The 288,358-nt window shown below is 37.6% G+C and overlaps 12 protein-coding genes, 4 long non-coding RNA genes and 6 other non-coding genes across 43 annotated transcripts; 14 read left to right on the top strand and 8 right to left on the bottom strand.

Annotated features, from left to right (window-relative positions):
- Positions 1 to 48,460: 48,460 nt before the first annotated feature.
- LOC149708760 (tryptase-like) lies at positions 48,461 to 50,007 on the bottom strand. The gene is made up of 6 exons (XM_089863860.1): positions 49,827 to 50,007; positions 49,585 to 49,752; positions 49,328 to 49,530; positions 49,067 to 49,244; positions 48,735 to 48,999; positions 48,461 to 48,668 (listed from the first exon to the last, which is right to left on the bottom strand). Exons 1-6 carry the CDS (start codon positions 50,005 to 50,007, stop codon positions 48,461 to 48,463), a joined length of 1,203 nt encoding a protein of 400 aa, XP_089719986.1.
- Positions 50,008 to 90,396: 40,389 nt separating this feature from the next.
- LOC149708759 (uncharacterized) lies at positions 90,397 to 93,337 on the top strand. The gene is made up of 2 exons (XM_089863859.1): positions 90,397 to 92,519; positions 92,592 to 93,337. Exon 2 carries the CDS (start codon positions 92,723 to 92,725, stop codon positions 93,335 to 93,337), a length of 615 nt encoding a protein of 204 aa, XP_089719985.1. The 5' UTR covers positions 90,397 to 92,519; positions 92,592 to 92,722.
- Positions 93,338 to 98,378: 5,041 nt separating this feature from the next.
- On the top strand, positions 98,379 to 103,491 carry LOC149708758 (uncharacterized). 10 transcript variants are annotated; one of them, XR_016381183.1, is made up of 7 exons: positions 98,379 to 98,801; positions 98,879 to 99,704; positions 99,784 to 99,932; positions 100,014 to 100,112; positions 100,219 to 102,630; positions 102,713 to 102,804; positions 102,871 to 103,491. It is a non-coding gene; the product is annotated as an uncharacterized LOC149708758 (long non-coding RNA). The 10 variants fall into 10 exon arrangements; XR_016381191.1 differs by having other exon boundaries at positions 98,379 to 99,242; positions 99,326 to 99,704; XR_016381184.1 differs by having other exon boundaries at positions 98,379 to 99,242; positions 99,302 to 99,704.
- Positions 103,492 to 103,554: 63 nt separating this feature from the next.
- On the bottom strand, positions 103,555 to 106,247 carry LOC149708757 (uncharacterized). Of its 3 annotated transcripts, XR_016381180.1 has the most exons (3): positions 104,766 to 106,247; positions 104,637 to 104,704; positions 103,555 to 104,066 (listed from the first exon to the last, which is right to left on the bottom strand). It is a non-coding gene; the product is annotated as an uncharacterized LOC149708757 (long non-coding RNA). The 3 variants fall into 3 exon arrangements; XR_016381181.1 differs by lacking the exon at positions 104,637 to 104,704; XR_016381179.1 differs by lacking the exon at positions 104,637 to 104,704 and having other exon boundaries at positions 105,979 to 106,247.
- Positions 106,248 to 112,504: 6,257 nt separating this feature from the next.
- Positions 112,505 to 115,240, top strand: LOC149708756 (uncharacterized). Its single transcript, XM_089864283.1, has 2 exons — positions 112,505 to 114,974; positions 115,075 to 115,240. The coding sequence occupies exons 1-2, from the start codon at positions 112,632 to 112,634 to the stop codon at positions 115,099 to 115,101; spliced, it is 2,370 nt and encodes a 789-aa protein (XP_089720409.1). The 5' UTR covers positions 112,505 to 112,631; the 3' UTR covers positions 115,102 to 115,240.
- Positions 115,241 to 140,528: 25,288 nt separating this feature from the next.
- LOC149708755 (uncharacterized) lies at positions 140,529 to 142,899 on the bottom strand. Its single transcript, XM_089863858.1, has 2 exons — positions 141,331 to 142,899; positions 140,529 to 141,170 (listed from the first exon to the last, which is right to left on the bottom strand). Exons 1-2 carry the CDS (start codon positions 142,897 to 142,899, stop codon positions 140,529 to 140,531), a joined length of 2,211 nt encoding a protein of 736 aa, XP_089719984.1.
- An 18,262-nt stretch (positions 142,900 to 161,161) lies between these two features.
- LOC149708753 (MFS-type transporter SLC18B1-like) lies at positions 161,162 to 183,835 on the top strand. Of its 9 annotated transcripts, none has more exons than XR_016381177.1 (17): positions 161,162 to 161,371; positions 163,103 to 163,244; positions 169,845 to 170,103; positions 170,232 to 170,327; positions 172,964 to 173,037; positions 173,105 to 173,255; positions 173,314 to 173,382; positions 173,453 to 173,540; positions 176,686 to 176,858; positions 176,995 to 177,093; positions 179,798 to 179,892; positions 181,926 to 182,021; positions 182,250 to 182,321; positions 182,395 to 182,488; positions 182,663 to 182,699; positions 183,151 to 183,269; positions 183,350 to 183,835. XR_016381177.1 is itself a non-coding variant. In XM_089864271.1 (16 exons), exons 3-16 carry the CDS (start codon positions 169,918 to 169,920, stop codon positions 183,153 to 183,155), a joined length of 1,335 nt encoding a protein of 444 aa, XP_089720397.1. In that variant the 5' UTR covers positions 161,162 to 161,371; positions 163,103 to 163,244; positions 169,845 to 169,917; the 3' UTR covers positions 183,156 to 183,835. The 9 variants fall into 9 exon arrangements, 5 of the variants coding, with proteins under 5 accessions (XP_089720397.1, XP_089720396.1, XP_089720395.1 ...); XR_016381176.1 differs by having other exon boundaries at positions 161,163 to 161,371; positions 182,663 to 182,758; XM_089864271.1 differs by having other exon boundaries at positions 183,151 to 183,835.
- LOC149708754 (uncharacterized) lies at positions 182,145 to 182,711 on the bottom strand. The gene is made up of 2 exons (XR_016381178.1): positions 182,639 to 182,711; positions 182,145 to 182,523 (listed from the first exon to the last, which is right to left on the bottom strand). It is a non-coding gene; the product is annotated as an uncharacterized LOC149708754 (long non-coding RNA).
- Positions 183,836 to 198,155: 14,320 nt separating the features above from the next.
- Positions 198,156 to 275,722, top strand: LOC149708740 (uncharacterized). Of its 2 annotated transcripts, XM_089864282.1 has the most exons (3): positions 198,156 to 198,307; positions 198,797 to 199,134; positions 200,335 to 200,371. In XM_089864282.1, exons 1-2 carry the CDS (start codon positions 198,266 to 198,268, stop codon positions 199,049 to 199,051), a joined length of 297 nt encoding a protein of 98 aa, XP_089720408.1. In that variant the 5' UTR covers positions 198,156 to 198,265; the 3' UTR covers positions 199,052 to 199,134; positions 200,335 to 200,371. The 2 variants fall into 2 exon arrangements, with proteins under 2 accessions (XP_089720408.1, XP_089720407.1); XM_089864281.1 differs by lacking the exons at positions 198,797 to 199,134; positions 200,335 to 200,371 and adding an exon at positions 275,303 to 275,722 and having other exon boundaries at positions 198,160 to 198,307.
- Positions 203,869 to 204,732, bottom strand: LOC149708752 (uncharacterized). The gene is made up of 2 exons (XM_089864268.1): positions 204,573 to 204,732; positions 203,869 to 204,274 (listed from the first exon to the last, which is right to left on the bottom strand). Exons 1-2 carry the CDS (start codon positions 204,612 to 204,614, stop codon positions 203,990 to 203,992), a joined length of 327 nt encoding a protein of 108 aa, XP_089720394.1. The 5' UTR covers positions 204,615 to 204,732; the 3' UTR covers positions 203,869 to 203,989.
- LOC149708751 (uncharacterized) lies at positions 209,622 to 211,137 on the top strand. Its single transcript, XM_089864267.1, has 2 exons — positions 209,622 to 209,840; positions 209,921 to 211,137. The coding sequence occupies exons 1-2, from the start codon at positions 209,734 to 209,736 to the stop codon at positions 210,597 to 210,599; spliced, it is 786 nt and encodes a 261-aa protein (XP_089720393.1). The 5' UTR covers positions 209,622 to 209,733; the 3' UTR covers positions 210,600 to 211,137.
- Positions 213,398 to 214,649, top strand: LOC149708750 (uncharacterized). The gene is made up of 2 exons (XM_089864266.1): positions 213,398 to 214,453; positions 214,545 to 214,649. The coding sequence occupies exon 1, from the start codon at positions 213,545 to 213,547 to the stop codon at positions 214,400 to 214,402; it is 858 nt and encodes a 285-aa protein (XP_089720392.1). The 5' UTR covers positions 213,398 to 213,544; the 3' UTR covers positions 214,403 to 214,453; positions 214,545 to 214,649.
- Positions 216,689 to 221,603, bottom strand: LOC149708749 (uncharacterized). The gene is made up of 12 exons (XM_089865001.1): positions 221,525 to 221,603; positions 221,362 to 221,478; positions 220,984 to 221,199; positions 220,407 to 220,823; positions 219,617 to 220,272; positions 219,412 to 219,553; positions 219,039 to 219,354; positions 218,558 to 218,967; positions 218,185 to 218,502; positions 217,612 to 218,124; positions 217,252 to 217,533; positions 216,689 to 217,171 (listed from the first exon to the last, which is right to left on the bottom strand). Exons 1-12 carry the CDS (start codon positions 221,601 to 221,603, stop codon positions 216,708 to 216,710), a joined length of 3,930 nt encoding a protein of 1,309 aa, XP_089721127.1. The 3' UTR covers positions 216,689 to 216,707.
- LOC149708748 (uncharacterized) lies at positions 222,207 to 223,529 on the bottom strand. The gene is made up of 2 exons (XM_089864279.1): positions 222,830 to 223,529; positions 222,207 to 222,750 (listed from the first exon to the last, which is right to left on the bottom strand). Exons 1-2 carry the CDS (start codon positions 222,934 to 222,936, stop codon positions 222,207 to 222,209), a joined length of 651 nt encoding a protein of 216 aa, XP_089720405.1. The 5' UTR covers positions 222,937 to 223,529.
- On the bottom strand, positions 224,384 to 246,144 carry LOC149708747 (uncharacterized). Of its 2 annotated transcripts, XM_089864277.1 has the most exons (8): positions 245,542 to 246,144; positions 245,316 to 245,450; positions 245,151 to 245,253; positions 243,699 to 243,863; positions 242,858 to 242,999; positions 242,553 to 242,785; positions 241,593 to 241,882; positions 232,861 to 233,389 (listed from the first exon to the last, which is right to left on the bottom strand). In XM_089864277.1, the coding sequence occupies exons 2-8, from the start codon at positions 245,441 to 245,443 to the stop codon at positions 233,170 to 233,172; spliced, it is 1,281 nt and encodes a 426-aa protein (XP_089720403.1). In that variant the 5' UTR covers positions 245,444 to 245,450; positions 245,542 to 246,144; the 3' UTR covers positions 232,861 to 233,169. The 2 variants fall into 2 exon arrangements, with proteins under 2 accessions (XP_089720404.1, XP_089720403.1); XM_089864278.1 differs by lacking the exon at positions 232,861 to 233,389 and adding an exon at positions 224,384 to 224,452 and having other exon boundaries at positions 245,316 to 246,144.
- Positions 271,492 to 271,564, top strand: TRNAA-AGC (transfer RNA alanine (anticodon AGC)). Its single transcript has one exon. It is a non-coding gene; the product is annotated as a tRNA-Ala (tRNA).
- Positions 271,757 to 271,829, top strand: TRNAA-AGC (transfer RNA alanine (anticodon AGC)). The gene has a single exon. It is a non-coding gene; the product is annotated as a tRNA-Ala (tRNA).
- TRNAA-AGC (transfer RNA alanine (anticodon AGC)) lies at positions 272,047 to 272,119 on the top strand. The gene has a single exon. It is a non-coding gene; the product is annotated as a tRNA-Ala (tRNA).
- On the top strand, positions 272,192 to 272,264 carry TRNAA-AGC (transfer RNA alanine (anticodon AGC)). Its single transcript has one exon. It is a non-coding gene; the product is annotated as a tRNA-Ala (tRNA).
- TRNAA-AGC (transfer RNA alanine (anticodon AGC)) lies at positions 272,337 to 272,409 on the top strand. The gene has a single exon. It is a non-coding gene; the product is annotated as a tRNA-Ala (tRNA).
- Positions 272,483 to 272,555, top strand: TRNAA-AGC (transfer RNA alanine (anticodon AGC)). The gene has a single exon. It is a non-coding gene; the product is annotated as a tRNA-Ala (tRNA).
- Positions 275,723 to 281,639: 5,917 nt separating the features above from the next.
- LOC149708739 (uncharacterized) lies at positions 281,640 to 282,738 on the top strand. Its single transcript, XR_016381173.1, has 2 exons — positions 281,640 to 281,802; positions 282,410 to 282,738. It is a non-coding gene; the product is annotated as an uncharacterized LOC149708739 (long non-coding RNA).
- Positions 282,739 to 288,358: the final 5,620 nt, after the last annotated feature.

Raw genomic sequence — 288,358 nt, 5'->3', positions numbered from 1 at the left:
ATCACAAAGTCTCAAATTGCATATGTCGTCTGCTTTATCGCTAGAGCACGGAAATTCCACTTGTTTGAAAATATATTACGTACGTACGGTTTTCAAGTACTTCTATATAACAACAAAAGAAAATGCAAAAAATGTTTATTCTGGGAGTATATGCAACATTAAAGCAGAGCTTAGTTAAAGTGTTACTAACCTTAGCTTCGAAACAAAGGCTTAACACGATCACAAGACAAACATAGCAGATGGGATTAATTAAATTTCTAAAAGTCTGAGCGGCTAAAAAATATAATATTTCTACTATAAAATCTTACCATGTCACAACCATTTTGACTAAATGCTAAATTACCGAATTTTAAAGAGTCAACATAGAAGATAATATTGAGTAGTTTAGCTGTTCAGAATTCAGTAATTCCGAAAAATTGTTATAAGGTTCAGACAGTCTCTAATCTATCGTATAAATTTTCAATATACGCGGTTCAGAACTCTGACATTCTTTTATAGTAAGAATATTTAAATTTATTTTCAGTTCAGATGTTCACGCGTCCTGTAGATTAGTTAATTCCAAAGAAGATAATAGTGTTGACGTCAAACCAACTTAAGTAGAAAATTATAAATTATAATGAAAACCTACTCTTTGTATGAAAAATACTTTGTGAAAAGAATTTTTTTTTAGGATTTTAAGAAATTCTCAAAATATTGAAAAAAAAAAAATTAGTAAACATATATGAAATCAAAATCGAAAGAATTCTTCAAAATTTTAATATTCTAGAAAAAATCACGCGAATCCGAATAATATATTAAATTTCAGGAAAATCTCTAAATCGGCTTTGATTTACCAAAATCGTACGAGAAATTATGGGGAATTTTAAAAATCAGTACATTTATTCGGACCCCTACGACTTCTAACACCATTTTTTACCTAGAACAACTCCCTTAAATCATAACACTGCACCCAATCCGAGAAAAGATTGAAATTCGATTTGACAGGGGTTAAACTTTAAGATGTACTTCCGGCGAGCTTAAAAGTGAAAAGTGTAAAGTATCACTTCCAATGCAAAATTTCTTTATTCAGTGGATTATGTCAGAATAAGTATTCTCTTTGAAAAATCTCTTTTTGTCATTTTTTTGCCAACGTTCTTGACCTACTTTATCGTAAAGGCATACGGGAAGTTACGGTGAGGATAAAAGGCAGCTGACTGGGAATATTAAACTGGTACCTTTTAAACAATTCTTTTTACTTCAACGAATGACTGTTTGCTATTTAAAAGCACTATAATTCATTGTAAATCGTTTATTTTGAAAGTGCCCATAGTCTACGTTAAACATAAAAAACTCAATTTGACATCTCAACAAGTTGAAAACTCATCATATCAGAAGTCCATTAAATTAGCCTAGGAAGTAACCAAAAGCGGGGTTTGGGACTCCCCTCTCTTGTGTAGCAATACTGAAGAAGGGCGACACCTTCGCCACCTCGCGGTAATATTTCTCAGATCTCCGGTTTAAGTGCGACTCGTACGCCAAAATTCGCCCTATCGAGAGAGAAAAAACTATTGACCGAAAACGCCCCCTTCCACTGTAAAACCGAGCTCTCTTTAGCATAGGAGAAGGGATGGGGGTGTGAATTTTGGAACAGTGAAGGTCATTCAGTTTTTTTATGACTCTTCATTAACCTATTGAAAAAAACTATTTAAAGGGAGGGTGAAGTAGAAATCAAGTGATTTTATCGATTCTTCTACTAATTACAAGACCAGTCTGCATAGCCAAACGTTCAGGAAATACTTCCGAATGATTTTAAAATTCAAATAAGGTTCAGATTTAATGGATAATTTTAAATAAGGACGTCCGACCAATCGCGTAACCCCCTGCCTTTTTATAATTAGTAGAAGAATCGATAAAAAAAACCACTTGATTTTCTACTTCACCCTCCCTTTAACAACCGTGGCCGTTCCTTTTTTTAATTTTTTATAAAGCAAACAATCTACCCTTTAAAGATCGAGCGTTCATGGGCTGAAGAAGTCACGCCCCGCTCACGTCAAGAAAGACTTCCTAGAGAGGAGCTCGAGATTTCTAACTGTGTTAGGAAAGGGGGAAAAATTTAACCCCCTATCCATGGAGCTAGAAGGAGTTTTTATCCCAGCAGAGACGTACGCTATACCAGCCATTGTAATTGTTCACTTCCTAGGCTAATTTAATGGACTTCTGATCATATATATTGAATAACGAATCATTTATCAAACGTGCTAGGGCTACCTGATAATGTTATAGAATATAGTGTATAGCAATTCTGTTCGTGAGCATAATTTATATGATTTTTTTTCTCATTTTTATACACGATTTAAATTAATTTTGAAATTCCGTGAGAGAGAAGATTTTAATTTAAAATTGAAGAAATCAAATTCGGTAGAACTAAAATCGTTAATTCTCCCTTCTTGCCAAGGTTTTAACTGCAACTATTGTGTAATGGACTTCAGTTAATGACGAAACATTTTAATCATATTATCGTTAAAGATACGTGGTCTTTAATCTTTGAAGCACGATATAGGTGATGGACCTAACAAATTTTTTTTTATTTGCTAATTAAATACGATTTGAGCAAGATTAAATGATATTGAGGGTGAATGTCGTATTTTAAATTTCAGCTTCATCTAAAGAGGGTAAATTTTCAGACGGAATGTAGCTAAAGCATGTGATGAGATCGAAGTCAAACTGTGAAGATTTATATATTCATGGACAATTTGTCAATTGAACGTCGTTTAAAAGTTTTTGAAAAATATTCAAATATTACAGACAGATCTGTACCTTTCCTGCAATAAATTCATATTGGCTAGTAAAAAATGTTTCACAGCTATAAACTCTCTGCTTGTCAAGTCTTTCAACTATACTTTCAAACCCGTGACAATCTTCAGACAATGTTATAACGTAGGCCCAGATAGCATTGATTTAAACTACGTTATATTAAATTAACTGCGATGAGTTTAACAGTTGAAACTTAGAGATTTAAATAACTGTAGAATATTTGTATTCCTGACTTAGTTTAGGCTGAAGAGTTCCGTTCTTGAAAGTAGATAAATAAACAACCCGTCCACTTCAATAGCAAGCAAAAAAGTGTCTTTTGTTGTAAACATCCAAAATACAATCCTTGGGGGAAGGGGGTGCCCGTTCGTGGAAAGGTACCACGAAGGGAAATTATAGAAAACAGGACCCCAATTCTTAGCAATGTGTCGATAGGTCCCCATCGATAGGTACTCATTTCGGTAATAAGGAGTACCTTTCAAAATGTAAAAGAATTATTCTGACCTTTGTTGGGGTTTAAATGATGCCCATTTCGGTATCCCAAAATACCTTGTAGTCTTCAAAAATACCCTCTTTAAGAGGTATTTTTGAGCACCTTTTCACAAAGGTATTTTGTAAGGTTCACGGGTAGTTGAGCGGTTTTCAAAAGAGCGTTTTGGAATAAAGCGGTTCCTAAAACAGCGGTTTGCAAAACCGCGTGGAAGCAAAACCGCGGTTGCTGTTTCCGCGTTTCTCAATACAGCGCTATTTCCCAAAACAGCGGTGGCTGTTTCCGCCCAAACTGTGATTGATAGGGAGGGAAATATCTATTATATTAAGTATATAGGACAAAGAACAATATTATGCAAAAAGGAGTAACGTTATATCGGATGTAAATATAAAATATATTTTTTTAGAAAAAGCATATTATTTTGGGAAGTTAATGAAGATAAACAACAATATTTTGGAAAGGCGTACTTTCGTACGCTCAAGATATAAACGCTGTAATCAAAATGCGCTAAAACGAGAAATGGCTATAATGGCAAACGCGTTTATGAAAAAGCCGTTTTGGACAATGCTGTTTTGATAACACGCCCAATCGATAACATACCTTTTGGGGTACTTTTTTCTGGGGATGCATAGAAAAATACCTTAAAAGGTTCTAGACAGTACGGTTTTTTAACAGTGTATATTTGGTGAAATCAATTAATTCTAGGCTTAATGTGGTATCTATTAAAGAGTTTATGAAATTTCAGTTTAAAGAAGTGTGTATAGCGTTCGTCAAAGGCGTTCTCTCAATTCACAAAACTTGAACGTGTAAACCTGATTTAAGGGAAAAAAATTAAGCGCCTGTAATTTTTGACGCTCCAAACACGAAATATCTTAAATGTTGTGCTATAGACGTTTCCTTACACGTTTTTGGTCAACTTCTTAATGATGATTCTTCGAACTCAAGCTTTCGTATATTTCAGTATTTTACTTTCATCTTTATCAAGTTCAAACGTCGTCCAAAACCTGAACAAATTTAACAGATGGGTATAGTCTCCTAACTCTTTATGGAATAGAAAGCGAGAAGATGATTAATTTCCTGGATAAACTTAATGCGTTAAATACCGGAATCCCAAAATTGAAGTGTCTACATGTAGATCGATTAAAATACGATGTGATCTACGAAGTACATCTCGGCGCGTCCTTTGAAAGAAAATAATACATCCAACGAGCTTTGCCTGGTTAAATTATAAGTGTATTAACCCCTTTTAAATTCATTGTACAGACTAGAACTGGGTGCTTAAAGTTTACCTTAATAGCGAGAATAAACAAGAGGCGGTCGCTTTTGGCATAGTGATGGATGGGCCGCAAAATGATGCAAGGTCCAATGGAAATATTTTCCCTCACACTTTGTTCTTGTATCCTGCCCTTGAAACAAGAGGCACTTTTTATAAAGTCAAAAGATAGCGACTCGTCTTTATAGAGGTTAGGGCCTAATGTTATTACAATTATGTACCGAGAAAGAAATTACTTCAAGAGGTCACTTTCATTGAACCCTCCCATACAGTCATATTCAAATTTATCCAAACATTGTGATCAGAATCTCAAACACTGGTTTTTCTATCGAATTGTTTATTTTAGAATTAAAGTTGGTCATAAAACTTATCGTCAAAAAAAGCACTTATTCATAGTTTCAACATCAATAATTCTAAATTATGCAAGTTCGTAATTCAAAGTTCAAGACCTATAGAATGTTATTGGGAAGTTTAATTCGTAGTTTGAAACTATTCATCTAAGCAACCATAAAATCATAAGATATGTTCCATTGGTTCATAAGATATGTTCCATAAGTTCATAAGATATGTTCCATAAGTTCGTAAGTTATGTTCCATTAGTTGATAAGTTATGTTCCATAAGTTGATAAGTTATGTTCCATAAGTTCATAAGATACGTTCCATAAGTTCAGTTCATAAGATATGTTCCATAAGTTCATTAGACATGCTCCATAAGTTTGTCACTGGTTACTGAGAGATTGTCATGAAGTTGCCTAAGTGAAACGTAATAGATTCTTGTAAAGCGACGCCTGGTGAGGCGCTGTCAAAGGCTTGGTACAGACTAAATAGAAAAACAGATTTCAAAATCGCGTGAAGTCAATTCTCGCGTAGTTCTTGAACTATCTCTCAGGAAGTAGGAGGTCTCTAGCACTAAGAAGTATAGGAAGTGTCATTTTTATGGAACGCATCATATAAAGTTGTAGAGCAACCAATCGGATTTATAATTTTGGAATACTGTCGGCTTTTCTAAACATGATTGAACGAAAGTAATTTTTTTTAGTTGTTTTCAGAATAAAATAAAAAAAAAATCTAAAAAAGACTGAAAAATGCTTTTGAAATTTGTTAGAGAAAGCTTAATTGATTTTTATTATATTTTTAATTTTTTGTTCATGTACTGGCGCGGTAATGGGCTGAAAGTAAGAACTGCGACGAACAGTATGGAAATTGTACGTTTGAAGTAGACATGCATAGTATTTGTTCAAAAAAATAGCATATTTTATTTTTTGACAACAAATATAATTTTATAGAAAATCAAAGCATTTCTGTAACTTCACTTTAACATTTATTTTTCTTCATTTTTAAGTTATATTTTCCATACCTTATTTCTATCAAATTGACACGAATTTTTCAATTGTAAGATATAACCATATAGTCATTCTTTATTTTTAACATGTAACACCAGCACTGTAATTTCAATTATTTTCTGAAGATTACAACATGAAAACTGTGTGGGTGGTGTATTTGGTATTCATCTTTTCAAAATATAATTTCAATTACTCAAGGTAATAATAATTTTGGAAAACATTTTTCCTGATATAAAAGGCCTCCTATAATAATATTTATTCAAGGACCGAGACTTGTCGATGAATTAAAAGATCTTCAGTGAGCGATTAAGTTCAAATTTATAATAAATTGATAATTTTCCGGTAGTCTGGAAAAATATTATCCTAAGAAAATCACGAACGTGTAAAAATATGCCAAGCTTCACCGTAAAAACTTCTGAAATCGTATTTACATTTAAGTTTCATACAGTTTTATAAAGTCTGATTATATAAGCATATCGTCATTAGGCTATCGCAGTACGTTTATATGTAATATTATTATTAATTAATTTTTGCTACGCAATAACCAAGTGATGATACGTTTTATAAAAACAAACTAGGGCTATACAAAACTGTAAAAAACTTACCTGAACATGTTATCTAGCAAGGTTTAGCAGTTCCAAAGATGGCAGCTGAACTGTCATACGCCTAGATTAAAAACCTATTTGTTGTAAAGATATTGTTTTAAATGTTAGAAAATTTGACAATGGTAACTTTTTCGGAGAAAAATACCGCCGACGGTAAATATCGGTATGATAGATGTAAATAAATTTAAAACTATAACAAAAAATTACTGATCCGATTTCACTTTTCTCGAGTTATTATTATTTATTTTCTTATTTGCTATTGACATATACAATGCGTACAGATATATTTTTACCTCTCCGAGTGACGTATGTCACGGAGAGGTTCTGTAACGATCGTATGTGTCGGTGTGTGTGTGTGTCTGTTGTTACACCCACGTGACCGCGTTCGCAGTTTCCAAATCGGAGGAAACGTGTTCGCCATTTCCGAATTGCTTTCACAGTCACGGAAATGGCTCCTCTACTTGAGTTCTCACACCACCATCTTCTGGTCTTTGTCCATCCCACACGGACACCAGTCTGTACTTACTGGCTTCTAATCACCACCACCTTTTTGTCTTCGTCCATCTCACATGGTCACCAGTCTGTATATACTGGCTTCTAATCACCACCATCTTCTGGTCTTCGTCCATTCCACTTGGACACCAGTCTGTACATACTGGCTTCTAATCACCACCATCTTCTGGTCTTCGTCCATTCCACTTGGACACCAGTCTATACATACTGGCTTCTAATCACCACCATCTTCTAGTCTTTGTCCATCCCACTTGGACACCAGTCTGTACATACTGGCTTCTAAACACCACCATCTACTGGTCTTCCGTCTATTCCACATAGACACCAATCTGTCTCATTGGCTTCGAACTCCATCGTCATCGTTTGGTTTAAGACATTCGCGGCTTTCAGCTAGGGTTAGGAGAAACGTCTAGCCTCCCTAGGGTGGGTTGTCCACCAAAGGTTATCGCAATTGCGAACCTTTGTTCTTGCTTTAATGTGTAGTTCGACACCTTTATATACTACCTATTTGAGTAAGGCGACGCAACGGGCGTATGCTTCATTTCAAACGCCAATATTAGTCAGGTCTCTCAAGAATGTTTAATTGTTCTTTATCAAAACGATGTAACGCTCAATAAGGCAAACAACTGACGAAGAAAATATTTAATATTAATTATATTTATTTTAATATTTAAGATAATCTTGTTTCTCAACTCAAAATTAATACGGAAAGAGTTAAAAAGCAGCTTATGTTTTTGTCTGTGTGTGTCCGTCCATTGTTACACTAGTGCGTCGCGTTAGCAGTTAGCCTTGTGTTGAAGTGTTAAGAAATCAGACAGAACCTTAATATTCCCTTTTTCCATAATATAAAGTGAATATGTGGAAGTATTTTTCGTAATTATGATGCATTTAGTACTTTTGTAGCTTTAAAGCTCTGTTTCATTTTGATATTCCAAAGATTTTTTTTAATATTGTTATTTGAAATGGCTGTTTATATATTGCTTAAGCTATACTACATCTGTATATAGAATAATCCCTGGTTTAGTGATTTCATGAAGAAAACTAAGACCTAGACTCCGGCGGGTATAACAGAGAGTAAATAATTGAGGCCTGAGGTGAAGTAAACTTTCGGCTTTGATTTTCGTCTCCGAAATGAAGAGACATCAACGGTTCAGAGTGAGCCGAAAGTTAAATACACTCTTAAATAATCAGGTTAAGATTTTATAATAGAAGAAAAGATGGTGGCAATTAAATTAGTAAAAGGGCTTGTGGTAAACGGGTAGTAGGTACAGACTTATTATTCCCTTTATGGTGCGCATTGACTATTAGTGTGTCTGGCTACAATTTAGCTTTGGTGTTATTTAACGTTAACATTCATGTTGGCAAACTAAGAATATTGTTGAGTCGAGACGAGACGATAGTGTTTACACTGCAAACCAGTTGTGAATGTAGCTATTAGAATATACGGTAAACAGCTGAAGCGTAGACTTCATTTCCTGTTCTTTTCCCCATTGACTGATTTCCATGTGTCCAAGATTTGGATGTAAAATGTCGTCTGCTTTACTGTACATTCACTATGTTTGGAATACTGCTTCAATATTTCGTAAATTTTTACTTCAAAAAAGTGAAATAATTCCATATCTAGGTAAATAAGTTTGTAGTAGTAGACCTCTTGACTCGGAGAGGTAATATTTTGGTTTTCCCAACTTGTATTATACAACAATTAAACACTGACTGCGTTTAACACGCTTTAGTGCCAACATTAATCAGTTTATGCTTCAAAATATTTAACAACAACAAAAACTTTTCTTGAAGAGTGCACAGCCTTCACCAAGACGGACTATAATATGATGTTTATACTAAAAAAAGGTTGGTTTATTTTCATAAGGTGTCACATAATAACTAAAAAATCAAGAGTGTTTCCTTGTGGTTTTGTTAACCTGTAAGTGTCTGAGCTGCACATTGTATCGTCGCATAACCAAATATATATTAATACCTATTAGTTAAATGAGAGAAATAATTATTATTACTAGCTTTAAACGCCTGTCATAGATCTGACATTTATCACACAGACTATTTTCTCGTCGTGTGAAATAAGTGCGATGTTAAATAGTCAAAAGGTTTAAAGTGAATCTCTTATTAGTCGACGGTGTGAATGACCGATTTGAAAATCTAAAATATTTTCTTAAATCCCACCTTGCCACATAAATACTTAAAGCACAATGAGAAAAATCATTAATATCCAATCCAATAGGAAAACGGTCATATGATTAATCGTGTTCAAGGCTCCTAATTCCTTTAAACCCGTGCCACTAATGTCTCGGCACGAGAAAGACTATTTATAATTTAAAGGTGAAGTTCTACCTAAACCTAAAATTTCTTCATTTAAATTGTGAGAAACATAAAATAATGAAAATATCCAATAGGACCCATTATAAAACTTAAGAATAATCAAGCAATTAAATTTTCTTACTGTACACTACGCGTTAGGCTTCTCTGCGAATGGATGCCAAACCGTGGACTATACATAATTAACGACTAGTACCACCTGACGGATTCATCCAATAGGGGTAGACTCCGGTCTGGGGTTCTCTTCGTATGAAACCCTTACGTGTAAATCCGAGGGGTTGGTCATTCCCTTACGCTATCCATGAAATCCAACTTAAGAAATCCGAAATCAAGGCTGATTTCGAAATCAAATAAAAAATCCGAAATCAACAAAGAAATCAAATAAAAAATCTGAAATCAACAACGAAATCAAATAAAAAACCTGAAATCAACAACGAAATCAAAAAACCAGTAAAGAAATCACAATATCAACAAAGAAACCACAAAATCAGAAACAAAACAAGTAAAGAAATCGCGAAATCCATTACAAAATTTCATAAATCCAAAATCAAAAGAAATCGCAAAATCCGACGAAATCACGGAAAAAACCTCAAAACCCAACAAAATCAAGATAAATATCCCAAAATCCGTCAAAATCACTGGAAAAAATCGAAAAATCCGACGAAATCAAGCAAATATCGCAAAATCCGTTGGATTTTATCAGATTTGGAAATCCGACGAAACACAAGGAAATCAAACGAAATTCGACGAAATCCGAAGAAATCAAATTGGATTTCGAAATCCCGTACACTTTTTCCAAAACGTTCCCCTCCCCTCGTGTAAATCCCAGAAAGAAGGCGTAATTTCTCCGATCTTCTGATGAATACATGGTTCCATTGGAAATAATAATTACTGGCATTTTTGTTACCCGCAGTTTTGCATTCGTATAATTTAGCTTTAATCTAAATTTTATAAGAAGCGGTTAGATTTTATAGTATTTAGTAGTATAAAATAGTTCCGTAAACAACATTTTCCGGTTATCTTCGCTTTAGGGAATAATTAAAAAAAAAAAAAGAAACTTCTGTCCTTCCCCACGGCAAAAGCTACTTCCATACCAAGTTTCATTAATGTCGGTTAAGCAGTGTAACCCTGAAAACATAACAGACAGACAGCGTTACATTCACATTAATGATTTTAGTATATGGATGTGCTCTTTCAAATAAAATGAAAATTTCCTAGGTTGTCGTTTTCCTTTAAAGTAGTTGGATATTTTATATCGATAAATGATCTGAAAATGGTCCGGAAAAACGGGTATGTTCTATTATGTATTGGGATAATGCAGAGGCAAGCCCCGTGGCCACATTGCTCACAACTTCTATTTTGCCTGGGAATTTTTTTAATTATTATTTTGTTGCTTTTACACAACGAGTATGGGAATAACATATTGGGAACAATAGCTGACATCGCCCATCCACGAAGGAAGAAGTCATCGTTCTTTTAGAATAATACGCACGCCTTGTCAAAATTCACGTAGATTGTCAATATTCGATTTCTAGTTTTGCTTCCGGATTTTAGGAAAGAAAAAATCATACTTGTTAACGTTTGCATTCTAATTCATAACCCGCGAGTTCATTTGCATTTTCGATTTTCTATTAGTGAAACATAAGTTTATAATATACGTTACATAAGTTTGTCACTGGTTTTTGAGAGCTTGTAATAGGTTGTCGTAAGGCGACTGACTGGTGAGGCGCTGTCAAAGTCTTAGTACACTCTAAATAGGAATATGGACTGCAAAACCTAATGTAGTCAATTCTCGCTCGTCGTTCTCGAACTAGTTTTTAGTTAGTCTCTAGCATTACGAAGCATAAGTAGTGTCATACTTATGGAATATAACTTATAAACTTATGATGAAACAAGTTAGGTAAAGGAAGATAATTTAAATCACTTATGGAGAAAGTAATCACTACTTGCGTTTAGCTTTGATCAAACTTAAGTGCGCAGAAGTTCATACTGTTTATGTTACTTTTTTCTTGAACAATATATCAAAAGCAAAAATCCCTCGTTTATATAAGACTTCCTAAGCTTCATGGCGTTGCCCGTTGATAAACTGGAATGAGTTTATGGACATTGAAAACTAAAGTCTTAGTGCTCAACCACTTTCAATTTCAATAAAACGATGCCTAATTAGGGCTTACGTAAAGCTAAAATGTTATGAGAACTAAACCAAACTAACTGCTCCTCTCTAAACCCTTCCCATGTTACTGATATCAAGCATGCAGTTTGCACAATGTCGGTAAAGAATTGCGAATTTGCATTAAGATCAGAAATTTAAGCAACATGATTTACCAACGGCAGAACCGACCAGTGGCCATTTATTGACAACCATTTGTAAAATCGAAACACGCTCTCCTTGTGAGCAAATCAGTTCAGTGTATATAAAATATGAAGCGCCATCTTGCGTTTTCAATGTTTAACCATCTTTAAAAATTACAAATCGTGTACGTAATTTTACAATGAACGCGCATCAACATGACGAAGTTTTTTTTTAGAAGAGATATATCATATTCTTGTCCTTCAAAGAGTCTTCTAAAATCCAAAAATATCCCCCCCCCCTCCAAAAACAAAACGAAAAACTACGGGTTAACTGAACTATAGAAGAGCGATCAGGAAAAAGAAAAGATTTTGATCTTACGTGTCAGAAAAGTTATGAAAAACAATTAGATAACTAGCATAATATAAATACAATTTTTTCTGCGATGTTTATATCCTAATCAATCTGCTTGTCATGTAATCCAGAAGACTTCTTTTAAATTTTAAATTAACTACCTTCAGAAGCTTAACTCCTTAAATAATGTCGAATAAAATCGAAACTCCTTAATTTGAAATTTTGTTGATGAGAGTACAAGGTCTATTTATTTTAGATTTCGAAATATCGAAAAAAAAAATAAACTTTGTGGGCTTCTTTTTCAAACTTGTAATTCCTCTTAAAAAATAAGAAAATACAAATTAAAAGCCAATATCCCATTAAATAGAAAGAATTATTCACACAGCACCAAGAGAAGGAGAAAATAAACATGGTTTCAAACACTGCTGTTATTCTAAAAGTTTTTCAATTATCTTGGAAACAGTTCTTCGTTTCACGCGTCCTGAAGCATTTCAATAAAAAGTTGTGTTGGTAATTTACTCTTAGTAAATTACGAGTTATTTACAAATTATCTCTCTCAATTACCGACTCAAAGCGTACCGTAATTTTACCACGGAATATTAACGGTAAATTAACAATCAATTATCGTTTATTATTTTAGTATTTAAGCCTTAACTTACCAACAAACCATAAATAATTTGTTATCAAAGTCTGAATCGGAAAGTTACTTAATAATATCGGTAACTTCACGCGACTAATATCGACATATCACAAAATCAACAGTAAAAAATAAATAAGGGGTTCGACTATAAAAATTCAGAAAAGTGGAAGGGCTAATTCGAGCTTGATATTATAGAAAGTACGCTATGGCATTGACAAAATGTTGGCCTCCGACCTTGAGCCTAAACAATCAGCTTAAGGTAAGAGAGGAGAGGAGGGCGTCTAAATCGAGGATCCATTTAAACGTCACTCAAAATGGCGCCAACTAACTTGGGTCAACGCTCAGCTAATGACGCCGAAAGTCTCGCTCATGATATAGAAGGTAACTTTCTCCCCTCCCCACAAATGGCCCCTCCATCTTTATGTTTACCTCGTTTTTTTTTCCACTCGCAACCATATCAGCCAGTTAGACTTAAAAAAAGTGAAATGCTTTTCCCAAATATTTATAAAGACATTATCATTTTCATATCCGTTGACTTTTTTCTCAATTGTAAATTACTTAAAAAATATACCTATGTAGTTTTTGGGCTATTGCACCGGTATTATGTAAAATCTAAGTACCAGTCGACCTTGAAAATTATAGGATCATACCGCGAATACATCGTCGTTTTTTTGTTACAACCGGATTTCCTATTAAATCCGCATTTCGTTTTAACCTTCAAGTGAAACTGAAGTTGCTTTCATATGGTCAATACGGAAATGAAGGAATGTTCAATAATAATTTGAATGCAAGGTACCTATCATTTTGTAGCATTCCTAAACAAAATCATCTTCGGGGTTTTAAAGATACATGCATTCTGATATTCAGTATGTCTTGTGTTTCACTTCAGCACATATGTGGAACGAATAATACGAATTGGTTTTGCAAAATACTGCGTAGGATAAAACGATTTGTCTAACCACATTTCAAATTGCTTTGATTTTATTCAGTCCCGTTAGAAATCTATTTTTATCAATTGTATTCCGCTGGTAACGAAACCCGGCACAACCAGTTGACCAATTGTCAACCTCACTGAAATATTTGAAGTATAATGTAACACTGAGTAGCCTTGGCTCTTCACACAATGAAAGGAATCGTTTAATGGACTATTATCATCCTCGTTAAGGTCATGAAATCGTTGGATTAACTTCATATCCACTGTTTGCCATGCTTCAGGGGTAACACTTGATAACTAGCATAGCTTTTTGAGCTAGTTTTAGGCAAAGACACGTGAAATGTGCAGCCCGAAATTAGCCATAGAAGTGTAACCGCTTGTCCTCCATGACCAGAAGCCTAACCTGCAGCGTAAGCTTAACAAACTTTGAGACACCCTGCAAAGGACTACTAAATCCTTAAGGCTTCAGTATGTATTTCAGCTTATCGCAGTATCTACTGGCCTTCGCCATAAATTTAGTGTTAAACGTATATTTCACCAGCCCATTGCTTCTGTAGCCTCTCTACTTTAACTTTAGTTACAGCATTTTGTTGAGAGACTGACCATATTATGGTGAAAGGACATGGAGATAATAATAATAGTAATATCAATTCGAATTCGGGAAATGCAAGCAAAACTTAATGCTGATTCTAACACTGCACTTTGAGCCTACGCCTTCGTAACTTCGTTTACCATATTGAACCATTTTGAAAAGGCGAAAATGTTTCTAAAAATAAAAATTGCGTTGAAAATGTAGCGTAAACGCGCCTTATATTAATTATATTATAGTTTCCTTAATTTTAGTTCTGTAATTTAATTTAAACTTTTGAGCTGTAAAGATTGTTTTTGCTTTCAGGACCAATTTTAAACACAATATCTCCAATATCTTTGGAATTTGTTCAAAATGGTAGTGCCCCAGAATTATTTTATTATTGTGTAGGCCTTTTCCGAAGAAGGCAATGACATAGCAAACTTTTTCTCCAATTTTTTTATGGAAAAAGTTTTTTCTTTTCCTATTGCTTATAATATTGATAATTCAGACTGGCTGCGGTTAGATTTTTTTTAAGATTATATATTCGAATTTTTTTTTTTTTTAACTTGACTCGACCGGCAGCCAGAAATAATTTTTCTCTTGAATTTAGCTAGAGGGTATGGCGGTCGAGAGGCCTGCGCGCAACCATCACGAAGGAATTTGGGATTCAGCCTTGCAAGGTCGTTCCAGCGAAAGTCGTTGTTTTTCCCCGTCTTTTATTTTGCTTCGTAACGTTTCCTCTCCCCCGTCTACGCACGAACTTTCCGGATAAATTATTATTTTCCCCTTTCAAAAACGTCATGCATCTTTAGGGGGACGTACCTAAAACTTTTAATCTGTTTTTACGAATATTAATCTCACGCCAAAATTGCTTAATAAATTCACGTGCAATTTACTATTTTTCGACAGATTTATGCAAAAATTTTAAGTTAAGCTTATTATAATAATTTTATAATAAAATATTACTATTGTTCTTTCGAATAGGTTCTTTGACTTTTCTTAAATGCAAAATATATATAAAAATATTTATTTACATTATTATAATAAAACACGCCCAGCTTAATCGATCTCTCTCTCTCTGTCTGTCTGTCGTCCAGTGACGCTCTAAAACCCTTTGTAGATCGTCACAAGCATAAGTGCAATATCTCTATAGTAAGGTATAAGAACAATTTTGATTTTAATGTGATTGAAGCTCATCACACCCGATTGAAATCAGGATAGCGTTGGAATTAAACTAATCGGTAGTGAAAGGTCAAATGACCAACCAAGTCATTACATGATAAGAATGACGAATCTTTGACTTTCTGTTAGTAACACTATGAACAAACTTGAGCATGAAAACCATGACACGAAACATTGGGAATAGTTTAAATTTTAAAAATTATACTATTTCTTATAATATAATATTGAACATGTGACGAATACAATTATTCCTTAAACTTTCCAAAAGAATAGAATCTTTGAAAATGTAAATTTTCAGTTCACGGCAAATTAAAAATTTCAAAAAGCATTTTTAAAATAGATCAATGCTGCGGATGATTCCAAAAATATTTCGATAATTAAAAAGAAAAAAATATACTTCATGCTTTGCAAACCTCTGAAGTTGTAATTTGAAACATCGTGAATTATTTACTATACTTTCACACACTCAACATTCAGTGCAACCCGCATTAAAATAAACCTTATCGGAATATCCCCCATACAAGTCGCTAAATTCAACATAGTTTTTATATAAAGTATTTTACCAGCGCTTCAGTATCTTTACCACTTTCTTTAAATCCAGACTATACGAAAATGTAAGCCCTTGGCAATTATTGGTTGGTTTGAACCGAACGTCATGAACAGTTTGGCAAGCAATGAACCTTATCGTGTTCTTAGAGAGCGTCTTATTTTAATAGACAGTCCCGCAACCCCTCTTTTACTGATGGCCTCAAAGTGCAGTAATGCATTGTTGCCAGGGGAACAGCATCCACCCTCGTAATATCAAGTTATGATCAAGAGCAGTTTGAAACTTTATTTTTGAAGTAAAAACCTTCATACTTGATTTTCAGGTTCTCATATTCATAAGGAAAACCGAATCATAATCATTTGAAATTTAAGTTAAAAATTTCAATTAATTTTTTTGAATTGATTGATCGATCAATTTGACCGTAAGTTGACTCAGTGAGACGATAAGTATCTTAATTACAATAAGTATGAAACCCATTGAAAAACTTTGAGGGAGGAGTGTCTCTGAGATAACAATATTATCGCAAACCTACTTGTAATATAAATTTTAGTATAGGTGATCGTCGGTGAATCAGAGCCCATAAGTGTAAACTTGCCCATCCTTTTAAGGGGAAAATATTTATAATAATACTAATAATTTATGTCTTTCAAATTGCATACCCCCCTTTATAACATGGAAATCTACTTTGCTTAATTGATTTAGCTTGCGTCATTCTTAAGGTAATGTATGGATAGTGGAGCTATTCTGTTCAAGAAATTTACAAATTGATAATACAGTTACGCAAATTACAATTTTTTAAACAAATTAACATTTAACGTAGCTGAAGTGCTGAGGCCAGAGGAATATTATATATGCGTCTTTTAAGCTAATGCCGTTAAAATTATAGTTATAAAAGATCCCTACTAAAATAAGCAGGGAGTATGGAGATAGGAATAGAAGCTTTAACCCGACATGATTTTTAAATATGGTGATATAGTTGAGGTTACGTTCCTAGGTTCGAATAATGAAATGGAAATATTAATTTCATTGCGAAATTATCAGTGGTCTCACACCTATCTCTTATACCCATTTTCGTGATTTTCTGGAAATTGGGGTGTATAAGGAGGACAATCTTTGGAGGCTGGACGTTTCTCGTTACAGAAGCGGATCGTTGCGTGTTTCTTAACCCTATAGAAACATAATCAATGCTTAAGATTGGTTACAATGTGGATTAGACACGGATTTAGAAGCCAATAATGATTCTTATTTATGTTAACAGACAAAGATAAAGAACATTTGTTGGTGGTGTTAGAAGCCAATAAGTACAGGTATAGGTACTTAGAAAAAGACGAAGAGAAGTGGATGATAAGTAGAGATTGTAGTCTATGTGTAATGAACGATCAACTAGGTAGATGGAGCTATAGTGACCAGTGAAACTGGGATTGGACTCAAGTGGAAGAGCTCACGTATGATTTTAGAAATTTCTCTGAACTTGGATAGTGGTCTAGAAATGGCGAACACCATTGCTCCGATTTTAAACTGCGAGCACGGTCCACTGGGGTGTAGCAACAGACAGACGCGTCGTAAACAGTGTCTCTCAGTGACTTACATCAACCGGATAGGAAAAATATTTTTGTACACAATTAAATCGATGGAACTATTACAGCTGATGTTCAAACTCGGTTATGGTACTTTCGTATAGAGAAAAGGCTGTAGCTTTTCAATACATAAAATCAAAAGTGGATGAGAGGGAAAGTATGATAATGGCCATAGAGCCTGTGTTAAAAAACGCGGACATCAAAGTTTCGCCAATAACTATTTAGTTTACTAGTGACTGATGGACTTGCAAATCTGCGACTGAAAGTAGTTCAGACATTTATGCTCCTTGGTTTAACCATAGCCCACTCGATCACGCGCATCACGACGCAAGCTGCTCGCGCTATAGCTAAATTACAGAGATAAGTTTTAAACGTATCTAGTTTTATGTGCTCTTCTATTGCTTCGATAACTTTACTTAAATCCATATTATACCTTCAAATACCTTTTAAAACATTACCAGCTACTCTGTTCCGACTACAAACACAAATCGAGGAAGTTCTAGCATACACAATAGCGGACGACGGTAACAGCGTAACCGCGAATTAACACAAGACCTATTTTAAGGGAGTGAACAGGCCCAGAATACCTACGCCAATAAAACGGTCAACTACGGCGAAACTCTGACGACTCGCGACTTTTGGCCATTTTCATACTTTTCCTCTCATCCACTTTTGATAAAATATATTTGTCTGAATTTTTAGTTCTGATATTAGGCAGTGTGAAAAGAATCCAACAATGGTGTTTTTTCGAAAGAAAAGTATTATTTCTTTCAGCTAGAAACTGATATACTAAACTGCAGATGTACCGATTATACTTAATTAAAACATTTTTGGATACAGAGAATGCAAATTTAACGACTATTAGAAAAGCTTAAGTTAGCTTCGTTAAATTATTGTCAATTTTATTATCTGTAATTACCCACTAATTAAACCAAAGCTTTTTTCTCCGTATCGAAATATCCAAACAAAACATCCAACGGAGAAATTGCTTACAATAAATTTCACTACTAGAAAAAGAAGTGAACTGAAACGCTCCAATTACAATTGACGAGGTCGATTTTTACCTACCCATCAATTTTGGCATCAACAATAACATTTTAAGCTATCAAGTTAATCTTTAGTATGGTGTATTTTAAGAATTGCTACACAATCGTAGCGTCGTAACAAAATTCCTGTGCCTTAAAGACATGAAAACCAGCTCGAAATAGGAAATATTTAGGTAATAACAGACAGCATTATGAAAACGATCATAAATGGTCAATATTTGATGTCGATTTCCCCCACAAATCCCAATTTGTCTCCAACATTGAACTTGAAATCTCAGTATTAAAGCCTCCCGGCTAACGTTACTTATGATTAGATATTACGTCGACTTTTGGAACCGTCATTGTCCCTCTAACACAATGATAACATCGCGTCCCAATAGCCGGTTCAATGAACCCCCAGTTCAATGAAAGGCCACTCCATACGTATTAGGTAACATAAAACTGTGATGGATATACGTAAGAGTAACCAACTCTAGGAGTATCACGGGGGTTCGCAATAAATAAAACAGAATTAAACATGTTAAATAGGGTGACACGCTTTTGACGAAGGTCTTTAGTCTGAAACTAATTTATTTATACTCTAAAGTGGTACTTTGTAAAACCTTTGGAACTTAACTACACTTGATGGATTTCAAAATGATACAAGAATCAGACTAATCGCATATCTAACCTAAGGAAGAGTTGTAATTTATTTTCCATACGGTGGTAAAATACACTGGGAAAATATTCTTAGAAGTAATGGAAAGTATTTTTTTTTTTTTTTGAGAATGAAACGGGCCTGTGCTTTGACCTCATGGGATTGTAATTCTTGGATTGACATATGTGCAATTCTCATAGTAGGCATTGGCATGCAACTCTAAATATTTAAAGTCTTAGGCGAAATAACTCTCTAAATCCCAAAAATAATTTATTTTCGTGCATTTTACAATTGTATTGACTATTTAAAGAGTCAATATTATCCTAAGGTTAGCAGAAGCATTAATTCAAGAAAAAACACTTCTGTTCGGTGTAAACCACGGTTAACAATTCAACAGCATTAATACCTACCAACATTGGTAGCAGAATTTTGCACAGTGACACATGCCTGGTTAATTCTTCCAATGATAAACAATGCATTTTAAAGTATCGGAAACTAGGCCTATACCCGCAAGCCTTCGAAAATATTACCTGGAAATTAAGGTCCGTTTTATTTCAGCCCTCTTAGAAATAGAAAACGGGGCTAGCCAAATAGAAAGTACCAATTTCAAAAATATGCGGAATAGAGTTTGAACTTTAGAAGGTTTCGGGAGACTTCTTTCTTTCTACGAAAATCTATCAAATAGCTGGCGTCACGGACGGCTATTTGATATTGAAACCCGCCTCAAGTATACGCAGTTTATCCAATTGAAAATAAGCGTATTTGGGGACTTTCTTCTCATGAACTTTCATCGTGACATTCGGCACGGAGTTTAAAAATTCATTTCTCTTGGTTCGAGATTGTTTTCAACAGTTCTTTGAAAACCTAGAAATAATTGAAATTCCATTTAAAAGATGTTTTTCTAAGGTTATATAATTGAGTTATCGAGTATATAGAAGACATTTAAACAGCAACGTGATATTTTTTCCTTCCTAATGACTAAATGGAGAACAGTCCGTAAACTAACTGTGGTGGGTGAATTATCTGTTTTCATAATATGCAAGCACACATCGCGTCTTCAAATAAATCATATGTATTTGAAATGAATTACGAATTACAAAGAAAATCATCCTTAGCCGGGGTCGAAGGCAGAGAGGGTATTGACGTTGTTACCCGAGTCAATTCTATCAGCTTTACACGCTGTAGGCAACAGTTTAAAATATATGAAGTTGCAAATATCAGAAATATCTTTTAACATAACGAAGTAACAATGCTGATAATTGAAAAGAAATGTATGTTGCTCGCATTTTTAGCCGTCTTTTTTGCATGTTTGCGTATTTTGGATTAACTAAAACTTTATTACCGGTATTTTTCGCAATTGGTATAATAAAGTAAAACAATTCTATTGCTATTTTGACCCATGGATACATAATAAAGTTATTATTATTCATGTTTGACCGTAATCCTCGGTTTGGAGTTATACATTAAATAGAATCCCAATAAATTTAATCTTGCTAGACAGATTTTTTATACATTGTTTTTCTAAGTTAAGCCCATTTGGCTGTTTCTGTTGAGAATTTGATTCAAGTAAATAGAGCAAAATAATTAATGTATACCCTACTTCAGTCGTGGCTTTGTGGAAGAACATCGGACTAGCAGTCGTGAGTCTCGGGATCGAATCCCCGCAAAGGAAAGAATGATTCGAGATTATTATATTCATGTTTTCTAATGTATTTCTAAACTCCAAAACAGATTAAAATTAAGTATTAGGATAGATGCAGTTTCAAACATTGAATTCCATATTCAATCTCTTTTATTAGGGATCCGCACAGTCACTGACTTTAATTCAAAATTCAGTATTGAAAATTGTGCACTCACATGGTCTGCAACGTTTACTTTTAGGCTTAAGCATGTATGTTTCTTAAAATGAAAAAAGGATTTTTAATTATGCCTTCAAAAAAATACATCCTTTAACAAAATGAAAAGCTTTAATGCCAATTTTATGAAAATGAGCCCTCTCACTTTGGCGGTAAGCATTCTAATGGGATTCAGCCCAATAGAACATTCGGTTCAATAGGATTTGTTCCGACGGTACGTACCGTCCAATGGGAGCATTGGTTTTTGTAGATGTTTGTTTTTTTACCACTAATTCATTTATTCATGGCCCATGTAAAAACAAGGGAAATTCTCTTTTCATAGCCTATGTAAAAACATGGGAAGATCTAATGAACGTTTTTAAACCATTGTGCATGTAAAATTTCCCAGCATTCTTTAAAGATAGGCCGCCGGTGGGCGGGGGGACACACTACATATGCACGGCTCGCAAAATAATCAACTACTTTGCTGATCCTTTTAAAAATAGAAAAAGTAAGTTTTTTCAAAGTGGGAAATTAAGCTACAGTCAGAATACAGTAAATAGACGGATGTGTGTTTGACTTATTGGGATGAAATGTTATCTATTTATGATAGTTCATATTATATTCTGTAACGTTTTCTCCGTTATGTAACTTGACGCATTACAATTTGTGTGATCATTAATACACCTGCGCAAAACCATCCCGTTGTCAAAATGTAAAACAGTAATTTCAGATCTTCCAGTTTAATATCGTTAAATTGATCACTCGTTTCGATTTTCGAATTAGTGACATTTTTCAAAAATACCCTTATGAGGTCATCGTACTGCCATTTCTGAATCAGTCCTGAACACATAAAAACATCCAGCCTGAAAAAAAAACATTAAATCATGGAAACTATTTAGGGATGGCAAAATTGGGCACTTGTCGATACCATAATCGCGTCATGTGCAAGTGGAGAATGTGATTATTACATGATAAAAATTTGTCTGTACCATTTGTTGATCTGATCTTTGCAAGCAAACGATTTATGAAATGCGATCGAATTTTGATCGACGAACAAAGTCTCACGAGCGAAGTGAAAGGCGTTTTGTGGCAATCCCATGTCAAAGATGGTTAATTCCAATTCAGATTTAGCATAAATATAAGCGAAATTTTCTCGTAAAACCCGTTCCAAGCCTTCAACGTGCGTTTTTGGTAATTCATAATTAGCTATTTTAGAGGAATTCGCTAATAATATCAAATAATCGATGTCAGATGTCTATAAAATCAAAAAATAAAGTCGGGATCGATAAAAAAATCGTCCTAATTTGTAGAATATGTTTTAATATACCATGATATCACGTTGTAACGCGCTTTCTGATCTGGAACTGACAACTAGACCATCTGATATTATTAACTGTTCCACTTGTTTGAAGGTGTCAATTGGTAAAGTAATTGGAGTTAAACTGGCAGCGGAAGTTAAATAACACCCGTAAAGTCCCTCTAACGTTCCAAAAAGTACTATCGTTGAAGCGAGAACGACCATACTCATCGTCGATTGAATATTGTCATTTTTAATACCTTTGGAACTCAAGACATTTTCATGGCGATTGTCAATGTAATGTTTATCTTTAAAGTCATTCTTACCTTGACGTAATACTATTTCTACCATATTCCAAAAGCAGTGTTTTTCCTTCCACGACAAAGTTACAAGTTTTACGATTAAAATGACTGCAACCATTAAACAGACGTTCAATATCCAGACCTTAACAGTGACGTAAATTCATCACAAACTTTGAACTTCGCTTATAAAATACAAATCACAAGTGGCCAGATTTCATTCGCGTTACTAAGACTATGGGGACATTCTAACGCTATCAAAATGTAATGAATACCCTCTGGAAAAGTTGGGTTATTTAAAAAATTCAGTATAAAAGAAGGTCAGTCAAGTACGGTTAATATATCACCAAATAGTCCAACTTGAGGGCACACTCGAAGTTCTTCAGGTTTTGATTTTAATCATACTTTCCCCTCGGATTTCGTCTTTTGTTAACCCACTCATTAACGAAGTGCATTTTATATGCTTGCGGATAAATTAGAGCACACCAAAGGATAAAGCATCAGAAGACCAAGGAGTACTATATCAGGCCCATACCACACTACATCCCCTAAGGAGACCTAACTTAGCCTTTGAAAGTGATTAGCTACTTTCCGAGACAATTGTTGTTGGTCTAAGCCAAACTTGGTCTCTGATTCGCCAAAAAAATCTGTCTGCTCTAAAGTTTTCTTTTGAGGCGCTGAATCCCTTTAAAAAATTAATATCCCGGTTCCCAACATTCTTCCTTGTGTTTTTCTATTTTAAAGGTACAAATTGTTAACATTTTTCTCGGAATTAAATTGTATTTCGTTCCTAATTAAATTTTACTTAATTTTATACAAATATTAGAGGTTAATATTAGAAGCCTTCACCGAGTTCTTTACTTAAGCCTTGGTAAGTGTATTTTTATTTATTGACGGCGACGCAATCGGTACAAGTGTTAAAATATCAAAAAAGGTATAATTTAGAGGACCGCAAAGGCTTTGGGAAAACTCCAACTCCATAGAAAGCCAAGGGACTCCCTCATTTTTGGTCGGAGTTGGAGTTGGGTAAAATAAATAATTTGGCTTTAGGTGGCTTTGGGAGTATTATCTCTGAAATCGGAAGGGAGTGGAAATATTTCGAAAACTTATACGGGAGTCGGTCGGGACTGGATTATTGTTGGATTCAGGTGGCTTTAGGGGATGGGGTGGGGTGTGGGTCCAATATAGTACTCCTTGATAAGACTACCCACAATCTTAGTAACACGAAAGAATTCATCGTGGTGTTTACTTGAATTTGAAAAGGGTCAATTAGAAACAAATAGTTGGTGACTCTAAGTAAAGTGGGCGCTCTGGTAACGAAAGTCACTTCATCCTGGTAATAAGGATATGAGAAATCTAGGAATGCTGCGCGGTTAGTATTTGGAGTTATGGTAGAGATACCCAAGTCTGCTTCCTAAAAAATTAACTCAAGTTAATCCCGGCTAATTTTGTTTTTATGCTATGTATACCTTTCGGGCGACCATACCAACAAGACCGCTGCAGTGGTTAGTACGCGTATTACACACTCCCCATAGCCCATCATGAGAAGTTACAACGTCAAAACTAAATAGCATTTAATTTGTATTCAGTGATCCTCGAACATTAAAATAAGTGTAAAGTTCAAATGAATAAAATAATAAATAAATGATACTTAAACTTAAGTATTTGAGACAGATATTCCACAATTTTGAAGTCCCTCCCTTGAAATTTAGAATTAACGTCATGTTTCGTTGGAAATTGGAAGGATATGTGCTATTTTCATCCATTATGTGATTTAAAACATAAGAAATATTTAAAATTAATACAAATATAACATAAATTTAAGGTACTTACGTCGATGGCGGCTACAGTAAAAGTCTGATTTTCACACATTTGCGCTTTATAAAATCACTCTCAATTGTAAACAGGTTTGCAAAATTTTTCTAATTCACAACTATAATGTGATATATTATTAGTTTAATTTCTTCTTAATTTGGGAAATGACACTGAGGTTGATGTGATGATTATGCGCGTTACACATTTTTCGAAAGGCAATCGCGGAAGTTAAAATTGAAAACTAAATATATGGGGTTTTATAAAATTCGTTGATAAGCAAGTAATTGAAACTCAGTATTTTCGATAGAATTTAGTACGATTTAACAATTGTTCCTTCAAAATCTGAAACAAATATGCTTGAAAATTGAAGTGTTTTAAAACAAATTGATGGGCTTACGTCAATAGCATACGATTAGAGCTCAGAAATATAGAATGAAACTGGGGAAAAGGGCCGGCATCTGTTTAAAAATACAATGTAATAACGAGTACAATAGGCTTTGTTGATTGCATGACATTTCTTATCAATCGATACATTTTCATTTCTCTAAATGTACACTTCATTATATAATGAATTCTGGGGGCGTATTTTAATATCTTACACGGTCATGTACATATATACAGTTTTAATAAAAACAAAATATTGGTTTTCTGATTTACCATAAACTCATTTTTGATATTACTGGCAGTTTTTCATTCTTTCATCACCCAAATCTTTAAAGTCAATTCACTATGTATGTGATTAATTAAATTTTTCCAGCACCTTCCTTGTTTTACGAACAAAAGCTTATTGTTTTTGTCGACATTAAAATTTCGGTGCTTTCAACCGCACGTGCCGAAAAGAGTGGTAAAATTAAATGTTCAGTTTTTACCCTGAAAACACTGTGAAAAACCTAAGGAACTTATTTCGCAAGGAAGCTTTTTAAAATTTCTGGGCGCGAATTTTTTAAAAAATTCCATGGTGAGTATACCTAAACCTACCACCATAAGTTTATAAGATATGTTCCATAAGTATGTCACTACCTATACTTCGTAATGCTAGTGGCTTAATGAGAGCTAGTTCAAGAACGACGTGAGAATTGACTACACTCGGTTTTGCAGTCCATCCTCCTATTTAGTCTATACTAAGCCTTTGACAGCGCCTCACCAGGCGTCGCTTTACGAGAATCTATGACATTTCGCCTACGTCACTTCATGACAAACTCTCATTAACCAGTGACACACTTATGGAACATATCTTATAAACTTATGCTACCACAAAACAAGTTTCAGTTTCTTTGGTAAGTCCTGGGATTAGGGCAGGGCGTTGACCATCAGACAGTCTGACACGATTTTTCCTTTGAAAGACAAATAAATAGTGCCCATCGAGAAGATACAATCAAGGAATTTTTTGGCATTTTCAAGTGTGTTTTTGTGGAATTTTTCTCGTTTGGGACACGACTACAGCTAGTTTAAGAAAATGCGAGAGTTCTTCGGTATTATCGTGAGGATAGAATTTTACCCCACGTTAAAATTTGGAGAACTAGTATGGCTACTGCGGAACCATATCCCACAATTAGCAAACCGCAAAGTACTAATTGGAGATCGTCCATTACGATGTAATTGCGTGAATCACTTCCTTTAATTTCCGTATAATTGCTATTTTTTGAAAGCATTCGAGCGTCGTCGGTTTTCCATTTCAAAATAAGCCCTGAGCAAGTTAAAACGTTCAACCTGAAAACGAGAATTAATATGTTTTCAACTGAAACAAGTTAGGCCTAGCTGAAAGGTAAATTCTACGCTGCATTCTTTCATTTGTATTCAAAAGGGGATACAAGATAATGAACATTTCACAAACTGCATTAGCTACTAGTAGCCAAGAGACCCAACGCGTAGGGACCAGCATAAAAGCTAATTTGCTGCTCTATCTTCTTTATTATTTAAAATGTATGCATCTAAACAATTTGAATTATATTCATCAGTTTATATTCTCTTTCAAATATAAAACAAAAATAAGCCTGGCATTTTCAATTAACTTTCAAACGTACCATTTGTTGACGTCATCTTTACAAGGAAACGTTTTACGAAATGCGACCGAATTATGATCAAGATGCAAATTCTCATTGGCGAAGTGAAACGCTTCAATTGGCCATCCCATGTGTAACAGTTTTGATTTCACAGCCGATTTGGTTTGAATATAAGCGTAATTTCCAAGTAGAACGAGATTCAAGGCTTGTTTTTGCGTTTTTGGTAAGTTAAACCCACTTTTATTCGACGACTTCGCGAATATTTTGAAATACTCGAAGTCAGAAGTCTAAAATATCCATGAGGTTAGTAAAGACGACTGAAGAAGTGATATCTAGTTTATTAGGGAGAAGTTGTAAGTTCGCCACATTTCCAGCTTTATCTTTAGTCCAAACGTAGGTCCGGAGTAAATCCCCGACTCTAAATTACAACCAGCATATCATTGGTTCTTGAAAACTCACGTCAGCGCGACGCGAATGACGAAAATTACGTATTTTCCGACTGAGGAGAGGCGAAATAGCCCGGCCTTCTTAGAGCGTGGCATTGTCAATCAATTATCCACTTTATTTTATCTTTATCCATACTTGAAAATTATCCACAGAACTTGCATGTTAAATCGTATTATAATCCACAAATTTGTTTATAAATAATCGGTTATCCACCAATTTGTGGACAATTGATCGAAAATGCCGAGCTCTAGGCCTGTTTTTACGTCCCCCTCTTGTATTTTAAAAGGGGAACTCGGGCTTGGCGCGCGACTACTAAGGCATCTTATACCTTCTCCCTAATAAACTAGATATCACTTCTTTCACGACTATAAAGTTAAATTCTATATCGTACCATAACAGCTTTTTGAAAAGAGTTTCCATCTAGCGAACTGATGACGTAACCTTGTGACTGAATTAACTGTCTCATTTGTTCAAATGTGTCAATTGGCAAAGTGACGGGAGCCAAACTAGTAGCCGAAGTCAAATAACATTCGTACAATTTTTCCACCGTGCCAAAAAGCAAAATGGCTATCGTGAAAACGACTACACTCGTGTATTTCCTTTGAATTTTTGTATATTCAATACCTGGGCATAATTTTAACAGCTTGGTAAGAATTATACGAGGGGTGCTCGGAAAAACTGGATTATCGTATCGCTTCGAATAATATTATTACTAAAATTGCAGTCCAAAAATTTAAGAAGCAAACGCCATCCTCACCTTGACGGAATGTTATTTTAACTATATTCCATAACATTTGATTTTCCATTAACGACCAAGATACAAGTTTCGCGACGAAAATAATTGTTGCCAAGAAGAATAAACTTAAAATCCAAGCCTGAAATGAAAATAAGCAAATAATCTCAGCATTTGGAATTAACCGGTTTCGTAGATATAGACTGCGTTCAGTAACGCTCAACGGAGCCTCCGTTGAATATGCATTCGCCACTGAACGAATTTCGGAACTTCCGGTTTGACGTCACGATTGTAAGCGAAGAGGCATCGAAGTCATCGGCTATTGATTGACTGAATTATGAAATTTTTCCGATTATATCTATGAAGCTTAAAAATTTATTGGCTTTTCAAGCTTAAGCATTGGCTAAGTTACTGGTCAGCGTTTTCTCTTATTTCGGTTAGCAGGCTCTCGCATATCCATTTCCATGAACTGTAAGCAGACGACGTGAGGCAAATTTTGCAAAAACCGTTCAGTAGCCTAATGACGTCACGTATATCAACGGTGCTCAACGCGTTTGATCTCCGTTGAGCGTTACTGAGCGCACTCCTAGTAATTTTACCTGAATTTGTAATGGTTCTGTCAGGAAAATATTCTTGTTTGCTTTGAAAACATGGGGAGCTCTGGTAACGAATGTCACTACGTCTTGACGGTACGGATATGAAAAGTCAGCGAATACTGCTCGATCCGCAGTTCGAGATAATGTCGAAATGGCCATATCCGCATTCTAAATTTAGGTTACAGAGGAAGTTACTAAATATAAAGTACCTCTTTCAACGTCATACTTGATGGGTTATCATTCCAACGAGTCCTGTGCAATGATTAGTGTGGACATTACACGTTCCCCAAAGACCATCTGGCGGAGTTACAATTTCAAAACTATAATTACGTACAATATAATCATTATTTAACAGTTCATAATTAAAATAGATGTGAAACAGTAATCTGCCGTTCGTAAGTTACCGGTAATATTGTAAAAAATAGCTCAAAACTATGTAACCCATGGTAATTTACCCAGTTTAATACAGTAGTAAATTACGAATCAATTTTTTCAATGACTTTCGTATCAAAACCTACACGTGAAACCTTAAATAACAATAACCATGACCCTATAATTATTGGACTACACCGGGGCAATGCGAAACAAAATCAATAAGACTGCTGCGTTGTCCAGCTTTCACAAAGGATACGTTTTCGAATCAATTGAACATCATACTTATGAGAGGTTTACATAACTTTTCCCAAAAATTTTAATCGGTAATTTACACGGTTTATTACATCTTACTTGAAAAACAGTCTTTTCGATAGAAATTCTAATATATTAAAGTCTCTCCCAGCATATTCAGTTATATGATTGTTTTTCCGAAACCTGAACGCGATGTGCTTTGGAAATAAAAGGTGATTAATTATTATAGTAAATTGAAACCACTGAAAGATCTTACGTCAATCGCTGCTACTGTTAAAGTCTGGTTTTCACTCATTTTCATTTAACCTAATTGTCCACCTTTAGAATTTTGTCCTCGATTTTGTAGGAACATTATTCTGAATAAAAACAACAGTAAGGGCCAACATCATTTACATTACAACTCGCTATAAGCATTCTAAGTGCACAGGGTTATTTTACTTACTACCACTTAAACCATACGAACATACTGTTTGGTTATTTAATAGTTATTGTTACGCTAGAAGTATTTTATTTCGCAATTTTCTGTTATTTTAACCAGTTTTGGGCTGGAGTAAATTGCCTTTTATAGGATAAAAATATCGGATCGACGTTAAAATAGGTTAAAGGGAGAATGAAATGATTAGCAAGTCGTTTTCCAACCGCTTTAGATTGATGAATAAACTGCAAAATGGGATGTTAAATTTGCATAATATTCTAACTTGGAAAGTTTTTAATGAATTGCACCAAAAGGTACTTAACCATCTGATATAACGTGTTTTTATTATCTAACTAATTTGGTTAGAGTTCCCTGTGACGTTTATTGGCCTATACAAATCAGCACCAGACTAATTAGCACGTCGAGTTTGATACAAAATGGTAAATTTTTGGATAAATATTTGTTAAAGATCTTTGTATTATTTTATAAACCTAAATCGATATAACAATGGTTTTTCGACCCTGTCATTCACACTTTATCTTCTCAAATACCGTGACTGCAGTGTAAATAGCAAGCACATTGGAAACATATTTAAGCTCTTTAGATTTTATCATTAAGTTCCGCTTTTTTCCAGCTTTCTTGACACGATATGTTTTCAGCCTTAAAGAATACAGCGAAAAATATCTATCGATTCAACTGTAATTTTCCTTAAACGGAGGACGAAAATGAAAATAAAAGTATTTTTTTATCAATTTTTGTAGTAATTATTAGAAATCTACATTGTGAAACATTCAGGAAATATCACGGAATGATTTTGAAATTCAAATTTGTTTGAGATTTCATGGATAATTTTAATACAGCACCTTCAACTAATAGCGTAACGTTCTGTCATTTTGTTAAAACAAATACCTTTATCTAGCGCCATGACTGTCACAAGGTGCACAAATTTTATTTGATCTCTACCTTAATTGAAGCATGCCACGAGAATTTTGTTAACAAAAAGGAAGGCGTTACGTTATAAGAAGTGCTAATTTCTAACTACCTTACGAATTCTCAAACTAATTTGAATTTTACAATCACTCGAAGGAATTTCCTGGATGTTTCACTATGGTCTTATAATTAGTAGAAAAATCGATAAAAATCACTTGATTTTTAATTTTCACCTTCCCTTTAATACCGATTGTTCCACGCGATAAAAATCTTGATCAGAATAAATTCATAATCATGATGCATGTTTTTAACGAATTCAGTTAGAAATTGAATGTCAACCTAGAACAAAATAGGAATGGTGGGACTTCGAAGTCCGAAATTACGAAAATATATAACATTTTAGACCAACTGGTGTAAAGTGCAATAAAAATGGGAAGCCTTCACATGAGCAGTTCCCTTATGAGCGGATTTCATAATAAAATAACCTTTCTCGAATTATAATATGCCTTTTCCAAAAAATTACTGTTTACAATTATCTACTTCCGAAATAAAATAACCTTTTTCGCATTTTAATATGCCCTTTCCAAATTATTGTAAACTGATAACAGCCTGAAGAATAGTACAATACTTAAATGTACTTTTAAAAAAAAATCATAAACACGATCCGTTAGTAGGTCACAATACTGATTAAATGATCACAGAAAAAGGAAGTTTTTGAAACCAACGAATACAACTGTATTGTTAAGAAATGCTCGAAACTCAAAACAAACACTGCTATTTCCCAAAACAGCAGCCGCTATTTCTAAAACAGCAGTTTTGAAAAACTCCGCTGATTTTTGGAATCGCGGTTGCTATTTCGAGAACTGCTCTAAAGGGAACTGCTCATATGAGGTACACCCATAAAAATAACAGAGAAAGTATGGAGAATGTTTAATGCTATAGTTTCAGTATAGTAAAGGGACTTGGCTGTGCTTTTTACCACGGTTTACAAATAATTTTGAATACCATTTGCTTTGAAAATCCCCAGGTTTTGTAGATAAGTTACTGAAGAGAAATAAATAAATGTTAACAACAGTTTCAGAGTTTCAGGAAAGACATTACTTTTCCCTGATCTATCCCGAAGTTTAATAACGAAACCGAACTCCCCGTTTTTCATGTTTGAATGAGCTCTTCTCTACCTTGAAGGGAACCATATGCTCATATTTGCCTTTGACGTACACGAAACGATCGATGTGTTTCGAAGCGAGACAAAGGTCCAAAGAACATTGTATCTCTCAACGTTGTTTTTATTTACTTTGTACTGTGTGAGGTATAACCAACCATTTCAACGGTAGAAAGGGGTAGGAAAACAATAAGGGAAAATATCACAAATGCTTTCCATCGAAAATAATTTTTCTAACATTTTGAAATTACATATATGATATATTACTCATTATATATCTATACAGTATATTGATGATGTATTACGAAACATGTCAACTAAATATCTACACGTGGAGTTGTAGAACTGGCTTTCCTTGTCAAATGAGTATTTTAGACTGTGAGGTAAGTTCGGTTGCAATTTTCCTTTAATTAATACGCCACAGTATATACAGAATTTTCATGCAATATTTTACCAAACTAGATTATATTTTTAACGATGTATCATGTATCCGCGTAATTACATATACAGCTGGATATTTTCTCTTGAAAGTTAAAAAGGATAATTTATACGCTTTGCATTTAATATTAAGTATGAATGCACCAACATGGCTACAGCCGATAATATCGGTCATTTGTGACAGAGAATATAGACTGATTAAATAGTATTATTTTCCGTGAAAATAGTTGGCAAGGGCTCAATAACCATTTAAATTGGAGTATTATTTACTTTATTGATCTCATTACATATCTTTCATTGCATGTAGTTTAAGTGACGATGATATCACGGAGAGGTATTACACTGAACGTGTCTGTCACCGCGTTCGCAGTTAGAAAATCAGAGCAAACGTATTCGCAATAAACGTTCGCAGAAAGCAATATTAACTTCTACTCCATTATCATCGTTAGGGTGAAGATGTACGCGGCGATCGGCTAGGGCTAAAAGAAACATCTAGCCTCCCAACAGGGCTTCTACAAAGGTTTAGGCAATTGCGGCTTTTCTTATCATTTACTATGAATCAATCGCCTTACATAGTCTAAATTCACAATAATTGTTGTAAAAGGTGTTCACAAAAAGAACACAAACGTTAACTATAGCCCTGTTTAAAATAATTTTAGGAATAACGTTTCTTAAAACGACTAAACTAGATTTAAGGTCAATTACTGACGATTAAAAAAATTAATCTCAATTGAATCTATTAAATTAAAAGCAGTTTATAAAGGAGAGACTGCACATTCAACTTCTTGTTTTGATCATAGCTTGTGAATGGGATGCTCAATACGGAATGCAAAATAATTTCATTATATGTTAAAAAAAATATAATTTTGTAAACATTTTTGGTGGAATTGTAATATATATTCATATGAAATGACACTCTTGCCGGAATAAGTAAAGAACGAGGCATTGAGAAAAGTCCTTCCACTGTTAGATTTCAAATACTAAATTTTTAATTATTATAGACAATATTTTCAAAAAAGTGGCAACTAATTAGTTAAAAACCATTCATTTTCAACAGAAACCCGCCATTGGACTCGCAAATTGAATATATTTTAGATAATTAATTTTTTTTCTCGGTGGAATTTTATTCTGTCCAATACCCTTGTGCTTGACACATCCTTTTTATTGTAATATCTCCCTTTCTCAAAAGTAAGGGTGTTTTTTGTATATATCGGCTTGTAATGAAGCTTTTATTGACTGATACAGATATCATCAGAAGTTCATAACTCTCATGATATTATAAAATAGTTCTATATATGGTTGCACACCTCAAATTAAGTTAAAAAGTTTCTGTCGATTACAAAGTTATCTCTTTTAACTACTAAACAATTGTTCTTCAGTATTATTTAAGCGAAGCGACTTTTTTATTCGCATCTGTGCATAACGTAAATTACATTTTTCTATTGAAATATTCAGTAAATGAATCTCATAGAATTTGTTTTCATTTCACAATGAATGGTAAAAACCAGCGGTCTCCAAACATTTAGCCTAGGGGCTACACTGGCTCCTCCACCGATTTCCATCATGCCAACATATTGGAGTTTTGATCTACGCAAAAATTTTCGTGGTCGGCTTGATCACAAATTAAATTTATGGGTTTTGATAGTATTGCCAGGAGCAGATGACAAAGGAGTCTCGGACGCTAGCTTCCACAATATAGAGGGCAATGGCACCCGCGTACGTCACAGCTGTAGCGGTATCGTTTGCCATAGACGCGCTATCAGACATTATAGCAGACGATGCTTTTGGTGGATTATATCTGGCACCAAAGTCTGCTGGGAATTTTTTTTTTGTAATAACGGACTAACGGACACGGTGGCGACTGAGGTTCGTCTTATCCGATCACGACATAAATATACACAATATATTTACTTTATTCAAACAGCTGTAACCGTTGGTATTAAGATAAAAGATAGGACTACATTTTGTGACTTTAAACCTACTAAATAGTAAATTAAGTCCAAACTAGCAGAGAAACCCAGGTAAGCCAAAGCTTAATTAACAATTTGTGCCCACTGGATTGATTGGGCTCGGCTTTTCAAATTATAAAAGCAAGGTTTTAAAAGATGCCGAAACACAATGTTATATATGTGTTTTAGGGCCAAAATATTCCGTATTTTTTTTATTAATTTACTGCTACGAAATCACTCTCCTACTTTTTGGGTTTTAAAAGATCGTGAGTGATTTCTTTTCCCAACCTCTTGTAGCTATCATTTAATTCAAGACGAAATTAAGAAAAAATTGGCATTGAAACAAATTTTAGTTTTTTAATAGTGTACAAACGTTACTCGCTGGGCTTTTCATTATCAATTTTAGTCTAAAACAAGACGGCCCAAGAGCTCGTAATAGTAGCCATATCGTACGAGTGAATAGCCCCTCTATACCCTACCCTAACGAGTGGATAACCCCTCTATACCTTACCCTAATGAGTGAGTAGCGCTATCTTTTTCAATGCTTAAATGATTTACCGTGCATAAAATCAGAGTGAATAGCCCCTCGATTCCCTACTCTAAACAGTGATTAAATTATAACCGTATAAATTTACTTATGCTGTAATTCTAATATTCCGGCGAATCGAAGAACAGATAGTTTTTAGTGATAATCCCCTCGATGAGTTTACAACATAGACTTATGCCCAGAAACTTTTGAAAGAGAAAGTTCAGTTATAGTGATTACGCATTTTAGTGATTATCCCCTCGAATTACCTTTAGCAATGCTAAAATGATCAGACGCATAACGCCCATTTAACACTATGTTAGCTCTATCTAAACCCACATTTGAATTAACCGCCAAAACGTTCCAGTCAAACATAACATTGATGACAATAGCTACCGAACGAGAACGAAACACATAAGGAGCGAGGTAGGAAACGGGGAAGATCGTTATCTATTTAATTAGCACATACATAAAAAAAAAATATAAAAACCCCAAACATACAAATTCATAAGTATCCGACCCCACAGATAAAAATTCAAAAGTTTCCGACCCCACAGATTAAGAGGTACCCCACCCCACATCACATTTTAGAGATAAGAATAAATATTAGAAAACTCGAGGTTTCTATCAAGTCTCTATGGTTGAGTGGGTAGAATGTTTGTCTACTAAACCAGCGGTCCGGGTTCGAATCCCGGGTCTAACCTGAAAAAATTTTAATTAAAATTAAATCTCTAACCGAGCCCAGTAACCCCTATGGGTGGGTTGTGGTAATATAAAGTTCCTTTTAAGCTAAAATCTGACGATAACGAAGCGACAACCCCGGCCACTACTACTACTACTACTACTACTACTACTACTACTACTACGACGGCTCGGGTCAAACTAAGAGCCTATCGTATACTACGATATGGCTAAAAAAGATCCGGTGGTAATTTTTCAACTGATTCAAAAGTGAGCCAAGAGAAAACAAGACGGCCCAAGGGCTCGTAATAGTAGCCACATCGTACGAGTGAATAGCCCCTCTATACCCTACCCTAATGAGTGGATAACCCCTCTATAACTTACCCTAATGAGTGAATAGCGCTATCTTTTACAATGCTTAAATGATTTACCGTGCATAAAATCAGAGTTAATAGCCCCTCGATGCCCTACTCTAAACAGTGATAAAATTATAACCGTATAAACTTACTTACGCTGTAATTCTAATATTCCGGCGAATCGAAGAACAGATATTTATGCCCAGAAACGTTTGAAAGCGAAAGTTTAGTTATAGTGATTATCCCCTCGAATTACCTTTAGCAATGCTAAAATGATCAAACGCGTAACGCTCATTTAACACTATGTTAGCTCTATCTAAACCCATACCCCAAAGATACAAGTTCAGAAGTATCCGACCCCAAAGATACAATTTCAGAAGTATCCGACCCCAAAGATACAATTTCAGAAGTATCCGACCCCAAAGATACAATTTCAGAAGTATCCGACCCCAAAGATACAAGTTCAGAAGTATCCGACCCCAAAGATACAAGTTCAGAAGTATCCGACCCCAAAGATACAAGTTCAGAAGTATCCGACCCCAAAGATACAAGTTCAGAAGTATCCGACCCCAAAGATACAAGTTCAGAAGTATCCGACCCCAAAGATACAAGTTCAGAAGTACCCGACCCCAAAGATACAAGTTCAGAAGTACCCGACCCCAAAGATACAAGTTCAGAAGTACCCGACCCCAAAGATACAAGTTCAGAAGTACCCGACCCCAAAGATTCAAGTTCAGAAGTACCCGACCCCAAAGATACAAGTTCAGAAGTATCCGACCCCAAAGATTCAAGTTCAGAAGTATCCGACCCCAAAGATTCAAGTTCAGAAGTATCCGACCCCAAAGATACAAGTTCAGAAGTATCCGACCCCAAAGATACAAGTTCAGAAGTATCCGACCCCAAAGATACAAGTTCAGAAGTATCCGACCCCAAAGATACAAGTTCAGAAGTATCCGACCCCAAAGATACAAGTTCAGAAGTATCCGACCCCAAAGATACAAGTTCATTATAGTGATTACCCATTTTAGTGATTATCCCCTCGAATTACCTTTAGCAATGCTAAAATGATCAAACGCATTACGCTCATTTAACACTATGTTAGCTCTATCTAAACCCACATTTGAATAAACCGCCAAAACGTTCCAGTCAATCATATCATAGATGGCGATAGCTACCGAACGAGAACGAAAAGGGGAAAATCGTTATCTATTTAATTAGCACATAAATAAAAAGAAAATAAATATAAAAACCCTAAACATACAAATTCATAAGTATCCGACCCCACAGATTAAGAGGTACCCCACCCCACATCACCCCGACATTTTAGAGATAAAAATAAATAATAAAAAACTCGGGGTTTCTATCAAGTCTCTATGGCTCAATGGTAGAATCTTAGCTTACCACGCCAACGACCCGGGTTCGATTCCCGGCTGCGATCCGAAAAAAATTTTAATTAAAATTAAATCTCTAACCGAGCCCAGTTACCCCTATGGGTGGGTTGTGGTAATGTGGAGTTCCTTTTAAGCCAAAAAATAACGATAACGAAAGCGAAAACTCCGGCCACATGTACTACTACTACTACTACTACTACTACTACTACTACTACTACTACTACGGCTCGGGTCAAACTAAGAGCCTCATCGTATACTACGTGAGCTAAAAAAACGTTCCAGTCAAACATAACATAGATGACGATAGCTACCGAACGAGAACGAAACGCATGAGGAGCGCGGTAGGTAACGGGAAAAATCGTTATCTATTTAATTAGCACATAAATAAAAAAGAAAATAAATATAAAAACCCCAAACATACAAATTCATAAGTATCCGACCCCACAGATAAAAATTCAAAAGTATTCGACCCCACAGATTAAGAGGTACCCCACCCCACATCACCCCGACATTTTAGAGATAAAAATAAATAATAAAAAACTCGGAGTTTCTATCAAGTCTCTATGGTTCAGTTGGTAGAATGTCTGCTTATTGCGCCAGCGACCCGGGTTCAATTCCCGGGTCTGACCTGAAAAAATTTTAATTAAAATTAAATCTCTAACCGAGCCCAGTTACCCCAATGGGTGGGTTGTGGTAATATAAAGTTCCTTTTAAGCTAAAATCTGACGATAACGAAAGCGAAAACTCCGGCCACAAGTACTACTACTACTACTACTATTACTACTACGGCTCGGGTCAAACTAAGAGCCTATCGTATACTACGATATGGCTAAAAAAGATTAAAAAGCCGTTGAAATCCATTTTTAACTCTAATACTCGTTAAGCCTAGACCAATTATAAGCAGACGATACGTATTTTTAAAGAGAGACTCCAGACGCGATTTCCCAGATCTCCTTTCGAGACTTTGCAGCCACGCTATTGGTTTGAAAATAAAGCTCAAATTTCCTACGAGAGGTGGCACTGGCGTAATGATTTTGGTTAATAACCGTGACGTTCGCGGATCCCATTGCCCTCTACATTATGGAAGCTAGCGTCCGAGACTCCTTTGTCATCTGCTCCTGCGGATAAGAACAGCGCAATTGCGTGAACCTTTGGTAAAAGCCCCGACATTGGGAGGCTAGACGTCACTCGTAACCATGGCCGATCGCCGCGTATGCCTTAATCCTAAAGATGATAATGGAGTAGAACCCAGTAAGTACAGACTGATGTCTATGGAAGATAGACAAGACAAAGACCAGAAGATGGTGTTGTTAGAAGCCAGTACGTACAGACTGGCGTCTATGTGGGATAGACAAAGACTATAAGTTGGTGGTGTTAGAAACCAGTAAGTACAGACTTGCGTCTATGTGGGTTAGACAAAACTCAAAAGATGGTGGTGATCGAAGCCAATAAGTACAGATTGGTGTTCATGTGGAATGGACAACTGACAAATCATATGAAGGAATAGTGTCTAGAAAAATTGTGGATAGACTCAAGTTTTGAATTTTCTGGGAACTGTGAATGCGGTCCGGAATCAGGGAACACATTTGCTTCAATTTGGAAACTACGAACGCGGTCCCCTGGGGTGTAACAACAGACTGACACACACACCCATGTCTGTCGATTTCAAAACCTCTCCGGGACATACTAGATTGCTAGATTGTAACACAGCCAGTTCTAGCCTATTCTTTGTTACATTGCTCCGCTCGGGTGATATTTTTAGCCCTTGTTGTGGGATATTTAAGCATATTCGAATTTTTTGAAGTATTTTGAGTAATTTTGTGGCTATACAAGTAATTTTCAACAACTACTGCCCAAAAATGTTTTGTCCATATGGGTTTTTTTTCCAAGTCTTATTTCTGAAAATAATATTTTGGGTAAAATCCAAGGGATTTTGTTTAATTTTTGAGTATTTTGAAATTTTCGTGGCTAGGCTAATTATTTAGAAGAATTAAAAGTGATGAACCGGTACCGATACCATATCGGTATCGGCACTGATACTCGGGGTTCGCGATAGTATCGGATCGGTTGGTTTAATATGATACTTAACCGATACTCGTTTAAAATGCGTTAGATGGCGCTACATGACATTTTTAGTTCTTTCAGTAATTTATTGACGGTGATAGTATCTTATTACTACGAGTGTCAATCGTGATGGTTTCTCATTTATATAAAGAGTACCTGAATTTGGTTTATCTAATAACTAATAAGGAAAAATAGTTACAAAATTATTGATAAAGATGAAAACACATATTTTATATTACCTTATTTTGAAGAGACAAAAAAAATTTAGCTTTGCAAATATTTTTAAGTTTTGAATTAATTTAGTTTTTTGCTTTTAATACTTCAATGATAAATCAACTAACAGTTAGTAGATGTATAAGGGTAAAAGGGCCTCTCTGCATATAATAGTTACAAAAGATAAGCCGAGATATTATTTTAGAAGCACCTCTAAATATTCATGAAATTACTCTTTAAAGCACTTCTTAGTATTTTTGATACATATGTTTTTGGATCATAGTGAGTAAATATCGGTATCGGTTCCTGTTTGCACCGATATCGATCGGAATCGGGTTAAGCCGGGTATCAGCCATCTCTAGTTCAAATTACTGACCAAAAGATATGTTGTTATCAATGCTTTAAAAGCTAAATTCAAATTTCCAAAAAAAAAATTCCGATTTCTTTGAAATTGCGTGCGTTCCGTGGTGTAGGGGAGGAAGTGTTCCGGTCGATATGCGGTAAGCGGTATAGATGGGCCGATACCAGTTTAAACCGATACCGATGTATCGGTTTATCCAAATATCGGTACCGATATCGATATCGGTGTCGGCCCATTTCTAATAAACGGTATCTGTGGAATTTCGAGACTTGAAAATTTAAACGTTTTCGACAGTTTCTTGGGTACATGGTTTTCAGCATTGCGATAGAGAGAATTGACGCGATATTTTTTCTTATTTTCTAATTGTTCAACCCCTGATACTTGTATATCCCCTTGTGCTTATGACTCATAAACAAGGCATCACCAAATACCGGTTCGGTTGTTACAAAGGGTTTCAGGCAATTCAAATTAATTCCAGAATTTTGAATTATTTTATTTCTAAGCCTAAGAATTTTGTGTGAAAAGTAATTTTTTTTCAATTAAAATGCATTATAACTACTTGTTTTTAATGCGAAGCGACTTGTTTATCTGCGGTTGAAAACTATCATTGGACTCGGAGCACAAAGCGTATTACAGTTTTCCATCAAAATATTCAGGAAGATTTTTACTTGATCAGCGTTTTTTTCTGAAAAAACGAATATACTTTTCGCTTTACAATCTGTTGGACAAGTAAAGCGCTTGCGCAGATCCACCCCGATGATAAAATGTAAAATACTAATTTCAGATCATCCAGTCGGATGTAATTTGTTTCGTCACTCCGTTTTATATCAAAATTTGATTTATTAGTCGAAATTACCCTTGAATCGTCGGACTCCCATTTTTGTATCAATCCAGAACATATTAAAATTTTCAACCTGCAAACCGGATCGATCAGTTTATTATCAAGTAATGGCAACAGAAGTTAAAAGGAAGGATTTCACACCATTTATCTATCTTTCGTTTACAAGGAAACGATTTATGAAAAGCAATGGCGTTGTGATCAACATATAAATTCTCATTAGCAATATGAAAAGCTTCTCGTGACAATCCCATCTCCAAGATGGCTGTTTCTATCAAGCATTTTGTCAAAATTGTAGCGTATGGTTTTCGTAAGACCAGATTTATTGCCTCATTGTCCGATTTCGGTAATTTGAAACGTGTTTTCTTTGTTGAATTTCCGAATATTTGAAAATAGCCGATGACAGAACTCTAAAAAAAGTACATTTAAAACGGTATTTTATGTTGAAAATGAATCCATCTCAAAGGTCAGATCACGTTTTATTCATTGAAGTTCATTAATCTGATGAATCCCTATTGTATCACCAAGAGTATGAAGAAATAAAAAGGGGTTATGAGAACAGCTATTTAGGGGAAGGGTTTATGAGAACAGCTACTAAGATATCCGCTGATACGGGAACTGCTTATATGAGGGCTTTAAAAATAGACAAGGACGAAACGCTTCAGTTTAAATGTGATAAATCGTGTTTAGATTGGATGAATCCTGATCCGTTATACCAGGGATAGATTTAATTTTACAAGTAGGCATGGAGAACACAGTAATCTGGGCTCGCGTTAAAATCCCGGACCCCCTTCCACGGGACGGAGGGGTATGAAAGAAGAGGCGGGTCATAGCGACAGAGGTAAAAAGGAATTGCGTATTTTTCGCCGTCCCCGTCAGCAACGCCATCAAAACGTAGTTTAAGTGAGCCAATAACATAATTTAAACTTTTCGTTACGTGTTGGAGCGAGGGGCTCTATACTGGGCTATGAGTAAGACTGAAGTATATACTAACCGTTCCCCATTCCTACTTCTAAAATTAAAAATTGTTATACTGATTATAATGCACTCTGAACCAAAAGTGACCTTGGTTGATCTGAAATTTACCATAACAACTTGCTGATAAGAACTTCCTTCTAACGAACTGATAACGTAACCTCGTAATTTTATTAACTGGACCATTTGGTCGACGGTGTCAATGGGTAGAGTAACTGGAGCCAAACTTGTAGCCGAAGTCAAGTAAGACCCGTAAAAGGATTCCACCGCTCCAAAGAATAAAATAGTGGTGACGAAAACGAGTAAACTCGTGGTTTTCCATTGATTTTCTAAATTTTCCAATGCTGTTCTTCAAACAAATGGTAAGTTCTTTTGTCAAAAAACATTTTTAAACGGATGGAAATTCTCACCTTGACGTAATGTTATTTTAACTAAATTCCATAACATGTTTTTTTCCTTGGAACAACAAGTTTCAAATTTTAAAATTAAAATTATCGTAGCGAGGAAACATAAAACAAATATCCAAGCCTGCAACAAACGGTGTGTATTTAATAATTATATCTATTATGCCATAAACTCTACTATACGTTACTTGAAATTGTAAAGGTTCAGTTAGAAATATGTCACTTGCTACTCTGAAAACGTTTGGTGCTCTGGTAACAAAAGTCACAACGTCTTGGTAATACGGATATGAAAAATCAACGAATTCAGCACGATCAGCCGATATAGTAACCGTCGAAATTCCCATACTAGCTTCCTATTTAATTATATAATTAATGAAAAATCCCAGCAACCAAAGGTTAACATTTATTTGTTTTAATCTTTGGGCCGAAGGCAAATAGGAATATCAAAAAGTGAAACAGTAAATAGTGTGTAGAAGGCGGTTCGTTATTACAACCCCAACGATGAAGGAAAAACTCAAATATAAATCCTAGCACGAGTACGCAAGTCAGCAGCACACTATTTACTGACATGTTTGAAATATGAAATCTATGATCATCTAGAATGTCGAATAATTTAATACCCGAGAAAACTAGAGAAAAAGCGAGATTTCTCATAAAAACTATGGGAGGATCTGACTTTTTATAAATACGAATACCACTTTCTGTTATGTCCGTTTGCCTTAAATAAATTCCGAATACTTTTCGGGCTAGCATTCCCACTAGTCCAGTGCAATGGTTGGTCCTAAGATTACACACTCCCCATAGGCCATCTTTAGGCGTTACGATTTGAAATCTACATTGAAAATATATGACATACGCATATTAACATCTATTCAATTCAATTCAATTGAATAGATGTTAATATGCGTTTATCTATTAAAACATATGTAATATATTAACAGGTCTAACGGAATTTCGAGTAAAACGTCTCAAACTCGAGGAACGAGAAAACGTTGCTTAATTAAAAATTCTATGGATTTGGTCGAATTTTCTTTGACAGAACGCAGTGCGAACTGATCGAATCTTATTAGAACGATTCTGTTTCCAAATTCCAACTTCTTCTTTCCGATTTATACTATCGTTCTAAATTATTTTTCTAGAAGCTCGAAATTGAATTGGAAAATGTTTTTTAACAACTGCCCCGGCAGAAAGGACACTCTTTTGCTCTTTGAACTTTATTCGGACAGAATTACTTTCGATCATAATGAAACTTTTCGCACAGAATTAGGTTCAATAAGCTTAAATGTGCTCCATCAGAATTATTTTTGCTCCAAATAATTCGACCAAATAGAATAAAATTCGATCGAATAGAAAAATATTCGGTTCAAAAATTCGATCAAATAGAACAATTTTCAATGCATAAATCTATATCTATATAAATTAAAGTCCTGACTGACTGACTGACTGACTGATAATCAACGCCCAGCCCAATTCTCTATGCAGTAAAGTCCGCGCATTTCAACCGATTTCACAAATATTTAGTACAATAGTTTACTTTAAACTATCGACGGGCTGAATGGTATTTTGGGTTCGATTTGTTGCCATCTTTTTAAATGGCGGCCTAAAACTTAAAAACCTTTCTTTATAGAATAATGTCCGCGTGAAAAGTAATAAAAAATATCCCGACGGACTGTGCCGAGTGCCTTCGCTCCTAGGGTGCTAAAAAAATATTAGTCATCAGTAAAATCTACACATTCTTTATATAATTTTAGAAGGAAGTTCTTATTACACGCGAGCGACGCCGCAGGTAACGGCTAGTATACGATATTTAAATAGTATACGATAGGTCTTACTTGAATTGTAGAATTTTGGACAAAAATTGCAAGATATTGAAATCCCTTCCACTAAATTCGAGATTCCCGTCATTGTTGGTCCGAAATCGAAAGGATATATGCTAATGGCAAATGGCATTAAATATATTTGAAAGTCACACATCATAAACTATTAAACTAATTTGAAATTTAAAATAACTTTGAAATGCTTACGTTAATGGCGGCTACGGTAAGCGTTTGGTTTTCACACATTTTCGCTTTATGAAATCCTTCTCAATTGTAATGATTCGTGATATTTTTTCATATCGCAATAACAAAAATCATCGACCCAAAAAAATCCCATACACCGTGTGGTTAATTATTCATTTAATTATGGCTTAATTCGTAAGAACATTTTAACTTATACATGAGGTTTTTCTCGTCACGCCATTTCGCAACCATTCGCGTTTAGTGCCTACTTTTCGAGGAGAATATTTAATAAAAGCGACACATTTTCCCTTTATTCTATTATTGTTGTAATAGCAAAAGCATCGACTGGAATAGAAAGAGTGGGGTTATCAGTGACTTATCAGACATTCAAAATAGTTTCTGTATCTCTTATAGACCTCCAAACTGGAAAAGTTACAAGTATTGAAATTAAAAAAACTAAAGCTTTATTCTATTTTTTCCTTAATTACTCGTGCCAATCAGATGTGTTGGAACTGAAAGTACTTGGTATCAGATGATTCACCTTGTATAGGAGTAATTCATTGCTTATGCAATATTGAAAAGTGCAAGTGGTTTACGCGAAATATCTAAGTTTGCAAAACATAACACTATTTGGGAGGTATGTTTGACTCACGTTGCTTGAACAATATTACTTACTAGCGTGTATATAAGATAGTTTACCTCTTACTCAAAGCACAACACGCAAAATTTCTTGCAATTATTCCAAACACTGGTCTGTCTGCAAAATGTTTTGAATAATGAAATTGCCTCGAACCGTATAAACATAGAAAACCTGTATAAGAAAATCCACATGTGCGATATCACTTATTCATTTCAGTCACTTACAGTCAATAGTTTACTCCACTGACTTTGGTATACAATGAAATTGAAATAGCACTAACACGCTTACTTTTATTTCTGGTCGCCATTTTTCAAGATGGTAGCGGATTGCAAATTATTTCTTAGTGTGTGCCTAATACTTAAGAGTAACTTTCCAGAAAATTTTCATTCTTCTAGGTTACGCACTTGGGATGGACGCTGATTATCAGTCAGTCAGACGGGACTTATAGGCAGTATATACTAGCCGCAAGAAGACCGGGCGTTGCAGGTTCTTACATTTATTAGCCCATAACTTTAAAAGATGGGGGAGAACTGAGACCCAAAGACTGAAAATCCTTCTGTAGGACATAGCGAACCGGTGTACTAAATAGGAGAAAAATCGGTTTAAAAGCGCGGACGTTATTCCAAAAAGGTTTTTCTTTACTATTCCGGCCGCCATTTTTTAATGTGGCGGCGGATTGAAAACATCTTTCTTAATGCGTGCCTATTACTTAGGCAAATTTCAGCCTCTTAGGCAAAGTAGTTAGGGCTGGGCGTTGATTATCAGTCATTAAGTCAATAAATCTGTCGGAACTTTTGACAAACATAGATATAGATTATAATAGCAAGTTGTCAAAGTTAAAAATAAGGATTAGTAAATTTAAATCATTGCCATAAGATTATGGTTTTTGCTAAGAATAAAAATTTTCTATTCGCCTCAAATATTACTGCTCAATAAAATAACAGCATCACAATTTAGTCACCTATCGACACGGTAACTACGAAATACCGCTGAAATTATATCTTTTTTCAAATGATACCCTATAAAGTCTTGAAGCAAAGGATTTTCAATTAAATAAATCTGGAAATCGCTGATGGACGTATTTTGAAACTGTTTGTCAGCATTAACAAGCCTTTCTAAATTCCTCCCTCACGAGTTTTGGGTCCTGTATTAAAGCGACCATAAAGATACCATATAAGCTCCTCCCATAATGTTAACAAGCCATTAGAAATAGATCCTAAACTTAATACGACGAAAAGGTTGAAATCCGAGCGGACATTGGCGCTACCTTTCCTCTTAATTTTTTTTCCGTAAACACGCGCATCCTTGTAGCTGGCATTCACGCATGGACAGAGTCATCATAAGATCAATGGCCAAGTTCAATTCTAACGTGATCCGGCTTTTACGGGAAAGTTAAAACAGGGAGGAGATGATGAATCGCTAAATAATACAGCTCACTCCTCATTCGGATTATATAATTCCGTCGTCTACCCTCCAGACATGATTATACAGGGTGTTTAGTTAAGCACATATACGTTTTTCAAATATGGATGCAAAAAGAGGCTTATGAAATTCTAATTACGCTATGTAGAGCACATTCATTATGTAAATTAAATTGAATTTTTCACTCTTGGTTTCTACTGAACGAAAATATGTTGCCCAAATAACCAAAAATATATGTTTAGTTTTTAGTGCTTTATTTTAAACGGGTGGTTTTTAGAGAGCTCATATAAACGTAGGATCAAGGAGCTGTGAGACAATGAAAAGTAGCTCAACAAAATATGTTTAGTTTTTAGTGCTTTATTTTAAACGAGTGGTTTTAAGAGAGCTCACATAAACGTAGGATCAAGGAGCTGAGAGACAATGAAAAGTAGCTCAAAAGGGGCTGATAGAAACGATTAATTTATTGATTCTAAAATATTCGCGACTTTTTCAAAGATGGCGCAATCAAATCGATTAATCAGTAGTTCAATGCATATCTTTTAAATTGAAGAAGTCAATTTCAATGTCTGGTCCAAATTAATTTTATCAGTTTTTACCTCTCCGAGTGTTGGTGTTGCCACCGCGTTCGCAGTTGGCATATCGGAGCAAACGCATATGCAATATCCGGACCGCGTTCACAGTATTGGCTTCGACTTCATTTTCATCGTAGGGTTAAGATGTACTCGGGATCGACTAGGCTTACGAGAAACGTCTAGCCTCCCAAAGGCAGGGCTTCCACCAAAAGTTCACGAAATTGCGGGTTTCCTTATCAATTATTGTGAATCAATCGTCTTATATACCCTAAGTTTTTAAAAATTGTTAAGAGGCATACGATTTAATTCAAAGGTCAACAATATGTTCAAAATGATATTAGGAATAAAGTTCCTTAAAACGATTTAACTAGGATTAAGTTAAATTACTGACGATTAAAATAATTAATATCAATCATATTTATTTAATTATTTAAGAAAATCCTCTTAATTGCGTCTGGGCTCGAAGGTTTATTTTGGTATGGGGGTTTTGAATATTGTGAAGGTTCAACGTTTTAAATTTTTCTATTCATTTATATACACTCTAGCTGTACGATCCACACTGGTCTCTTTAAGATGTTTCTCACAGTGGATTTTTTGGAAATCAAAAATACAGTACGTGCTCTGGCGACGGTGCGGGCACATTCAGTAATATAGATTTCAATCGCCGATTATATTCAAATCAAAAGGACGTTTCTAGCCTCGGGCGGAGGTTGGGTCGTTTGAAACACCAGATTATCAAAATTATACTTTCATCGTGCAGGTCGTACTACCTTTCCTCCCTTTTTCACTTCATCTTCAAAATTTTTGTAAAACGCATTTCCGGTTTTAATCTTACTTTACATGGATAAAACAAATTTTTGGGGTCAACAGAGGGTTCAAGATTTCTCTGTGACAGGAAGTTGGTAGAAAGTTCCGTCCCGTCGAAAATGAGGCGCCCCCTATAAGCTTAACGATTCCGAGGCTAAGTCTGAGCGAATCAAGGCCTTTTCGGCTCTGCGTACCCTCGGTGCTGACTACCCTGTGTTCAAAGGGTACTCCAATTCCAATTCTCAAATCCTCCCCTGTGTTCGCAGGGTATTCCTACTTTCAAATCCACCCTTGCGTTCGAAGGTGATGAATTACTCCAATTCCAAATCTCTACGCCTCGCCTGTGTTGATATGTGGTGACTCACTCAATTCTAAACCTCAAATACTTCCCTCTGTTCGGAGGTGTTCTTTACTCCACAGTGAGTCCACTTCCAAACCTCAAATCTATACCTGTGTAATTATTTTAAGTCGACCAGGATCCGTCATATAAGGCCTGGCACTCCGTCTCTCTAGCGTTCGTCATGATGAAGAAAACCTAACAAATATTGGCTTTGAAGTTCAGTGTTAAAAATACTCTTCTCCTTGTATAACATCTTTTTGATTGTAGAGAACAGAAACATCTTTATGCACTGTTTACACACATATATTGTTGCTTCGTACATTTTGCAACATATACCAGCACATTTCCTCTACAAATTTGCAAAGAAGATTTGATATAAAGAATTAATGGTTTACGAAATTTCATCATGACTCTGCGATCATTCAATGTATGGTTTTAAATCTTATAGAATTGAATAAATAATTATGTTACAGGGTGTTTCTGAAAGGCCTGTTAGGCCGATTTCGAGTCGAAAATGTTCTGATTTTTGCCTAAAGGGCTACCATTTTCAAGTTATGATTAGAATATATTACGGATGACACATTATATTTAATTACGAAAGTGAATGTCAATGTGAATTGATTTTAGGGGGCCATCCGTAAACTTCTCAAAGCCTAGTTGCTAACGGCGGGAAAATTCAAAATGTCATGTAACATTTTCGACTCGAAAACGTCCACAGAACATTCACCTTAATTTCTGAGAGACCTATAAGAAATAACCTTCATATTAATTTAAAGATGTGTATACTCATAAGGAACATAACTCAAATCATTTCTCTTGAAGAATACAAATGGACAACTCATTTCTTTTTTGTAACCGCATAGAGTTCTATTGCGATAAACTGCACCCTAGTTGTGAAGAGACCTTTTTTAACGTGTGAATAATTCAAAATTATAAATTTAACGACAATAGATTATCATTGAATAGGAATAAAAATCCAGAATATTTTGGTCCATTAAAATCCTCATCAGCCGTTGCTTACTTGCTTCGCGTCAAACAAAGGTCAAAAGTAAATTTGATGGGCATATTGATCGCAACAGTCGGGGTGGGTTTAACGGCTTAAGCGTATTTTTTTGGAACTTCTATCGCAGTAGCAATATCATTAATGAAATGAGGCAAACTTTTTATTTATTTGAACTTGCACATAGACAACAACGACGCGTTACAGAACTTTTTCGATCCAGTTGACGTAGTAAGGTATGTACATATACAAACTCTTGAAATCCGAACAGCCAAACTCGCTGCTTTGAATTCCCGTGAGGAAATAACGATTGAAGTAGCCCTGAGTGTCCTTCATGACCAATGGACTTCCGAAATTTCCTGAACAAACTGGGGGATTTTTCATGCGGACAAACTTCAAGTTCTCGTCTCTGCGTAGGTTATTAATTTATGCATCAAGAATATTGACGATGCTTAAAATATTTAAGATTATTTACCTGTTTCCAATACATTTATACTTTAGCGTTATTTCTTTAATATTCAACCCTGACTTCTTTCTCTCGTGTTTGTATTTTCTCGCCATGTAATTGGTACAGTCCTTTTCAGTGATGAAACGGTCCAGAACTGGAACTCGTTTCGCGATAGGTGAAACGTAAGCGCCACTAAGGCTCAACATTTTGTCGGCTTTTTGATTGGCTAGGCTACCCCATCCTTCAATACTAAACTCTTTAGCTAAATCCATCGGGTGTACAACTCCAAGCACTAGAATAGATAGAACCGTTAAAATTTCTGGGCTTTGGTTTCAAAACATATTCGTAGTTAAGCTTACCTTTAGGAGATGGTAAACATATTGGTTTGTATTTGGAGCTTCGTGGTATTCTACGATCCAGTTTCAATAGGGCGAGCCTTAATTCGGGTAGCGTTTCCGGAAAGGATATATTCTTTTGAATTGCGTAGAAATTAAGTCCTTTTTGATATAAACCACGGCCACCGAGTACGATGGTCACCTGCAATCGTTAGTTTTTACAGTGGGCATGGCTAAACCTATTTCATTCGATTGTACTGATAAGGCGAATAAACTTTAACATACATGCAAGTCATTTATGGGATGTTTGTGAGGTTGGATACAGATTGCCGAGGTCAACACCCATTGATCTTTAACCAGGACACCCGAACAAAACCTAATCTTGCCATTTATGACAATATAAATTGCCGCCAACCAGGGATGCGCTTTCCGTTCGTCCATTTCCGAGTCGCCTAAGTAACCACAATCTCCCGGTCCAGGCGGTGGTGCTGTTTCGTGTCATAAGTTAGGTCCTGGTTTGAAAATTAACTGTAAGTACTTACGCGGAGCAGGGGCAGCCTGGTTTCTTTGTATGAAGTCTACCGCTTGATCAAAAGAACTATAGTCTTGCAACGTAAGAACGTGGGTTATGGCTGGTTTTGTCGCGATTTTGGTTAAAATATCGTGGCTAATGTCATTTCCTACTCCGATGCAGTAGATTTCAAAGCCGCCTAATATAAGGGAAAGATTTATGAAATTCTGGCCTAATATTCTTTTGGAATGAGGAAACCCAGAAGTTCATAACCTCTTGTGTGAGATAGTTTCCTGGTAAAACCCATATCTTTTAATACATCCGCGAAAAGCTCTGGAGTGGTGAATTTCAGAGCAATATTTGGTTCGCCATCAGTAATCAAGAACAATATCTTTTTGGCTTTATCTCTCAAGTCCCCCAAAAACAGGAACACCGTTTCTAGGGCTGGATCCATGGCAGTACCACCACCTTCCCCCTAAAATTCGTTTTCAATAATTTTAATTTACCTAAGATTAATTCCGTTTTTCTCAACTAGAACGTACTTGAATCGAATCTATTTGCTTCAAAGTCACTTCAATATTGTTAAATTTTGCGTCATTTAACGGGATGTCCACCGTGACGTTTGTTCCGAATGTAATCACGCAAACTCTGGTACCATCTTGAATATAATTTATGTCTTAGAACACTTCGTGGAAGGTCATTGTATATATATTAGAGTCAACCTACTTATTCTATTCTCGTTGCCTTTAAAAATGCGAGTGACTGTTTTAATAAACTGCACTCTTAAAACTCATGGGTTGAATGAGTTGGGCTATTTGAGTTTTAACTAAAATTTGGTTAAAAAATAACCCAGTAGCAGTTGAATAAACATTCCCTGGTAGTTTGGGATGGGGTTGTTTCAAACCCAAAAAATTTGGTTATTGCAGTAACCCAAATTGGGTCATTTGCAATTTTAGGCAAACCTAGCATACAAATACACGATATTGTACACTAGATGGATGTTTAGGCGACTTTGTTACTCTTTCTCTATTAATTTTGAGTTGATAAACATGATTATCTTAAATATTAAAATAAATACGATTAATAATACACATTTTCTTCGATAGTTATTTACTTTATTGCGGGTTGCGTCGTTTTAAAAAAAAACTATTGAACATTATTGAGATACAGACTAATATTGACGTTTTAAATGAAGTATACGCCTGTTGTTTCGTCTTACTCAAATACATAAGGCTTCGAACCTTAGTAATGGATCAGAACAGCGCAATTGCGTGTACCTTTGGTGGAGCCCCACCATTGGTATGCTATGCATTTGAATGCAATTTTCCCAATTTCCGGGACCTGTAAATGCGGTCCGGAAATTGTGAGCGCATTTGCTCCGATTTTCCAACAGACGAAATTAGAACCTCTCCGTGACATACGTCAGGTAAAACTAATCAGCGATCTTACAATGTGGTGGAAGCTGAAATATGGAACTTGAGGTGGGAAAAAACGCTTAGCTATGTAATAAACAGCAATTTGGGTTCTATTTTGAGAGGTTTTAAACAACACAAATTAGGGTTTCGTTCAACCCAAAATTATGTAAGAATTTAACCGAAATTGTGGCTACCTTTTATCCCAAAGTTGCGTCGAAATTACAATTAACCCTTGCTAGGGTTGGTTTTTACCAAAATATGATTTTACAATTTAGCCAGTAATGTGGTTACTGTTTAGCCCAAATCTGAGTTATCGTTTACGTTGACTCAACATTGTGTTACATAAACCACCAATTCTAGGGTCAAGGAACAACAACCCAAAAAATGGGTCGGTTAAATACTGACCCAGCAAAGAGTTGAAAAATAACCCACTTTGGGTCAGAAACAACCCAACATTTTTAAGAGTGTGTTTGGCCACATTGAGGTAAATTGGGTCAATACTGCTCGATCGGTCAAGGAGGAAAAATAATTCTAGACCCCCTTCAAACTCCTCTGGAGCCAAAATTCGACGAAATTTAGCTGAAAAAATTACTTTTAGAATATTTGAATTTTTTTTAAAATTTGTGTTTGTTTATACCGTAAGATTCAGTGATGTTAGGGTTTAAATGGTACTTCAACGTACTGACGTCCTCTTTCGATTCCAGGACATTCCCTATGGGTCAAAATTCACTTAACTACTTGTAATCATAATGGTATGGTCCCATTTCTCCCAATTCTGTGTTTCCCAAAATACATTTTTATCCCAAACTTTCCGATTCCCAGTTCTCCCAATCTTATATTTCCCAATCGGAATTTTTATCCCAAACTATTCAATTCTCATTTCTCCCAATCGAATGGTTTCGTCTAATATTTTATGCTGCAAAGGGTTGCTTTCAAAACGACTTTGATTATTTTTAATGCGAATAGGTTAGGTTAGGTTAGGTAAGGTTTGTTTAGGTTAGGTTAAGTTTGGTTTGGTTTGTTTGGTTAGGTTAGGTTAGATTAGATTAGGTTAGGTTAGGTTAGGTTAGGTTAGGTTCAAGTTAGGTTCAGGTTAGGTTAGGTTTGTTTAGGTTAGGTTCAGGTTAGGTTAGGTTAGGTTAGGTTAGGTTCAGGTTAGGTTTGGTTAGGTTAGGTTAGGTTAGGTTAGGTTAGGTTAGGTTAAGTTAGGCTAGGTTAGGTTAGGTTAGGTTAGATTTGGTTACGTAAGGTTAGGTTAGGTTAGGTTCAGGTTAGGTTTGGTTTGGTTAGGTTAGGACGTTAGGTTTGGTTTGGTTAGGTTAGGTTAGGTTAGGTTAGGATAGGTTAGGTTAGGTTAAATAATTTTCCTACCAATTAATGTGAAGTGTTATTCTAAATGTATTATATTTTTCTGCTAGATCCTCGAGAAAGTTCGTGTTTTATAAATCATTTAACTATGGTACGCCTTTTCCAAAATATTAATGTTTAACTTCATTGACTTCTCAATAATATGCCTTTTCCAAAACATTACTGTTATGTTAGGTTAGGTTTGGGTTGTTAGGTTAGTAATATTTTATAAATCATTTAACAATGTTACGCCTTTTCCAAAATATTGACGTTTAGCTTCATTGACTTCTCAAATAATATGCCTTTTGCAAAACATTACTGTTATGTTATGTTAGGTTTGGTTTGGTTAGGAGGACGTATCTTCCTCTTTGGAGCGGTTATACACTTCAAGTAAGTGTATCCCTTATGAAATGAAAAAATAAATAAATAAAACCATCAAATTCTACTCTATTTGAGTCTTTTTGGGTATGCAATATTGGGTTAATTGGAATAGGAGAACTGGGAATTGGGTTGAATGATGTTTGGGTAAATGGGAATTGAGTGTTTTAAATTGGGTGAAATGGGGGGTAACCTGTTCGACCACCAAAACAGAAAATACAAGATTCAGGAGGAAAGAATAAAACAACTAAAAAGGGAACTGGATGCGGGGAGAAAAACTCCATTTGAATATCTAGAAATCATAAAATGGAAATTCAAACTAAACTGAATATGTAAAACATATCATTGTTAATAAAACAAAAGATTCTCTTTGAATTTATTAACATATGTTTTATGCTGAATTGGGAGAAAAGAAATTGGGGGAAAAGACATAGTGTTGGGTCAAATGGGATTGGGAGATATGGGAATTGGGAGAAACGGTTTGGGTTAAATGGGAGTAAATCATTATAATATCTCGCTGTCATAAGGTTTTTTGCATACGTTGGTTATGTTAGGCTTATAAGGCAAGCGCATTTATTTACAAGGTAGTCATAGTTCCATTGTCCTCTAACACAACGCAAAATCTTATATGCGCATCGCACATTTTGACTTTAAGATCAGCTGAATGTATCTCGTGATAACAATTTTCCAATTATGATAAAAGTGGACAATATATTACTGTGGTTCCTAAAGTTTTCGAACGCTTGCGTATTATTTATAGAAATACTTAGGGTAGATCAAAATAAATCAAATGTGTCCCATTGAACAGAAATAATTTTCTATTGGACAGTAGTTGAAAGTGACACTTTCCCAATGAAATAAAATTAAATTCCTATTGAACAGTAGTACAGAAGTGACAATTTACTAATGAATAGAAATTGAATTTCCATTGAACCGAAGAGCAAAACTAGCACCAATACAGTGTTTTAAAATAGGGTTTGTTGTGTCCGATGGAGGCTTCTCTAAGTTCTCTTCAACAGTCAAGGGCAAATTAACAAATTCTCATTATTATTATAGCATATATTTTGGAAAAGGTGTCAACTAATTAAGGCCAATACTTTGGAAAAAGTGGAAACCAATTATTTCGCTTTGGTCCCATTGAACCGAATTCCCATTCGACAGAAGGGTTTTTTTTTGGGGACCCATTCGACCGAACGCAGCCAAAGGTGCGATTTTATTATAGTCCCATTGGACCGAAATTCTATTGAACTGGAAGAAGACATACTGAGTGGTTTTGCATTAAATATATTTTTAATTTCACAACTTAATATTGTTAAAATAAATGTGAGTTGAAAATGTATTACTGCACTTATTTTAACTACGTTTTAATTACGGCGAACCTCACCTACCCTAGCCTAACCTAACCTAACCTAACCTAACCAAACGTAACCTAACCTAACCTAACCTAACCCAACCCAACCTTGTTTGGAGGTAAAAAGATTATTTATATGAGTATTAAAAGACCGCCTCTTACCACGAACAATTTATTAGCAATAATAGAAATATTTTGGAAAAAAAGTCAGATAATTAATTGGAGAATATTTTGGAAAAGGTGGCAGCTAATTAATAGGAAAATCTTTTGGAAAAGGTGGCAGCTAATTAATAGGAGAATATTTTAGAAAAGTTGGTAGCTAATTAAAAGGAGAATATTTTGGAAAATGTGGCAGCTAATTAGTAGGAGAATGTTTTGGAAAAGGTTGCAGCTAATAAATAGGAGAATATTTTGGAAAAGGTGGCAGCTAATTAATAGGAGAATGTTTTGGAAAAGGTGATAGCTAATTAGTAGGAGAATGTTTTGGAAAAGGTTGCAGCTAATTAATAGGAGAATATTTTGAAAAAGGTGGCAGCTAATTAATAGAAAAATCTTTTGGAAAAGGTGGCAGCTAATTAATAGGAGAATGTTTTGGAAAAGGTGGTAGCTATTTAAAGGGAGAATATTTTGGAAAAGGTGGTAGCTAATTAAAAGGAGCATATTTTGGAAAAGGTGTCAACGAATTATTGGAACCAAACCAAACCAAACCTAAACTAACCTAAGCTAACCTAAGCTAACCTAAGCTAACCTAACCTAAGCTAAGCTAAGCTAACCTAACCTAACCTAACCTAACCTAACCTAACCTAAGCTAAGCTAAGCTAACCTAACCTAACCTAAGCTAAGCTAAGCTAACCTAACCTAACCTAACCTAACCCACCCGAAACCAAAATATTAAAATTTTAATTTAAAGACATTGATGGAACTACCATTAAGACTGTACTTCATTTTAAGCACAATTTGTTTATTAATACTATATATCTCTTGCCTTGAAAGGAATGAAAGTGAGCGTTTTAATTAGCATCACGAAACATTTACTTTTAATATTATTAACATACCTTTCGGAGATTCGAACCAACAACCTATCGCTTCGCAGTCCAACATCGTAGCCACCGAATCGCTGACGGCTACAGTGTTTCAAGTTAGATTCATGTATTTTTTAGGGGCATATTCGGACGATTGGGATTTCGGTCCATCGGGAATATAGCCATTGGGCTGGAAATCTAAAATCATTGCGGGATATTCGGTCGAATGGGATTTCGGTCCATTGGGAATTCGGTTGAAAGGAACGATACCATTATTTCGTCATATATTTTAAAAAAAGTGTCATCTACACAGAAAAAAAAGTGTTTAGAAACTAAACACTTGCCTAAACACGAAAATGCAACAGATATTTTATCATGTTTAAAAACACTCATGTTTAAATAAGAATGGCGTTTAGGTTTGCAACACCTTATGTTTAGGTTCAAAATGTGTTGATCGCTTGTCATATCTAGTATTTAAACATGTTTAAGGTGGTATATGTCATGCTATTGTGCTATAATGCTTAGTAACAAAACGTGTTTACACGATTATATGCCTTGTTGTATAACATGTTTTCAGGATTATATGTTTAGGTTTGAAACACAACTAAAGGTTTATAAGCTTAGCTTCCTATCATGTTTAAGGGTTTATAAGCTTAGTTTTAAAGATATTTGCAGGTTTATCTTGAATTATTTTGAATGGTGTTACGACCTGCGTCGCTTTAAATACATAGGTTGAAATAATTGCTGCGAAATAAGATACATTGTTTTCAGAAAAACCCGTGCCGCTTCTCGTGGGAAAACAAATTCCGTTGAACTTCAACTTAGCTTAATTGAAACACTTTAGTAACATTGTGCCGAGTCCCACTCAACCGAACCAACCCCATTCGACTGAAAAACTCTCACTTCGGAGGATTTACGATGCTGTAAAATGGGACAATCCGATTGCACCGAAAAACCCTCACTTCGGGTTTTTCCCGCTCGAATTTAAATTAAATTAACTTAAAACAATTCACGGCCTACGTAAAATGAACACTAGATCCAAACATTTTCTAAATTATTATTTTAGAACTAAGGATTATAAGAACGAAATAGTAATAAATCAGCAACATATGAAATAATAAAATCAATTGCTAATATTGATTTATTTTTTTATGTTATATTCATTATGAAAATACTTTAAGCCAGCCGTTTTACTGTACTTCAAGTGTATAACCGCCCCAAAGAGGAAGAGACGTCCTAACCAAACCAAACCAAACCTAACCGAACAGTAACTTTTTGGAAAAGGCATATTATTTGAGAAGTCAATGAAGATAAACATCAATATTTTGGAAAAGGCGTAACAATGTTAAATGATTTATATAATATTACTAACCTAACCTGGTTTTGAACAAAAACGTTTTATTGGACGAAATTGTTTTTGTTTAATGCTTAACCCAAGCAGGCTTGGAAATAAAATTTATTTCTGAACTAGTCCTCCGGACCAGTGACCCCTGATGTCTTAAATATGAAACTGGTCCCGGGACCAGTGACCCTTCCCCTATTTATTTTTCTACTGGTCCCAGGACTTGTGGTCGTTCTCTCTTCTAAAAAAATCTCTCTCGGCTTAGGGTTGTATACACAACTGGACTCCTGGAGTCGAAATTTATGTTAAAATGAAAATAATTAAAGAAGTCCCCATATCAATTTTTAATAAAAGTAGGAATTAATAAACTAGTCATTGGGACCAGTGACCCTCACGTTTTGAATAAAAAAAGTGGTCCAAGCTATTAATAAACTGGTTTTTGACCTGTAAACCTGTCTTATTTCCTAGCCTGAACCCAAGTCCATTTTTCACTTTTTCTGTATACTGTTATATTATATACAGTATTTAGAAGACACGGTGTTGAAAACTTACCGAGGTCGTTTTTTATTATCACCTTGTTGCATAGTCGTCAAATATTGGCGTTTCCAAGGCAGTACGAATGTATTGAAAACGCTAGCACTTTTGAGGTCGCTTAATTCGACAAATAGCGTCGTTTGAATTGTAAATACCAACACCCGCGGTTGGGCTAAATTGATAAGAAACTTTGGCGGGATTGGGTCTAATGGAATTCTGCGTAATGGGAATATACCAATTTAAACAAATCTAGCCGACCTGTTGGAAATGTTGTTCTAGTATTAAAGCCAAGAAAGCTTATTTATTCTTCATGTCGAACCATCACTTTAAACATATATTTTGCTCAAAATTTGAGTCAAGAAAGTGCTTTTCTCAATATAAAGTGAAAGCCATTGTGACTTACATTATGAATATAGCCACAAGGTGTTAGATTATTGACCATGTGGTAAAATATACCTCCACTTATTAGTTGTTTTTCTAAAATATTATAATTCTTCTTAAAATAAAGATTTAAAAAAATTTAAGCTATATACCAACGTATTAAAAACATGTTACGTTAAATAACACCTGGTAAGCGTTGATGTTTAGCTTAGTGTTAAGATTATTCTGTGTTTACCTCTTAAACGTGAAAAAATAAGAAGTGTTCCTATTTGGAACACATTTAAAGGGAGACTCTCAGCTGAAAATCTTAGTGCCGTGTTTTATTTTTTCCTGGTTCTTTACAATTAAATATGAAGTCTCAAATTTTTTCTGATTTTTCAAACAATTTTTTCAATGAAAATTCTATTTTTTAAAATTTGTTAGGCTTAGCAATGGGTCTCGATTTTAGCGCACTTACCTACCGGCCAAAAAAAAACATATTTAGGGATAGAGCCAAATCAGCCAATCCCGTGAAGGTTAGAAAATATTAAGTCGTATGTTGTCTGCTTCAAACAGTAAAAGCTGAGTTCCCTAGAGCGGGAAATAAGTATTTTTTTTAGAGAGGGCTCGTCGTTAGTCGTTACCAGTGACTCCGCGGGGCCCGTCGTCTGCTGAAGTTTGAGGAGGATAGAGTAATGTCAGCGCTACGTATTGCAACGTCACTCCATAGCGTAATCTCGGTAGAGAGGGGAAAAACCAGTTTATCCCTCCCTTTAGGCGCGCTTTTGTAAGAGGGAATACTGAGCGCGCTTGTTAGGGGGGATGACACGTAGCTTGGAGATAGAAGGGAGTGACGTTGCTCTACGTAGCGCCGATACTACTCTCCATGCTCCGTGTCATCCCCCCTAACAAGCGCGCTCAGTATTCCCTCTTACAATAGCGCGCCTAAAGGGAGGGATAAACTGGTTTTTCCCCTCTCTACCGAGATTACTCTATAGTAATTGTGTTGCAGCTTGACTCTGCTGAGGTGTAAAAGATGGGTAAAAGATGGGTTTTTAATTTTTTCTATCTCGAAAATCACAAAAAATAATAGAAACAATAATCTAAGAACACAGATCTTCCCATTCCAAAGGCTAATAACTAGACACTCAAGATATACAAAAAATACGACCCGCCACATTTTAACATAATAAAATTACGAGAGTAATTTGAGTTTAAGTGAAACGTAGTAGCATAAACTTGCTAATTACTAAAGTTCCTAAACCGCTTATCGTTAGACGATCGAACCGGCGTCTTTCTTTCGAGTACTAAAAAGTAGAATAGATATTTCTGAACCTAATGCAGACGACGCAAATGAGACTCGCGCGAGAAAACCTTTGGCGATCAGGGCCGGAAATAAGAAAAATTTCTTATAGGACATGTGTCCAGTAACCCCCTGTTTGACTGGGAAATTTATAGGACATTGTCCACTGGTGTGCAAAAATAGTGTCGGATCTTCATAGTCAAGGTATCAAAACTTGGGAAAATTTATTGGTCAAAATGTCCAGTGACCCCCTTAGTTTTTGAAAAAATTATGGGACATTTTAAAATTTTATTGGACAATGTCCAGTGTCCTGTGCTTATTTCCGGCCCTGTTGGCGATTGCCTCTTATAAATCGCGGGCGCTCATTGGCCGGTAGGTCGCTTTACCAAAATTCAAATGCATGTTTTGGATACAAAACTTCAATTACTGTTTAATACTATAAATAGCGCTTCAAAAAATCAGAAAAAATTCAAGGCGGCATATTTTAACATAAGGAATCAGAATAAAAATACTTAATTTTTGCCAATAGTATCCCTTTAAAGGATCATTAGAGAAGCAGAGATGTAATTATACATCAACACTGAAGCAATAAACATTACCTCACACCAATGTTTAACTTTATAACATGTTCAGATGTTGCAAACCTAAACACTTTTTTTTTTCTGTGTAAGTATTAGTGTCAATATTTTGGAATGTTGGCAATTTATTATTAAATATGCGTATTGCATATTTATTTTAGTTCACAAACCTAACACAACTTCTCCTATTCCCGCCCTCCCTTTAACCACTTCCTGTTTTTACGTTGGATGTTTTCCCTTTGCTGCCAGCAACTAAATCCTCTTCAATTCTTGGCTGAAATTTCAATCCCAAGGTGTATATTTTCACTCACTTGTAACGCCAAAAATTCCTATTTCTGACAATAAGCTTGTGGGCTTTTCAATTTCACGAAAATATATAATTGTTACCTCCCTGCAAAATTCGATTCCGGATAGATTTTGTAGATAAACCAATTTCGGATCTTCTCGACCAAAGAAGTTCGAAACCGCTCCTTCAAATCCCAACAGTCATAAACCAATATCCTTAAGTCATTAGTCCTTATCTTTCCCTTACTCAAAGCGAGAAGCGTTCTCCCTTCAGCTTCTCTGGAACGAATTTTGACAATCTTTCTTATTCATTTATTTCACTAAAAAGTATTGAGAGTTGCCTTTAACGTACGTACCAGTAAAATAGAATTGGTAAATGCATTGTTGTATATATGTATATAGTTCGGGTGCGCTTGGTCCCCTAATTGATAGCCGGACCATGATAAGATCTATTCGTGAGTGTGTGTGTGTGTGTGCGGGTGCGCTTTACCTATAGAAAGCTGAACTTTCTTGGAAAGGACAATTTGGTCGGCGGTAGAACCAAAGATGAAAGAGGAGCCACGATGACTTCTTCTTAAGCCATTAAGGGCATGGAAGTGGCGCCTTCAATAGAAACGACGATATTGCTCCCGGGCGCGGGCTCCCAAAGACTGGAGGGAGAATAAAACATAGAACAGAGAGACCCACGATTTTGAAGAAGAGAGCTGGTCTCTGGACGTCCCCGACTGAGGTCTAAATTTATATAACCGAGATCGAAACAACCAACTTGCAACGGTGTCGGTTCGCTATGGTTTTTAGTTAAGAAGAAAAACTCTTTATCTCCCGCGCCGAATACCGCGCGTCGAAAAGACTCTAGTTAAAGAGCTCGGACCATTAAAACAATCGTATTTAATTAAGACGCAGTGTTCAGCACCGCGCGCGACGACCACCGCCGCCAAAAATGATCACGTGACGTTGACTTTTATTCATTTTACTATTATATTATTTTATTAGTGTCATTATTATTGTATTTAAATATGTTCCTTAAGAACATGCATGCCAATTTGTATATTTAATTTGTATGGTCATGACCTTAGAAACATTTTTAGTTTGTTTGACTGAAGTAAAAGGTATCGACTTATGGGTAACTCTCAATGCCGTCTCCCATTAATTTATCTTATCTCCTATAAAATCATCCCCTAGACAAACTGACTTTATCTTAATATTACCTACGCTTCCTGAAATGAGTAAGGTAGCGAGAAACCCGGATAGCCTAATCCTTTTTCCTTATTACTTTTGTAGTGGATTGACATGTTAGTTAATTTTAATCTATTATTTCTTATGACCGTTACACAATTCGCTACACACTGAGTATTTTTGTTAAGTTACACCGTATAGTTTTTCTACCTTTTAAAGTGAAAGGCTGGTACAGTATTTGGTTAATCTTTGAAGATTTCAAGTAGGATATATAACTTTTTCATTTCTTATATATCCCATATTCGAAAATATTTCTTTGTGATAAACTCATAAAGAAAAATGTCTGGTCGCAAAAAAAGGGACCATGTAGATGATGGTGAGAGTAGCACGGAAGAGAAAGCTAGTGATAAAAGGGAGAGATACTGTGGATTCTGAGGTTCGAGCAAAACTAAATGCTAGGCGCAGAGAACTATATAAAATTAAGCGCGAAAAAGAGACATTTGCCAAAACCGAGGGAGGGCAAGGCCTAGGAGCCTAAAAAAATTGTGAATCCAGAGGTTAAAGCTAAATTAAATGCTAGACGCAGAGAATTATATAAAATTAAACGAGATAAAGAGACAATTGCCAAAGCCGAGGGAGGGCAAGACCCAAAAAGTATCGAGGGAGGGCAAAATGCAAAAAATAGAGAGAGGATTAGAATTTATATGGCGGAGCGACGGCTAGAACCCGATTTCCGGGAAAAAGAGAAAACATACAAAACTGAAAGAAGGCAAGAGGAGGGAAGTAGGAAGAGGTATGCAGCTTATATGGCTGAACGAAGGGAAGAACCTCAATTTCTGGAGAAGAAGAGGGCTAAGGTGGCGGAGCGAAGGGAAGACCCTGAATTTCTGGAAAAGGAGAGGGTCAAAATGGCGGAGCGAAGGAAAGACCCTGAATTTCGGGAGAAGAAGAGGGCCGGTATGGCGGAGCGAAGGGGAGACCCTGAATTTCGGGAAAAGGGTAGGGCCGATATGGCAGAACAAAGGGAAGACCCTGAATATCGGGAAAAGGAAAGGGCCAATATGGCGGAACGAAGGGATGACCATGAATTTCGTCAGAATGAAAATTTCGCTTCTTGCTTTAGGAGGGCTACTAAAAAAAAATGACCCATTATATCAAGAATTTTTATATTCTGAATCGATTAAGGATGTACCTACGCACAAGTGCGAAATATGTTCTAGACTTTGTTTTAAGAACAGTTCGACCTCAATTAGTTTAGAAACTTTTCAGGCACGCGTCGGATTAATTACCAGTGTTATGACTTCCTTAGTGGAATTATGCATGCCTTGTCATGCAGCCGTATTTAAAGGGTTGGTTCCAAAATACAGCCCGGTTAATGGCTTTTTTTTCCCTGTCGTTAATGAGACTATTACAGGGTTATCTAATCTCGAGCAACGGCTTGTTAGCCCTAGAATTCCCTTCATTCAAATACGATCTCTTGGCTGTGATTCGCAAAAAGGGTTAAAGGGCACCGTTGTTAATGTTCCTTGTAACGTGGACACGTCTTGTTCCGTTTTACCAAGGCTGCCTGACAACACACATACAATACAAGTGAAATTAATGCGTCGTATGCAGTATAATAACCCATTTTTGTTTGAAACAGTGCGGCCTAAGCTTATTTTAGCCGCGCTTAAGGCTTTGCTGCAATCACCACTTTACAAGAAACATTCCATCACTCTTTCGGAGGACCTGATGAACACTTTGGTGCATGAAAACGTTGATTTCGTCGTAGACGAAAACGACAGAAGTATTGCTCTAAGCGAAGTCGCACAGGTGAACGAGACTCCCTCAATCGAAGGTGATGGGCAAGTAGGCAACAGTGCCAATGTGCTGGAAATTGATAGTGACGAAGAATGGGTTGAGGAAAAGGAGGAAGAAAGGATCAATTGTGGAGCCAGAGATTCCTTGCTATTATCAGCTGAAGATTTATTGGACACAAATATCACGATAACGTTTGCACCAGGAGAAGGTAGCCGCCCCGTGTCTTTGCTTTACGATGAGGATTGCGAAGAACTGTCCTTTCCTCGTATTTATGGAGGGGCGAAAAGGGACATTAAGATTAAATGCAGCTATCAAGATATTGTGAAGTGGGAATTGCTGTCTTCGGACCGAAGGTGCGCTAGCGACGTCACCAATCTATTTTTCAAATGGTTAAAGATTGAGACCATGAAAGTCAGTCAAGCAATTCAAATTTGTTTACGCAAAACTAAGTCTTCTGACGGCCGAGGACTAACAGCGGGGACACTGAGGTTACAAGGTGGAATTGAATCACTGCTTCACCATGACGATGGTTTCAGAATATTGGAGCCCCTTCGCAACTCTCCCGCATTTTGGCAACGAAAATCGAGGGACCTTCTGGCCATGGTGAGACAACTCGGAATTCCAACGTTTTTCTTGACTGTAAGCGCGGCCGAAACCCGATGGCCTGAGTTAATTAATGCGTTGTTGGTAACTGATGGCAAATTGATAAGGAATAACCAAGACATTGAAGCTATGGCTTTTAAAGATAAAGCCAAGTTGATTCAGGAGGACCCTATTACATGCGCGAGATATTTTGATTACAGATTTCAAGCATTATTAAAGTACCTCAGGAGCAAGGTTGGACCTCTGGGACTAGTGGTGGACTATTATTATCGAGTTGAGTTTCAACACCGTGGGTCGCCCCACGTGCACAGTGTAATTTGGGTTTCCGGCGCTCCAAAATTAAAACCGGATGGTTCAAACACTGAAGAAGTCGAGACTTTTGTTGAGCGCTTCATTTCTTGCGCCAAATCAGAAAATGAAGATTTGGTTAACCTGGTTCCTCTTCAAACGCACAAACACACAAGAACGTGCAAGGTGAAACGGGGAGAAGAAATGATTTGTCGTTTTGGAATTCCCTGGCCTCCAATGCCGAGAACATATGTTCACGATCCTGTTTTATGAAATTGGACAGAGGAGTACGGTCAACATATCGCATTGGAATGCAAGAAAGTGGAAAAAGCCATAGCGGCTCTGACATGTGAAAATTCTCCTAAAACATTTGAAGAGTTTTTGCGGCCTCTTCAAATGACGGAACGGGTCTATATTGATTGCGTTACGTTAAATCTTAAGAGAAAAACCATTCTCCTGAAAAGATCTCCTCTGGAAGTAAGAGTGAACGCCTACAACAAAGACATTCTTAGATTATGGAGAGCCAATATGGACATTCAATTTGTTCTCGATGCTTACGCGTGCATTATGTACGTCATCGCTTACATTGGAAAATCAAAGCGTGGCATTTCCCAATTACTTATGGAAGCTATGAGAGCCGCTAGGCAGGCGGGCTCTACTGTTAAAGAAAGGCTTAAAGTTATCGCCAACAAGTTTCTCACTGGTCATGAAATTTCCGCCCAAGAAGCGGCGTACTTATGCCTGCAGATAACCGTGTCTAAGTCTAGTAGAGCTACCATCTTTATCAACACAAATATGCCAGAGAAACGAGTTCATATTCTCAAGCCAAAGATTCAGCTTGATGATTTGCTAGAAGATAGTACAGATATTTTTTCGGAAGGCCTAATCGATCGTTACCCTTTAAGGCCAGATGATATGGAATCAGTCTGTTTGGCTGAATTTTCAGCTTGGTATGAATTCAATAAGAAACAAGAGGTTACAAGTAAACCCTTACAATTTTGTCGCGCTTTCTGATGTATTTTAGCAATGTATAATGAACTCCATATTGATATAATAGCAAAGGATAATTATTACAAAAACTATATTTAGGCACTGTATAATTAATGCCTTACTTATATACAGTAACATTGCTAATTAATATTGAAATCGTATAAAGAATATCTCCTCAACAAAATCCGAGATACAACAAACCCCAAAAAATCCTTATTTCTCAGCCTGTTACGGCTACAATGACAGGGAGCCGAACATAAAGAGGTCACACAAAAGACACGTGTCCTTGGAATGACCCATATTAGTTTAAAACACGTTTCCGCACAATTTAAATGAGATCATAGTGTTTAGCAGACGGCATAATGAATTTTAAACTTTTTAGGACGGTCTGAGACAAGGACTAGGCAATATCCCCGTCGGCGTTACAGCGTCACTTTCGGCGAAAATGAGCCAAATAACGATGAAACCGAATTAAAAATAACGATGAAACCGAATTAAAAAATTAAACACCGTTAGCGGAATGCAGTGAGCAACAAAAAATGTCGAGTCCGCACGTTTAATTACCGAAATTCAAAGAATAACAGCGAAAACATGAGAGTGGAGGTATTTTTAGTAAGGTCTCAAACACAGTTATAGAAAAGCCCCGTCATGAGTCCCGAGGAACAAACAATACGAGCTTTTCCAAGACCTATGGCAAAACGCTGCCAGTAGGTAAAACCAAAAGACGGCGATAACACGAAAAATAGTTTAAATCACTGAAAATTAAGTTTGATTACCGTTAACGGAAGGCTTTAGAAGTCGTTATGTGCAAAAATCAAACGAAGCCAACTCGATCACGCGCTCAGCAAAAAAAATCCTTATTTCTCAGCCTGTTACGGCTTGGAATAGAGAACATTTCTACTCCAAGGTTACGGCTACCTACAATGCGGCTCTGGAGCAATGAGATAGATCTCTATGAGATAGATAGAGTTACAATTCAAATACTCGCGTATGCGTATTTTATTTAACACGTTTAAAAACTATCTTGACAGCTTGTTACACAGATTATAGCAGCAGACGTTAATAAAAAAAAGTTTTTAGGGTGGCGCCACCCGTATTTGATAAAGATTCATGCTCGATAAAAGGTGTATTGCGAAACGTCGATCTCGAGATCTCACGTTGTGACTCTAGGTTTCATATATATATTCTATCTCATTGCTCTGGAGTAGTTTAAAGAGAGCGAAGGCGAGACGACGACGAAGGCGAGACGACGACGAAGGCGGAGCTGACGACGAAGGCGGAGCTAATCTTCCGTTTTATGTCTTTTATGTCTCCGGAATATTTTTTCTCCATCATAGATGGCGACAAAATAAAAAGGCCGAGGTTGCCAAGTTTCAAGTCTAAACGAGGATGAACGACTTGATAGCGAGCCCGAATCTAATGTAGCTTCGGTTTGGATCGCTTTGAACCATGGCCATGGGTTTGTACGCAAACGTACACAGGCTAAAGTCCTCCGATACAGGAATTACAGTATCGAGAAAGATACATTGGATTTCTACAGAGAGCAAATTCTCTTGTTCTATCCTTGGCGCGACGAGGCCACAGATGTTTTGGAAAAAGATTTCAAAGAAGTCTACGAAGCAAATCTGGAACTGATTTCGCGGAAAAGAAAAGAATTTGTAAATGAAACTGGTGAAGCCGACTTTGAAAGAGCCAGGGTAGAATTCCTCAAGTAGATGTGGCTAATGTGCAGCCAATACTGGAACATCAAGATGAAAGAGATCGCCAATACACGATGGATGACAAAGAATTCGCCGTTCTGGCTTGCGTACGAGATGCTACGGCAGATATCGGACGGGAAATCCCCGATTGCCGTGTCCCAGATTACACAGTCGTGCAAACTGTTCGTATAGTAGAGGACAGTGATTATGCCAAAATGATACAGGGTCTAAACGTAAGGCAAAGAGAAGTATTTGGCTACATTCTTGGGCATTTCAAAACTAACCCCGACCAGTATCTCCGCCTATTTGTCACTGGGGAGCCGGAGTAGGTAAAAGTGTCCTCATTAACGCCGTTTGCGAGGGCGTCACTAGGTACTTCCACAAACAACCTGGGGCTGACAACTCAAACATTATTGTCTTGAAGTGCGCTTTCACGGGAAAAGCCGGTTTTAACATTGGTGGAACCACCTTGCATACGGCTTTCTCGCTTCCAGTTAGCCAATACGGAGGGCCCATGTCGAGAATGGAATCGGAAACTCTGAACAAAATTAGGGTTGCCTGGAAGGACCTCAAACTGATAATTATTGACGAGATTTCAATGGCAGGAGTTGGGATACTCACGAAGGTCAATTCTAGGTGCCAAGAGATTATGGGGTCACAAGAATCATTCGGTGGACTATCAGTTTTGGTCGTTGGCGATTTTAACCAACTAAAACCAGTAGGCGATAGTTACGCGTTTCAAATTCCTAAAGCTCGTGACACCCCTTATGCTGGATTGCTAGATAATAATCCGCAATGGAAAGAATTTAAGGTTTTTTTCTTGAATGAGATCATGCGTCAGAAGGAAGACAAGGCATTCGCCATGGCTCTGAATCGAATGGCAATAGGAAAAATGAAAGTCAGTGACGTATCACTAATCAAAAAACAGCAGGTGAATGTAAAAGGCGAGCCTCCTCTCGACGCCATACATCTGTATGCTACGAACAAAGGCGCGGCAGATTTCAATGAGCTACGTCTCAGCCAGTTCAATACTGAATTTTGCGATTCTTTGGCTTTTGATAACGTGAAAGGAGACTTTCAAGCGCTTGTGCGAAAAAATATCCTGGATAGAGCGAAACAACTGAAGCCCAGTTCCACTTACGGATTGAGTGAAAATATTCGCTTGCAAATCAGTGCTCGGTATATGGTTACCAACAACATTGACATTCAAGATGGAATTGTTAATGGAGCCACTGGTAGAATACGTCAAATTGACTACGGAGTGCGTTCAGATGGGGTTCGTGTTCCTATTAGAATCTGGATTTCCTTTGACCACGAAAGGGTGGGTAAAGATATTAGAGCTAAAAGTTCCGCTTTGATTGTCGCTTCTAAGGCCGAGCCTTCGTGGACTCCCCTTGTAAAGACGGTGAGGTCATTCACGCTTCGACCCTCGAATAAAAACGTCACTGTGTCTAGGAAACAATTTCCCTTACAAGTGGCAGAAGCAATAACCATTCATAAGAGTCAGGGTGATACCTACAAATGCGTGGTGGTTCATACCAACAAAAACCGAAAAATGCAAAGGTCAATGTTGTACGTTGCTTGCAGCCGCGCCACTTCCGCTCAGGGGCTTTATATCGATGGCGAATTTGTAGCGCCTGAACCTCCAAAGGACAATGACGTCGTCAAAATAGAAATGGAGAGATTGGAAAGAGAAGCGCAGCTCTTCGTGTCCACATTGCTTTCACGACCGGTTATGTTTTTCCATAACCCCGAGTCTTTAAGGGGTCATTTGCAGGATGTCAGACGTGATGATTTCATTGTCAGTGCTGACTTGCTTTTGTTTATGGAAATTCGAGCGAAAGAGCAAGATGATTTAAGTATCCCTCAATTCGAGAATTTTGGAGGGATTTTCTTGCCCGAGAACGCTCCCGAAAGACGATCTTATGGATCTACTATTTATGGAAATAGTAAAGTGACTGAACAGACTTTGGATTGTAAAGTACCTCGTGGTCGGCTTCCAAATGGGCAGCCATCGCCCATAGCCCGCCTTGAACGGATTTGGCTCGATTGTAAATTGGGAGGAGAGAAAATAGCGATAGTACTGTTGTACAAATCGCCTCAAGCCAGCTTGAAACTGGTGTTAGATGATTTGACTAGGCTATTTTCTAAAAAATACGATCCGACCGTAACGGTCGTTGGAGATTTTAATGTTGACTTTTTACTAAGGAAACAGGCATTGACAAAGTTTTTTTTGCCATGGCAAATTGAACTTATGCCAGGATTGAAGAACAAGGTTTCAACCAATAAAGGGAGTCAGCTTGACTTAGCTGATTATAGAGAATCGACCTATTCTTTTCACAAATCGATTTGGGTTTTTAGGAAGGTTTAAGACAAGCCTTAAAATGCTTAGAAAATGGCATTCGATAAAAGTAAGGGAGATCACTCAGAGGGAGATCACTCAGAGGGAGATAGCATATATTTATTTGATTATGCTTTCTCGGCCTTTACGGGAGATCACTCAGAGGAAGAAAACATTTCCGATTGACTAAATTCTATTAAATAATGAATTTATTCATATCGTTCATGCTTTCTTGGCCTTTAGAGAGTGATAGATCACTCAGAGGGAGATAACATATCCATTTGATTAAATTCTTAAATAGAATTTAATCTTGTTGATCATGTTTTCTCGGCCTTTAGAGAGTGATGTGTATACACGTGATCGAGATCACTCAGAGGGAGAAACCATTTCCAATTGACTAAATTCTTCTAAATAAAGAATTTATTCATATTGTTCATGCTTTCTTGACCTTTAGAGAGTGATAGATCACTCAGAGGGAGATAACATATCCATTTGATTAAATTCTTAAATAGAATTTAATCTTGTTGATCATGTGTTCTCGGCCTTTAGAGAGTGATGTGTATACACATTTCCAGTTGATTAAATTCTAATAAATAAAGAATTTATTCATATTGTTCATGCTTTCTTGGCCTTTAGAGAGTGATGTGTATACATCTGATAGAGATCACTTTGAGAGAGACTTCATTACCTCTTATGTTTTCACCTATTTTGATAAATTTTCAATTACAGGGCTCCCACCAGGTCCCTAAAGTTCCTATTTTCCTACAAGGTCCTTAATCTACCCTAAAATTGGTATTCGGTCCTTAAATCACCCTATTTTTATAAACCTCAGAAAAAGTATGTTTTGTCTGAGATTTGACCAGAGCCCCAAATTTGCGGACCTCGCTTCGCTCGCTCCGGTTATTTATGATTTACTTAATGTTAAAAACGAATTAATTGGCTAATTTTTATAACAATAACAAATCGTGCAAAAATTATTCGACTGGTTTTCGTATATGTCCGCCATGTACGTTATTGCAAATGGTCAGAGAAATTTGTTCAAGTTAGTCAGGGTAAACCTGGAAAAGTCAGGGAATTTCATTCAAAAAATTTTGTACGAATCCTGTAAAGGCCCAAATTCTAGTTCAGTGGATTTTTTAAAAAACAGTAAACATAATACGAAAATAGTTACTTCTAATAAAAAAAAACTTCCTTATACATTAGAGCCAGTATCAAGTCTTACCTACCGCTCCCTTAGAATAAGACTATAAACAAAAGAAAGTCAGAAATAATATCCTATCTTGTCGAAAAAATAAAAAAGAGTAATAGGTTAATAACTGTTTGTGATATTTTCACAGAATAGATATCATTTTGTTTTACCAGTGGTCCCTTTTTGGTTCCTACTTTTAGAATTTAGGTCCCTATTTTACCCTATTTTTATCGTGAAAAGTCCCTTTTTCCCCTATTTATTTTTGAGATTTTGGTGGGAGCCCTGCAATTATAAACTTCCCATTATTATTAATTTTTCCCAGTAAACTTTTCTTTCTTATCTATAAGTATATATGTACATTCTAAGAAACTAATTTATCAAATATGTACATTCTAAGAAACTAATTTATCAAATATGTACATTCTAAGAAACTAATTTATCAAATATGTACATTCTAAGAAACTAATCTATCAAATATGTACATTCTAAGAAACTAATCTATCAAATATGTACATTCTAAGAAACTAATTTATCAAATATGTACATTCTAGAAACTAATTTATCAAATATGTACATTCTAGAAACTAATTTATCAAATATGTACATTCTAAGAAACTAATCTATCAAATATGTACATTCTAAGAAACTAATCTATCAAATATGTACATTCTAAGAAACTAATTTATCAAATATGTACATTCTAAGAAATTAATTTATCAAATATGTACATTCTAAGAAACTAATCTATCAAATATGTACATTCTAAGAAACTAATCTATCAAATATGTACATTCTAAGAAACTAATCTCTCACATATATGTACATTCTAAGAAACTAATCTATCAAATATGTACATTCTAAGAAACTAATCTATCAAATATGTACATTCTAAGAAACTAATCTATCTAATCCGGGACTTTGACGCGCGCCCAGATTACTCTGTTCCCTATTTCAGCTTCTAAAATAAAAAATCTTTCAATGGCCTCACATTTGCGCTAAACGCGGGAGGCTATAGTCAACCTCAGGCTCCGTTTAGCGAAGCTCAATCGCGTAGCGAATATTCCTAGCATAGAAGCCCTCTCCTCTGAAGTTGTTTCATATATGGAATAGTCGAATATGTCAATTTGAAGGGATCTCGTGAAGCGCATATGCCATCATGAATGAGATTTTCACTAGGCTGCAATGAATCGGGCTGAAGACCTAGACGTAATTAATATGAGTTCTAAATATTATGATATCACGGGCTCATGGCCCAAATAACAATATTTTCAAACCGCTTCTCCTCTTCAAAAGACGCGAGTTTTCTCTTAAAGGGAGTGGGAAGTGGAAAATAAAGTGATTTTTTATCGATTCTTCTACTAATTATAAGACCAGTCTGCACAATGAAAAATTTAGGAAATACCTCCCATTGATTTTAATATTCAAATTAGGCTATGATTTTAAGAATAGTTTTAAATAACATGGCACACTCCATGTCTCGCGCCACAATTGTCACATCGTGCAAATTTTTTCAAATCTCACGATAAATTGATTCAACACGGAGCGTGCCAAGAGAAGATTGTTGATAAAAAGGCGGGGCGCTACACGATTGGTCGGAGATCCCTATTTAAAATTATCCATGAAATTTCAAACTAATTGTCGTTTAAAAATCGTTCGGTGTTATTTCCTGGATTTTTCACGATGCAGATTGGTCTTATAGAAGAATCAATAAAAAATTACTTTATTTTCCACTTCACCATCCCTTTAATGAACGTCTGATTTGTTTCAAAGTATTGCGCCACAACACCAATCATATATATATGCATAAAGTGTCATAACATCTAACAAGCATTATTACGACAAAGATTCGATACTCGATTATGAATTATCGCCACCCTAACCAAGTTTGCCAGATTTTGAATAAAGGCTGATTACTCGTGACCTATTCATCCGAATTGAATTTGGTGAACACTTTTCAAATATGAATCGACCCCAAGGAATCCGAAAATCGCATTTATATCCTCGAGAATCCAATATTTTCAAAGTTGATAATTTTGACATTTCCGGTTTCCGGTATAAGTATGCAAAGGACAACTTTGGAACGGGTAAAATATGAAAGAGGAATGCAAAACTTTTATAACGCACTTTATTCCAGAGCGCTAGCTTGAATAGTTTTTGAAATATAGTAAAATATGTGCGAAAAACGCAACGCGCAAAGACTTTTTTAACAGTCTGTACAGTGGCCATAATGAAAACATCAACATATTAAATTGTAATAAAAAAAAACTATCCTACCTAAATTAGATTACAAATAAAACGAATTAAAACAGGGCAGAACATCATACGGTAAATTTAATAAGGGGCAGTTAAATTTACAAAAAAAATCTATACTAGTACTAGTTAAAACAATAGGAATTAAGTCCTAGAAGCAATTAATTTATGAACAGATTGCTCGTCCAGTAACTGGATTGCGAGGCCTGAGGCTACGATAATTAGAGGGGTGTTCATTGTCGCTAAAATCGGCAGCATGTTCACTATCATCGTCTAACGCGCTACAAGACCTATCAAAGTCGGCATCACGCGCGACAGGCAAAGGTTCCAAAACCTGACTAATTTCACTGCTGGCAATACGCTCAACAGGCAAAGGCTCTATGACCTGATTAATTTTTGTTTGGTCGGCAATACGCACGACTGGTAAAGGTTCTGAGATCCCCCTAATCTCAGGCTCGGCATCACGCGCAGAAGACTGAGGCTTAGGCAAAGGGGTGGCAACACGTTCAACGTGAGGTTTCAATTCATGAATGTGAAAGGTGCCTTTGAGAACTCTCCCACCCTTAACACATTTCAATCTGTAAGTTAGTGGTGAAAGTTTCTCAGCAATAAGAAAGGGGCCATCCCAACGGGGAGCTAGTTTTGAGGTGAAACGAGCGCCGGCGGACGACAAAAAGTGGGTACAGTCGCGATCAAAAGTTTCCGGCCGTTTTCATTCGGTCGCCATTTTTCTTCTATAATAGCTAGAGCGACGAGTAAGACGTTTGTGGAAAGGCTGAACCCTTGAAAACCCGATGCCGTCGAAATTAATAGAAAATCTTGAAAAGAGCACGAGCAACACATGAAGGTGTAAATTATCGCAAAATGACGTCACGAAATATTTCTTCGAATTTGTTGTGGTTGGTCTCATTTTATGCATAACGTTACCCAAAAACCGAATCTGTTTTCAAAATTAAAATCGGATTTGAACTTCAAAGGTTATTAAGGAAATAGTGACGCAAAAAAATACTTTTTTATTAATTATAATTAAATTAGAGTCAACCCGACCATGCTTAAGCTATAGCTGGGAAAAACAAGTTGGACCACACCGTATTAAAATCTAGCTTCACCCTAGAACGTAAACTTATACAATTGTAATGGAAATGTTCACTAGTTGTCTAAATCGCGGATATTTGTTTAGACATGTGAAGGTGGAAGGGTAGACTAATGGGAGACGTCTGGAAACTTGAATTTCGTTTCGGTGGCGCTTATTCACGTTTTCGACATTAAAGTCTCAAAGAGTCTTGTTGGTAGGTGATTCGCAAATTTGAGAATCATCCACGCTTTGGATGACTGAAGGAGAATTGAGTGCTTACCGATTCATGATCGAGAGTGTTTCATAATGGCTGGTTGCTGGTCGGGGTTTCTAGACAGCCGGACAGAATCTGAATGATTTTGTTTTTGTGACTACTGTTCAATAACAGTGATAGAACTGGACAGGGCGAATGTTTATAGAATGGTGTAATTGACGAAGGACGTTTAATGTCGGAGTTGGGCAGGGAATGTGGAGTTGTGGCTGATATTGATCCTCAGCATGACAAAATATGCACACGGCAACGTTGAAACCTCATTGCCAGCTTTTTTTGCCAGGGAAAAACTACAAGGTAGGACACGTGTGACACGTGATATTATTTAAGCAGACAGTGTCTGTTGCATTTGGACAACCGCCATTTGTTTTTGTAGCGCCTAGAATGTTGTTGCGCAAAGATAGGGCAAAATTTGTATACCCGCGCGTTCAAGGTTACTTGCCGTATCAACAAGAAAAGTCCAAAGCACTCACGCACTGTGTTTTTTAGAAATAAGAGAGAAGCAACGGTTTTAGGTTTTTACCGGCTTTACGTGTTTTTCTCTTCGCATTGAGTTCCGATTTTAATTTTTTGGCCTTAGACAATATAAGGCAGGAATAGCAGATAGACCAATTTTTTAAAGGTTTACTGTTAATTTCAACCTCTCACGGCTTATACAACTCTGCTGCTGGAAAACGACTCTTATACTACTTAAGAAACTGTGTTTCACGTTTTTACCAGTGGGAAGCTGTCCGAATCGAGCAGGGCGGCTGAGCCGCTCCCAAACAAATTACCTTGAAAGATAATAGGCCTATTTCATGTTTTTATAGTTTGACCTTTCAGAAACAGTACGAATCTGTTTGAAAGAGTATAGTGTTGAATCGCCTCTAGATGGGTAGATTTTCCTTTTCGAAGCCCGATTTTTCCTCGTTAATCTTTACTATTTGCCTACTAAATTTACAATTGTTAGGCAACAACTAGTCTGTTGTCAAAGCTACTTGAATTAAGGATATAGATTAATTTCAAAAGAAGGTTCGCATGCGGTTGCAGAGTTGTAGGATTGAGTTTCCGCTGGTGTAGTATTCTGCTTTCAAAACGGATCCCTTCTTACAAGTCAGTGGCGGCTCCTTTTGACCCGCCTTTCTATGTTTATCAGTAGGGTGTTTCCGTGGTTCAATGATTAGAAGAAACGGTGATAATAACGTTGGCCGAATCGAACTCAATTCGGTTTTGGCAGAATTTAATGTGGCCGCTATATATTTATATTGCAAATGTGTAAAATCAGTTTGGTGGAATCTGTTTTAATTAATTAATTCCGGTTCTGTGGGCATGCTTTATTTAAATATAGACAGAAAAAATAACACAGTTGGAAAATAATGATAATTTTTATTCAATTTTATTTTGTTTTCTACTTCAAAGATAATCATTCGGCACATTTTAAAGGAATCATTGTTAATAATTAACTAATATTACAATTTATACTTAATAATGCGACCAGTAACCGCAATTATCGAACACTTCTCTAACTCGATTGGGCATTGACTCATTGTCATTGTAGGATTGGAATAATTCCTCATTTAGCTTTAGATCTCGCCAAGCATTTTGCACAGCCTCCAACAACTCTTGGACATTTCTCACGTTTCTGTGATCAATAACACGAACCATTTCCGCCCAAAGATTCTCAATTGGATTCATGTCGCATCCCTTAGCAGGCCAATTCATGGCCTTCAAATAAAATAAACCATTAACTTCAAGGTCGCAATGTCCAATTGATTTAAATACTTATACAAAAGTAAACAACATAACTTACTCTAAATCCATGGATTTCCCTAAGCCTTTCCAATGCTTGGGTTGCGATTCTTGCCGTGTGAATCGGGGCACTGTCGTGCATAAAGTCGAAGTCCACGTTCGGAAACCTTTCCAGGATGCTTGGAAGGCCATCGTTCTCCAATAACTCGACATATCGTTGCGCGGTATTTCTCCCTTGGATGTGATCAAGACATCCGGAGTTAGCTGCCGATAGCCAGCCCCAACAGTTTACGGAAAACCGACCGCTTCTTTGAACCTCGGTTACGTATGGTTCGTCGAAGCGAGTACCGATTGGTCTTCTAACCCAGATCTTAAATATAAAATATTGACAAATGCTTAAACTATTATTCTAATTACTCGTTATAAACACTCATTACCTGGCCATTGCGCCCGACAGCGAAGCTTTTTTCGTCCGTGAATGTCACTCGCGCCCACTGCTCGGGTGTCCAGTTTAAATGGTCTCTTGCAAATTCTAGTCTCCCTCGTCGGTTTTCTGCGCTTAACTTCTCTTTCTTGCAGGCAATGCGTCCGTGAAGGTCATGCCTGATCAACTCCCTTCTCACAGTTGGTAAGGACGCTTGGAGTTCTAGTTCCGTTCGCAGGCCTCTGGCTGTCAGAAATGGTTGCGCTCTACTGGTTCTAACTAGACGACGCGAATCTCTGGCAGACAAAACCTTAGGTCTTCCGGCGCGCTCCAAGTCCGCCCCGCCATTAAACTCATTGTTGCGGAATCTATCTACCCACGTAGCTACTGCAGCGCGAGAAACGTTCAACTGCCTTGCAATTAATCTATTTGAAAATCCTTGTTGATGCAACTCTACTATCTGACGCCTTTCTTCAAATCGATCGCCCATTTTTCGCGTTAGTAAGAAAATTAAAGTATAAAAGCGAATGAAACCCTTGATAGATCACAGTTCAATCGTGGAATCCTAACGCGAAAAATGGGCGATCGAAAACAAATGGCGGTCGTCCAAATGCAAGAGACACTGTCTGCTTAAATAATATCACGTGTCACACGTGTCCTACCTTGTAGTTTTTCCCTGGCAAAAAAAGCTGGCAATGAGGTTTCAACGTTGCCGTGTGCATATTTTGTCATGCTGAGGATCAATATCAGCCACAACTCCACATTCCCTGCACAACTCCGACATTAAACGTCCTTCGTCAATTACACCATTCTATAAACATTCGCCCTGTCCAGTTCTATCACTGTTATTGAACAGTAGTCACAAAAACAAAATCATTCAGATTCTGTCCGGCTGTCTAGAAACCCCGACCAGCAACCAGCCATTATGAAACACTCTCGATCATGAATCGGTAAGCACTCAATTCTCCTTCAGTCATCCTAAGCGTGGATGATTCTCAAATTTGCGAATCACCTACCAACAAGACTCTTTGAGACTTTAATGTCGAAAACGTGAATAAGCGCCACCGAAACGAAATTTCCAGACGTCTCCCATTAGTCTACCCTTCCACCTTCACATGTCTAAACAAATATCCGCGATTTAGACAACTAGTGAACATTTCCATTACAATTGTATAAGTTTACGTTCTAGGGTGAAGCTAGATTTTAATACGGTCTGGCCCAACTTGTTTTTCCCAGCTATAGCTTAAGCATAGTCGGGTTGACTCTAATTTAATTATAATTAATAAAAAAGTGTTTTTTGCGTCACTATTTCCTTAATAACCTTTGAAGTTCAAATCCGATTTTAATTTTGAAAACAGATTCGGTTTCTGGGTAACGTTATGCATAAAATGAGACCAACCGCAACAAATTCGAAGAAATATTTCGTGACGTCATTTTACGATAATTTACACATTCATGTGTTGCTCGTGCTCTTTTCAAGATTTTCTATTAATTTCGACGGCATCGGGTTTTCAAGGGTTCAGCCTTTCCAAAAACGTCTTACTCGTCGCTTTAGCTATTATAGAAGAAAAATGGCGACCGAATGAAAACGGCCGGAAACTTTTGATCGCGACTGTACGCTTATATACTAATTGGTCTATGGAAAACTCAACATCGCGATGGTGCTTATTATAATACGCGGCTTGACGCAGTTGCGCGGCCGCCAGATTTTCCTGGGCTTGGGTTATCGCGTTTTCTTTGGTTTCTTTAATAGCTATGGCGTGGGAATGTAAGTTAGCATCATTGATTACGTCATCAGGGGATAAGGGGGTACCTATGTCAGCAACAGTACGCAATACGCGGCCAAAGTTTAAGAATGCAGGTGTGAATCCTGTGGATTCCTGTGTTGCGGTTCGCAGGGCCATGGCATATTGTTGGATACCAATATCCCAATTCTGGTGGTTTTCCTCTACGTACGTCGCAATCATTGTTGACAACGTACACTCTAAGAAAAAAAAGGTTTTACTTTGCCGAGAAAAGGGTTCTTAACGCTTGTCCCCTATTTTAAACCCTTTTTTGATCTACATAGAACCCTTTGATATGAGTTCTCTATAAAGCCCTAAGGAGTTCATCTACGATCCGAGCTCGGGTTTTTCTTTGAACCAAGTTAGTTTCTTTTGGAACCGTATTAGGTTCCTACCTGAATCATGTAGCGTGTGCTTCAAAACCTTGTTCAGTTTTAATTGGAACCATGTGTAGTTTGACTGAGAACCGTGTTGAGTTCGACTCTGAACCCCACTTCGTACGGTTAAGAGCCGTATTGCGTTAAACCCAGAACCCGGTTTATTCGACTCAGAACCCTGTTTAGTTCGACCCAGAACCCGGTTTAGTTCAACCCAGAACTCGGTTTAGTTCGACCCAGAACCCTGTTTAGTTATAATCCGAACGCTGTGTAGTTTGACTCTGAATCATGTCGAGTTCGAATCTGAACCCTGTCGAGTTTGGCTCAGAACCCTGTCGAGTTAGCCTAAGAACCCTGTTTCGTACGGCTAAGAACCGTATTGAGTTAGACCCAGAACTCCATGTAGTTTGACTCTGAACCGTGTTGAGATCGCCTAAGAACCGCGTTGCAATCAACCCAGAACCAGTGTAGCTCGACTCTGAACCCGGTTTAGTTCAAATCTGAAACTGATTTATTTTGACTCAGAGCCCTCGTTTGTTTCAACTCCGTTGGAATTATATTATATCATATGACCACCTTATAGAGGTTCTTATTTCAACAGTGTTAGGTTGCAATCATAACAATGATTTTAAATTTTTCTCTCTTGGTGACTTTTTTAAAACTCTTCACCGTGAAATATAAGTTTACACAGAAGTGGTATGATACTAGAAGTATTGAGCAAACCAAATTCTTCACTCGGCATTAGTGAAAAGACTTGATAAAACACAAACGGTTGGCCCTCTAGTGGCGGTTTCAGAATTTTCCCTCCAAAACGTGAGACGCTCGCGGTGGTAGACGGCCGAACTAGATTCAAGGAGCCGGGTCCCTGTTCTGCGGCTTTAGGTTGAGGGGAAGGGGGTAGGAAATGTTTTTGGAACTCGACCAATTTTTCTCTCTCTAGTTTTAGCGCGTGGGAAGCGGCATAAAATCCTCAAATTTGTTCACTAGTGCCAGGATCTATTACCAATGCTAGAGCCTTTCACTTCTAGTCTCATACCACTTCTGGTTTACACTATATATAAATGTAGTAAAGCTGAATTAAAGAGTAAACACCAAATTTGAAATATTAATATAAAAATAATTTCTTGGAATATTGAAATGAAACAGAGCTTTGTAGCTACAAAACTACAAAAGGAATCGTAATGCCGAAACATATTTAACATATTTTCATTTAATATTCAGCAATAAAAAAATGTTATGATTTTGTAAGAGATCATTTCATCCTACTCGCTTTATATTAACCTTGTGTTTCTATTCATATGCAATCTTCATTACTCGTTCTATATAAACTTGCACTTGTGTCATTCCGTAGAAAAGATGATTATCTTAAATAATTAAATAAATATAACTGATAGAAATTTTTTTAATCGTCAGTGTTTTTCCTTAATTCTAGTTAAGCCGTTTTAAGAAACGTTATTCTTAAAATGAATTTATACATAGCTATTTTTGACGTTTGACTTCTAGCGTACACCGTTTTCACAAGTTTTGAAAATTTAGGGTATATAAAGCGATTCATTCACAAATAATAAGAATAAGCGCAATTGCGTGAGCATTTGGTGGATGCCCTGTCATTGGGAAGCGAAACGTTTCTCGTAACCGTAGCCGATCGCGCGTGCATCCTAACCCCAACGATGATAATGGAGTAGAAGCCAATGTTGCAAGTTGGGAAACCAAAATAAACCTCTCCGAGCCGAGACGACTTTACTTCTTAAACGCAGTTACATAGTTCAAATTGGCGAGATATTGCCAATGGCCCAATGTCATTTGTAAAGGTTAAAGCGCTTAATAATTCCCCGTGTATCCTCAATAAATCTAATGAGGGCCTAATATCTATCACTTAAATGTGTGTTTAACATTCGTCTCACTCTGAACCGTTAAGATCTATAAGAAGACACGAAACAAGGTCAATTCTGGTTTAAATCTAGGGTATCTTATTTAAATGACCCAATCGTTTCAACACTTGTGGAGAGATGAAGTATTAGCATCCATATTATAGTATAAAGATAAAAGTTACGTTCACACTATATATAAATGTAGTAAAGCTGAATTAAAAAATAAGCACCAAATTTGAAATATTAATATCAAAAGATGCTCTTGGAATATTGAGATGAAACAGAGCTTTATACCTACACAACTACTTAAAGAATCGTAATGCCGAAAAATATTTAAAATATTCCCATTTAATATTCAGCAAAATGAAAATAATATCGTTTAGTAAGTGATCTTTTCATCCTACTCGCTTTATATTAACTTTGATATTCGTGTAGTGTTTCGATTCAGATGCAATCTTCATTACTCGTTCTATATAAACTCTCTCTTGTGTCATTACATAGAAAGAAGTTTATCTTAAATAATTTAATAAATATAACTGATATTAATTATTTTAATCGTCAGTATTTTACGTAAATTATAGTTAAGTTGGTTTAAGAAACTTAATTCCTAAAATAATTTTAAACATAGCTATCTTTAACGTTATACTTCTTGGGAACACCTATATCAGAACTTTTGAAAATTTAGAGTATATAAGGCGATTGATTCACACTAAGGGATAAGAAAATGCGCAATTGCGTGAACCTTTGGTGGAAGCCCTGCCATTGTGAGGCTAGACGTTTCTCGTAACCCTAGCTGCTCGCCGCGTACATCTTAAGACTAACGACGATGATGGAATAGAAGCCAATGTTGCAGATTGGTGTCTATGTGGTATAGATGAAAGACGAGTAGATGGTGGTGTTAGAAGCCATTAAGAACAGATTGGTGTGTATGTGGTGTACACGAAAGATTAGTGCATGGTGCTGTTGTTAGAAGCCATTAAATACCGGTTGGTATTGGGTGAAACAATTGGCGGTTAGACAGCAGATGAAGGTGTAACGGCTAGTTAATGATTGGCGTCAAATAAGATGGATAGAGCAATTAAGTAAAATTTTCCGAATTTCTGTGTACCGCGAACGCGGTCCGGAAATTGCGAACACGTTTGCTCCGATTTGCCAACTGTGAACGCGGTGACAGACACACACTGATACTCCCAGTGTAAAACCTCTCCGTGACGTCATCGTCACTCGGAGAGGTAAAAACCTAAAGGTGTTTCTACGTACCAGTGAATCGCCATTTCCTTTAAAAATATACCTAAAAAGAGTCAACTAGCACCTTTGTACGGAGAAGACACCATCTCAGTTACAAAACACTCTAAAAAGAGTATATAAACACCTCAAGGTATTTCCAAACACCCACGAAACACCTATTTTTCTAACAGTGTTCTTTCGCGAACCTTTAAGGATCTTTCAAGAACCCGCATTTTTTTCATGAACCCTCAAGTATCTATCGAGAACCGAAATGTTCTTTCACGAACCCTCAAGGATCTATCGAAAACTTGAATGTTCTTTCACGAACCGTGAAGGCTCTCGCAAGAACCCAAATGTTCTTTCAAGAACGTTCAAGGATCTTTCAAGAACCTGAATGTTCTTTCTAGAACCTTCAAGGATCTTTCAAGAACCCGAATGTTCTTTCAAGAACCTTCAAGGATCTTTCAAGAACCCGAATGTTCTTTCAAGAACCTTCAAGGATCTATTAAAACCCCACACGTTATTACAAGAACCCTTTTAATTAGATACGATCTGCTAAGAACCTTCCTGTTCTACTGTGAACCTTCATCCACCTCTGGGAACCTTTAGCGTTCCAACAAGAACGTAAGAGTTCTATTGAAAACCCTCGAAGAACCCTTTTTTTACAGTGTAGAAAATTCGAATTTAACGAAGGTGATACCGTCTTACGGAAAACCCATTACCAATCGAGTGCTGGCCATAATTATTCCGCGAAGTTAGATAAAAGATACGACGGTCCATACCGAATTGCGGAAAAGCTTTCACCTCACACGTATAGGTTAGAAACTTTGTTAGGAAAAATGCTTAAAGCAACCTACAAAGTACCAAATCTAAAGCCTTACGTTGAGCGCACTGAGCATAAGCTACTAGATGACAATCTAGAAACGCTCAGCGATAAAGATAGTTCGGATGACGAGGACTCCAAAAATTCCGTCACCACATCAGGTCGAACGTTAAGACCGAGAGATCCGATTACGGGTAGAGTTAAAGTAGTGCGCAAGTAACAAGTTTAAATGCTTTTTTTTAGCTGTCTCAGTTAGGTTCATGATAGGATAAAGATTTAAGTTTTCGATAGTTGTAGTTAGTTTTGTTTTTCGTAAATGGTGCACCTGTACATATTGATCGATCGTAAATTTAGTTCACTTGATCTGTATATGATTTTTGAATGTTCAAGGTTATCTATGACCATTTTGAGTAGGTTATGTTTCCATTATTATGATTTATTTATGGCCTCACATCAGTATAGGGTGTTAGCGGATAACTGCTTGCCTAATAATAAGGTCTCACGAGGACGTGTGACACTAAGTGGGGGAGAGTTGTAGTGCCAGTTTTTAATAAGTTTTCATGTATAGTATAAGTTTTTATAAAATCTTTTACAATAGCGGAATTTTAGGTTATTTTTGGTTAGTGGAGGCAATATTCAATCCCTAGTTTTAGCTTCAGCCATAAGCTCAAAGAAATTCTGTTCGCAGGCACCATAATTAACGTCTCACATTTATCAAACTTATAAGAACGTACACCGAGGTATGGGGTTAAGAACTGACCCGAGCGCTGGTCGCCAGGGAGAAGCTTAACCCTATGTCTCTTTCATTTGTCGCGCCATGGCGGCGGCATCTTTTTTAGAATGTATGGGAACGGGTCCAGGTAGTTTCGCGGCCGAATTCTATTTGCCCCTTTCTCTTCAATTCTACCGAGTTTTCTTTGTCCTGCCCAGATCCTCACCGTAAGATAATTGCCCGCTACACTTATTTTTGTTCCCCTCACACAAGGTTACCAATGGACCTCACAAAGGTCATCAATTTGAAAGAGTGTATATATTGTTAGGTATTTTTGGGAACTTGTCAAAGTTCTTGGTTTTATTATTTGTTCTGTGTGATTTTTGTGGGCGATACCTGGTACGACATTAAGTCGAGGTTTTCTGGCACCCTGAGACCGACGCTAACCTCTGGTACGACATTACGTCGCGGTTTTCTGGCGCCCGAACTGGGACGCTGACCTTCGGGTCAAACGTTTAACACGCGGGAAGCTGCGGAATATTTTGATTGGCCACCTACCATCCGGGTCTTGAAAGTGGCTAAAGTTAATTGGCCAAGGGTCAATCCGGGTCCCAAAAGTAACCACGTGAGTCAAGGTTTTAAAACCGAGGACTTGGAAGAAAATCGAGAGTCTGCACCAGAAATCAATGGAAGAAGCTAGGAACGAGGGTTCTCCCGTTTGACCCGAGAATAAACTTCAATGTCGGAACTTCGACTTCTTGATAGGACCCAAGCATTGGGCTAACAACGAAGAGGCCAAGAAGCGAGCTCGTACAGATGAATTAAAAAGAAGAATATTTCGAAATAATCGCGATTGCGCGTTCGCCAAGATATAGAGAGTGCGGAACCGATGACGCGAAAGCGAAACAATAAACCAGGGTTGCCAGGAAAGATGGATTGAGTACAATTTTGTTTTTGTTTATTTTGGAGGGGATTGTTGTTATGTTTATGTTTATTTTGGAAGGGTTTTGCATGGGGGTTTAAGTTGATAAAATGTTTTAATTTGTAATTAGTTATTTTAAAGTTAAGTCAAAAAGTTACTGCATGCTATGTTCAAGTTTAAGTGCTAAGTTTAAGATGACATTAAAAGAGGAAGATTTCATTGGTAACCAAAGAGTGTTCTTTTAACATAAGCCTATATACCCTAAGAGTTATTTCATGAACTCGCTACCCCCTAATAGTGCCAGGGTAAGCGAAGGGAACTCGGATGATTAAGTAGAAGTTATTTGTAGCATAGGAGCTCCGGATGCAATCATACATAAAGTTAAGATAAGAAAGGTAAAACTAAAGGTTATACAGGGTGCTTCTGGAAAGTCTGGCACAAATTAACAGGCATGTTCCTTGGGTCAAAAGGAGTCCGAAAGGTCCTATGACATTTTGGGGTAAAGCGCTCCGTTGCGACGTTATGGGCTCTCAAAAGTAGGCCGAAAAACAAGGAGATTTTGCAGAATTATAGCACTAGTATTGTGGTTTTGACCCAATTGTTTTCGATTATTCAGCATAAGGCAATGATCGAAATAAGTTCAAACCTAGTGGAAGACCGTGAACGTGTTAAACGGTCAAAAGCGTTAATCCCTTAGTTTTTATTAATGATTGTAATTAAAGGTAAGGAAAGTAGCTCAGATATCGGTTACTTGTTTGTTCAGATGTACTGGTAACTGACCAGTCTTTTATTCTTTTTTTTTTCAATTAGACACATTACTTTTACAATAATTCGAATGAACCCCTTAAATTTTACAATAAATCAAATCGATTCCATTAATATTACAATAATTTGAATCGAACCCATTACTTTTACAATAATTCGAATCGAACCCCATTACATTGTTCTACAAAAATTGTTCAAAATGGGCACCATCAACGTTTAAGCAAACTTGCACGCGTCGTTTGAAAGATTCACGAACACGTTCGAAGATTCCTGGCGTGTTACGGATGCTATAATAATAATAATAATAATCTAAGCTTGGTCTAGGAAGGGATATCCACACTAAGTCAACTCGCGACTTATTTACAGTTGGGTCCCTTTACAATGCATAGAGGGGTGGTGGCTAGCCCCTATGCCACAGCTAACCTACAGCGCCCTATACTAACTATTACCGTTAACCTCAGCAAGTTTTGATGGAAAGGAGAAACCGGGTTAGACCGCGGAGGAAAACTCCTTTTAACAAGTGGGGAGAGAACTTGCAAACTCTACGCAGAAGGATTTGTTCCCAGATTTTCACCCGGTGCCACAGTCCGGGATCGAACCCGGGATCCTCTTGCTGCGAGGCGAAAGCGCTAACCGCTATGCCACCCCACATCCATCAATTATCCTTTGTCGTAAGTCTTCGACATCGCGAACTTCACTTCGGTATACCAAGTCCTTGAGATGGCCCCAAAGAAAAAAATCGCATGGGTTGAGACCGGGAGATCTTCCTGGCCACGCAACAGTTCCGCCTCGACCTATCAAGTTCGCCTCCCCATTTAGCCTCGGTTGCAAAAAGTTAGGCCCAATTAAATGATCTCCTACAATTCCGCACCAGAGGTTCAAACTAAACTGAACTTGATGTTTCATGACAGTGGTCGCGTGCGGGTTTTGTTGCTTCCACTCGTGATAGTTATGCAAATTAAGTATCCCGTCACGCGAGAAATTGGCATCGTTGGAAACTAGCAAAGTACGCGGAAAGTCTAAGTCATTTACCCGTGCCACAAACCACTGGCAGACATCGACCCGTCTCGGATAATCAGCTTCGTTTAAAGCTTGTACCTTTTGCAAATGGTATGGGTGGAACTGATGTCCTCGAAGGATTTTCCAGACGATTACGTGGTTAGCGCACAATTGCCGCCCGACGTTCCTGGTACTGGTTGTTGGTCATCTTCAAAAATTGTCAAAACGGTGTCCTCTACATCCTCGGGAACAATCGCCGCACGAGGTTCAGGTCCCGACGGTTGAAGTTTCCCGGTTTCTCTCAAGCGTCTGTCGACTGCCGTAAATGTTTGTCGATTGGGAACTTGTCGTTGAGGAAAGTGCTCCTGGTACAAGCGCCGAGCTTCCACCGCATTTCCCCGAGCCAGTCCATACATAAGGTGGATATCTGAGTACTTTGCATTCGTGAAGTAGACCATGATTAGTTCCAGATAAGCTTCCAAATATGCACGTACGCCATGAAGCACGTTAAGGTAGACACATTTAAGCCGTCTGTAAATCCTACAACTTCTGACGATGAAAACTATCCTAATGTTTAGACCAACACAGCATAATTGGTTTTTAACGAAGGTGGATAGGTCGAGTCGGAACTGTTGCGTGGCCAGCAAGATCTCCCGATCTCAACCCATGCGATTTTTTTCTTTGGGGCCATCTCAAGGACTTGGTATACCAAAGTGAAGTTCGCAATGTCGAAGACTTACGACAAAGGATAATTGATGGATGTGATAGCATCCGTAACACGCCAGGAATCTTTGAACGTGTTCGTGAATCTTTCAAACGACGCGCGCAAATTTGCTTAAACGTTGATGGTGCCCATTTTGAACAATTTTTGTAGAACAATGTAATTGGGTTTCATTCGAATTATTGTAAATGTAATGGGGTTCGATTCGAATTATTGTAAAAGTAATGGGGTTCAATTCGAATTATTGTAAATGTAATGGGTTCGATTCAAATTATTGTAAAATTAATGGAATCGATTCGATTTATTGTAAAATTTAAGGGGTTCATTCGATTTATTGTAAAATTTAAGGGGTTCATTCGAATTATTGTAAAAGTAATGTGTCTAATTGAAAAAAAAAGAATAAAAGACTGGTCAGTTACCAGTACATCTGAACAAACAAGTAACCGATATCTGAGCTACTTTCCTTACCTTAAATTACAATCATTAATAAAAACAAAGGGATTAACGCTTTTCGCCGTTTAACACGTTCACGGTCTTCCACTAGGTTTGAACTTATTTCGATCATTGCCTTATGCTGAATAATCGAAAACAATTGGGTCAAAACCACAATACTAGTGCTATAATTCTGCAAAATCTCCTTGTTTTTCGGCCTACTTTTGAGAGCTCATAACGTCGCAACGGAGCGCTTTACCCCAAAACGTCATAGGACCTTTCGGACTCCTTTTGACCCAAGGAACATGCCTGTTAATTTGTGCCAGACTTTCCAGAAACACCCTGTATAAGTTTGATGATTCAGATATAAAGGTTGTCTTGCATTGCTACGAAGGGGTTGCCTTAAAGTTAAAGAATAACGCTACAATATTCGATAAAATATGAAATAGAGAATTTATTTTGCACGTACTAATTAATAAAATAATGCCGTTTACTTAAGACATAGGAAAACGTTTGTCCCATGTGGTTTATTTTAGTAGGTAGCTCTTCTTTCATGGACTGGAAAAATATTATATAGGCTTAACCAAGTTTAGGGTAAAGATTCTGTAAAAAGGAAAACTTCTCAGTACCAATAATATTTATATTCTTTTCCTTCGGAATTAATGCATAAACCACTCCATTCCAAACGAGTTATGCGAAGGAGGGCACACTAAAGCTCGCCCCTTCCAAAATTTTCTTAGTATCTAAAATTTTGCAATTATCAGTGCTTGCAGTGTATGGGTCATCAGAGCCGTCTCAAAACACGCGGTCAGATCCAAATCTTTCCACATTGTAAACGGTACGTGACTCTCTGGACTTTCCTGCCAACCTTAATAATCTATGACAACAAATTGTTTGCTCTATTCAGGGAGTCAGTAGAATATTTCAAATATTCATTATTGATCCCTCAATACGTATTCCCTTCAAAAAAATTAATTTCATGATATAATGTTTTCGAAAAATGGAATTGTTCTTGAAAAAGTGTAGATATGCAATTTTTTGAATGAATTTAGAGAGAATAAATCGATTAACAGTAAAATCAGTTGATAGAAATAAATTGTGATTAAGGATTAAATTAATAATAATAATAATTAAAGAAAAATTGCAATATCTGAACTTCAGTCAATTGATAATCCTCACTAATATCGTTTGTTTTTCGGCCTTGGTTCAAACCAATATTATACATTTTTGTATAATATGATATAGACGAGATACGGCAACGTGCACATATACGAAATTGGTTGAATTTATAATATCACAGAGAGACGCTTTGGGGTATGACCTTATAAAAGACTTCGCAGATCCCAAGATAAGGCTTATCACAATTCTTCAAGCTGTCCTGAAGATTTCTAAATAGATCAAAACTGTGAGAACCAATTTACTCGCTCTATAAATTTACGCTCTATAAATTATCACCCATCTAGGTACACTAACGTAATATATTAAAACCGTTGAAATCGATCTAAACAGCTTTGATCAGATATTTTGTATAAAGGTGAAATATGTGATCTAACCAGCTTTGATCAGATATTTTGTATAAGGGTGAAATATTTCCTTTTGGTGGACATCGTCCACCGAAGCATCACTAATTTAAATGGTGTAGGTGTCCCAATGCCTACGAAGCCGACGGAGATGGACGGCTGGTCACGTCATATATAAGTATAACTTTAAAAATAAGAAATATACGTGTGTATGTCCATCACCACACAATATCATATCCAATAGGGTCTGTGGTCTTTTAGACTATGTCTGGCCTCGAATTTCTAGACGTTAACGATTTCTGTCAACAAAATATGGTTGAAACGTTGTCAAAAAGTAAATTTCATTGAAAAGAGCGGTTAGACGAGAAACATTTCATTACTTTTAGATAACTTATTTCGATAAGTTTTGCTTTTTCAACAAAATGTGGTTGAAAGTGTTGTTAAATGAATAAAAAGTGTTAATAAATGACTAAAATGTGGTTGAAAGTATTGATAAATGAGAAATAAATTTGTTGGAAGTGTTGAAAAATTAAAGTGGTTGAAAATATCGTTAAATGACTAAAAAGAGATTGAAAATATCAATAAATGGTAAATAAAGTGGTTGAAAATGTCATTAAATGACTAAAAAGAGGTTGAAAATATCCTTAAATGGCAAATAAAGTGCTTGAAAGTGTGGTTAAATGAGCAGAAGATGATTGATAGTGTTGTGAAATGAGCTAAAGATGGTTGAAAGTGTTGTGAAATAAAAATATGCTATTGAAAGTAATGAAAACTGACTAAAAACTGTTCAAAGTGTTGTTAAACGACTGAAACACCCAGGATGAAACATATTTGAATGATGATAGCATGTTTAAATGGAGGTTTTAAAAAGGATATAAATACTTCTCGCGGATCTGAACAGAGTGTGAAATTTGATCTTATGAATATTTTCAGTAATTGGTCCATTAACGTAACAAATGGAGATTGCCGAAAAAAAAATTGATTTCAATCGTGATTTGATACTATCATAACCAAAAATTCGGTATATCACGAGGTTTCGAGGAGACCTTCAGACACTTAATGCTAGTCAAAACTCATTGGTGAGAAATTAACATTTGCTAAACTTGTTTGCAATATAAACTAAGGCTTTGAATGCAGAATTTATCCCGGTTTGTTTATTTTATCAGTTAAAATCTCATCAAAACACACTTTCTTATCAGTTTGATATATGGCAATTTCATTGGTGGTAAATTATATAGAGCTACGACTAGCAAAACCGCATCTTTTTTATCAGTCATCGTCTTTTTGATCTTACGGTGAAATTTTAAAATATCTTTTAACCACTTTGGAACAGAAAAAACCCAATGCAAAAATAGACGGACTCGCGAAGTTTCAATAGAGAATGATATTCTACAGCCATTGGATGGAAGTGTCAAGGCTTCGAACCTCAAGACCAGGTGAGGGCCGCCAAACGTGTGTTTTCGTTTTCCCCGGCTCGTGTTCTATTAGGCGCCCCCTCCCGGTCTTGAGGTTCGCAGCCTTGACACTTCTATCCAATGGTTGTGGAATATCATAATGAATTAAAATACGCCTGTCCATGTATTTTGGCATTGTCGTTCTCGAACTAGCTCGAGCTGTAAGTCTCTAGCATTACGAACTTGTATAGGTAATGTCTACAACCGGACTGTTGTTTCACGTGTTTTCCTTCAACAAGAACAGAATACATATATATTGCCTAACCTCTACACGCAGCTTAAATATATGTTATGTGAAAAACGTTAACAGTCAGTTTGCGTGCTCAGCCAGTCTACAGATAGACGTTGAAAATTTTGCAGGATTTTGAAAACACAGGAAAACATAAAGAGTAGGTAAATATTTCGCAAAAACAGACGCATTTAGACACTCTTTTCTAAACTCGGGGGTTAAATTAGAGTATGTTGTGTTGAGCACCTAGGGTTTCCTTAAGACGGAAGGAACATTGAGAGGACGGTATATGGACAATAAAGACGTGCAAATTAAAGGCGGACTTCCATCGAAAAGAGTTCTAGGCTTAAAACCGAGCATAGAGACTAACAATGTAGCGACCTTTCCGACTTTTCAAATCCCCGCTGGAGCAAAAATTGGAAGGGTTTTAAAGAGAGAAATGAAAATGAACAATAGAAATCCTTTTAAATTTTTTCCTCTCCGATTTTTGCTTTAATCTGAAGGAAATTCTCTATAGAGACACAGCATTGCGAGAGAAACCCCTCCTAACTCTCGCCCAATCAGCTTTCGTATCCCACTAGCCTTCCACTTAATAAAATCTTCCACCATGTAGACGCAAAAGAGAGGAGACTTCTTCAAGTTCGGCCCTTTTGCTGTGTCCCTATTGAGTATCTTCCCTTAGTTAGAACAACAATTCCAGCTTTTGCCCCAGCGTGGATTCAAAAATCGGCGCGGGCGCTCCATTGTTAGTCTCGATGCTCGGTTTTCAGATCGCTAGAACCCTTATTGCTGGAAGTCGAACTTTAAGATATGTCTTCAAACACGAGGACTTTTGGTATAACATTGAAGCCCGATCTATCGTGTTTGTTGTCCACATACTGCCCTATCAATGTTCAGTCTTAACCTTAGGAAATATCCATTTAAGACAACATACACAGAATGTGGAGGGTATCTACGAAGGCGTTCAACTTTGTGGTGCGAAACATGACTTTGACAGACGCGGGTCAAGTACTGGAAATTGCTAAAGAAAATGGGCTAACGTTTCCAGTCGATTGCCTAGCTACCTTTATGAAAATAGATCTGGAGGGTGCGATGGTGGCCTCAACACCACAAGGTATGAGTAAAAACGTTTAGTTAATCATTTATCTTCGCGAGAAAAAAATTCGTTTAGCTATCTTTTCCCACATAATCCGCACCCAGATACATTGAGTGAAAATGGCTGCACAATGATTCCTATTAGCTGTACCAGAAGGGGATAATAGAAGAAGGATGACACTCTGTATCCTCTTAATACTTTAGATATGTTACATGATTCTTCCCGGTCATCAAACTTCAGATGGGTAACTATCGCACCGTGGGGTTAAATTCTATAACTTTTTATTACTAAATCCTCAGCAATCAATTTACCAACAAACCTCGTCTTGACGTGGGACAAAAATTCACAAGTGCATTCGCCTTGACACAGGGCCGTCGAGAGAGTGGGCATTTCGGTTGTGAAAATAAAAATATAGAACTTAAAAAAATGTTTTCTTCAACTGAACTTAAAGGAACTGTAAAGTAGTCGGCGGACCGTTGAATTTGTTTTTAAAAAGGCACCCGACCCCTCCCCCACAATTATTGACGTTAACAGCTGATGTAAAACGCGTCAAAGAGGGATTATTTCGTGATTGTAAAGTGGTTCCTCACATCAGATTAATCCCTCTTGTGATTGGTTGTGAGCCGCCCTGCACCGGCGTTTACCCAGGCCCCACATCCGAGTCTGAAACCCCCGCTGGGTTTCTAGAACCATCGATCGTACCAGTAGCAAAGGAGCTGTGATTGGCCCAATTGCATCACCTGCCGGATAAGGCTCAATAACACAGAAATAGGAAAATGCATTAACACGGTTTTCTCCGGGGGGGGGGGTTGTGACGTCAATAACGACTTTTTCCAAATAAAAATTTAGCGGTCCGCTGACCGTTTTACAGACCCTTTAAACATTAGAAGGTCAAAAATAGAATGAAGAGTAGTAGTTTTATAACTTAAGAATTCTCTTCAATTTCTCTCAGTCCCTTATTCTCCCCTTTCCTCACTAATCATGAATCACTCAAAGTAAAATATAAACGGAGGTTTAAGTTTTGTTTCTCACAGGAATAACCGTACACTACGGGAAAACTTCAACATTTTTACAGTTGTTTCTTTGCTGAAAACAATCGGGCAGGAATAAATATTTCTAAATATATCATAAGCCAATAAGTCATATGCCAACATCTTTTTAACTTCATAGCTGATGGTTATGGGTTTAGCCAAAGTAGTTTAATATTTTAACAACACGACAAGCAGTGCGGGCAGTGTCTCGCAGTCGCTCATAAATGGGTTGCTTAATTGTTACTTGATAATTTGCGAGTTAAAATTAAAGAAGCCAAAAGAGTATCATATATGAACTTTTAAACTATCCGTACAAAAACAATAACTTGTAAAAATATGACAAGCTTCGCTTTGGACCTGCTACATGTAAAATGTTCTGAGATCCCATTCACTGCCAAGATTTAAATAAAAATTTTACAGTTCCCTTATATAATGCATATCTTCACTTGGCTATGATATTGGTAATATTGTTATTATTATCTATTTTTTCTGTGCTATAGCCAAGTGATAATATTTTTTATATAAAGTGTATAAAATTCAAAAATATTCATATGAAACTTGGTCGTACGTGGGATCTCAGAACTTTTACGGTGTAGCAGTTCCAAAGCAAAGCTTGGCATATTTTTGAACGTTAGTGTTTTGGTTAGGATCTCACTTCTTTTCATAGGTATAGTTTTTAAAGTGATTTTAAAGAAATTTCAGTATTTTTACATTTTTCCTTACTTTATATATTAAATGCTAAATAAATCCCAAATTTTAGGTTTCTACCTCTTTCTGGAAGTACCTTAGATTTTTCATGATCGGTCAGTGAGTGAAACAATGAAAATTTGACATAAGTTACTTTTTAAACTATATTAGGTACAAACTTGTTAGAGGTGGGCCCGATAAGTTCTATTAGTTATTGAAATTTCAGAATTTTACCTTTAACTAGAACGAAGATACCAGGGCTTAAAAGTGCCTAAGTTGCTACGAGAAAAGAGTGTTTGGAGTACTTTTGGCGAGTGCACGGAGTGCAGCTGTGCCGCCAGAGATTTTCCCTCCCAATGAGTTGGTGAACTTTTATAGGGGCCCGACTCATAACCATTCCCGGGGGCTGCAAAGTGTCTCGACGGCCCTGCCTTGGTAAATAGTTAAGCACTAATGGTGTAATGATGAGGAAACTATATATAGCGTATGTGATTCGGTTTCGTAACCTTCCTACCAGTGCTAATTCTGATGTTGTGAAGAGTCATGTTACAACTACCCCGCTTTGTGTTGGTACACTTCTCTGGAAGAGAATTATTATATACTTCTGGCTGAATAAATAATCAATTTAATATTCTTAGGTCGTATTTTGGGTTCATGTTTAACCATTTTGCATAAAGAAGATTTTTTATTTTCCGGACAACTGGCAGTACGAAAAGAATGCCAAGGTACAGGCGTTGGTACAAAGCTAATAAAAGCCGCTTTGCGTCATATGGATGGGCGCAATTGTGGTGCAAACGCGCCAGAATCGCTTTTGCAAATGTATGGAGATCGTGCAGGTTTCAAGCTACAACCGGGTATAACTTCACTAGAATGCGTTGGTACCGACGGCAAACGCATTATCCAATATTGCCAACAGAAACTCCTTAAGAACGACGCAGTTAAGATTGTACCCATTGACGCAAAATCAGTGGTCCAATATGACGCCGAGGTTCACGGATACAACAGAGAGTTGCTACTCACTTTAACCCTACAGGAACCTAGCTGTTTCGCATTATCAGCCGTGGATTATAAAGGAAACGTCAAAGGTTACGGTATGATCAGAAAAGATGTCGGAGGGATCGCCATATTGGGACCATTGTACGCCGATGACCAAGCAACGGCCGAGAACCTAACTCGACAATTAGTTGCAAATTACGAAGCAGTTCCCAACAATGGATTGGCAATAATGGCCTTGAAAAATAATCCTGGTTCGGTGACAATTATTGAGAAATTGGGTTTAAAAGTGGATGGCGTTTACGAACGCTTGTTTAATAAAAAAATTGAAACCATACCAGATGAGGCTAAAGTATATTCGCAATACAGTTTGGATTTTTGTAACTATTAAAATCTATAAAAATTATTAAGGTTAATATTAATCATAATAAAAGCTTTTTATTGGATCACTCCATAAGTATAGACTTGTCTTCGTAGAGGTCCGATTTAAATTACAATTAGTTAATATACATGATTATTCTAGGAGAGCGGTCGCTCTCTTAGATAAGACTTGATACCGCCTCTAATGCTAAAGGAGGGTTCTTTGATTGGCCGTATCTTTTTTCGTATTGTGTTTGCTGCTTTCAAAATTTTGCCAGTGAACTAACATTTGGGCCCTAATTTTGTGGTTAAAATTTCAAAGAGATCCAACTAATAGTTAATTCTATAATGAAAAAAGTTGTTAAGGGTGGTTTTAGAATCCATAAAATTAATCCGACATTTGGTGAAAGATACGATATTCTTCCAAAGAGATAACATTAGATTTTTTTGAAAAATGACCTTAATTGGGATAGTGTATAAAGAAAACTATTCATTCGATACGTTTGGGAACCATCTTAAATGAAAGATAACAGTCCATCGATGTGCCTTCGCTTAGTTTCATTAAGATAAATTAAGTTAAGGTATTGATTTTTATCATTATTAACACATACTTTGACTTACGTTGTTTTGGGTATTGGAATTACGGCGTTTTACCACTGTTAGAGACACGCATTTTAGCCCTAATTTTTTATATTGGACTTACGGCGTTTTTGTCGCGATTCACGCCGTTAGAGGGATATTAAGCAAGAAAAACATGGCGTTTGAGCTCTTGTAGGTGCTTTGCCCGGGTGCTTGTAGGTGCTTGTGGATACTTGTAGGTGCTTGTGGATACTTGTAGGTGCTTGTGGATACTTGTAGGTGCTTGTGGGTACTTGTAGGTGCTTGTGGGTACTTGTGGGTTCTTGTAGGTGCTTGTGGGTGCTTGTGGGTACTTGTAGGCGAGGGGTCGGACTTCGGCCAAAATCCCGTACACTTACCCTGAAATAACTTTGAAAATCCTAAAATCCCTTTGAAAATTCTAAAATCTCAAAATACAAGTCAAAATAGTAAAATCCAAATGAAAGTCCTAAAATCCAAGTTAAAATCCGAAAATCCAAGTTAAAATCCTAAAATCCAAGTTAAAATCCTAAAATCCAAATGAAAATTCTAAAATCCCTTTCAAAGTAAAAAAAACTTCAAAATCAAGAAATTTGTATTAAAATCTAAAATAGCTTCTTGCTAAAACTCAGAGGCGACGAAGTATGCGCGAACACAATGTTAGAAAAGGAAATCAAGCTCCTGGCAAGAATTTTACACGGATACGGTTCCGCCATTTTGAACCCACCCCATCCGCCTGTTGTTGATGGCTAACAGCGCAAGCTGGTAGGAGTTCACCTTACCAGGGATATTAGATTTTAATACCACTTATAACCCTGGCCTTATAAGTATCCTCCCCCATTATCCTTAATCTTCCATGATCTACAGATGCATAAAACGCTCGACACCAGCTTGAGAGCTCACTGAAAGCTATTACATTGGACTTATCTGTGTGTCTGTCACCGCGTTTGCAGTTCTCAAATCGGAGCAAAGGTATTCGCAATATCCGAACCGCATTTGCAGTTCACGGTGAGCAATATTAGCATGTACTCCAGTATCATCGTTAGGGTTAAAATGTACGTGCCGATCGGCTAGGGTTACGAGAAACGCCTAGCCTCTCAATGGCAGGGCTTCCACCAACTGATCAGTGATCACGTAACTGCGGCATTTTACTTCGCCGAGTGACGTTGACGTCACGGAGAGGCTTTACACTGGACGTACGATCTGGGGGTGTGTGTGAGTCTGTCACCGCGTCCGCATTTGGCAAATCGGAGCAAACGTGTTCACAGAAAGCAATTTTTGGCTTCTACTCCCATCGTTAGGATTAAGAAGTACGCGGCGATCGGCTAGGGTTACGAGAAACTTCTAGCCTCCCAATGGCACGGCTTCCACCAAAGGATAACGCAATTGCGGGTTTGCTTATCACTAAATTTCCAAAGTTGTTAAAGAGGCATACGCTTGAATTCAAAGATCAACAATAACTAAGTTTAAAATGACTTTTGGAATAAAGTTTTTTAAAAAGATTTAGCTAAAATTAAGGTAAATTAATGACGATTATTTAATTTTATTAAGAAAAATCTCGTAATTGCGTCTCGACTCGGAGAGGTTTATTTTTGTTTCCCAACTTGTGTTATCATTTAATATGAACCAATTGCCTTATAAATTTACAAAATCAGTGAAAAAGATGGTCGCTAGAAATCAAACGTTAAAAATAGCTATGTTTAAAAATATTTTAGGAATAAAGTTTCTTAAATCGACTTAACTAGAACTAAGGTAGATTTCTGACGATTACAATAATTAATATTAACTATACTTATTTAGTTATTTATTTAAGAAAAACCTCTTAATTTGGTAGTTAGCCCTCGTCTCACCTCGGAGAGGTTTATTTTGGTTTCGCAACTTGTTCTATTATTCTACAGATAACTCTCGGATAAGTTTCTACTTCTTAATTGTTTCAACATGTTACGATGAAAACTAGTAGATAGGCCGAGTGTTAAAAGTAATAAAAATCAATTTAATTTTAAGGGTTCTAAAACGGATTTGTTGTGACGGTCGGCTTATTTGTTAACATAACTAGCGCCACTCCCCTGATATGCATTAGATATGGTGTCAAAATATGATGAATAGGTGATCTACTTTTAACTTTAAATTTCGGTTTTTACACTACGCTTAAGTGGTAGTATAGTAAATTGAATGAAAAGAATATACTTGGGATTGAAATCCGACGATAATACACTGGCATAAAATTCAGCGCTCAGAACACTATAATAATAAGTTGAAAACTAAAATCAAAGTCAGATTCCGAAAATACCGTTCAAAATCCAAAAATAGTGGTCAAATTCCCAAAATACCGTTCAAAATCCAAAAATAGTGGTCAAATTCCCAAAATACCGTTCAAAATCCCAAAATCCAGGTCAAAATTCCAAATTCCCAATCAAAATCCTAAAATCCTGGTCAAAGTTCCAAATTCCCACTCAAAATCCTAAAATCCAGGTCAAAATTGCAAATTCCCACTCAAAATCCTAAAATCCAGATCAAAATTCTAAAATCCTAAAATCGAGGTCAAAATCCTAAAATTCAAGTCAAAATTCCAAAATAATTTTGAAAATCCCAAAATCTTGAAATCCCGTACACAAAATCGCTCCATGTCCGACCCCTCGCCTATTCCAGTGTTAAATAAATCATTAATATACATACAAAATTGAAAACCTTAATATGTTAATAATATTTTATCTAAATTTCTTTTTTAAATGAACACTCTAGTGACGCAACATTTGACATATATATTTATCGATTTCAAACCTAACCTCACTTGTCTTAATATTAGTTAAATCTATATTGTTATTGTTACACATTGAAGCTTAAATAAGATGTTTACGACAATTACATTTATCTACTCCTAGGTTTTAAACGCTAGTATCTGAATCGCAAGCTTTGCGTTCTACCATGGTACTGTGTAGATGCGATATTCCGAATCAAACTAATGCAACAAATCGGGTTTCTGATATTTGGGACGTTTCGTTAAAATGGAATTCTGCTCATTGAAGCATGCGATTTCTGTCCATAGGGAAAAAATTAATTGTTAATTATTCCAATTAGAAGAAATCTATGTATTTCGGGTTTAATCGATAGAAGAAATTTTATTTTATTTGAAATGAAAACTTTGTCAAGATTCGAATTTTTAGAAAACTTAAACTGGTCTAAATGCGGCATTTCGAAACAATAGCTCAGATTTTCATGTGTGATATCATATAGAATCTATTTTCATAAAAAGTTAGGTATGTCAAATACTTAGCCCGAACAAATACAAATGTTTTACCCCTTTAAAGAATGTTCCCTGTCTGTATTCTCATCACATCTCGACCAGTGGCGTAACGACGTTTGTTGGGCCCGCCCGCAGCCCGACAATAAGGGCCCCGTCTTGAGTGTCGAGCTTTCATAAAGTATGAAAGCGCCACGAAGTCTTCCCTTTCATGATTTAGGGTACAAGGGGAATAACTAACATCAAGGTCGTATCTCAGACCTTTTACCGTAGTCTTTAGTTCTGAAAAATGTGACGTTGAGATTTTTTTTATGTTTCTAACGGAGCTCGGGTGAATGAAGAGAAAACTATCTAAAATCTCGGCCAAGACCGAGTACGAGCTTTTGAAGCAGCGCTCCACAGCATTGGAGAGTGAAGTAAAATAGGCGGGGCTAATTTTAGTCTGAGTAAGTTCAAGCACGGAGGGTTGATCCGTGTGGACGATGTTTACGTTTTTTACTGCGAAGGCGTATCGTGTAGCGTGCTAACATTTTTTAAAGACTATATTTCTTTAAATATAATGGATAAATTAGAAAACTTAGCTAACGAGATTAGAGATAAAGCAAAATTCGAAATTTATATTATAAAAACCATCTAAGAAACAAAACCTATTGGACGAGTAGCTCATCACGTACGAAACAAACTCTAATCCAAAAATTGGACTCTCGTGCCTTTTAAGGAGAGGGACGACATTATTTTAAGGGGACCCAGCTTTCCGTGGCAAGCTTGAGTTGGGGCGGAGAAAATATATTTAGAGAGAAAAGGTTTGGCTGTTCAACCGCGGTTTACTCTACAGTAAATATGTTCGGCCTCGGCTTGGGATAATAAATTTTATGAACACTCGTGATGAGACGTTCGTCATCGAGAACCTAACACACTGAGATATCTCCTTGATGTTGATTATTCTCCTTGTGTTTATAGTAATTCTCCTTGTCGCCGCTCTCGACTAAGCTTTCTCACACATACATGGCTCACTCCTCTAAACTGCAATGCAGGGCCTAATCTCTTTTAGAGAGTTTTTAATACCAAAAAATAGGATTCTCATCGCAAAATTATAGCATTATTCGACCAGATTTATCAAATTATTGGATTATACAGGACTCATAAATGATTAGATTTAGAGTGCGGATAATTTTGTTTTATAGAGAACGTAAGACTCTTCATATGAGCGTTACATCGCACCTAGATCCAAACAAATACTGAAAGGCTCACACAGACATACATTTAGCCTTACTTGAAAAAGTGACTATTCTGAGAGAGCGGTAGCTCTCTTAGATAAGACTTCATACTGCCCTTAATGTATAAGGGTGGTTTTTTGATTGGATGTAACTTTTTTTGTATTAAGTTTACTGTTTTGAAAAAAATCCACAGAACTACAGTTCGGGCCCTAAATATGTGGTTAAAATTTCAAAAAGATCCATCCATTAGATTTTCTTATAAAAAATAAAGTTGCTAAGGGTGGTTTTCATTTCCATAAAATTCATCACACCTTTTTATGAAAAACAGGAATTTTTCCCATAGAAATAACATGGGAAATTTTTGAAAAAGAACCGTCCGGTTAATTCGATGTTAGAAAATCTATACGTTTGTTAGTTTTGGGAACGGTCTTAAATGAAAGGTAGAACATTTCTCATTCCGCTAAGCGATTTTCATGGAAAATAATTAAGTTTAAGTATTAATTTTGATAACATTTAGAACATAACTCGATTTGCGATTTTATATCATGGATACGCTAAATTACTAGAAAATATCAGCGCGACCAAAATTGGCGTATTTTAACGTTTAGTTGCCTCATAATAATTTGAGAGTTTCTTCATAATGCTTTTTGGATGAAATGGCCTATAGAGAGCGGGATAAGACGGCTTTAAAAATGCCGCGCAGCCGCCGTGACGTTGAAACGGCGATAGCTTAAGTCGGCGACGCCATCAAAGACTCGAGTCTAAATCGTCGCCTTAAATAGCGTTTATAAACTTTGTGAAGCTTTGGGATAGTAATTTGGTCTAATTTTAGTATTTTTAGTTGCTAAAACTTAATATTATTTAAATATTAAACGCTTAAGGTAAGAATTATCGTTAAATTTGAAAATTATTGTAAATTAATCTATTTCATTTCACTAAGCCTTGGTCAAAACAATTTCCGTAGCACCGTGCTAGGAGCCTAGGATATCCTCTGTTCCTAACTTCGAATTTATGCTATGATTTTATGCATTGTTTATTTCGTCAACATAGGTAACAGTAGCGCTAGTTAATTCAGGATACCGTTATCTAATTTGCTCAAATCAGGGTAGAAAAAACCATGTAGTCGTGTTCTTTAGTACACATCTGCTTTTATCCGTTACGGCTCCATTGTATTAATTAAAAAATGGCATTTCTACCCAAATAATTGAAATATTTAATCAGATTATGCTTTTTGAAAGACCACGCTTACTTCAGAACAACCAACGTAACATCTTTGTTTACATGGTAAACTATTAAACACAAGAAATAGCACTGCCTTTAACGGCGATTTTCCAATGAAATAAGTAATGACTGCACACCTTATAAGTAATGATTGCAGACCTTACTTTGTTAACTAATAGTCCTCATTTATTATAATTTTAGCTCAAAGTGCTTTAATTGACACGCTTTTAACAAGATTTATTAATTGTGATTGTATGAATGTAACGCTTGATGGATAAAGTTCAGTTTGGTACGACGCCACTTAACGCGAGCCAACCAACGAACAATGGTTTCTAACCAAATAGACTATTGTGAGTAAATAAAAAATAGTAAATAATTTCCTAGAATGCTGCTAGTATTTTTCTTTTATTTAAACAAAATACTTCCATCAGTTTGGTGGAGAAAATTCTGCGTTAGCGTTAACATAGTTTTCTGAACAACGAATAATGGGATGTTGAAATCAGTATTTAATGCCCAACATTTGTTATTAGGTAAAAATTTAATTATAAATAAATTATTTGCGTATCCAGTCACTGCCCATAACTCAGTTTAAAAAAAAACCAATGTTCCTAATGTTGTAAAATTATTGATTTGCAGAAAAACAGTTTATTTTGCCAAGGTTAGCGGAGCATCTAGTGCTGTCGGGTTAAATTAACCCTAACAGAAATTTTTTTTTTATTTGAGATGTGTGGAAATTTGTTATGTGGACAAAATTGTTAACGCTAATTTATAAATAAATTGACAATTTTTAATAGATATTATTAATATTAGACAACAGTAGCTAAATGACTCCATTCATTAATTCATTCATTCATGACATGATTCATTTATGTCAGTATACATGTTTGTTCATTATTTTCAGTATAAATGATTCATTTATGTCAGTGTAAATAATGCGTTTATGTCAGTGTCAATAATTTATTTATTGAATGTGTTGTTCACAAAGTCAACAATATGACGTATGTGTGATCATCGGAATTCAATACATTAGGCAATTTGCGGAAAGACAATAAAGGAGTAGAGTAATACGAGAACAAAAATGGATAATGTAATATAAAAAAAATAATAACAATAAAAACAATGTCAGTTAATTAGGAATTCCCTGCACATTAATGTAATTTTTTAAAGTAATCATTTAGGTTGAAGGGTGAAAGAAGTATAATGCTTACAATTTAATAATATACCCGCGAGTTTTTTACCTCGAGTGCACGGACCTCTAGGCCTTAGTCTCAAATGCGTGTTAATTTACCTACAGCCTACTACACCTATTTGAAACTAAAAGGCCTAGAGGTCCGTGCACTCGAGACAAAAAACCAGACTTAGAAATAAGGAAATTTTTTAAACTAGTCCTTGGGACCAGTGACCCCCCTAGTGGTCTCCGGAGTGGTCCCAGCCTTTGTTCTCCTATAGATTTGCAATTAATAAACTGGTCCCGAGGACCAGTTAACCCCCACTTTTTGAATTAAAAAACTAGTCCAAGCAATTAATAAACTGGTTTTGGACCAGTGGGCGTGTGCTATTTCTAAGTCTGCAAAAAACTCCCGGATATTTTAAATCCTGAAGATCAAACGTTTTTCGCCTCTTGACAGCACGTAATCTAGCTTTGCGAGTGCTGACAACCGATGCTGTAACAGAGTATATACAGATTAAGCTCTCGTTCGAGTCTCGAGATAGGGAGTTGCCGATCCTATAGGTGAAAACCAGATTGGGAAATAAGGATATTTTTTAAACTAGTCCTTTGGACCAGTGACCCCCTAGTGTCTGAGATCATTTACTGGTCTTCGGACTGGTCCCAGCCTTTGCTCTCCAATAGATTTGCAATTAATAAACTGGTCCCGAGGACCAGTAACCCCCACTTCTTGAATTAAAAAACTAGTCCAAGCAATTAATAAACTGGTTTTGGACCAGAGGAAGTGTGCTATTTCCCAGCCTGGTGAAAACCAACCGCGAAATACCAGCCAGCGTGGGAAATAAGGCGTTGGCACAGGGCAAGTGACCAGTTTAAAAATTGCGTGGATCAGTTTAAAAATTAAATCGCAGGGGGTCAGTGGTCCACAGGACCACTAAGAAAATTCAAAGGTTTCCACAGTCCAGACATTAGCTAATATATTGTAATTATCCACTTCTTCAATTTAGCAGACGACGCGCCCTGGTCAGTGGTCATGCAAATAGAGCTTTGCGATTTTAAGGACCTTGGGCTAGAGCGATCGCTGGCCCAATGTCCAGTTTAAAAAAATCCTTATTTCCCACCCTGATACCAGCAATCTTGTTTTCCCAGTTACGACGTCATAAAGGGCACTTAAATTCCTTTTTTGATTGGTTGTTTGGTAATAGGAGAATAGGGAGCTAACAGTTCTGACCCTGAAACGTCACACCCTTCTATCTCTTAGTGTAGTTTCATCCCCCCTAACGGTTGGAAACAGTATTCTACGCGCAAAAATGCCAACCAGAAGGGGGCTGCGTGACGTCAGACTATCTCTTCCCCCTTGCCAGCTGTTAGCTCCAGACTTAGAAATAAGGATAATTTTTAAACTAGTCCTTGGGACCAGTGACCCCCCTAGTGTCCTAAATAATAAACTGGTCTCCGGAGTGGTCCCAGCCTTTGTTCTCCTATAGATTTGCAATTAATAAACTGGTCCCGAGGACCAGTTAACCCCCACTTTTTGAATTAAAAAACTAGTCCAAGCAATTAATAAACTGGTTTTGGACCAGTGGACGTGTGCTATTTCTAAGTCTGGTTAGCTCCCTATTTAGGGAACTCTCGACCTGTCTTTGAAGTAAGGATAATTTTTAAACTAGTCCTTGGGACCAGTGTCTCCCCTAGTGTCCTAAATAATAAATTGGTCCCCCCACTTTTTGATCAGGCTTTTTATTTTATAACGCTGTTTAAGGAATTTCGCTAAGCCTCGGTCAAAATAGCGTTATGATAATCATGTTGATGTTGTTATACGATAGGCAACATCAACTTCACTTATTTGGGATAAAAGCCAGTCATTAAGATTACTGTAGGTAGGTTAAAATAAATTATAAACAAATTAATTATTAATCTTACTGGTAGATGAATCAATTACTACATTGTTTTCTGTGACAGCTACGACACATTAATATAAGCTGTAAAGGTTACACCTCCGCTGCCGAAACTTTGGCGATAAATTTTCAAGGGAAATTATGACAAACAGAACTGTATAGATTATTTCATTTAATAACATTTTACATTTGCATTATTTACATTAAAATTCTTCATTCAAGGTAAAAATTATTGCGGTTTATTGAGTTCCCAGTTAGTTTTATACTCAGTGCCACCACACGGAATAAAATCAAGTAAATAAATTTTTATTTTAAATGCAATTTTAAGTTTTTAACGGTAGTAAAAAGCACATTATAGCTTGGAAATTACGCATGACGTTCATGATGGATTTCCTATAAGCTTAACGATAAAAACAAATATAACATTTCTACTCAAATTTTGGTGTTGAATATCAAAGATATTGTAGTTTTCTAATTAATCATTAGAAACACATTATATTTAAGAACATGTTTTATTAAATATTACAATGATTAACTAATGTTGAATTAATATATAAAATTGGAGTAAATCATTATAAAACTGCACACCATTCCCCCCCCCCCGCGTATGAATTAAGAAATTGGAATAATAGACCAAATTTAAATGATTAATAGAAAACGGATTTAGTAATTTTTCTAATTTTAATACAATGTAAGTTTTTTACAACAATGTAATTTTAATAATTTAAAAAAAAATGTAATTTTTATAATTTTAAAACAATGTAATTTTAATAATTTTAAAACAATGGAATTTTAATGATTTTTACAAAATAAAATTAAAAAAAAAACCGGTGAATAATGATCCTATATAAAACAAGAAGAAAAATTATAGTCTAAGAAGAATTTTATTGGAACACAGGAAATTAAATTAACCATATAATACTGGTAGAAAAGCCGGTAACTAATTATAAGGCTAGTTTGAAGTTTAAATTTTCGCGCGTATTAGCAACAGGTCCCTTCATTGTCACCCACAACGTCCTGGCTAATCCATAACTATGAGACTTTACTCATAATAGTACATTTTAGCCCTAACCAAAGTTTTGCCTATTCTGGAGAAATATGCTCAGAGTTTTAGGGCTTAAGAAGCTATATTTCGTCATTCATTATATTTGTACCTAAATTTTTTAATATGTTATATGATATTCATGTCTAACACATTAAAAACTGTTAACATTTTTTCCAGTGCCCCAGTTTAATATAATTCTTTACATTATTTCTAAGAACTTTAATTATTTATTTTACTTACAAAAAAAAAAATTAAACTGACTGTTTGGCGACAGCCTCCTGGGCGACAGCCTCCTCCTCCATTTGGATGACGACATCCTGGGGGGCGTTCTTTGACGCCCCCTCTCCTTTCTCCTTGCCCTCCTCCTTTTTTTCTTTTCCAATAATATAAATAGGCTATTAACTATCTTTATTGAATTTAGACTATCTGTTTGTTTACTAAGTCATTCATTTGGTCTAACAATTATTAAACACAAGGAGGATTCATACCATTTACACCTGAAGGCCAGGAGGCGCCTGGAGGAAAAAATGTAAAAGGGGTTTTTGTCTTCCAGGTAGCCTGCCCTCCTGGCGTAAATGGTATGAATCCCCCATATGTGAAAACTAAATATAGTTTAGGAACTAGAATTTGGATAAAAAAAGGCCCAGTGTTTACAATCATGGAGGAAAAAGGGGAGGAGTCGAAATCAGGGCTTATATTGCTGGAGAACCGTGATGCCTATAACTACAGGGGGGTGTTAAGAAAGGGGGTCGAAACCGGGTCTTTTTTGAGACGGCGTCACCGTTGTCATGACGACGGTGTTATACACATAATTTGGCGCCCTCTCTCCAAAAAAATGTTCTACACGCGTCCGATATTTTTGAAATTATATTTCCACGTTAGGGCACGTTTTGCTGTGATAGGGAAATCATATTTCACCCGTTCTTCATTCTCGCGTACGTACGTAATAACGGTAAACATTCAATTGAATTATAAATTATAATGGCAATGACCGCCCAAATATCGCGAACCCTATATGAAGTTAAACATTAATTAGCATTCACAGTTTAAGGAAAATCATATTAAAAAATACCTTAACTTCTTGGATCGGGTCAGGGAATTGTTCCGTTGGGCCGTTACCACCTATAAAATGTTTACCACAGACTACGGGAGGGCGCTACCAGCGTTATATTTGAGCTTTTACGTCATGACCAGCCGAAAAGACCCGGTTTGTTTCCCCTTTTTTGTCAGCCCCCCCACTCACGTAGGCATCGCGGTTAGCCGTTAAAATGTTTTTACAATTCCACTCCCTAACGCCTTTCTCTATGTTACAATTAACTAGTCATGAGAGATAGTGTTGTGCTGCCAGTCTTGCAACCACGGAGTTGTATCATTTCTTAAAATACATGCTGGTAGCATCAAGAGCAGGGTGGGAAATAAGGATTTTTTTGAAACTGGACATGGGGCCAGCGACCCCCCTGGCCTGGAATAAATAAACTGGTCCATGACCACTGACCAGGACGCGTCGTCTGCTAAAATAACTAAGTGGATAATTCAAGCAGTTGAGATAATGTCTGGACTCTGGTTACCCTCGAATTTTATTAGTGGTCAAGTGGACCACTGACCCCCTCCGATTTAATTTCTAAACTGGTCCAGGCAATTTTTAAACTGGTCATTTGCCCTATGCCACCGCCTTATTTCCCACGCTGATCAAGAGTGAATTGATCTTATTGATTAATTGGCTCTAACTTGTTATAATATTTAAATGACACATATAGGGCAAATAATTAACTATATGTCTCGGACGACAGCTTATTCTGTATTATACTCTGTTACAGCAACGGTTATCAGCACGCTCAAAACTAGGTCTCTATGTAACGTAGCTTTGTACGTAATGTTAAGAGACGAAAAATTTCAGTAACTTCACGTTTAAAATATGCGCGAGACGCGAGTTCCTTACTTCCAGTGCACGCCGTCGCCTGCACGGACCTTTAGGCCTTGGTTTCAAATACGTGTGAAATTGCCTAAGGCCTAGAGGTCCATGCACTCGAGCTAAAAAAATTCGCGGATATTTTAAATCCTGAAGATTCTTATTTTCCTCGTCTCTTGTCAACGCGTAAAAAGCTACGTTACATATTGAGACTTAGCTTTTCGCGTTCTGACAACCGTTGTTGTAACAGAGTATATACAGAATAAGCTGTCGTTCGAGATAGGGGGTTGCCTATCCTATAGCGTGAAAACAAATTCCCTCACGCGCATTCTTTATTCATGGTCAAACTAACAGCTTCTAAAAAAAGGATCCCTACCTTTGAGGGCAGGGCAATTTCTAATTATATGCCCTGCTTCTTTGCAGAAATAGCATATGCGCGGACGCCCCCCACGTTTACCGCGATCGCCTCGACCGCCGCGACCGCCTCGACCACCACGACCGCCGTCATTATTTGTAACATAAACGTTACCGGTTATATGCCAACTGTCCATTTTATAAGCCTTGGCCGGTTAACAAGGAATTAAAAAAAATCACAATTAACGTTAGAAAGTGCTTACTATCTATTTTCAAACTAATTCATATAAATAAACCTTCAAGTTGTTAAATATATGACTTAGCTTAAAAACAAATAAAAGAAAATTAATTCTTAAATAAATTTTGGCATAGAACTCACTTTCGTTCCTTAAAATTTGAAAGTTGAGACACTGACTATAGCCCACTCGATCACGCACTCCTCCGTCGTGGAGCGCGTGATCGAGTGGGCTATGCACTGACAGTGTAAAATAAAAGAGGAATAATAATAATGATTAAAAATTTAAATATTTGTGTGAATGCCGAGCTCCATAAAGGAGCCGCCCTGTGTTTTTAAAACTATTATGGGACATTTTAAAATTTTATTGCACAATGTCCAGTATCCTGTGCTTATTTCCGGCCCAGCCTATAAATGTTCTTGTGCTTATTTTCGGTCCTGTACACAACTTTGACTTTTTAACTAAGCCTTTTTTATGTCGCCACGTTTTCGGGCGCCTTCCGGTGTTTTGGACTTTTGGTACGTATTCTCCAACACATTTTCCTCTGACTTACAATTAATTTCATTTCTAATTAATCTTTTAAGGGTTAATAACTGCTTTTATTAGTTACATTACGTCTGTATTAAATTATTTACATTTTTTCTCTTTTTTAATTTTTATTCTTTTTTCCCTTCACGTTAAGCCTAATACTTTTGTATTACATTTCACTGTATGTTGTTTTTATTTAAGAGTGTATATAATTGTACTTCTTTGTGGTTCCAAAGTGTTCTTTGTGCAACGCTTTATTGGATAGCTTTGTGGTTCCAAAGCGTTCTTTGTGCAACGCTATATTGGATTTCTTTGTGGTTCCAAAGCGTTCTTTGTGCAACGCTACATTGGATTTCTTTGTGGTTCCAATGCGTTCTTTGTGCAACGCTTTATTGTATTTCTTTGTGGTTCCAAAGCGTTCTTTGTGCAACGCTATATTGGATTTCTTTGTGGTTCCAAAGCGTTCTTTGTGCAACGCTTTATTGTATTTCTTTCCGGATCAAAGGTGTTCTTTGTGCAACGCTATATTGGATTTCTTTCAAAGGTGTTCTTTGTGCAATACCTAATTTGGGTTCTTTGCAAACACAAGTTGAAAATTACTGTGTGGAATTAAGATCTGTTTCAAAAATACAGAACTGTGTTATATTTCTTTACGAATATTCGAAATGGTTTCTCGAGAAGAACAAAAGAAAATATATATGCGCTTAGTAATGCAAAAGAAAAGAGCGGAAGCCAAGTTAAAATCGCAAGTTCAGAGTAAATCATTGAAACATGGTAAAACTAACAAACTTAAGGGTAAACAGTACTATCTTAAAAACAAGGCGTTGTTTAAGAGAAATAGTGCAAAAAACTATGTGAAGCGTAAATCTCTACTTGAGACAGGGAAAAAACCTAAGAGAACTATGCCGCCAGGTGGAGACGCTAATTTGCGCTCAAAAAATAGAAAACCAAATAAACGGGTTAAATTTGTTTTTGCGAAAAGACTCCTTAATGCGGGGATTTTCAAGACGAAAAACAAGAAATTTATAGCCGAAAGTTACAAACGGTTTCTAGTCACACGTTTAACTGAAAAGCTGGCAGTATTGAAGTCTTTTGACGGTGAGACTAGTAAAAGATGCACCAAATTTGTCTCTTACAAGCTAAAATGCCAATTGTTAGCTGGTAAAATATTGCATTTGAAAAGGCAAATGTATTCGGCATACCACGCCCAACTATCAGGGATGGTTAGCGAATTTAAGGATTTTGTCAGAAAAATCAAAGAAATTGGGTCAGTCACTTGTGACAATTTGACGGAAGTTGTGGGTGGGAAAAGGCTTCACAGTAGCCTAAAAGAAGCCTATTTTCATGAAATTACCTATTATGCAATTGGAAATAATGGCAGAATACTGAAAAATGATGAAGAGTCACGCTATACCAAAATTTTTCAATTGAATTCTGATGGTAGTGTACGAAAGGTTCTGAGAGACCGTGCTTCCAATTCGACTAAAGAACTGTTTGTTGATGAAATGGGAAATTTCGTTGAAATAAGAAACAATGACAAAACTCATGTCATTGAACGAGTCTTACAAATTAATGAGTCGGGGGTTGTTACGAATCTTTTCAACGTTGTTGAGAATGAGGAGAAGAATCCCAAAGCAAATTTAGTGATCAACGAAGATGGGTTCATTGAAATCCAACCCAAAACAGTTTATTGGGAATGCAGTCATATTTGTAAAGTTAGAAATCAAGCAATTTCAAAAGTACTAGCTTTCGTAAACACAGTTGCGACTGCCAATGAAAAATCTTTGACTAAAATTTTTGAGTCAGATTTGGACCTTTGCGAATTAAGAAAACAGTTTTGCGCAAAATCAAACGTGTCTATACCACCAGATGGGGACGAAATAGTCGTGAAAATAGTTCCGTTTCTAGGACACACTGCTTACTGCGCTGATAGCGAAGAGTGCCAAAGTCATTTGCGTTCTTTCGCTGAACTCGCTCCTCATTATTCGGGAATTAGAACTATTCTGAATAATATTTATCGCGTCAAAGCGTTGCTCAACGCTTTAACTAAAATTTCAACTGAAATTGAACATGGTGATTACGAGTCTCTGACAAAAGTCATGGCGGAATTGAGAAAAATCCTTGTCACACGTGGAAAAAATTTGAATAAGGAACAAAACGATGCTCCTACAGGAAGCGTTAACGCTCCTCGGCCGAGTCTCGATGAAAGTGAAATCTTGAGTCTTTACGAGAATCAATTCGCTCGGGCAATGCTACATACCAACGAATTTCACGATACACCCTGCGACTGCTGTTTAAGATTACTGAAAAAATCTGATTTAAGAGCGGTAGAAAAACTGGTAAACAGTGCCGTTTTTTATAACGAGGCCTATTTGATTTTAAGGGCTGGTTGGATAATGAATAATTCCGACACGAGAGAAGCAGACATGCTTCTATGTCGTTACTGCGCCACGGATTTGGGAAAGGGTAAAGTTCCCATTAGATGTTTTCTGAACAACTTGGCCGTTGACAATCCTCCGCCAGATGTCACCTCTTTAAATATGTTTGAGAAAGTTTTAATTCAGCTTGTGAAGCCGTTCCACACTGTGGTGCGGTTAGGCACCAAAACCAATTCCAACATGCAGTTTGGTACGGTTAAAGCTTTAAAGGGAAGAGTAATTTATCTTCCAATACCCGTGGAGAAAAATTTGAAGATGATTCCTAAGACGTTGCCCACAAATCACGAACTGCATATCTTGGTAAATGGCGTTCCCACTGCGGACAAAAAAGTTTGGCAGCAGGTTGTTTGCCTCGAAAAAGTGTTGAAAGCATTCAGTGTGCTAAAAAAAATTAATCCATTTTACAAAGACATTGATATTTCGGCAATGAATCTGGATTATATTTGTGGGACGCAAAATGTTGATGGCGGAGAAAATTCATTGACTCCCGATGAATTACTGAGCGTGACAGATCCACTAGCGCTGATCAACGATGGCTGTGATGCGGTGCCACGTGCTCCCGCTGCGCTTCCAATGGAAGCGGTGAATAGCGGGCACGACATGCAAGCTGGCCAAAACGCTTCAAATATGGGCGTGCAGGGTGAAAATCACTTGAACCTTGCAGCAGACGACGCCTACGCAATTTTAACGCAGCCCGATGCTTTGTTGCGAAAACTTTCCGAATACGAAGCCAATGATCTGTACGATCACTACTCTATTCATCCGGTGAACGTCCAACCACCGAAGGATTTATTGGGTACTTACCAAATGAAGCGCGTCGAAGCCGAGCCGGTTAGCACTTGGGACAAAAAACTGGAATACATGAGCTTCGTTCATTTGTTCCCTCAGGGTCGCTTTGGCAAGCACGATGGTAGACCATTTGGAAAAATAACGGAAACCGAGTATCGTTTATCCCGTCTTTTGAACAAAAGTCCAATTTTTAGACGAGATTACGCCTATTTGTTTCATTCTTATCAAGAATGCGAAATGAAAGCGATTTCTAACAGTTTGAACTACGTTCTTCGTGTTAAAAAACCCATGCCAATTGGAGTTGAAAATTTGCTCAGTCGGGTTGAATCTGGCGATAAAGAACTTGAGAGTACACTGTTAAAAATAAAGGTATTTTGAAGGTACTATAAAATACCTCCGCGACCTTTTTAGTACCCATGAACGTATTTTATTAGTTGTCTCACAGTGCGGGTATTAAATGATTTCGAAAAAGGTATTTTGGAAATATAAGGTATATAATGAAACCTTTTAGAGTTTCTGCGCTTCTGCTGGTATGTTATCGTACCCTGGAAGTAGAAAAGGACTTAACAGACTCCTTTAGAGGGAGTTTTTAGTTCCGGCGTGCTGATTATAATTAACACTACGAAAGTAAAATACATGATATAATACTTCAAGCCCAAATTCTCTAACACTAACTGTTTACTTCACCAGTAGCACTAGTAATGACAGCGTAGAAGAAATCTCTGTTGGAATATTATTAATAACCATAAAGAATAGGTTCGGTAGGGTAGAATAGGGTAGTGGTTTTCTACCCGAGATTTCAATTTCAATCTCAAGTTTCCTAGCTAGTGGTTTTTCTTGAATATATAATTACATACAATTAACATTAATTATTTTCTTTGACAGCTATGTACACTAGCATACGTTACATCATTTAAAGGCAATACAATTATGATATAAGGCTTACATAGTTAATATAAAGGTTTGAATCCGAGCTTACGCCTTCAGTCGCCATTCAGAAAATATCCATGTATATGAGACCCTGAATTACCTTTACACTATAACAGTATCACACCTTCCTTAACAAGGGGAAGCTAAATATAGTATCGGGAAATGTAGAGTGGTTAATCCCTTGCTTACTATGCGAACTCTCACGACCCCGCAAGCCTATGGCGCAGACACTTAAAGGCGAGATGGAAGGCAAAATTTTACCCTCATCCCGTAAGCCCACAACACAGACACTAAAAGTTGAGATGGAAGGAAAATATTACTCTCGTGTCTTTCAGTCTCATTTGCATCGAAGTGGTGTATTGCTTACCATGTCTGAAAATGATTCAAGCCCGCGGTAATAAAGGAAAGTTTACCAGTTTCAAATGTGGCGCAAATATTTTTGATGGCGCGAAAGTATAATTTAGACCTGTTTGTGGGTTTTATTTGACACCTAATTCGGTAGCACAAAATACCTTTAGAAGTATATTATCGAACTTTTTTGAGTGTTAACAGGTACCCTTTTCGGTAATAAGGAGTACCTTTCACAATTTGAAAGTTTTATTCCGACCTTTGTTGAGGTTTAAATGATACCCATTACGGGATCACAAAATACCTTGTAGTCCTCAAAAGTACCTTCTTCAAGAGGTATTTCATAGTACCCTTACACAACGGTATTTTGTAGTACCTATATAGGTACGTCTGGGGATGCATTGAAAAATACCTTTAAAGGTACTAGACAGTACGGTTATTTTTTACAGTGTAATTTAGCTACTTTCTTGGGCCATATTCGAGGTACTAAGGACTACTGGTATAAAGTCCTTAGATCCGTTCTAGCGATGATTCGAGAATTTGGCCCTCCAACCTGGCTCTTGACTTTTAATCCGGCCGAATATGATGACGTGGAACTGCACGATCACTTGAGAAAAGTGAATTCAGACGTTCCAGGAGTAGAGTCGATGACGGTGGCTGAATTGTTGAATTTTGATCCACTTAGCGTCAATTTGCACTTTCACAACCAAGTGCGGTCGCTGTTAAACAACTTTGTCTTGTGTAAGCAAAATCCAGTTCTTGGCATGATAGAACATCATTTTTGGCGGGTTGAATACCAATCTCGAGGTTTACCTCACTACCACATGCTTTTGTGGGCCAAGGACGCTCCAAAGATTGGAACTTCTTCGGCCGAGACTATTTTGGATTACGTGCAAAAACACGTCACGTGTTCGATGCCAAGCGCATCAGTGAGTCCGGAGCTGCACCGGCTGGTAAAAAAATTTCAAACTCACAAATGCACCTCCAGTTGTTATAAGAAGGTGAAAAATTCTAAAAAGGGATCAAAAGTGTGTCGTTACGGTTTCCCTCGAAACGTAACAAACGTTGCCACCATGAATTCCGTCAGATCAGTTACTCGTCATCGTAAGATGAAAAAGGTGCAGAAACGACTGTACGACTTGCCGAGAAAACAGCACGAAGAGTTAATAAATGATTATAATCCCACGCTTCTTTTGGCTTCCAAAGCCAATATGGATTTGCAATTTGTCGCTGACAAATCGGAAATTGTGGCAAACTATGTCACTGCGTACGTCACAAAGGGAGACCGAGCTGACATGGACCAAACTTTTGCCGAGTTAGGGAATGAAAGTTTGTCCAAAAAATTATTTGCCTATAGATTGAAATCTTTGACGTGAAAGCAAATAGGAATTTATGAAGCTCTTGATATGATGCTGGGCCAAGATCTTTACAACAAGTCCGACAGCACTAAATTTATAAACACTAACTTGAAAGAAAACCGATCGAGAATTTTGAAAGGTTACAAGGAACTCGCTCGTTTGAGGGAAACTGACCCCGAAAGCAAGGACACTTGCCAAAAAGGGTTCGTCGACGACAAGTATCCGAATCGTCCCGACAGCTTGGAAAATCTTAGTTTTCGGGAATTTGGTCAGTTTTACGATTACGCGAAGCACTCTGAAGGTGTCGAGAAAAATGCGAATGTAATCGAGTTGAAAAACAATCTGGGTTTCATGAGAAAGAGAATTAAGCCCTACATAGTGGAGCACTACATTCACGACCCGATAGAGGAGAAAGAAAAGTATTGTCACGCTCTACTGATCCTCTTCAAACCGTGGCGTGACGAAACTGAACTATTAGGCGAGTTTGAAACTTACGCGGATGCTTTCGAAAACTCGCTTTCGGTGTTAAAAGATATGAGAGAATATCACGAGAAACTCTCGGTTTCCAAAGAAGTTGAAAAGAAACGCGAGGCTTCTAAAAAGGCGAAAGAGCCAGAAACCGTAATTTCGGAAGCAGAAAGTGACGACGATGAAAATGCGTTGCAAGGGAAGGAAATTGTTATTGAAGTTGAGAATGCGATGGCTGATGTAGAAGCTGCCATGGAAATGAATTTCGAGACTGATGTTGACAATGTGGCGTTACTAAACTCGGATCAAAGGCGAATATATGATCACATCATGGATCACTTCTCCCAAGAGGGGGAAAAATCTGGAAACAAGTGCCTTTTTGTGTCGGGACCTGGTGGCACTGGCAAATCGTTTCTTATCGACACTCTCGCCAACGCCGTAAGGCGACGCTTTCAAAATCCTGCTAGCGTGGCAATTGCCGCGCCAACGGGTTTGGCAGCGTTGAATGTTAATGGCGTAACGTTACACAGATTACTAATGTTGCCGGTAGATCATGGGCGTATTGCCGAATACCATTCCCTAAGTTCTGACAATATGAGCATTATGAAAGAAACTTTGGGAAATTTAAAACTGTTAATTATTGATGAAATTTCCATGGTCTCGTCGGTGTTACTGACTCATGTTCACTTGAGGCTCAACGAATTTTGGGAAATGAACCAACCATTTGGTGGTGTGGTCTCTATCCTTGTTTTGGGAGACTTTTTCCAATTGCCTCCAGTTCAAGGGAATCCCGCGATCATCAAAATCACTTCCGAAGAAGCCAGACTTAGATTCAATTGCATCGGAGGAAGTGATCTTTGGAAGTTTTTTAAATACAATGAACTAACGCAAAATGTTAGACAAGCCAACGACCAAAGTTACAGCGACATTTTAAGCAGAGTTAGAATTGGAAATATTTCCGAAGCTGATGTTGCAACCTTAAAAAGTAGATTGGTTGCTGACGGACAACACATCGAGGTGGCTATGGACCTTTTCATAAAGCTGTCCAATGAAGGGTTTCACCCAATTTGTTTGATGCCTAAATTAGCCATGTGCGAAAAATTCAACTGTGAAATGCTGCGAAAAAACGGCGAGAAAGTTGAAGTCATTCCTTGCCAGGATAGACTCGCTGACTACGGCAAAAAAATGAATAAAAACATTCTCAGGAGACTGCAAAGGCTAGAAAACGAACCGTCCAAAACGGGTGGTTTGGAGAGCAAATTATTTCTGTGCGTTGGCTGCCACATAATGGTCAGAAGGAATATCAGTTTTGAAGAAGGCGTTGTAAATGGTACGATGGGTTTCATAACTGGATTTAAGAAGGACGAACAAGGAAACGTTATTGGTATTTTTCTCAGAGTAGATCGCGAACCGAATAACGACGACTCTAACACTGACTTTTTAGTTGAGAAAATTTGCGTCAAATTTTTGCTCATGGCAAACATTTACGTTAAGCGCTCGCAGTTTCCCGTCATCCTGGCGTACGCTATAACGATACACAAAAGCCAAGGAATGAGTTTAAAATGCGCCATTATGGATTTGGGTCCAAATTTATTTGGAACGGGCATGGCGTACGTCGCTTTATCGAGAGTGACGACCTTAGCCGGACTCCATCTATTACAGTTCGATCCGACTAAAATTAAGGCGGATGGACGAGCCATAATGGAGTATAACAGGCTTCGCAAAAAATATAGGCCAGATCTGCCTGTTTTGGAAATAACGGAGTCGAAAGAAAGGCGCGGTGGGAAAAGAAGTGCGCCTACACTATCTAAAAGCCTTTTAGAAGGCGAGGAAGAGAGATGTGAAGAAACACCGAAGAAGAAAAGGAAAGCCCAACAGAGTTTGGATAGTTTTCCCTTGAAGGGTTTAGCTAACGATGATCAAGTAACGTGCTATTCTAATAGCGTTTTGCAACTGCTTTTATTAGTGCCGGAATTAAGAGAATTGGTTAAGTCTTACAATGGATCGTTCGTTGAAAAACCAGTTTTACGGTGCCTTCATAACACGATAAACGACATCGAGAGTTCTCAAGGAAGTTTCAGTCGTAAAGGGTTGGAACTGAGAATGGCTGTTGGAAATCATTTTACGCAAAACGATCAACAAGACGCCAGTGAATTTTTGATGGTGCTCTTGACGACACTAAGCCAAGAAATGGAAGCCGATTACTCTAAGGCTCTAAAAGATCTTTTTTGGTCAAAGTCGCGAAACGTTACCAAATGCCCCGAATGTCAAGTTGAACAAAATTCGGAGAGTGTTGTTGAAAGCAACATTTTCAATCTTCCACTAGAAAACCGAGATAAAATTGATTGGAAATCTCTAGAAAAAAGGATGGGATTAACAGAGGTGCCATGCGTATTTTGTAACAACCCGAAAATACAAGAGCGTAATGTATTGATATCCAGCGGGAAGTACGTATTTTTGTGTCTTCTCCGTGGCGATTACAAAGATGGTCGTCCAGTTAAGATTTCCACCAAAATATCAAGTTTTGAAAATCAAAATGTCACTTTGAGCAAGATGCTTTTTAAAACTAAAGGGGTGATTATTCATAAAGGTCAATCGTTAGCCGAGGGACATTATGTGAACTTTGTGAGAAAAGACAACAGCTGGTACGAGGTCAGTGATGCAATGATCAGAAAAAGGGAGAGATTCGTCAGTAACTTGACTGACGTGACTGTTCTGCTCTTGGAAAGAGTCCAGACACATTAAAGGGAATCTAACGTGCTTGAAGAATCCATATCAAATTTACCCCGCGTAAAGTCCAAAATTTCAATATTCGTACCAGAAAGGAGCATCATATCTGTCAAAGATATACTAATAGTTTCATATTCCCTTTAAAGTAATTTATGACTGGGTAAGATTGTTAATCCTAGAGGAAGTTTAAGGTTAACGATGGTTCTGGAGTAATTTTGATGTTGCCTACTATAATAACCGTGAAAGGGAGAGGAGGGAGGATTGTAGGGCCATGCTATTGTTACGAAAAAAGGCGATGATTCTTGCATTCATTTTAGAATTTTCTAGTGAAGGGTTTTTAGTACTCTGTATTAGTCTTGCCCCAATGGTGTTTTATGTAAAAAACACGCTAAAAACGTAACCCCTGTTGGTAATGCTATGTGATTAAATATAATTCTTTAATAAGCTGGTGAAACTATTGAGACAAACTCATCCTATTAGTTAACATTGAACAGATTTTTTGAACTGAGATTTAGACACTCGTATCCAAATTTTAAATAAATACTGATTAAAATTAATATATTCAAAGAGTTTTCTAAATATCAGTTCCGCATCTTCCATTTTTTTCTCTTTTAAGCGCGCTATTTTTTTTTTTAAATTAAGACGCCTATAACTTTTTTACATTAACAATTTAAAAATATTCAAAAACATTAAATTAAATTAATCTAATCTAATATTATCCTGTTACAATATCAAAGATTAGCAAAGCTTTTATGTTTAAATATTATCTATTAATATAACCTTTTCTTTGTATAACTTATCAATAATGTGTACCCGACCCAATCTAATACCACTTACAAAAATCCATTTTTAAAACTATTTAATGGCCATATGAACTAATTAATTTGTCCCACTAACTAATATCCTACTATTGTTGGAGAATTTGTTTTTATAAAGTTTGAGAATTATTTCCCCAATTGCGTTTACCAATATATATATATATATATTACATTACCCTTGTAAATAAAATAACTAAACCATTTTTTTACAATTAATATTCCAAGAAGTTTTGCATATTCTCTATGTGTTTCTCACCAGCTGGAGTAGTCTGAGTGACGGGTGCCATTGAGTAAAACCAACAGGGGTAGAATTTGCAAAACTTCTGGAATAGGTTTTTTTCTTCAAAATTTAATAACCTTTTCATTGTCCCTTTGGTAACCCACGCGCAAAACAATAATTCTCATGTTCTAGCAGCACTGTTTCCAAACTTAAAGCTAAGAGTTGCCTGACAAAATTTAAAAAAAAATGACCCTCAAAATTTATTTTTAAATGAACATATAATAGCCAGTAAATGGTAAAGTTTTCTTTCGCCTCTTCCCCCTCCGCCCCTTTACATAACTAATATAACGAAGAACAAAATTATTTCGACATAAATGCTACAAGCAGTGCATATTTTCAAGTTTGAAACATGCAATTTAAAGACTATTTTCGTACAACTACAAGCGTATTGTATCAACACGTGCCAGCTGCTAAGCTTCAACAGAAAGATAATTCATCATAGCCTTTACCAGTATAATGAAAGGTTAAAACTACACAGCTAAAAAAAATTATCATCATCATTATAAAAAACAACACCACAAGACTTCGATAGACAGATCAAGAAATAAAATATTCAACTTCTATGCCGAAACAACAGACACTTTAGACTGGCGTGTTCAAAGAATGAGAGCGACTTTGGATTAAAAAAAAGCAAAGATATCAAAGAAATAACCTTCGTATTGGTTGAGCGAGTGTCTATAGAACGTCAAGGTGTACCAAGGCCAAATAATACATGTCAATTATTTGATTTCCCTGCATTTATATAACAGCTTGGCAAGCCTTGCCTTCAAGTTCATCAACACAATAGAAGTTCATAATAGATATGAATTCGCCAAAAAAAACTTTTTTGAACAAAAGTTGCTTCAACGTTATTAAAATTTAGAACAGCAATGGTTTGTTACTAAAATTATGTACTTCACTATGTTGGGAGTTTGGGCGCACTCCTGTAAGCCAAGCTTCTGGGCGACAAAATTTTGAGGGAATAAGGGACTTGTCAGCATGCCTACCCTACAGGAACTGACTACCCCGTGTCCGCGGGTGGTGAAATACCCCAAATCCCCCCTCCTTCACCACCCGATTAAACCTCAAGTACTTCACTCATAACTCTAAAAACCCAACTGTGATTAACCACCTAATCACTTTGGACTTCAATTTAAATTTCCATCAAAACGCCTTATGAACGTTATTTTACGGACGTTTGCCAAACAAAACAAGCTCGATGGAATAAGTAAAATAAAGCTGCCAATTAATGACGTTAAGCAGTAATGCTATCTGAGTTCAAACGTAATAAAATAAAAAAAATAAAATGGACTGGAGATGTCGCTACCAAACACAAGACACATCATTAACTCTCTGAACTAAATTGCAGATTCTACATTAACAAAACAAAATCACGCGTGATGGAGCTAGTAAAAAAGCTACCGATTAATGACATTAACCACTAACGCCATCTTAGTTCAATAGTGAAACACAAGGCTCCTCATTAACTGTGAACTAAACTGCAGACTCTACATCAATAAAACAAAACCAAGCGCGATGGAACCAGTAAAAAAGCTACCAATTAATGACATTAACCACTAACGCCATCTTAGTTCAATAGTATTAAATATAGAAAAAAAAATAAATCAACTGGATTGAAGATGTCACTAACGAAATACAAGGCGCTTCATTAACTCTCTAAGCTAAACTGCAGATTCTACACCAAAAAATCACTACCCTTTTTAAAAAGGATCTTTAAGTATATTAGCAGTATTTTAACAAACTCCCCCTTCCCTTTTTTATACCTAAAATAATTTAACATTAAAACCCATGCTTACTATTTTTCTGGCTATTATATATTCTCAATTTTACAGTCCTAGGATTAAATGTGTATAAATATTTTTTCATTGAATTATTCACTTGAGAGATTAACAAAATGATTAACGTTTATGTTGAACTTTTCACACTTTTTAAATCCAACCTTCACGTATGACTGTCTTTGAACATTTTTTAATCCATCTCATGTATTCATAGTGAAACTTACATTTTAGATTCAGTTAAAATTAATTATAGTTATTCATAGCTTTTCCCTGTTAAGGTCTATTTTTTGACAGTTAGGACGCTATCACTAATTATTCTCAAAAGCCTTTCTGGTGTCCAAAATAATTTTCCTTATAAAGTTATGAATGAAACCCTTTAAAAAATACGCAACTATTAGCTTTAAACGTGAAAAACAAAATTTTTATTTACTGGAAAATAATTATAATGAATACCATAAATAAATAACAACCAGGGAAATATAATTCCAAATTGCATGCTATATATAAACGTAGCAATTATCAAACCAAATGTGTTTTTAAAATAATTTAGCACATTCCAATAAAATATAATCATGCGTGTTTTAACTTTTAAAAAAAGTTTAACTTAAATATTCTTAAAGCAATTTATTGTTTTAATGATTTAAAAGTAATTATTGAACAGCCATAACCTTAAAAAATTACAATTTATATATTATAAAATAAATAATACTATTAACCCTAACTTTTGTAATCAATAAACTACTGTAACTCTCATTTGACTTTATCAAAGGTAAAATAGTTACCATTAGTTTCATAAATACTACTAAATAATTTGTTGATCCTATTATTTCCTATATTCAATGATAAATCTAAGCACAGTTCCATTGCCAGACTCCCGTAGTACACTGGCTAATCATTTTTCATCTATCCCAATGGCTAATTCCAATTAAAATTGTACTTAAGGACAGAGCGAAAAATAAAATATGCCAAACTACCACACTATACGGAATAGAAAATCTTTTTAAGACGCGTTATATTTATATTATATTATAATTATTATGATATTGCCAGCTTTTCCAAAATACTACAAAACTGTATTTCTTTTCCCTCGATATATTGCCAAATTATTGCTAGTTGTCTTATTTAATGCCATTTTTAACAAAAAAAATTACTATTTTAGTTTCTTAAATTAGGTTAAAGTTAATCACAAAAGATGGTATTCTATATGTTGAATCTCGTGTAAAGGTTAAGAGAAATATCCGTTCTGAATAAGATCTTATTGACACAATTACATTGGAAATGGGGTTCAAAATTAGCGTGGAAGCAACTGGTATATTCTGGTCTGGGTTCATCAGAAATAGATGAACTAAAATCTTTGTCATGACTTCACACCCTCGTATATCTACGAATTTCACCAGCTTAAATTAAGACTAAAAATATTGATGTGACGTCCCCTTAGCTACTAACTCTCAGTCTATTTAATCACAAACTATTTCCTTTTCTGCAGCTAGCGGGAATGAGCACTGAAATAAATTAATCACCACCGCATGTACGCAAAATTAATAAAAATTAAGACCGAAGTAACAGATATTAATCAAAACGCGTCTTGGATTTAACCAAGACCTAAAAAGTATCGATAAGAACATGGTTAATCACTTGACTGAATGAGCAGATATTGAAACTTTTTTTTAATTAAATCTTACATGCTTAAGAAAGTAATGTTCCATCACCCTATTCCATTGAATAAACTTATTTTACTGGTAGTAAATATTTTCCCTCTCAATAATTTGAAAAATTTACTTATCTCGGGTTTTCGAGCACAATTCCATTCCCCGAAAACATTTTATAACTACATTTATTATCACTTTTAAGAGTTTTCGTGTGGAAAATACCATATAACTACAACATAACAATGACAAAACGATTTAGTCGTAGTCTGCTTTAGCCTCTGCTGCGCCCGATACGAACAAGGAGGATGTATAGCAGGGTTGGAAATAAGGTGAATTTTGTAAGTGGTCCTCGGGACCAGCGACCCCTCATGTTGGAATTATTAAACTGGTCCTTGGGACCAGTGACCCTTGCATTAATTATTATTTTACCGGTCCCACTATAAATTAAATTTCTAAAATGGTGAGAATAAAAATCACGTAAAGACACAAAAGTAAAGAAGGTGAAAATTATAAAGACGCTAGACAAGATCAATAGTCAATAGACTACAAACTTGTAGCCAAGGAGTACTAACTACCTATGAGTAGAATTGGTGGAAAATGTGTTGAGCTAGAAAAATTCTAATAAGGAACCCCGAATTAAAACACTGGTCCCACCGTCTATTTTTTCCAAAAACCATAATTAATAAAGTGGTCCCTGGGACCACTGACCCCAAGTTTTGGAATAAATAAACTGGTCCAAGCTATTAATAAACTGGTTTTTGACCTGTAAACCTGTCTTATTTCCTAGCCTGATGTATAGTTGTATACCCCCCTTGATAGAAGTACGCCTTGTGCCATTCTCATGGCTTGTCTTTCGCTGGCCTCGTTACCAAGGCAATAGCCCACTCAATTACGCATTAAACTGCTCGAGAATTCTGTGTGAATTACTTTTTAAGGTATTCGTCAGCAAATAGTAATTGTTTTTGAGAGCATTCCTCGCCTTGAAATAGGACAACTACGAAATAATTCGACCAAATTGAAGTTTAAATATTCGAAAAAATTTTATTTTATAAATATCTTCTACCATTTCAATATCTATAAAACTGTTCTACCAAATGCATACAGAGTGCTACTAGAAGTCTCTGGGGCTACTAGAAATACTACATTTTCTATAGGAAGATTCGCAGCGACAAGTTTATAAATCCCATTTTCCTTTAAAAACCGTTAATACATGTTCCTTGTTCCTGAAAATATACAGACTAAGTAGCGGAGTCGAGCCACAGCGTCCTAGATCACGCGACTCGGTGAACGCAGGCTATATTGCAAAATAACCAAGTCAGAATTTTCAGGCTACGACCGTGCTTAAGTTAGCAATTGCAACAAAGAAAATAAAAAATTACGAATATCATGGACGCCCCTACTGCTTGCGAACCATAGAAACGCCATGGCATAGAACCGTGTGACCATTGTCTGTCGTACCGCTGCTACAGACCCTTTCTACGTAAAAAAAAGAGATGCCAATCCTCAGTATCGGGACATACGGGGGGGGTTTGACCCCTCGCCGTCTCTGCTCTATTTATGATCTTTCCATCGAGCGAGTTTGAAGGCTAAGTTTTACCCCCGTGTCTTTCCCTCTAAGATATGTCAAAGTGGTCTATTACATAATTCAGTTTAACCAAGAGCAAAAATCATAACGTCCCCATTGAATGTGCTGCCATTGTTGAAATTTGCACTAAAATTAACAAAAAGTTTCACTATGGAGCGTACAGGGCATGAACGGGGGGGATATGTTAGCAACCTATTAACGACACAATGTCATACACGTACTCTCTTAAAAGTGATAATAAATGTAGTTATAAAATGTTTTCGGGGAATGGAATTGTGCTCGAAAACCCGAGATAAGTAAATTTTTAAAATTATTGAGAGGGAAAATATTTACTACCAGTAAAATAAGTTTATTCAATGGAATAGGGTGATGGAACATTACTTTCTTAAGCATGTAAGATTTAATTAAAAAAAAGTTTCAATATCTGCTCATTCAGTCAAGTGATTAACCATGTTCTTATCGATACTTTTTAGGTCTTGGTTAAATCCAAGACGCGTTTTGATTAATTAATTAAATCAAACTGTGAGCAAAAAGAGGCCCAAGTGAGTGAAAATGACCAAATCAAGCTATTTAAAAGGGTCAGGTAGGAAGAACTGTTTTCGAAGATGACAGATTTTCAAAACTCTTTATAATTATACATATTTTAAAGGTCTGTGCTATAATGCAGTTCAATCTGTGGGATTAGATATTTAAATGAAAGGTCTGAGGCGAAATTCAATTGTGTTTTTTTTTAGTGCAGCTCGGAATGCAAAGTAATTGTTATCTTTTCACGTAAAAACCTTAGAAAATCGTATAAATTCAATTATGTGAGAATTGAAGACAAAAAATTCGTGAGGGAGCGAAACGAGTTTGGCGACTTTTTGATCTTACCAAATGAGATAGCACTAATTCTGCGTTTAAAACGTCATGCAGCTGGGATTATAAATAATTACTTTGGAATCTCAATAAATAGGACTTTATTGAACGATTTGTAAAATTATAGGGCATTTTATAAAATATGGGACAATCATTCTAGAAGGAAAATTTTAAAAGGGCCCCCAAAAGCCATGGGCCCGCCCGCAGTTGCGGGCTCTGCTCCCCTGTAGTTACGCCACTGATCTCGACTTTACAAGAGAAACTATTTTTACTAAAAAGGTAGCTTTCGGAAAGTTTTCATCGCTAACGCCGCTAAACCTTCTTTGTGACTACCTTATAATAAATCCCTGTTACAACAGTCTGATCCCGAGAAATATCGATCAGGGTTCCGTTCCGAACTTCTATTTCGTTAGTTTTTGTTCATTTTCTATCCATTATCCACAAATTGATGGATAACCGATTATTTATAAACATATTTGTGGATTACAATACGATTTATCATGTAAGTTCTGTGGACAATTTTCGAGTATGGATAAAGATAAAATAACGTGGCTAATGGATAGATAATGACGAGCTCTACTCAGAGTACCGTCAATATATTTTTATCGCTTGCGCGGCGATCCTTTTTAAATGTTCAAGACCACATACCTGTTCCATGAGCAATATTACAGAGTAAGAAGGGAGCCAATAGATACAACAAACCATACATCGCGAAGTTAAATTCATATTATAATAGTGGGCTATAGTCTGTCAAACGAAAGAAGAGCCCTGAGAAATTTGTCCAAATTGGTGTCGCCACCATCGACCCCATAGTACTTTATCAACTTGTTTTGATTTGTCAATTGTCGTCTGTAATATAGTCTGCTATTATGTCATTAAAATATATTGCAATGCTAGTTCAACAAAGATAAAACTCGTGTCTTGTCGTTAATTTTGTTTTATATTCTTTAATACTCGATGATCGTAAAAAACCATGAAACATAAACATATATATTGCAAAATGTATTGGTTCTATTGCGATTAAGCCTATCTGTTTATAGCAGACTATATTACAGCCGACTATTGACAAAACAAAACAAGTTGATAAAGTACTATGGGGTCGATGGTGGCGACACCAATTTGGACAAATTTCTCAGGGCTCTTCTTTCGTTTGACAGACTATAGTGCTGTGGAATATATCTTAGAGGAAGTTTCCGTTTCATTGAGGAAATCCAAAAGAAAATTGATAAGGCTAATGTAAATTACGTAAACACCACTATCTTAACTGCGAAGCGAAAACACTTTTGTCATCTTTCCAGTAGTATTTTAAAGTGTAAATCCTAGGGTTAGGAACTTAGGATATGTTTCTAGCATGAAACGAAGCAGACTAAATCAAATTCCAAAACAGAGCTGGAAATCAGCTTTTTTTATAATCTTAAAGGACGAAAGACGCTATAAAGAGTATATTACAAAGACTTACCAAAATTCAACTTAAGCCTTGGCCAAAACGAACGTCGAAAAATTACTTCAAACGATATTAAAACCTCCATTAACTGTAATTATTTACCTGAATTACTTTTTTAGACGAAAATTGGACCTGATAAAAACAATTTTGGTTTTCAAGGGCGTTATAGTTCATTAGAAAATCCAAATAACAGTGTTAGAGCTCGGATGAAATATCAAAAAAATAATTAGCGTTGCCTTACTGTCGTCTGCTATCATAGCCCTCGCGCATCACGACGCTAGCTGCTCGCGCTTGAGCAGCGCAGCGTCCGAGAGCGCGGATCGAGTGGGCTATGCTGCTATGAAATAAACTTTCCTACTGTCGTCTGCTATGAAATAGGGAATTCGAGGCATAAATAATTAGTTAAATTACAAAAATTAGACTTCAATTATTTAAAATCTAAGCAGGTAAGTTTCTCATTTAGTAAATTCTTGTTAATTTTAAAGTATTCCGAAAACTAACTTCGCTGTAGTTTTTCCGTATCGCCTATGACAATTTCCCCAAAAAACCGGGTAAAATGTAATGCTTTTTCTATGGGACGCTAACACTAAAAAGGTGATTTTTTCGTTTAGCATTACAAACGGGTATCAAGTCATATCTACAAGGGCCTACCGGCCCTGTAGAATTTTTAAAACGGAAATATTATTCGCCTACCCAGGATTTGATACTTCACGGTCTACTACAGAGGAAATTCAAAATTACGGATGCTGATTCAAGATTATTCAAAACTCTCTATCTAGATATAACCAAGACTTAAAACAGAATTGATAAGAATAAGGTTATTACTTGACTGAAGGCCTATTTGTAGATTTTTTTATTTTTAGTTAAAGACATGCTTAAGAAAACCACGTCCCATACCGTATTCCATTGAATAAAATTATTTTTCTGGATATCAATTTATTCCCTGTAAATTACTTGAAAAATTGCCATCTCTTCTTTTCGACCATAAAGTCAAAACAGTTATCGAAAATTTCATGTATGTACCACAATTGAGACCGCTACATACGCGACTAAATGCATTCTGCATTCAGTCTTAAAAAATTATTATAGGGGGAACTTGACAACAAGGACTCGCGACGAAAATATAGCTATGAAATTTTTAACACCCGCTAAAACATTTTCAATTTATCAAGTTACGGTAACTCACATGTAGATTTTAAAATCGCGTAATCCTAATTTCCTGTTTGTTACATGATAAGCTAAAATGAAGGCACTTTCTCGAGCTTGTTTCTGAAGTAGAATTTTACTTTCTAACAACCAATTCTTAGAATTGGTTTTAATCGTTGCTGGCTTGACAAATTTTTAAGTTTGCACCAAAAGAAGTTTAAATCTGTTTTAAGTTGTTGATAAGACTGATGTCGAAGAAAATATGATAAAGGATTAGTTTTGCTCAAGCTAATTTATAAACTAATGTCGTCTACTTAAGACAAAGCAACAAAGTTTATCCTGTGTGGTTTGTTTTAGTAGGTAAGCAGCTCTCTGTAGCACCGGAAAAATATGATATCTTTATAAATATAACCAAAGGTAAGAGAGAGTAAGGGTAGCCTTATAAACCCAAAAATTTTACCCCCTTCTTTCCCGCCTTTCGGGGGAGGGTAAAATTTTTGGGTTTATAAAGCCACCCACGGGGTTGGGGGGGAGATGGGGGGAATCTGACGTCACATGATGGTGTTGGGGGAGGAGAGGGGGAAACTGATGACGTCACGTGATGGTGTTGGCGGGGGGAGGGATTGATGACGTCACGTGATGGTTTTGGCGGGAAATTTGAATTGTTGAGCCACCTGGTGGTGGTTTTCTTGATGACGACACGGCTAATTTTTGATGAAGTAACGTGGCTGATACCTGTAAGGATAGGCTTATGCTATGGTAGATCCTGCAAGATAGGCTTATGCTAGGTTATTCTAGGCTTTATATTATTACGAATCGAATTTTAGTCAAAAACTTTTAATTAGCGTGATAATAATATACATAATTAAGTTAAATTAAATTAATAATAAATTAGTTAAATATTTAAAAAAAACCTCCTCCTTAAACTTGATTCAAGCCGTATCTGAAGATGTTTTTTTCTATACCGGACTAATAAATCGCCGTTGGTAGGAAGTCGAACCCTGGAATGGAAACTCAAATGCTGTTGAAACAACACAGAGCTGGACGCATTACCACCAGGCAACCACACGGTTTGTTAATAAGCTCCTTTTACACTTTTTTAGTCGCCGTATATGATTTTGAAATTGTTTAGCAAATTTTCATATCGTTAATTTTTCGATTTGCAGTAAAAGCTTTTAGGAAAGCTTTCGTACTTTTCTTCTTACTTCTATGAATAAGATAGAGGGCGCTATACTGCCCACATACGCTACTTTCTAACCTCTGAAGTTGTCGCTTACCAAAAGTCCATTTTCTGCAGTTTAAAGATAAAAATCTTCTTATACTAGGCAGAAATGGTGGTAAACCGTAGCTATCGAAATAATACCCTACACGAGCTCCATCTATGAAGGCCGATACCCAGTGAGACCCCTTTTCATAGTGCTGATCTAAATTTATAATTAACGATGCGGGATATCTGGTAACCTTAGGTAACCTATTTGATGCGAAAACACCCAAAAAGTTGGGCGTATCTGATAAAGCGAGAATCAAGTCTACGGTGGTGGTTGCTGACATTTTAATAATCTACAATTACGTTTCTATTTTTATCGATTTGAATCATGCTTTGAAATTCGGCGTATACAATGCAGACTGCGGCTTCCGACAAAGGTTTAGCGAATCCCATGTCCAATCTTAATTGTCCTTGCTTAACGGGGTTCCAGTGGTTTGTTTCGCTAGCAGATAGGTCCGGTGTCAGATCAAAAGCGTAGAGGGTTAACCCGTTGGCAAACTCGTTGGGAGTAATATCGTTACCGTCGTCTTTATAATGAATACCCGTGCCCGCGAACAATGTTTGATAAGCTTGTATATACAAGTTTTTACCGAAATCAGGAGTCAACGGTTTCGAGGGTATTTGTTCGTTATCGAGGTACAGAGACAAAAAATTTATATCCCAAGTTTTAAAGTTAAAGGGATTCAGAGCGTTGGAAACTATTCCAATAATGACGCGATTAGGCTGAGGGCCTAGATATATATTGTTAAAACTCTCGGTGCTACTTCCGGTAGAGATAGTTTTAGTTTTAAGTTCGGTGCGCGTAAAATTATATTTGGCAGTACCGTTATTAAGCGCTGCTTCATGTGCTAACAATATTTTAGGACTGAGTTTAACTTTACGTACCGCGAGTGCAGCGTCTAGTATCTTGACTTTACAGTTTTTGAGAGTGGCTTTTTCTTCACACATTAAGGCAAACTCGTCCTTGTTGCGAGTAAACACGACTTTAAGGTCCACCCCGTTTAAGAGATATTCGGGAATATTAAACACGTCACTAAAAACGGGTGTAAAGAATTCAATCACGGCCGATTTAGCAGTTTTAGCCATTCGGGCGACGAAACCTTTATTTGAAAAGTCGTCAAACTTTCCGGCTTCGTCCTTTTCCCATCAGGCCATCATGAGGTGAGATTTTTTGGCCGCGGGTCCGTAAATTGAGACAGTTTCGATAAAAGAAGTGAAGGCGTAGTTTTGGGCGGCTGAAGAAACTCGGGTATTGTTCAAGAAAACATCGCAAGTTCTCCACAATGCATGGCCAGCGTTGTTCACGAAAGCTACCACGGCTGCATCAGGAAGATCACTTCCATCTTTGTTGGTGATTTTGACTTTGTTGTAATGCATGGTGTGGGCTACATCGATGTAGCTATCTCAATTGCCCGAGATGAGGTATTTGAGGGTAGAGCTATCACCAATGGCCGCCAAGGGTTTGGCCCATACACCTTGAGCATGTTCGACACTAGTTTGAATCGGCACAGGGGCAAAAATGTCCAATTCACTCTTAAGAGCTTGGAGAGAAAACATGATTTTATTTTTTTCAGGAGCTAAATATATCGCGTGGCGTCTGCTTTGAATGACGGTGATAAACTGATAGGCGTTTAACTTTGCGTCTCTTTATCTTTAATCCTGAACCTTACTGAGGAGCAGTCATGTTCTCATAAGTTTCCTGCAATCTCTTTTTCGCGGCACTTTTCACATTCTGACCTTGCATTACGTCACCAAGAATCTTTTGTCCCGTACTAATGGCTCTAGGTGCCAAATACTTTGCACCTCTAATTAATAAGGGGCGTGCCCATCTAAATAACCCTTTCAGGGCGCTCCCTATCCCGTGACCTTTTTGGTGGGGGGTCCCGACAAATACTTTTGACACCCCTCCACCCCCTACCTGATCTAAATAATACCTCCTATACTCGCAACGAGACTCTAATGTTTGGGGTTTTGGCATGGTCTAAAGTGTAGTTTACAGGTCGACGTTCCAAACTCGAATGACGCGGCTTGGCCTAAACTATTCCTTATATCAATGTCTATAGTATCAAAGTAACGTTTAGCAACTTTAACGTAATGGGGAGAGTTGAATGATTTAGTTATAGTCGAACCGTGAGGTTTTTCGCTGTCTACGCCTACTATACGAAGTAGCGGGGCTACCGTATCGCCTATAAATTCATTAGCTACTACATCGGAATAAATAAACAATTGGTCGGGAATATAATAATTTAAATTAGCGGGAACAGAGCTTCTATACGATTGGCTGGTTTTATCTGAAGGGCAAGAGAAAGACGTACTTTGGCCTTTTGGGGTTTTAAATCCTAATATCCTTTTCAAAGTGGGAGAAAGAGCCAAGATACCGTTAGGTTGAATAGTTAAAGAAATGTAATCAGAGAGAGGATCCGAATCAAATTTAAACTTTGAACTGTATTGAAAGCCGCTTAATCCGGAAGCTATTTGTTTAAGGAGGGCTTCTAATGATTTGTAATAACCCCCGGGAACTATAAAGGCCTCGGCTTTAACAATAGGCTGTGATTTTCCGTCCCGACCTTTTTTATTTTCATGCGAGACCACCTGCACGTGACCTTCCTCACTGGGTATTTTAAAAAAAGGACATTGGGTACAAAACTTCTACTAGAGCTACCTCCCAGTCATCCCCGATCAGCTCTATAGCCTAAGGCAACTTGGTAGTGTACGAAGAGATCTTGTTGTTGTCATAAATTTTCATGCTAGCGTTGCTCGGTAGCGTTAGGTAAAAGGGAGACTGCATCTTTAGCCGGAATCCAACAATTCATAGAAGGGGGATAGCCTAACCACTTTACAAAGAACTCCTTTTGTCCTCTCCTAGTCCGCTTACGAATTACTTTCTCGATCTTGTACGTCTCGGGTCTAGCTACCGACTGAAGTTCCATTCCGTAAAACACCCCCTTTATTGGTTCCCCGTTTAAATCTTCTAGTTTGAATACCGGAGGGCGTCTCTCTATTTTTCCCACTATTTTAAAAACCTCTATAGTGTAAGTTCGCTCGTACCCTTTTTCAAAAATCATCTTATTCCTACTTACTCTGACGTATTCGCCCACCTTTAAATTTTTCCCGTAAACTTTCTTTTCACTAAAGTACTTTCCGTAAACATTTTTAAAAACCTGAAGGACATTGGTGCCAGTAACTTCCAAAGGAGTCATTTTTATCGCGGAATGCACCGAGTTATTGTAAGCATTTACCAGGTCATCTAAAACATCTATATATCTATTGGTATTCTTTTCTGTAAAATACCTATACATGCGTGACTTTAAAGTTTGATTTAATCTTTCTACCATACACGCTTTTATATCGTCATTCTCAGTTGTAAAAAATATAACCCCTTTCTCTTTCAAGTATCCTTGTAATTGGGAATTTCTAAATTCGGTACCTTTATCCGTCTGTATCTTCCTAGGAACCCTTTCTCTAAAGACAGACTTAAAAGCCTCAACCGTTTCAACACCGCTTTTTGATTTTAAAGGTACGGCCAAAGCTCTTCTGCTAAAGCAATCTATTACGGTTAATATGTATTTGTACCCGTCGTTGTACTGACTCAAAGAACGCATGTCGTTCAAATCAGCCTGATATTGATCTCCTATGTTAGTTACAACCACCTTGTTTCTTTTAAACTTTCTAAAAACTCTCTTATGTAAAGTGTACGCGTCTTTGCCCTTTAACCAATCTAGTACTTGTTTCTTACTAATCCCCTTTAATTTTACTGCTAAATATAGTTTTTCAGCACCCCCAAAACTGGCGGGGTGGGAAGGGTTAAAGTAGATACCTTCTAAAATTTTGGAGATTTTACGTACGCTGCCCATTTCGGAGACTCGGTTTTAAGTTTTTTAGCTGCTGACTTGACACTAACTTTAGGAGCTCTAGTTCTTTTGATTTTAATAGGCCTTTACAGAAAGTTCTAAAGGAATTATGGGTACTTGTCCCCTCTTGTAGTTCAAACTGAGTCAGTTCAGTTCAGCCAGTTTTGTGTTATAAAAAACACGAACTGGAGGCAAGATTTGGAGAGATAAAGCAGACTGATAAAATGGTGGGCTTTTTTTAAAGCGTTTGTTCTTCGTTTGTGTTTCTCTACTTTGTGCCAGCAAATCTTATTCATATTATGCCGAACTATTCTAATGTTGATATTTGATACTCGTATGAATTCATAGTGATTAGATCTAACGTAAAGTATATTTATTTAAGAAGTTTGATCTAAGCCTTGGTTGTTGAGTTTAGTGACGTCACTTCCGAGAGAATTTTGGTGACATATGGCTGTTACAATGCGCAGGCGCGGCGGGACAAATCAACAAGGTGCGCAAGCCGTAAAAACTTTCTATAAAGGCCTATTTGTTGGGGTATTGTATACGAGGTTAGAGGGGAAAAACTAGAAAGTAGGTTTGTAAATGCGTAAAAACCTCTAGGTTTTGGGTCTTTGTTAGAGGAAGGCTTGACAAATTCTAAAGCTATATCTCTAATATTCGAGCCGGGTATTATTGCATCATTAACTATAACTTCCCCACTATCTGTCCCCCTAAGCTTTTCAGGGGTAGTGGACAACTGATCAACGATACTTTGTACATGCCCTATATATTTAAGGGGGATATCGTCTAACCAAGCCAAGTTATAATAGTTGGAGGTCGGTTGGGGGACCGTAGGTATAGGTTGCCTAGCGATATTATGTAAATTATTATATCTCTGTACAGTCTGTTCGTATAAGCGCCATTTTGAAGCTTCGTCTAAATCTTTACGAGCTAAAATAACATTCATCTCATTGTCCAATTCCGAAACTACTTGTTGTTGGGGGTGTGGGAACGGGTCGTTTTTAAAGGTAGAGCTAGGGACAAGGACCATTTTCTGAGCGTACTGCATTTTTTACTGACTACCTCCGGTTATGGCTCCGATAATTGAGGAAACGAGAGGGAAAAGGAAAGAAAAGAAACTACCGCCCTCCTGAACTAGTATATCACGTTTTGTTTTCCAAGATATTCTCTTATTAGCAATTTTTCTAAGTTTTGCTGAATGCCTAGCTAATCTAGCTTTCTGACTTTTATTTAATTTAACGTTACCGTGTAAAGTATTTTCAACACACTCTGCGATTGCGTCAATTAAGGGTTTCTTGGCGTTACGTAATATGATCCTACGTTGTTTTCGAGAGGATTTGGCAATAACGGAGAGCAAATTTCTTTGTGACCGAACGGCATAAGGCATAGTGACTAAATGAAGAGATGGCTAAACACCCGTCTATTATTATAATTATTTGGGAATGTAAACTTCGCAAGGGTTGTCGGGAAATATTCCAGTCCTAAGTCTATGATTCTCGGGGCATCTTTGGTGTAGATCGAATAATAAATATCCGAAAGGTAAACTAGTAGCGTCACGGTAGGCGTCGACAGCGAAACGCCATTTATCTGCAAACATTTGTCTAGCTATTATGGAACTTTGCAAATTGTCTCTAGGGGATTTCATAAGAATAAGATAATGAGCGTTCAAAGAAACATCTCTAGAGTCTTTGGATCGATGGAATACGTTTTGGACGATATAAATTACTCTCAAGTTGCGATGATGCGTTCCCTTGGTAAAAAGAGACCCAACTTCTCCTTTGTTCTCTGTCATCAAATCATCGATGATTAAAAGGCAAGGCTTACCGCCTGTATATTCTGATAAATCTGGCATACCTTGTTTGAAAACCACAAATTTTCTCAAACTTTCGAAAAAAGGTTGCCATTCACCGTAGAACCAATGTATTTCGCTTATATTAGGGAAAAACATGGCTTCCCTATTCTCTAATATTTTTAAAACTAATTGAGTTTTCCCGCTTTGAGACGGGCCTGCTATCACCATGTTAAAAGGATGGTAGAAAGGATACATGACCTTACCCTTGGACTTTCAACGAACGAATGAGATAAAGATTGTAAAGTGTTTGTATATATAGATGACGTAAAATGAACAATTGCAATTTCGAAAATACATGGGATATTTAAGGAAGCATTGACGAAAAAATTAGTTAATCACAGGACATTTCACCGAGACGAAAATGACTAGTTGACAATATTGATCAAAAACAATATGACTAGATTTTATATAATGACTAAATACATGCTGACTAGATAAATAAATACATAAATAAATATCACCGGGACTGACTAGATAAATAAATATATATATAAAAAAATATCACCGGGACTGACTAGATAAATAAATAAATAAAAAAGAAGAGACCCCGCACAGAAATAGATACTGTCGAATATGCTCAAACTCGGTAACCGTAAGGTAGCGTGCGGAAATCTTCAATTAACCTTACCTTATCCACCACAGTTCTATAAACCTTGGACTTGTCGACACTTATAACAGTGTGATCAGCCTTTCGGCGTATTTGCTTGGGGATTGGTACTTGGATTGGTTCCGCCGGCGGTTCGTAAATGCCTATAAGCCCCATTAACCGATCCATGTTAACCAAATCTTTGGTGGTATGGTTAAGTCGGTACCCCTTAACCTTCATCTCGACGGCTGTCGATCCAGTATCAGGGTTCACAACTCGGTATGCGTAGTTCTTACATCCACCACTCGCATAATCTTCGATGTAGGCCTGGGGTCCGTACTTTTCAAGCTCATTGGTCATTTCACCGAGGAAATTCCCAGTTTCGATTTCGACGCCCCCTGGTGTGTAAACGTACAGTATCGAATCAGTGTCTATATATAAAACAGACTCACCCAAGCGCTCTAAGTAGGAATAAAGCTTAATCCGAGCCATGGCCGTGGTGTACGCTGCGATCGGAAACCTGACATTTTTATTAATTGGGTCAATCTCGTTGATATAACACCACTTAGAAACGCAAATGTCGTCGCTAACTGGTATCAACGTCTTGACCTCAATTGCTGGGTCATAGAACAAGTTAAAGAACTTCTGTGGATCATCAAAGACTTCAACCTTGTCCAGCCGAGTCCTTTCACCAAATTTGCCCCAAAACGAATTCAAACACAGTTTGGCGATGGTACGCTTGCCAGCGTTCTTCTTGATACAGCTAGGATCAATTTTTACCCCTTCCTTTTCGTAGTACTCGGCTACGTATTGGTCTATCTGCGCTTGGGTTACTACGTCAGAAGGCCAGCCGCTACTCTCCTGTTTTAGCTTCAGAAAGCAGTTGACGTAATTGTTAAAAAGCCCGCCTGATTTAGTTACGGGGTCGTACTGAGATATTTTGTACGACCAGGCTTCATGGATTTTAACAACCACGTAACCCTTTCTAACCGCTAAATGGACTTCGTCCGCCAAAAACGTCCCCGTAATAACTCTTTCCTCGTCGGAATGTCTGCAATCCCCCTGATATTTGTTTTCAGCGCACAGCTGACACAGGGAAAGCACAATTTTCCCCCGATTTTTGGGGTAAAACGGGGTGGAAGAGGTTACGAGGGGGCAGGATATCCAGTTTAATAAAACCTTCAATCTCGTTAATGGGTGGGAAGTCAAGATCGTAGGGTGGCCGTATGGTAGTTTACCGTATTTGTTACACCATGGATACAGACTAGTGACGTCGACATATCGAATCTCCTCTCCCGGCTTAACCTTGTGATGAAGACACAGAGCGGAAGTACGTCCCCCGAAAAATGCGTTACGGGGATTGAGTGGTTCCCACGCATCGATTTGGACATGAATGGAAGATAGAAAGGTGTTAAATTCGGGCTTTTGCTCCCTCAATTTGAGGAATACACATTTCCACATTTCGATTACCTTATACCCCAGCTCCCTAAGCCTCTTATTACAGTTCAAAGTATCAGTATAGCGGGAGTGTAAAGTTTGGGTGACGTCACCGTGCAAAACCAGGTCTCTGTTTACCGGGAAACAGGTTCTACACCCGTGCTAAAAACAACCTTGGAATTGGTAGACGACCTTTTGATCTGCGCCAAGATCGTCTACTAGAATCCCGTCGACTTTAATGTTCAAAATTTTAGGTTCGGAACCGTTAAAAGCCGACTTAATAATGACCCCGCGCTTATGGGCTTCCCACCTCAACCACTCGATGGCTACTTTAGATTGAGGGTCTTTCATTCTATAGCTGTGAGGTGGAACAATTCCAATTGAATTTGGCTCTAGGTGGTCCTTCCTGAAAACGGCGTTGCAAAGCCCGGCAATTGTCACGGCAGTGTTAAAAGGGTTAACGTCCGCAATCTTCTCAAAAATCTCCCTGTACTTTAAGCACCCCTCTCTTAAAATCCTAACGTCCAAACGGCAATAATGTATCAACTCTTCAACATAGTTGAAACCTTTTTTGGCATCAACTTGTTCGTTGTACCATGAAATTAAAACCGAACGTAGTTTTTCGGTTAGCCTGTCTGGCGCTGTAAGCCCTACAAAACTGGTAGGCTTACCCTAGAGTAATACAGCACTGTTTCAATACAATAATTTATTCTCACTCACCCAGTCATCGTTTAAAATAAAAAGTAAAGTACAAAATAAAAATAGAGGAGTTTCCTCTCTTCGTTGAGCAGCCAAAAGATAAAGATGTCTTCTTCGCCCCCGGCCCCTCATTTTATAGACACAGGGTCTCGAGTCGGGTCTAAGGGTTCCTTCCCCCTTGACTTTTGGTCAAGGGGTTAAGTCTCTGTCGGTATTCCGACGAGGACAGTTGCGCGGTGCAATCGGACTTTCTTAGACCCCCCTGATAGTTTTACAAGCGTATGCTCGTTCCGCTGCCACCCCAAGCTCGCTAATTTTAACGTTATGAGGAGCAACGGCCTACCAGGGGTAACGCCATTTCGCCTTTGCGATATGGCCGTTACAACTCCCCCACCCAAAAAATACTTATTGGGTAGGGCTGTGCTAACCCAATGCTGGGAAGAAAAGGTCTTCCTCCTCCTCCAGCAATGGCGAAAAATCCAACGCATCCGAGAATTCGACCGGGACCGATGACGCCTCCGACCACCGGGGAACCGCGGCTGCGCCCCCCCCATTCCCCTCACTTAATTTAAATTGCGCGTATGCGCCAAATAAATTAGCCATCGAATATTTATAGGGGTTCCTATAAAACTCGGAAATCGCAAATCCCCACCCAAAAACTTTACAAAGGGTTTCCTCTGTTAGAACGTAAATTGTACGAATGCCTAGGGGGGCTCTTTTCGCTCTCTCTCGGCTCTCTCCTATCACGTCTAGGCTGAACTTTACTGATAGCATTGTCAGGTGAGTTTTCACCGGCGAATTTGCTATCCAGCGGAGAGTCTCCCGTCCAGGGTGGAGTGTACCGTTTCAGGTTTGAAACGTGAGAGATACCAGCGAATTTTCGCGTAGTTTTCTCCTCCAACCTGTACGTCAACGGGGTAGTTCTTTCCTGCACTACGAATGGGCCGTCGTACTTTTTCGCCAGCGAAGCCGTGAAACCACGACTCGCATCGGAAAGTGGGTGCGTACGGCGCAAAACATGGTCGCCACGTCGAAAATACACGTGTCTCCGACGCTTGTCGTAGTGCAGTTTCTGCTTCAGCTTCGAGTCCTGCAGGTTTTGCCTTGCATGATCGATAACATCATGAAGTCTAACCTTCAGTCTCTCAGCAAACAGATCTGGGTCTCGGTTCTGGTAAGTATTTACCGGTTCCAATTCCCAATCTAACGGAGCGCACAGCTCCCTACAGAAATTCATCGCCGCGGGCGTGAACGCAGTCGAGCTGTTTTCAGCCGACCTTAAGGCGAAGCCCAACTCAGGAATACGAGCATCCCAATCTCTATGTTTCTCAATATAAGAAATAATCAGAGGCTTGATATTCCTATTCATGCGCTCAGTAATGTTTGCCTGAGCATGATACGGAGATGTATTTTTCGGGCGTATACCCAATCTTTTACATGTCTCCTTGAATTTCGGACTGGAAAACACAGAAGCATTATCAGAATCCAAATCGACAGAAAACTTCAAATAACTTCTCCCATATTTTCTCCGTAGTCATTTTTCGTAAGGGGTAGGTTTCTACCCACTTAGTGAAATGGTCTACGATGACGAGCAGGTATTGATTACCCTTGGAGCTGCGGGTATAGGGACCCATGAGATCACAGGTCACTAATTCCCACGGCCTTTCGCTACGAACGCTTGATAGCAGCCCGGGCTTTAATTGTGCAGATGGCTTCGATTTTTGACACATCTCACAACCCCAAACATACTTCAAAACGTCGCGCTTCATACCCGACCACGTGACTCGGGATTGTAAACGTTTATATGTTTTACAAACACCCAGGTGGCCGGCAAGGGGCTCGTCATGAAAATATTTAATTGCCTCTAGCCTCAAGCTTCGAGGTAATACTACCTTCCAAGCTTTCTCTAGGGCATCCTCATCCTCCTCGTCCCATGGTGCGAAGTATCTTAATAGAAGACCGTCTTGATCCATTACATACTGATCCAATACTACCCCGGCCTTTATTGCCGTTTCCGGGTCTACAGAGCTTCTAACACGCTCTAACTCCTCGATTAAACGAGATAACTCTGGATCAGTAGCTTGGGATTTTATTATCGCCTCTCTATTAAAAGGTAAACCCAACTTGGGTGTGTTACCCCCCACTACTTCATTTGCAACCAATATGACGGCTTCTTCATCGGCCAATTCGGTTTCGATTGGTGCCAGACTTAGAGCATCGGCTACCATATTTAATTTACCAGGGCGGTATCGCACCTCGTAATTAAATGGTTGGAGGCCTAGAGACCAGCGGGCTAATCTTCCAACTGGCTCTTTAATCTTTTTAAGCCATTGAAGGGCCTGATGGTCGGTTTCGATTATCACATCAGTACCTTCAACATACATTTTAAATTTCTTGAGAGCGAATACTACTGCAAGACATCGTAACTCTGTAGTGGAATAATTACGCTCTGCTGGAGTCAGCCCACGACTTATAAACCAGATAGGCATTAACCCTCTATCTGTCTCTTGTGCCAATACTGCACCCAAGCCGTGGCTACTAGCATCGGTTTGAATAAGAAATTTCTTATTCAAATCCGGGAGAGCTAATTCCGAGGTACTCTTTACCTTTTCCACTAACTCCCTCATAGCGTTGGTATGGGTTTCCTTCCAACGCCACGTGGAATCCTTCTTAAATAGGTTATACAAAGGACGAGCTATTCCCGCAAAGTTCGGTATAAACTGGCGGTAATAACCTATCATGCCAAGAAATCTTTGTAATGATTTCACATCTCGAGGATCGGGAATTCCTTAATCGCTCGAAACTTATCTGGATTTGGCATACAGCGCCCTGGACCAACCTTATAACCGAGAAGATTAATAGTTAATCCGGCATCTTTAAGGCGGCCTAGAATTTCTCGAATGTGAATCAAATGATCCTCAAACGTCTCGGAATACATGGTGATATCATCATAAAAACCGAGAGCAAAATTCCATTTACAGGGTCCTAACACACGGTCAACTAATCGCATGAAAGTTGCCGGTGCGTTTTTAAGTCCAAAGGGCATCTTTACGAATTCGTAAAGTCCCCTATGGCACACGAAAGCTGTCTTTTGTATATCGCTATCTTTCATCCTCACTTGGAGGAACCCCTTTGTAAGATCTGTTTCTTTCCTTAGTGTTCTGGATGATATTAATGTTAGTGAGATCAGAACTGAGTCAACTTTAGTATTTATTAATAGTTCATGAACATTGTTACAACTTCGATACTGAAGCAGCCGTCTGGTGAGCGCGAGAGACGCGAGTGTTCTGCCAGGGCTGTATATCAGCTTGCATGAAAAACGGGCAGCCAAGTTAAAGGGCTGGACGGAAGGTAAATTACAGGGCTGGACGGAAGCTATAGCACCGAAACATCTCTCTTTTTTTTATCCATTCGTTTTTGATGTTGAAACCCAAAACCCAGAAAATAATTCAAAAAAAAAAAACTAATACAAAAAAATAATAAAAATGCAAATACAAATTAAAAAAAATAATAAAATGCAAACACAAATTAAAAAAAAAATAATAAAGATGCAAATACAAATTAAAAAAAAAGACAGGAAATGAACCAAACGCGCAAGATTACAGGACAAAGTCCTTGAGGCGTGGAGTGAGACGTGGCTGGCGACGTGGACGGGAGGCCAAACCGGTAGGAGTGCCAGGCCGTGGCGGAACTGGACGGAGGGAAGCCGGTGAGGAAGGAGAGGGGGTAGCAGACGACGGCGAGGGAGCAGACTGGCGAGGCGGAGTAGCGGGAGGGAGAGGAAGTGGACACAGAGTGAGACGGCGCCGCCGGACGGGAGGAACGACAACGGGGGGTGTCGGGCTGGAGCAGCGGGGACGGAGGTCGGTCATGATGGGTGGACGGCGTAACTCCTGAGAAACTACATCGAAGGGCGTCGATGCGGGACGTAAAACAATCCTGTTGCGGCGGTAAGTGCGGTCCCCAATCCTCACCAAGTACGAGCGTTCTGCCACTTGACCTACGATGAGGCCCTTGGACCAGGTCGGAGTCTTGCTGGACGGCGGCGGCTTGACCCAAACGGGATCACCTTGTGTAAGAGGGGAAAGCTGGTGTGTGCGTTGGTCGTAGGTCAGTTTAGTAGTCTGCCGTTTGTGATGGAGGGTAGCGGTGACGTTTTTTACGACCTGCGGTTTGAGATGTGATTTCGCCATGGGCAGTTGGGATCGGGTCCGACGGGACATCAGTCGTTGTGCGGGTGATGCGTGGACGGCTTCAGTGGGCGTGTTCCGCCATTCGAGCAGCGCAAGGTAGAAATCGCGCTGGGTGTGTTCGAGATTTTTGAGGAGAGACTTTGCGATTTTGACAGCAGACTCAGCCTTGCCGTTACCGCGGGGATAATAGGGTGAGGACGTCTTGTGGGTAAACCCCCATAGATCTGCGAATTCTCGAAATGCCTGGCTGTTAAAGGGCGGTCCATTGTCCGTCAGTACGGTTTCCGGGATGCCATACCGAGCAAACTGGCGTTTGCAGATTTCGACCACGGTGTCCGCTTGACTATCCGGGAGGGGATCTAGTTCCCAAAAGTCTGAGTATGTGTCAACAGAGATGAGGTATTTTCTTGAGTTCGCGTCGATCGTAAAAAGATCCATGGATATATTTTGCCATGGCAATTCCGGGAGCGGTAGAGGCATCAGTGGTTCCTTGCACTGCGCTCGTTGAAATTCATTGCAGGTGTCGCATTTGGTGACGAGGTCCCGAATGTTTTCTTCCATGCCCGGCCAGTATACGGCTTCTCTAGCTTTGCGCATGCAGGCGGCCACGCCAACATGACTAGCATGGAGTATGTCCATAGTTGCCGCGTGCATCGACTTCGGAATGACCACCCGAGGGCCTCTGTAGATGATCCTTTGATCAAATGTAAGCTCTTCACGAAAAGAGTAATATACACGGAGCTCTGGTGGGATTTTAGCCATGCGGCTCGGGAAGCCTTGTTCGATTAGCGAGGCGAGTTTTTGTAGTGAGGGGTCTTCCTTGGTGAGACGGCGAATTTTGTCTAGTTGCCGGTCGGGGACATGAACATGGTCAGCATGGTTAATGTCTTCTAGGAATGTATTAAAGCGGTTTTCTTCCTGGAGCGAGAATACCAAGCAATCCGAGTGAGTATCAAGTTCGTCCGCTTGAAGGGGAGACGGTATTGTGACTCTAGAGAGGCAGTCGGCGATCAGCATGTCGGGGCCTTTTTTGTATGTTACGGTGAGATTATAGTGCTGGAGCTTGAGCAACATACTTTGCAGGCGTTTGGGTGCGGAAAGTAGTGGTTTCTTCCAGATATATTCTAGAGGCTTATGGTCTGTCTCTACTATGATGTGGGGGTGCCCGCAAAGATATTGGTGAAAACGTTGGCACGCGAAGACGATACTCAGACATTCCTTTTCAATTTGCGCGTACCGACGTTCAGTAGGTGTAAGGGTACGGGACGGAAAGACGACCGGTTGGTCATTTTGAAGAATGGTGGCACCTAGCCCGATTTCGCTGGCGTCACATTGGACGGTGACGGGCTCCTTGGCATTGTAGTATCGTAGTACGGGAAAACTGACCACAAGTTTTTTATGGCAGCAAAAGCTTGGGTCTGCGGTTTACCCCAGGTCCAATCCGCTCCTTGATGTGTTAGTTGTCGTAGAGGTTCGAGGTAGTCTGATAGTTTTGGTAAAAACTTGGCCAAGTAGTTAGTGAACCCGATGAAGCTACGGAGAGCTGTGAGATTTTCGGGAGGCTTCATCTCCACGACCGCGTTGATTTTCTCTGGATCAGGCTTGACGCCTTCCGCGGAAAGTATATGGCCAATGTAGGTGACTTCCGGTAGGCACAGGCGCAGCTTGGCTTTATTCAACCTTAAATTCTTGGCACGAGCTCTGTCTAGTAGCCGGATCAGATTTGCATCGTGATTACGAAGTGCCTCCTCCATGGTATCGCCATATCCTAAAACGAGAATGTCATCGTATATGTCTTCAACTCCAGGGAGACCTTCCAAGAGTTCGTGCTGGCGCCTCTGAAACTCCTCGGGAGCCGTGGAGAGGCCAAACGGCATGCGGAGCCACTTATACCGGCCGAAAGGTGTCCAGAACGTGGTCAGCTGGCTGCTTTCCGAATCCAACTTGACCTGCCAAAACCCATCCTTGGCATCAAGGACGAAAAACACTTTGGCATTGTTTTAGCCGTGGGAGTATTTCCTCGATTTTAGGAAGTGGATAGTTCGGCCGTTTTAGAGCGCGGTTGAGATCCTTCGGATCAAGACAAATCCGGATCCCTTTCCGACGAACAGCAACCATGCTGGAGATCCACGGAGTTGGTACGGTCACCTTTTCAAGGACCCCACGAGAGACCAGGTCAGCGATGTGGGTTTGTAGTTCCTCGCGCAAGGCCACGGGGACTTTTCGCGGACGGTGCTGGACTGGTGGAAAAGTGGTGTCGACCTCAAGATGACAATCGCCTTTCAAACATCCCAGACCTTCGATTACATCCGCGTACTCCTTGAGAATGCGATCCTTAGTAAGGCTAGCAGGCCCGTTGCGAGTGAGAGCATGGACCGTAGGACACGAGTCTACCTGGATGGTCATCAAACCCAGGGCGATACAGCTGGCTCCAGACAGGATCGACATTTTGGGAGTCTTGACAACGTGGAAGCGTAAGGGGTATATACGGTCTTGGTAGTGACAGGTCACGGTAGTGACGCCAAGAGAGGGCAGTGTAGAGCCGTTATAGCAAGTAAATGACGTGTCACTAGGTGATACGGGAGTTTTTTGCATGGGTGGCAGTGCATCATAGTCTGCAGTGTTAAGGATATTACTGCTAGAACCGCTATCTAATTGGCAGCGCAATGTGTATCGTTGCGGCAGGTCCTCCACAGTCAGATTAACAAACCATTGTTTGCCTTTGCCATTTACCAGTGAGATGTCGTCGATAGTATAGACGGATTCGTCGGAAGACTCCGCGTCATTGGCATCCGCTAGATGGTGGAGTTTGGCATTCTTTTTAGACTTGGTCGCGGCTCTCTGCCGACAGTATTTGGCAAAGTGATTCTGGGTGCGACATTTGGAGCACGTGGCGCCATAGGCGGGACACGCGGTTCGTTCCTGAGCGTGAATAGTGCCGCAAAAATAACAAGGTTTCTTGAGCATCTGTGCAGAGGAAAGAGTATTGCGTTGCTGGGAGCGGTGAGATTTAGCGGCAGGGGCAACGAAAGGCATACTATCGGTCTTGCCCCATCGTGTCGGCGCGTTTTGAACCGCGTGAATATCCGGGGAAACGTCAGGTTTATTTATACGACTTAACTGCTGGTCGGCAAGTTCGTTTGTGCGGCAGATGTCGATCGCCGAGGTGAGCGTGAGATTTGACTCTCGTATGAACTTGGACTGCGTCTGGGAGTTGTTGGTGCCCAAAACGATGCGGTCCCTGATAAAAGTATCAAGGAGAGCGCCAAATGAGCATGCCCGAGAGAGGGTGCGCAGTCTATGGACATACTGATCTATGGTTTCGTCTGTATTTTGATTTGCAGAGTAGAACAAAAACCTTTCGTAGATGACGTTAGTTTGTGGTTCAAAATGAGCGCTTAGGGCTGCGAGAAGCTCTGTGGTTGTGGCCGTTTGAGCTGGGGTAAGAGGCAAAGTCTGGTAGATTTGGAAGCAATCTTTACCCATGACCGAGAGGAGAGTTGCCACTCTCACAGGAGCCGTCTGGTGATCTAGTCCTGTAGCGATTTCGAAGTTTAGCCATTGGGAATGAAAAAACTTCCAGTTTTCAGCCACTTTTCCAGGCGTAGTATCCACGGGAGTAGGAGGCGGTATAGATGCGGCAATCGCCGACGGTAAGGGTGCGGCTCCTTGCGCCATTCCTTTAGAGGCAACGCCCTAGTAGAGCTCTGAGGGCGTGATCGCGAGAGATGAAAACCGAGGCTTAGGGCCGCACGCGTGTGAGGACGTTTGTCGAATACGTTAAGTTGTGTAACACCTAACTGACCCCACTTCTGGCACCATGTTTCTTTCCTTAGTGTTCTGGATGATATTAATGTTAGTGAGATCAGAACTGAGTCAACTTTAGTATTTATTAATAGTTCATGAACATTGTTACAACTTCGATACTGAAGCAGCCGTCTGGTGAGCGCGAGAGACGCGAGTGTTCTGCCAGGGCTGTATATCAGCTTGCATGAAAAACGGGCAGCCAAGTTAAAGGGCTGGACGGAAGCTATATTACAGGGCTGGACGGAAGCTATAGCACCGAAACAAGATCTATGGTCGTAAAATACCGCGCCTTCCCTAAGTACGCTAAAATATCAGGTATCGAAGGCATTGGATACCTATCGGCGGTAGTCACGTCATTTAACTTCCGCACATCTACACAAAGCCGTTTGATCTCACCCGGCTTTGGGTTAGCTTTCTCAACAAGAACTATCGGGGACGCCCAGGGACTATTGGATGGTCGTATAACTCCCAGTTCCAACAACTCATCAAAAGCCCTGTCTATTTCCTCCCTCTTCTTATTGCTAACCGGACGGGGATAACAGGCTATAGGCCTAGCGTCGCCCGTCTCTATAGAGTGCTCAATTAGCGAGGTTTCGCCAGGTTTCTTTGTGAATATACTTTGGAATTCCGAAAGCATATCCACCAACCTAGCTCTTTCATCTTTGCTACAGGTCGATTTCGACGCTAAAGCTTTTAACACATTTAAGGTTTCTTTTTCACTTTTGACGATTTCGCCAAAGCAATTATACGCCCCTATTTCCATTTATTCGGTATCGAACGGGATGACTTTTTGAGGGAAGGGGCCGATTGACCACCCACCTTCACTTAACCTAATGTCTATCCCCGTTCCTCGAAGAAAATCTCTCCCAAAAATAACTGAGGGTGTAAGACCTCGCACAATAAGAAAGCGCTGCCATCTTTTCCCTCCGGGCCAATATACCTGGAGACGGATATCTCCGGCTACGCGGCATGTGCCGCGACCGAATCTAACCATTGTCCTATTAGCTTTTATCGCCATTTCTCGTTTTTCGAATATGGGTATGAATTCATCGCCCAACAAAGAAACTGACGATCCGCTATCTAACAAGCCGAGGAACGCTTGCCCCATAGCTTGAAATCTCAATAATGGGGGAGTTTTCCCGCCAAAATCAGAACAGCGATTAACCGATGGCGCGAAAATTCGAGTTTTCGAATTTTTTGCCTGGTTTTTGGCCCTCGTTATTTTGGTTTCAATTTTATCACGAGGCCCCTCCCAAGAATAATTCGGATTTCCGATTATCTTGGTTGCCTCGTTTGCCCATTTCCCGGATTAGAACAATCCCTTTTGAAATGGCCGGGTTGGTTGCACTTGTAACAGCGCCCAATACCCCGGTTAACTTTCCTTTGGGCTGGATTTCCGCCACTGGAATCCGCATCTGCCCTTTTACCCGAGCGAGTGTTTACTCCGCTCAACGCCTGTCTCTGTACTCTAAAGTAAGAGTACGGATCTAAGGCTGCTAAGCCTACGCCCACCTGATTTTCCGCAAATGCGTTTACATTTGAGGAAACTGACATACTGACGGCATTATTAACCGATTGAAGCGATTGCTCAATCGAAATACCTGCCCCATATGCCAGACCAGGCTCTAAAGACTCCGCCATTGACGGTGGGGGTCTGTACATTACCTCGGCTAGGAGATCAGATTGAATAATCTTAGCCTCCTCAGCCAATTCAGCAAGGGTAGCGAAAGCTTTCCCCCTTAGCATTCTACGGTATGTCGGATGACACTGCCGTAGGACGCGCTGAATTTCTACCGACTCAGACTCCGGTGTTTCTAATCGGTGAGAATACTCCGATAAACAATGGATGTACTGAGTCAACGGTTCATTTTCTCCTTGAGTTCGGTTATCCAACTCAATTTGAATGCGCCTAGAGTAATCAGTAGCCTGATACTCTTTTCTAAAACAATCTCGGAATTCCGAAAGGTTTTTGAAAGCGGCTGAACCTCCCACAAATTTAAACCAGCGATTGGCCGGCCCTTGTAAAGACAAAGGGATCACGTGAAAAAGGATATCCTTATCACTATAGCCGGTCGCTGATTGATACCGCAGAAGAGCCTCGAGGAAATCCATCGGAGATTTCTCATCTGCGGGTCCTAAATAGGTTGGAGCGTCTACTCGCAACCTTACCTGGGGAGTTTGCGTTGGATTTCCAACGTTAGCTGCCCCACTACCTGAACAAAAACCTTGGAAGGCTTGACGCAGGGCATCACTAATAAGTTGACTCATTTGTAGCGCCGGATCTCCGGACACTGCGCCTTCGTCATTATTAGTGGAAACCCCGGATCTAGTTTCCGGCATAATTCAATACAGTGGTATCACTATACTAAAATCACTAATCTCTAAACTAAACTAACTTTCAATCAACTAAATCGGCTCGCGACCACAACACTCTTTTAAATTAAACTTAGAGAAAAATTAAACTAAGTACATGTATTACTCTATTATCGCAAAGCCCCACGTTGGGCGCCAGTTTGTAAGCCCTACAAAACTGGTAGGCTTACCCTAGAGTAATACAGCACTGTTTCAATACAATAATTTATTCTCACTCACCCAGTCATCGTTTAAAATAAAAAGTAAAGTACAAAATAAAAATAGAGGAGCTTCCTCTCTTCGTTGAGCAGCCAAAAGATAAAGATGTCTTCTTCGTCCCCGGCCCCTCCTTTTATAGACACAGGGTCTCGAGTCGGGTCTAAGGGTTCCTTCCCTCTTGACTTTTGGTCAAGGGGTTAAGTCTCTGTCGGGATTCCGACGAGGACAGTTGCGCGGTGCAATAGGACTTTCTTAGACCCCCCTGATAGTTTTACAAGCGTATGCTCGTTCCGCTGCCACCCCAAGCTCGCTAATTTTAACGTTATGAGGAGCAACGGCCTACCAGGGGTAACGCCATTTCGCGTTTGCGATATGGCCGTTACAGCGCGTAAGATTCTAAAAGAGGCATGCTTTCCCTCAAGACATAATTTGTACTCGTAGGATCTTTTGGATCAAACACGTGTTCGGGAACAAAGTTGAAGAGCAGGTGGGGGAAATGTCCCTTATTTAAACTAGGGTCTAAGCCGAAAGTGGATACAAAGCTAGATAAGGGGGAGGGGATGAAATTTAAACTATCTATAAATGTCAAATTCTCATATCGAATTTGCATAATCTTCGTTCCCGTCATTATCACTTGAGGGCGCCACGCTTTGATGGCTAACATGGCTTTGTACAGAAATTGTAAGTCGTAGCCCTTCATTATGGGCAATGACAGTTATTTTGGGAGAATTGTGGAATTCTTGAAGGTAATTTAAAAAATCCAGAACAGGATCATTCCCGAGAAACACCCGTTCTCGAGGGCCGCAGGTGGCGCAAGTAATTTGATCAGATTTCTCGAGAATGCATTGATCACTGATTTTTTGAGAAATACATAAGATAGGAGTGTGTAGGAAAGCATTAGGGTTTGAAGGGTCTGGGGTATTTTGAACAAATTCGAGATCATAAAAGATAGTAACCGAAGGATGGGTCTTAGCTTTTTTAGCCGCAGGGTGGGCTTTAGAGTCGGTAACCTGCATGAAACAATAGTGGGGGTGTGGGTTGAATTTATTACAGATGACGCAATAGGCTTCCCCGCAGTTGTGAGGTGACTTGCGTTTCCCCATATCTATTGTTTTTGCGCAACGGAGGCATTTAAAAACCCTTTGGCAGACGGATAAAGTTTTGCTTCCACTAGCCGTATGGGCGTCACAGCATTCTTGCCCCCTAAAATCACGATGGCAGGTCCCGCATCTAATTTCTCCCCCCTCACATTCCTCGGCCCTTTGACAGGAGTAGCAATACTTGTAGCAAGCGTGGGTAAAGTCCAAATGATTATATCCCACAAGGCACCTCTCGCAGAAATACTCGAAATGGAAGAGAGGCTTGGGTTTGGTGATGACGTCAAAATGATTTTGATAGTTAAAAAGGTATAGCCTCGGCTTTGGATTACCAGGTATGAAATCTGCCTCACCGAAAATGCGGTGGGGGGCGTTTGCTCTAACTGTAAAAACGATTATTTGGTATTCAACCATGTACGATTGAAATCGAGGTAGAGCACCTGCCCCCGCGCATTCGTCCAATGGTATTTCCGCCGCCAGGGCTAATTCCTCCGCCATCTTCCTAAGCCTCTCCCCTGCCTTTTTCCTAATATCAGGGCGACATAGGGCTTTGAAATCCGCCTCGAGGCTTTTGTCAAGGGGATGCATTGTATGATCCCTGTGTAACCTACTTAAAATTAGAGCACGTGGGAGACATAGCTGATCGTTATTTTTAAGTTGTATAATGCATTTCTTCTCCCTGGCAAAAGTCTCGAAGCTACAGATTCCAATAGCCTTTCCTCGGCGAGCGCCTTGGGGCAATCTCACATGCTGTATGGTTATTCCTATAGGACCGAGAAAAAACTTTGAACCCCCTTCGGAATTATTAGCCTTATCCGCGACTACTTCTAATATAAATCCAATATCTATTTGGTCTCTTCTTCTAAAACTAAAGTCCGCGGTTTGAATGCCTGGATTACTAATGCTTGTCATTGAAATTGCAATCATGTCATCGGGCAAACAGTCGTCCAAAACGTATTCTAGGAAGTCGCTTACAGATTCGACGATGTTGTTGTCGAATTGTACCTCCATTTCCCATCCATCAAGATTAAAATTGGGGAAGGACACTACCCCGCTAGAAAGTACGTTTACACCTGGTGGTGCAACTAGCGGAGATGGGGGTGGAGGTGGAGGAGTAAGAGCCCCACCCCCTAACTGTCCTTCCCCTTGATCCATTGACTCATTCTGAGATGGAGATATGGGGGGAGTACAATAACCGTCTAATAAAGAAACATCGCCGTTAATCTTTATCTTCCAGAGGCGATAAAGGAGGAGAAGAGCTATTGTTAGTCTTAGACTGCGGGGTAATGTTAAACATAGACGGGGGTGTAGAATAGTTTGCCATAAACGTGTCATCGGCATTTAAAAAGGCTATTTCTAACGAGTCTGGAAAGTCGCCTAAAAAACTATCAACTTCAATAGGGAGTTCAATTTCTACATTAGAGTTGGCCATTGCGATAACTTAAAAATACAAATACCACAAAATACTAATAATAAATCTGAATAGGCCTAAATAATAATACTAAAACACTTATACTAAAACACTAAAACAGTAATGTACTTATAAAAGTCAAATACTAAGTTAAAATGAAAGTACTTATAAAAAAATGAAGTTATTTATAAAAAATTGAAAGTACTTATAAAAAATTGAAAGTACTTATAAAAAATTGAAAGTACTTATAAAAAATTGAAAGTATTTATAAAAAATTGAAAGTACTTATAAAAAACTGAAAATACTTATAAAAAACTGAAAATACTTATAAAAAATTGAAAATACTTATAAAAAATTGAAAATACTTGTAAAAATTTTAAAATACTAAAACACGTATAAAAACTAAGTTAAAAATACTAAAGCACTAAGATATGGGCACGGAATAACTCACAAGTTTGTTTGGGAGCAGTAGATTTCTTGGCTTGCATCAACAGAGGTCAGAACTAAACTGATGAGTAGCCTAGAGTGATCCGCCCTTTTATACTTTCGTGATACAATTAGAAAAAAATAGATCCCCCCTCAATGTCATAAACATGTCTTAACACGTTTGGGCTAGTCATAAAACACTCTAAATATAAATTCCATTGTTAACAATACAACTGGTTCGACCACGCCCCCTTTTAAGGTCCTAAACCATCTAGTGTGGGGTACAATTAAAGAATTGACAAAATAAATTCTTTTGTTCAAGTTCAGCCCTCTTTATGGCCATAGAAGTCTTGGAATGACCCAAAAAGACAAAGGGAATAGATGCTTTTGTTCAAGTTCAGCCCCCCCCTTTCAAGGTCATAAACCAACTTGTGGGGTGTTTCAATTAAAGAAAAATAAATTCCAATGCATCTCAGGAGCCCCGAGGTCATTCACCCCTCCCTAAAGCCATAAATCATTTTGAGGAACCAAATTGAAAATAGGAATAATTTTGATAAATTTAGTTAGAATTTATTTCAACGAGGTTTTATCAAGACTGTAGTAGGTATAATAGCAAAATTAAGAACCAATTAAGGAAAAAATTATATTTATTTCGAGTTACATTTCAAGTTTTTTGATTGGTTCTTTTATAATTTAGAAACGTAATAAGGTATGGAATATATTACAATAATAGGATCTAACTTTCATGTCGCAAAAGTTCTTGAATAAACATTTCAATTATAGCTTTCTCGAGATTAACGCGTTTAATTCTTAGTACAATATCGTCATTCGGAGTAAGTGTTGTTGGTATGGGTTGGGTTGGCGGAATGACTCTTTCTTTCTCCCACTCTTCTTGAGGGACATCTCTGTACTTTCTGTTTGGTGGCATGTCTTTAGTCAATGGGTTTTGGATGAATATAGGCATGTTATTTGTTGGTAATCCTTGAAGTAATGGACAGTCTGCCTTGAATTTCTGATGCTCTTCGAAAACATTGTCGTTAGGTTCCCATCCTCGTAGCGTTAAGTCACAAAAATGGCATTTAACAGCGTCCGTCCCCGAACTTAAATAGTAAAACCCATGACGGGCTAGTTCTGACGGTTTTACAAACGTACTCGCAAATGCACCAAACGTTTCTAGACGTGTAATTTCGCGATTCATCTTATCCTGGCGGTGTCTAACAATCAAATGAGGTCCGGACCAAATCAGCCGCTATTTATATCCCAAATAAGGGGATGAAAGGTTAGATTGTAATGGATGCTGTTACTAAGCAGACGTTAATTCGCGAAGCTCTTTCAAAGCCAGGGAAAATAGTGGCCGTTACTTTCATCCTCGTAACTATATTCCTAGTTGAATTTGCATTTTGGTATTTTAAAAATATTACTTTAATTTCGGGTAACGCAACAATGACATAACATGTTGAGACTTGTCAGGATAATGCCTTAGGGGCAAACACCTGGAAACAATTAAATGTTTCGTGGTAGGAAGAGTCACCAACTAACAAAGCAATAAATCCGAAAATAGATTCCATTCATAACAATACAACTGGTTTAACCATCCCCCCCAAACCCCATTAAAACACGTCTTTATAGTAAAAATAAAAACGGATGGGGATAAATTCTTTTGTTCAAGTTCTGCCCCTTTTTATGGCCATAGATCCGTCTGACCGTGGTTACGTATAAATAAAAAGCCGATGGAATGTCTTAACACGTTTGTGTGAGTCATAAATCACTCTAAAAACAGATTCCATTGATAACAATACAACTGGTTTAGCCACGCCCCCTTTTAAGGTCCTCAACCACCTGGCCAATAAAGGACAATAAAAAAAAGCATCAGTCAATATACCCTCAGGGTAATTATCAACCCCGCACTCAAGAAAATCTCGCAATAAAGATCATTCAGTCCTCAGCTTTTAAGCCGTAAAGACCTGTCGTAAGAATGCCCACCAAGATCAGAGATTACCGCGTGAACGCCCGTGTTAGACTAAGTAATGAATGTTCTGCCGATTTCTGGGTGAGCGGGTACGAGCCAAGCCTACTTTTGACAAAGAAGGACGGAACAATTCTCACCATCTCGGAAGACGTTTTGAAGGAATTTATGGAGGAGTGGACGGAGATCTATTCAGCTATGGAAACGGGCGACCTGGGTAATTATCGTTACCTAAACTTGAAAATAAAAATAACCGTTATGGAGGGGAATATAGTATTCGACGATGGTAGCGTATTCACTCTAACAAAGGCCGAAGCAGGGAAACTGAACGAGAAATTTAGTTTTATGAGATTTCACTTCAAGCTTTTAAATGATCAAGCCGAAGTTATTAAATGCATGTATGAAGCTATTGTAAAACGCATGAATGATATATATCAAAAATATTATGTAAGTCGCGGTACTATGTCGCACAATGATTACGACCGTGTAAAAAATTTCCTAGCAGCGTGTATAGTTCCTTCGAGCATTTTCGAAGATTTTTGTAACTTAGTTCGTGACAAAAACTTGACGCGTAAGCTACAATTATATAATTTATTCTACAATTGCTTAAATAACGACGCGTACATTCGCGAATTAATTGGAATTGATTGTGTTCATTAAATGTTTTCTGACTAGAAAATCTGATTCATAATAATAATAAGCCTAGAATAACCTACCATAAGCCTATCCTTTTCAGGATCTAATATAACATAAGCCTAGCATAAGCCTATCCCTACAGGTACCAGCCACGTGACGTCATAAAAAAATTAGCCGTGACGTCATACCAATACACTAAAAATAAATTCAAATTTCCCGCCAACACCATCACGTGACGTCATCAATTCCCCCCATCTCCTCCCCTGCCAACACCATCACGTGACGTCATCAATTTCCCCCCTCTCCTCCCCCAACACCATCACGTGACGTCAGATTCCCCCCATCTCCCCCCCCAACCCCGTGGGTGGCTTTATAAACCCAAACATTTTACCCCCCCCCCCTGAAAGGGGGGAAAGAAGGGGGGTAAAATTTTTGGGTTTATAAGGCTACCCTTACTCTCTGGTAAGAGTAAAGATTGCATAAACAGAAATACTTCTCAGTACTAATGACTTGTTATATTCATTTCCTGCGGAAATAATATGGTTATTAAAATTATATTAAATAAATAAATAGTTTTAGATACTTATAAGAACCAAGTTTCATTACGTCAGAAGAAAATGAGCTCATTTTCTTCTGATTACGTCAATTAGATTGAGGTAGTGAAAGGTCTGATCGTTCATTTGATGTGGCTAGAGATAAATCAGCTTTAGTATTGACAAATACTAATACGTTTGACGTTATAACAGTCAAAACGAGAAAATAATGTTTACACGCCAACCTAGTTTTAAACATGGCTTCTTACATCGACACCATAGAAGATTTTCTTACTGAACCAAAGATAATTATCATAATTCCGATTGTTGTGTCAGGAATGAAATTCAATGTGAAGGTTAGGGTAAGTGAAAATTATTATTAAAATTGGTCTTAATAAGTTAGTTAAGGAATATATTATACCATAAGTACCATAATTACCCCTGATAAGTAAAAGGAACATTTTCATCTGCGTCCTATACAAGTTAGGTATATGCGACGCCGTGCGGCCATTTTTGTCCCAACTTTTTTAGCCAATGGGAGACGTTTCTAAGGGTTCCAGTCACTAGCTTTCCCGAAGTCTGACTTAGAATCTCGGTAAATGGATAGAATTCTTAGATACTCAGTCAGAATTCTGAGTAAGTAAACATTAAGGTTTCGTCTGCTACACTAATGGGCCCAGGCCACAGAAGCCTAAGCTACAAATATCGTAAGAGTTAATAATTATTGTTATTTAATCTACATAAATTGATGAAGTATTACCGTTATCCATCATTGCTTAATATATGTCGCAACAAAAATATTGTTTTAAGTTACAACCCTAAACCTATACTCGCGCGCTTGAAGGCCGCCATTACACCAACACCAGCTAGGAAATAAGACAGGTTTACAGGTCAAAAACCAGTTTATTAATAGCTTGGACCACTTTTTTTATTCAAAACGTGAGGGTCACTGGTCCCAATGACTAGTTTATTAATTCCAACTTTTATTAAAAATTGATATGGTGACCTCTTTAATTATTTTCATTTTAACATAAATTTCGACTCCAGGAGTCCAGTTGTGTATACAACCCTAAGCCGAGAGAGATTTTTTTAGAAGAGGGATCGACCATAAGTCCTGGGACCAGTAGAAAAATAAATAGGGGAAGGGTCACTGGTCCCGGGACCAGTTTCATATTTAAGACATCAGGGGTCACTGGTCCGGAGGACTAGTTCAGAAATAAACCTTATTTCCAAGCCTGAGTCCAACACTGGTCCGTGGCCCACAAGATATCTGTAGAGGAGGTCTGAATATTAGCCTCCGTGGACGATTTGCAGGTTCAAATGACTACAAGATGCCGCCTCCTTCGTTTTTTGGGTGAAAATGCCGGTTACATTAGTCCAACGGGCGTGTTTTACTTATCAGGGGTAATTATGGTACTTATGATTATACCAAAGCTAGGATCTGTATGATCAACAGGTTAAATGATTCCATGCATCACTGTGTCCTAGAGACACCCATGATAATGAATTGACACTATGCACCCTTGTTTATGAATTAATCTCGAATTAAAAAATCATTTCGATTTAATTAAAGCGAAATTTAGCATCGAAGGGAGTGCGATTGCTCTACTTCTTCCCTTTCCAACGATATGTAGTATCAGAAATAATATAAGAAACCTCCCTACTAGAGAGAAGTATACAAGGCGCCATAGCCATAACGTTAAAACACGCGATACATCCTCGAACTGCCAAATACCATATTCAGACACTATTGCACACGGGCAAGGTACGGTAGATCTTAGTCCTTTGATATGGTCGTTGGAATTGGGAAAGAAGAAAAAGCGCTTCAAACTAGTGTAGTCTGCTTAGCCGTCTGTCGTAAAGAAATAGAAGAATCCTGATTTGGGGAACACTATTTTACCCCGAAATTATTTTTGCCGAACTTTTGCCGAATTACCCCGAATTCTAAAATAGTAGAAAACTCCCATGCGTCGTCTGCTAAAACATCCTAAATGACTTCTGGCTTCGCCTTCGGCTTTTCGGGGTAAATTAGTGACCGTTTCGGCTCTTTTCGGCACAAAAGAGTGGGGTAAAATATAAAAATACGGCCCCCACACTAAAAGTCGCAATCAAATCAAGCATTCATTCAAATCCATTTCAGAAACTAAATAAGCTTAACTAAACTACCCTCTCTCGCCCCAACGACTATTAATTTCAACTTAATTAAGTTTAATTAACGTAAAATTCGACCAAAAACGTACATTTTTGGGACAAAAATTAAAATAACCTTTAATTAAACTACATAATTAAGATTAAAACTAAGCTGTAAGCTGGTAAATCCCCTTTTTTCCCATTTAACACTGAAATTAATTTATATTATCTTTATAATAAATTAATATTCAGGAAATTCCAAAGTTTGGGGTAAAATAGGGTTTGTTCGGCAAAATATTATGCGCGTGAAATGAAAAAATATGCCGAGTCTTTGAAGAAACGCGAAATTCAAAAGTTTGGCGTAAAATAGGGTTTTTTCGGCAAGGATTGAATTTTCCATTAAACATTGATATCAATGTGAATTATTTATTGAATCTCAATTTATAAAATAAATCTACTATGGCCGACCACAATACAACGTTAATTTCAACTTAATTAAGTTTAATTAACTTAAAATTCGACCAAAAACGTACAATTTTGGGACAAAAATTAAAATAACCTTTAATTAAACTACATAATTAAGATTAAAACTAAGCTATAAGCTGGTAAATCCCCTTTTTCCCTATTTAACACTGAAATTAATTTACATTATCTTTATAATACATTGATATTCAGGAAATTCAAAGTTTGGGGTAAAATACGTTTTTTTCGGCAAGGATTGAGTTTTCAATTAAACATTGATATTAATGTGAATTATTTATTGCATCTCAATTTATAAGCTAAATCTACTCGGCCGAACCACAATCCAACGTTAATTTCAACTTAATTAAGTTTAATTAACGTAAAATTCGACGAAAACGTACATTTTTGGGACAAAAATTAAAATAACTTTTAATTAAACTACATAATTAAGATTAAAACTAAGCTATAAGGTGGTAAATCCCCTTTTTTCCCATTTAACACTGAAATTAATTGATATTATCTTTATAATACATTAATATTCAGAAAATTCAAAAGTTTGGGGTAAAATAGGGTTTTTTCGGCAAGGATTGAATTTTCAATTAAACATTGATATTAATGTGAATAATTTATTCAATCTCAATTTATAAGCTAAATCTACTCTGCCGAACCACAATCTAACGTTAATTTCAACTTAATTAAGTATAATTAATAAGATATTAAAGCAAAACAACCATATTTTCTGAAAAAACACGAATAACTTTTATTGAAACTAAATAATTCATAATATAATTACACGAGTTGTTCGTCCAACCAATTTTTTCATTTAAAACTTAAATAAATTTACATTATCATTGAATAACATGGAAGGCGCGAATGTTCGGCAAAAGATAATTAGGGAAAAGTATTTATTGAAACTCATTTTATAAGCTAAAACAATACTGCGGAACCACATTAAAGTGTTAATTTCATATTCATTTGGCGTAATTAAAGAAGAATGAACCGAAAACAACCTTTTTCGGGTAAAATTCATGGATAACTTTTAGTTAGGGTAAAAGACTAAAATTATAACTACACGAGTAGTTCGTCTAATCTCAAATTGCCTATTTCACACTTAGCACTTCAATAAATTTACACTATCATATAAATTCATGAAAAGGCGCGAAATTCCAAAATTCAGGTAGTTCGGCGAAAACTAAACTATACACTATAAATTAAACTAACACAATTGCGCTACACTACAACCTTAATTTTAGCTTTACTGAGCAAATTTAAGGTAAAATTCACCCTCAACGTCCATTTCCTGGCAAAAGAAAATATATACTGATGTTATTTTTAGAATGGTCTTAGCAGGAGCAGATGACAAAGGAGTCTCGGACGCTAGCTTCCACAATATAGAGGGCAATGGCACCCGCGTACGTCACAGCTGTAGCGGTATCGTTTGCCATAGACGCGCTATCAGACATTATAGCAGACGATGCTTTTGGTGGATTATATCTGGCATCAAAGTCTGCTGGGAATTTGTTTTGTAATAACGGACTAACGGTGGCTACTGTGGTTCGTCTTATCCGATCGCGACATAAATATACACAATATAATTATACTTTATTCAAACAGCTGTAACCGTTGGTATTAAGATAAAAGATAAGACTAGGCCTACATTTTGTGACTTTAAACCTACTAAATAGTAAATTAAGTCGAAACTAGCAGAGAAACCCAGGTAAGCCAAGGCTTAATTAACAATTTGTGCCCACTGGAATGATTGGGCTCGGGTTTTCAAATTATAAAGCAAGGTTTTAAAAGATGCCGAAACACAATGTTATATATGTGTTTTTAGGGCCAAAATATTCCGTATGTTTTTGAATTAATTGACTGCTACAAGAGGTTGGAAACGAAATCACTGTCTCTTACTTTTTGGGTTTTAAAAGATCGTGAGTGATTTCTTTTCCCAACCTCTTGTAGCTATCATTTAATTCAAGACGAAATTAAGAAAAAATTGGCACTGAAACACATTTTAGTTTTTCAATAGTGTACATACGTTACTCGCTGGGCTTTTCATTATCAATTTTAGTCTAAAAAAAGATTAAAAAGCCGTTGAAATCCATTTTTAACTCTAATACTCGTTAAGCCTAGGCTAATTATAAGCAGACGATACGTATTTTTAAAGAGAGGCTCCAGACGCGATTTCCCAGATCTCCTTTCGAGACTTTGCAGCCACGCTATTGGTTGGAAAATAAAGCTCAAATTTCCTAACAGAGGGGGCACTGGCGTAATGATTTTGGTTAATAACCGTGACGTTCGCGGATCCCATTGCCCTCTACATTATGGAAGTTAGCGTCCGAGACTCCTTTGTCATCTGCTCCTGGTCTTAGTATATTACAATCATTGGGTGTTTTACAGAATTCTTTCTCTTTCAAACGCTTCTGGCCAAAAGTTCATGTTAGAAATTTATAAGATGCGATAAGTATGCGAAGGAATAAGTTGTAAACTTAAACTTCTGTAGGTGTATTAATTGAACGTTAAGTACGTAATCATTTTAGCACTGTTAAAGGTAACTCGATCATCGAGGGATAATCACTAACACTTTCTGTTATTCTATTAATAAGGGTTATAATACTTGTGAGTAATCAGTTTAGCATTGTTAAAGCTAAAACCTCGTTTTTAGAATGGCCTTACGGGTAATCATTTTAGCAATGTTAAGGGTAGCGCATCGAGGGGATACTCACTCAATCTTTCTCTTTGCGTCGCACTATTACAATTATAACATAAATAAATTTATTGAAATACTAGTCGTTACCCGCTCGCGTGTAATAAAAACTTCCATCAAAAGGATATAAAGAATGGGTAGATTTTACTGATGACTAATATTTTTGAAGCACCGTAGGAGCGAAGGCACTCGGCGTTGCCCGTCAGCCCGTGGGAACATTTTTTCTTACTTTTCACGCGGACATTATTCTATGAAGAAGGGTTTTTAAGTTTTTAGCCGCCATTTAAAACGATGGCAACAAATCGAACCCAAAAGACCATTCAGCCCATCTATAGGTTAAAGGAAACCAATGTACTAAATATTTTTGAAATCGGTTGAAACGCGCAGACTTTGTTGCATGGAGAAAAGTTTTTACATTTCTGGGCGCCATTTTTTAAGATGGCTTCGGATTGGAAAAATATTTCTTAGTACGCGCCTACTACTTACGAGTAACGTTCCTGCAAATTTTCAGCCTTCTGGGGCAAGCGGTTTTGGGCTGGGCGTTGATTATCAGTCAGTCAGGACTTTGATTTATATAGATATAGATATGGTTTTGCGGGTAATCATTTTAGCAGAGTTAAAAGTAGCCCATCGAGGGGCTATTCACATAAATTTTATGTACGCCTGTTAAGTACGGTACGATGTGGCTACTATTATGAGCCCAGCCCATGAGCCATCTTGTTGTATTTTTAAAAGAGAGACAACTCTCTCCCCGCGCAACTGTCCTCGTCGGAATCCCGACAGAGACTTAACCCCTTGACCAAAAGTCAAAGGGGGTAGGAACCCTTAGACCCGATTCAAGACCCTGTGTCTATAAAAGGAGGGACCGAGGGGACGAGAGATATCTTTTGGCTCCAGCAAAGAGAGTATGGGGGAGGAGTGGAAGCTCCCCGGCTCCACAAGGCTAAATTACAATGTTGCCTCTACATTATACTAGTGGTACGAGGGAGTTTCCGGCTCAGTCGCGCCACCTACGATACTATTTAATGTCTCAAACGGAAATGCCTCGGTACTGCGCATTGAAGATGCGCGGTAGAAAAGAGCAACAAGATTTTCCCCTCTTTCCACTCCTCCCCTATACTCTCTTTGGCTCCAGCGACGAAGGAGGAAGGCCCGAGCACCTTTTTGTTTATTTAAAGAAAGTTTTTACTTTGTAATATTTTTGAGAGATGGCTGGGTGAGTCAATAATAAATTTTGATTATAAAAGTACTTGTATTCACTCTAGGTAAGCCTACCAGTTTTGTGGGGCTTACAGTTGTTAGGCCCCGGAACAGTTAGCTATGCCTTCGTCGACCGGATACAAACTCATTAAGTTAAAAATGAAAAGCCGTGGGGGTAAATAATCCATAAGAACTTTATTTCATGGTCCAGAAAAATGTCAGCGTGGAGAGAGTTGTCTCTCTTTTAAAAATACAACAAGATGGCCCATGGGCTGGGCTCATAATAGTAGCCACATCGTACCGTACTTAACAGGCGTACATAAAATTTATGTGAATAGCCCCTCGATGGGCTACTTTTAACTCTGCTAAAATGATTACCCGCAATCCATATCTATATCTATATAAATCAAAGTCCTGACTGACTGATAATCAACGCCCAGCCCAAAACCGCTTGCCCCAGAAGGCTGAAAATTTGCAGGAACGTTACTCGTAAGTAGTAGGCGCGTACTAAGAAATATTTTTCCAATCCGAAGCCATCTTAAAAAATGGCGCCCAGAAATGTAAAAACTTTTCTCCATGCAACAAAGTCTGCGCGTTTCAACCGATTTCAAAAAAAAAGTACATTGGTTTCCTTTAACCTATAGATGGGCTGAATGGTCTTTTGGGTTCGATTTGTTGCCATCGTTTTAAATGGCGGCTAAAAACTTAAAAACCCTTCTTCATAGAATAATGTCCGCGTGAAAAGTAAGAAAAAATGTTCCCACGGGCTGACGGGCAGCGCCGAGTGCCTTCGCTCCTACGGTGCTTCAAAAAATTATTACCCGTAAGGCCATTCTAAAAAAGAGGTTTTAGCTTTAACAATGCTAAACTGATTACACACAAGTATTATAACCCTTAATAGAATAACAGAAAGTGTTAGTGATTATCCCTCGATGATCGAGTTACCTTTAACAGTGCTAAAATGATTACGTACTTAACGTTCAATTAATAAAAATAACATCAGTATATATTTTCTTTTGCCAGGAAATGGACGTTGAGGGTGAATTTTACCTTAAATTTGCTCAGTAAAGCTAAAATTAAGGTTGTAGTGTAGCGCAATTGTGTTAGTTTAATTTATAGTGTATAGTTTAGTTTTCGCCGAACTACCTGAATTTTGGAATTTCGCGCCTTTTCATGAATTTAGATGATAGTGTAAATTTATTGAAGTGCTAAGTGTGAAATAGGCAATTTAAGATTAGACGAACTACTCGTGTAGTTATAATTTTAGTCTTTTACCCTAACTAAAAGTTATCCATGAATTTTACCCGAAAAAGGTTGTTTTCGGTTCATTCTTCTTTAATTACGCCAAATGAATATGAAATTAACACTTAAATGTGGTTCCGCAGTATTGTTTTAGCTTATAAAATGAGTTTCAATAAATACTTTTCCCTAATTATCTTTTGCCGAACATTCGCGCCTTCCATGTTATTCAATGATAATGTAAATTTATTTAAGTTTTAAATGAAAAAATTGGTTGGACGAACAACTCGTGTAATTATATTATGAATTATTTAGTTTCAATAAAAGTTATTCGTGTTTTTTCAGAAAATATGGTTGTTTTGCTTTAATATCTTATTAATTATACTTAATTAAGTTGAAATTAACGTTGGATTGTGGTTCGGCAGAGTAGATTTAGCTTATAAATTGAGATTGAATAAATTATTCACATTAATATCAATGTTTAATTGAAAATTCAATCCTTGCCGAAAAAACCCTATTTTACCCCAAACTTTTGAATTTTCTGAATATTAATGTATTATAAAGATAATATCAATTAATTTCAGTGTTAAATGGGAAAAAAGGGGATTTACCACCTTATAGCTTAGTTTTAATCTTAATTATGTAGTTTAATTAAAAGTTATTTTAATTTTTGTCCCAAAAATGTACGTTTTCGTCGAATTTTACGTTAATTAAACTTAATTAAGTTGAAATTAACGTTGGATTGTGGTTTGGCAGAGTAGATTTAGCTTATAAATTGAGATGCAATAAATAATTCACATTAATATCAATGTTTAATTGAAAACTCAATCCTTGCCGAAAAAAAACGTATTTTACCCCAAACTTTTGAATTTTCTGAATATTAATGTATTATAAAGATAATGTAAATTAATTTCAGTGTTAAATAGGGAAAAAGGGGATTTACCAGCTTATAGCTTAGTTTTAATCTTAATTATGTAGTTTAATTAAAGGTTATTTTAATTTTTGTCCCAAAAATGTACGTTTTTGGTCGAATTTTAAGTTAATTAAACTTAATTAAGTTGAAATTAACGTTGTATTGTGGTCGGCCATAGTAGATTTATTTTATAAATTGAGATTCAATAAATAATTCACATTGATATCAATGTTTAATTGAAAATTCAATCCTTGCCGAAAAAAACCCTATTTTACCCCAAACTTTTGAATTTCGCGCTTCTTCAAAGACTCGGCATATTTTTTCATTTCACGCCCATAATATTTTGCCGAACAAACCCTATTTTACCCCAAACTTTGGAATTTCCTGAATATTAATTTATTATAAAGATAATATAAATTAATTTCAGTGTTAAATGGGAAAAAAGGGGATTTACCAGCTTATAGCTTAGTTTTAATCTTAATTATGTAGTTTAATTAAAAGTTATTTTAATTTTTGTCCCAAAAATGTACGTTTTTGGTCGAATTTTACGTTAATTAAACTTAATTAAGTTGAAATTAATAGTCGATGGGGCGAGAGAGGGTAGTTTAGTTAAGCTTATTTAGTTTCTGAAATGGATTTGAATGATTGCTTGATTTAATTGCGACTTTTAGTGTGGGGGCCGTATTTTTATATTTTACCCCACTCTTTTGTGCCGGAAAGTGCCGAAACGGTCACTAATTTACCCCGAAAAGCCGAAGGCGAAGCCAGAAGTCATTTAGGACGTTTTAGCAGACGACGCATGGGAGTTTTCTACTATTTTAGAATTCGGGGTAATTCGGCAAAAGTTCGGCAAAAATAATTTCGGGGTAAAATAGTGTTCCCCCCTGATTTTGCTAATAAATATCCACATACGGTTATTTCGAAACGAAAATCTAGTTTGTTGTGAAGCCAAGAAGAAGATGAAAATTATGAATACAAGAACAAAATTTCGAGATAGATAATAACACCATTTTAAAATCTATCTATGTATAGTGTTAGTCATATACCTTGGCAAGGTAAGGGTTTAATTCAAATTTTATGCAAAGACCTATGAAAATCCTATAATCGAGTCATTGCCTGTTTGTTAATGATTGATTATCATCATAAGTAACATAATAACCATAAGTATGACAATTAGCCAAAACTAACTATAAACCTATTTTCGGGCCTTTTACGTCATCATAAGTTCGCGCCCAGCACAGAGACCCCTAGCGGTGGAAAATGAAGCGACTTCCGCCCCATATCGGAAATCCGGTTCAGAGGTTTTAAGAGACGCCATTGAGATTTGAGTCAACTGTACTAAGCCTTGGTTATATAGTTGATCTGTATTGACTTTTTACTGACTTTAGCGCGACCACATTACGAAAATTGTACTGGGTAGATTTAGTTACCGAATATTTAGACTTCAAAAGGCTTATCATTTTTGGTGCTGAAATATCCGACTTATGGCAATCTCAAAGTCAAAAATACAAACACCGCGACGACCGCGCGAGCTTGTACAATAAATAGCAGCAGAAGAAAATAGGGGAAGTACGTATTCGTACCTTTAGCTAGTGCAAGTCGTCCTTCTCTCCCAGAAACAAGCTATCGCTTTAAATTGGCCAATCAGAGATAGGCAGAGAACCGATAGAAATTTTTGAAGGTGCGCCACCATACCGTGAGAAATTGAACTACAGAGTATAGACGACGATTTCCGTCCTTCTTTCGACCGGGTAGATTGACATTGAAAGTTATCGTTCAATTAAGAGTTAAAAATGGATAGTTCTGTCCAGTGTAATTTAGTATATCGTGAAACTAGTGACAAGAAAAGCCAGACAAGTTTTAAAGGCAAAACTAAAGTTATTCAAGTCGATTTTTCGCCAAATTCGAGTGACTCGTTAAGCCTCGGCCATAGTAAACTCAAGAAATCAGGTACCATAACAAAATCAGCATTCAGCTGGATAGCAGACGAACCTTCGAAGAAAATAGTTTCTTGTATTCATCCGCGGTTTCCCGCCAAAAAAAGCGGATATTCAGTGGCGCGAAAAAACCGATAAAGTGACGTCTCGCGAAATAGCTAAGAATACGTACTTCCCCTATTTTCTTCTGATAGCAGACGAGCTATTTCCGACACAAATACGTTCAAGGAGATGGTTTATTGTGATTGGCAAAAATTGTAGAACTATGTCATTCGCCAAAGACCAGCATGAAGTACTCGACGGGGTTGCAAGTCCTGGCCTGATGTAAGTGAGAGTATCAGTGTTGATTATAGGTTTCATTTGGAAATTTGCATTATTACATAGGAAGAGTCATACTTATGTTTATTATGTTACTTATGTTATCATCAAAATCTAAAAATGCTGCATGAATTAATTCATTGGAAAAGTTTTAAATTACAATGAGTCTGTGAAATTGACTTAACTTAAGCAGCCGACGCAATCGCGAGATCAGAGAATGTATTCCTACGCTCTACGCGGCGCAGCCCTATTTTTTAAACTTTGTTTACGGCTGTATAAGTGCGCGGGGACATTCGCGGTACGAGGATGTATCGGGAAAAATTCGCCTTTGTATACTTTCCTCCCGAAGGGAGGTTTCTTATATTACTTTTGGTAGTATTTGATATTACAACAATGAGGACTCGCGTCATTAAGCAAAATTGCTGACAAGTCGATAACATATTCTTTGCATGGGGTATTAAAAACGACCCCATTTGTTCTGGTTTTTCAGTTTATTTATATTATATTATTTCTTCACTTCCTGTTTTTCAGAGCGGTACATGTTGCTGTTTATAATACAGTCCCTGTTTTCAGTTTAAGCTGCTGTACTGTATGTTCAAGGTAAAGTAGACACAATTTTACCTTAACATAGACTGTGGTTTTATATCGTGTAAGGATCGCAACTGCTTTGGACGTGAGTACAACTAGCTTTATATTTATGAAGAATAAGTTTATCAAATATTATTACGCTGGTAATTAACCTTCTGCCCAGATTAATTACCATTAAAGTTGATGTCAAAAACCGATTAAAAATGAATATAAACATAAGCGATTATCTTCTTCTTTAAGTGTCCATCATTAGGTCTTCTCATCTGCCCCCTTCCATTACGTCAGCGCCTGAGAAAGGTCGGACGGGAAATTTTTCTTATCCTGATAGCACCACTCCTCGTGCCTAAGCCAAAAATATATGGGAGTGGAATTTTTAGCCACTATGTCTCTTTTTATCCTAGGCTTATCTTCCGCATAAAAAGCAAAGTTTATACCCGATCACACAATACGTTTACACCCTATATTTAATTGATCTTTTTAACGTCTCCAAAAAAAAACCTGGACAAAATATTAACAAGTTTCTTACCATGGCAATCGTGCTTAGAAATTTTGGAACAAAAATCTATCTAGCAATCCAGGAGAGGTTTCAATCACCTCTCGCGTGTCGTACTAAGAGTCACTAAAGGGAAGGCTTTCTCAGCTGCACTGTCTCATATAATTTGACACCAGGTTGGGGTGAGACGAATTAAAGTCAGATTAGTTCTGTATAGATCCCATTAGACATGTAAACTTAATGGTAGATGATAAATTTATGATATATCCAAATGCAAATCAGAAATAACAGGAACGCAAGAAACACATAATGCTAAGTTTAATGTTTACAAGGCCAAGTTCCGTCCTTGTTCTACCAATAAATATAGTAAAACTCTTATTTTGAACTTTTTATATTCCTTTTGTTATGTTGTAATCTAAAAAACAAACTGACCTACTACCTTATCAATCTATGCGATAACGGGTAGCATATAAACCCCGGCTACGATAACTCTAGGGGCAGTTCCATGCAGGCTTTAACCCAACTATAACTTGTATCCATTGTATATACCATTAAATACTTTTACCAACATCAAACCATAGTCTTAGTCACTAGTAATGTGTAGGCACATAAGAACACAACAAATGGCGACGGAGGCGAGATGGCTCTAACGAGATCGTATTAACAAGATCGCGTCGACGGTTCCACTTCTAAGACTAACAGCATCTACAACGAAGATCACCACCAGTACGAGAGAAGGACATCAAGACAACGAGAGACAATCATCGAATCCTCAAACATGTCAGTCACTGCTCATTTTGGGACGTTCAATGAACAAACGGAATCATGGACCTTATATGCCGAAAGACTGGGGCAATACTTCGTTGCTAACGACATAGACGCTGAAGGTAAAAAGAAGGCGATTTTGCTGACGGTCATCGGAGTTTCAACATACGCCACACTGCGCAACATAGTGGGAACAGCCGAGCCAACGGATAAAACCTACACAGCATTAGTCAAAGCCTTGAATGATTACTTCAACCCGATACCATCCGAAATAGTAGAGAGGTTCAAGTTCAACTCGAGAGATCGCCAACCCGGAGAAACTATCGCAAAATATATCTCCGAACTCAGACGTATGAGTGAATTTTGCAACTATGGTGGATCGCTGGATGACATGCTTAGAGACCGATGAGTATGCGGGTGCCGAGAAGACTCACTGCAAAGACGCCTCATAGCTGAAGACAGATTGACGCTCGCTAAAGCTACTGCTATTGCCCAAGCTATGGAACAGACAACGCAAAAAATCAGTGCCATGAAGAATCACAGAAGCACAGAGAAAAGCGATGAAGTAAACGCCGTATCCATCTTATCCAAGAAGAAACGTCCTCAGAAGACAAGAAGACCACAGACAAGAAGTCAAGATGGGAATTCAGCGAGGTTCAATAATCAAGATAATGCCATGAAGTCATACAGCAGTGACGGAAAATAATGCTACACATGTAATTCTCATGGACACGAACCTGCCAACTGCCAATACAAAGACTCTACTTGCTACAATTGCCGATAGAGAGGTCACTTGTCAAGAGCGTGCAGAAATCGAAACAATCGATCCAAATTCAAGGCTCAAGCGAACCACATTGACATCCAGAAGGAAGAATACGATGCCTTCGACGTTCATAACATTGTATCCGAGGAAGTACCTATGGAGCAAAACGAATACGGGATCAATCACGTACCAGAAAAACGTGAAGTGCAACCTGGAGGACCCTACAAGATAGAATGCCTTGTCAACAAGTAAAGCTTCACCATGGAAGTCAACACGTCTTCAGCGTTTACCCTCATGTCTAGCGAGAACACCAACGCTATCGTCGACGAAGGATCCATACAAAAGTTCGACAAAGGACTCGGATCATTTTCGGGCCATTGCATCGAGACTATCGGCGTCGCAAAAGTCAACGTCACGTATCTAGAGCACGAATACGTACTACCCATCGTGATATACCGAGGAAAAGGACCTACGCTTTGCGGTAGAACCTGGCTTTCATCATCACTTCCGATCCTAGAAAAGGGTGTTTTAAATCAAGCGAACCTGGTCATGAACGTAACAAGCAACGATGAAGCACTACAGGCCGTACTTGACAAGCATGCAGAGATCTTTGACACAAGTTCATACGGATGTCTCAAGGGAGTTAAAGTCCACTTGTATCGCAAAACAGAAATAGAACCACGATTCTTCAAAGCAAGATCAGTGCCTTACGCGTACAAAGACAAGGTTGATGAAGAACTGAGAAGACTGCAAGATGCAAACATCATCTCTCCTGTACCATTTACAACATCGGCGGCTCCTATCGTCCCAATTTTGAAGCCTAATGGGAACGTCAGAGTTTGCGGCGACATCAAGGTCACAGCCAATCGTCAAATTCAGACTGAGAAGTATCCATTACCGAAAGCCGAGGATATTTTCACGAAACTCTCCGGATGTAAAGTATTCTCGAAGCTGGACATGCGAGACGCTTACAGCCAACTCGAACTAGATGACGAGTCCAAAGACCTAGTTGTGATCAACACGCAGAAAGGCTTGTTTCGATATAACTACCTACCATATGGGATATATCTTCGGCGATCTTCCGGAAGCACATGGAAGCGTTACTCAGAAATCAAGAAAACGTAACACCCATGCAAGATGACATTGCAATTGGCGGCAAAGACGAAGTTGACCACTTACGGAAATTGGACTTGATACTGAGAACAATAAAAGAAGCAGGACTCAAATTACGACGAGAGAAGTGCCAGTTTGCCAAGACATCGCTCGATTTCTTGGGACACCACCTGGACAGTAGAGGCCTGCAGCCCATGTCAAACAAAATGACAGCCATTTCCGAAGCGCCAGAGCCACAGAACGTGGAAGAACTAAGGTCCTTCCTAGGCCTTATTAATTATTATTCAGAGTTCGTGCCGAACAACGCCATGCAACTTGCACCGCTTTTCGAGCTTCTCAAGAAGACGACAGATTGGAAATGGGGCAATCTGGAAATGGAAACGTTTCAAAGAGCCAAGGAGTTCCTCAACACATCTAACCTATTGGTGCATTTCGATCCGGAACTTGAACTCAGACTAGCCTGCGATGCGTCACCAGCCGGCATAGGAGGCGTAATCTCGCACTTCGCAAACGGAGAAGCACGACCTATGGCCTTCGCATCCCGGACAATACCTCAAGCGGAAAAGAATTACTCCCAAATCGAAAAAGAAGCCCTATCTCTCATCTACGGCGTCACGAAGTTCCGAGACTACCTGCTTGGACGTCGATTCAAACTGATCACGGACCTTTGATCAGTCTCCTGTCTGAAAAGAAATCAACTCCGCAAATGGCGGCCGCTAGGTTTTAAAGATGGTCACTGGCACTATCAGCGTACGATTACCAGATAGAATACAAGAAAGGCAGCACGCACTCAAACGCTGATTTCCTGAGCCGACTCCCACTTCCGGTACAACCTCAAGAACCACCATTGCCCACAGAGTACGTTCTTCTCATTGAAAAGATAGACAACAGCCCGACAACCACGGAAGATATTCGGCGCGAAACTGAGAAAGATCAGATCTTATCAAGAGTCATGTTGAAAACCATAAACGGAGGATGGAACCATGCTGACGAAGAAACGAAACCGTACTTCAATCGGCGTGACGAACTATCAACGATGCGAGGGATACTGATGCTGGGTCAAAGAGTAATCGTTCCCGAGAGCCTCAGATCACGTATGCTGGAACAGCTCCACGACACACACCAAGGCATCTTCCGGATGAAGTCCATAGCAAGATCCACAATATGGTGGCCCAAAATCGATGACGATATAGTACAATTCGCAAGACGATGTAGTATCTGCCAAGCAAACGCACCTGAACCACACAAAGAATTCTCTCCATGGCCTATTGTATCGAAACCCTGGAACCATGAATATATATATCTATATTGACTAGTTTGACTACCTATTCAGGGATAGGAGGGGCTTAGTGCTTATGACGTTGGTCAAGTTCCGGTACTTTTTCTAAGCGGACGACGCGTCGAGCGAGTGATAGCGGTTTTAGACTCAGACGAGGAGTTAGGATCATGGTGAAATCGGAATTATCAAACTATCAACTAAAGGTATCGTCGATTTCAAATTTCAAACGTCCTAAACGTTTCATAACCTTATGACGTACATATTATAAAAGATAAAGAGATGTCGAATCAAGGAAATTTACCTAGATTTTCTCGTAGTTCAAGGCTTTCACTCTTAAATTAATATATTACACGCACTGGTAACAGCTTCTTTTAACAGACGCGATAATCTTCTAACAACATGCTAAGAATTTTTTCCATTGCTAGCGAACATTCGTTTTTCATTCTTAAAACATTTCCTACTTTAGCACTTAAGCGGCATCAATAACCAAAAAATAGAAGTTCTCACTCTCTCCCATAAACTTGTCGTCTGCTATTTGGATGTCCAAGTGTTTTGATTCTGATTGGCTACCGCGATGACGTAAACCGCGTGCGAGTCTAGAAAAGTACCGCCTATCCTTAACTAACATGATAGAAGGGCTAATGATACAGATATATATTCATGTTAATAAATAAATTCATGCTGGAACCGAGTGCATTGCGACTTTGTGGTCCCCATCTAAAACAAGTACCTGTTAATAACAGTCGACGCATACACGAAGTGGATAGAAGTAGACGTCGTAACAACAACTTCATCGGACAGCGTCATTTGCTCTCTTCGTGACAAAATGGCTCGATTCGGGGTCATAAGGACACTCGTAACGGATAACGCGTCATGTTTTACAAGCGAACAGTTCAATGACTTCACCTATAAAAATGGTATTAATCACGTAACGTCAATCCAATGGACTTGCAGAAAGAAATGTTCGCACGGTGAAGACTACACTTGCAAAAATATCCATTGGAAACAAGACGGCGGAAAACATCGTTATCGAAGGATAGCAGCGCAAAAACATAGGCACGTTGGACGAAAGACTGAATCTAATTCTCATGGGACATAGACGAACTCTACTAGCATCAGGAAAATCACCTGCAGAACTAATGTTAGGAAAGAAGAAACATCACAACATGCCTCGACCTAGTCAATCCACAAGAACAGCCGGAGGAACCTAAGTACAACTCCATAACGCCTGCCAAGTACCGTGAATCAGACCCGGTCTACGTCAGAAACTACTCTCGAGGACCTAAATGGATTCCAGGTCTTGTTAGCAAGAACATCGGCAAACTGATGTACGAGATAAAGTTTGGACATCAGTCGCTACGAAGACACCAAAATCAAATAAGGAGGAGATTGGTCAACCCTAAAACTGACTCGGCGACACTTGATCATTCATCTGCGACATCGACCGAATCTATATGGATTCCTACACCGACAACTAACAACACCAGCAACACACGGTCATCATCTGCCTGAGTAACACCACCGACGAACGCGGATAGAACCTCAGCAACGACAAACCAAGAAAGGACTAATCACGACAACGCGGAAGCTTCAACCATTAGACGTTCAACACGATCACGCAAACCAGTAGACAGATTAGGCCAATAAAAAAATATATATAAGTTTGTTAAAAAGAAAAAGTGATGTTATGTTGTAATCTAAAAAACAAACTGACCTACTACCTTATCAAATCTATGCGATAACGGCTAGCATATAAACCCCGGCTACGATAACTCTAGGGGCAGTTCCATGCAGGCTTTATCCAAACTATGGCTTGTATCCATTGTATATACCATTAAATACTTTTACCAACATCAAACCATAGTCTTAGTCACTAGTAATGTGTAGGCACATAAGAACACAACACCTTTATACATTTCAAATCATTTATATCGAATTTAAATTATAAAATGATGAAAAATAGTATAAAAATTACTGTTGTTAGGTGTAGATCTCCTGTATCTCCAAGTGAGAGGAGGGTAGTGAAGGTAGTGTAGATATTTCAATCGTATTTTTGCCAAACGACACCCGATCGGAGCGGTCCCAAAAACTAATAATTTAACGAAATATTAGCATGAACTTCGGAAGAGATATAGACAGAAATGATCAATTTTGGAAATTTGCTAAATTTATTTAAGACCGAATAAGACTGTACGAAGCCGAAAGCTTTCTTATAGTAATATGAATTGAAATAATAATAATAATAAAAAATGTTTTTTACTTCTTAAAAAAGTTTCAGATTTCACAGTGTTGCCGGTCTTTCTTGTCAAAATTTAGAAGAACAAGTTTAGCAGCTTGACTAAGAAATGAAATTGGACTATGGCACTGCGGAGCTTTCGTCGGAACGTTCGAGTTACGTATCCAGAATACCAACTTTGCCCGGCGAAGAAAGGAAGAAAACCAAGATAGTTTTCTTGATTTTGTCGTTAGCATTTTCGGAGTTTTTCACCTACCAATCTGCTTTCATATTATCTTCATTCTATACCCAATATGTAAGAATAATTCGGATTGAACTATGACCTCCGCATCTTAGTTTTCAAACACAAACACCGGTCCAGGGTTTACTCCTTAAGGTAACTAAGGTGAATAGTTGATATTGATACATGATAATTGTTTTCAGTGCCAGACCAGAGGAATATCGGGCCTTGTAATTGGTTTTATCATTGGAGTAACTCAGGTTGTAGCCATTTTTGCTGTATATGCTCAAGTTTGGTTGGTAAGTAGGGAAGAATATTCATTACAAGAAGTGTAGATCTATTAGGCATTTTTCTCCGACATGCGAGTCTGAATCAACCGCTCTTTTTTTCTGCTTTTTCCCTTTCCAAAGATATCGAGTATTTGAGATTACATTAATCAGGACTTGCGTAATTAAATAATATAGCAAATATTAACACTTTTACCAGCATTTCAGTCCTTATAGACCTTTTCGATGTAAAAAATGGGGTTGGCACCCATCAGTATAGAGACAATCAAGGGGGTTGATAAATTGCCGTCTTTGGACACTCTCATGATACAAAACACTATACATTGGAGGCATGGAAAAGCGAGAGGGAAGGCAAAGGCCCCCGCGTCTTTCCCTTTTAGTTCCATCGAAATGGTATATTCATCCATGGACAAAGCAATACTGAAGGACGGATGGCAGAGGGAGAAAGTTGAAAAATACTTGTTAATTCGCCTTCTAGCGGCAGATAGTAGCAAACCGGATAGTGGGGGTCATATGGGGAATCAACGTTCTAGAGAAGGAAGCAGCTAACGTCTTACTTTGTCTAGATAGCGCTAGCTTTTTCCGGGATTCGACTCAGTATTTTTTATAACCCCCCTTCATTTTGGGGCTGAAAAGGGGGAAGTAAGCTTAACGTTGGTTGTTTAGTCGCTTAGTAGATTCTTCTATATAGCAGGTTTGATTTATATAAAAAAAATTAAAAACCGAGAATGGCCTGAGTTTGTGAAGTGTCATAAAAGACTGAATGGCCTTCACAGCACCCAGCACTATCTCTGATGCTGTGATAAAGAAAACTCGGTTTGTACAATGGAAGTCGGGCGTTTTCCGCTTTCATTAGAGATCCAGCGTTCATGGTGTACTTCTTCTCCACTTTGGAATGTCATAGCTCTGGTCTATAAGAGATACAGGAAACTCCTTTTGAGGGTGTGGAAAAACTTACGGGTTCAAATTTTGACTTCTTGTTATCTTTAAAATTATTTGTATTGTGTTTTTTCAATTTCCTCCGAATTAACCTTTGAACTTGTGAAAAATAAAAATATCCAAAAACTTGGGGCAAGTTCTGAGGGAAATAAGAGCTTTATAGAATAGTAAAAAATAACCTCTCGAAAAAGTCACTGCAGCACTAGGAGAGGCCATGGAAGAAGAAGGGTGTAATGGAATGGTGAGGTGAATATGGGACTTACGAGGATACCGCCCCCTTTTCGGAGAGTTGTTCTGCCAAGGCTACGGAGCGCGTTCGACGACAGGGAATGTCAGCCACTAACTAAAGGCCGCCGACAGGTTATGGCAGTGCCCACAGAAATACCTCTCGTAAATCCCGTATAGGCAGACGGCTACGCGAAATGTAGGGTCACGTGGGAAAACTCTCCTGTCCTCTCGGCACTAGCTGTAACTCGATTACTGATCTGCGCAATATTGGCGCGCAAGCAGAGAGAGGGATACACTGTTTAGATCCGCTCTCTACCGCCTCTACTACTGCGCAGAAGCTTTCAACGTTGGTGTTAAACTCTGGAAGGAGGGGATGAAAAGGGGGAAGTTACGATTTTTCAACGCGCTCTCTTTAACACTATAGGACCCTTCCATACACCCTTCTTCTTCCATGGAGAGGCGTTACCGATAATAATCCAAACCGTGAACCTCTGTAGACGATGGTTAGGAGGGTCCAGAGATAAGCGAATAACAAACCTTTATACAGTGTGGTCGTCAAGATCAGACCAACACCTTCCTTTTTGGAAAACCATTACTGCCAACGGATGGCGTCATTATACTAAATCATACAGGGTGTAAATGAATGTTTGGAATTAAATTTTTATTTTACAAGATACAAAAGTAATATTGGAGAATATGCCTAAATGCGAGAATATGTTTTAAAGAACAGTCCTACGATTAGTCTTAGAAGTTTGGCCTCAAATTATAACCTCTAATCTGTTTGGTAAACACCTCAACGTAAATGTTCGATGTGACTACAATTGTGGCGGAGGCGGAGGCCCTCTTCAGGACGACTGTTCATGTCTTGCAATACATTTACAAGCACTAAACTCATGACGTAGGAAGTCCATTAAAATGTCTTCAGTGACTTTCTAATTGGTCTTTGTGGGATCAGAACTACTCGAAGATTACAAAGGTTAACAAGCAAGCAGCCTAGCCCCATAAAATGCGAAAAACTCTAAAACTTCGAAAAGTATAGTTTTCTTTATTCCTTTATTTAAATAAAGAGCGTTAAGATAGTAAAATTATAATAAATATTCACGTAAACAGTTTATACTAGTTTCACCCAGGATATAAACTGATAATTAGCTCTCCCAAAAATTGGTTCCAAAACTAAACGCTTATGATAAAACATTCACCTTTTTTATTAGCCTCTACTCCAGAGTGTGATAGCTCTACTTCTTCCCTTTCCAACGGTATCTAGTATTTGATATTACAACAATCAGGACTCGCGTTATTAAGCAAAATAGCTAACAATAACATTTACCCTCTGCATCCCTATCCTTATTGTACCTTTTGTCCCATATCACTGACTTGCTTATCAGCAACTGATTTCATATTCTACATATAATGAACTTATTTTAAACTAAAAAATAATTGAAATTTCCGGGTTTCACTAATAAAAATTAAACTAATTATAGATGAATTACGTATCACCAAAAAATCAACTAGTTTCTGGTATCTTTATTACTGGATTCACCTCTTTGGCTTTTGGGTATTTACACTAATGATTTAGAAATCTAAAAAAATTTAATATTGATCCTATTCCAATTCTATCACAGTTTCACCGATGAAATTGCAGACAACACTATTTTCGTTTGGACGTGCATCGTTCTAAGATTGGGTCAAGGATTGGGTATTGTGACAACTGAATTAGCTGCATGTGTCATTGCCAATGTGGATACTCCAATGAAGCAACTCTCCACAGCTATGGTTAGCATGATCTTTATACAAAAAACGAGTCAACGGTATTTAATAAAATTATTTAAAGGCCATTTTAGAAAGTCTGACATCTGTCTCCATCGGCATTGCAGCTCCGTTAGGAGGAGCTCTTTACAAAGTAATGAACTGCCCTGAAACTGTGGCAAAAACGTTTTCAGTTAAGCTGACGTAATTCAATATTTAAATAGGAAGATCAATTTTATATACCTTTCGCTGTCTCGGGCAGTTTGTGTATAGCCCAAGGTGTATTCATGGCGTTATTTTTAACCAAACAAGGTATCGTTTTATAAAAATCCTGCTGTCCACACAAATTATATAAACCTAATAAATTTTCAATAACCATCAGCAAAGGGACCCGGTTTTGGCAGCTGGGATATTTTTAGCACATTTTAACCGTCCATTTTAAATGATAGTGGCAAATTACCCCAAAAGACATATAACCCGTCTTTTAGGATGTACCGTACGAACCAGTAAACGAAAATTTCTTAAAATATTTTTATCTCTCCTAGTTGACGATGACGTCACGGAGAGGTATTACTCATGACACGTCGGTGTGGTGAGTGTGCATGTGTGTCTGTCACCGCGTTCGCAGTTGGCAAATTGGAGCCGGGTTTGTTATTCGATTTAAACATATTTTATCATTGCGTTTTATAATGTTGTTAAAATAATTAAATTAACGGGCTTTACATTTTTTCCGGTTCAATTTGCCGCCATCTTCTGAAATGGCGATCGATACCTGAAAAAAACATTCTTTATGATCTTCGCATTTCAATCTATTTTTCTTATATTTGAAACACTGGTCCCTCATAGGCTATATGCGAGGGGTCGGACATGGAGCGATTTTGTGTACGATATTTCAAGATTTTGGGATTTTCAAAATGATTTTGGAATTTTGACTTGGATTTTAGGATTTTGACCTGGATTTTAGTATTTTAAGTGGGAATTTGGAACTTTGACCAGGATTTTAGAATTTTGACCTGAATTTTAGGATTTTGAGTGGGATTTTGGAACTTTGACCAGGATTTTAGGATTTTGATTGGGAATTTCGAACTTTCACCTGTATTTTGGGATTTTGAACGGTATTTTGGGAATTTGACCCTTATTTTAGGATTTTGAGCGGTATTTTGGGAATTTGACCCTTTTTTTGGATTTTGAACGGTATTTTGGGAATCTGACCCTGATTTTAGTTTTCAACTTATTATTATAGTGTTCTGAGCGCTGAATTTTATGCCAGTGTTTTATCGTCGGATTTCAATCCCAAGTATATTGTTTCATTCAATTTACTATACTACCACTTAAGCGTAGTGTAAAAACCGAAATTTAAAGTTAAAAGTAGATCACCTATTCATCATATTTTGACACCATATTTAATGCATATCAGGGGAGTGGCGCTAGTTATGTTAACAAATAAGCCGATCGTCACAACAAATCCGTTTCAGAACCCTTAAAATTAAATTGATTTTTATTACTTTTAACACTCGGCCTATCTACTAGTTTTCCTCGTAACATGTTGAAACAATTAAGAAGTAGAAACTTATCCGAGAGTTATCTGTAGAATAATAGAACAAGTTGCGAAACCAAAATAAACCTCTCCGAGGTGAGACGAGGGCTAACTACCAAATTAAGAGGTTTTTCTTAAATAAATAACTAAATAAGTATAGTTAATATTAATTATTGTAATCGTCAGAAATCTACCTTAGTTCTAGTTAAGTCGATTTAAGAAACTTTATTCCTAAAATATTTTTAAACATAGCTATTTTTAACGTTTGATTTCTAGCGACCATCTTTTTCACTGATTTTGTAAATTTATAAGGCAATTGGTTCATATTAAATGATAACACAAGTTGGGAAACAAAAATAAACCTCTCCGAGTCGAGACGCAATTACGAGATTTTTCTTAAAAAAAATTAAATAATCGTCATTAATTTACCTTAATTTTAGCTAAATCTTTTTAAAAAACTTTATTCCAAAAGTCATTTTAAACTTAGTTATTGTTGATCTTTGAATTCAAGCGTATGCCTCTTTAACAACTTTGGAAATTTAGTGATAAGCAAACCCGCAATTGCGTTATCCTTTGGTGGAAGCCGTGCCATTGGGAGGCTAGAAGTTTCTCGTAACCCTAGCCGATCGCCGCGTACTTCTTAATCCTAAAGATGGGAGTGGAAGCCAAAAATTGCTTTCTGTGAACACGTGTGCTCCGATTTGCCAAATGCGGACGCGGTGACAGACTCACACACACCCTCAGATCGTACGTCCAGTGTAAGGCCTCTCCGTGACGTCAACGTCACTCGGCGAGGTAAAATGCCGCAATTGCGTGATCAGTTGGTGGAAGCCCCGCCATTGAGAGGCTAGGCCTTTCTCGTAACCCTAGCCGATCGGCGCGTACATTTTAACCCTAACGATGATACTGGAGTACATGCTAATATTGCTCACTGTGAACTGCAAATGCGGTTCGGATATTGCGAATACCTTTGCTCCGATTTGAGAACTGCAAACACGGTGACAGACACACTGATAAGTCCAATGTAATAGCTTTCAGTGAGCTCTCAAGCTGATGACGAGCGTTTTATGCATCTGTAGATCATGGAAGATTAAGGATAATGGGGGATGATACTTATAAGGCCAGGGTTATAAGTGGTATTAAAATCTAATATCCCTGGTAAGGTGAACTCCTACCAGCTTGGGCTGTTAGCCATCAACAACAGGCGGATGGGGTGGGTTCAAAAAGGCGGAACCGTATCCGTGTAAAATTCTTGCCAGGAGCTTGATTTCCTTTTCTAACATCGTGTTCGCGCATACTTCGTCGTCTCTAAATTTTACCAAGAAGCTATTTTAGATTTTAATACAAATTTCGTGATTTTGAAGTTTTTTTACTTTGAAATGGATTTTAGAATTTTCATTTGGATTTTAGGATTTTCATTTGGATTTTAGGATTTTCATTTGGATTTTAGGATTTTCATTTGGATTTTAGGATTTTCATTTGGATTTTAGGATTTTCATTTGGATTTTAGGATTTTCATTTGGATTTTAGGATTTTCATTTGAATTTTAGGATTTTCATTTGGATTTTAGGATTTTCATTTGGATTTTAGGATTTTCATTTGGATTTTAACTTGAATTTTGAGATTTTAGAATTTCGAAAGGGATTTTAGGATTTTCAGTGGGATTTTAGGAATTTAAACAGGATTTTAGGATTTTCAAAGTTATTTCAGGGTAAGTGTACGGGATTTTGGCCGAAGTCCGACCCCTCGGCTATATGATTATTCGATTTCTCGTCATCTTTTATAATGGTGGTCCTAAAAGTAATATAATATCCGGATGGGCTGACGGGCAACGTCGGGTGCCTTTGCTGCTAGTATACATATATTTTATTACTTAGGTATGTTTTTAATTTAATAAGGTCATTTTTGTTACATTTACAGATTATAAAGAAGAATTTACAGTATGTGGCCTTTTCTCGAAGACATTCGCTGTGTCTTTGATTCCCTTTTTGTACCACATGACTTTTTTTGGTTCACTACTAGGCTTCTTTGGTGTAATAATCGAACCTCACTTAAGAAAGGTGAGAACTCTTAAAGGGATTGTAGCGTATTTGGTAATTTATTTTTCTTCTTTTACATGGTATAGTTATGACTTAAAGGGTGTGAATGTTAAATTTCGTTTTTAGGGTTTACGTAAAAAAGCGTCCCAGTTTTAGGAAATTAGTTTTCACAAATTTTGATATATTTCAGTTCAATTTGACTCCTGTCGCTATTGGAGGTATAATTCTATTTACAGCTGGAGTTCAAGCCTTAACATACCCCGTGTGGGGTCTCATATCAGATAAAACTGTGAGTCAATCAACTGAGTCCTAGTAAAATGATTGAATTTCATCGGGGATTAGTAGAAAAGTATACGCATTGTGGGTTAAAGGGATAGAATCAATCTTTTGAATACTAATGAAAAGCTTCATTTTTTTTTAAATCAGATAGAACCTAAAATTACGTTTTCAAAAATATATAGATATTGATAGTTTTAATAACTTAACTATTTTTAATTAATTTTCAAAAGTGTTAGGTTTCGGCGCTGCTCCGATCACTGCCCCATCTACAGTCGTTTGCAAAAACACAAGCGAAAAAACTAAATTACTACCGCGACCCTCCTCTCCCTCGGAGGTACAGTAGAATTACTCCTAAAAGTAGTTTTCATACTATTCTGCATTTTCGCCAAATTATATAACTCATTTCGATACGGATGCTTTGAACGCTTTGAAAGTTATAAAGGAAAGTAAATAGTTTCACTGTAATTTTGGTGTTCAAAGTAATAGTTTTAATATGTTTAATTACAATTAAAAATATGTTAAAGCCTAGATTAGGGCCATTAGGCTAAAATAAAGTCATACCATTATTATACATGGAAGCTAAGCCTTTGCCAAAATAGGGCGAAAATGTGGAGTTTTGGACATTACCTGTAACAATTTTGATAAATCTCTATCATCCTTACTGTACAACGTAACCGAGAGTTAAGAGAACAAAGGATAATAAACATGAAAAATCAGAATTATGTTTACAAGGGTCTTCTCAATAATGCGCCGCTTCCCCAGTGTAGGTGAAAAGCTACTATACAGTGGTCTAGAGCTCCCTACATTCTCCTATTTCCAAACAACCAATGAATCAAGAGACATTAGCAACGTCACTGTGCGAAAAACAAGTTGGGCGGTATTTCGCGGCTAGTTTGAATTTCAAAATATCTAACGTACTTTTCTTAATTTTAAACGTTTTAATTCGATTTTTTTAGCACACATAATTTTAGGCACATTTTTTTAGCTAAAACTGCCCTCATCTTGTACTAGTCGGAAAACATTGATTCTATCCCTTTAAACAAGTATAGACCTTTTTGATGTAAGAAGGGAACAGGCAACTCAGTATCGCGACATACAGGGATGTTGATCCTTTGCGCACTCTGAACTACAGCCAAGGGACAGGTTTTCCTCGTCAGTATTCTCGTGTGATGGTTGTTCGTAATTTTACGGGAACTCTGATGCCACTTGATAAGCGATAATGAAAGTTTCCCTTCCTCCCGTTGTGCGAGTTACACTCTAAAAAATATGTTTTTGAAACTAAACAAAAAATTGTGTAAAGGCTCAACACTCTAGGTGCACACTTTTGCGCTCAGTTTTGAACAGTAAATACTGGTACCAAATATTGAACACCAAAACAGTGTACTAGGTTGAACAAATTTAGGCGTATTGTTGAACACTGTGGGTGCTATGATTTTTTTCTTAGGGATGTAATATTGAACTGTATATTTGACTATTTGGCTCACATAATGTAGGAGTTTTGATGGTTTAGTTGTGAGTTTGGAATGCTTATAGTGGCAGTATTGAATGTTTCTGATGACAATTTGGCACGCTTAATGTAGCAATTTTGAATGGTTTAGTATACAAATTTGTCTTAGAATGCCAATATTGGTTACTTTTGTTCGCAACGTCTTATGGTTTAAATGGCCTCTTTTATGTGCAGTTGGCTTTGGTACAGGTTTGAATGGTTTATTGGAACAAAATGCCAACCTTGGATATTTATGTTGATTCCCTCCCAATGAGCCAATTTCCCATTCGACCGAACTCCCGCACCTTGGGCGGTTTACGAAAAGTGGTAAATAGCCTAAAGATATTGCACTTAACGAAAGTTCTCATCGAATAACGTAGTATCAATGATTTACATATTCGATCGATTTGAAGGCTTATGTAAATAAATGGGAAAGGTAAAATACGCCATAATCCGGAACATTAACTTTAAATGGTGTTTAGAAAGGAAAATTTATATTTATTTCAGGGTAATGAAGCATGTTACATTAATATGTTGAGATGCTTTTGGATTTTTAATGAACGTATTGTTCGTAGTACAAATTTACAGCAGTTTTAGGGCAGAATAAATATTGTTATTTTTTGGGTTTTCTCAACTTTTAATTTAACCGAAACGCAACACCTTGGGCCGTTCACGAAAAGTCCTTGCGTCGTTTTTTTATTTTCTTTGGTTAGTTACTAATTAATAAAGTATGTTTCTAGACTTAAAAGCAGTTACGTTTGTTTACAAGTCTTTAAATAAGTGCAGAGACATTGCCTGCATTTAATTTAGAAATAATCAAGTTTGTTTACAAGGTTTTAAATAGGTGCAGAGACTTTGTCTGCAGTTATTTTAAAAACAATTTTTTTTTCATTGTTTTGTTAAATTTTTGTGTGTAATGCAATTGAAATGCGTAAAAACCTAAAACGTTAATGTGAAACCTGGCAGTATTGAACACGTTCAATATCATCTTGGATGATCCTGCACACCTTTCGCGATTGAACACCTGATATTTCTAAACTGTTCAAGAATGAACAATTGCGTTGAACTTTGAACATCCATTCAACACTTTTTCTTAGAGTGTAATATCCACCGTTGACAATCCAAAAAGCGGGCACAATTCGTCTCATTTTCTACTACTCCCTTATTTCACTAACCAATTCATGGAGCAAGTTATGCAAAGTCAGTGTTTTGTTATTTCTATTTTCAGAGAAGGTATAACACAATTCTATTTATTGCATATGGTCTTATTCTTTGTGGATTGGTTCTGTTTGGACCACTTCCTGGACTTCCTAAACAATTAATGTAAGTGAGTAAGAAAAGACACTTTAGCAGGGAGGAAAGAGGTGATAGAGAAAAATAAAGGGAATACTTTCCAGAGTTCGTTCAGTCGGTCTAGGTTTACAGGTTTATTGTTTTAGCCGTACTATGAAGTGCACCCTTTTGGATCGGGGCGGCTCCCCTGTAGGAGGAGCTCAGCAAAAAGAAAAATACAACACTTCTTCCACACCCAATCATTGACGTCAGCAGCTCATGTAAAACGCGTCAAAGAGGAATTATTTCGTGGTTGTAAAGTGGTTCCTCACATCTGGTTAATCTCTCTTATCAGGAGCTCCCAAAGAAACCTTCAGGGGCGGGTAGTACTAAACTGATTAAAAGCCTGTAACAATTAAATTTGGTTCCCTACCATTGGATCCAATTCCCATTCGATCGAAACCAAAATTGGGAGGTCCCATTCGACCGAACGTCCGCACTTTGGGCGGCTTTCGAAAAGTGGTAAATAGCCTCAAAAGGCTGCACTTAATGAAAGTGTTCATTGCTACCTTCTCTCCGATAGTAATGAAGTAGCAAGGAGTTACATTTTCATACGATTTGAAGACTTATCTAAATATCAGGGAAAGGTGAAATAAGCCACAATTCCGTAACATTTTCTTTCATATTATTTTAAATGATGCTAAAAAGATAGATTTATATTGAAATCAGGGAAAAATAACATGTTACAGTAAATTGTTGAAATATGGATTTTATAAGAAAGCTTGGTTTGTAGTTCGAATTTACATCACATCAGCAGAATCTGGCAGAATGAAGCAATTTTAGTGCAGAATAAATTCGTTCATTATTAGGGTTATATAAACTTTTAATTCAACCGAAACCCAACACTTCGGGCTGTTTACGAAGAGTCTGAGCGTCGTGAGCACTTAACGATAAATGAAAGTTGTTTGATTGAAATAAAAAAGTTAGATCCGGGACACAATGCGTGAAAATAATTAATAATAATAGAACGTTATGGGTAATGCAAAATAAGGTGTACTTCGAAACAATTCATTAGATATTAAGCTCTAATGATGATTGAGAAAAACGTTTTTTAACTAACTCTCAGCTAATAAGTTTAATGAAGAAAACCGTTATCTTTTCCTTAATTTGCACTCAAAATCTTCATTATAAAAATAATTAAAGAAAACACTACCAGACTATTCTCTAAATTCAGTTGGTATATGCTAACCAAACTTCCGTATCTTTATTCATTTAAGTGTTTATATTTATATCTAGAGTTATACATAACCTTAAATAATTTGACCTAACCAACCCTAACGTAGCTTATTCTAGTCCAGACGAAGAAAACCTAACACACGCGCCTAATTATTGTCAACAGCAGATTGTGTTAGATGGTAATTCCTGACCTTTACCCCAATCTAGAATCTCACCGCTCACAGACTAAAGCTCGATAATCTTAAACCTTGGTCTCGTAGCTTTTATCTGAGGCTCGAAAACTTGTCGAGCCTTTAAATAGTTGCTTATCAAGCTTTCAAAGCTTATCGAGCGCTCGCACAGGCCTACCGTTATAATAACAATTGGGCTTTTTTTATGTTGGCGAGGATAAAGTTAATTACTTAAGCCTCGGTCTCCTCCAAACAGTGAACACGCCCATTATCTCTCCTCCCAGTCTTTAGTGACTAATAGCGAATTCCATTGGTTTGCTCTGAAATTGCCCGCAGTTTGCTCTATTTCGACATCAAATCAAAGAAAAATAGATACGATCCTTGAAGAGAAATGCCCATAATTGTACAGTGGTTTTAAGAATAGGTTTTTCCGTCCTAAATTTCTATGCTGATTTACAGAGCGATCTGTACTGATCTGTCTTTTAATACAGATCAGTTCTGAGCGGAACTTGACCCAGTGCGCCAACACTTTAAGACGTGAATCAGAGTGATTAGAAGTGATCATGAATTACCAATGGATTACAAAAAAACCTATCAGAGCACTCCGAGAACACCACTACGAGAAGCACAATGGAATTATCTTTAATATTGTAACATTGTTCTTTCTTTTTTTTGTAGAATACTACCCATAGTCATTTTTTCATTGGTCTTATGTGGGCTTGGATTATCTGCAATGTCTATTTCAACATTTTTGCTGTGCAAAATTCAGTTACTGTAAGTTTCAGGAACGGTATTAATCGTAAAACAATATTTTGCGACACTGGCTGATAGCAATCAGAAACCATAGAGCAGTAGATTACGAGACCCAACTGCAAACTTCAAATTTTTTTTTCAATTAAATTAAACTACTCCATGTAAATTCCAATTGTCCAAACATATACTGTATTTAGTTTCTTTTCATACTATATTCGGTAGTTTTTAATTAATTTCATGATTCAACAGAAAATCATGTCCATCGGAAAACATGGCAAACTCTGTTGTATCAGCGGCCTACGTTGGCTTCAGTAGTATGGGGTAAGCAATTTTCCTGATGAAAATAAAGTTTCATTTGTTTTAAAATCTTTTTTTGGTTGTCTTTTCACGAAAGCATGACGATAGGAGATTTGATAGGAGGATCTTTCATTGATTACATAGGATATCGAAATGGTGCTGCTCTTTGGGCACTTATCGTCTTATTAGGGGTAAGTAATTCAATGAACAGACCCTTTCAAGAGTACTGTGGTAAAATAGAGACTGGTGTTAGACCACCACCTACTTAATACCTCTCCGTGACGTCATCGTCACTCGGAGAGGTAAAAAATAACAATCATATTTTGTCTGTTCATACTAACTTGAATTTCGTTGTTGTGTTGCAGATTTTCCTTCAAGTTACTTTCAACATCGTTGCTAGACGTAAGGAATAAAGAAATTTTTCGAAAATGCTTCGAATACGATCCGATTACCATTTACTTGTAAACAGATTTTTAGAAATAATTTTTTGGCGTGAAATGCTTCCATGTTTTTTTAGCTTTATCGCGAACATTTGGAAATATTTAAATTTAGTGGTTAATCCAAAAACCTTCAAAAAAATTCAATTCAAATATGTCACTAAATTCCTGTCCACACGTGAAAAAGTCCCATCTCTAACTAGAACTCGGCATTTTCTATCAATTATTCACAAATTGGTGGATGACCGATTATTTATAAACAAATTTGTGGATTACAATACGATTTAACATTTAAGTTCTGTGGATAATTTTCGAGTATGGATAAAGATAAAATAACGTGGATAATGGATAGATAATGCCGAGCTCTCTAACGTGAAGAGCCATAGTTTTTGTTCTCATGTTACTTATGCTAGCAGGGTAACGAACCAAATACTTTGACTCGGGAACTTAAATTATGGTAAAACATCAGCTTTTTATCTAGTGGTATCTATATGTGCTGAAAATCGAAATGCAACAGCGCTTTATAGCTACTAAAGTAAGCGAAATTCCGAAAAACATTTTACATATTTTCGTTTTATATTGTGAAAAAATAATGATAATAATAAGGTTTTGTAGCATTTCTTTAAATACGCAAACGAGGCAAACTGTTAACGTGGTGCACTAGTGTAATAACGGACGCACTCACACATATGCACGCACGTCCAGCGTAATACCTCTCCGTGACGTCATCGTCACTAGGAGAGTTAAAAACAGTACTGAAAGAGAGATATTCCCCACATACTTTCTTAACATTTTTGAGTACCGTATAAAAATACACCACGTGCAGGCGCTGTATTAAAACCTGCCTTCTGTAAAGCTCGTGACGAAGGTCAGGATAAACTTGTTGTATATAGAATATTACACAGTAATAAAAAACGAAGATCAATAAATCGCCAGAAAGTTAACAAGGATTTCGAGATCATCTGTTTAGAAAACATAAGAAAAAGATATTCAACTCATCGTGTCTATCAATTTAATTAGTAATTTGAGTACAAGGTGCCGAATCAAACACGATTTGTAGTTTCACTATGTATTACGAAATAAAATGATTTTCTAACATACGGCTTGCATAATTCATACAGGCGGACAGCATCGTGATGCTCGGATAAATTAGCAAGACCAGGAAACCCAGACTGCGAAGTTATAACGGATAAAAATATTAGTTGAAACACCTGGGTTTTTTTTTTTTAGGTTTTTCGTAGACGATTATTTAGTTAATGAAAACAGAAGAGACTATAATAAGTTGATGCACAAGGTTTTTATCAATCTACATTGTGTCTTCAGGATTTGAATGAGATCACTTAAATGTGATATAATAAAACGCCTATTCTTGAAAAATGGTATAGTATAGGAAAGTAACAGTTTTTCCAATTGTCTGTAATTGTAACTCTATCGGAGCTTTGCTACAAAAATAAGATTTGTTAATAAAAATTATTCAACCTTGCTTTTTGGAATTGTGATACGCATTGCCATAGCAGATCTTTGTTTGACGTGCTTTTTCTCTGCTGCAACACACAAAAGAGTATTAGTTTTTAACGTTTTAGTGATGATGTGAAATTTAACGTTGACGGCTGACCCAAACATCTGCCTACCCTTCAGCTTGTTTTTTTTTAACATAAAAATAAAAAAAAATAAAACTTACACGACTCGGTCTTAAGCTGAACCAAAATATCTATTAACATAGATTTTCAGTTTAAAAGCGTCTGGGAACTATTCATGCTAACTATTTCCAGTATTCATCAATTCTTTCAATAGGTCACGGCGTGACTGTAAGCGGTCAAATCAATTCTTTTTTTTCTGAAATTCGATAAACTTACCTGGAATTGTTTAGAAAATGACAGAAGCTGACGAAATTTAAATCTAGCGCAAAAATATGATGGCATCATGATTTAAGATTACGCCAACCAAAAATTGAAAAGATAACTTTAGTTCGATGTAATGGCTAATAAACTAGTCTTCAAAATATGCCAAATGCAGAAACAGCCCCTTGGGACCACTAGCGCCACTCGACGATGATTATGAGAATTAAACATAGGCCTTGAAACTCAAAAAGAAACCATATTTTTACTTCTCTATAAATATTACGAAGAAAAGATTTTCACTTATATGCAAAAGTTAAGAAATAAACATTTTCATTTACATGTGGAGTTATGAGCTTTACATTAGCAGCTTATACCCAATTCTACCCATCCAATAGTTAACTTCAGTTTGATTAAGTTTCAATAACATTCTTAGGCTGAAGACTATTGAAGGCTGATATTTCTTACTCCACATGTGTGACCATTTCCTTGTCAAAGGGGCCAATGTTTTGAAGTCCATATCTTCGTAATTAAAAGTTGAAAATCTCATGTGCTTTGACATTTTGTACTCAGTTTGACCTTAAGAACATACCCTTTATTTATGGCAGATTTATTATAAGCTTTCTGTACGACATAATTAGTTAATATTCTAATGTTTATCTACAATATATTGTCGATCTAGCTACTTTCTACACTACCCAAATCTGGGAAAGTTTATTTGAGAAAATTAAACGTTGAAAAATACAAATTCTCGTATATAAGGTCATGGTCTTAAAATTAAAGACAAAATATATTCTAACCGTGGACATTGGTTTTCTGGTAAAAATCAGCGTGGGTGGTTTATGACGTAACATATGTTTCTGCAATGCCAATTTTTTTAACAAAATTTCCATTGAATTGAGAAATATTAAAGAGTCAACGATTATTAATAAAATTATTTGGATACACAACAAAGAATCGATTATATTTCCTCACTTTTCGTGCACCGTTAGCTGAAAAAATGTCCCACATTATAACAGGCGTCATACCTAATTAAGCCTTTTTTTACATATCATGGCCTTTGATTTAAAATTAATATGCAAAAGTGGCAATCCTTTTCTATGATGGCTTAATTGAATGCACGTGCGATGAAAAAATGAGTAAATCAGATCGATCAAATGCAGTTTATTTAGGGATTACCCCATCTAATACACATGGTGTTTCTGATAAGTCTGGCATGCATTATGGGAATGTTCTATGGGAGATTTTTGAATCGAAAATGTTTTGAGACATTTTGCTGTCCTAGCCACTGTTTTTGAGCTATGATTTTGATGCTTTAGGGAAGCCCCTTATAAAAATTGGCATTGTCTTTCAATTTCTTATTTAAATTTAAGGGGTGATCCGTAAAATATAAAAATAATATTTCGAAAACAATAACCAGGACGACAAAATGTCATAAAACATTTTCAACTCAAAATGGCCTCAAGAATATCTTCTTAACTTATGCCTGGTTTATCAGATATACCCTGTAAATATAAATTCATTTATGGTTAAACGTTTATTTATAGGATGTTTCATCGTCAAGTATAATTTCATGTTTTAAATTAGAGTCTGATATCCCGAAATCTTGACTCTGTCATCCCGCTGTAAATTGAGAGTGATTCGCTCCTCGGGATGTAGGTATAATTTTTACTTGTAGAAATCATACCTTACATTCGAATAATATTCCAAATTTGGTTTTAAATTTTTTTTTAAAAATGGCGAGTTTTTTATTTGAGTATCTTTTCCTGCAAAAGCATCTTTGCGGTCGAATAAAGCGCATTTAATAAGTTAACATTATTTCTATACAATCGAAATCAGATTTATGCACTTATTTTTCTACTATCCTATCTACGCATCGTAAGAGATAGCCTAGTTTAGTACGCTGTGTTATTTCAATTTAACTAAAAATTTCGTTTATATATTGACCATGAAATTTTAAGTTCACTAGTCTGTCTTTTTTATTTGATATTAATGTTTCCTTGTTATCTGAAACGGAATTACACGTGCTGCAACATTCTTCATGCAGAGATTATAAAATTCCAAAAAATAATCTGTTTGAAAAAAATGAGGCGGAAAATTTTCTCTTAGAAATTAAACGAGAAAGGCAAGTGCTCTCTCACTCTCTCCTTTCTTGATATAAATTCGCGGTTAAAGATCAACTTTCGTTCCGACTGGTTCCTTTTAGATGGCCGCGTGGAGACGTTACCCTCTCTGGTGCTGTTTCACCCAGAGTTGGCATTATAACTTACGCGTTACTACAGTACTATTTAAGTACATCATCGTTGAACCCTCAAGCTGGAAAAGAAAGCGTTTCTCAACGTACTCTAACTGCAGTTTACATTAGAAAATCAATGGGAATGAACTTCTTCCTTCTATTCGTATTTACACAAAGAAACCGGAACTCAAAATACCGTCAATTCAACGAAACAGGACAGAAACTGAAAAGAAACCGAGCACCGACAGAAAACCCTTTAACAAATGAGTGCTAAAGTGACTTTGACCCGCTTAAGCTTAAGACGTCTGTCTCTCTTTTGGAAATTGTTTCACCTTCCGGATTATTAATATTGAGAATTTTATTAACTTACAAGAGCAGCAAGCCCAATTTAGTATGTTCTCATATTATTTCTCGGCAAAATGAATTTATTGATTTATTAGAAACTATTTCATTAGCTCAGGATGTTAAAAACGTTTTCTATACATTTAGTCTTTCTTGTTGAGATCAATAATTGTTTCCCATAGTTTTTATTGCTTTATTTCGTTAGTTCGATGCTTTATATGTTAAGGAAGAGCTTGTGGCTATTATTTTCGTAAATCCTTGAAACTATCGCTGCTCTTTGGATATAGCAAATTGAACTAAACTATTTAGTAAAAAATTAATGTGACCTATGAATAAATTAAACCTACAGTAAACCTTAACTAACCGAGCCTAAACATAATTTAAAATCAACGCAGACCTAACCCTTACCTTAAAGTAAACCCCACATTGCATAACCTAAACCTAAATAAAACCTAGCATAATCTAAACCTAAATAAAACCTAGCATAATCTAAACCTAAATAAAACCTAGCATAATCCAAGCCCAAACCCAAACTAGCATAATCTAAACCATAAGGAGATCATCTCTCTAAGGGCCCAAGATTCTATGTTACGGTTGAAATGTATGTATGTCCGATTTGGTCAGCCATCCGTCTCATCTCATGTGGTATAATAATTGTATAGCCTAAACAGAGGCCGAGCGCATTCGCTGCAGAGTAACCCGGCATTGAACATTTTTCCCTCCTTCAAAGATTTCTCACGACATCTCTTCGTGATTTTTACTAAGCACGAATTTACCTCTTGTGTCTGAGAGAGCTGGGGGGTTCTGGAAATTCTCTTACTTATTTTTCCCCTCAGTCCTTCCTCTCTCGCCTCCCCGCCTGTTTTAGTTTGATTCCCAACCGCTTGGGAGCGTTATCTCAGAGCTCGCGTCTAGACCACGACCGGCTTAGGATATCGGTCGTGGCTGATTTTGAAAATTATTTTTCTCTCCCGCGAATTTCACGAAAAATTCGGAAGGAGCCCCTATACAAAATCTACGTCACATCTAGCAGAACTAGATGTTTTTGCTAATAGATGCGCTTAGGCCCTTAGAGAGATGATCTCCTTATGTCTAAACCCAAAACCAACCTAGCGTAACCTCGACCAAAACGTAATGCTACCCTAATCCTTAGGCTACCTAAACTAAACCTAACAGAAACCACAACATAAATACCATAGGGATCAGGTTTCCGCTATATCTCTGAATTGGGGTCTACTGTGGCTACTATTTTAAAATAAGTTGTGGCAGATTCCAACGACTTAATAAAAACGCCATTTCCCAACGAATATTTCTAGCAAATATCATACCGTTATGTTTCTAGAGAACGGGCGTGTAAATGTATTATTTTATTTTGCTCACGCAAACTCTATCTTTTATCAACTTACCTAGCATTTGCACATTTCTTGAAAATGTGACGCTTTTCAAACCATAGTTTAGAAATATATGCCAGTAAAGTCTCGTGAACACCTGTTCCACGACACTTTTTTCATATTGAAGGAGGTCGCCACTGAAGCATTTAGTGAAATTTAATGTATCTGTATAATTCCTTTGACCATGTAGTGGCACGCGAAACCTTCGTGGAGTAGTTAGCTCCTTGGGCCGAAACATATTGATTAAAAAAGAAACGTAACGAAGCGATCAAATATACTAGGTAAATTTGCACTACTTTTCAGACTACTTGTCTTTGTTGTAAAACATCAAATTTTGCCAGTTGCTTCAAATATTATAGTATCGACAATGTGTGAGAATCAGACCCTAATTGTGGCTGCTAAAAATGTAAGAGCTTAATTTTTAACATTAAATACTTTTTACAATTCAATTAGAACTCGTTGTCATTGTTAACGGTAAAATGCGTGTTGGTCTAATGTAAAACCTAGTAGTCAACAAAGGTAAATTAGCAATGCCGTATGTTATAATTGCACACTCAATTACAATTTTCAGGGATAGATTTAATTTTTTAAGACGGAATGGGTAACAGGGTTATTCGGGTGCGCGTCCAAGTCCACGACCACCTTACCCGTGACGGAGGGGTATAAAAAAAGAGGCGGGTCTTATTTTCATTATGGCGTTGTATGTATATCCGGGTCAAATAAACGTCGTCTGCCCCTTCGTCTGCCAAGTTGGAATGGGCTCGGATTGTAATTTTTGAAAGAACATTGTTGAAAAATGGAAGTTACACAAGACATAGGGCTTGCAACTGAAAAAAAAAACGGGGAAGACCCAAGAAAATTAAAAGTGAGTTAGAATTGAGTAAAAGTTTTCATAGATATTACAACACGAACAGGTTTTAACTAAACACTAAGCTCACAAAACTCCTGGCCATTCACTAAGCCTTGGTTAACTTCATCAAATTCGTTTATAAAATCATGAGGATAGTAGACATGATTGGCTTAAGAAAGAATTAGGGAACACTTTTAACCCTTACAGATGTACTCCAAATCCAAAACACCGGCACCAAATTCACTAACTACCTTCTTAATTGCTATTAAAAACAATTCCCGAATAATTTCCGGACCGTCGCTTTTAGACGGCTCCATTTTGAACCCCTGTGAAGACGCTTATCTGTGCAACGCAAGAGGGGTCGTAGTCATAGCGACAGAGGTAAACAGGAATTACGTATTTTTGGCCCTCCTTGTGAGCAACGTCACCAATACGTAGTTTTAGTGAGCCAATAAGATAATTTAATTTTTTGGTTACGTGATGAAGGAAGGAGCTATATACTCGGCTATGAGTCGGACTGAAGTAAAGGCCAAACGTTGTGCATTCCGTCTTAAAAAATAAATATATCCCTGAATTTTGTAAGGGATATTTTAAAATAAGTTATTCAATGAGTTTTATGGTCACTTTCAATGTTATAAAATAAAATTTTTAACTTTTCATTTTGAAGTCGTATTCGTTCAGATTTCCGACGAAAAATGGCAGTACCGAATTTAGTGGAAGGGAGTTCAAAATTTTGCAAATTCTCTCGGAAATGCTGTCTTTTAAGTATGACTTTCTTTTAACTTACTTCAACCAATCCGCGGTGACACATGTACAGTCATGTTCCTATGGTTTGGAAAATGCGCGTATATTAATTTGGGGAAAGGCATATTCACTTAGGGAAGTTTTTGAAGTTGCGACTCATCTATTGTTCAATTAAAAATATACGACCCATCTTTCCATTTAATATTTTTACCATTTCCGAAAAGTTCATTCCGAATTATTTCTGTTTTTGACTTTAACTTTGCCTATAAGAACAATATGTTTGAAGAAAAATAAGATCCTAAATCCTGTGTTATTAAAGGTTGTGAGATCAAGACTTAAAATTACTTCGTGGTATACATCTTTTTTTTGGTAATATCAGAAGGGGATAATAGAAGAAGGATGACACTCTGTATCCTCTTTAGTGGTCGGCGTTTGGACAAGTTAAGCCACCGAATTTTTTTAATCAGTTATTCATGAATAATAATCAGATAATTATTCGTGATTACATTGCATTAATCATGGACTTCCCGTGGATAATTTCAAATTATGAATAAAGATAAAACAAACAGATATTATCCTATCCAAATGCCGACCACTAATCCTCTTAATGCTTTAGTTATGTAACGTCATTCTTCCTAGGCTCACCCTTTTAGTTTGCTTTCCCGCTGATCAAACTACAAAGCGTGTGAACGTGCCCAATTCGCTGCTGGCAAAGCCGCTGTTGGCGGAAATTTTATGACAGCATCCTCGGCTATAAGTGGCGAGATGGCATGGTCTACCTTTGTTTCCCGAGAGGCTAAAAGTAAATTAAGGTACCTTGGTCGCCTTATATTCATGGACGAAACCCGGATTGCCAAAAATATTTACCGCTACCTACGAGCTACGGGACTTAGAACCCGCTGGATTAATCGGCTGTCTTTTCTCGATAAAACGTATGGATGTGGTTCTAGCAGAGTAGGGGCCACTAACACTACAGACTGGAACAAGATCGTGGATAAGTCTGTTCGAGATCTTGCCGAACAGAAATGGAGGGCCGAACTCGAACGCCACCAAAGCCTGACAGCTTACCGCGCCAAATCGTCTCCATCGGTGGAATCGTTTTACTCCAATGGGAAGGAAAGCGAACTCCTCTTCTTGGCAAGAACTGGTGCATTACCCACAGCGGCCCGAAGAGCGGAAATTTTTGGGGAAGATCCACTGTGCCCGAGATGTGGTTCTGAGCGTGAGGATATACCACACATCCTTTTAGAGTGTCCCGCATTTGCACAATTCCGCGACAATGATCCGGGAACGTCAAATGAAGAAGATAATTTGTTACTTAGTCTTGGTTTTACGGGTCCCACCGCGCCTTAAAATTTGAACCGTTTAATAAAAAAAAAAAGAAAAAGAAAAAAAAAAAAGTTCTAAACTGTAAAAAAAACTAAACTTGCGAGCAGCCTAACTGCTCCTCCCTGTTTCAAAAGGGATTCACTGTATGTGAAAAGGAAATAAATATTCATTCATTCAATGGGCATCGCACCGTAAGGTGAATTCTATAATTGTTTGGCACTAAATCCCCAGCAATCATCCCACAAACCTCGTCTTGACGTGGGACAAAAATGCACAAGCGTGCCTTGCCAAATATTTAAACGCTAATAGAGTAATGATGAGGGAACTATTTATCACGTATGTGATTCGTTTTAGCAGGGAGGAGAGACTTGAGAGGGAGTGTTAAAGTGAATAGGCGCGTTCTTTCGCTTCGTGGCTAAAATCGTCTCTCTGGCGCTGACTCAGGGGCTCATGGCGGTGTCCGCGCGCATGCGTCAAATTTAAAAACCGGCTTTGAACTAGAAGGGGAAGGTCGTGTTTGAATTTCTGCCATGGTTAACTATAAGAAGTGTTGTTTTTTAATTGTTCAAGTAACCCTAAGTATTTAACAAGACCCGACATGGTAAATTTCGTTTTCAAACCATTTCCCAAACCAAAAACAAAGCTTGAAATTTATTGAAAGTGAATAGAAGCTAGTGGAAATCGGTCTTCCACTAGCGAATATCCATCTTTTACATTTTTTTATCCGGGTTTTTGGCTTTGGAAACGCGTGGAAGGATATTCCTTTTATATATTTTTAAGCGAATACCTTGAATCATTCCTACAACCGTTACAAAAACAATTTGGCATTTTTATTAAGCCTCGGTTTCCTCCCAACAGACGTTGATTGTTGGTTGAACAGAGTGAGTGGGGCAACAGTCGATAGAAGCGGAAGCTGGCGGCAGAGAGAATTTTTAAATTCTCTCTTCTGGCGGTAGTAAACGACGTCACTCGCGCCTGCGTGTTAGCTAAAATTGTGGAACGGAGATAAAAAATTCATACCCCCACTTTCTTTCCCATTCAGTGTTGCCAATGTTCAAACTGTCAATTTCCCGCCTGACGACCCAAAATTTCCCGCCGACGGTCATTATTTCCCGCAACTCCTTTTAGAGCAAAATTGACGTAAGTTTTACGTTTTCAGCCGCACTACAATTTAAGTAAGCATTGTGAACTTGTGAAGGTGTTGCCTGAGAAGCACTAAATACTAAACTATAAGAAAGGTCCCATTTGGGGGACCAAAACTATGAAGGAAACATTGATGGTCGGTTGGTAAAAATCGGATGCGCCAAGCCAAAAAATTAAAATTTTACCAAATGTTTAAAAAAACATGATCAAAACCCCACGGTCATTGAAATTCCCGCCAAATCGATTGATTTATCAAAAAACTACCTTTTTCCCGCCAAAGCCAAAATACCATCGAAAAATCCCGCAAAACGGGAAATTTCCCGCACATTGGCAACACTGTTCCCATTTGCCACTGTATGACGGTTTTTTTAGCATTAGATCAACACTCCCTCTAACGTTCCTTACTCCCTGGTTTTAGTTACCTTGCTCTAAATGTTCCGATGCTGGGAAGAGTGACGTTACACTTACCCCGCTTTGTGGTACACTTCTCTCGAAGAGAAGTACTATATACTTCTGGTAATATATATTTTGTCTATAAGCCCAATTTTTTGATTCGAAATAATGAAAGTGATCTGAAGATGTTACGAAAATACTGTGTCTCTACACGCCGTTTTGGAAAAAACTGACTTTAGTGCTTTCATAATGCCATGCGGTATGCGTGGACGGTTACATTAAAACTGCCTCGAAATTTTATTGCTGTTAAATTGGAGGCTTGAAATTTGCATGTAATTAGAAACAAATTTAATTTTTGCGTTACATAAATAAAATAAGAAAGCTAACTAATGGCACTTAAAATGTCTCATTGGGACCATTGTTTCGGGTTGCCCCTTACAATTTTTGGAACGTATTTTCTCCAATACTGAAATGTACTTTTCAATAGGGAAGGTTGGCAAATATTCCTTTCCCTTCTTTCTCCCTTTTGGGGGAAAAATGATCTTCCCTTTCCATAAAAGGCTTTGGAGCCATCTATCGGAGAAGTTTTTGAATTAACGTTTGAGTTAATATAAACTATGCAATTTTAACAATAGTTTTAAAATTGTAACTCCATCTGATGGTCAATGGGGAGTGTGTAACCTCAAGAGCAATTATTGTACTGGAATGGTGGGAATGGTAGCTCGACAAGTAAGTGCTCAATTCTTTTAAGTAGAAATAACTTATTAAAACTAACTTAGGTTTTATACCTGTAGGAGGTGGATATGGCTATTTCGACAATAGCTCCAACGGCTCTACGAGCTAAATTCGTTGATTTTTCACATCCGTATCGTGAGAGTGGTACCACTTTTGTAACCAGAGCTCCAAGTGTCTTCAGAGTAAACAATGGCTTATTTCTAATCGAACCCCTCCAAATTCAGGTATTTTAGGGCAAACAATACTGGGATTTTATTAGCAGCTTACTGCACTGGTCATTTTGATACCGAGTGTGCAATCTTGCAACCTGCTTTCGAGAAACTTTGCACTCAGACCAATACTTTCATTTCCAGAACTTATTCTCATGTCTGGAAACATGATCGTGTACAAATTTTAATTAAATATTATGGACTTCCAACTCTCAGATATTATGCCTTTAAGTGTTTTTTCTCTGCTTGTGCATGGATATAATTTCACATTCACCACTAAGGATTTTCCAAACAGCATTTCTTCTTTATAATCCATAAAAATCTATTCCCAAGGAGCGACTTCCCATTTAAGTTCAGTTTTTGTTATGAAAACCGTTTAGCTATTTTCATAAACTGCACCAATCATCTGATGAAACGTGCTTTTATACTATAAAAATCTTCTGTCAATTCAATTAATTAACTTTTTTGAATAAGGTCTGGATATTAAACATGTGTTTATTGGCTGCAATAATTGTAATCATCAAACTTCTAACTTCCTTTTGCAAGGAAGAAAATTATCTTTGGAATATAGTGAAAGTAATATTATGTCAAGGTGAGAACGCGTTTTAATGCAAGCCTGACTCTACTTAAAGGATGAAATATATTTTATAAAGGTATTGAATACAATAGCAATCAATCAATAATTTATTTGGTCGTTCTCGCTATTACCATTATTGTTTTTGGAACTATGGAGGCACTTTACTCGTGTTACTTGACTTCGGCTGCCAGTTTTGCTCCAGTTACCTTACCTATTGATACGTTTGAACAAATGGCTCGTTTAATCAAATCACATGGTTATGTTGTCAGTGCGTTAGAAGGTAGCCCAAGCCAGCAGTGTATTATGGTATTATGATATTATTGTCAAAAAATAATACCAAGAAGTATTGAACCAACTTAAAATTATTAATTTCTAGACTTCCGAAAACGAGTTTTTGAAAACATTTGCTGATTCGATTAAGGAACCCGGTTTTGAGTTTCCAAAAACGCCAAAGGAAGGCTTGAATCGGGTGTTACGAGAAAATTACGCCTTTGTGCTAAACAAAAAGATATTATTGTTAAATATTTTGCGCTTGAAACTACCACACAGCGCTTTTTACTTCGCTAGAGAAAATTTGTTAGTCAATTATAATGTCATCGTCTTTCACAAATCGTTTCCTTGCAAACAATACATCAATAAAAGGTACGTCATAATTTAATCTAATAATTAAGCCTGAGAACGAGTTTAATTTCTCAAAGAGTCATTCAGCGTCAAAAAATAATGCTCAAAGAAAATCTCTGGCAAGTTTCTGCAATTTTTTCAATCTGTTTTTCAGGTTGAACCTTCTGATAAGTTTTGGAATAATTCAGAAATTGGAGTTGGATGAATCACGTGATTGGATGACCAATTATTTTTCAAAAGCAATCGAAGGGAGCGATAACATCGATGTGGATGATCTGAAACTGATATTTTACGTCTTGGTGACAGCATGGTTCTGCGGATTCTCCTTAGTTGTCATACCAACAGTAAAGCGACTCACAATGTAATTCAGAAGACTTGCGGATTTAAATTTACGGGTCATCCCAAAAATGTCGGATGCGATAACCAGTAATACAACTTATGTCAAGCGTTAAAGGCACAATTGAACGAAATTTTTTAACTTTCAAAAAACCCAAGTATTCTAATTTAGATCTAACTTAAAAACTGCTATACTTTCTCATACCAGTTAAAGAGGAGTCTTACTTCAGTATAACATAAGTCCCATATAAGGATCAAAGATAATTTGTCTCAATTATGTCACAAAACTTTATTTAAAAAAAATTAGGGATTTATATAGGAATCCATTAAGACAACTTTTGAACTTCAATTCGGTCAATGGCTGTGGAATGTACCACATCTGAAACTAAAAAAGTTAGAAGGCTTGTTCCTTTTACTCATAAAATAACTCCATTGCAATAATTTCGTTAGGCCTATGAGTTCTTAAGGGTTCATTTAAATCGACCGTGAAAGGTTATCAAATTTTTATCTCTTGAAATTTTAGGAAGAGGCTTATTGAAGGTTTGAAATGATCGTGAAAGGTTTTAAAGTTCTACAACGAATAGTTTTTTTCTTAAAAATCCCTGAATTTACTAACTTGGTTATAAATATGCACAAATAAAATTTTAATGAATTTTAGGAAAATAATTATTAGTTTTAAAATTTTGAAACTTTGCACTTTCATTTTTAACCCTTCAATGTGCCTTTCCCTAAAATTTCAAGAGATTCGAACCAGTGAAACGCAAGAAAACACTTTTAAACCGTTTGAAGAAAATCCTCTTCAGACGACACCTTAAAACCAAAGCTTGTTTGAAAAAGGTAGTGAGAGGCATTGTTAGATATCGTGAGTTTCTTCTGAAAACCCTAATTCCGTTAATCTAAAATAGGTTTACAATCCGTTTTTTTCAAAAGTATTAAAAAAGCTGTCTTATTAAATCAAGATTTTACGCCTCGTTTGAAGAGAGTATTAGGGCCCAAATAGGCCAGGAGTTTAAGGGCTTTTAACTGTGAAACGGTTCGCGTTAGACCAAAATGGTTCAGGAAATTTCAACTCCATAATTTGCGAGGAATCTACTGTTATAAGGAACGCATACGTCTCTGAATCACCTTGTATCTTCCTTAAGACGCCATAACATCTAACAAGCATTATGTCCACAATACTCGATAACTAATTATCGCCATTTAAATCGAGATAGCCATATTTTGAAAAAAGGGTGATTGCTCGTGACCTACTCATCCGAAATGGATTTGGTGAAAGCTTTTCAAATATGAATCAACCCCAGGGAAAATCGCATATATAACCGCAAGAATGCAAAATTGTGAGATCTGATAATTTGGACACTTTCTGTTTCCGGTATAAGATCGCAATGGACAACGACGAATTAGATTAAATTTGAAAGAACAATGGAAAAATAATATAACACACTTTATTTCATAGCGCAGCCTTGCATAGCGTTCGATTATTGCAAAATAAGTGTGAAAACTACAACGCGCAATGACTTTTTAACAGACTGTACAAAACTGTCGAAGAAAATGATAAATAATATTTATATGTATACTATTTATCTTTAAGAATATAAAAAGAAAACTCGAGTTTGAAATTCATCTCATTTCATTTTTTTTTCTCTCCAGTATAGACTTGGCGGGAAATTAAGTCTCAGATAGAAAACCGATACCCAATTAAGTGGGAAACCAAATCAAACCTAACCGAACCTATTTTTTATGTAATATAATATTCCAATTGAGATAACTTCTACTCTGTCATTACTAGTACTACTAGAGAAGTAAACTTTGTTTCAGAACTTAGGGTAGAATTATTACAGCATGTGTTTTACTTTATTAGTGTTATAGTTAATCAGCAGACCGAAGTTAAAAAGATCCCTCTAAAGGGTTCTGTTAAGTCCTATTCTACTTTTAAAGTACCCTTACATACCACCTGAAGCGATGAAACTATAAAAGGTTTCACTATATACCTTATATATCCACAATGCGTTTTTCGAAATCAATGCCGGCACTGTGAAAAAACTGATCGAATACGTTCATGGGTACTAAAATCCTCGTGGAGGTTTTTTGACGGACCTTAATAATCATTTTTTAACAGTGTGTCACAACGATAAGGTGATGAACATTTTAGCTCACGAGTGGTTTTTGTAAATTAAGTAAGGTTAGCTGGAAACAAGGTTGTCTATTAAATATGGTTTTGGAGAATTTGGTTGGGAATATTTGTCCAAGGTGAAATTGAGTCATAATAAAATCTGTACTACGAGACCATAATAAACGACGACCGCATCTCACAGTCTAGCTATACCCTCTTTAGGGAACTTATCTTAGGGTTTAACTGTGTTTTCGGGAAACTACGATGTAGGGAACCGCAATTATGAGAAACACAATTAGGGGGCGCTCTTTTGAGAACATCCCCTATTAATAGACAAATTCAATGTACCCTCTGAGCTAGAAGTTCAATTCCATTTCATCCTTTAATATTGAAAAGCGTCCAATGTTAATAAAAAGGGATCGTCGGGCTTGCGAGTCTTGTTCTTTTTTACAATCACTGTCTCTATTTATCTATGGTTTTCATCTAGAGAACCTTTCGAGAGGCTTCTTACCCTGTTAAGTGGTTTGGATGGTTGCTAAATAATTATCTAGAAAATATTAATCTAAGCGAAACAAATCTCCAAAGAAAATCATATATAAACAGCGTAGAGCGTAGCCGAAAGCATCACAATCTCACAACTGAAATCGAAGTATCATTCTTCTTAATAACTAACCATGTTCAAACTAGTAACTGTTCTCTTGGCTGTAATCGTAGTGGTAACTATTATTTTTCTCTTTTTAGTTTTTACTAGCCTTAAAAAAAGCCATTGTGCTTATTTCGAATGAAATAAAATATCCTCCAGAAGGAAAAGATCTAAGCAATTCTATGCTAGTGTAGATGATATTGAAGATGGCTGGATAATTATTTCTGCAGCCCTAAAATTGCCATTTTTTCTCTCAAATCTTTGAACTTCAGAGATAATGTTTTGCTTATATTTATACTTGGCACTGATTTCTACTTGCTTTTAGAGCTCGGCATTTTCGATCAATTATCCACTTTATTTTATCTTTATCCATACCCGAAAATTATCCACGGAACTTTCATGTTAAATCGTATTATAATCCACAAATTTGTTTATAAATAATCGGTTATCCACCAATTTGTGGATAATTGATCGAAAATGCCGAGCTCTACTTGCTTTATTCTTATAAAGACAGTACAAACTAGGAAAAGTAACTCATTAAAAGAAATTTTATTTTCTTTAGGCTTCTGCCCAGAAGTCAGCTGGCACATATTCGTTCTTGGAAGCGAATTCTGGATCTATTTCTACCCGTCCGTTAGCCAATTTGAACCAAGGAGTTTCAGCTACTTACGTTAAAATTGAAGGTCCCTCTGTTCATTACGCCAAACCAACCACCGTAGAATACATAAAATCGCCCATTGTTCAGTATACTAGGCCTTTGACTTCTGTTCAGTACGCAAGTCCCATTGAAACTTACGGAACTAAGTCAATCTACTAAAACAAATGATTTAATTATGTAACGACGCTTCTACATACCATGTAACCCGAATTTAAGCGTTTTGAAACTAATATGATTGTAATCTCGACCTGGCTAAGGCTTTCGACCGTGTTTCGCATCCTTATCTGCTGGATAAGATGCGAATCTTGGGGGTAGGCAGTGAACTTATTGGGTGGTTTCGCTCATACTTAAGTGATCGTACAAACATGATTAAATGTAATGGTGCCTTAAGCTCTTTTACTTACCCTATAACATGCGGTGTACCACAGGGTTCATCCTTGGGCCCTTTATTGTTCAACATATATATATACGATCTACAATATTCAGTTAAATCCTCCATGCTAATCGCGTTCGCGGATGATCATAAAATCTGTAAATCTATTAACTCTCGCGAAGATTGCACTGAACTCCAAAGTGATTTGCACTCTATTGCTTCATGGTGTGACGCCAATAACTTGCCAATTAACCCTACCAAATCGACTCAGGTAACCTTCACGAGGAGAGTGGGCAGAGAAATCTGCAATACATACACCATTGCAAATACAACTATCCCCCAGAAATTTCAGGTAAATGATCTAGGCGTTATTTTTGATCGTGCCTTGCTTTTTCGCGAGCAAGTGACGATTACAGTTAATCGCTGTCGCCGAACTCTAGGCGTGTCCTTAAAACTATGTCGGTCTCTAAGATCGTTAAAACATTTTAAACTGCTCTACCTCAGTCTAGTACGATCGCGACTTGTTTACGGTTCATTGGCATGGAGTGGCTGTAGTTCCTATTTACGACAAAGAATAGAATCGGTTCAACGGAAATTTATATTATACGCCCATACGTTCTTCTTGCGAAATCTCACTTATGATTATCAATTGTTACTAATTAGTCTTGGCCTTCCATCTTTAGCCCACTTACTTGAAATAACTGATATTAAATTTCTTTCTAAATTAATTAATAATAAGATTAAATTAAGCGACTTAGTCGCAAAACTTAACTTTTTAATTCCCAATTCTCTCCGTCATACCGTGACATTTTATGTACCTATGAAAGTTCTTAATCCAATTAATCGCATTCAGAATACGTATAATAAATATTCCCATACAATAGATATATTTTCAGTACCGATCAAAAATATTCGTTAGTACATTGTTAATCTCTCTCTCATGTATATAACTACAAAAGCAATTTCTGTAAATATTGTATTGTTAATTTATGATGTCTGTCTATATTCTCGTGAACTACATGTTTAGTTTTTTATATAGACATTAAAAATCTATTTCATTTCATTTCATAATACTGGTTTAATAAATGCTCATTACAATAAAAAAATATTTGATTCATCCCGCTATTATTAGTGTCTACAACAATTGCGGAAAGACATTTCGGTTAAGACTATTGGGTATTCGACCATTTATAGAATTGAAATTTAAGAACAGGACTATTTGGAGAATTCCGTCTGAAAAAGCTGGTCCATCAGTAGCAACGTGCAACAAGTAGGATTTGGGCTCGGATTTATAAGAACTATAGGGTCTTGTAATTAAATTTTTCCTTTGGTGTCATTTTAATTATGGAACTTACTACTTTCACGCAGCACGATTTAATCCGATTCTGTCATTCAAACTCACAGCATGCAAATACGGACTCACGAGTGAAAAAACTAAACTGAAAACGCGGGATAAGGTATAAATTTTGATTGATTTATCGCAATCATTTTACGTCGCCCTCTGCGTAAAAAAAATATATCACTATTTCTGTCGGACCTAAAGCTGCTTCGGTATTTCTACCGCATATTTACTTACGAAGTTTTTCGTTCGAGCTTTATATGAGTAAATTAAAATTAAATTATATGAGTACTTTCAATGTTGCATTACTTTCATTTATAACCAAACCAAGTAACTAATGGAAATTATAAAATCACGTTTTCTATGCAATTTAAATTAGAAAAAGATCAAAATGGGTTAGAGAAATGTTTCTGAAAAGAAATCAACAAGGGGACGTTAGTGTTAGTGGATCTACATATTTCGGATCACAGGGGTGAGTTTTTGCAAGGGCTTAACTGAGAAGGTCGTCGTATTCCATTCAACTATCTACCCATGACCTCAGGCAAAGCAACCACAAATTTCAGGAAACCAATTTCCTCTTCAGAAAGACTATTGTGTGCATTAAGGTAGGTGCTTTATAGGAACACTTACTTGAAAATTTGGGCTAATGAGCAGAAACAACACAGAAAAATCGTTTGACTAGATAATGGTCTCATAAAGCTGTCACCTTCTGATGGAAAATATATTTAGCAGAACCGGACCGCAGCCGGAAAAGTTTCATCGAGGGAGTAGTATCTTTCGGTGAGGGGACATGATAATGGCACTATTGTTATAAATAACATCAATATACGAGTTGTTAAATATTCTATATTTCTGAACGTATTTTTGATACAATTTAGAAAATAAAATATATTTTTATTTAATATTTGAAGAACAATTTACAATGACCGCCGACGAGGTATTTCTTGGTTAAATTTGTTAATAAACAATTGTAAATCTAGATTTCTACTCTTTCTTCCATGTAACTTAGCTCGTCGTTGAGGTGCAGGAAAAGCTAGCCTGGCTAGTCGCTGTTGCCTGTTGAGGCTCCAAATGATACGGCAACTGCAAATACCTTCTATACATGTAGAAATATATTTCGAAATGGATGCATTGTGGCTAGAACGTAATGAATACTAGTTTCTTTTGCTAACTTTGCTTTTTAAACAGAAGAAATTTAGGTTTTTCAATATTTTGGCTTTTGTTTTAAGAACAGTTGTTGTGTCTACTGGAGAATGTTTAAAAAGTTTTTCTATTTCACTAGTATCCAGGAATATTTTATTTTTTTTATTATTACTGTTGGGTTTGGTTGTTTGAACCCCAATACTTTTGAGTTGGGTTTGGTTATTGGAACACCGATACTTTTGAGTTGGGTTTGGTTATTTGAACCCCGATATTTTTAAGCTAGGTTTGGTAAATAAGTTATTTCGAGGGGTTAGTCACTTGAATAATCAGGTGTAGAAAACCGTAGAAATCGATTACTTGAGTTCAAGAATTCTTAGAAAATCATTGGCAATCACAATAATTTTTGTGTGTAATTAACGGTAATCAAAAATTTCCGATAATCATTGGAAATCACATGAAATCTTGAGAAAATCGGAAATTATCACAGGATTTATTAGTAGTCTTTTGTAATCATCTCGGAAATCTCACATTTCGTGAAATAATCACATATAATCGAGGAATTCGAAAATCCAAAATAAAAATCGTAATAAGTTGACAACTGAAATAATCACTGCATTCATCGTAATTCAAGAAGAATCCAGTAAAGTATTTTACGTATTAGCAAGGTGTGGGGAGGGCGTGTTATTTTCGTATGTGCTAATGATGTACAGTTTTCATATTTTCTAACTTGCTAGGGTAATATTGGAGATAGCCCATCGGTTGGAGTACATTAAGGTCTTACAACACCTGGCTAAAATGGTGTTTTCGCCTACCAACTTCCACACACAAACCGCAAACATACACACGCACAGATCATAATCGTTAAAGCCAGTATGACTTTCACACTCGTAGGTAAAGACCTGTCATAACACATACATTGAAGGGCCAGGAGAAGGTTTCAACGACAAATATAAATAAATTACATAACCCAGCGTTAGCACATAATTAATCTCTCATTCTAGCTATCATTCCCGCATTCCCCATCCCCTCCTCGCCAACCCACCTAAGCGGTCTCAAAAGATAGTATTTGTCTATAAACGCTTTTTAACAAATCGCCTTCGATACATCAAATTAATCTAAAACTTGAGGTTGCGGCCATCCGGTCCGTGACATTTAGGCGCCGCGACATTTAGGCGCAGAGACATTACGTGCCGATAATTTTTCCACTATATTTCTTCTAAAAATCCGTAATGACCTTCAATTTGGCAACCCGTGTATTGTCCCTGTGCGTCATTGCATGACTATGTTCGCAATCTCCATTAAAGGACACCAAACCTTACCTGTTTTTACAAAACATATCCTAAAATAATAATAAAAACACCTAACCTAACCTAACTTAACCTAAGTTGAGAAGTCAATGAAGATAAACAACAATATTTTGGAAAAGGCACATTATTTTAGGAAGTCATTGAAGATAAACAACAATATTTTGGAAAAGGCACATTATTTTGGGAAGTCAAAGAAGATAAACAACAATAATTTGGAAAAGGCATATTATTTTGGCAATACAGTGAAAATAAACAACAATATGATTGAATTCTGATGTCAGTTGAATAAAAAGAATATAAGCATAAAAGTTCTTGTCTTTATCTGAAATATTTCACGAAAATTATACTGCAATGTCTCAGTGCCAAATTGTCGCGGAGCCTAAATGTCTCGGTGCCAAATTTTCGCGGAGCTTAAATGTCGCGGCGCCTAACTGTCCCGGCGCCTAAGTGGCGGTGCCTAAATAACCGGCGCCTAAGTTCATTGTCGGCACCCAAATGTCCTGTCCCGCGGCAATCTAACTGCGTAAATTCTTTGACTATGCCAAAGTTGTTTCCTTCCCATTACGTCGAAGAGCGGAAGAGGATCTTTTCTTAACAATAAACTATTAAATCATATCATAAGGCTAATGTACTTCCTTTTCTTCTTTCACATTATGAGCTCCAAGGTGGTAGTGGATCTTGCCTTATTCGGTTTCTATTCATGCTTGTTTTTCGTGTATCCGGGGTTAACTCAACCCCCCCCCCCCGACACACACCTATAAGTAGGTCTGGTTATCTAATCACACCAAGCTAAAAACTAGAGATGAATCAAATATTTTTGTATAATAATGAACATTTATTAAACCAGTATTATGACAAATCATATTCGTTTGAAAACGCTTTAATTCGGGTTACATGGTATGTAGAAGCGTCGTTACATAATTAAATCATTTGTTTTAGTAGATTGACTTAGTTCCGTAAGTTTCAATGGGACTCACGTACTTAACAGAAGTCAAAGGCCTAGTATACTGAACAATGGGCGATTTTATGTATTCCACGGTGGTTGGTTTGGCATAATGAACAGAGGGACCTTCAATTCTAACTCCTTGGTTCAAATATGCTAACGGGCGGGTAACGTAAGTTGCAACCGGAGCCGTGTACTGGAGTTGAGCTGGACCTAAAATAGATCCAGAATTTGCTTCCAAAAACGAATATGTTCCGGCTGACTTCTGGGCAGAAGCCTAAAGAAAATAAAATTTCTTTTAATCAATCACTTTTCCTAATTTGTACTGTCTGTTTTATAAAAATAAATCAAGTAGAAATCAGTGCCAAGTATAAATAAGCAAAACATTTTCTCTGAAGTTCATAGATTTGAGGGGAATAAATGTCAATTTTAGGGCTGCAGAAATACTTATCAAGCAATCTTTACACTAGCATAGAATTGCTTAGAACTTTTTCGTCTGAAGGATATTTTATTTCATTCGAAATAAGCACAATGGCTTTTTTTTAGGTTAGTAAAAAGAGAATAGTAATAGTTACCACTACGATTACAGCCAAGAGAACAGTTACTAGTTTGAACATGGTTAGTTATTAAGAAGAATGATACTTCGATTTCAGTTTTGGGATTGTGATGCTTTCGGCTACGCTCTGCCCTGTTTATATATGATTTTCTTTGGAGATTTGTTTCGCTTAGATTAATATTTTTTAGATAATTATTTAGCAACCATCCAAACCACTTAACAGGGCAAGAAGCCTCTCGAATGATTCACTAGATGAAAGCTTAGATAAATAGAGACAATGACTGTAAAAATGCAATAAACTCTCAAGTCCCTCTTTAAAACCTTGAAATTTTTCAATTTTGACAAATGTTGCAATGGAATTGAACTTCTAGCTTTGAGCTATATTGACTATCAATAGGGGAACGCCCATTAATAGCGGTTCTCTTAACCTCGGTTCACTACATAGTGATTTCCCGAAAACACAATTTAACACTTAAAGAAGTTCCTAAAATAACAGTAAAGCTAGAATGTGAAACGCGGTTTTCGTTTATTATGGCCACGTGGTACAAATTAGATTACGACACAAATTCACCTTAAACAAATTTTTCGAACCAAATTCTCACAAAACCATATTTAATGGGCAAACTGCATAACCTCGTTTCCCGCAAACGATACTAAATGCACAAAAACCCCACTTGAGCTACAGCGTATAGCATCTTTTCGTTACTAAATACATATGATTATATGAGCACTTCAGAATTTCGAAGTATAGAATCGAACGTCTTTGTGGTTGTGACCGAAAATTGAACAGAAATAGAATTTGGTCAGTTAGAGTTAGGTCGGGTTATTTAAACCTCGTTTAGGTTAGGTAAGGTTAAGTTTAGTTACGTTGGGTTTGGCTTTGGTTATTAGAACTCCATTAAGGTCTGGTTAATTGAACCGCAATTGGGTTAGGTCAGGTGAGTCTAGATTAGGTTTCGTTAATATGGTCTATTTACAACTGATGAGAAAGGCTAGGCTGTGATGGCCTATTTACGTTTGATGAGTAAGGTTAGCTTATGATGGTATACTTACACTTGATAAGTAAATTAAAGTTTTGACGATCTGTTTGCGATGATATGATAAGTTAAGATCAAGTCTCGAGATTACGAAGATTCTCTACACTCTACGAAAGGGAAGTGTTAAAAACGTGTTAAAACGGGCCAATTTAAGAAAACACTTTTTTACACCCAAAAGAGAGTTTTATTACCTTGAGTTTTTAGTGGCCAATTTAAACTGTAAATTCGGTGTAAAATAACAATCTTAAAACACCGTTTGAAATTTAACATGGAAAATTATAATACTGCGGGTTTCTTAAATAAGGTCTTTCATTTTCATTAATGTTTTAATATTAAAGTCGATCCAAACAGTAAAAAATTATTGAAAAACTTAATTTTTAAACATTTTTTAAAGATGATATTCATGAAAGAAAATATTTTTATCCTTTAAATAAAATTAACCCAGAAATTGGTAATCAGGCGGTATATAAAACACTGCTAAACGTGTTTTGCGACACTCTTACAGGTGTTAGGCGACACTCTTACAGGTGTTAGGCGACACTCTGAAAAGTGTTATGCGACAATCTTAAAAAACGAGACTAGGTTAGGTACTGGCCTCACAGTAGGGCGACTATAGACGCCTGCTTGAGAGTTCTTCATGTGGGGCACTTGCTTTGACTTGTTGGTTTTGTCTTTATTTTGAGAAAAACTAGAGTACAAAATGGATTTTTCTTTTTCGTAAAAATTGAAAATTAGATTGTACGCCTTTCTGGTGCTGGAAAAACTCTCAGTGATAAGAGATTATTAAATTTAACCTGAACGTCTATATCTACTGCTTGAACATTATGGCCTGCAAAACCAATTTAATACCCTATGCATTTGTGCAAATTGAGAATATTCTGCCTTTTTCAGAAGTTTTCCGTTAAAATGACTTTATATGCAGTTTCTTATTTCTTACTGCATACGAGAACTACCCTCGCTTGAAGGGGTATAGTTCTGCATGTAAGAACTTTCCTCCCTATAGGGGATTAAGTTCTTCTCTCGAAGTCTCACGGTAGAACATTGCTATGAATGAAGCACTAATTGTTAAAAATACTTATTAAAATTAATTATGCGGTAAAACCATACGATTACTCGCTATTTGAGTTGTGCCTCATGAGTGGTCAAATTTTAGCTATCCATAGTATTTTCTCCGTCATCGGGCTTGCTTTTCAGCCTAGGAAAAATGCTACTATCCTACCAAAAAATCTCCCACTTATTCAACGCTCTTAAAAGTGCTATGCGACACTCTCAAAGGTGTTATGCGACACTCTCAAAGGTGTTATGCGACACTCTCAAAGGTGTTATGCGACACTCTCAAAGGTGTTATGCGACACTCTCAAAGGTATTATGCGACACTCTCAAAGGTATTATGCGACACTCTCAAAGGTATTATGCGACACTCTCAAAGGTATTATGCGACACTCTCAAAGGTGTTATGCGACACTCTCAAAGGTGTTATGCGACACTCTCAAAGGTGTTATGCGACACTCTTAAAGGTGCTATGACGCACCCATTAAGGAATTGCACAACATTTTCAATAGGCAGCAGGTTTTTTGTATGTTTTTCCACGTTATATCAAAAGCGGATTATGCTTCACACATAAAGTACGTAAGTCCCACTTTTCCATAGCTTTGACGATGGATTTCATGATATTCTCGAAGTAAAAACTAAGCAGACGAACAAAAAATCTTTTAACCAATCATGAGCCCCTTAACCACAGATAACCTCTTTAATGAAAGACCAATAGGCGAGGGCTATTACTATTTTCTTGCATGGGACCTCGACTCGACCTCGCCGTCGACATAACCGGGAGGCCCGGAAGGCGAATTTACGGTACCGTTCCGTAGTCGTTATAAAATATTCAACGTTTTAAAGCTCAAGTTTCGAAATGTTTTGAGACATTTACTTAGTCTTCAACTAAATATGATAAGATTTTCTTTAAATTTCAACAGAAAAATAGCTCTGCGAATAAAATTAGACACGAAAACTACACTAAGCCTTGGCTAGATATCAGCGGCTGAGGCCGAGCGGCGCATCTCGAGCTGCCGGCGGCCGGGCTTGCCGTAACGGCGAGAACAGAAAAATACCTCGTTAAAAAACAGATGCACGGCGTCTTAAATAGGCCAAGCAAAAGCTACCCAGATTCATAGGATCTTCGTGCCTTACTCCCAAATAATCTTTCGTATTGTGAATAGTTTTAACTAAAGAATATTTCAGACAATCTACTCAATATTTATACTAGTTCCCTAATTTCAACAGAAAAATAGCTCTGCGAATAATAATAGACTCTAAAACTACACTAGGCCTTGTCTAGGTAACAGCGGTATCCCGATTCCCGAACCGCCGGCGGCTGAGCTCGCCGTAACCGCGAGAACAGAAAACATTCCTGGTAAAAAACAGATGCCCGGCGTCTTAAATAGTCCAAGCAAAAGCTACCCAGATTGATAACATTTTAACGCCTTACTCCCTAATAATCTTTGGTATTGTGAACAGTTTTATCTAAAGAATATTTTAGATACCCTACTCAGTCTTTATAGTAGTTCTCGAATTTAGGTACGTGGTAAATCGGTTCTTTAGGCGGAAGGATCCGATGGATCCGAAGGAGCCGCGTTACTGAACTATTTCCCTCCGCGTAAGGGGAGGTTCTTTCCTAGGAGCTTAGAGAATATCGTGTAGCTCCCCAAGGCACATGTTACGTACTTCATGTGTAAAGCCTAATCGGCTTCTGGTTATATGCTTGTAGTTCATTTTATTGACGTGCGCCCAGACCTTTTAGTTTACCTTTGATGTAAAAGTTATTTGAAAGCCTAAATGGCCATGTTTTAAAGAAACGGAAGAACCGTGGCCGGATGCTGATGCAAACATTACTGTTTAAAAAAGTTATCTCAATATTTTAGAATAAATTAATGAATTCGAAATATCGTTCTTGGCCATTACTGATCAATAATAATCACTGTCTTTGTAGAAAAAGACTTGAAATGGTAAAAGATTAGCTATGAAATTACTTTAGTTACCAACATGCTAATTTTTAGTTTTAACAAAAACATACTAATCTTTTCTTCAAAAGTTTATTTGACTAAAGTGTTTTAAATTATTCCACGGGAACGTTCTTCTAAAGACGTATATAACTAATTTTAACTTTGTCTATACATCTATAGTTTTAACTTGGAAACATTATTCTCAATTGTTCACAGTTTATTTCGCAAAAATTAAAGGCGAAATATTATTTACAAGTGGCAGTTTGACTTCGACTTGTTGGCGACGAAGGTTTAAACGACGCCTTATAACTTTTCGAGATCAAAAGCAATTAATGATGAAACCGGTCACGATAAACCCTCTTTTGATCTTCGTAAATAAAATTAAGGCGCCATCAGGTTAACTTTCAACATGTGAATGAATATTTCAAGAACGAGCGTGATGAACGACGCGGAGAAGCCCAAGAGACAGACGCGGAAAATTTCCGTGAAAGCGGAGACGTTGACGACGACGAATGCATCTTGGGTTTCCGTTCTCTGACAGGGGTAGTAGGGTCTTCGTGCCGATACTGGCACAGGTACAGTGGAAGGCAGGGAGGATTGAGGATTGAGGATATGAGGATTGAGGATTGAGGATTGCAAGATGGCGGGTGAGAAAACGTATGCCTTTTTTGATTGACTCCCCCCTCTCTCAGACCTGCAAGTGGGCGTTTTTTGATTGACTCACCCCTCTCATCCCCGCACCTGCAAGGGGTGTTTTTGATTGACAGGTCAATGAAGCGTGTTCGATTCTCGGATGTAGAAGTACTTACATTGGAGTATGAAGATAGAGTGAATTATGATTTAAGAAATAAACAGTATTTTAATATGTTAATTAGATTAAAATTTGAACCATTAATTTCCCCGGTATTAATCAAATGGTTAAGGGGGTATGAAACTCCAGATGACGTTGGGGGAAAATAAAGAATCCCAGTAAAAACCCAGCTCTACCGATTATTCTAGATCATTCCAGAAAAATTAAAATTCACCATAAAACCCAGGTTAACGTTGTTTAAGGCCATGACGTAAAATGTACAGTCAAAGTTGTAGATTGTTCGAGAATAATCTTCCCGAAAAAACCCACCAATAATGTACAGTCAAAGCTAGGATGATGATCATATTAAATAGTATAAATAGCCAGGACCCTGAGTTAAACCACCATCACAATCTCACTCAAGCTCGACGAGGAAGGAAGGACCATCCAACAAGTACAATGTAAGTATAGTTTTTGTGGACTTGTTATTTTCAAAGCTATAGTTTGGATATAAAACTTAGATTTTTTTTCTATTTGACAGAATGTCTGCCGTAGTGCTATTTCCCCTATCAGATGAGAAAGTAATTGAGGTTACCCCGAAGTTAGACGTACGACTAGGGTTCAAAGACAGTTCTACGGGACTCGTACTTCACCAGTCCGATTTCCACGAGCTATACGCTAGGAAGGATGAAATATTCAAGTTCTTCGAAACCGACGACGCCCCGGAGACATCATGGTTCTTTACCGGTTCTGAAACGAAGCGTGTGGAGTTGCGAACATATCGAGACCGTAAGATTATAGACATCAGGGAACTATACCCTGGAACAGGTGCTATGTACGGCAAGTTCTTCCCAACAAAGAAGGGATTCGCCGTTGGACACTACCTTGCCAAGACGTTAATGGATACGTATAAAGACGTAGTCACATTTCTTAACGAGGCGAGTCGAGTACGTGTGTTATTAAAAAATTGTATTGTAGAACAATTGAAATCAAACATCCGTAAATGTTGTTACGGATGTAGTATTGATCACCCCTCTCAAACTCAACACGATTGTTTGAATGGGTGGGAAATGCGTGTTTCAATGAACTTTGACACCGCGATAAGTAATCTTGATTATGTTGAAATTTATAAGATATTTACCCTAAGCACTTTTTTAAGTGACGAATTTTGTAAGTCTATGATTGGTCAAATCATATGTAATGCCAAAGAATATTTGTGAATAAAAAACAACTTGATTCTTAAAAAGTGATTCATTCCTTAAAATGGACTTCAGCTTACAACACCCATTTAATGGTCTCATAGCCGGGGCGACACAATCGGGAAAATCATACTTTGTAGCTAACCTTATAAAGTATAAAGATATATGTATATCACCCCCTCCAGATAGGATAATATGGTGTTACACTGAATATCAACCGAAATTATTTAATTCGGTATTAGATCACACACCTTCTGTAGAATTTCACGAAGGTATATTAAATGTGAATATATTAGACCCCAATATCAAGAATTTTGTTATACTTGATGATTTACTTTGTGAAATATCTAATAACAAGGATGTAACTAATTTGTTCATACGGGGATCGCACCATAAAAACACCTCTGTTTTTATTTTGATGCAAAATTTATATTACCCCGGGAAGGAAATTAGAACATTAAATTTAAACGCCCACTACTTGATAATATTCAAATCTCCTCGAGATAAATCGGCTATATTTCATTTAGCCAAACAGATTTGTCCCACTAATAGTAAATACGTCATCGACGCGTTCCATCAGGCAATCGCTAGAGATTTTGGGTATTTATGGGTTGATTTAAAGCCAACGACGTCAGATGATCATAGACTACGGACGGGACTCATACCGGGCGAAGAAGCCGCAGTCTATATTCCAAAATGAAAAGAGTGCATACGCATCAACATTTCTTAAAGTATCTGACTACTTGTAATGCGTGTCAGAGAAAATACGCTATCAAACACGCTAGTAATGACTCTATCAAGGCTATAGTGGAATGTTGTATAAATGTCCTACGCGGTAACGTGAAGTTATCAGATGACCAGAAGAAACGATTGAAGAAGCACTGTCTAATGTTACGGAAGTTATCTAAACAAAGCACCGTAGCAAAACGAAAAAAGATCCTTATTCAAAAAGGTGGTTTTTTACCTCTCTTGTTAGCACCCCTTTTATCACTTGTTAGCACTGCTGCTGGTGCAGCTATAAGCAGAGCAATTAAAAATGGCTAGAAAGATGATATTGGTACCTGAAGAGGTTTACCGCCGATTAAACTCACAACCAAAAGTTGAACATAGTGAAAATTTGGATACGAAGACTGTTTTGGTAGACAACAAATTGAACCAGACGCAAAAAGTTAACATGTACAATCATTTACTAACGAGTGCTATTAACAAACGAAAAAAGAAGAAACCTGTTAAACAACAGAAAAAGAAAGATTGGTATTCTGAAATAGCCATGACAATACCAGATTCACACCTCAAACCAGCCATTGCCTTATACAAGTGGATTGATATGAACTCCAAGATTAATTGGTCTCCTAACGGGGAACTCATATACAGGGGGCAACCAATCGTCGGGTCGAATATTATGGATATTTTACACGAATCAGTTAAAGGTTATAAAAGTAAACCGAAACACACTGTCGTTGGAATAAATCAGTTTTACGAAATGTTAATAAAAGAAAATGTACCAAAAACTATCGTGAGAAACAAATTCCCATTTGGAAACTCTACGAGTGTTGTACCAAATACCTATCTCGATGTATCTAAAAGCGATTTACCGAGCATTGATTATTATCCCCCAACCCCAGATTCCCACTACGGTAATGGTCTCAACACTTGGATAAACTTGAAATAAAGAATATATATCAATACCACGTTTCATTTCTTTCACAAATTACTTACACGTTATCATGGAAGGATGTAACGACCCTTCTCCCACAGGGCTTCTAGCCTCCCTGTCCGTTTCATTTTTAAATAATCCCAAAGTTATTACGGCGCTTTTGATATTATTTCTTATTATAATTATCGAGTTATCTGATTTCGCTTATTGGTATACTCAAAAAACCTTAAACTGTACGACTAATGGATAAACTAGAAGAAATATACTTCAATGAAAAAGATCCGGGGAGCTTCGGAGGTGTACAAGGACTATATAGGGCTGCGAGGGAAAAGGGGATTAACGTTTCCTTAAATGATGTTATTGAGTTCCTACAACGTCAAGACACGTATACACTGCACAAACCCGCGAGGCACAACTTCAGAAGGAACAAGACTATTGTGTACGGTATAGATGAACAATGGCAACTTGATCTGGCAGACATGCAAAACATTAAGCGTCATAATGACGGATATAGATTTCTACTGTGCTGTATTGACGTATTCAGTAAATTTGCTTTCGCCGTCGCTATTAAAGACAAGAAAGGACCTACGATGGTTGCGGCGTTTAGATCCGTTTTAGAGTCTGGTAGAAAACCCAAGATTGTTCAGTCGGATCATGGGAATGAATTTCTAAATAAAGAACTGCAAAGTGAATTGAAACGTTTGGATATCAAGTTTTTCGCCACACACTCGGAAGTGAAATGCAGTATAGTTGAACGATTTAATCGAACCTTGAAGGAGCGAATGTACCGATATTTTACACAAAACGACACCTACAAATACATTGACGTATTACCCGACTTATTGGAATCGTATAATAACAACTACCACAAATCAATTAAATGCAAACCCACTGAAGTGACAGAGGAAAATTCGAAAGAAATCTGGTTAAATTTGTACGGAAAAGTAAACTTTTCGCCGCCAGTTTCATACCCCTTTGAAATTGATGATTTAGTTAGAATAAGCAAAAATAAAAGAACGTTTGAAAAAGGGTATTTGGCCAATTATACCGAAGAACTATTCAAAGTAACAGAACGAATCCCGAGAGATCCACCGGTATATAAACTGAAGGATTTGAACTCCGAGCTCATTTCCGGTGTGTTCTACAAAGAGGAAATACAGAGAGTTGGCAAGGACCTAGAAAACTGTAATTTTAAAATTGAAAAAGTATTACGAAAACGTAAAAAACCTGACGGTACTAAAGAACTCCTCGTACGGTGGAGAGGGTATAGTTCCGAATTTGATTCCTGGGTGCAAGAAATCGACGTAAAATGAGTTTCTACATCACACTACCCTCTGACTCGTCAACGCAATATTTCAAAGGAAATACTATAAGCAAGTTCAGAACGTATCTACCAGAACCTATAATTCTAGAGGGATCTCACGAGGTTGCTCTGGCTGAAATAAGCTATCCTAGAACTTGGAATAATGTAAAAAGGGAATGCGCAGTTCGCATTTGGGATAATTCGTTCGTAGGTGTTGCTTCGGATGCAATGGATGAATTCCCAGAAGAGGGATCTGGTTTTGGTGAAAGTGGACAGACAATTAACGGAGTGAATGAAAACCGGGGTATATCGATAATTATACCTCCCGGATATTACGGTTCTGTAGAGGAATTACTCGAAATATTGTCAGCCGACGACGATGCTGGTGCTACTGAAAAAATAAAATCTAGGGTTGAGTTTTCATACAACAAACCAAATCGACGGGTGATGGTTGAGTTAAAAGGGACGAACCAACTTTATATCCCAAGCGAAATTGCCATTATATTAGGGTTCACGAGGAATTCCAAAAAAGACTTCACTGTGGTCGCCTCTATGACGGCCCCATTCAGTTGTGATATGGATGCTGGAATGCACTCCTTATTCGTATACTCTGATATAATTCAGTCTCGATCGGTAGGAGACTCTGACGTCCCTCTCTTAAGAATTATAAGTATCAACGGGAAAGATGGTGACACGGTGGAAAAAGAGTTTGCTAAACCCCATTACATGCCCATAGCGAAAAACAACTTCCAAACAATTGAAATAAACATTATGAGTGAAATGGGTAAACCGGTTAAGTTCGAACGTGGGAAAGTTCACGTCACTCTACATTTCAGGCCCAGAAGAACTTGGCACTTGTTATAAGAACTACGTTGAATTCAATCTCCGCCCCATTTATGACGTGATTGTCAAAGTGTAAGGATGTCTCCATATAATACGGGTCACGTTTCTGTTAAAGATTATGAGGACTATTATCTAAATCAAATTGGACATGGATCCATCCCAGTATATAGAGGTTTGGCCGTGCAACGTGGTTATGGCCTGGGGTCAATTATCTCCTCGGCGTTCAGATCGGCCATGCCATTACTTAAAAGGGGTGCCACGTTCCTAGGTCGAAAGTTTTTAAACACTGGCGCGAAAATTGCGACGGATTATACAAGCGGTGTACCCATTAAACAAGCATTGAGAACTAGGGGTAAAGAAGCGGGTAAGGAAACATTGAGAAGGGCCGCCGAAGAAGTGACCAAGCTAACTGGAAACGGACGTAAAAGGAAACGCAAAGTGTCACCCATCATCAGTTCTGTTCGAGCTAAGAAGAAGAGAAGGTCGTCATCTTTACACCCGGATATATTTTCATAATGTCGCTCGCACACCCAAACTCTATGAACAGCGTCAGCTCGGAACTAAATGTTTTTCACGTACCCTATACCCAAACTGGGATAGTAGGAAGTCAATGGGTGGAGTATAACTCTACCTCCAATGTGGATGAAAATCAGGCTATTATATTTCCCGTCACCGGGAACTCCGAGACATACATGGACTTGAAAAACACGCTCCTGCATTTACAAGTAAAAGTGGTTAAAGCTGATGGGTCTCTACCTAAAGCCGCTGTGTACGATGCGAATGGTGATATAACTACTCAGGCGGATAAAGTTGGACCCGAAAACCTATTACTCTCCAGTCTTTTTAGTGAACTTCACGTATCGTTGAATGATAGATCAGTTACATCATGTCCTCAACAATACGCATACAAGAGCATGATTCAAACGCTATTGACATTTGGTGGTCCAGCGAAAAAGAGTTTTTTGACCGGGGCACTATTCTACAAAGATACGGCGGGACATTTTGACGACTTTTCCGAAAATGAAGGGTTTTTGAAACGGAGTAAATTCGCCCAAAATGGGGTTATAGACTTGATTGGCGTCGTACACGCCGATATATGTCAGCAAAATCGCTTTATCCCCAATCTGGTCGATGTGAATTTTAAATTTATCAAAAGTCCCAACGAATTCTGCTTACATGCGGATGGAAATAAAGCGAAAGTTATATTTACCCACGCTTCGTTATTCATAAGAAGAGTTAAACTAACCCCCGAGATTATGATATCACACGCCAAAACCCTGGAATTGGCCACGATGAAATACCCCATAACACGTACGGAATGTAATACGTTTTCCATATCTCAAGGAAGTAAAATAGCAGTCAAAGACAATTTATTTAGCGGTCAACAACCGAATAAAGTTGTAATTGGATTTGTAGACCAGAACGCGTTTTTGGGTGATTATAAAATGTCGCCTTTTAATTTTAAAAATGAAGCGGTGACTCAAATCACCTTATCCGTTGATGGGGTTAGCGTACCCCATAAACCCTTAAGCCCCAACTTTAAGGATAACCTATGTATGAGATCGTACGCCAATCTCTTTCTTCAAACCGGACAATGGAATATCGACGAGGGTAATTTCATTGACCGTGACGAGTTCGCCAATGGTAATGCTCTTTTCGTATTCGACTTGACCCCCGACCTGAATGGTAGTTCGACTGAAAGTTTCAACTTTATAAAGAACGGTAGTGTCCGATTGGAGTTAATATTTGCCGAAGCGCTACCGGCTACAATTGCCGTCGTTTACTATTCCGAATTCCAATCTTTGATTGAAATTGACAAAAACCGAGCCGTTTTATTCGATCAAAGCTCATAATGGACTCTCGACAACTTGAGAGAATATTAAGGCGCGACCCATACGCTAAAAATCTGTTTAGGGGTATTTTTGCGGCGGATAAACTACCACTAACTGTTAAAACATTTCCATCGCTGTACATTGTGAACACTGATACGTCTAAAGGGGGAGGAAAACATTGGACGGCTATATACATTTCGAGGAAAAAGAATACTGAATTCTTTGAAAGCTATGGAAATCCTCCGGATTTATTTAAATTTAATGATTTTGTAGAGCGAAACAGCCTAACTGTTACGTTTAATTCACGCCAACTACAGGGTGAATTAAGTCAAACTTGTGGTGGGTATTGTGTCTATTTCTCATTGTATAGATGTAGGGGAGTTAAAATGTTTGATATAATAAAACGATTTTCTAAAAATAAAAATGTTAATGATAATATGATTTCGGAATATATGTATAAGAATTTCTCAATAAATTTGTCATAATTTTTCTTTTTATTTTGCATTTATATGCCCATGGGCGAGTGTTGTAACACCATCGTTCAAAATGTAACGTTTATCATCACATGGGTTTAGGCAGAGTTTACTCTGCCTCACAGTTTTTAAAATGTGCTTGTCACTAACAATTCTAACCATTTCCGCGGTGGTCAGCTCGCGGTTCTGCAAGCATTCGCGGTAATGCGCGTGCCGGACGCGTTTTTTCACGACGCGCTTGCAAACGCCTTTACAAGTCTTCTTCTCCCCTTTGGCCGACAAAATGCTATACATTTTCGGTCTTAACCCACAGAACTCCTGGATCGGGGTGCCGTCCATCTCGTCTTTAAACTTCCCAAGACGTTTTTTGTTGACGTCACTGTGGAGAGGGTGATCATGTGGGTAGCCCGAGAAGTCGTACATATCCGCCTTAGCGGCGAAGTCCGCGTATAGATCTCTCGTCTCTATGTGGTAGGTGAGGCTGTCTGTAATTATACATAATGTCCGCAAATGTTAATGTAAATGTTATGCTAAAGTAAATTATATATAAGGACGTAAAACTTACCAGTATCTGTGAATAGGAGTTTCGCTTTCTCCCCGTATTGTGCCCGAATTACATCATAGTGGAAACCATACATGAGCAATTTTGATAGGTCAAGAATTGCGAAGCCCGTGTATATCGGTCGATTTAATACTAATTTCTTCTTGGCAGAATGTATCCCAACCAGGTCGTTATGAAAAACTGTGAATTTTTCAAATGCGGGGGAACTAGCCTTTTTCACCGCCTTTTCGGGGGTGGTGACTAATTTGAAATCTCGACGGCTACGAAGGTTTTCCATGGTTTTTCCTGATATATAGAAAGAATATATATATATAGATAGATATATACATATTCATATATATGTAAATATGTTAATATAATTACCAAACACAGCGTTATTCATTAATTTAAACAAATCCTTTTCGAAATCATCGGTAGCCATTTTCCTTTTTTCTGTATTGAAATCTATATACTTCTTTAACCAAGGTCCTTGCTCAAACTTTAAAATTCGGTGGAGTTTTGTGATTCGTAGTCCCTTCGCTACGTAATACTTAAGATTACGATAGTGGACGATATATCGTTCCTTCTTCAACAGATTTGGGACTAGTTTCGGCAAAGATTCCTTAATTTTTATGTTTAGCGAGGCCATCTGGTTCTTGGAATATTCCGAGAGCATCTGTGGTTTAATTGACATCGATTCGGGAGCTAGTGGATAACAGTTATGACTTTCATGGAGGTGACTGGGGTATTCAAGATCCACTTCGACAATAAAACCCTCTGGTGACGCATCTTGACACTGTAAAATAGCGCGTTCGGAATCCTCGGTGGGTTCAACCCATTGAAAGTTTCTCATGGGTAGAGCGTCACACATGACGGTTCCATATAGGTTGTTACAATCTGTTGTATCGATGTCAGTTAGTTTCTTCAAGATTAGTTTAATTAAGCAAAACAGAATACCTAAATAACATATGTATCCCTCTGGTTTTGATCGGTCATATCCATCTAAGTATCTATTATTGGCCTCCGCGAAGCGATGGCTTATCATTGAAACCCCACCCCGAATTCCTTTTTCAATGAAGAGGTGCATATTTTCATCCAAAAGTAGATCCAATCGCACCTTTGTCATGCACAGAGCTGCCTGCCATGCGAAACCTGGACCGGTGTATGAATGGGCAGGGTCAAGGCGGTAGTAAGTCATGCACATTTTGCGGAAGTTTTGGAAGACGTCCGCTAAGAGGAGGGTGTCCGATAGGACGTACAAATTGTGATATTCCCCTATAAAATCAGTTTTAGTTATTTTGCAAAATATAAGTACTTTTAAAATATTTACCTAAATCTTGAATATTGAATGTTCGCCACACATTTTGAGCGTGAGCGTAGTCTTCTTGGCTCAGGGGTTCATCGGTTAAATCGTTATGGAAACATTCTATTGGAGGTAATTGTTTCTCATTGAAACGCTCTTCGGAATCCATATACGTATATGGGTAAACACCCTTCCGGACAAGTAATTTAACCTCTGTTGGGTTGAAAACAGCGTTCAACAAAGGGAATTTAACTTGCCCCCCTTTCGCCACATTGGAAACTAGAGTTTCGAGGGATGCGGGAAGAAAACGAATGCTGTCGATGAATCGGAGATTGCCGAGCGAGAACGAAATATAGGTTTCGCTGTTGGAAGCGATGCAGTCAATCTTTTTCTTTTTAATAATTGAAATATGTTGCATAATAAGATGTGCGTCATATCTGGGGGGGGATGAAATCACGATATTGAGAAACCAATCATACAACCACTTATCAGTGAATTTAAAAATTACCTGCTGAGATTATGCATGACGACAGGTATAAATTTGGGTGCTTTTAACTTCAGGTTGCATGCTTGGCATGCGCTTCCCCTATATGCTCCGGTATAATGGTCATGGTCACGAGTTTTCACCGATGTCTTTGTGAATGGCTCCTCGCAAACGTAACAACATAAAGAAGATTGAAATGATGTCTCCTCATCTGTTGTAAGTTGCATTGGAATGTTCTCCTTCAGCTTCTCGGTAATTATATCCGATTCATCCAGCAACATTTTCAAAAATTTTATAGCTCCATCACCTCCTCTATACGTCTTGTGTTTGACGAGATTCCCTGTAAATGAACTAAAGGTTAAATAATTCAATGGGTAACTTACGGATTTGAACTCACCAGTTGGACCTATAAGAGCATATGAAAATCCACATGCTGTGTGTAAAGCCAAAGTTGTAGTCGACGATAGAGATGTGTCTGGCAAACATGTTGTGACTTTGGTGAGAATTGACTCAAAGTCTGCGACTATTATATATGGAACCTGTAAAGAATTTACGGTTAAATACCCTAATAGAAATATAAATATAATCAAATAAATAATTACCATTTGGTTCCATCCAAAGTTTTTGAATTTTAATATGGGATCGTCGTGTGGCATAACCACGCGTTGTGGATCGTGGACATTACAGTCACGTAAATGTTCTTCGTGAGTTTGAATTGATGCGCTTCGTTTTAAACAGCGGCGACAATAAAACGATTGATGGCCGTGTTTAGTGAACCCACTAAAAAGCCGACTCATGTTGCAGATCAGCACATAATGTTTAGATTGTCCGTTTGAGACTAATAGTAGATCTACCTCTCTAGAACTAGGAACCCTTCTCTCGCTAACGTAACGCGGGAAATACCCCTTTTCGTATGCAAATATATTTATAGACAAGTTATTAGCTTCCTCGAACCGTCTAAGTCTAAACGTATCAAGTTCAAATGGAAATGTAATTCCACACATATTCAGTTCATTTTCATAGGGTCTATAGTGTGTAATGCGTTGTTGGTTGCTCATAGCTGGATGGAGTTTGGCTAATATCGACCATAGAAAACACTTATTGTCCTGTTGGTCTTCAGGATTAACGTTAATGGTAGCTTTCTTATTTTCAATTACGGGTGGTAATGGGAAATATGTACCACCTACTAGCGGTAAGTATTGTAAAATGTTAATTTGAACATAAAGAATGCGATCCAGTAACCACCACTCCCCATTGCCTCGAAATTGTTCATACTTTCACTAATCTTGTCCCGACTAGTGTTGATTTGTTGCGGAATAACTTCCGGCGCCAAGGTGGCGTGAGTATAACCCCGAAAGTACGGTGTAGTTTCAGTTTCGGTGCCTGAATTACCTAGTTCACGTGTGTATCTCGCGTGCACAACAAGGTACCATTTAATGCCTTTCTTCTCACTCAATTTGTTTCTGAGATAGCCCTCTAGCTTTTCTCTATGTTTGTTAATAAACAAAATTGGGTCTGTGACACCTTCAGGCGCGGTTATTCGAGCCGAGAAAATAGCGTTATCGAGCGCGTTCACTTCCTCGATTTCCGCTGGAGGACTTCCGGGTGGGTCGACCACGTTTTGTTCCGCCTCCCAATTCTCCATAAAATCGCTTAAACCCGCATCATCTTGCGAGAGCAAAACGTCAGCATCTTCATTTTCCCTACCCCTCCCATCTAGATTTTGTCTATCCTCCCACATCTTTATAAATGCATCAAGTCCTTCGATATCTTGTGTAGATAACGTCTCATCAGGCATTGGCGCATTTTCTACATATAAATTAAGAATTAATTCCTACACCAATTCTAATGTCGAGTTTTAAGACTAACGCAACTAAACCCCTGGTGGGTACCTACACCCTGTACATCAATTTGCGGAGGGTGAGGGGCTTTACAGGGGATGACAAATTATATTTAACTGAATAATTACCATTTTCAACTCTGATTCTTTTTCTTTTCTCTGGGATCGGCGTTGCTTTCCTCTTAACAGGGGAATTGGGAGGGGTGACGCGGTGAGATGGACCGGGTTGAGGAGACGCTGGACGCGTAATATTCTCCGCGACTTTATTTACGGCGGCTCCAACGTGGTTCATTTGCCGTTGATGGCGGTTTAAATTATCTTTCCGCGCATAACTCTTATTACAAACTGGGCACGCAAAAGAAATATTACCGTGTTTGGTCCGCATATGACGACTAAGGTTCGGCTGGTTGGTGAAGACATCGGCGCAAGTAGAGCAGGAGTACATCTTGAAATCGAATGTGACATAGCACCCATTTCACCTCCCTTTTATACAATTTTTAGGCCTACGTATATATTGTTTCACCCTTTCCCGTGATTCCCATTGGATAAAAATATTGTCAGCCTTAAACAGTGTCTTTTTCCTTGGATTTTCCGGGGTTTCCCCATCAACGTACAGAAATCCAACTGCGAATGGTTTAAGAAGGTGTAATATGGAAGACCCAAAAAGAACCTTCTAGAAACAATGGAATGTTCTGGAATCGGAAAGAATATTCTAGATGGTCCGAGATGACCGACACTTCATTGTACATCCGAATTCGGCTTATATTGTAGGTATTGTAAAGTCAACAATGACGCTTTGATGTGAAGACTCCCTCGAGTCTAAGAAATTTACTCCTCTGATAAAAACCCAAACGGTATCTTAAACTATAGTAGCAGGTACAATCGTACACCGTGTTCGTCGAGGGGGTTGTCACCTGATTTCTAAGCGTATATAAATGTTATAGAGTTTGACCACCCAGAATCGAGACTGAATATCACCTCGGTCGAGGTGTCAAGTTGACATGTTTGGTTAAGACGCACGTGTTTTCGCCTTCTAGATGGTTCGAAACGAGGGGTCGGATATATGTTATTCTATACACTATGTCTTTTGAGTTATCAGTGTAATTCGAACAAGTGGATGACCACCCAGTAATCGAACTTTATTTCTTACCGCTTTGTGGGGTTTTTTGGGGAATCCCCGAAAGAAACCAGTGATTCATAGATGTATGGTTTTTAATCCTACAATTTTTGTTTGAAGTTCTATTGTGATTTTGGAGAAAATTCGTGGAAGGGTTAGAGGTTTTCATACTGGCCAAATTTGAAAAAAAAAAGTAAAAGTAAATTAATTAAAAGTTACAATTTGAATTTCAATTTTATTCCTCTCCTAAATTTTTATTTACAATTTCTTTGTGGTTATAAATCCATTCAGAAAATAATATACATTTCGATAGTGCACACAAATACTTCTTCTTATTACGGACAGGTTTATGATTAAGCATGCATGTAACCATCGGACCATCATCGTCGATTTCATTGGCTTTGGGACATCCCACTCCATTCAAGTCTATAACTTCCCGATTAATAATGTCCGACAAAAAGAAGCACTTCTCGTCCCCTTTGCAAAATACCCGTTCGTAGCTTTGTACAGCGGCTCTCAGACACTCCCGGAGTTTATCGTAGGGCGTTACTCCATCATCCCAGGCTAGACCATGTAGATTGTTCAGCATCCACCTGTTTTGTCGTTTGGCATCATGCGTTAGTTCTTTTTCGGCGTATGGGGGCGCGAAAGACCATGATCCGACTCTCGGGGTTTTCTCGACGCTTGTTACGGCTACTTCCTTGGCAATTTTTTCCCGTCCATCACTTGTAGCGCGCCCGTCGAGGAAATCAAAATCTACGACGATGGATTTCTTAAACCTATGGGTGAGAAAGAATAATTTCCCATTAACACTGATATTTTTCAGTGATGCAAATAGAGTATAAAAAGACTACTTACATTGTACTTGTTGGATGGTTCTTCCTTCCTCGGTGAACTTTAGTGAGATTGTGATGGATGTTTAACTTGGGGTCCTGGCTATTTATACTATTTAATAAGATCATCATCCTAGCTTTGACTGTACATTAATGGTGTTTACGCCGTGGGTTTTTTCGGGAAGATTATTCTCGAACAATCTACAACTTTGACTGTACATTTTACGTCATGGCCTTAAACAACTTTAACCTGGGTTTTATGGGGTATTTTAAATTTTCTGGAATGATCTAGAATAATCGGTAGAGCTGGGTTTTTACGGGGATTCTTTATTTTCCCCCAACGTCATCTGGAGTTTCATACCCCCTTAACCATTTGATTAATACGGGAGAAATTAATGGTTCAAATTTTAATCTAATTAACATATTAAAATACTGTTTATTTCTTAAATCATAATTCACACTATCTTCATACTCCAATGTAAGTACTTCTACATCCGAGAATCGAACACGCTTCATTGACCTGTCAATCAAAAACACCCCTTGCAGGTGCGGGGATGAGAGGGGTGAGTCAATCAAAAAACGCCCACTTGCAGGTCTGAGAGAGGGGAGAGTCAATCAAAAAAGGCATACGTTTTCTCACCCGCCATCTTGCAATCCTCAATCCTCAATCCTCATATCCTCAATCCTCAATCCTCAATCCTCCCTGCCTTCCACTGTACCTGTGCCAGTATCGGCACGAAGACCCTACTAGGGGTGCAATTCGTTCTTCAAATATGGGTTCAGATCCTCGAAGCAATCACCCTCTTTCAACTGGCGCAACCTGACCGATGATAATATTAACTCTACCAGAATCCTTAAAATTTAAGAGAAGACTCAAACCTTCTGTTGACGGTCTTGATCAAAGTTTGAGAAATGTTTTTCTTGAAATTCAAAACCCCGTATGTTAGTATTAAAGGCTGGCTTAGTTTCATTTTACAACTCCCTGTATTTGCGTAACGAGTCTTGATAATATTCCAGTGAAGCATATCCGTAGATATGATAAACCTTTCTCGATTTTCAATTCCTGAATGAATGTCGCCCTTTTCCGTTAAAGTGCCAAATGTCTGGTAACATGAATTTGGGTTCGCATCTGCTCGCTTTATTACTTCCGCATATGCCGTGCTAATCAACGCGTTTTTCTAAAGCCAAATTAAATAACATTTTTTACCGAATAAGAAATTGACGTGTAATTCCTATATTAACCTTACCCGAATGAAACTGGTAAATGCCGAATTTTTGGCCAGCAAAGGCTTCGCATTGGGAAAGTGAAATACATCGTCGATGGTATCGAACGGAATTTCTTGCGATTTGGCCGAAAACTGTGACGTTATTTCCGAAGATGCGAAAACCAATAGAACGAAAGATGCCAGACTCCACGAGACCGAAAGGAAACGAGAGAATCCGTGACATTTCAAACTTTGGGGACCTGAAAATGAAATTGATTTCAGTTTTAAAATGAGTTTAGGTTTCCTTTGGAATTCTTACTCGTTCCCAGAAGGCATTGCAACAAAAACATAAATGGCAGTTCCGATTTTACATTGCCATATTTAGAGATTAGTTTCCCAGTCATGTAAATCAGCAGACCAACACCAAAGAACAGAAAGACTATCTAAATAGATAAAAAATTAACACATAAGACAACATTGATACCATAGACCAATGAATGAATGAATGGTTTATTAGCTTTCCTATACAAAGATCCCTTTTATAACAGGGAGGAGCCATTGAAGATGGCTCGCAAGCATGACGTAACATTAAACAATATATATGATATTTACAAGACTGATATTTGTGAAAGTTATGGTATTTACAATGTTAGCAAAACAAGGCACAGCGCGCACGTAGTCTATTAATATTGTTATTATTAAAAATATAGTTCATAGATTGGACTTTTAAAATTAATTCAACCGGATTCGACCCCAGAGGTTCAGGAGAGTTTTGGTGGTGTTTATTTGGGTCCCGTTAGTATACCCAAGCAGTGTCGATATGTCCGCCAAGGCAGTAGTATATTGGGCTCTGATTTGATCGAACTCGGGGCATACCTGCAGAATATGAGGCACATCTTCGTAGGCGGCACGACAGAGTGGACAGATGGGGTCCCCTCCAAATATTTCGGACAATCGCAAGGCAGTCGGGAGAGAACCCGTTCGGGCTTGGAAGAGCAGAGCGCTGCCCCACGCGTTACTGTAGATTGATTCCATTTTTGGAGAGGTTTTGGCATACATTGATAAGCTCTCATGTTTTCGAAGTTCGTTCCGCCATAAATCTTCACTTGCCTCCGCAACGGAGTCATCAACCGCCGCATACCACTCCCTAAGCGTCGTCAATGCGGCCCGTGGGCGACGCGAACCGAAAGTGCCATCAAGGTAGATTAACCTGGTCATCCATAGGGTACGGAGGCCAGAGTACCGAACGTAGTCGTATATCTTTTTGGTAATACGCTCTGGATTTTGAAAACGCAAACGACCCAAGTAGCGAAGCTTACTTTTCGCTTCACGCGAAGCGAAGGACGACCACGCGAGTTCGCCCGTAATCGCCGCTTTTGCAGTCAGGAAATTGCCTCCAACCGCTGCTTTACCCGCCGCGAATTGCGCTTGATCAAATTTTTGCATAGTGGAATTTTTAAAGACCAAAGCTTCGTTGGCATATGTCAAGCTCGGGACTGCGACTGATTTCCAGAGGATTCTGGTAACACGGTATTTGTCGTACGAGTGAAAGCCCTTATGTTTTACCGCACCAAGCAACCGACCAGCCTTCTGTTTCATCGCATTCTCGTGTGGGTCAAGATATCTAGCACTCATATTTAACTTTACTCCCAGGTAAACCACTTCGTCAACCACTTGGACCTCTCCACCTTGAATGATGAAAGCCGAAATGGGTACCAAATCACCCAGCTGATTTTTCGCTACCATGCATTTTTCTGGACTAAAATTTAGACCCACATCCGCGGCGAATTCTCCGCAAATATTTAGTAGACACTGTAGTTCTACATCCGTTTCCGCCGCCAAAAAGATGTCATCGGCGAAGAATAGGCCTGGTAGCGTGAAGTTCAAATGGGAGTACACTCGGTGTATAAAGCGGAAGCCAAGGGAAGAGGCAAGGAGTTTGCGGGCCAGCGGTTCGAGAAACAGTGCGAATAGAAGGGGTGACATTGGACAGCCCTGTTTTAGACCCACTTCTCTAGGAATAAAATCAGTGAAGACGTCGCCCAGGTAGTAGCGGTAGTTTGTAGTCCGACAAAGCTCCTGTAGGTGTTGGACGAAACGTGTGGGCACACCGAGTTGGGTCAAGGTCTCCCAGAGTTTAAGACGATTGACGCTATCGTATGCCCGTTTTAAATCTAAGAAGGCGACGAATAAGCTCCGTTTTTCAAGATGGCTAGTTTCGATCAATTGGGGGAGTGTGAAGAGATTGTCGGCACCCCGTCTATCTCTGCGAAATCCGTTTTGCAGTTCCGACAACATGTCATTCGTTGCAACACACCTTTCCAACCACTCTTGAGAACTGACATATAGAGCTTTGAGACGCATTGCGACAGCGCTATTGGACGATAGGATAGAGGGTCCTTCGGGTCTTTGGAGCCCCCTTTGAAAATCAGTCGAATCTCTGTTTGCGCCCACGCCTCAGGTACTTCCCCCGATTCTAGTATGGCGTTAAATATACAGCAAAGCGCTGTTACGGCCGTTTCGGGGAGATGCAAAATAAGCTCATTGGTAATATCATCGGCACCTGCTGCTTTACCGGAAGGAAGGTTCTTAATAGCAGCCTGTAGTTCAGGGAAGGTGATTTTTTCGAGCCAATCCAGAGGATTTTCCATCAGAGGCAATTTGGGGTTCTCTAACACGAGATTGGAGTGAGCTATACTCAATTTTCTTTCTTCGGACCTCACAAATTCCTCCAACCGGGCCTTGATCTCATTTAGATTTTAACAAGCGGCCGTCTGTCGCTTTGAGTTCACAGGGTGGTGGACTTTTGTGGTGGTCCCGAAACAGACGCCAAAAGGCTTTACTCGCTTGACCACCCGCATCTTGAATGGCAGCAGCCGTGTTGGCGTTTATTTGTGTAATCTTCTGCGCGACTAGCTTCTGTACTATAGATTTTTTCTCAAGGTAGACCTTCCATAGTCGAATAGCCTCGGACTTATCACAATGCGAGTTACCCTTTGCCAATGCTCGATACTCTTTATTAGCCGTTTTCCGTTCTTGTATGGCCATTTTGACGTCGCGATCAAACCACCGCCGTTGTCTCCTTCCTTTATTGTCGCAGCTCATACGTCCCAAAGTCGATTGTGCCACGGTCTTAATCACACGCTGAAACTCCTTATATGAAAGTGATTCGACGTTCCGTAATTCAGCCTCGACTGTCGTGCCGTAAGTGGTCAAAGCCTCTGGATCCTGCACGCGCCATCTCGTTCGATGTGAATTTTCCAAAATTCGCGATGAAGACCGTGGCGAACACCGAAGAGTCAGAACCAAAGCATTGTGATCGCTACCCAAACCAAGGCTGCCATCCTCTTTTATTACCATCTGTTCCGTCAGGTTCTGGAAGGCGTCATTACATAGAGCGTAATCAATGCTTGTGGTCTGGCCACGCGCCGACCAGGTAATGCGTCCAGAGCAAAGGGCACTGTCGAGGTTTAGCATAGTTAGACCATGGGTTTTCGACCAGTCTCTTAGTAACCGACCATTAAAGTCTTCTCGACCGTCAAGCTCCAACAAATGGCCATTGAAATCCCCCAAGACGCACATGGGAATGGTAGAGGATAAGTTGATGTTGGAAATATCCTTAGTAATGCAGGTCATGAAATTCTTATTCCAAGATTCAATTTCCCGTCCCGCGGCCAGGTAGACGATAGCGAGAAGAAAAGCGGTATTGTGGGCTTCCACGCGTATCCATACATGCTCTTCACATTCCAAAAGCTTGACGCACTTCAGCTTGTCGGAAAAGAGAAAACCGACTCCACCGCCCTTCTTAGCCGCTCCCATACGATTGACCCCAATCCGCCCAAAGCCCGGTGAAATTTCTGGTACTTCATCGTTCCGCAAATGAGTTTCCGTGAGGCAAAAACCAGGTATTGAGTTTTCGATCATTTGATTTTCCAATTCCGCCCACAATTCTCGCCTCCTACCTCCTTGTATATATATTTAACAGTCCAATTTGTAATGATTTGTCTTTTGGTTTTAGCTTTCTACGTTTACGCCATGCCGTACGCCGCCATTTGTTTTGCTGCTGCACCAATGATCATTCTTGCCCCCCGGTGGCTGCGCCTTCACGGGCTTTCTTGCGTCGATCGAAAAATCGTTTTCTCTCCCACTGTTCCCGTCTAGTGAGATCCGGCTTAATGTATACCGAGGTATACTCTTCTTTGTCCTTCAAAAGTTTCGACCTGCTGAGCACCAACTGTCTCATCTCTCTGTTTTCCTGGACGACTTTGATAGGCCGGGGAGGGTTACCTTTACCCCGGAAGCGTTCACAGGCTGTTACCTTAACTGGGGTCGCCTCGAGCCCTAGGGTTTCAGTCAACCATGTACTCATCCTCTCAGAGTTCTCAAGGTCATTCGATGTCATTCCAAAGAGTATGATGTTCGTCGCTCTGTCAGTTTTCTCGCGTACCTCCATAAGTACTTTCTTAACTGTGTTATGAGTGCAACCAGCACTAGGCGTATCCATTATTTCCTCACGAAATTTCTGTAACTCTGCTAAGGGAGCTGCTAGATCTTCCTTCAATTTTGTAACCTCGTCTCTAGGGTTTGCTTGTTCCTCTCGTAGTTTCTTTATTTCCGAATTTGTAGCATTGAACTCCTCCGCTATGTGGTCAAAAGTAGTTTGAATCCCGGTCATTTCCTGCTGAATCTTATCAGTGACCAGCTGGTCACAATGCGCTATCAGCATTGTTTGAAGACTCGTAAATTTGGCGGAGATCAGTGGCGCCGCCAGGGGATAGGCTGGGTAGGCTACAGCCTACCCGTTAATTTCAGAGGGGCCCCGAAATTAGGTTCCCATAATATTAAAATACCATTATTACAATATTTTGATCGAGGCCTTCAAGGCAATTTACTTTAGACAAAGTCTCACAAGGATGATGAACCTTTTGGCATCTGATTTTTACAATATTCTACAAAATGGGAAATGGGTTAACACTTTCGCGTTTAAAGTTTTTAAAAAGCCAGAAAAGTTATCTCGCTTTTTGATTTTTAGCCACATCGTACGATCTACATCTACGATGAGGCTCTTAGTTTGACCTGCCCTGTTATCATTCTCGTAGTAGTATTAGGGTAAAATTTTTGGTTCCTCATTGAAGGGACAGTGAATGAAAGACGATTGTGGTGAGGTGATATTTTTCGTTCCTTTTTACATGGATGGGGATTGTAATAGTAAGTTTAAGCATTTCACTTCATTGTGCGGTTTTTGTGCCAGTGAGGTTAATGATTGCGAATTATGTTTTACGTTTTCTCGATATATCTCAAGCGAAAGAAACGATTATTGGATTGCCTTAATATAATGGAAGGTGTTAAACTCTCCCTTTAAAATTTCTGTCGCCCGTAGACAATAAGGATTTCACGCATTCAATCCCGCCCCTTTATTTAAACAATCAAGGAAATCGAGGTTAACTTTAAATGCAAAAGCAAGTATACTTTTTTGGCGATGTTTATCACTATCCCAGAATTTACGTGTATTTCTCCAGAAAGCGAAAATAATTTTTAAAGCAAAAGGAAGTATATAGTATCTTTATATATTTAATATAGTGTATTGCAATTTTAACATAAGTAAATTTAAGAACGTAAGGATTACGGCCCAGGTAATTATGTTTTAGGTCAGGGAAACGAGGGGCTAATCACTTGGATTTTCTGTACTTCAAGTAAGGTTTAGGTATGCGTTATTGTGGGGCTACTCACTCAAGTTTTCTGTTTGTGTCGCACTATTACAATTATAAAAGACGGAAAATTATTGATGTACAGGTTACGGGCAATCATTTTAGCACAGTTAAAGATAGCGCATCGAGGGACCAATCAGTCTGATTTTCTGTACTTCAATTAAGGGTTTACTTATGCGTTACGATTAATCATTCTTTGCGTTGTTAAAGGGTACGTAAGTTTCCTATTTGTGCACTATTATAATAAGAAAATCGAGGACAGGTTGATGTCGTTTATTTGGACCTTGTCAAGGCTTTTGACCGTGTTCCTCATGGTTTCTTAGAAGACAAACTTCGGATATTAGGCATCAATGGCGTACTTTTTGACTGGATAAGTAGTTACTTGGCGCGCAGAATCAATATCCTTAAATGCAATGGATCTCTTACCACTGTCAACTATCCCGTTAATTGCGGAGTCCCCCAGGGCTCGTCTTTGGGGCCTCTCCTCTTCAACATTTTTTTGTATGATCTGCAATTTGTTGTGAAGCATTCTACTATGCTACAGTTTGCAGATGATAATAAGCTCTGCAAATGCATAGATTCGGATTTGGATAGAGCTCTCTTGCAATCGTACTTGATTCAGGGGCCATATGGTGTATTAAGAACAACCTACCCATAAACGCTTCGAAATCAGTACACGTGACATACACTAGGCGGACTAGTAAACGAATAAACACTGCCTACATTATAGACACTCAATGGATACCATCTGCGCCAAAAACCAAAGATCTTGGTGTCATATTTGATGCTCACCTACGCTTTCAAGACCAAATTAGTTCCTGCGTCAACCGTTGCAGACGCACCTTGGCAGTTGTCCTTAAACTTACCAGAAAGCTAGGGTCGTTAGATCATTTTCGACTATTGTATCTGAGTCACGGGCGTTTGTCCCTTTCCACGCTCTTACCCAGTTTACATTTTAATATTAATCAGAACCTCCGTAACCATAGCGTTTTCTATCAACCCATTAAAAGCATTAACTCATTAATCAGAATGCAAAGAACATGCAATAAATTTCATAATCAATTCGACATCTTTTCAATAGAATTTCAAGCAATCACTCCTGCTCTACTGATATAATACTATGTTAAAATTTCGCTGACTTTCATTGTTTTTATTGTATATTAATCTATGTGTTTTTCCTTTTTTTTATTTATTTATGTGTATAATCCCGTTAACTCTCTGTAGTTATTTTTATACACAATAAACCCGCATTTAATTTCATTTCTTAACAGAAGAAAATGAATTGATCCTAGGATTACTAGTAATCATTATATCACACTAAAAGGTAGCGCGTCGAGGGGCTATTCACTGAAATTTTCTATTCGTTACGATGTGGCTCAAATTATGAGCCCAGCCCTTGGGTCATCTTGTTTGTTTCGCGCTCTTTACCTAACTTTCTTCTCTCCCGTTCCTTCTGGTCCCATAAAACTTAGAGGTCAGACTCCTTTTGGAAAAGTAATTTCCCTTTTCTTCACCACATCGACAGTGCACAGTGACCTCATAGGGGGCTTATCTTAAAATCCCCTCTCTCTCCGACTACGTATTTTATTATTTTTGCAAACTATAGTTTATATAATTATGTCTATTTTCTGATAATACTGAACTTTAATATATTAAACTTCTCTATATGAATAATGTGATAAAAATAGTTGTTAATTTAATATTATCGACGCTGTGCATTTAAATTTTTATCTTGAAATTTTATAAGGGCCCCCAAATCTTCCTTAGCCTATCTGTAAAAAAATCCTGGCGGCGCCACTGCAATAACCTTATTTTCATTAACCGAAAACCAACAGTTTCCAAGTTTCTACATTAGGTAAGGTTTTTCGGGACAGTCGTCTCTGCTCGTAGAGGTATTACTTTGGTTTTCTCAACTTATAATAATAATTTAAGCTTTTATCATCGAAAGGATGTCCATACTAAGACTGTGACTTATTTACAGATGGGTCCATTTACAATGCATAGAGAGGTGGTGGGTATCCCCTACGCCACAGTTTACTAACAGCACCCTATACTAACTACTCCCGTTAACTAGAGCTCGGCATTTTCGATCAATTATCCACAAATTGGTGGATAACCGATTATTTATAAACAAATTTGTGGATTATAATACGATTTAACATGTAAGTTCTGTGGATAATTTTCGGGTATGGATAAAGATAAAATAAAGTAGACAATTGATCGAAAATGCCGAGCTCTACCGTTAACCACAACAAGTTTTGATGGAAAGGAGAAACCGGGTAAGACCACGATGGTAAACTCCTTTAACAAATTTAGGAAAGAACTTACAAACTCTACGCAGAAGGTTTTGTTCACTGGTTTTTCACCCGGCGCCACAATCAGTGGACGGTATTGCTACGAGGAGAAGTGATAACCGCTACACTATTCCACATTAAACCAGTTAATTTTGTTTTCAATGCTAAGCGATGTTTTCAATATCGGTGATAAATCCAGTGCATTCTTGAAAATATAATCTAGATTTAATACTAGAAATTTTATGTTACGTGTCCGAGTTTTGGGCTGGGCCTTTCCGTGTGTCTTTTACGGCGATCTCAGTTTGCATATCGGAGCAAACGTGTTCGCAGTTGTGGATAATGGATAGAAAATGCCGAGCTCTACTTAAGCGTCAATCATCAACAAGAAATTAATCATTGATCGATATACCTATCCGCCAATTCTTCCATCCATTAATTAATGTTTAGTTATGTTTTAGACACCACTCTGTATATATTGGCTTTAAGAAACACCATTATCTTGAATTGAAGGCAGATAGGCTTTGGTAAGCCCGCCTTGTAAAATTTAGGTACTTGGAAACGATTTAAACTGAGTGGTTTAGACAAAAGCATCAAAAGATTCATTTTAAATTTCGTGCTGTTATCCTATCATTGCTCGTAGTGAACAACACACATTTTTACTTCGGTTTAAGTGTATTTCGACCAAAATTTAAATATTAAAATACAAAAGCCATTGGCCTATTTTAATTTCTCTACTTTTTGAATATTAGCTCATTTGTAATTTTTAAATTTTAATATACATTTAAACGAAATGTTTTATACCTTTCATTTGTATGTGCTCTTCGACTTTATTTAAACCGCACCCCCCCCCCAAAAAACTAATTTCAATTGTCTTCTTCAAAATAAGGAATATAAGTTCTGTTGGCCAATTTACAGAATTATTTTAAAATATAAATAATTGCCACACAACGCTCGTTGATTTTCCTTTTATTTGTGTGTGTACTCTTCGTCTTTATTTAAACCGCCCCTCCCTTAAAAAACAGAGAAGTAGAACTGTTTTAACTAATTTGAATTATCTTTTTCAAAACAAGGAATTGAAGTTCTGTTGGCCAATTTACAGTATTATATTTTAAAATATAAGTAATTAATTGCCACACAAGGCTCGTTCAGCAATCAGCTTCAAAATTTGTGATGAAATGAAGTTAGCAAGGCCGTTAAAATAGAGAGAACATATCCCATCAACAAGAAGGCAAATGGTAACTTCAAGTTTTGCATTCCCAACGTCTCGCTTGCCACTTCCCGTAACTTCATATCCATTTGAAACAAGCAAATTTCGCCATCCTTAGTCGATTTATCAATAATCTTGTAAAAGATACCCGATTCGAACAATTGAGTTAAACTAGAGTCGAAAAAAGAGACAATTTAGATTTAAAATATTCAGTAACGTTCTTCTATTGGCAACCAAAATATACTGGAAAATATTAGGCCTAGTTTCCATGCAATTCCTATTAATATTCTAAAATGTGAATATTTGTGAGTTTGGATGTAAGTTACTCAAACCCTCTTTCACGGGCAGACTATGACCCGGATTAGCATAATATTTTTTATCGTGTTAGTATGTTTCTGACTGTTAATATCGTAGTTTTAGCGCATTTACGTAGAAAATTCATATACCCAATTTTAGGTAGATTATACTTTTAATTTTTCTAACATACGTGTCCGTGGAATCATTTAAAAGTTTTTCCTTAATTCCTTAAGGACTTTTTACTTAATTAATTTCAACGTTTTTATCTTTATTCTTTTACGTCGAAAAACCTAGCTAATTTTTACACGTGCAGGGAAGAATTCTCCTAGCACGAGTATTTCTCTCGCGTTTCAAGGTCTCGCTCACCCTAGCTTTGGTATTGTATGCTTTCTGGAAGAACATGCATTTGTGAATTTCTATCGCCATCACTTCGACTTCGAATTTAAACGTAACCATCAACTTTGGGAAATCATCCAGAACGCACAAGACGTCCATCTTCTTCAAACCCACAAAAAACGGTGAAGAATCACTCCGTAGTAGTGGGGTGGCGTAGCGGTTAGCGCTTTCGCCTCGCAGCAAGAGGATCCCGGGTTCGATCCCGGACTGTGGCACCGGGTGAAAAATCTGGGAAGAAATCCTTCTGCGTAGAGTTTGCAAGTTCTCTCCCCGCTTTTGTTAAAGGAGTTTTCCTCCGCGGTCTAACCCGGTTTATCCTTTCCATCAAAACTTGCAGAGTTAATAATATGTTAGCTCCCTATAAGTTACTCAGGCTCCATAGGCGTAATGTATCCAGCGATTTCTTCTCATTTCGCCCGCGCGGGAAAAGAATTCGAATGTTGCGCTCTCTCTTGTCGAAAAAAAATCCCGCTCGTACGGCTCCTCGACCTCGAGTCGTCGGCTGCATTTTCACCAAGGGAGTGTTTTAGTCGTGAATTTTTATCTTTCAACAATTTAACATTAAATTATGGCGTTTGTGTCAGTACTGAGACAAAAAAATGCAGGAACTCAATACAATTTGCCTATATTGATAAAGAATGCTAAAGATAAGAGTTGTTATTGTGTCTTGAAACCAGAAAATTATACAACTGAGCTAATTCGAATCCACTGATCTCTTAACTGTTTTCTTAACCGAGGCTACTGAGTGAAATATTCGGCTGCTTAAATAGCTCCGATATCATTGGCTAGCTTCCACTACACGCGCTTCCGAAGAAAACCGGAAAGAAGAGTAAATAAGAATTTCGTTCAGGTGGCGGCCGCAGAGCGTCGCATATAATTGGGAAGCCGGCGGCGCGGGAGAAAACGCTGGAGTATAAAAATGAATTGCCTGAATAACTTATAGGGAGCTAACATATTATTAACTCATGGTAATAGTTAGTATAGGGCGCTGTCGGTTAGCTGTGGCATAGGGGCTAGCCTCTATGCATTGTAAAGGCGTTAGATAAGTGGCAATAACTCGCAAGATGACTTGGTCCAATTAGCTAGCTGAACTTAAATTTGCTAAGCGCCGCATATATCACATGAAAGAAACCCTTCAAAGCTTCTCATGTTGAAATCTACCTCTGGTTATAGCTTATTATTCTGGAAAAGCATGGCTGTTAAACGACATTATAGGCCGAATCAAGATCCCATTCATGTAACCAGAGAAGGTTCGAGTCAGTCTAATCCGCTTCCATGAAGCATAGCCCACTCGATCACGCGCTCGATGCTTCTATGTTCGCGCTATAGAAGCCCGTTCAATCGGCTAAATAGTGCGACGTTTGGATTATTGGCGGAAAGTTCGAAGGAACCCAAAATTAACCTTAAGTCCTATGGGAGGAAGTGGGTTTTTACCTAAGCTCCTAGTGGCGTATTTTATCTTTATTCATACTCGAAAATTATCCACAGAGCTTACATGTTAAATCGTATTATAATCCACAACTTTGTTTATAAATAATCGGTCATCCACCAATTTGTGGATAATGGATAGAAAATGCCGAGCTCTACGGAAAGGCGAAAGAACTCGTAGTTCCGGAATGGATCGCAACATAATTACTATTATCTTAGAACTGTCGTGAAATAAGCAACATGTCCCGTGAGAAAGATTCGGTGACTGAAAAACGGAGCCCAAAGGATGCCAACTACGTCGTGAACCAGAGGAGAAAATATATGAACTATTCTCCTCTAAGCATCAGAAAGGACTCGGCCTTTCAAAATATTATCTTCGGGGTTCTGTTTTGGTCATTTTCTAGAAAACTTTTCTTCTCTACGTCATGGAACCCTCGACCATCAATAATGTTTTGCTCGTTTTTACGAAAGCATGTGTCCTTATTTGTCAAAACTATACACCAGTACTTGGTTTGGCAGTCTTGTCTCTAGCTATGAGAAGGTACAAACGAAATATTGGAAATATGTTGAATGCATCAAAATGATTTAAAGCAGTCCTACGATTATCAATTAGAACTTGGGCCTCAAATTGCAACCTCTATTCTGTTTGGTAAACACCTCAAGGTATAAGTGTTCGATGTGTCTACCACCACATCTTGCAATATTTGCTAGCACCAAACTCTTGACGCGGGAAGTACAAGTAAATGTCTTCAATGATGTTCTCACCGAAGAAGAAGGGTCCTATAATTCGGTTTCCAAGAGTGCCCACCAAAAGTTTCCGTGGTAATGATGCCGTAACCAGTGAGAATTTTCTTGGGTGCAGTAACGTACGTTATGCCGGTTTACCGTAATATCATTGTGAAATATAGCCTCGTCAGAAAACAGTACCTTTTTAAAAAATAATGGATCGACTTCAATTAGTTCTCGCATGGCAAGACAGTAATTTTGCCGTTTTAGGTAATCCTCGCACGTTATGGCTTACAGAGGTGGATAGGGCCGATACTGATGCCCTTGTAAACTGCCAAGAACAGTAGAATGGCTTAGTCCAACTTCTTATCCGACCGCCCTACTACTAGTATGGGGATTTGTATCAAAACGTGCTAGGAAGTCCCGTCTATACGGTCTGTTCTACGTTCACGATCTCTCACGACGAAAGTACCAAAATCACGAAGGTTGTCGCTAATGTCGGTAAAGGTGCTTCGCAACGGATGTCTTCGCTTTGAAAAGAGTTCGGCATAATCTTTTTCGCGGGTTATTTCGAAAAATGTTTTACAGTAAAAATTTAGTCTCGTGAAAAAGGAAGAATTTAATCAATTTTCGTTTCCAAAGTTGGCAAGTTGATGAGTCAAAAAGTTGGATTGTCAACAAAAGGCCTAAGAACGGCTTTGAAGTACAAGGTCCGAGTTGAAAGTGGCACCTAGAAATGAGCCGTTTGTTTAGTTTAACATACTCGTTGTTACGAAACAGCTTAGATCGAATTACAGTAATTAGTCTCGTGTCTTAGTGGAATACCAGCCTATTCGACAGTATAAATTGAGCAGGATCATGGAGGTTTACGAGGATTATATAAGACAACAAGACCTTTGTATTACCATGCTTGAACTAATTGAAGCCGATCCATTAATTGTCTGAAAGGTACTGTTTTCTGACGTGGATACATTTCACAGGGATGGTACGGTAAACCGGCATCAAGTACATTGCTGGTCCCCATAAAAACCTCGCTAGTTACGACACCATAGCCATCGAATGTGATGGAAGGTAAACGTTTAGGTGGGTATTCTTGGAAAAACGAACTATCGGACCCTTGTTGGGTGAGAACATCACTGAACACATTTACTTGGACTTCCTGCGTCATGTGTTTAGTGCTTGCAAATATATTGGAAGACATGGACAGTCGTTTTGAACAGTACCTCGACCACGATGGTAGACAATCTATGGAACATTTACGTTGAGCTGTTTATCAAACAGATTAGAGGTTGTAATTTGATGACTAGGTACTAAGACTAATCATAGGACTGTGCTTTAAAACATTATGATGCATTCAGACTTTTCAATTGTACCTTCTCATTTGCATACAAAAACACCTGAATTCCAAACATTTATTTACACAATGTATTAGAGATTAGAGGTCCATAATTTAGTGAAGTGACTTCATCCATTGGCAGTACAAACTTCTCGTCCGCACTCTATGTATTTAGTCAGTTTTTAGCCACATCGTAGTATCGGGTTGTCGCTTCGTTATCGTTAGATTTTAGCTTAAAAGGAATTCGACAGTACCTCAACCCACCCATAGGGGTAACTGAGCTTGGTTAGAGATTTTATTTTTTTGGTCGCAGCCGGGATTCGAATCCAGGTCGCTCACGCAGTAGTAAGACATTCTACCACCGAGCCATAGAGACTTGTTCCAAACCGCGAGGTTTTATCGTTTAGTTTTATCTCTAAAATGTCGGGGTGATGAGGGGTCGGGTACCTCTTAATCTGTGGGGTCGGATACTTATGAATTTGTATGTTTGGGGTTTTTATATTTATTTTCTTCTTATTTATGTGCTAATTAAATAGATAACGATTTTCCCCGTTTCCTACCGCGCTCCTCGTGTGTTTCGTTCTCGTTCGGTATCTATCGTCATCTATATTATGTTTGACTGGAACGTTTTGGCGGTTAATCCAATAGATAGAGCTAACATAGTGTTAAATGAGCGTTATGCGTTTGATCATTTTAGCATTGCTAAAGGTAATTCGAGGGGAAAATCACTAAAATGGCCAATCACTATAACTAAACTTTCTCTTTCAAAGGTTTCTGGGCATAAGTCCAAGTTAGAAATTTATAAGATGCGATAAGTGTGCAACGGCATAAGTCTATGTTGTAAACTCATCGAGGGGATTATCACTAAAACTATCTGTTCTTCGATTCTTCGGAATATTAGAATTGCAGCATAAGTAAATTTGTACGGTTATAATTTTATCACTGTTTAGAGTAGGGCATCGAGGGGCTTTTGACTCTGATTTTATGCACGGTAAATCATTTAAGCATTGTAAAAGATAGCGCTATTCTCTCATTAGGGTAAGGTATACAGGGTGTTACAAAAAGATGTGTCACAAATTCAGGGGCGTATTCTACGGGTCAAAACAAGACTAAGTCACCAAAGAACTATGGTCCAAAACTGAGCACCCGCGGAGATACGGGCCATCAAAGTATCACGTAAAATGCGATGAATTTTCCCTTCAAGTGAAGCGATGAATATGGCTTGACCATATTGTTTTCAAATAATTGGTCATAATTGAAAAAGACTCGATATTTAAGAAACGATCGATTCTGGGGGCAGAGCTTAAAGCATTTTAGACCAAAAAATTAAACATTTAATTTGGTCAAGTGTTTTAATGTGGCCTAAAGTTACAACGGCGTTTTCAGATAGCTGTAGTTGCTGAGTGGCTTGGTTTTTCATTGATTAAAACGATGGCCCATTCAACTTCTTTGTCAAGCCAACGAGTAAAGCGCTTTTACGTGTAAGCAAGAGCGCCTAGTTATTGGAAAGATGTCGTGACAACGGCATGAACCTAGTAAAATCGGCGTTTTTAACCAGACCATGGTATTATTACCCAATCTCGCATGTCTGTTATCGAACTCCTGTGGAAGTTACGTTTGCCATCGAAAATTCGTGGATTTCTGTGTCGTGGGACATTCTTCTAAGACAGATTCACTATCGACCACGTATGCAATAAATGACGCATACGGCGACAAACGACCAATGATATTTCTCACGTGATTGTAATACTGTATGACGCGTAATCCTTCGAAAAGAAGTCGCTTAAGTACATTGCTGCTAGTAATGATTGATAACTACACCTGCTAGATCTAATGTCAACTAGTACATTACAATGTTTTTTAAAGGGTGCAATTAGCATCGAGATAGTATTTTATTATTTAAATTTTACAAAATTGGTTCAAAATGTTGTCCTTGAGCTCTTACGCAAGCTTCGGCCCTTTTGACGGAAGACCCACGAACTCGTTCAAAGATTCCTGGTGTATTTCTGATGGTTTCGCATGCCTCAATGATCCTTCGACGTAACTCTTCGATGTTTGGAACTTCCGTTTGGTAAACAATGTTCTTCAAATGACCCCAAAGAAAGAAATCCAAAGGGTTGAGGTCGGGCGAACGAGCTGGCCAAGCAACAGGTCCACCACAACCGATCCACCTTCCAGGATAGGTGGCGTCCAAATGTGCCCGAACGTCGCGCCTGAAATGAGCGGGAGCGCCATCGTGCATAAACCACATGTCGCGCCACTGAGCCAAGGGCACATCTTCTAAGAGTTCCGGTAGAGTTTCAGTTAGAAATTGGAGATAATGTTGACCGTTAAGTCATTGTGGGAGGAAGTGCGGTCCGATTAAAAGATTACCAACAATACCGCACCAAACATTTAAACCAAATTTGACTTGATGACTTGCTACCACGATGGCGTGCGGGTTCTCTTGGCTCCATTGATGCATGTTGTGAGAGTTGATGATTCCGTCCTGGGCAAACGTGGCCTCGTTGGTCACTAAGACCATGCCTAGAAATTGGGGGTTCGCAACACATTGGTGGATAAACCAGTTTGAAAACTGTAGCCTCCTTGGATAGTCATCTGGATTTAAAGCCTGAACCTTCAGGTAGTGGTACTGGTGAAATCCGTTATTGTTTAGGATTCTAAAAACCTTTACATGATTCACATCAAGTTGATCTGCCACCGGGATCATTTTGTACGATTTGCAGGACTTGGTTTTCTAAGTTTTCGGGTACATCTTGCGGTCTTCCAGCTCCACCCCTTCGCCGTAGTTGCCCTGTCTCTCGCAAACGTCGATCTACCGCCTCGAAAGTTTGACGACACGGCAATCGTCGTTGAGGAAACATCTCTTGGTAAAGGCGCCTGGCTTCCAGAGCATTCCCGAATGCTCGTCCATACATAAGGTGCATATCGGCTAGCTCCTCGTTTGAATAATTTTCCATAACTTTTAGGACTGTAAGTTTTTTCTGAAGTGATTTGAAACTAGCACAGTCCCTTCTTATAGCAAAACAAATGTTTCTTAATTGGTCTACTTTAAGACCCTTTAAAAAACATTGTAATGTACTAGTTGACATTTGATCTAGCAGGTGTAGTTATCAATCATTACTAGCAGCAATGTACTTAAGCGACTACTTTTCGAAGGATTACGCTTCATACAGTATTACAATCACGTGAGAAATAGCATTGGTCGTTTGTCGCCGTATGCGTCATTTATTGCATACGTGGCCGATAGTGAATCTGTCTTAGAAGAATGTCCCACGACACAGATATCCACGAATGTTCGATGGCAAACGTAACTTCCACAGGGGTTCGATAACAGACATGCGAGATTGGGTAATAATACCACGGTCTGGTTAAAAACGCCGATTTTACTAGGTTCATGCCGTTGTCACGACATCTTTCCAATAACTCGGCGCTCTTGCTTACACTTAAAAGCGCTTTACTCGTTGGCTTGACAAAGAAGTTGAATGGGCCATCGTTTTAATGAATGAAAAACCAAGCCACTCAGCAACTACAGCGATCTGAAAACGCCGTTGTAACTTTAGGCCACATTAAAACACTTTACCAAATTAAATGTTTAATTTTTTGGTCTAAAATGCTTTTAGCTCTGCCCCCAGAATCGATCGTTTCTTAAATATCGTGTCTTTTTCAATTATGACCAATTAATTGAAAACAATATGGTCAAGCCATATTCATCGCTTCACTTGAAGGGAAAATTCATCGCATTTTACGTGATACTTTGATGGCCCGTATCTCCGCGGGTGCTCAGTTTTGGACCATAGTTCTTTGGTGACTAAGTCTTGTTTTGACTCGTACAATGCGCCCCTGAATTTGTGACACATCTTTTTGTAACACCCTGTAGAGGGGCTATCCACTCATAAGGGTAAGGTATAGAGGGGTTATCCACTCATAAGGGTAGGGTATAGAGGGGCTATTCACTCGTACGATGTGGCTACTATTACGAGCCCTTGGGCCGTCTTGTTGTAACAGTATCTCCATAATATGAGAAAAGTTGGAAAACATATTTTCAGAGATCCTTGGTTTATTTCTTATGTCTTAAGAGGATAAAGAGTCGCTTATGTCTTTATTAGACAATTTCGAAATATTTTTATTGGATAGGGGTAACAACCTCAAACGAAAAGCAAACGATTCACTGATGGCAGAGACACCTACGTGTTGTAGAACAGTTTTTGAATCTCTTTCTTGCTTCCTTTAGATGTCGGAATCCAATAAATAACGTGAAACAGGTCTTCTTCAGAAACGTGAAGATAATATTCGTCTATTATGATTGCGCAGAAATCTCCTATAGTTATTAAGGTTGGAGCTAATGGCAGAAAAACAGAGGCTTTTCCTTGTTGAACCTCAGTTATTTTTTCTTCACGGTTTGCCATGCCCGATTCTAGAATGCCATTTTTTGAGACCATTTTCTTCCAAATAATTCGGTTATGTTCGTTTTTGCTATGCTTTAAAAAAATGGAGTAAATAGACTGTTTTACGAATTGAAGTTTTGTAAAATGCACGTAGATTAAAAAGGCTATCGTTTTTCGAAAAAGATCATTAGATTCTTCGCAAAGAAATTTAGAATGATAATTTTTAATAAACTAGACTAATTTCAGAAAAAAATGCGAAGTTGAAACGATCCTTGATAAAATTACTGCAGGGTGGGACTAGATTTTAAAATTAAAACTGTCTCCAGTAGGCAAGTAGTGTAGTGTTCATTTGAAATCCACACAGAGCCAAGACTTGGGAAAAGTTTGGGGCTTCTAGTGTTGTTTAATTTTCTTAAACAGGCCTGAATCAATTAAGGAAAATCTTTTGGGGAACACATTTTGGGATTTTATCTTTATACAGGTCAAAATCAAAACAGAGGAAACATTTTGTATCTGTTAGAAATGTTTTCCACATATTTGCTTCACATTGGCCAGAGTCAGTTAGGGTAAATTATTTCAAGTTTTAGGATTTTTCATATCATTGTAAGGATCCCCTTCCCGAATTTTAACCTCGTGCTCAACCGGAAGTTATACCTTCTCCCTAATAAACTAGATATCACTTCTTGGTTTGACCAAGAAAGAACACATTCTTTAATTTATGGAAGACTTAAAAAAACAGAAACACAATTTATAGAATACTTACTTTAAAATATTCAAATTCACTTGTCATATTCAAAACATATGGGTGGATATTTGGTCTATTCACGAGGTCCTCGATACTATCGACAAAAGAGGGTAAGGTTGGCAACGATATCTTGGAAAGTAGCATGCTCTGAAAAAATGCCGTAATCAGCATTGAGGAGATTAAACTGACGCATCCAAAAATCCAAGTTCCAAATCGAGCATGCCTAGTTAGAACCGTTTCTTCTCCAACGTCTGGAAAACATGATTTGAGTCATGGTTCTTCCTGTTCATTAAATCCTATGCCTAATCCGAATTCGCACAAACCTTGACTTAACGATAACGCCATGGCTTCGAAAAACGTCTTGAAATAATAATTGAGTAATCTTTTCCCATTCATGTGTATCTTGTGCATCACAATCAAAGGAACAGGATTAACGACCTTCCAGATTAAAAAGGCTAGCCAAATCTAAAGTTCATAATAATTATAAATGTAATACAAGATACAATATTATCATTATCAAAACGAAAAGTCTTGATCGAGCTCGTGAGAATTCAACAGAATACATAAAAACCCACGGGTTTTATTTAAAGACTCACTTAAAACAAGGCCACATTAAAATCCGCATTGTTTTTGCTTCCCCGAGTACTATGGGAATTTTACGAATAAACAATTCATTAGGTATGGTATATTCTATTTCTTAAAAACCTAACTTTACTACTACAATCCATCTCACAAAGTTTAATATTTCTACTAAATTCTTCTCCCTTTAAAAATAACAGAACAAGAAACACTGTTATATTAAAGTCAACTTCCCCAAAAATATTTACTTTTGCGTGGGCTACTAAGTCACTAACTGACTCACCAGTTCTAGGTTACACTTCGATTTCTGAGAAGGAACACTCGAATAGGTAACCGATATAATAAACAAAAACAGTACGGCCAGTTGTTAAGCATAAACCAAAAAGGCCAAAATATCGAATTTGAACTGTTTTTTAAAATGACATAACTAAAACGTCCTGCATGATTGGGCGACAGCTCCACCTTGATCGTCTGCTACTTTAACTAATAAGTGGCATTCGAATACAAAGGTGGGAAACAAAGAATTTTCGTTAAAATCTATATGATTTTGTCATAATCAATGTTTTTAGTTTATTTTCGACTCACTTTCACGTCAAAGATGGATATGATGTCCCATATACCGAATTCGGTACTTAAATAACCACCAGTGATTGTTTTGGAAGGGGTTATTAAAATGGGTCCTTCAGCATTTAAGTATGAAAACTCTTCTGGCTTTTTAACTTCAATAAAATTAAGTGCGATGTCCGATTTCTGAAAAATCAGTTGAACTTATATATATTACAGTTGCAAAAAAGACATGTTAGTGAATGTGGCTCAAATTGCTACATAGTAAGAAATGAGAGGCGAGGTATCGTTGGGGTGGTAAATTCCTCTAATAGGGAGCTAACAACTGGCTAGGGGGAAGAGATAGTCTGACGTCACGCAGCCCCTCTCTGGTTGGCATTTTTGCGCGTAAAATACTGTTTCCAACCGTTAGGGGGGATGAAACTCCAGTAAGTGATGGAAGGGTGTGACGTTTCAGGGTCAGAACTGTTAGCTCCCTATAGTGAAATTGTTTTAATTTTTAGAGGCTTCCAGGCAAGAAATTCTCTCTTGAAGAGAAAGTCAACGATTAATGAAGTAAGCGAGTAGGAAAAAATTCGCATGCATAGTCCTCACGAAGAAGTTTGAAACATTTTGTCGCAGTTAAAGCGCCGGTAATGAAAGGAATTGGATCTAACGAAGGGAAGAGTTGGCAATGAAAGTCCAGCGAGAGGAAGGAGTTAAAGGCTAGTTCTCACTTGGCAAATAGTCGCGACGAATTAATTTTTTGCTTAGCGAAAAAAACCGGCGATATTTTAGTCGCTGGGGGAGTAGTTCTCATTGGGGCGAAATTTTAAAAACGCTTCAACCGGCCGAGCGCTATTTTACGCGTCTTAAGCCTAAAAATAACAAACTTGTATTCTATTTAATAATGAACCAAGTTATTTTCTTGTCCTTCTTAAAAGAATTTTTTGACACATCCATATTTATCTAATAGAAACATAATCAATTTTAGCTAGCGTACGTATTTCACTTTTAAGAAATTAAAATAGAAGCGTGAAAAATTGTCTAAACTTAACTCTGTTATTTTCATAGAGATCAGAACATATATATTAGAACTCAATGGTTATTTTACACCAAGTGACCAAGGCTTAAAATTGGCGACATAGCACACTTCCCCTTCCCCTTCCCACTACTTGAACCTGATTGGCTGAGGTCTTTTTTCGCCGAGCGTTTAGCGAAAAAAATAGAACAGTTGCTTTGGGGGTCTTTGGGGCGATTTTGACGGCGAATTGAAGAAAATTCGCTCATTTTATTCGCGGGTATCAAGTCGCGTGGCGAAAAATGCATTTTTTCGTCAAAAGAGAACCAGGCTTTAAGTCGACTTTTTGTAACGACGCCCTATGGGGCTTTTATTGGTCATTGAAACCGGTATCAATAACCATTATTAGATTTTCGGATTCGTGAGCTATTTATTTATATGGGTTATGGAAATAGAATAGTAAATTTTCAAACATTATAGTAAAGTGACCTTGCTAATCCATGAACATCACCATTGTCATCTATGACTGAAAAAGGTGCCAAATCCGTGTTTTCAGTAACGTTAATTTGAAAACCACTAAATATAAGGAAAATGCTTATTTGATTTCAGAAGAATTAATTTGAAGTATTGTATCTTACTTTTGCAAAAAAACTTTCAAAATAATGTTAAAAATATTGGCATGTTTTCCTTCAAACATTTTATCCACATATTCAATCCAGTCCGCGATTGTGTGAAACTCAAAACGAACTGTCATATTGTTAGTCATGTTGTACCTTTTAATGTAATAGCATTTTTTGATTACGGAGCTTATGAAATAAACATTTTAGTTAGTTATGCTCCTCAAAATCTTTATTCGAGAAGTACCAAGGTAGCTTATTCTAATTATTAGTGATAAGGACAAATTGCAGTCATCTTTTGTGCTAGTCTTTTCCCGTGTCGTATCGATCTTTAGAGTTGACGATTCGAAGTGAAGGAATAGTCACTCGTGAGTGATAAATTAGCCATTCCATACATCCCTTAGTGGTTAAGAATTGTTCAAAACTTGAAAAAAACTACGATTCCATAAAAACAGTGGCGTTGTTCAAAGCTGCTGTTTTAGAAATAGCGACTGCTGTTCTGTGAAATAACAGTTTGTAGTTTGAGTTTTGAACAATCTTTAATCCTACAGATTACCTTACCTATTAAGTACATCGAGATCACCATACGCTAACCTAACTAAACTTAACCTTACCTGACCAAATACTATTCGGGTTGAAATAGCAAAACCTAAACTAACCATAATAGTTCCTCGGTTCAAATAACCTAATCTAATTTTCAATTCTCGGTTGTACTGCTCTTTTGGGAAACTGCTGTAACGGTACGCTGTGTTTACGAGAACCGCTGTATAGGGAACTGCCGTAACGGGTAAACTGCTTTTTCAGGAAACCACTATTTGGGGAACAGTGGTTATGAGAACCGGTATTTTGGGATCCGCTCATACGGGAACTGCATGCTTATATGAGGGCTTCCCGTTTAATGGTCTTATGTTGACCTTCTAAAAAGATGTAGAGTTAAAAGGAGATTACCTTTGATAAATGGTCAGAAGCTCAGAACGCCAATTCAATTTCAAAATTGCTTAGTCACAGTTGATTATATTCTCAAAAGCTCATTAGTGGTTCTGTTTGGAATTATCTATTTAAACCATGTAATGAAAAGAAGATGATTATACACTATGGGGCTGACCACAGACTAGATTTCGTTAGAATAAAAGTCTACAGTGTTAATTGATTCTTGTACTTTTCATATGTTAAGAGAGGGAACTATCAGCGCGACGCTCCTTGACGTTTTAGTGTAATATAACACCATAAATTTAAATACTACCACTTTAACAAGTACGAAGTTCAAATTGAAGCTTTGGGCATCGATGGTGGTATCTCACTCATGCTACCAGCTCTCTACCATCTGAGCAAAGCCCTTAACAATTTGAAATAATTTTAGCATTAGTATTTTCCTGGTATTTTAAATACTACCACTTAAGCAAGTTTAAAATTAGTTTGGAAGCGCCGATCGTCAATCCCGGTACTTTTCACATGTTACGCTACGCCTCCCTTGTGTTAAAGAGTACCATTTTAGGAAGTATTAGGCTCATATAGAACCGTCGGCATGTTAAATTAGTGCTGTACCATATATCAGCTACCCCGGAACGTGTTTACATAACTGTAACACCACTGGTTTTAATACTAATAACGTTTCTCCAAACAAGAGACAGATATTATACAAGAACGAGTTCTGCTTTGCAGTCCTTAAAAAACTGCATTTATACAAATCGTTGTTGTAACAAAAACCTTCTTCAAACCCCACAAAGGGCTAGAAATTAGAAATTATTGTAAATATTACAATTTCAAATTAAGTTTAGTTGATATGAGAAATTTGGTTCTAATTGCGTAGTTAAAACACTTGTTATGATTCAAAATTTTATAACAAAAACGGGTATAAATGTGGCGTTTCGAGATAAAGGGAGCTCAGATATTGATGTATGAAATCGCATAGAATCTGTTCTCGTCAAATAATTAAGGTGAGCAAATACAAAATGAGCTTTTAGCATTTTAATTATTCAGGGTGGAACAGCTAAGAACATTTGACTAGAGTAAAATGTCGCTTTACTACTCCTAAAATGAGATCCCTCATTCTAATTTTGGCTTTGAAAGCAGTGTCGTATTTCTGACATTTATCATACATTCAGAATAGGTGTTCTTATATGTGTGTTGTTACACCCTGTATGAATTTTAAACTTCAATTTGAACTCGAGTCATAATTTTCCTTGATTTTAGCTGTTTGTTCCGAAAAGCCGCATTTATACGGCATTTTGTTGTAAAATTTCGAATCATAACAAATGTTTGAACTAGGCAATTAAAACTAAATTTCTCATAACGATTAAACCTAATTTCAAATTGAAGTGTACCAGGGACGAGATAGACCGCAAAACTGGATTAAAACGCCCGCAAAAATTTGACACTCTTTAGAGTTGGATTTGAATTAGATACTTCGACGTATTTGTAAAATGTTTGATTTATACATTTGTTTTCATTAACGGGGGAATGTGTTATGAATTGAAGTAGTAAATTTTAATTATTTTATGCATGAACCTTATATTACAAACGTTTTGAATTTATGAAAGACACCTTTGGCGCGCGAGAAGAGATTTCATAGAAAAGATATATCTTTTAATCAAATAAGCTATGGATGGACATAACCATGAGTCTGACCACCAAGAAAATTGCTACCTCTATACTGAAGCTAAGCCCCTAGCTTTACCTGTATTAAAATCTCTCTTATCGCTCAGAACTTTTTAAGAACTCCAACGAGAAACATGCACCTATTTTTGTAATCTTAACAATTATTAAACATTTAATTATCCTAAACATGAGTATCTTTAACTTACTAGCGGTTAATAATATCGTACAGATTTCTAAAACATTCGTGATAAATAAGAATATTTAAACCGAATTTATATCGACCCCTTACGGATTAAAACGTGAAATACGAACATTTGAATTAACTTTATCACACTAATTGAAAAAAAAAAACAATTCTAACATTACTATGTGATTCGCATATAAATATGATTTAATTATTACTGTATAGTGAAAAACATGTAACGTCAAATATAGAAAATATATTACAACACTACAAGTTGGGAAATCAAAATAAACCTCACCGAGTCGAGACGTTTTTCTTAAATAATTAAATAAATATGAATGATATTAATTATTTTTATCGTCAGTAACTTACCTTAATATTAGCAGAAGTGGTATGAGACTAGAAGTAAAGGGCTCTAGCATTGGCAATAGATCCTGGCACTAGTGAACAAATTTGAGGATTTTATGCCGCTTCCCACGCGCTAAAACTAGAGAGAGAAAAATTGGTCGAGTTCCGAAAACATTTCCTACCCCCTTCCCCTCAACCTAAAGCCGCAGAACACGGACCCGGCTCCTTGAATCTAGTTCGGCCGTCTACCACCGCGAGCGTCTCACATTTTGGAGGGAAAATTCTGAAACCGCCACTAGAGGGCCAACCGTTTGTGTTTTATCAAGTCTTTTCACTAATGCCGAGTGAAGAATTTGGTTAGCTCAAAACTTCTAGTATCATACCACTTCTGATATTAGTTAAGTCATTTTTAGAAAAGTTATTCCTAAAACCATTTTAAACATTTAGCTAATGTTGACGTTTGAATGCTAGCGTATGCCTCTTTAATAATTTTTGGAAATTTAGGGTATACATATAAGGCGATTGAATAACAGCAAAGGATGAAAAATCCGCAATTGCGTGAACCTTAGAAATTAGTTTGTACTAAGCCTTTGACAGCGCCTCGCCAGGCGTCGCTTTACGAGAATCTATGACTTCAAACCTACGTCACTTCATGACAAGCTCTCAGTAAGCAATGGAAAACTTATTGAACATATCTTTTGAACTTATGACATAATGGCCTATAACGTGTACCAATTTTAGGGCTAAAGGTAAGTAATGTTGGCATGCTAAGACGTATAAAAATGACAACGTCTCTATAGAACGCTTAAAACCTTTCTGGAAATAAATGCCACAAAACTAATATACAGTTAAAATACTTCAGGAACTAAAGTATTATACGGTTATTTTGATGCTAGCCTTTCACAAACGTACGTTTCGCCGATGTGCACTTAACTTCTCAGACATATACTGAGCAACGATTAAACACTTACAATAGCTTAGGCCGAACCTCGCTCTAACAAAACTAGCTCAGTTTTTCTTTCGTAATAGCATAGGCCTTAGTGTCGGCTTTTGTTGAGTCGCTCAGTTTTTGGCTAATACAGTACTTCCTCCACTGCTAGCAGGAATAGAGTAGGGCATAATTATATCTTTAAAATAAGATATGTTTAGTTAAAAAATTTTGGGTTATAATTTATAAAACCATATTAGCGAAAATTCGACTCCAATGTTCGAAATAAGCTGGAATTACATTATTTCCCCTTCTGCGTCATATTTACGTAAGCGGTTGACTAAAATTCAAGCAAATATAGATATTTTGAAGTTATCTTCAATCTGGTGGTTATGGTTAGTAATTGGTAGGAATACTTATTTCACAATCAATTTCATAAGCGAATAACTCTCTTTAAATATGGATCATTAGGTTTTTTGTGAAATGTCTCTTGGCCCCTTACTTCAGCGCCGAAAATATACGAGAAATTTTAATTTCCCCTGTTGTTCTGTTAAGCAGCTAATATAAAGGGAGAAGTATATATGGGTGGCCTTACTCTCTTGGGTGGAATTTTCAGTTTAGTCTCTATTGTTATGGTGGGCTTTTTCTTCCGCTATCTTCGACCGACAACTTATGCTTCTATTTTACTCTGAAGAAGCGGTAATTTTCCACCCCTTAAGGTACTGATTATTTTAAATTTCGAAAGCAAAGCTGGTTAAAAGAAGAACATATTTTTTAAGCGAGTATGCTTTTGTATAGACGTTTCTCTTAAAATTACTCGCCGGCAACCGAGATGAAGTTTTAATCACCTCTAGCGTGTCATACCAAGACCACACTAAAGGGAAGGGTTTCACTGAGGTATTGTCTCATATAATTTAATACCAAGTTGGGGTGGGACGGATTAAAGATCTCTTTCAGACATATAAACTTAATGGCAGGGTAACAATTTATGTCAACACTTATCGTACTAGACATAAGACACTAAATATCTTATAGCAGTGCATGAACTTATCTCCATTGTCAGTACGAAAGCAAAATTTTGTCTTTACACTAACAAACGCTGATTCACAGTGTTGTACGACTTCATTCTACATTTTTTTAACATTATTTTTTTTCTCTTTCTATCTACATGTACCGTTTAAGCTAGAACTGACATAGGGTTTTATATAACAACTAGATATATAAACTTTAGTATAAGTGATCGTTGGTGAATCAGAACCAATAAGTGTAAACTTGCCCATCCTTTTAAGGGGAATGTATTTATAATAATACTAATAATTTATCTCTTTCAAATTACATACCCCCCCTTTATAACATGGAAATCTACTTTTCTTCATATATTTAACACTAGTTTTAAAAAATTATCCTTATTTCCCAGACTGAGCATAAGATACAATACAGTTATTGAAAAATTTAGTTCGTCTGTTACGCATTCTGCGAGTCAGCGTAAAATAATGTTCTAAGTGTTGCCCCAAACTGACCATCCGTGTTGTGGTTAACAATACAGCTTTTAATGAAATTATGTTACCACTAGCTGTTACCCGCGGCGTCGCTCGCGTGTAATAAGAATTTCCATCAAAATGATACAAAGAATGGGTATATTTTACTGATGACTAATATTTTTGTAGCAACCTAGGAGCGAATGCACTCGGCGTTGCCCGTCAGCCCGTCGGGACATTTTTTATTACTTTTCACGCGGACATTATTCCATAAAGAAGGGTTTTTTTTCGTTTTTGACCGCCATTTAAAAAGATGGCAACAAATCGAACCCAAAAGACCATTCAGTCCGTCTATAGGTTAAAGGAAACCCGTGTACTAAATATCTGTGATATCGGTTGAAACGCGCGGGCTTTGTTGCATAGAGAAGAGTTTTTACATTTCTGGGCGCCATTTTTTAAGATGGCGTCGGATTGGAAAAATCTTTCTTAGTACGCGCCTACTACTTATGAGTAACGTTCCTGCAAATTTTCAGCCTTCTAGGGCAAGCGGTTTGGGCTGGGCGTTGATTATCAGTCAGTCTGTCAGTCAGTCAGTCAGTCAGGACTTTGATTTATATAGATATAGATATCGGTTTCTTTATGCTGTGATGACGGGTAAGGGTACGGAAAATCTTTGACAGTCCGCACTGAACTGTTCGAAACGCGATATGGTAAATGTCTCGTTTTGAATTAGTCAGTTCGGTCCTTCAAAGACTCCTGATCCAAAGTGGTCAGTCGAACCAAGCGTTGCGTGTAAATAGAATGTGGGTCACTTTCTAGTCTAGTGCAAATGACTCGTATCATAAGTTCATAAGATATGTTCCATAAGCTTGTCACGAAGTGACGTAGATGAAACGTCACAGATTCTCGTAAAGCGACGCCTATTGAGGAGCTGTCAAAGGCCTATTACTAACTAGATATTAAGATGTACTGCAAAACCGAGTGTAGTAAATTTTTGTTTCGTTCTTTAACTAGCTCTCAGTAAGTCTCTAGCATTACGGAGTATAACTTATGGAACATTACTTAAGCTCATATTTATATCATTGGGAGTGACCCACATTCAATTTACACGCATCTCCGACCACTTTCCAATCTTATTTCGTGAAATGAATAAATAAGAAATATTTCGCCTTCACCTCGGCATGTTACAGAAGCTATTTAAGTTTTTGTATTCAAGGGCAGTTTATTTTAAAATAATTTGAGCGTTGGACAGTATTCTTTATGCTATATTTTCAAATGTATTCTAAAATAATCCGCTTATATGCGTAAAATTATATTTATATATTAAATGTAATCAAGGATTATTCAAAACTTTAATATCTGTAGATAGTTTCAGTCATTTCATGACCACACCATTAGCTCGTTAAGTCTGTCCCAAAAACAGTCGGGACAGTTTCTCAGCCGTCGGGCAAGAGACGTAAAATTTTGAAATTTTATAATGGGCCAAAGCAACATTTTGGCCGACAGCGTTTATCAGTGTATTTCTACAAACTTAGGCTCTAATTATATGCGGTCGGCCGACACTCCTTTTTTTTTTGGTCACATTTTTGTGGATTTCAGTCCAACAAACCGACTATTCGGCGGATTTTTCTATTGATGGTCGATCGATTAGTCAGTTGGGAGTCTGCCCGACATTCCAACTACTGTTACAACTACATATTGGGTCATGTGGATGGCCGGTGCCGAGTCGAAATGTCCTAATCCGGCAAATCTTCGGCCGACTTCATTTATCTTAGATAAAAACAGACCATTTAAACTTTTTAGAAATGTTCCTTTATAAAGCGATTCGCAAATTTTTGATTTATTTTTACCTCTCCGAGTGACGATGACGTCACGGAGAGGGATTACACTGGGAGTATCAGTGTGTGTCTGTCTTTCTGTGTGTTTGTCAAAGCGTTCGCAGTTGGCTAATCGGAGCATACGTATTCGCAATATCCTGTCCGCTTTCGCAGTTCACAGAAACCCATATTGGCTTCTACTCTATTATCACAGTTAAGGTTAGGATATATGTGCGGTGATACGACAAGCGCCAAGCCTCCCAATGGCAGGACTTCGACCAAAAGTTCATGCAATTGCGGCCTTTCAAATCAATTACAGTAAATAAATCGCTTTATATACCCTAAATTTAAACAAATTGTTTAAGTGGCATACACTAGAATTCAAACGTGTACACTAGCTATGTTTATAATGCTTTTAGCAATAACGTTTCTTAAAACGTCTTAACTGGAATTAATGAAAATTACTTACGATTAAAATAGTCAATATTAATTATATTAATTTTTTATGATAAACCTCTTAATTGGGGAGTTAGCCCCCGTCTCGACTCGAAGAGGTAAAATTTGGTTTCCCAACTTGTTTTTAATACAACTTGGCTGTTTCATCGTTTGGTCAAATCAAAATTCAGACCTACGGGACAGCACCAGATAGGAATTTTCCACACAAAGTTCAAATATCGAAATGTTTAATCAGTAAGTTTAATATTAATCAGGGCCATTAAAGAAAAATAACAATTCTTATTCCTTGAAATATTTTCCAATGAACAGTTATTGAATTATGTGTTGATTATTTTTATAAACATTGTGCTAACAGACCACAGAAAGGTTTGAGGGTGAATAGAGGATTGAAATGGTAAAAATGGGGGCTTGAAATAGGATAAATAGGGACCTGAAGCAGGGTAAACATGGACTTGAAATGAGTAAGTGGGTGCTTGAAATGAAATGAAAAGGGGTATTATATGGGATAAATAGGAGCTTGAAATAGAGGATTGAAATGGTAAAAATGGGGGCTTGAAATGGGAAAAATAGGGACCTGAAGCAGGGTAAACATGGACTTGAAATGAGTAAGTGGGGGCTTGAAATGAGATGAAAAGGGGTTTTAAATGGGATAAACAGGACCTTGGAATAGGAGTAAATATAGGGACTTGAATAGGGGTAACTAATAGGTTGAAATAGAAGTGAAAAGGGACTTGAATAGGGGTAAATAGCACCTTAAAATGGGGTAGATAGGGGTTTGAAATGGGGTAAACAAGGACTTGAAATTGGGTAAATTGGGACTTGATATGGTTTACAAATGAATTTGTTTTACACCAAAAAGTGGTGCTAAATATAAGATTAGGTTTAGTACTGTGACTTACTTTGCGTAACTTTGTCTACTTTCAACACCATTTAACTAAGTAGTAATATTAGAAGTCCGGCAGATTGACTGAAAAATATGTTAAAAAGCACTATAAATATTCCTGTAATTCAGGTTTACTATCAATGAAGTGCGGTGAATAGGGGCTTTATATGAGATGAATGAGCGTTTTAAAACGCAGTAATAAGTGCGAGGCCGGAATTAGCTCGAAACTGAGTACCTATCGTCGAAGTATTTGAATCAAGGAAGTGAGATATTTTTGACAACCTAAAACGTGGAAAGCATTACATATTATCATATATAACTATTATTTGTCTTTAATTTGCTAAACTGTATGGTGCACTAATAGTAGTAGCATTATGTCGGAGCTGGCCCAGTGGCGTGGGCTGGCGGGGGAAATTGGCGTGAAAATCGTGATGTCAGACTTGGCGTGAACTGATTGGGACAATTGGCGTGAAAGTCGCGATGTTAGACTTGGCGTGAACTGATAGGGCAATATTGGCGTGTAATCTTATGAAGACGTTTAATCTCATGTCGAACACTTGAGATAGGGTTATCTATTCCCGTTGGCGTGTCTTATCTTACTTTTCGAAGAAAATAATAAATGCATGGTCTCAATGATAAGGGATCCGCTGATAGGGATTTTATCTTGTTATTATAATATAGGATTTGACTTCCTTATATACTACGATTTTGAGGCGAGTTAAAGTAAATGCATGCGGGATTTCAAAGTGTAATAATAAGTAATGTATACAATAATTCGTACTCGAATTAGTTTATAACGTTCTAACTTATGATATGGCAAATATTTGTCAAAGAAAATAATTAATTATATATCTTTGAAAATTCCCTATATTTCGTCAATATCTTAAATTGGCTTGAATTATGGTGGTTGAAACCCACGTCACGTGTTCGGGAAGTTAGGCTTAAGACTAGAAGTCATAGCATATGAAAGACTTATTAACGAAGTAAGCGGGAAGTATGAAAGTACAGTTTTCAGATACGACAGTGTACCTGATTCCTCACGAGGACAGGAGAAACCATGAATTTCGCAACCTAGAATGTTTTAGAATGCAAATTAAGTGTAAATACGAACACATACCATCTCCGATATTGAAGTTGAAAATTGAACGCATCGCTAAGCCTTGTCATGGCTCGGGGTTTTTAACGCCATGTTGACTCTACATGGCAAAACATCGCGATAATCCTATCATATTTTAGAAGAACGCCACGTTGACGTGGTTAGAATTCAATCATACCCTAGAAGAAGGTCACGTGACAATACAGTATAAAAGATGTAGACAGTTTGAGGATAAGGCATTCTACAACTCTTTAACCTTCCTCGAAGTACCGATCCAGATCCGAAACTTAAAATGTAAGTACAATTCTCAAGTTCTCTTTAGATATATTTAAATTAAATTCTCTACCATTTGTCGATATGGATTTAAGTATGCAACACCCATAGCCGGGGTCACCGGATGTGGGAAGTGTGTTTTCGTGGGGGAATTAATTAAACATAAGGATATGTGTATTTCACCCACTCCCGAAAGAATAATTTGATGTTATACGGCATATTTAGCGTTATACAATACCATACACCAAACTTGGAATTCCATGAAGGGTTATTAGATGTGGGCATCCTAGATTCTAGTGTGAGGAACCTAGTTATTTTAGATGACCTACTATATACTATTGTATATTGGTGTTGCGAATGAAGTAGGGCGGTGTTTAAAATTTTATTTGCGCGATTTAAAAACCACCTTGAACACTTTTAAAACTAGATTTTCTGTTTTACAGTTCCCGTGTATTACCGAAGGAATAATTTGGAACAACTTGGACGGTATCGTGTATAACCCCAGAAACAAAATATTTTTAAAGGACGCCGTGAAACTTAACAATATAGTTAACCCTTCCATGCGCATTTGTATCCAGACTTATAATCAGAGTATCCGGTTAATTTTTACACCAACAGGAACGAATCAATAGCGTTCTCCGAAACTGACAATACGCCGGACACACCTTCCTGCCCAATCTGCTGTAGTGAGGACGGTAGAATGAATTCACTCATTACTTTAGAAGCCGTCGTTAGACGAAACAACTTAAGACGAATTGAAAAATTTGCTGCTATCGGATGGGATAAAGATTACGGAAAATCCGAAAGGACTACAGATCCTGAAACGGGGGATTTACTAATAAACCCCACACCGAATGAAGTCTATAATGTAGCCGATGGTGAAGGTTATATATTGCAATACGTTAATAGCCCTAATATAAATTTTGGTTTGAAACACTTAGCGATGTACAGATTACTAACTTCTACAGTGCAATTACCCGCAGGGTCATTAATTGACATGTTTGCTAGACAGTTTCCGTGTATCATAAATAAGAAGGTTCATCAATTCAAATTGAAAGAATTTGCGGGGGATACTATCCTCGTATTTCCCGTACACCTCACACCGCACAAAATGTACGGAATGCCAACCCCAAATATTTGCCATTTAGGGAGTTGTCATCCCCGCAATGAGGAGGAATGCAAATTTCGCACCTTTTATTACGGTGGATATGAATTTCATTGTCCATACCAGTACTTAAGAGTTCTGAACTTAGCTCTTCATATGTGTATGTTTATGGTATATAAAACTAACAAAACCGTAAGGAAAAATTATAGTGATGAAAACGACATAGCTACGCATTATATATTGAAGGCCCTGCAGATTTGCAGGTTAGCCGAGTGTCTGTGTGATAATACTCACAGTTTAATGTTTTACGAAGTTCATTATCACATGAGATCCAATGACGTGAATAATAATTTCGTGAATAAGTATTTCGCAGACTTTCTTTAATTAATAAAACGTTTGTAAGTTCTACATTTTGTAGGCGAAGGACAATGTTAAATGTTAAACAATATTTGTAGAATCTCGAATAAAAAGAAAATGTTTGAATGATATAGACTTTTAATTATTTTACGTAGGTTTAATATAATTAATATTTTAAACCCTGTTCAAATATTTCTTACTTCAGTTCAAACATTCACGATTTCCGTTCAAAGTTTCACTATTTATGTTCAAAGTTTCACTATTTATGTTCAAAGTTTCACTCTTTCTGTTCAACGTTTCACTATTTATGTTCAAGGTTTCATTATTTATGTTCAAAGTTTCACTCTTTCTGTTCAAAGTTTCACTCTTTCTGTTCAAAGTTTCACTATTTATGTTCAAAGTTTCACTCTTTCTGTTCAAAGTTTCACTCTTTCTGTTCAAAGTTTCACTCTTTCTGTTCAAAGTTTCACTCTTTCTGTTCAAAGTTTCACTATTTATGTTCAAAGTTTCACTATTTATGTTCAAAGTTTCACTCTTTCTGTTCAAAGTTTCACTCTTTATGTTCAAAGTTTCACTCTTTCTGTTCAAAGTATCACTCCTTCTGTTCAAAGTTTCACTATTTATGTTCAAAGTTCCGCTATCTATGTTCAAAGTTTCACTCTTTCCGTTCAAAGTTTCACTATTTCCGTTCAAAGTTTCACTATTTCTGTTCAAAGTTTGTGATGAATACGGAAAACGAATTACGTAGTGGAAAACGAATGATTTCAAAGTTCAGACTAAATAACAGAAAATCAATGCAATACCATCTCCTCATCAAACTTGTCCTTATTACCGTTCGAACTTTCGTTATTATTTTTCAATCGTTTCTTATTACTGTTCGAATTTTTGTTACTATTCTATCCCTAAGCACTTAGTCAAAAGTGTCAAGTCTGCCAATCTCAAGATCTGGAGGGGGGCCGCCTAATACAACACGCGCCGGGGAAAACAAAAATACGCGCGTGTGGCGGCCCTCCCCCGGTCTTGAGATTGGCAGACTTGACACTTCCAACCAATGTCTGTAGTACATCATTCTCTATTGAAACTACGCGTGTCCATCTGTTTTTGCATTGGAGTTTTTCTGTTCCAAAGTGGTTAAATGATATTTTGAAATTTCATCATAAGATCGAAAAGACGATGATACTGATAAAAGAGATTCGGATTTATTAGGCGTTGCACTTTATAATTTATCACCAATGAAATTTCCATTTATCAAACTGATAAGGAAGTGTGTCTTGAGAAGATCTATACTGACAAAATAAACAAACTGGGATAAATTCTGCGTTCAAAGCCTTGGTTTATATTGCAAACAAATTTAGCAATTGTTAATTTCTCACCAATGGGTTTCGACTAGTATTAAGTGTCTAAAGGTCTCCTCGAAACGTCGTGATATACCGAAGTTTTGGTTATGATAGTATCAAATCACGATTGAAATCAAATGGGTTTATTTCTTGGTAATCGTCCGCATTTGTTACGTTAATGGACCAATTACTGGTAACATTCGTGTTATCAAATTTCACACACTGTTGAGATCCGCGAGAAGTATTCATATCCTTGCAAAATTTATAAAAATATTAAACACATTACTTACAATTGTACTTTTGTCATTTCATGAACGTTCAACTGCTTTTTAGTTCCTTTGAATGTGATTTGAACCACATTTTAGTAGTTTAACAAAACTTTGATCCACTTTCTTAGTCGTATTTTCGCTTTCAATCGAATGCTTTCATTTTTTTCAACTGCTTTTTAGTTCCTTTGAATGTGATTTGAAACGTTTACTAAACATTTAGCGAAACTTTAACCAATTTTTAGTGTTTTGCCGATACTTTAAATTGAATTATAGACATTTCATGTCACTTTCAACCGCGTTTATAGTTTCTTGTGAACAAAACTTAATCGCAATTCAGTCATTTGAAAACGTTTTCTGTTACGTAAATACATATAAACATATTAGAAACCAAACTGCAATAATATGAAAACATAAATTAATGTTAATGAGGAGATGGTGTTTCATTGATTTTCTGTTATTTAGTCTGAGCTTTGAAATCATCCGTTTTACACTACGTATCTTTCACCTTGAAAATTGGTTTTCCATATACACTTTTGCAGTAGACATAGGAATTTATCTAGAGTTCGAAATCTCACAATACTAAAGTAATTTAAAATCATAAATTGATGTATCCCGGTTAAGAGTAAGACGTTTATATACTAGGAATTCATACATTATTAGGTATTAAGGTATTCATCACATTTATATCACATGGGAATTTTGGTTATGGAACTTTGAAATTCGATTTCAAAACCATAGAAATTAGTAAAGCGATGTGGAATTTCGGAAAAAGTAATTAAATCGCCCCGACGGACTTATGGGCTCACGTGCAACGCCGGGTACCTTTGCTGCTAGTAAATATGTTTCTGAGAATTGAATTAATTAATATTTTAAGCTCATTTTTAATTATTTGTAAGCCTATTTTAATTCTTATCTCCATATTTTCTCTCAAAACGATAAAAGAAGCGTCAAAATTTTAACCGATAAGCCATGATATTTTCCATCAACGTGGAATGAACAAATTAGTTTCGAAAGACAGATATTTCGTATTGATGTAAAAGAAAAACGTTTTACAATTTCTTTCAACGCGTAAGTAAATATTTCCCCTAAACACCACACAAATTTCGAAAGACGTTAATCTTATTTCCAACTGACCGATATTGCGATGATCACAATCCCTCTTCCCACGCGCATTTATTCGTTTAAACATCAGATAAAAAGAATGGGAACGTTCTCCTTCTAATCATGTCTGACTTATGTCAGATTTATGTCACTTAACAGCCTGTTCGACCTTGTTTTATCCATTTATAAACGCCTTTGGTCACTTTTTGTAGTATGTTTTCATTCATTTCAAATATATTTTTGTGTTGTCTAAATAATTTAACACCACATTCAATAGAATTTTGAGTATGATTTCAATCATTTACGTCACTTTCAATCTTATTTTCCTCATGTTTTCAATCTTTTACATCACTTTCAGTAGTATATTTGTCATCTTTTCTATCATTCTCCATCACTTTAAATAGTATTTTGGTCATCTTTTCAATTATTTTCCACCACTACTAATCGTAGTTTGGTAGATTCACAGCACTTTCAATCACATATTTTCCTATTTCGATACACTTTTGACTAAGTGCTTAGGGATAGAATAGTAACAAAAATTCGAACAGTAATAAGAAACGATTGAAAAATAATAACGAAAGTTCGAACGGTAATAAGGACAAGTTTGATGAGGAGATGGTATTGCATTGATTTTCTGTTATTTAGTCTGAACTTTGAAATCATTCGTTTTACACTACGTAATTCGTTTTCCGTATTCATCACAAACTTTGAACAGAAATAGTGAAACTTTGAACGGAAATAGTGAAACTTTGAACGGAAAGAGTGAAACTTTGAACATAAATAGTGAAACTTTGAACAGAAGGAGTGATACTTTGAACAGAAAGAGTGAAACTTTGAACATAAAGAGTGAAACTTTGAACAGAAAGAGTGAAACTTTGAACATAAATAGTGAAACTTTGAACATAAATAGTGAAACTTTGAACAGAAAGAGTGAAACTTTGAACAGAAAGAGTGAAACTTTGAACAGAAAGAGTGAAACTTTGAACAGAAAGAGTGAAACTTTGAACATAAATAGTGAAACTTTGAACAGAAAGAGTGAAACTTTGAACAGAAAGAGTGAAACTTTGAACATAAATAATGAAACCTTGAACATAAATAGTGAAACGTTGAACAGAAAGAGTGAAACTTTGAACATAAATAGTGAAACTTTGAACATAAATAGTGAAACTTTGAACGGAAATCGTGAATGTTTGAACTGAAGTAAGAAATATTTGAACAGGGTTTAAAATATTAATTATATTAAACCTACGTAAAATAATTAAAAGTCTATATCATTCAAACATTTACTTTTTATTCGAGATTCTACAAATATTGTTTAACATTTAACATTGTCCTTCGCCTACAAAATGTAGAACTTACAAACGTTTTATTAATTAAAGAAAGTCTGCGAAATACTTATTCACGAAATTATTATTCACGTCATTGGATCTCATGTGATAATGAACTTCGTAAAACATTAAACTGTGAGTATTATCACACAGACACTCGGCTAACCTGCAAATCTGCAGGGCCTTCAATATATAATGCGTAGCTATGTCGTTTTCATCACTATAATTTTTCCTTACGGTTTTGTTAGTTTTATATACCATAAACATACACATATGAAGAGCTAAGTTCAGAACTCTTAAGTACTGGTATGGACAATGAAATTCATATCCACCGTAATAAAAGGTGCGAAATTTGCATTCCTCCTCATTGCGGGGATGACAACTCCCTAAATGGCAAATATTTGGGGTTGGCATTCCGTACATTTTGTGCGGTGTGAGGTGTACGGGAAATACGAGGATAGTATCCCCCGCAAATTCTTTCAATTTGAATTGATGAACCTTCTTATTTATGATACACGGAAACTGTCTAGCAAACATGTCAATTAATGACCCTGCGGGTAATTGCACTGTAGAAGTTAGTAATCTGTACATCGCTAAGTGTTTCAAACCAAAATTTATATTAGGGCTATTAACGTATTGCAATATATAACCTTCACCATCGGCTACATTATAGACTTCATTCGGTGTGGGGTTTATTAGTAAATCCCCCGTTTCAGGATCTGTAGTCCTTTCGGATTTTCCGTAATCTTTATCCCATCCGATAGCAGCAAATTTTTCAATTCGTCTTAAGTTGTTTCGTCTAACGACGGCTTCTAAAGTAATGAGTGAATTCATTCTACCGTCCTCACTACAGCAGATTGGGCAGGAAGGTGTGTCCGGCGTATTGTCAGTTTCGGAGAACGCTATTGATTCGTTCCTGTTGGTGTAAAAATTAACCGGATACTCTGATTATAAGTCTGGATACAAATGCGCATGGAAGGGTTAACTATATTGTTAAGTTTCACGGCGTCCTTTAAAAATATTTTGTTTCTGGGGTTATACACGATACCGTCCAAGTTGTTCCAAATTATTCCTTCGGTAATACACGGGAACTGTAAAACAGAAAATCTAGTTTTAAAAGTGTTCAAGGTGGTTTTTAAATCGCGCAAATAAAATTTTAAACACCGCCCTACTTCATTCGCAACACCAATATACAATAGTATATAGTAGGTCATCTAAAATAACTAGGTTCCTCACACTAGAATCTAGGATGCCCACATCTAATAACCCTTCATGGAATTCCAAGTTTGGTGTATGGTATTGTATAACGCTAAATATGCCGTATAACATCAAATTATTCTTTCGGGAGTGGGTGAAATACACATATCCTTATGTTTAATTAATTCCCCCACGAAAACACACTTCCCACATCCGGTGACCCCGGCTATGGGTGTTGCATACTTAAATCCATATCGACAAATGGTAGAGAATTTAATTTAAATATATCTAAAGAGAACTTGAGAATTGTACTTACATTTTAAGTTTCGGATCTGGATCGGTACTTCGAGGAAGGTTAAAGAGTTGTAGAATGCCTTATCCTCAAACTGTCTACATCTTTTATACTGTATTGTCACGTGACCTTCTTCTAGGGTATGATTGAATTCTAACCACGTCAACGTGGCGTTCTTCTAAAATATGATAGGATTATCGCGATGTTTTGCCATGTAGAGTCAACATGGCGTTAAAAACCCCGAGCCATGACAAGGCTTAGCGATGCGTTCAATTTTCAACTTCAATATCGGAGATGGTATGTGTTCGTATTTACACTTAATTTGCATTCTAAAACATTCTAGGTTGCGAAATTCATGGTTTCTCCTGTCCTCGTGAGGAATCAGGTACACTGTCGTATCTGAAAACTGTACTTTCATACTTCCCGCTTACTTCGTTAATAAGTCTTTCATATGCTATGACTTCTAGTCTTAAGCCTAACTTCCCGAACACGTGACGTGGGTTTCAACCACCATAATTCAAGCCAATTTAAGATATTGACGAAATATAGGGAATTTTCAAAGATATATAATTAATTATTTTCTTTGACAAATATTTGCCATATCATAAGTTAGAACGTTATAAACTAATTCGAGTACGAATTATTGTATACATTACTTATTATTACACTTTGAAATCCCGCATGCATTTACTTTAACTCGCCTCAAAATCGTAGTATATAAGGAAGTCAAATCCTATATTATAATAACAAGATAAAATCCCTATCAGCGGATCCCTTATCATTGAGACCATGCATTTATTATTTTCTTCGAAAAGTAAGATAAGACACGCCAACGGGAATAGATAACCCTATCTCAAGTGTTCGACATGAGATTAAACGTCTTCATAAGATTACACGCCAATATTGCCCTATCAGTTCACGCCAAGTCTAACATCGCGACTTTCACGCCAATTGTCCCAATCAGTTCACGCCAAGTCTGACATCACGATTTTCACGCCAATTTCCCCCGCCAGCCCACGCCACTGGGCCAGTTCCGACATAATGCTACTACTACTAATAACAATATTGAATTAATTTTGCCTTGAAATCTGCTCTAAAATAAATTAATAGTGAAATTCTTCACTTAAAGTCTGCTAACAATTTAGAAATAAATACGGCTCATTTAATTTAATACCAAATTAATTGAATTAGTTTAATTCTTGGGATTCTCCACTGGAATTACGTCTTCAAATTTGAGAAAATGAATTTTTTACCCCTAGAAGCTAGCAATTTGAATTCAATCACCATTTCCACAGATAATAAGGGAATCCGCTTTCCACTCTGAACGTCCGGACTCGATATGCCGCGAAAAGTTCCGTTCCAAACTAGTTTTTAGAGCGCGTAGTGTAACCAAAAGTAACGTAACAAGACCAAGTATAATAGTCAAATAATGCAATGAAGCCAATTTTCCAAATAAAACGTGATCTTCATTGTCAAATCTTTCGTAAAAGTGAACAATTGTGAAGCAGAGCTAAGAGTTATAAACACCAATGAGTTATATGGCTTTAGAGTTGCTCAGTCCATTTCGTATTCATTCAAAAGTATCATATATACAGTGTGGTCGAGATCAGATCATCAACACCTTCCTTTGTGGACAATATTGAAAACCGATGACGTCACTGACTGTTTGGAATTATTTTTTATTGTATGCATGTGACAACGAGTGAAAAGTTAAAAAAATAATACAGGAGAATATGCCTGATTGCAGCAATTTGTTTTAAAGCACAGTCACACGATTAGTCTTAAAACTAGGGCCTCAAATTACAACCTCTAATCTGTTTGGTAAACACCTCAACTTAAAAATTCGACGTGACTACCACTCTTCAAGACTGTCCATGTCTTGCAATACATTTATAAGTACTAAACTCATGACGCAGGAAGTCCAAGTATCATGGGATGTTCTCATCGAAGAAGATCGGTCCGATAATTCAGTTTCCAAGAATGTCCACCCGAACTTTTACCTTCCATCGCATTTGAAGGTAATGATGTCGTAACTAGTGTTAATTTTGTTGGCTCCAGTAAAGTACGTTATGCCGGTTTACCGTGCCATCCCTGTTAAGTTTAGCCTAGCCAGAAAACAGTACCTTTCATTACCATCAATTGCGAGGGAAGGTTAAATTTTGGGTGGAATTTTTAGAAACCGAATTATCGGATCCTTCTTCATGATGAGAAAATGACTGAAGACATTTACTTGTATTTCCCGCGTCGTGAGTTTAGTGCTTGTAAATGTTAAGCATGACATGGACAGTCGTCTTGAAGAGTGCCTTTACCCCAATGGTCGTCAAATCGAACAGTTACGTTGAGGTGTTTATCAAACAGATTAGAGGTTGTAATTTGAGACCCAAGTTTTAACGCTAGTCGTATAACTGTGCTTTAAAACATTTTGTAGCATTCAGGCATATTTTAAAGTATTATTTTTGTACCTTGCCACTTGCATAAAATAAATTTGAATTCCAAACATTTATTTACACCCTGTAAAATTTAGTATAGTGACGTCATCCGTTGGCAGTATTGGGGGTTGTTCACACAGAAAGGGGTTAGTCTGATCTTTTCCACAGTGCATAAGATGGACAGTTGGGAAGTTTCTATTGAAAGGGTCATATTCACTGTTAGGATGATACTTATTGCTTGTAATTCTTAGTTAAATCAACGTCACGCTCTGATATTTTCATGAAAATCGTATAATTATAAAATCAATATCTATATGAACAAAAATAAACCGCTTTACTGCTATAAATGTTTTGGTCGTTGAAAACAAGTTAAAACCTGGTTTTCACCGATCAAAGTTTCACGGAACATTCTGCATAATTTTTCCCAAAAATGCTTAGAAAAAAATATATATGTTAAAAACGTTTTCTTTGAAATTGTAATAGAAGCGCGTGCTCCCTTGTGGAGACCAAGGCTTAGTCTTCATGTTGAAAATTATACCAATTGCAAAAACTTTCAGTTTTATCACATGAATACGATAGAGCCGAGCTTTAACAAATTTTTATTGACTATACATTATTAGGAATTAAACTCAACAGTCCAAACGCCTTCACTTAAATAAAATGGCACGCAGAAAACGCCAAAATTTGCACTAAGTTACCTCTGAAAAAACGCTGCCGCACGCAGATTTTCTAGGCCTGTGCGAGTCCTGCTTTTTGGGCTTCGAGTCGAGTCTCGAGTCCTACAAAAGCTCTTATAGAATCTCGAGTCGAGTCTTTTTCTGGTATCGAGTCCTCAAGTCCTAAAGTCAGCTTCGAAACTACATCTCAAGCCCAGTGTCGAGTCCTGATAAATTATATCAAGTCCCAGTCGAGTTCTTATAAATTATTTCATGTCAAAATCAAGGCTAAATATTATCATATCTTTCATTTTTTACACTTCATTTGTTCAAATATCACAGCTTGGATGTAAAAATTAACAAACGTCAATAAACATAATTTTAACTTTTGGTTTTGGTTTGTTCTAGCAGCCTGACTCAAATTATTGTCCAACCATCTGTCTTCTCTAAAATCTAAATCGGTAAAACCCACTAGATGCCGCGCTCAACTTGAAATTCCGGGTCACCGAGTTTAGGGGAAATACATTATACATGGATAAAGGATGAGCGTGAGGAAAAATTTCTTTCACGCTAGAGGCAGGGCCGGATTAAGAAGATTTTCGCCCGGGGGCAGTGGCTCGATGGGCGCCCCCTCCCTTGGCCCCATAATTTATAAAAACCAGCTAGAAATTTTAACAATTTTGTTTTTATTAGAAATATAGGGAGCTAACAGTTCTGACCCTGAAACGTCACACCCTTCTATCTCTTACTGGAGTTTCATCCCCACTAACGGTTGGAAACAGTATTCTACGCGCAAAAATGCCAACCAGAGGGCGGCTGCGTGACGTCAGACTATCTTTTCCCCCTAGCCAGCTGTTAGCTCCCTATTGTAATTTTGTTAAGTGAAAAGTATCCCTATGCATGGCTGATACTCACTCATACGCTCAATTTTAGTTGAATGAGTGACTAATAAATTTAAAAATAGTAAGTAAAAAGTGACTAAATAAGGGCAAATTAAGCTATAAAATAAGGGCACTTTAAATGAAATGTTTTCAGACATGATCGATTTTCATAATAATTTTCAGTAGTTAAAGATATTTTAAAGGTCGGTGCCGTAATTAAGCCCAATCTATGGGCTTAGATATTTCCAGTCAAAGGAAAGGTCCAATCATAAAATTTCTACGGCGAAATTGAATTAAACCATTTTGGAGCACAGTTCAGAATACAAAGTAATTGATGTCGTTTTAAATCAAAACTAAAACATTCATTTGAATTGGATTGATTATAAATATTAAGTTAAATATTTGATGAGCGAGCGAAGCGAGCTCCACAATTTTTTGGGTTTGATCAACTGTAATCTCGCTGTTTTTGCGTTTAAACCGTCATACAGTCAAATATTTTACGTTTAACCTTGTGGTCGAGAAGATAAATAACACCGAAAGACTCAAAAATCCAAAAAAAGTGACAAATAGTAACTAATTATTGGAAAAGTGACTTATTATCAACCCTGCCCATGTCTTTGAATAAGCTTTTCTAGATTTAGACTCGGAAAATCTATTTATCGTCTCCTCCCAACTAATTTGGTGTTATAAATTGGTCTCGATAGCTAATATACCTATTTAAAAACGAAAAACAGTCCCGTAATCATTCAAAACTAACGTCATGTTTTTGAGTTTTTCGAAAATTTAATAAAACAATCGCTCAGATTTGGGTATCACCAGACATCTTGGGCGCCCCTATTTTGCTGGCGCCCGGGGGCAGGTGCCCCCTCTGCCCCCCCTTAATCCGGCCCTGGCTAGAGGGTAGGCAAGTCCCTATCTCCGAAGGCAGCTTATTCGATATATACTTTGTTACAGCTTCGGTTGTCAGCACGGGAAAGCTAGGCCTCTATGTAATGTAGATTTGTGCGTGCTGACAAGAGACGAAAGAAGAATAAATTCTTTTTTCATGGTAAATATTTTTGGACTTGATATGGTGTTAAGCCTCGGTTCGAATCCTCCTCGAGTCTAGTAGTGAGGATTTTTGAGGACTCGAAATTATTCTCAAGTCCTAGAATTTTGATTTTCAAGTCCCGAGTCGAGTACTCGCCTTTGATCGAATACTCGCACAGGCCTAAGATTTTCCCATGTTTTGGGCCATTGAAAACCATCCTTACCAAAATCCGCAAAAAGCTTGCATTATATTTCTTAATGTTTAGTCTAATGATACATCTTTTCAGTAGAGCATTACATTTATAGTTTAAATAAATATTTTAACTTTAGCAACCACAAAACCTTTTAACTTCACTACCTTAAAACAATTTAAAAGTCCTTAAGGTTTAGATTAATGAAATTTTTTTTTCTGAAGAGCATTACATTTATAAATAAGATAAACAATATAAACATAATAACTTAAGTATCTGCAATACGTTTTAACTTCATTATCATGGTATCACTTTAAAAATTGACTTTTAAATGGACTGTTCATTATTAATCAAAACAATGAACCTTTTTTTGTTACTGAATCTAACAGAAGGGAGGTCATTGGCCTTACTTTAGCCACGGAAAACCTTGCGTCTTCAGTGTCTAATTGGCTTGTATCTAATGAGCCGTCTCTATCGGATCATAGGCATATTTGCTTCACTGTTGCGACTACTTCTGTCCTGATGGGGACGGAGATACGCAACCTAAAACGGACCAAATGGGCCGGCATTAGGGAGGACTTACTCCTACGCTACGGGGATGGTCATACCCCTAAGGTAACTTCAGCTAAGGATCTTGAGAGGGCGGCTGGTGTCCTACAGTGCTCTATCATTGAGTCCTATCACCGAAACTGTCCACTTAAGACCATAAACCGCTCGAGGCTTGTTCCTTGGTAGAATGCGGGTCTTAGCCGGTTTAGGAAATGTACTCAAAGGCTTTTTAATAAAGCCAAGCGTACGCGAGACTGGGCTAGGTATAGGCAGTCTCTTAATCCCTAAAACAGGGCCATTAGAGCTGCCAAGAGGGACTCCTGGAGGACCTTCTGTGAGAAAGTCTCCAGTGTCCCGGCTACTGCAAAGGTCATGAAGGTTCTCGCGCATAATAATACACATCGGCTTGATACTTGTAATGGTACACTAAGTCGGGGGCTAAGACTCTCAAGCATGTGCTGAAGGACCATTTTCCTGACTCTACTTTAATCAAACCAACAAGACCTGACTCTTTCTTCCCTGTTCCGCATAGGGCGAAGAGGGAGTACTGGTTTGAAGCCAGGCAGGTTGTTACGATTCCTAGGCTTCGTTGGGCTGTCAATTGTTTGAGCCCTACAAGTCTCCGGGACCCGATGGGGTGTTCCCTCTGCTTTTGCAGGCGGGCTTAGACTACATCATTTATCCGTTATGCAAGATCTGTAGACTTTGTATCGCTATCGGTCACATACCTTGTGACTGGAAGCGCTCTAGGGTCATCTTTATTCCTAAGCCTGGGAAATGTTGCTATCTCGAGGCGAAGGCATTTAGACCCATATGCCTGACCTCCTTCTTCCTCAAAATTCTAGAGAATTTGGTGGACAGGTACATAAGAGACGAGGTACTCTCAGTAACTCCTCTCATCTTCACAATTTGTCTTTCAAAAGGACAAATCCACTGAGACGGTTATTTACGGCCTCACGAATTGCCTGGATAGGGCATTCGAGTTTCAGGAAATTTCACTGGCCGTCTTCCTCGATATTGAGGGGGCCTTTGATAAGGTCTCAAGCTCGGTTATTACTGAAGCTGTTAAGAGATTTGCTATCAGCGACACTCTTGGCCGTTGGATCAAGTCCATACTTACCGACCACGAGGTGACGGCGTCCCTCTTTGAGGACTCTCTGGGGGTGATCACCAGCGTGGGCTGCCCTCAGGGTTGAGTTCTCTCCCCCTGTTTTGAAGCCTGGTGGTGGATGAGCTCTTGGGGTTGCTAGAGGGTGTAGGGGGCTGAAAGTGTTTCGGGTATGTGGACGATGTGGCGATAGTGATTACCGGGAAATTCCCGGCTATTATCGCCACGCTTATGAGCTCAGCTCTCTCTAACGTGGAGCAATGGTGCCGGGTGTTTAACCTCACTGTTAATCCTGGCAAAACTGCCCTTGTTCCTTTTATGAGTAAGAATACTAAAGACCTGTTTAATGATATCTCTTTCTTTGGTCAGGTCCTGACAAAGTCCTCCGAGGTGAAATACCTGGGCTCAAAACGGTGCAGGCTGATTTGCATTGGTATCACGGGGGCCATGAGATCGACCCCGACTGCTTCCCTGGAGGTACTCCTTGACATGCTCCCTCTTCATCTCTTCGTTGTGAAGGAGGCTGTCATGGGGCCTAGAGGCTTTACAATAATGGCTTCTGGGTACCCAGATTTTGAGATCACAGCCATACCAAGCTCTTCCGGGAGTATGCCGCACTTGAGCCATCGCTGACGATGTGCTCTGACAAAACCGTTACCAGTTTTGACTTTTACAAAGCCATTCACCATCCACTTCCCCAGTTGGTAGAGCTAAGATGGTAGAGCGCTCGCTTAGCATGCGGGCGGTACCGGGATCGATGCCCGGCGCCACCGTTCGAAATTTCACATTGGTAAAGCGGCTGAAGTTAAATTTATGAGTGTCCAAACCTTTCAATATAAACAGGAGGGGCGTAGCTCAGATGGTAGCGAGCTCGCTTAGCATGCGAGAGGTACCGGGATCGATAACCGGCGCCTCCAGTCGAAATTTAGCATTCGTTAAGCGGCTGAAGTTAAATTTATGAGTGTCCAAACCTTTCAATCTAGAGAAGAGGGGGCGTATCTCAGTTGGTAGAGCGCTCGCTTAGCATGCGAGAGGTACCGGGATCGATGCCCTGCACCTCCAGTCGAAATTTAACATTCGTAAAGCGGCTGAAGTTAAATTTATGAGTGTCCAAACCTTTCAATCTAGAGAAGACGGGGCGTAGCTCAGATGGTAGAGCGCTGGCATAGCATGCGAGAGGTACCGGGATCGATGCCTGGCGCCTCCACTCGAAATTTAACATTCGTAAAGCGGCTGAAGTTAAATTTATGAGTGTCCAAAGCTTTCAGTGTAGAGAAGAGGGGGCGTAGCTCAGATGGTAGAGCGCTCGCTTAGCATGCGAGAGGTACAGGGATCGATGCCCTGCACCTCAAGTCGAAATTTAGCATTCATTAAGCGGCTGAAATTAAATTTATGAATGTCCAAACCTCTCAATATATAGGGGAGGCAGACCAGAGGCGGCGCCAGAATTTTTTTCAGTATAGGCTGAAGGTACTTAGTTTCAGGGCCCCTAGCAGGGTTTTTCAACTTTCTACCCCCTTCTAATTAAATATTATAAGTCAATTAAAAATAAATAATAATTAATATATTATATTTTAACGTTTACCTCTTAATTCTAAATCAGTTTTGCTTCTTTTAAAGAAATTTCTCATTGTTTTTCCTTGTTTCTCAATGTCTGATTGTCTTGTCCGTTTTTGTTTACTCTTTTGCGCACCAGATAACTATTTTCTGCTACTTATATTCAATGAACAGGTAGGGCAGCCTGCTAAGCAAGCGTTTTACATTATGAGAGACTTTCGTTGCATTAAGAGACTATGCTTGTTCAGACTGAAGTGCCATAAAATTCTTTTCTTACACACAACTTTGAACATTTACTCTATGGCTGGTCAATGCTTATAAAAGTTTCCCCTCTAAAGTCGACTCATCGACTGACTGTGGATGGAGCTGTCTTTGCTGTGTGGGGTTGGGAGGCGATGAGTCGCCTCTAGAGACGGAATTTAAACAAATGTTTACCATTCTACATAGCAGATTAACCTGGAGCTATTTTACTACCAAACTTTGCTCCTTTCATTGCTCAGTTTTTGAGGTTTTTTGGGCCCCTCCTCCTCAATTTTGGGGCCCTTGTCTAATTGTCAGGTAGGCTAAAGCCTACTTAGCCTTAATGTAGCGCCGCCACTGAGGGGAGGGGGCGTAGCTCAGATGGTAGAGCGCTCGCTTAGCATGCGAGAGGTACAGGGATCGATGCCCTGCACCTCTAGTCGAAATTTAGCATTCATTAAGCGGCTGAAATTAAATTTATGAATGTCCAAACCTCTCAACATATAGGGAGGGGGCGTAGCTCAGATGGTAGAGCGCTCGCTTAGCATGCGAGAGGTACCGGGATCGATGCCCGGCGCCTCCAGTCGAAATTTAACATTCGTAAAGCGGCTGAAGTTAAATTTATGAGTGTCCAAACCTTTCAATTTAGAGAAGAGGGGGCGTAGCATGCGAGAGGTACCGGGATCGATGCCTGGCGCCTCCACTCGAAATTTAACATTCGTAAAGCGGCTGAAGTTAAATTTTTGAGTGTCCAAACCTTTCAGTCTTGAGAAGAGGGGGCGTAGCTCAGATGGTAGAGCGCTCGCTTAGCAAGCGAGAGGTACCGGGATCGATGCCCTGCGCCTCCAGTCGAAATTTAGCATTCATTAAGCGGCTGAAATTAAATTTATGAATGTCCAAACCTCTCAATATATAGGGGTGGGGGCGTAGCTCAGATGGTAGAGCGCTGGCGTAGCATGCGAGAGGTACCGGGATCGATTCCTGGCGCCTCCACTCGAGATTTAACATTCGTAAAGCGGCTGAAGTTAAATTTTTGAGTGTCCAAACCTTTCAGTCTAGAGAAGAGGGGGCGTAGCTCAGGTGGTAGAGCGCTCGCTTAGCATGCGAGAGGTACCGGGATCGATGCCTGGCGCCTCCACTCGAAATTTAACATTCGTAAAGCGGCTGAAGTTAAATTTTTGAGTGTCCAAACCTTTCAGTCTAGAGAAGAGGGGGCGTAGCTCAGGTGGTAGAGCGCTCGCTTAGCATGCGAGAGGTACCGGGATCGATGCCTGGCGCCTCCACTCGAAATTTAACATTCGTAAAGCGGTTGAAGTTAAATTTATGAGTGTCCAAACCATTCAATAAACAGGGGTGGGGGCGTAGTTCAGATGGTAGAGCGCTCGCTTAGCAAGCGAGAGGTACCGGGATCGATGCCCGGCGCCTCCAGTCGAAATTTTACATTCGTAAAGCGGCTGAAGTTAAATTTATGAGTGTCCAAACCATTCAATAAAGAGGGGAGGGGGGCGTAGCTCAGATGGTAGAGCGCTCGCTGAGCATGCGAGAGGTACCGGGATCGATGCCCGGCGCCTCCACTCTAAATTGCATACTGGTAAAGCGGCTGAAGTTAAATTTATGAGTGTCCAAACCCTTCAATTTAGAGGGGAGTGGGCGTAGTTCAGATGGTAGAGCGCTCGCTTAGTATGCGAGAGGCACCGGGATCGATGCCCGGCGGCTGGTTATTTGGTTTTTTAAGATTGGTCTAAGGGTATTTTGAATCGTAAGCTGTATCACTGGACCATCACAACCGACAACCCCTTTTCACAACCCGGCTGTACTGCTATGAAATGAACCTCTGTGATGAGTAAACGGCGCTTTGTTTTGCGGGAAACCGTTATGTCATGTCGTAACAGTTAAAAGGTGTATTCAGTAAACCGCTATGTAAGAACCGTAATTATGAAAAACTCATTAGGGGCGATCACTTGAGGACTTCCCTTATTGATTGTCAATGAAGCTCAGAGAACTAAAAGTTCAATTAAAATGCAACATTAAATATTGATGAACTTGACGGACTTGGGAGTCTTTTTCTTTATACAATCACTGCCTCTATTTATCAAAGTTTTCATCCATTTTGAGAGCCTACTTTCCCGGTTAAGTGCTTTGGATGGTTGCTAAATACATATCTAAAGAATATTAATCTAAACGAAACAAACCTCCAAAGAAAATCGTATATAATCGGTGCAGATCGTAGTCGAAAGCATCACAATCTCACAACTGAAATGGAATTGAGAGTTGACACTGGAATGCTTCCTATACCTACTATTAATTGTGAAACTTGTCATACCGATGGACATCGAGAAAATGAATGCCTTAAAAATATCCCCTTAAACCCTAATGAGAAATCGGAAGATACCCTGGATATTGAAATAACTTTTAATATTACCAGTCCCAATTATCAAACCCCTCATAGACGATGGGTGAAACCTGAATTTTATGCCCTAAAAGAAAACACATCCAGTAGATATAAGAGATGAATTTCTTAATCCATTAACCCCTATATTTTAAATCATTTAAACCCTACATATATCTAAAAAAAATTTATGCTGATGGTGAGATGAATATGTTAAGTTCGGGGACGAACTTTTCAGAAGAGGTGGGGATATATAACCATCTTAACTCAAAAATCGAATTAAATTTACAATTAATCATTAAATTAACAACGAAATACCTTAAATCAACACTATAAAGATAATACTGTCCCTTTAAACTTAAACCTATCCCTTTAAAAAACTGAAAAGAAATTCTTTCATACAAAAGAAAAGTAACTAGCCCCTCAATGTTGACACAGAACGTTCTAGAACTATCCTATACCCCTATATCTATAGTGTAAAATGAAATACCTAGCAACGAAAACCTTTTCCAAGAACCCAGAGAAATGTCACGCTGATTTAGACCCCAAGCAACAAGACCTTGAGTCACTATCCTGGTACCTGGCCCGAGAAACTTCTAGAACATTTTTTTTAACCCTTAAACTGACCAATCCGTATTGGGTCCCAAAACAAAAAGTTTTGCCTATTCGCTGTTAACATTAATCCGCCCGGCTACGTCATAAATATGGTCCACTATTCGCCAAACCGAAGTCAATCAACTAACGTCATTGTCCCAGAGATCCTTGCGAGAAACTAGAAGTAATATATACGAAGTCCCTCCTGTCCCACCCTCAGTCGATTCCTGAACTGCTTAACGAAACCCTGTCGGCTCACCCTTAAGAAACTCTTAGAAGTCCGGAGTACTATTTTATATAGGAGATATTTTTTATTCATTTTGATACCTTTATTTTTCATCAATTTGAATCCCTAAGTTTTGGAAGAGAATCGGAGATATTTTTTATTCATTTTGATACCTTTATTTTTCGTCAATTTGAATCGTAATTTTTCGGAAAAGAAACACGGAAACATTTTTTAAAAACCCCTAAGTTGAAGAAGAGAAGGAGCGCGAGTGCGCGAAATATTAAAAGAAAAATAATAATTAACCCTTAAATCGTGTAACCTGAAAAAAGATCCTGAAGTAAAACCCTTAAATCGAGAAAGAAAAAAAAAACATAATTAAACCCTTAAATCGCGTAACAAGAAAAAAGAAAAAAGAACCGTTAACCCTTAAGAAGAATATGAAAGAGGAGCAACTTGTCGTAAGAAATTAAAAACTTGAAACTATTTTGATAAACTGACTTGAAACTATGGTTAAAGAACTGAGATTATGGTTGACGGATTGATTCATTTTTTAAAATCCTAACTTTCTATTTTTGAATATTATTGTTTTTATTGCATAACTGCACGATTTTAACCCAAACACCCCTAAAATTTAAATTTGAAACTTAAAGGAGACATTCCATAGAGGATATTACTTTTGATTTTTTGTTTAATTTTTATTTTGACCCCTATAAAAGTGTGTGAAAATTTATGAATAAGATTGAATATTATGTTGAATATTAAAAATTGGATTAGAATCTATTTTGACTCTCAATTGACACATACCATCAAAAACGCGGTCACTTTTGATTCAGAAATTTTATGAGCCCCTCGTTCCCGTTAAAAGGCCTTAACTCTCCACAACTGACTGCATTCTAACATCTTGTCTAGCGTTAGCGAGGTTGAATCATAAGTGAAAAGAGGTAGGTGTTTGTCTTATACTTTAACCCCTCTAATAAGAATCGAACTTTCCACCTTCCCCCATAAAATCTTAAAGAGCATAAAGAAAAGGCTTATAACTTCCACTTATCGTTTAAATTATAGAGTACAAACTTGGAAAAATTATTTTTTAAAAGAAATTTTACATTCTTTAGGGTTCTGCCCAGAAGTCAGCCGGAACATATTCGTTCTTGGAAGCAAATTCTGGATCTATTTTAGGTCCAGCTCAACTCCAGTACGCGGCCCCTGCTGCAACTTACATTACGCGCCCGTTAGCATATTTGAACCAAGGAGTTTCAGCTTCTTACGTTAAAATTGAAGGTCCCTCTGTTAATTACGTCAAACCATCCACCTTGGAGTATATTAAATCGCCCATTGTCGAATATACTAGACCTTTGACTTCTGTTAAGTACATTAGGCCCATTGAAACTTATGGAACTAAGTCAATTTACTAAATCAACTGATATTACGATGTAACGACTCCTCTACATATGATGTAAAACAAATTAATGCGTTCTGAAACGAATATGATTGTAATAATACTGGTTTAATAAATACTTATTATAATTCAAAAATATTTGATTAATCTCTAGTCTGCTTCGTTATAGAAGCTGCTAATATAAATGTCTACAACAACTGTGTGATTAGCATTGGGTATTCGACAATTGAGAGAGCGACAAATAAAGAATTCAAAATTCGGTGTGTTACAATTTGGTGACCTTCAATTTAATTGTCAATTTTGTGAATAACGTTGACTCATATGTTAAGACAGGTTCGCACTTGATCGATAAAATCGACCGAAAACATAAGCGCTGCGTCTTAAAATTGGATTTTACGTAAGCGTTCGACTGTCAGGTTTTAGTTTGATATGGCCGCGTTCAGAAGGGAAGCCCTCACATGAGCAGTTCCCGTATGAGCGAATTTCATAATAGCGGTCCTCATAACAGCAGTTCCCTTAATAGCGATTTCCCGAAATGGCAGTTTACCCGTTACGGCAATTACCGATACAGCGTTTCTCGTAAACGCGGCGTACCGATACAGCGCAGATATGCGAAAAACGATAGTTGTTTATTATGGTATAAGCTGGACCAGCTGGGTTATATGAACTCAAAAAGGACTAGGTCAGATATGGATAATTTGGTTAGGTTAAAGTTGATTATTTCAAATAAATAGTATTAGGTCAGGTCAGGTTAGGTTTTGTTTCGTTTGGTTAGACTTAGGTCAGTAATATTTTGGAAATAGTGTAACAATGTTACGCCTCTTCCAAAAGTTACTGTTTACAATTATCTACTTCCGAAATAAAATAACCTTTCTCGAATTATAATATGCCTCTTCCAAAACATTACTGCTTACAATTATCTCACTTCTGAAATAAAATAACCTTTCTCGAATTATAACATGCCTTCTCCAAAACATTACTGTTTACAATTATGTACTTCCGAATAGTGGTCGGCATTTGGATAGGATAATATCTGTTTGTTTTATCTTTATTCATAATTTGAAATTATCCACGGGAAGTCTATGATTAATGCAATGTAATCACGAATAATTATCTGATTATTATTCATGGATAACTAATTAACCAAAATTCTGTGGATTATCTTGTCCAAACGCCGACACTACTTCTGAAATAAAATAACCTTTCTCGATTTATTTTTCTTTCCTGGTATGAGAATTGTAAACTGATGCAGCCTGAAGAATAAAACAATATTTAAGTGTATTTTAAAAAAAATTCAAAAACACGATCCGTTAGTAGGTCACATTACTGATTAAATGATCACAGAAAAAGGTTGTTTTTGAAACCAACGAATACAACTGTATTGTTAAGAAATGCGCAAAACTCGACACAAACACTGCTATTTCCCAAAATAGCAGCCGCTATTTCTAAAACCGCAGCCGCTATTTCCAAAACAGCAGTTTTGAAAAACTCCGCTGTTTTTTTTTGGAATCGCGACTGCTATTTTGAGAACTGCTCTACCGGGAACTGCTCATACGAGGTACACCCGTTCAGAATATCTCATCGCTGAGCCCACTGAGTCACCGCTGTTAGCCGTGTCTTACTGAACGTGATTTTGGATTTGGATTTTGACGTCATAGCGCTCATCCCTGAGCTAGATTATGGCATAGTTAAGCTGAATGTTAGGTTTGGTTTGGTTTTGTTACGTTAGCTTAGATTAGGATTAGGTTAGGAATAGTTAGATTAGGTTTGGTTAGAATATAGGCTTGCTTTTAAACTTTTGATTGTTTTATTTTTTCCTGGTTTGTTTCAAATAAATATGAAGTCTCTAATTTCTTTCATATTTTTCAAACAAATAGCAATTTTAGCGCACTTACCTACCAGTGGCTCTCCGGGGCCCGTCGTCTGCTAAAGTTTGAGGACGATAGTAATTGTGTCACAGCTTCTACTGAGGTTTTTTTTTTTTTTGTTCCGTGTTTATTGACGAGCTAGGGCGTGGAACGCCTTACAGCTCCAGGAGCGAAATAAGCAATATAACAATAGAATAATAATGTACAAAATATACAAAATATACAAATTGACTGAGATAAAAAATAAAAATACAATGAGATTTACTACACTTGAAGGAATTTTTTAAGCCCTACTTTAAAAGGAGAAAGGGACGTCAGGGAGACCAAATCAGGTGGTAAAGAGTTCCAGAGAGGAATGGTTCGTCGAAAAAAGGAGTTTTTTAATTGGTTTTTGCGGGAAGGGGGGAGAAATAGTTTAAGGTTATGGCCTCGAGTGGCATGATGGTTTGGGGCTTGTTTAAAAAACTTTTGACCATTGGTGTGGACTATACGAAAAAGGGAAACAAGGTCTAGATAAGTGCGCCGCGCAGACAGGGACGACCAACCCAAGGAATTTAGTCTATCAGTACGAGGGAGGTGACGAAGGTGAATAGGTATTTTCGACGCACGACCTTGAACATTGTCGAGTAATTTAGTGTCAGAGACCTGATAGGGGTTCCAAATTTGGCTACCAAATTCTAATATGGGAAGGACATAACAGTTGAAGAGACGGGTCATTAAGGTATTAGGGATATTTGGAAAGTTGGCTTTAATTGTGGCAAGGAGACCGTTTGCACGACTACAAGTTTTCTTGATGTGGGCATGAAAGGAAAGATTATGCGAAATTTGTATACCTAAATCACGACACTCATTAACGCGGCGGATATTTTGGCCACCTAGGAAATAAGGGGACGGAATATCAGTTTTAACCTCAGAACGTTGAATAGATAAAAGCAACGACTTTTGCCCGTTAAAGGACAGACCATTCGTCTTTGACCAAGCCTCAAGTCGAGTGAGGTCAGATTGAAGAAGAAGTATATCATTATAGGAGGTTATCTCACGGAAAAGCTTTAAATCATCCGCGAATAGACATAATTGGGAGACAAGTTTATCGGGCAGGTCGTTAATAAAGATTAAAAACAATAGTGGTCCAAGCACGCTCCCTTGTGGGACCCCACTAGTAACAGGGAGGGGGGTACTGAGACTGGCTCCAACACGTACCGATTGGGTTCTACGTAGTAAGTAAGCCTTAATCCAATAGTATATGTTATTATTTATACCCAAGGCACGAAGCTTGGCCAAGAGACGCTTATGGGGAACAGAGTCAAATGCTTTAGCAATGTCCAAATATACAACATCAACACGGCAGCCCTCATCATAAGCAGCTAACCAGGTATAAAGGGCACATAAGAGATTAGATTCAACGGACCGATTATTAAGAAAGCCATGTTGGAAAGAGCTAAGAAGGGGATTAACAAACTCCAAGAGGGGGGCGCGGATACACTTCTCTAGAACTTTGCATATAGTTGAAGTAAGGCTAATTGGTCTATAGTTTGCAGCATCACTTTTACTGCCCTTGCCTTTATAAAGTGGGGTGACATGAGCTGTGCACCAATCTAGGGGGAGAGTACCTTCAGAGATAGATAATTTAAAAAGCGCGTGAAGTGGAGGGGAGAGAGTTGAGGCACAGTTTCGGTTTCTAATGTTTTCAATTTCGAAGCAAACGGAACACAGATGTTCCCCTTCCAAAGACTAATAACTAGAAACTCATCTATACAACAATATGCAACACGTCTTATTTTATTATGATAAGATTACGGGAGTAATTTGAGTTTAAGTGCAACGTAAAAACATAAACCTGCTAATTATTAAAGTTCCTAATCCGCTAATCGTTAATCGATCGAACTCACGTCTTTCTTTCGAAATCTAAAAAGTAGAATATCGATTTCCGAACCTTATGCAGACGACGTAAATGAGATTTGCCTGAAAAAACCATTGGGGAATGGGGATTGCCTCTTATAAATCGCGGGCGCTGATTGGCCGGTAGGTCGCTTTACTAAAATTATAATGCAAGTTTTGGATACAAAATTTCAATCATTGTTTAATACTATAAATAGCTCTTCCAAAAAATCAGATAAAAACTCAAGGCGGCATATTTTAACATAGGGAATCCGAATGAAAATAGTTCATTTGGGTCAATTATGTCCCTTTAAAGGGATTGGGGTTAAGGGTTGCGTTTAATCATAAATGTAGCGCTTTTAGTGGCTGTTCGCTAAAAATTAAGTCGATTATTAAGGATTTGTTTGATTTCAGTTTTCTAAATGAACACTCTGTGGAGTTAGTAATTTTCACCTCTGGGTTCTGTAAATAAACTGATGGTTAGAGCTTAATCATGTTCAATGACTCTCGACTTAAATGAATATTGTTTCATTTAAGGCTGCCAGAAGTAATATAAGAAACCTCCCTTCGGGAGGTTTCTTATATTACTTTTGAGGCTGCTTATCTCAAAGATTGTAGAATGAATTGCAAGTAAAATGTTCTCCATAGCTGGAGCCTTGCAAACAATTGAGCCTGATAGTCTGGTCGGGGCCATCTTGTTGTAGTTATAGAGTTGGGGACATATGTCTACGTCAGTGAGAAAACAATGGTTCTCCCCTCTTTTGGTCGTGGTCCAGAGTGAGATCTTCAGATTTTGATTCTCGGAAGAATATGTGTTTAAAGGGGTATAGAAAACCATTTGGTAGATGATTTCCTCCTTTTGATCACCAAAATAGTTGCAACGACTCAAATCTAATAATAAAAGCCACATCGTACCGTACTTATCAGGCGCACAGAAAATTTGTGCGAATAGCTCCTCGATGCCCTATTAAAATGTTTAGAGAATAGTGTCCCTGGATGCCTTGGAAGTGTTTTGCTTATTTCATACCTTGGGACTCTCGCGGATTTCCTGGAGGCTGGAAGTATTTGGCTTATTTCCGCCCTTTTTCACCCTTTTCTTGCTGCGAGTTATTATGTGGGTTATCTTTTAAGCATGGACGGAAGTAATATAACTTCGAGACACCTATAGGGGTCAATGCCTCACTGAACCAATGTCCTATAAATTGATTAGGCGTGCATAAATGTTGGTTTAAAAATTCTTCTCTATTTCTGGCAAAATACAAGTAACTTCTTTGATTGTAATAACACCGCCTTAAGACCATTCTTAAAATAATGTCAGCATATACTTTCTTTTGCTTTTAAATTTTTTATCGATTTCTTTGAATGTTTTAAGAAAGGAGTGGGGTTAAATTGCATAATCCTCTCTTACGCTTTAATACATCGAGCAAACGTAAAAGGGAATTGGCAATGCACAATGTTCCTAGTACAATTAAATGCAATGCTTAAACGTAATAATTCCCTTACTTTTAAAATACACGAACGAAAAATATCATCTTTATACCAGATGTGGCTAACAAAAATGAAAAAAAGGAGCGGTAAATAGAAGCCGCAATTTTAGAAGCATGCCGCTATACTATAAGACTCCTGGCTAATGTAACTTTAAAATGTACATAACTAGTGTACACTAGTGTGTTAAATGTTTGGAATCCGAAAAGAGTTTCCTGTTAATTAAAACGTCTTCGGCTCCTCCTTAAAGCAAAGCGCAGGTCCAGTGGATGCCCTTTAAGTTGGCTTTCCTCCAGAACTCCGGATTTAGCTTGGCGAAGGCTAGTGGGCAGGATTTAGAAGTGCACTCCTGCCTTCGCCAAGCCTAAAGTGGAGTTCGTAAGGAAATTCACCTTGTAGTGGATCCACGCAATATCTGTTAAGCATGGATTAGTTTTACTTCAAAGCCTAACAGTATGGGAATTTACATGAAGAAATCTACCATTTTAGTGGCCGCCATTGAAAACTGGAGGCTTGAGTCATAAGCTAACGGTAAAAACCAGCGCCACCTAAACTTTCCGCAAGCAATGATGTACACATATCACTTTCAGATCTGAATAACTTACTTCAGTAATTATTTAAATTGACCTTTAAATGTTACGAAAATTGCAAAATAAATATTTCAATTTTATCTGAGAAAAAATATAAAGGGTAAAGAAAAATTCTAGATCAGTATCATTATAAACTTGACTCGTTTCGAAATTCGTGTATGAACTTGAATCGATAAGAAAACTTCAACTTAATAATTTAAAAAATTATCATTCAGAGACTCTCTTAAAATTATCTCCACTGTTAGATAGGCCAAAGAAAACTGTATAAAACGGTCCGCAATTCTTTGAAAAGCATCACAAACTACCGTTTCAGCAATCAGTATTCTTTCTGCAAACTCTCAATACAACTCAACATGTTTAAAATCGTAGCTGCTCTCTTTGCTCTGGTCGTTGTGGTAATTATAATTTTCTCGTTTTTAAAAATAATTTCTCCAGAGTACACATTTGAGGGAATGTATGATTCCAAAATAGTTAAAACTCTCTATTTGTATTTTGTGCTATCGGAAGTAATAAGTCGAGCCTAGTTTAAGGAAATGAGAATATTAAGGTTACATTTTAAGGTTAGGTTACTGTTCACTTACCGTTAATGCAATTCCCACTACCCGTATACAAAAACAGGAGAAAAAGGTCTTAAAATATGGATTGGATCTATGGTTACTTGACGCTCATTGTAAAACAGGGAGGTTTCTGCAGGGACAGTTTTAGTCATTATAATTTATAGTTTATGTCAAAGACTGAATTCTGTTAGTGTAGACACTGTAACATTTGTGGTAGTATTTTCCTAGTATCTAAATATGAATTCAAAAGAATGAGAGTAACGATACAATTACTAAAATGGGCTTCCCTTACCAACTAGATTAGGGAAAGATGGCAGTTCTCGTATATTCGGTCCCTAATTTGTAACCTAGCAAATCATACTGAACAATCACTAACTTATGCTGTGTCCTTTGACCAAGCTAACAATAAATAGTTAACAACTATGAACTATTGTTTTCTTTATAGTGCTCCGCACAGAAGTCTGGGGGTACTTACTCATACCTAGGAGGATCTATACTTAGTGCGGCTCCAATCCAGTACATCCCGTCAGCACCAATGAATTACCTTACCCACCCATTAGCTTGGAACAATGGTTTTGCCTCTAACATTCTGGTGCAGGGACCCACGACAGTCAATCACATTAAATCTGGTCCCAATCCCTACGTTAGACCTCTTGAAACTTATGGAATGAAGTCCATTCTCTAGATTTAAAATTACCAATGTGGATATCAATGAATGTTTAATGTAAAATCAGGATTTTTTCATTCAATAAAATGATACTATTCAAAATGTCACATTTTATTTTTTATTATCGTATTCTCAGACATATCTTCAAAGATATTTGGTAGAAAAGAAACTCAAACTACTTTAAATTGAAGTGTACACAAATGAATATTTGGAGAATAAAGTTAGCTAGACTCTATTCAATATAAAAAGTGGTCTCGTTATTTTTATCCCATAGCTTCTATGTGATAGTATTATTCAACTGAAATTAGGAGTTTTCCAACTCTTTAGTTTTGCAAGACTAATAACGAGAAATTTAGGTATGAACTTATTTAGATAATGAAGTGGAGAACAAACTATCAAGTTTTCTATTAAACGTATCTTTCTGAGAACCTTTACACAGTTTTTTTATTTCTAGAAACTGTTTTCATTTTACGGTACCCTTTTAACGCCATTCAATGGTTAACGTTTATTAATTTTAAACATCTTGGTGAAATTTGTAAAGTTTGCTAGTTAGATTAAAGTAGGAGTTCAAAATAAAACCTGTCCACGTAAAGACAAAATTAAGCTGTGAGTTCAGCAAACCATGCGTCGTATATGATGCTTTATGTCCTCTAATGTCAGTTGCGAAATCTCGAAGACTCTGTCTTTTTGTGCCAACCATAAAAACAAGTTCGAATGAGGTGACCTAGAACACCCAGGTATAGGACCCCTTCTTCTGGTTCGAGGGAGTCCATGAGAAACCCTTGAGGTAGGGAAGTGACATTTACGCCATGGGCAATTTCCAGGAGAAAAACGCTGAGCATCTTCAGTAGGGTTTTCTGGCCGGACAGTGCATCTACAAATGAAGGGTCAAAGGAGGAACTTAAGGCCTTGGGGACACTCAAGCTAGACTTCAAAACGGTGGTAAAGGCTAGCCTAGGGGCAAAACAGGTACCTAGACCATGTAAGAGTTTGCAAGATATTGTAAAAAAGGTCATAGCAAATTTTCTCGTTATCACTTTTTCAAGACCAAATAATACGAAACCTGCTAATTTCAGTATAATAATACTTTCAAATAGAAACCATTGGCCATAAAAAACTAGACCGCCCTGTATAGCCCGTTCAAAAATGCCCACGCGCAAGCATTGCTAAATGGATCACAGCGTGCAAGGGTCTTTTAGACGTCGGGCTCAGGCATGCATCAACGTCAGTGGTGCTCATTTTGAGCAACTTATTTAATATGACGTTGAAGACCTTTTTTAAGCTTTTTGCCCATAGCAAAAGCTTTATACGGAGACCCCTGGAAGCAGGCTGGCTGGCTGTTTCGCGTTCGCGTACATTTTCGTAAATTTAAATTACGCGGCAGAGCTCGCCGGAATTTGATTCTCCACCGCACTAGCGAGATCTATACTAAATTCGATCATATTTTCGACGAGAAAATGCGGTCTTTCGGAGGTAGTGGGACTCGAACTGACGACGCCGGTGTGGAATGCGGATACTCAACGTCTGCGCCACTACGATTGCTGTTTAGCTATCGATATTTTTCCTATACTTTTCCACGCCTTTGCTTATTGGTAGCGGGAATGGAACTGACGTTGCCGGTGTGAATATCACTTATTTTGGGTTTTGTCAAAGACAATATCACACTGCAAAAAGCGTTAATATGCCTTGGGGCATATCTTGTTTCATTTTAAATCTTTTGTTACACCGAAATAAAGAAATTTCCAAAAAATTATCGTTTCTATTGAAAATAAAGCATGTAAGTTCGGCATCTTAATTTCAACCTCACAAATAACATCTCGACTCAAACTCTGACGTATTGAAGTACTTTTTATGCTTCGTCTGAAGAGAGTGGAAAGCTCTAGCTGTCTATCAGCAGAGGCTTGGAGGCAAAAATGTTAATTTGTAAGAACTTCTTAATTTAGCAATCACCGATGATACCTCATTTTAAACTTTTCTTTACCTCATATTCAATACCCTCTTCAACGACACGTTAAAAGCAAAGCTTCTTTGAGAAAACTAGTGAGAGACATTGTTAGATATCGTGAGATTCTTCAGAAAACCTTAATTTCGTTCGCTTCACAATCCGTTTTTTTTTAAAGTAACAAGAATATTAAACAAACTATTCTTATTAGACCAAGAATTTACGCACCGTTTGAAGAGGGTATTAGCAGGAGCAGACGACAAAGGAGTCTCGGACGCTAGCTTCCACAATATAGAGGGCAATGGGACCCGCGTACGTCACAGCTGTAGCGGTATCGTTTGCCATAGAGGCGCTATCAGACATTATAGCAGACGATGCTTTTGGTGGATTTTATCTGGCACCAAAGTCTGCTGGGAATTTTTTTTTTGTAATAACGGACTAACGGTGGCTACTGTCTGGAATGATTGGGCTCGCGTTTTCAAAAGATAAAAGCAAGGTTTTAAAAGATGCCGAAACACAATGTTATATATGTGTTTTAGGGCCAAAATATTCCGTATTTCTTTTGAATTAATTGACTGCTACAAGAGGTTGGAAACGAAATCACTGTCTCTTACTTTTTGGGTTTTAAAAGATCGTGATTTCTTTTCCCAACCTCTTGTAGCTATCATTTAATTATATAAAAAAGGACTTGGTTTGCCCAAGCCTAAAAAACAAAACGATAAGAGTTTTTTCCAGTTGACTGAAGCGCGGATATTTTATTTTTCTATATAATTTTAAAGACAATCCGTATTTTACTACTCTTTAGAATTTAATTCAATCTCCTGATTTTACTGGTAATGGATTTATTTCCTATAAATTAATTGAAATAAAAAAATTATTTATCTCAGATTTTTCATGATAAAATTTTACGAAAATGGAATTGTTGAAAAATCTGAGATAAGTAATTTTTTATTTCAATTAAATTATAGGAAATAAATCCATTAGCAGTAAAATCAGGAGATTGAATTAAATTCTAAAGAGTAGTAAAATACGGATTGTCTTTAAAATTATATAGAAAAATAAAATATCCGCGCTTCAGTCAACTGGAAAAAACTCTTATCGTTTTGTTTTTTAGGCTTGGGCAAACCAAGTCCTTTTTTATATAATATCTGTTCCTTCAGTCTGCATTTGTATTAATCTATTATAAAACAATTTTTTGCCTGAAATGCGAAATTTTTCACTTCTAGGACGAGGTTAAAAATGGTTCTACACTTCTACATATTCTTATAAGATACGGCTCACAATTCGTTTTAGAACCCGAGCTTAATAGTCAACTTCAAAACCAACATCCTGCCACGATTTTTAAACTATCAAATCCGTATCTTTTACAGTCCACTCTACGATTACAATTATCCATGACATTGCGTTCATTGCCCTTGTACGTTTACAGTGAGTGGCACCGTGGCCAGTTATTTTAATTAAAATACCTAGGCCACAGGTCCAGTTTTAAAAAAAATCCTTATTTCCGACACTGATCCATCTATCCTTATGCCTTACTGAAGGCTACAGTGAAATATCCATGAAGCGTAAGCTTCTATTATAAATCCATGGCTTAAGTAAGGCAACTTAAGCCTTGGTCGAAACTAACATCTAAAATATAAATTAAAAAGGTATCTTAAGTATAGAATTTCAACCGAGACACATAATTAAACGAAAAATAGACCCGCCAGAGAAATTTTTAATAAATATAGTGTTATATTTATTGAAAAATATCAAGTTAAAGTTTCAAGGCGGTGAAATGGCAAATTAGCGTCGTCTACTGTAGAGTATTGAACAACTAGCGTCGTCTGCTGTAGAATAATCTTTTGAGGTACTTACATTTTTAATTAAATTAACATACTTAGACTTAATTAATTTTGATGAAACTTGAAAAAGGCACACCTTGAATAGTTACTTGTTAATTTGAAAGTATTCCGAAACGTAACTTCGCTTTAGTTTTTAAATGATTCGATGTACAGGAGCACCAAAAACCCCATGTTATTCCTATGGGAAAATCGGCGAAAATCTGTGAATTTTCATTTAACATTACGGGAGGGTGTGGGATCTTATCTAGAAGGGCCTACCGGCCCTCTAGAATTCAAGAAGAAATTTAGAAAAAATTGGCACTGAAACACATTTTAGTTTTTTAATAGTGTACATACGTTACTCGCTGGGCTTTTCATTATCAATTTTAGACTAAAAAAAGATCACAAAGCCGTTGAAATCCATTTTTAAACTCGACTTGATCTGTCAACTGAAAGAGAAATCTAAAGTTCACGTGTAAATTCGGCGTGATCCAAATGGGACATAAACGCTTAAAGAACATCGTGTAAATTAATGTCCCATTAAACCGAGATGCTAATAATGCAGATTGCCTGAATAAGATTTAAATGAAATCGTTTTAGCACTGTCAAGGGTATGGTAATGTATAAACCGTTTTCTACAGGCATATACACCGATTATGGCGAGAAATTGGTCCATTGACAATCGGAGTTATTCAAAAGCAATACATTTAGTCAACAATTTCTGAACCCCCCCCCCCCAAACATTAAAAGTGGATAACGGTAATTAGGGTGCTGTCGATATGCTAGCCACCCCCTCTACGTATTGTAAAGGGTCCCACTTGTAAATAAAACACATACTTAGTGTGGATATTTCTTCATCCACAAAGCTTAGATTATTATTTTTGTAAAACCTTAACCTGCTTTCAATACATTGAAATATAAATTTAACCTCAAAGATGAAGAACACAACAAAATTAACCATTTAGCAATTTAGGTTTAAAAACTATACTCCTGGAATATCTAAAGGTGCTAAGAAAGAAAAAATCTTTACTTTTAATAATGACGTAATATGAAAATTTCAAATTTAAAGTGTAGTGAGTGAACGAATAAAAATTTAACGTATTAACATTTTCGGAAATAAGGTAAGAAATTGGAAAAAGTAATGTACAAGAAGCGTTTCCATGACTGATAATTATTTTAAAATAAATGAATCTGTTAGCCATTATAACTTACAAATAAGCGCAACTATCACAATTACTAATTAAACTTTTAAAAATATTTGGCAAATAAAAATAACCACGGAAATGAGTGTTCACAATATTATTACATAAATATTTACAATCGATTAAAAACTTATCCAGGGTTGGAATCCGAGTCTCTGAAATGGAAGCCTTACGCTTTACCACGGTACTGTTGTGAGTCGATTTCTGTCCATTTGGACGTTTCATCTTAAAGGGATTTTTATTGACTGGGAATACTGGCGAATGGGGTTTTGATCAATGGGAATATACCACTCAAGTATAAATTTAACGGAATTATTCTGCAGGGCCGGTAGGCCCTTGTAGATAATAGTTATATTATTGCTTTAGTAATTGTTGACGAGAACAATGGTATATCTAACAGCCGTTTGTCAAACTTTGACCATAAATCCGAGACAAACTATGACGGCCATGGTCACGTCCTTTGATCAGTTGACTAAGCTTATCGAAACATATTCAAATAAAGCCAAATTCCATAGAGAAAGTGTAATGTCCTTTCAACTTATACATGTATTTTGAATTTATTATTTTATTATCTCACTGGTGATTTCATGTTGCAAAAAAAGGTTGACTCAGAGAAGTAATATTGAAAAATATTGATGCATACGATTAATGGTCATGTTTAAAACATCACTTAATCTGTCGACTACCAAATAAGGGTGAAATTTGTTTTCATATATCCTGAACTTAATTGCCAGCAGTCGGTAGCCAAGCTTAATTACCA

Source organism: Phalangium opilio, unplaced genomic scaffold (genome assembly GCF_054372755.1).
Source record: "Phalangium opilio isolate 3A_F unplaced genomic scaffold, DU_Popi_V2 ptg000013l_1, whole genome shotgun sequence".
NCBI lineage: Eukaryota > Metazoa > Arthropoda > Arachnida > Opiliones > Phalangiidae > Phalangium > Phalangium opilio.
Note: the sequence above shows the minus strand (reverse complement) of the source record. Positions and strands in the feature narration are given on the sequence as shown.

Excerpts from the sequence above, each read along its gene's own strand:
- LOC149708751 (XM_089864267.1), top strand. The coding sequence starts at position 209,734 with ATGATGATCATATTAAATAGTATAAATAGCCAGGACCCTGAGTTAAAC. Across the intron at positions 209,841-209,920 it reads GACCATCCAACAAGTACAAT|AATGTCTGCCGTAGTGCTAT; the intron begins GTAAGTATAGTT and ends TCTATTTGACAG.
- LOC149708752 (XM_089864268.1), bottom strand. The coding sequence starts at position 204,614 with ATGTTCAAACTAGTAACTGTTCTCTTGGCTGTAATCGTAGTG. Across the intron at positions 204,275-204,572 it reads TCTTGGCTGTAATCGTAGTG|GCTTCTGCCCAGAAGTCAGC; the intron begins GTAACTATTACT and ends TATTTTCTTTAG.
- LOC149708740 (XM_089864281.1), top strand. The coding sequence starts at position 198,266 with ATGTTCAAACTAGTAACTGTTCTCTTGGCTGTAATCGTAGTG. Across the intron at positions 198,308-275,302 it reads TCTTGGCTGTAATCGTAGTG|GGTTCTGCCCAGAAGTCAGC; the intron begins GTAACTATTATT and ends TACATTCTTTAG.
- LOC149708750 (XM_089864266.1), top strand. The coding sequence starts at position 213,545 with ATGAGTTTCTACATCACACTACCCTCTGACTCGTCAACGCAATATTTC.
- LOC149708749 (XM_089865001.1), bottom strand. The coding sequence starts at position 221,603 with ATGTACAATGAAGTGTCGGTCATCTCGGACCATCTAGAATATTCTTTC. Across the intron at positions 221,479-221,524 it reads CATTCCATTGTTTCTAGAAG|TTGGATTTCTGTACGTTGAT; the intron begins GTTCTTTTTGGG and ends AACCATTCGCAG. Across the intron at positions 219,554-219,616 it reads ACTTTGGATGGAACCAAATG|GTTCCATATATAATAGTCGC; the intron begins GTAATTATTTAT and ends AATTCTTTACAG.
- LOC149708747 (XM_089864277.1), bottom strand. The coding sequence starts at position 245,443 with ATGACTAACAATATGACAGTTCGTTTTGAGTTTCACACAATCGCGGAC. Across the intron at positions 242,786-242,857 it reads GGCGTTATCGTTAAGTCAAG|ACGTTGGAGAAGAAACGGTT; the intron begins GTTTGTGCGAAT and ends CATGTTTTCCAG. Across the intron at positions 233,390-241,592 it reads CAAAAACTGTTCTACAACAC|TTTAACTCAATTGTTCGAAT; the intron begins GTAGGTGTCTCT and ends TTTCGACTCTAG.
- LOC149708755 (XM_089863858.1), bottom strand. The coding sequence starts at position 142,899 with ATGGCGCAAGGAGCCGCACCCTTACCGTCGGCGATTGCCGCATCTATA. Across the intron at positions 141,171-141,330 it reads GGATCTCCAGCATGGTTGCT|GTCAAGTTGGATTCGGAAAG; the intron begins GTTCGTCGGAAA and ends GGGTTTTGGCAG.
- LOC149708753 (XM_089864270.1), top strand. The coding sequence starts at position 169,918 with ATGAAATTGGACTATGGCACTGCGGAGCTTTCGTCGGAACGTTCGAGT. Across the intron at positions 173,038-173,104 it reads TTCACCTCTTTGGCTTTTGG|TTTCACCGATGAAATTGCAG; the intron begins GTATTTACACTA and ends ATTCTATCACAG. Across the intron at positions 173,541-176,685 it reads GTTATTTTTAACCAAACAAG|ATTATAAAGAAGAATTTACA; the intron begins GTATCGTTTTAT and ends TTACATTTACAG.
- LOC149708748 (XM_089864279.1), bottom strand. The coding sequence starts at position 222,936 with ATGATGATCTTATTAAATAGTATAAATAGCCAGGACCCCAAGTTAAAC. Across the intron at positions 222,751-222,829 it reads AACCATCCAACAAGTACAAT|GTTTAAGAAATCCATCGTCG; the intron begins GTAAGTAGTCTT and ends TCTCACCCATAG.
- LOC149708759 (XM_089863859.1), top strand. The coding sequence starts at position 92,723 with ATGGATGGGCGCAATTGTGGTGCAAACGCGCCAGAATCGCTTTTGCAA.
- LOC149708760 (XM_089863860.1), bottom strand. The coding sequence starts at position 50,007 with ATGGATCCAGCCCTAGAAACGGTGTTCCTGTTTTTGGGGGACTTGAGA. Across the intron at positions 49,245-49,327 it reads ATCCCATAAATGACTTGCAT|GTGACCATCGTACTCGGTGG; the intron begins GTATGTTAAAGT and ends TAACGATTGCAG. Across the intron at positions 49,000-49,066 it reads ATGTTTACCATCTCCTAAAG|TGCTTGGAGTTGTACACCCG; the intron begins GTAAGCTTAACT and ends TATCTATTCTAG.
- LOC149708756 (XM_089864283.1), top strand. The coding sequence starts at position 112,632 with ATGATGCTGGGCCAAGATCTTTACAACAAGTCCGACAGCACTAAATTT. Across the intron at positions 114,975-115,074 it reads GTTTAGCTAACGATGATCAA|TTTTACGGTGCCTTCATAAC; the intron begins GTAACGTGCTAT and ends TTGAAAAACCAG.